Source organism: Salvelinus alpinus, chromosome 22, assembly GCF_045679555.1.
Source record: "Salvelinus alpinus chromosome 22, SLU_Salpinus.1, whole genome shotgun sequence".
In the NCBI taxonomy this organism is placed as follows: domain Eukaryota; kingdom Metazoa; phylum Chordata; class Actinopteri; order Salmoniformes; family Salmonidae; genus Salvelinus; species Salvelinus alpinus.
In genome coordinates, this window is record NC_092107.1 from 23,619,671 (window position 1) to 23,908,028 (window position 288,358).

Here is a 288,358-nt window from a genome sequence, read left to right on the forward strand (position 1 = left end):
CACACACACACACAAACACAAACACACACACACACACACACACACACACACACACACACACACACACACACACACACACACACACACACACACACACACACACACACACACACACACACACAGCGTGCGGAAACATGCATAACAGGAAAATACACAGCATAAAAGTACCAATGGTGGCCCCTCAGAGGAGAAATGGAGGAGAATCGTTCTCAGTCAAAGCATTAAAACATTTATCATTTTGGAGGGATGATATGTTAGCTAGCTGTAATATAAATAAGGCCATGTTCATGAAAAATAAATTATTCCTCCCTCTTCTTAAAAGGCACCGACCGCCACTGACCAGTTCTATACACAGCAGGTCTCTCTCCCATACACAGCTCAGATAAACAGATTAAACCCTTAAAAAAGATAGTGGTGTACACAGATCTGTAAACTGCCATGGAGTTAACAGTGAATTCACATAAAGACAGACTCAATTTCTCACTCTTTATTTGGCGGCAGGTATCCTCGAGGTTAAAGTGTCGGGCCAGCAAACGCAAGGTCGCTGGGTTAAATCCAGGAGCCGACAAGGTGAAAAAAATCTGTCGATGTGCCCTTGAGCAAGGCACTTAACCTCAACTACTCTGTGGGTGCTTGACCATGGTGACCTTGGCTGTGACCCCTCTCCCTCTGAGTGTTTCAGGGGGAGTTGAGATAGGCTGGTTTGACACTGTCTAGGGGGGACGGGATCAAGGCTCATCCTCATGTAAACTGGTCAGCCGGGAAGTCCCATGATGCACTGCTCCGCCTCATCCTTTTTGTCTGTCTTCATGTTCCCCTGGCTACAGGGCTGTGGGCCGTGGTTACCACGCGGCCCATGACTATCAAAGTAGGAGAGCAGAACAAACTAAATTAATTAATTAAAACCATGGTGTTTGACACCTAGCTGTCAGTCGACGCACTATCAACCAATACACAATCATACACACTATCAACCAATACACAATCATACACACTATCAACCAATACACAATCATACACATATATAGAGCCTTCAGACAGAATTCAAACCCCTTATTCCAGATGTTGTTGTGTTACAGCCTGCATTCAAAATGTATTAAATATTTAAATATAATAATACCCCATGATAATAAAGTGAAAACATGTTTTTTTTGTGCAAATTTCTTGAAAATTAAGTAGAGAAATATCTAATTTAAATAAGTATTGACACCCCTGAATCAATACATGATAGATTCACCTTTGACAACGATTACACGTCTTTCTGGGTATGTCTCTAAGTGCTTTGCACACCTGGATTGCACAATATTTACCCATTATTATTTTCAAAATTCTTCAAGCTCTGTCAAATTGGTTATTGATCATTGCTAGACAACAATTTTCAGTCTTGCCATAGACTCAAGCAGATTTAAGTCAAAACTGTAGCTCGGCCACTCAGTCTTCGAGGTAAACAACTCCAGTGTAGATTTGGCCTTGTTCTATAGATTATTGTCCTGCTGAAAGGTGAATTAATCTCCCAGTGTCTGGTGGAAAGCAGACTGAACCAGGCTTTTCTCGAGGATTTTGCCTGTGCTTAGCTCCATTCCATTTATTTTTTATCCTGAAAAACTCCCCAGTCCTTAACTATTACAAGCATACCCATAACATGATGCAGCCACCACTATGCTTAAGCATTTTGAAGAGATGTGCTCAGTAATATGTGATATTGGATTAGCCCCAAGCATAACACCTTATATTCAGGAGAAAGGTGAATTGCTTTGCCATATTCTTTGCAGTAATGCTTTAGTGCTTTGCTGCAAACACGATGTATGTTTTGGAATATTTTTTGTCTGTACAGGTTTCCTTCTTTTCACTCTGTCAATTACGTTAGTATTGTGGAGTAACTACAATGTTGTTGAGCCATCCTCAGTTTTCCCCTATTACAGCCATTAAACTCTGTAACTGTTTTAAAGTCACGATTGGCCTCATGGCGAAATCCCTGAGCGGTTTCCTTCCCCTCCGGCAACTGAGATAGAACGGATGACTATATATTTGTAGTGACTGGGTGTATTGATACACCATACAAAGTGTAATTAATAACTTCACCATGCTCAAAGGGATTTTCAATGTGTGCTTTTTTAAATTGTACCCATCTGCCAATATGTGCCCTTCTGTACGAGGCATTGCAAAACCTCCCTGGTCTTTGTGGTTGAATCTGTTTGAAATGTACTGCTCAACTGAGGAACCTTACTGATAATTGTATGTTTAGGGTACTGAGATGAGCTAGTCATTCAAAAATACCTTTAGACACTATTATTGCACACAGAGTCCATGCAACTTCTGTGATTTTTTACTTCTGATCGTATTTAGGCTTGCCATGACAAAGTGGCTGAATACTTATCGACTCAAAACATTTCAGCTTTTCATTTTTAATCAATTTGTAAAAACATTTTTCTTCCAGTTTGACATTAAGGGGTATTGTGTGTAGTAGGCCAAATATTGGCTGCTGGCCAAATTAGCTTACGTTCTTGATTCTAGTTAGCATGATAAATAAAACTTTCAAATTAGCTACTCACTTTAGCGTTAAATTCAACAACAAAAAATTAACAGCTTCTCATTTCTTTGTTTCTCTGGTTGTTAACTTGACCACACACACCATTTACACACTCGTGTTGTGCTCAAATAAAACAATGACAATTTGTAAATCTACAGCAGAAAATATATTATTGTTGCTAGGCTACCAGTTAATGCTTTTATGCATAGGGAATACAAAACTTATAGCTAGTGTCTAAAAGAATGATATGGATGTAATATTTGTCAAATTATTGAGCATGTCCTCAAAACTATTGTCACGATCGTCGTAACTTTGAGGAAGAGTGGACCAAGGCGCAGCGTGATAACAATACATCCTTCTTTATTATTAAGAAGACGAACACGAATACTTATATAAACGAACAAAACAACAAACAGACGACCGTGAAGCTATTAAACAAATAGTGCTGACACTAAACACTACACATAGACAATTACCCACCATAGACTAATGCATATAGCTGTCTTAAATATGCCTCCCAATCAGAGACAATGAAAGACAGCTGTCTCTGATTGAGAACCATTCAGGCAACCATAGACATACCTAGACACCTACACTAAACACAACCCCATAACCTCTACAAAACCCCCTATACAATACAACCACCCAAGACGAGACAAATACACACAAACATCCCCCTGTCACACGCTGACCTAACCAAAATATTACAGAAAACAAAGAATACTAAGGCCAGGGCGTGACAACTATACTGAACAAAAATACACTGCTCAAAAAAATAAAGGGAACACTTAAACAACACAAGTAACTCCAAGTCAATCACACTTCTGTGAAATCAAACTGTCCACTTAGTAAGCAACACTGATTGACGATACATTTCACATGCTGTTGTGCAAATGGAATAGACAAAAGGTGGAAATTATAGGCAATTAGCAAGACACCCCCAATAAAGGAGTAGTTCTGCAGGTGGTGACCACAGACGTCTTCTCAGTTCCTATGCTTTCTGGCTGATGTTTTGGTCACTTTTGAATGCTGGCGGTGCTTTCACTCTAGTGGTAGCATGAGACGAAGTCTACAACCCACACAAGTGGCTCAGGTAGTGCAGCTCATCCAGGATGGCACATCAATGCGAGTTGTGGCAAGAAGGTTTGCTGTGTCTGTCAGCGTAGTGTCCAGAGCATGGAGGCACTACCAGGAGACAGGCCAGTACATCAGGAGACGTGGAGGAGGCCATAGGAGGGCAACAACCCAGCAGCAGGACCGCTACCTCCGCCTTTGTGCAAGGAGGAGCGGGAGGAGCACTGCCAGAGCCCTGCAAAATGACCTCCAGCAGGCCACAAATGTGCATGTGTCTGCTCAAACGGTCAGAAACAGACTCCATGAGGGTGGTATGAGGGCCCGACGTCCACAGGTGGGGGTTGTGCTTACAGCCCAACACCGTGCAGGACGTTTGGCTTTTGCCAGAGAACACCAAGATTGGCAAATTCGCCACTGGCGCCCTGTGCTCTTCACAGATGAAAGCAGGTTCACACTGAGCACATGAGCACATGTGACAGACGTGACAGAGTCTGGAGACGCCGTGGAGAACGTTCTGCTGCCTGCAACATCCTCCAGCATGACCGGTTTGGCGGTGGGTCAGTCATGGTGTGGGGTGGCATTTCTTTGGGGGGCCGCACAGCCCTCCATGTGCTCGCCAAAGGTAGCCTGACTGCCATTAGGTACCGAGATGAGATCCTCAGACCCCTTGTGAGACCATATGCTGGTGCGGTTGTCCCTGGGTTCCTCCTAATGCAAGACAATGCTAGACCTCATGTGGCTGGAGTGTGTCAGCAGTTCCTGCAAGAGGAAGGCATTGATGCTATGGACTGGCCCGCCCGTTCCCCAGACCTGAATCCAATTGAGCACATCTGGGACATCATGTCTCGCTCCATCCACCAACGCCACGTTGCACCACAGACTGTCCAGGAGTTGGCAGATGCTTTAGTCCAGGTCTGGGAGGAGATCCCTCAGGAGACCATCCGCCACCTCATCAGGAGCATGCCCAGGCGTTGTAGGGAGGTCATACAGGCACGTGGAGGCCACACACACTACTGAGCCTCATTTTGACTTGTTTTAAGGACATTACATCAAAGTTGGATCAGCCTGTAGTGTGGTTTTCCACTTTAATTTTGAGTGTGACTCCAAATCCAGACCTCCATGGGTTGATACATTTGATTTCCATTGATCATTTTTGTGTGATTTTGTTGTCAGCACATTCAACTATGTAAAGAAAAAAGTATTTATTAAGAACATTTCATTCATTCAGATCTAGGATGTGTTATTTTAGTGTTCCCTTTATTTTTTTGAGCAGTGTATAAACTCAACATGCAACAATCCAACCTGACAGAGCTTGAGAGGATCTGCAGAGAATGGGAGAAACTCCCCAAATACAGGTATTCCAAGCTTGTAGCGTCATACCTAAGAAGACTATAGGCTGTAATCTCTGGCAAAGGTGCTTCAACAAAGTACTGAGTAAAGGGTCTGAATACTTACGTAAATGTAATATTTCCTTTTTTTTTTTATGAATTTGCAAACATTTCTCAAAACCTGTTTTTGATTTATTATTATTGGGTATTGTTTGTAGATTTATTAGGGTAAAAAACTATTTATACAATTTTAGAATAAGGCTGTAATGTAACAAAATGTGGAAAAAGTCAAGGGAGCTGAATACTATCCGAATGCACTGTATAAGTGAATTTGGGGGACCATGTACAAAAAGTGCTGTAATTTCTGAATGGTTCACCCAATATGGATAAAAATACCCTCAAATTTAAGCTAACACTTTACAGGATCGGTGTCCCTCCACCGGGACGGTTGAGCTAACGTGCGCTAATATGATTAGCATGATGTTCTAAGTAACAAGAACATTTCCCAGAACTTAGACATGTCTTATTTGGGCAGAAATCTTAAATTATTGTTAATCTAACTGCACTGTCCAATTTACAGTAGCTATTACAGTGAAAAACTGCCATGCTATTGCTTGTTTGAGGAGAGTGCACAACTGTCACGATCGTTGTAAAGATGAGACCAAGGCGCAGCGTGTGTAGAGTTCTACATCATTTGAATCAACTGAAAGAAACGTGAAGCTATACGAATAGTGCAGACAGGCAACTAAACATAGAACAAGATCCCACAACACAAATGAGGAAATTGCTACCTAAATATGATCCCCAATCAGAGACAATGATAAACAGCTCTCTGTCTCTGATTGGGAACCATATCAGGCCAACATAGACATACAAAACCCCCTAGACATACTAAACCCTCTAGACATACAAAAACCCTAGACATTCAAAAACTAGCGTACCCACCCTAGTCACACCCTGACCTAACCAAAATATATAGAAAAACAGAGATATCTAAGGTCAGGGCGTGACAACAACAACAAAAAACTTTTATCACGGCAACTGGTTTGATACATTCACCTCTGAAGTTAAATAATGTACTTACGTTCAGTAATCTTGCTCTGATTTGTCATCCTGAGGGTCCCAGAGATCAAATGTAGCAGAGTTTTGTTTGATAAAGTCTAAAGTTTGAACCCTGCTGTTTCTGCATATCCTTGCTTCAGGTCCTGAGCTACAGGCAGTTAGATTTGGGTATGTCATTTTAGGCGAAAATTTTGAAAAAGGGTCCGATCCTTAGTAGTCATTAGTCATTGTATGATTTAAAATCCAAAGTCCTGGAGTACAGAGCCAAAACAACAAAAATGTGACACTGTCTTAATTCTTTTGGAGCTCACTGTAAGTCGGCCAGATAGGAACAGTTGGCCAGATAGCACAGGCTTTGCCGGCCAGACTAAATAGCATAAGTATTGCCAGTCAACCAAATAGCATAAGTTCGGCCAGCCAGACAGAAAGGATACGTTTGGCAGGTCAGCCACACAGATAGGATATGTTGGCCAGATAGGACAAGTCGGCAAGATAGGACAAGTCGGTCAGATAGCATAAGTTCAGCAGGCCGGCCACATAGGATAAGTTTGGCCCCCTGGATAGATAATACAAGTCGGCGAGATAGGACAAGTCGGTCGGATTGAATACGTTTGCAGGGCCGGCCAGATAGGATAAGGTGACTGATATGACAAGTCGGTCAGAAAGCATAAATACCACAGGCCGGTCAGACCGGGTGGCCAGCTATGTACATTCGGCTGGTCGGACAGATAGGCCAAGTCGAACAAATAGGGTAAATCAGCCAGATAGCCTAAGTTGTCCAGATAGGACAAGGTGGTCAAAAAGGACAAGTTCGGCCTACCGGACAGATAGGACAAGTTTGGCCAGATGGCCAGATAGGATACATTTGGCCAGCTGGTCAGATATGAGAAGATCGGCCGCCCAGATGAGTGTATGGATAGAGGAAGGAGGGAAAAGGCCATGAGGTCACCCTGAGGGCAGTGCATTTGTCTGTCTGACACATCTGTGTGTGTGTGTCTGTGTGTGTCTGTATGGGTGCGTGCGTGCGTGCGTGCGTGCGTGCGTGCGTGTGTGTGCGTGTGTGTGTGTGTGTGTGTGTGTGTGTGTGTGTGTGTGTGTGTGTGTGTGCGTGCGTGTGTGCGTGTGTGCGTGTGTGTGTGTGTCTGCGTTTGTGTATGTCTGTATGGGTGAGTGCGTGTGTGTCTGTGTGTGTCTGTATGGGTGAGTGCGTTTGTGTGTGCCTGTGTGTGTGTGTATGTCTGTGTGTGTCTGTATGGGTGAGTGCGTTTGTGTGTGCCTGTGTGTGTGTGTATGTCTGTGTGTGTCTGTATGGGTGAGTGCCTTTGTGTGTGCCTGTGTGTGTGTGTGTATGTCTGTGTGTGTGCGTGTGTGTGTGTGTGTGTGTGTGTGTGTGTGTGTGTGTGTGTGTGTGTGTGTGTGTGTGTGTGTGTGTGTGTGTGTGTGTGTGTGTGTGTGTGTGTGTGTGTGTGTGTGTGTGTGTGTGTGTGTGTGTGTGTGTGTGTGTGTGTGTGTGTGTCTGCGTTTGTGTATGTCTGTATGGGTGAGTGCGTGTGTGTCTGTGTGTGTCTGTATGGGTGAGTGCGTTTGTGTGTGCCTGTGTGTGTGTGTATGTCTGTATGGGTGAGTGCTGTGTGTGTGTGTGTATGTCTGTGTGTGTCTGTATGGGTGAGTGCGTTTGTGTGTAAGGGGTAATCTTTGTCTCTATGTTCAGGTTAGCAGGGTCAGCCTGGACAGACAGCGCCACAGATTTTGTCACCAAGGCAACCAGTCTTGTAGGCATTTCACCGAGGCCAACAACCGGCAGCAACACTCATCACTGTCACTGGACGCTGTCCTGCGTACATGCGCAAACAGACACACACACACACACACACACACACAAATATCACAACCAACAGCAGCTAACATTCAAACTTTGACAGACTCACAATCCCATTGTAACAAATCATTTTCGTTCTGTCATACCTTACAATACTCTAATAATACTTGTTCATGATCCTCAATGCAGTCTTTGATGATTACCTACAGTATTTCCCTGTGTCTGTAATATCACCAACTCTAATAGTTTACCGGCAGGTAGCTTAGTATTAAGAACGTTGGACCAGTAACCACAAGGTTGCTGGTTCGAATGCCTGAGCTGACTAGGTGAATAATCTGTCGATATGCCCTTGAGCAAGGAACTTAACCCTAATTGCTCTGGATAAGTGTGTCTGCTAAAAGTAAAATTACCAAGCACCTGTCTTTGAACACCCACAAAAGCATGGCCCTGTGTGTCTAGACGGACGGACAAGCTGACTATTGCTTCACACACACATTACCGTCTCTGCCCATCCCGTCTCTATTCAAAGTGTCACTGGGTAAATGGGATGTTTTTCATTAGCCGTTAGATGAGAATCCAGAGATTAGGGGAGAAAATGGCCTCATCATGGTGTGGGTGTATGTGTGTGTATGCGTGCGTGCGAAGCGGCCCGGAACGAAGACGCTCCCGCTCACAAAAGGGAACAAATTGTCCTGACTCTTATAAAGCAGGCCTTATTCCACCATTACTACAGAAGAAGAGGAAGGAGCCATCCCAAAATCCCAAAAAGATTGCTGTAAAGAGAGAGCAGGAGATGGAAAGGTAGAGAAAAATAAGACTGGCGATAAGGAGGGGAAAATGAAAAGAAAAGATGAGCTGATGATGAGGCAATCGGTTGGGATGAGAGAGAGAGACAAATGAAACGAGAGAGACAAAGAGAGATATGGGGGAGAGAGAGAGAGAGAGAGAGAGAGAGAGAGAGAGAGAGAGAGAGAGAGAGAGAGAGAGAGAGAGAGAGAGAGAGAGAGAGAGAGAGAGAGAGAGAGAGAGAGAGAGCAGGAGGGAGAGAGAGAGCGGGAGGGAGAGAGAGAGACAGAGAGAGAGAGAGAGCGGGATTGAGAAAGAGAGTGGGAGCGGGAGAGAGAGAGAGACAGAGCGGGAGGGAGAGAGACAGAGAGAGAGTGGGAGAGAGAGTGACAGAGAGAGAGCGGGAGGGAGAAGCGGCCCAGTGAGGCAGAACGGTGAGGGGTTAGAGAGGATCAGAGGAATCGGGGTAAATGTGGTGTGTATGAACATACTTGATGTTAGCAGTGGCCTTACTGTACAGTTTATAGAGTGTACAGTACACAGTATGTTTGGGGTTATTCAAACATTGAAATCAATGTTTACTGTACCATCTGTGAACGCATTTCACTGGTTCTGGAGTGTGGAGAATTTCAGTGTGTGTGTGTGTGTGTCCGTGCGTGATGCTTTATCTCACGCTGGGGTCAGGTGGATGAGACAGGGACTGACGAGCACACAAAAGGGCCCTCTCAGCACTTCTCTTTCCCTTTCCCCCTTCCCTCCATCCCTCCCTCTCTCACGCCCTTCCTCCCTCCCTCCATCTCTCTCTCTCTGCAGTGTTAGCACAACAGTTCCAGAGGTTACCATTCAATTAAGCGTCAGTGCTCATCTAGCTCGGGCTAGACAAAGACTCCACTCCTCCTTCTCTCGTCCCTCTATCCCTCCTTCCCTCTCTCTCTTTCCTCCACCAAACTTGTAATTACAATGTTCAACACTCTGCTCCTTCGTGACCCACTGTAAAATATGACCATCAATTTGGACCTTATCCTTTCATCAGGCTTGCTTGGCCGATGCTGGGTGATTCTGGCTAGGCCCCCGTCAGGATGAAGAATATTGCTGGCCGCTATCTCCCGTAATGAATTACTTTCACTTTTCACCTCGCCCAGATATCAGCTTGAACTTATCGCCACAAATCATCTTCTTTTTTTCTTTTTTTTACCTCCACCCTCCCTTTTAACCATGTAGGCTTACACTAAATTAAAATATGAAGTCACTCCATTTAGAACTTGCTGCTGCAAGCATTTGTGTGATGGGCGATGTAGAGGAATAAAGATGACCTGAAATAAAAAAGAAACGTGATTAAAAAGAAAAATATAGATATTTTAAAAACACAGAAAATCCCCCTCTAATTTGAGCGCTGTAGATTGTAGAGGCTGTTAATATGGCCGGACCGTCTCCAGCCAAAGAGACCATAACTCACACAGGGTGTGCGTGTCTTTGTGTGTGTGTGTGTGTGTGTGTGAGTGTGTGTGTGTGCGTATGCATGTGCGTGTGTGTGTGAGAGAGAGAAATAGAGAGAGAGAGAGAGAGATAGAGAAATAGAGAGAGATAAAGAGAAAGAAAGAGTGAGAAATAGAGAGTGAGAGAGAAAGAGAGAGAGAGAGAGAAAGAGAGAGAGAGAGAAAGAGAGAGAGAGAAATAGAGAGAGAGAGAAAGAGCGAGAGAGAGAAATAGAGAGAGAGAAATAGAGAGAGAGAGAGAGAGAGAGAGAGTGAGAAATAGAGAGAGAGAGAGAGAGAGAGAGAGAGAGAGAGAGAGAGAGAGAGAGAGAGAGAGAGAGAGAGAGAGAGAGAAAGACAAATAGAGAGAGAGACAAATAGAGAGAGAGAGAAATAGAGAGAGAGAAATAGAGAGAGAGAAAGAGAGAGAGTGAGAAATAGAGAGAGAGAGAGAATGAGAGAGAGAGAGAAAGAGAGAGAGAGAGAAAGAGAGAGAGAGAAAGAGAGAGTGAGAAATAGAGAGAGAGAGAGAGAGAAGAGAGAGAGAGAGAGAAAGAGAGAGAGAGAGGGAAAGAGAGAGAGAGTGAGAAAGAGAGAGAGAAAGAGAAAGAGAAAAGAGAGAGAGAGAGAGAATGAGAGAGAGAAAGAGAGAGAGAGAGAAAGAGAGAGAGAGTGAGAAAGAGAGAGAGAGAAAGAGAGAGAGAGTGAGAAAGAGAGAGAGAGAGTGTTGATTCGTTTTTTCAACCTTATACAATGACATTTGAAAGCCATGCAAGGCGAGCTGACTAATAAGGGCAGACAATTCTACAGTGCTACAAAAGACCTCAAGGCTTGTCTACCTGCCACAGACCACAGTGTCCAGGGCAATGTGTCTCACAGATAACTTCAGTGTCCAGATCAATGTGTCTCACCGTTACTTTCAGTGTCCAGGGCAATGTGTCTAACCAATACCTTCAAGTCGGTCAGAAAGCATAACCTGTTGAGGATAGAGGGCGCTATTTTCACTTTGGGGAAAAATCGTGCCCAATTTAAACGGCCTCGTACTCTATTCTTGCTCGTACAATATGCATATTATTATTACTATTGGATAGAAAACACTCTCAAGTTTCTAAAACCGTTTGAATAATATCTGTGAGTAAAACAGAACTCATTTTGCAGCAAACTTCCTGTCAGAAAGTGAAAAATCTGAAATCGAGGCTCTGTTCCAGGGCCTCCCTATCAATTTGCTTGAAATATATGACTATACATGCACTTCATACGCCTTCCACTAGATGTCAATAGGCAGTGAGAGGTGAAATGGGGATCCTAGGTATATCTATGGTCAAAAGAGAGGTCTTGGAATGACAGGACCCCAATTTCCTTTGTTCAGGAAGACGCGGGATGGACATCAGCTTTGGCTTCTGAAAAGCTTTCCTTATAGACGGCTAATATCTCCGGCTTTGATTTTATTTGATAAATGTGACAATATCATCGTAAAGTATGTTTTTTCAATATAGTTTAATCAGATTATTGAATTTTTTTCGGGAGTTTTGGCGTGTTCCGTTCTCTGCGTTTGTTCACGATGGACAGCTTCACGCCACTTGGCAAGTTTTGCTTGCTAATTTGAGAGGGAAAAAGGACATTCTAAAACCAAACAACGATTGTTCTGGACAAAGGACCCCTTGTGCAAGATTCTGATGGAAGCTCAACAAAAGTAGGACCCATTTATGATGTTATTTCATATTTCTGTCGAAAATGTTTACTATTAGTTTCCGCCCAGATTTTGGGCGCTCTCTCGCTATAACGTAAGCTGCATGTCGTACTAAAGTTATTTTTAGAATTCTAACACGGCGATTGCATTAAGAACTAGTGTATCTATCATTTGCTGTACAACAAGTATTTTTTTGTAACGTTTATGATTAGTTATTTGGTCAGAATAGGTGAGTGTCAGAAATATATCCGGAGATTCTGGAAAATAGTTGCTACATTTTCACAATGTATAACCACGGATATCAGCTCTAAATATGCACATTTTCGAACAAACCATATATGTATTGTGTAATATGATGTTATAGGACTGTCATCTGATGAAGTTTATGAAGGTTAGTGAAATAATTAATATCTTTTGCTGGTTTTGTCGCTATCGCTACTGTTGCCTTGAATCAATGCTGTTGTGTGGTTGGCTATTGTAGTAAGCTAATATAATGCTATATTGTGTTTTCGCTGTAAAACACTTAAAAAATCTGAAATATTGGCTGGATTCACAAGATGTTTGTCTTTCATAGGCTGTACACCATGTATTTTTCATAAATGTTTTATGATGAGTATTTAGGTATTTCACGTTGGTCTCTATATTTACTCTGGCTGCTTCGGTGCTATTTCTGATGGTAGCTGTGATGGTAGCTGCAATGTAAAACTATGATTTATACCTCAAATATGCACATTTTTCAAACAAAACATAGATTTATTGTATAACATGTTATAAGACTGTCATCTGATGAAGTTGTTTCTTGGTTAGTTTGGTTGGTTCTTGGTTAGTTAGGTTGGTTTTGTGCAAGCTACCTGTGCTGTGAAAGAAATGTCTGTGCTTTTTTGTATTTGGTGGTGAGCTAACATAAATATACGTGGTGTTTTCGCTGTAAAACATTTTAAAAATCGGACATGTTGACTGGATTCACAAGATGTTTATCTTTCATTTGCTGTATTGGACTTGTTAATGTGTGAAAGTTAAATATTTCTCAAAAATATTTTTTGAATTTCGCGCTCTGCCTTTTCAGTGGAAAAGGAGTTCCGCTAGCGGAACCCTGGGGCTAGACGTTCCGCAGGCCGGTCAGATGGGACAGGTTCGGCCGGGTGGCCATATATGTAAGTTTGGACTATCGGACAGCTAGGACAAGTTCGGCCGGCCGGACTGATAGGATAAATTCGGCCAACCGAAAAGATGGGTAAAGTCGGCCAGATAGTACCAGATATGTTCGGCTGGCCGGCCAGATAGAATCAGTTTGGCCGGCAGACCAGATATGATGAGTGCGGCCGGCCAGACAGAAAGGTAAAAGTTCAGCCGGCTGGCCAGATAGGCTAAGTCAGCCAGATAGGAAAAGTTAGTCAGATAGCATAAGTTCAGCCAGCCAGATAGGATAAGTTTGGCAAAACAGGACAAGTCGGCCGAACAGATAGGATAAGTTTGGCCGGCTGGACAGATTTTTTTAATGAACCGTTTTATCTCAAAGAGATAAATTCATGTGAGACCACTGAATCCCTGAATGCATGTTAATTTCTGCTCTATTTTAACATATAGTTCTCTACTCTTAGATGAATCAAAATGGATTTAAAAATTTGTTTGGAAAATGGCTTCATGTCTTAGTAGAGGACCTCTGTGATAAATGGCTTCATGTCTTAGTGGAGGACCTCTGTGATAAATGGCTTCATGTCTTAGTGGAGGACCTCTGTGATAAATGGCTTCATGTCTTAATGGAGGACCTCCGTGATAAACGGCTTCATGTCTTAGTGGAGGACCTCCATGATAAACGGCTTCATGTCTTAGTGGAGGACCTCCGTGATAAACGGCTTCATGTCTTAGTGGAGGACCTCCGTGATAAATGGCGTCATGTCTTAGTGGAGGACCTCCGTGATAAATGCTTTCATGTCTTAGTGGAGGACCTCTGTGATAAATGGCTTCATGTCTTAGTGGAGGACCTCCGTGATAAATGGCTTCATGTCTTAGTGGAGGACCTCCGTGATAAATGGCTTCATGTCTTAGTGGAGGACCTCCGTGATAAATGGCTTCATGTTTTAGTGCAGGACCTCCGTGATAAATGGCTTCATGTCTTAGTGGAGGACCTCCATGATAAACGGCTTCATGTCTTAGTGGAGGACCTCCGTGATAAATGGCTTCATGTTTTAGTGCAGGACCTCCGTGATAAATGGCTTCATGTCTTAGTGGAGGACCTCCGTGATAAATGGCTTCATGTTTTAGTGCAGGACCTCCGTGATAAATGGCTTCATGTCTTAGTGGAGGACCTCCGTGATAAATGGCTTCATGTTCTAGTGCAGGACCTCCGTGATAGAATGTGCTGGATGTGTGTCGCAACGTGTGTCTGTGCACAAATATCCGGGGGTAGTACAGTCAATGTATTCCTAGGCTGATGGTTCGGCACTGGGTAGGACTGGTACCATACACACACACACAAAGAGATTTACAATATACTTTTGTACGCATATACAGGTATATTATCTGTTGTTAGCCTCACCCTCCCTGCTCCCCACTGCCTCACCCACTGATAACAGTAGTGACTGCATCTGATGATACCAATTCACAAAGGCACATTCTCATCTCTGCTGTCATGGCCACCGCAACCCCCAACCCTCCACACACACACACACACACACACACACACACACACACACACACACACACACACACACACACACACACACACACACACACACACACACACACACACACACACACACACACACACACACACACTGGACTGATTACGAAGCTGGATGAGGCTATGTGATGGTACACAGCAGGGTAGGGGTCTCAACAGGATGAGACAGGACTGGACAACACACACACACACACACACACACACACACACACACACACACACACACACACACACACACACACACACACACACACACACACACACACACACACACACACACACACACACACACACACACACACACACACACACACACACACACACACACACACACACACCCTGTGACTGTGCAGATGCAGCTGCCTCGGACATGCAGGCTCCATATGTCACAGGCAGTAGGGGAGCGATGCTCTTCCCAGCACAGCTAATCAATCACAGAGACCCCATCCTCCAAGGTTCAGCACAGCACCACAGGGTAGAGGGCAGAACACAGAGCAGTGCTCCAAAAACACCAGCTTTTTAAGCTGAGCCTGAGAGAATTCTCACCACAACTTCATTCTGGTCAAATGAGAGAGAGGGATGAAGTTGGTACCTGGTTTTCAGGAAACAAGGGAGGAAGAGGGTGAAAGAGCAGTCCATTGTCCATTATTCTTTGCCCCCAAAACTGTCCCATCTTCTTTGATACCTCAAAGTTACAGATTGTGCTTTTAAACACACCATGCTCAAGAAAACCTCCAGAGTTGCCTCTTTCTGTTTTCAATTGTTCACTCTTCCCCCTCTATTCTCCTGTCTACAGTATGCTTTACCCCTCACTCTTCCCCTCTATTCTCCTGTCTACAGTATGCTTTACCCCTCACTCTTCCCCTCTATTCTCCTGTCTACAGTATGCTTTACCCCTCACTCTTCCCCTCTATTCTCCTGTCTACAGTATGCTTTACCCCTCACTCTTCCCCTCTATTCTCCTGTCTACAGTATGCATTACCCCTCACTCTTCCCCTCTATTCTCCTGTCTACAGTATGCGTTACCCCTCACTCTTCCCCTCTATTCTCCTGTCTACAGTATGCTTTACCCCTCACTCTTCCCCTCTATTCTCCTGTCTACAGTATGCTTTACCCCTCACTCTTCCCCTCGTCCCTCTCATCCCTCTCTCCACAGGTGAGAAGAGAAGAAGAGTCAGTTGTCTCTGTGTTGTCCCCCTTAGTGAGACTGTCATCTGGCCCTGTGTGTAATGGCCCTCGTAATCTGCCCATTATGGGTCAGGGACGAGGAACGTGTCACCAGGGCGGTCCGAGTCCCCAGTCCCAGGGACCCCCAGAGGCCTCCACATAAAAGCCTGCACAGGGACTCCCGCCCTGAGGGACGTCAATACTGTCGATTGGGTATTAAAGAGCAGTCCATCAGGTCGCCGTCACTACAGGGTCCGGGGGTGGGCCAGGGTGGATTGGGGGGGGGGGGGTCCCTCTCCTCTAAGGGAGGCCTCTGTAACCTTCAGTGTGTATTAACACCTCAGGGGGTCTCCAGTGACATGCCATCCCTCCTGAGTATCGACAGGTCTGGTGACAAAGAGCCTCCGCTGGGTCCTCATTCTCCTCCGCACTACGGTGTGGTGTGATCAGCCTGAGGAGAGGAGAGGAGAAGAGAGGAGAGGAGAGGAGAGGAGAGGAGAGGAGAGGAGAGGAGAGGAGAGGAGAGGAGAGGAGAGGAGAGGAGAGGAGAGGAGAGGAGAGGAGAGGAGAAACCTACCTCTTTCTCTTTCAAACTACTCTTTCTGTCTACACACACAGTGAATGTTGGAGGATATGGTATTATGATTTTGAATGGGCATTTACTTCACTAAGCTCTGCTCGCCCCGGGCCTTTGCCTGTTCTCACACACCACACCCCACACCAGACCGATGCCCACTGCATGCCCGCTGTGTCCCTACCCACTGCTGCCTCTCTGCCCTGCAGCCCCCTGCAGCCCCCTGCACAGCTACCACCATCTGCTCCCTGCCACTACCCTGGCACTGCCCTCCGCTCTCCTCTCTCATGCAGGGCACTGACCACTGCGCTGACACCCTCTCACCACGCTACCTCTCACCAGGCAGGAAGCACAGACACAAACACACCCACACACCCTGCACGCTGGGAGCTGTGGTGCATCCGGCCTAAACATGAACCTTCTAATGTCACTGTGGAGATGACACAAAGGAAACAAAGAATGTAGTGTGTGTGTTTGTTTGTGTGTGTGTGTGCGTAGGTGGGCGTACATGAATGTGCAGAAGTGTGAACATCACATGAAAGATGGTGCCGGGGCCACTGAACTCATTTTCGCTTCTCCCACTACACCCCTGACCTCTGACCCTTAGGTCTCATTTACCCCCGCCCCCCTTCCCATCATGCCGTTCAGAAGGGAAAGGGGGTGAAAGCTCTTTGGCTAAAGGCAGGGCGAGGTGTCGGTGTCACCTTCTCACCCTCTTCTGTTTTCACCTCCTCACCCATCATTTCAGGGTTTTATGGCCTCTGTGGGTTATGGCGCCAGGCTACAAATCTTGGGCACGCAACTAAAGCTGTCAGGTAGGCAGCACGGTCACCTTGGACTGGAGATGCACATCACCGCACACACGCAGGGGTCCAGGACACACAAACACACAGACACAGACACAGCCACAGACACAGACACAGACACAGACACAGACACAGACACAGACACAGACACAGACACAGACACAGACACATACACAGACACAGACACAGACACAGACACAGACACAGACACAGACACAGACACAGACACAGACACAGACACAGACACAGACACAGACACAGACACAGACACAGACATAGACATAGACACAGACACAGCCACAGACACAGACACAGACACAGACACAGACACAGACACAGACACAGACACAGACACAGACACAGACACAGACACAGACACAGACACAGACACAGACACAGCCACAGCCACAGACACAGACACAGACACAGACACAGACACAGACACAGACACAGACACAGACACAGACATAGACATAGACACAGACACAGACACAGACACCCCTCTCCTTTTCGCTCCCCAGCACCACACTCCCAGAGGCTAGTTAATATTCCAAAAACAGGGGGGTGTAAGGATTATAGCAATCTTCTGTTTTTCTTATTTTCCACCCTCCCTTTCTCTTCTCTTCCACTGCACCTCCCTCTCCATTCACCCCTGTGTCGTGACTTTACTTGCATTAATGTGATGACTGTTATTTATCTAATCAACTAACTATATTTAATTGTTACCCGATTAAATTAATCACGTAACAATTAACTCATTAGGATTTGGGGCACCACGAGAGCAGTTCTTTAAAGAGATTGTCTGACTAGGCCTGACTGATTAAATTGTCTTTAACTATTACATCCTTAAACAGTCAACTTATTAATCATAACCTTGTATCATATCATCCTTCTGAACAGGCATATCCTTCTTGCATCTGCAAAAACCCCAGCCTTACTTATGATTCAGTACTACACAAATTGGTTTAATTATTTATTTACTAGCTAACTAAATGGTAACACAGGATAGACATACATGCTTAATACATTAGAAACAGGTCCATAGTGGACTGACACAATATGGCGGCTTGTTACAAAAGACATGGAGAGGTCGAGAGAGGTACAGAGACATAATACTTTAGTACATTTAGAAACTACTCTCACAGTAATCATATACTTTGCTCATGAACCACTGCCTGTTTGGAGTAAGAAATCATGAATGTATTTACGTGTAAATGTCTTGGTTCTTTGTGTATTTCTGTCGGAAACCGGCCTTCTTGGAAATGTTGTGGCAGAGTACCCTCCTCTCAGTCTGGTCTGGCCCCCTGCTCTGAGGCAGCTGTGAGTGGGTGCTCTCCTCTTGAAATTATTGGTAGCTGCAGCCCAATATGGTGACTGGAGTATGAGCGAGTGGGTGTGTCGAAAGGAGTGGGTATATGGAAAGCGAATCAGCTAATTGGGAAGACTTGTTGCCACTCAAGAACGTTTTGCGCGGCAGATTGGGATGCACGACGAGTCAATAAGCCAGATACCAGATACGGTGTTGTATCGACGTACTGCTGACCTGAAACACTTCCTACTGGGCAGCTGCACGGTCGTGTCGCCAGCACTAACTTATGGGGCCATTTCCCCCTCAGATGATTTTATTTCAACTATGATAACAGCCTACACAATAAACTAATATTGATAAACATATAGGTTTCAACTTAATACATGCATCCAGTTGAAGTCGGAAGTTTACATACACCTTAGCTAAATACATTTAAACTCCGTTTTTCACAATTCCTGACATTTAATCCTCGTAAAAAAAACCTGTCTTAGGTCAGTTAGGATCACCACTTTATTTGAAGAAAGTGAAATGTCAGAATAATAGTAGAGAGAATGATTTATTTCAGCTTTAATTTCTTTCATCACATTCCCAGTTGGTCAGAAGTTTACATACACTCAATTAGTATTTGGTAGCGTCGCCTTTAAATTGTTTAACTTGGGTCAAACATTTAGCATTCCACAAGCTTCCCACAATAAGTTGGGTGAATTTTGGCCCATTCCTCCTGACAGAGCTGGTGAAACTGAGTCAGGTTTGTAGGCCTCCTTGCTCATACACACTTTTTCAGTTATGACCACAGCTTTTCCATAGGAATGAGGTCAGGGCTATGTGATGGCCACTCCAATACCTTGACTTTGTGGTCCTTAAGCCATTTTGCCACAACTTTTGAAGTATGCTTGGGGTCATTGTCCATTTGGAAGACCCATTTGCGACCAAGCTTTAACTTCCTGACTGATGTCTTGAGATGTTGCTTCAATATATCCACATAATTTTCTATCCACATGATGCCATCGATTTTGTGAAGTCCCTCCTGCAGCAAAGAACCCCCACAACATGATGCTGCCTCCCCCGTGCTTCACGGTTGGGATGGGGTTCTTCGGGTTGCAAGCCTCCCCCTTTTTCCTCCCAACATAACAATGGTCATTATGGCCAAACGGTTCTATTTTTATTTCATCAAACCAAAGGACATTTCTCTAAAAAGTACAATCTTTGTCCCTATGTGCAGTTGTAAACCGTAGTCTGGTTTTGGAGCAGTGGCATCTTCCTTGCTGTGCGGCCTTTCAGGTTATGTCGATGTAGGACTCGTTTTACTGTGGATATAGATACTTTTGTACCTGTTTCCTCCAGCATCTTCACAGAGTCCTTTGCTGTTGTTCTGGGATTGATTTGCACTTTTCGCACCACAGTACATTAATCTCTAGGAGACAGAATGCGTCTCCTTCCTCAGCGGTATGACGGCTGCGTGGTCCCATGGTTGATTCTTGTGTACTATTGTTTGTACAGATGAACGAGGTACCTTCAGGCGTTTGGAAATTGCTCCCTACGATGAACCAGACTTGTGGAGGTCTACAATTTTTGCCTGATTTCTTTTGATTTTCCCATGATGTCAAGCAAAGATGCACTGAGTTTGAAGGTAGGCCTTGAAATACATCCACAGGTACATGTCCAATTGACTCAAATGATGTCAATTAGTCTATCAGAAGCTTCTAAAGCCATGACGCCATTTTCTGGAATTTTCCAAGCTGTTTAAAGGCACAGTAAACTTAGTGTATGTCAACTTCTGACCCACTGGAATTGTGATACAGTGAATTATAAGTGAATTATAAGTGAAATAATCTGTCTGTAAACAATTGCTTGAAAAATGACTAAAAATGACTAAAATGACAAATGTCCTAACTGACTTGTCAAAACTATAGTTTATTTACGATACATTTTTGGAGTGGTTGAAAAATTAGTTTTAATGACTCCAACCTAAGTTTATGTAAACTTCCGACTTCAACTGTAAACCCAATGGGGAAGGCATTGAAGGCAACAACATCGGGAGACAGTGCCCTTCGCTCCCGCTTGCCAAGCACTACCGTCCAGCAACGGTGTGGGAAGTAGTTACCTATTGCCAATATCAGGATGACAGTCGCAGTAAGCACACGCATACAACGCTGGAAGCAACAGTAACCCGTCTTCAGTACTTTCATCGAAAATAAACTATTGTCGGTTTAATAACTGAAAATGTACAATTATTTTTGTAGAACTGTCAGTGAAATACGACTCAGACTCATCTTCTGGCATCAAAACAGAAGTCCAAACCCTCTCCTTACGGTAGATCAATGTACAATAGTTGCATGGTAAATAACACAGCTCAATCAAAACCGCCTGACCTATAGCAGAGCGCTTTCCACACACCCACTCCTTTCCACACACCCACTCCTTTCCACACACCCACTCCTTTCCACACACCCACTACTTTCCTTTCGACACACTCGTTTTTATGCATCAACTTTCTTTCTCTCTTCCTATTGTGCCCGTTGGTGTGTTTGTGTGTGTGGCGGTGGAGCAGGGCGGGTTGGCATCAGTGGGCTCCGTCTGTGCCAGCGGGTCATAGAGGTAGAGCTGGCACATTCCCTGGCACCACGCCGCATGCCCTGTCCGATCACATCAGCAGTGCGGGAACTCAAACACCCAGCACCAGCCCAGTGCCAACCATCCCCTCCCCGCACCACGCCACGCAGCGCCAAGGAGCACAGTGGCGAAAGTCACACCAACCCGACCAAGGGCAGCCGAGTAAGAAGGAAGGGAGGGGAGGGGGAGTGGAGGGAGAGAGGAGGAGGAGTGTCAGTGCTGCAATGCGTTTATTTATATTGTGAATACAATACATGTAAACATGTGAATATGTATAACGTCTGACTAGGCCTGACTGTGACAGAGACACACTATGAACCGGAATCAGTGCTACAGAAACCTCACTGTCCAACAGCACACATCCACACTGGCCTCTATAAAAGCACATTTAAATGTACATGTTAGTGAGCAGTTGTGGTTCACGCAGCGATTTGATACGTCATCTAATTTCAAATCGAGCCACGCTAATTCGCAGAGAGGGAAACGAAAGGATGGGGAGGGGTGGAGACTAGAAGGAGAGATGGAATGGAGGAGGAGAAGGAGGGGGTGGGGGAGGAGGAGGGGGTGTAGGAGGAGGAGGGGGTGGAGGAGGAGAAGGAGGGGGTGAAGGAGGAGGAGGGGGTGGAGGAGGGAGGGGGATTAGGGGGTGGAGGAGGAGAGGAGGTGGTGGAGGAGGCGGAGGAGGGGGTGGAGGAGGAGATGGGGGGGTGGAGGAGGGGGTGGAGGAGAACAGTGTGGAGGTGGAAGGGGAGGAGGGAGGAAGGGGTGAGGAGGAGAGGAAGAGAGGGAAAAAATCTCTGTCTCAGCAAAAGTTTTCATTAAAATTTGAGACAAATGATCTCTGTGTCCTTCTCCCATGCTGCCTGGGGCATCATGCTATTTCTATGCAAATAACAACCTCACGCCTTCACTCCTATTAATTCTACTAGAGCTACTACAACGTGACCCTAGAGGGAGCGAGAGGGAGAAAAGGAGAGAGAGAGAGAGCAACGGAGAGAGAGAAGGGGAGAAAATGACAGAGAGGGAGAGTGAGGGAGAGAGAGTACCACGCATGTACCAGTGAGTAAGTAGAGACAGAGAAAGAGGGGGAGAGAGAGAGTGTGTGGGGTGGATTCACTGAGGTGTGAAAATGTATAACACCAAGAGTGTGAGAGAGAGACAAGAACAACACAAAGACATGGCCAGAATTTGTCTCTGGCTGCCTCTCATTTAATATATGACACCCCTCCGCTGACGCTTCGCTGGTTCACTGTGCACTGCAGTTTAACTGCACACTTACAACCATATCAAACCCTCTTCATCAATATCACAGTCACACACCTTCAGAATTACACACTGTACAAAAATGAGGAACTGCACACTGTAGATGATCCACTTCTGTCAAGTTTTTCTTCAGTTGAGATGTGCTCACAGTCAAAAGAGGCTAGTTGGATGTGAACAGGCAAACAATGCACATGAAATGAGAAGGAATCACTTTGTTCTGAAGGAAATGTGTTTTGAATGTGTTGTCTCAGAAATGTGTCTCTCTCTCCATTCAACATTCTCAGTATTCTCTAGTAGGCTACACATATTAAAACATGACTGAATGACAGTGTCTTTCAGCCAGAGGACAGGGCTTTGTGTTTGTTTCACCACTTTGTTTCACCACTGTTTCACCACTTTGTTTCACCTCATTGTTTCACCACTGTTTCGCCACATTGTTAACCAAGGCTTGGCTATACATGTGCTCCCATATTAAAAAAATACAGTGTGCTCTGGTACACAGGGTGAATTTATAGGTCACACACACACACACACACACACACACACACACACACACACACACACACACACACACACACACACACACACACACACACACACACACACACACACACACACACACACACACACACACACACACACACACACACACACACACACACACACACACACACCTGGAGAGACTGTATCTGTACTGTCACACTACTGCAACAATAACATACTTTCAATCAGTATCTTATGCAAATAAATAATAATGAGAATGATTGCAAATGCATATGAAATTCTGAACAGATATTCCACTCGAAATAATGGTATTTGCAGTGGGATTTTGTGCAATGCAGTACCATGCTTTCTTCAGTATCATATGTAAATATCTGCAAATGCATATGCATTTCCGAGCACACATTTCACCCAAATTCAAGTATTCCACTATTTACATAATTTGTGGTCTCATCAAGCACGGTCATATATTGAATATTACCAAATGGCACAATATGCTGTATTATAATAATAAAAGCACGAGGGAATTTTGCCTGTTTGATAAGACATATCTCAACCTTTTCCAAGCAAACACTATGAATGGACATGGAAATGTTTAGAGGTACTCTACAGATCCAGTAGTAATGGTATTTTCCTGTATCCTACTGACAAACAGATACAGTGCTGCATGCTGACTATTTTATCCATGACCTACACACAGTACATAGAGAACCTCCTCTCATATATATCTCTCTCTCTATTTCTCCATCCCTCTTTCTCTATTTCTCCATCTCTCTTTCCCTCTCTATTTCTCATCCCTCTTTTGCTCTCTATTTCTCCATCCCTCTTTTGCTCTCTATTTCTCATCCCTCTTTCCCTCTCTATTTCTCCATCCCTCTTTTGCTCTCTATTTCTCCATCCCTCTTTTGCTCTCTATTTCTCCATCCCTCTTTTGCTCTCTATTTCTCCATCCCTCTTTTGCTCTCTATTTCTCATCCCTCTTTCCCTCTCTATTTCTCCATCCCTCTTTTGCTCTCTATTTCTCCATCCCTCTTTTGCTCTCTATTTCTCCATCCCTCTTTTGCTCTCTATTTCTCCATCCCTCTTTCTCTCTCTATTTCCCCATCCCTCTTTCCCTGTCTTATTACTCTCTCTATCTCTATCGTCTCTTTTTTCCCACTCTTTCCCTCTTTGTCTCTTTCTGTCTCTCTCTCTCTCTGTCTCTCTCTCACTCTCTCTTTCTCTCTCTCTTCACACACAGCCAGTGCTCTGAATAACAGACACATATCCACTCAGTTGGCAGAACAGATTGATTTGTTCCTGTGTCTGTATTGGGCTAGCGAAGAGGACGAGAGGAGAGGGATCATGGGGTAGGAGGAGTGACTGCGCAGCCGCATGTCCACCTGCACAGACGGGCCCAGAGTCCAGACAGAGGCACCCTGTAGGGGGGCAGCTAGCTACCCAACGGGAACTGAACTGTAACACAACTGCAGTCAAAACAACATGCTGGTTAGTGACTAATTGCGCCTTCCTCCATATGGTGCGGGCTGACCCTGATATGTCCAAAAAGTAAGTGCGTGTGTGTCTGTGTGAGAGAGAGAGAACACTCAGCCCAGTGATGGCAAAACAAATCATAGCCCATCATCAGCGATGATAAATCTAGCCACTATTACCTGTGAGTCGGGAAAACGGAGACAACCTGCGAATGACTTCTCACACAAACCCAATCCCACACCCCTCCATTCCACCCCCCCCTCCCCTCTCCTTAAGAGTCAGCTGGTGTGAGGCGAAGGCACTCAATCCATCTGCTACACATTGTCATTTGCATTTCATGCCTCCCGGCTTTTTTTTCTGAAGTGGCAATATTTTGATGCAGTCAGAGGGACACATTATCATTATTTCAATTTCCATGGCGAGGGAAAGAGAGAGATGAGAGAGGAAGGGAGGGAGAGAAGGAGAGAGGGAGGGAAGGAGGGAGGGAAAGTAGGAAGAATAGAGGGAGAGAGAGAGAGAGAGAGAGAGAGAGAGAGAGAGAGAGAGAGAGAGAGAGAGAGAGAGAGAGAGAGAGAGAGAGAGAGAGAGAGAGAGAGAGAGAGAGAGAGAGAGAGAGAGAGAGAGAGAGAGAGAGAAAAGACAGGGACTCTCAGTTTGTGACTACAGATGTGTTGGCTGGCAATGCTGTCCACCTATCCCTGCCATTGTGCCTGTGGCGTGTGTACAGTCGTATGGATGTCCTGTATGTGTAGTAGAAAGAGGTAGAAGGAGAAAAGAAAGTAGAGAGAGAGGAGGGGACACACAGAGAGAGATGGACAAAAAGCAGATGAGAGAAAGGCAGAACGAGATGAGAGAGAGTGATGAAGAGGGAGTGAGATGAGAGAAAAAGTGCAGTGAATTTTGAGATCGTCTTTAAGCCTCTCCTACAGCAATATGCTTTGTGCTTCGTGATGTACCTACCCCCTCTCTCTCTCTCTCTCTCTCTCTCTCTCTATTCCTGAACAATGACACTGCCAGACTAGCTCTGCAGAGGGACGCTTGCAGCACAACATCCTAAATCTCTCTCACCACTGGACTTTACATCTCAGGAAAAACAGAGTTTTTAGAGCAGCTCTTTTTCAACCTGGGAAGGAATCATGAGCCTATTTAATTCTAGGTGCCCATTGGCTATTTTGAAAAAGATTTGAATGTTGGCTCTTTATGCGTTTTCTATGATTGCTGTTTGTTACTATTACATGTAAATCAACAGTGTAAAAGGAATGATTGAAGGCAATTAGAAAATAAGGCTGACTGGAGAGAGAGACAGAGAATAGCAGAGAAAGAGGCAGAGAAACAATCTCCAGCTAACATGAGAGAGGATAGGACACATAGTCGGATTCTGCCAAAGCCACACTGGAAGCTACTCTCTGTGGCAGTGTTCCACATAACCCCCCTCCCCTCCCTCCATAAATCCACTGTGGAGAAATGAGAACGCCCAACTCTCCACCCTGCAACCACCCCTCTCTTCTCCCCCTACCCTGTCTACTCTGTCTCCATGGACCAGGTGGGCATGGTGACTGGGACTGCCTGCCTTGGCCTAATTTAAAAACTAGCCAGCAGGGAACCGGCAGTGGGGAGTAGAGGCGAGGAGCCCTATACAGGCTGTAACTCTCTATTTCTCAGTCCCAGGCAGCTTCCCACTGAGCTGGGTGCCCTTACTCATGTCTCAGTCTATAATACTGCAGCAGGAGGGAGTCGCCAGAGAGCTCTTATCATGGAAGGGGTCTGTGGGATGATGGGGAACCCGCGGGGCGTCCTTTCAGCCAGGCCAATATAATGTACTGTACTGTAGTGCACTGCATGTCATGATACTGGAGCTGAAGCTGTAATACAGTAGAACAGGGGTGGCCAACCCTCCTCCAGGAGAGTGACCGGATATGCAGGCTTTTGTTCCAGCCCTGCTCTAACACACCTGATTCAGCTCACCAAGGTTGTAATGAGAAGTAGATGCCGTATTAATAGTGAGGGGCTGGAGCAAAAGCCTGCATATCCAGTCTCTCTCCTGGAGGAGGAGGAGAGCACGCCTGTAGTAAATCCATAGTGGGACAGAAATAGAGGAGAGTCTAGATTGAACAGTGCTTCCCCTATCCAGCACGTACAGCGTCATCCTATGGGAATGTCCTGCTGATGACAATGACAGTCATTGCCCAGGGGTAGAGTGAAATTGGATCTGTAGGCTAACAAGCTGAGCTAGCGTTAACACATTTACAATGCATTATATAGCATTCAGCATTCACACACACATAAAAACTCAATACCCTGGTCTGTGTGGAATGTTTCAGCAAACCATTTCCACAGCTATAATGTTTTGGATTCGTTATCTCCCAGTGGACTGGCCCAAGAAAGGCTGTTATTTACTGGGAATGCTGGGATCCATTAAAGAGCATAGTATTAACCCTCCGCCTTCAACTCTCGCTTTCTGGGTTAATGTTAATGACGGTCATAAAACGGCAGCGCTCAATCTTACATTACTTCCCTGTGGGTCAAAGCCATCCATATGGAATACATTAGAATAAATACCACTCTGTGTGGCTGGATAGAGGTGGCCAGACAGGGGTTGGAGCAATCACCATCAGAGAGAGAATACATAGACACACACACACACACTTTCTCACATCAACATACAGCTCAAGTCCCTTCCAAAATCTCCATGTTACACCCCAACACTATAATACTCCGGTGCTCCCGGCCTGGCTGGCAATTTCCAAGGAAATGAGAAGCCGTTGCATCAGTGGGTAGATTTAAACAAAGTGCCTGAGATTGTCCTAGCACGCCAGAGAGGTAGTTACTGATGTGTTTTTATGTGCAGATCAAAACGCAACCCCCAAATCCCCCCATTTGAATTAAGGGGCCGTGATATGGAAAGACTGAGGGGACTAGCTTGGAGTTCGGAGGTAGCCACGACGGTATCCACGAACACACAAACATGTGCACGCACGCCCGTGCACACACACACACACACACACACACACACACACACACACACACACACACACACACACACACACACACACACACACACACACACACACACACACACACACACACACACACACACACACACACACACACACACACACACACACACACACACACACACACACATACACTGCTTAGCAAGAGATCAACCAGTGAAACAGCATTGCAATGTTTTTCTGAAGTAAAAGAGGGACACCTGTTGGTGAAAATGAGGAACTGCACACTGTAGATGATCCACTTCTGTCATGTTTTTCTTCAGTTGAGATGTGCTCACAGTCAAAAGAGGCTAGTTGGATGTGAACAGGCAAACAATGCACATGAAATGAGAAGGAATCACTTTGTTCTGAAGGAAATGTGTTTTGAATGTGTTGTCTCAGAAATGTGTCTCTCTCTCCATTCAACATTCTCAGTATTCTCTAGTAGGCTACACATATTAAAACATGACTGAATGACAGTGTCTTTCAGCCAGAGGACAGGGCTTTGTGTTTGTTTCACCACTTTGTTTCACCACTGTTTCACCACTTTGTTTCACCACTTTGTTTCACCACTGTTTCACCACATTGTTAACCAAGGCTTGGCTATACATGTGCTCCCATATTTTAAAAATACAGTGTGCTCTGGTACACAGGGTGAATTTATAGGTCACACACACACACACACACACACACACACACACACACACACACACACACACACACACACACACACACACACACACACACACACACACACACACACACACACACACACACACACACACACACACACACACACACACACACACACTTGGAGAGACTATATATGTACTCTCAAACTACTGCAACAATGCAGACAAACCTTCCCCTCCCTCTCCTCCTACCAGCTCGAGGTTTCAGGGGCAAAAAATGCAGCTTTCCAAAATAATCATCTGTCTTTGAATGAAAAATATGCTTTGTTGTCCACAAACCCAACCACTGAAAATGGTGCCCATTATTCGGAGGCAAGAATGAGCTTGCCTCACATCTATACTGGTATAGGTGTTAATTAAGGCTGAATACAATGTGTTTTCAACTGGATCCCTGTTTAATGCTGTCTAGAAACTGTAAATAGAGAAGGAATGAAATCCTCCCATATGTCTCTATTCACTACTGAGGCCACTAGTCAGTATGTGTGAAGTAATTATAAAACATGTTTTAAAAGGCAGTAGGTGTAATGTTAAGTCTTCATGTCTGTGTTTGAGTTTATGGTTGTAATGTCAATTGTCTATGGCTTGGAACAACTTCCTCTTCATGGCTACTAATGATTATGTAAATAAGACACCTTTTAAAAGACTAATTTAGAGTTTATAAAAGCAACTACAAAGCTGGAGTAATTTACAACCATATATGTGTATGCATTATTGCAGCACAGTAACTATAACTGTGTTTAATAGAGAACAAACAAACCCTATAAAACTATGTCCAATTAAATGTTCATGTTAAGGTAACAAAACTGTATATTAGCAATGTAATGAAACCATTTTGCTTTCTTGTATTTGAAATTACATTGTTATGTTTTAAATTCCAGTGGGTTTATAATAACAAGGAGCAGATTGAAAGTAAGTTTGATTTATGTTGATAAAAGTTACTTTTATACCTTTTGTAATTTGTTTGTGCCAATTACAAATACATGCAAGTCAGTTAAGCCTGCAAATAGTTGTCCTCTTACAATGGAAATAGGCCAGCCAGCGAGTGACAGAAACACAAGCCAGCGTCTCCAGCCTAGAGTTCAGAGGTCATAGGTTTAACCTGGTGCCAGGAGGATTTCTTCTTCCAGTCAAGCATTCAGTCCAACTCTTGTTGTGAGAAAACTGCTTTAGCTGTCTCTGAATGTGAAGAAAAAGGGAAGGTGATCAACTGCTTTAGCTGTCTCTGAATGTGAAGAAAAAGGGAAGGTGATCAACTGCTTTAGCTGTCTCTGAATGTGAAGAAAAAGGGAAGGTGATCAACTGCTTTAGCTGTGTCTGAATGTGAAGAAAAAGGGAAGGTGATCAACTGCTTTAGCTGTGTCTGAATGTGAAGAAAAAGGGAAGGTGATCAACTGCTTTAGCTGTGTCTGAATGTGAAGAAAAAGGGAAGGTGATCAACTGCTTTAGCTGTGTCTGAATGTGAAGAAAAAGGGAAGGTGATCAACTGCTTTAGCTGTGTCTGAATGTGAAGAAAAAGGGAAGGTGATCAACTGCTTTAGCTGTGTCTGAATGTGAAGAAAAAGGGAAGGTGATCAACTGCTTTAGCTGTGTCTGAATGTGAAGAAAAAGGGAAGGTGATCAACTGCTTTAGCTGTGTCTGAATGTGAAGAAAAAGGGAAGGTGATCAACTGCTTTAGCTGTGTCTGAATGTGAAGAAAAAGGGAAGGTGATCAACTGCTTTAGCTGTCTCTGAATGTGAAGAAAAAGGGAAGGTGATCAACTGCTTTAGCTGTCTCTGAATGTGAAGAAAAAGGGAAGGTGATCAACTGCTTTAGCTGTCTCTGAATGTGAAGAAAAAGGGAAGGTGATCAACTGCTTTAGCTGTGTCTGAATGTGAAGAAAAAGGGAAGGTGATCAACTGCTTTAGCTGTCTCTGAATGTGAAGAAAAAGGGAAGGTGATCAACTGCTTTAGCTGTGTCTGAATGTGAAGAAAAAGGGAAGGTGATCAACTGCTTTAGCTGTCTCTGAATGTGAAGAAAAAGGAAAGGTGATCAACTGCTTTAGCTGTCTCTGAATGTGAAGAAAAAGGGAAGGTGATCAACTGCTTTAGCTGTGTCTGAATGTGAAGAAAAAGGAAAGGTGATCAACTGCTTTAGCTGTCTCTGAATGTGAAGAAAAAGGAAAGGTGATCAACTGCTTTAGCTGTGTCTGAATGTGAAGAAAAAGGGAAGGTGATCAACTGCTTTAGCTGTCTCTGAATGTGAAGAAAAAGGGAAGGTGATCAACTGCTTTAGCTGTCTCTGAATGTGAAGAAAAAGGGAAGGTGATCAACTGCTTTAGCTGTCTCTGAATGTGAAGAAAAAGGAAAGGTGATCAACTGCTTTAGCTGTGTCTGAATGTGAAGAAAAAGGGAAGGTGATCAACTGCTTTAGCTGTCTCTGAATGTGAAGAAAAAGGGAAGATGATCAACTGCTTTAGCTGTCTCTGAATGTGAAGAAAAAGGAAAGGTGATCAACTGCTTTAGCTGTGTCTGAATGTGAAGAAAAAGGGAAGGTGATCAACTGCTTTAGCTGTCTCTGAATGTGAAGAAAAAGGGAAGGTGATCAACTGCTTTAGCTGTCTCTGAATGTGAAGAAAAAGGGAAGGTGATCAACTGCTTTAGCTGTGTCTGAATGTGAAGAAAAGGGAAAGGTGATCAACTGCTTTAGCTGTGTCTGAATGTGAAGAAAAAGGGAAGGTGATCAACTGCTTTAGCTGTCTCTGAATGTGAAGAAAAAGGAAAGGTGATCAACTGCTTTAGCTGTCTCTGAATGTGAAGAAAAAGGGAAGGTGATCAACTGCTTGAAAGATAAGGAGTTTATTGAGATGGAAAATGGCTAATAGTTTGTTACCTGGGCTAAGTAAATGATATCAAAGGCAATCACATCCTCTTAATGGGAGCCATTTTTTTCTGTGGGGGGGGGGGGGGGGGGGGTGAAAGTAATTATAAAGTTCATTACAGTAATGAGGCAGGCAGCTTTCGAGGAGCCATGGCTCGGCCTGGCCTGGCCAGAATAGAACACAGATAGGGCCACCATTGATCAAGACATCAGGACACTCACAGCACGCCATGGGGACATACAGGGGACAGACTGGGGACAGCATGTGATGATGTCATCTAGAGGGTATGTTGAAGTCTCTCTACACTCCTAAGAGCTCAACCCACTGCAAAAAGAAATATGTATATGCCTTGTATGCATCAATTAACTATTCACAAACGTGAGACACTTCAATGCAATTTTTACATTTTACATGTTGACATCTGATCATCTTTTTGCTGAAGATTGTTTTAAAGAACAATTTGAAATGGCAGGTTGGATTTTCCATGCCAGGGACACTGTATAAAACCAAGTCATTGCTCTCCAGTGTACTCATCCTCACTGTTTTTCCTGCACAGACCTAAATGATGGTTGTGCATTGAGTTTCCTGAGTACTCTGGACACGTAGAGAGACTGGTCTATACAAACACGCCACACCACTGTTATTTCAGCCAGATGCCTCTCGTGTGTGATGGAGAGAACAGAGAATCGATCCAACGCCGTTTCAGATGCAAATCAGCACTCTGAAAGAGACAGCAGATAGACAGGAGAGAGAAGAAAGAGAGGTTATGGGAGAAGGAGGGGTGAGGATAGAGAGGGAGAGAGAAGAGGGTAGAGAGGGAGAAAGAGAGGTTATGGGAGAAGGAGGGGTGAGGATAGAGAGGGAGAGAGAAGAGGGTAGAGAGGGAGAAAGAGAGGTTATGGGAGAAGGAGGGGTGAGGATAGAGAGGGAGAGAGAAGAGGGTAGAGAGGGAGAAAGAGAGGTTATGGGAGAAGGAGGGGTGAGGATAGAGAGGGAGAGAGAAGAGGGTAGAGAGGGAGAAAGAGAGGTTATGGGAGAAGGAGGGGTGAGGATAGAGAGGGAGAGAGAAGAGGGTAGAGAGGGAGAGAGAAGAGGGTAGAGAGGGAGAAAGAGAGTGGGGAAATTTAGCAATGAAATCTGAGATTTTTGTGTTGGTTCTTCTAAAAACTACTTGCAAACATGCTCATTTCAAGTTAACTTTGCTTGTCAAAACGTGCAGATGAGTAAGTGTAGGGGTGGGTGTATGGGCAGGGTGGAGGGGCAGGGTGGAGGGGGTCTATCTAAATCCTGTGTGCCGAGCAAGAGGCTCCCACTGAGCTCTAATCTGATAAACATTGTGAAAACAATCCCGATGATGCCCTGGAATTATCCCAACGTGGACCCCTGCTAGCAAGGAGATTGGAGAACAATCGGGGAGAGACCTAGCCTAATGACACTGCTAACTACCCGGCGAGCCTGGGAAACTGGGTGCCTGGTACTTGGGGGCCCTTAATGGTGAACGCACTGTGAGTCAATTAGAAACTGTAAATACTGTACAGTGTGCACCTTAGAGACTATCTGCACTGACTCTCCACATAGCCAACCCTTACACACAAGCACACACACACGATCACCCATAAACAAACACACTCACTCACACACACAGTCAACGCTGCTGTTCTATTACATACAATGTTTTTAACTGCGCCACCAAGACTACCCACTTTCTATTTGTAGATCCAGTCACACTTGAGATAGCACATTCGTTATCTATACTGTATATCCCATTGTGTATACTGTATATCAAAATATTAGTACGCATACTTCCTCTTCTATTACTTGTTATGTTTTATTGTATTCTTTATTCATTGATATTGATTATTATACTGTAATGTTGAGGGAGTTAACACACAAGCATTTCATGGCATCTTTTATACCTGCTGGAAACTGTGTGCATGACAAATAACATTTGATTTGCAGACCAAGGGGCTTGGAAGAAGTCTCTGTTAGAGGGGGAGGCCTCAGAAACATTGCAAACACTCACTACTGGATAGAACGTTTCATTCCACAACCAAGTTGCAAGCTGTGGGTATCTCTGCAGAAAATAGAGAACTGTGATCAGGAGTAATCTGCCTCTGGGACTGGCCTCATAGTGTTTAAAGTAAATGACAGTAAATAGAAGCTGGCAATCAGCCTCTGTCCACCTAGAGGAGAAATCACCTATTTGTTGAATAAAACATGTGTACAAAGGCGGCTCCAAAGGGAACAGAGATGAGGGAGTATGTCTGCTGTCTGTTAAAGGTCATTGGGAGGCTTAGTCCCTAGACAATGTTCCGTTAGGGACAGAGACCTGCTGATTGGGCTAGTTCAATGATTGTGCATCATATCAGTAGCGCTGCAGTTGAGCTCCCATAGACATACAAACCTACACCAGGCCACCCAGGCACTATTGGCAGCATCACTTGTAGTGTTCTGATTTGGTAGAGCCATAGCCAACGGCTACACTGCAATTTTCATTACTGGAGGGCCGGCTGTAGTTTTACGGCATAGCACCCAGCAATTTGTATTTACAATTCAGCCAATTCAGCCAACTGTGCCTGTGTGTGTGTGATTGTGTGTGTGCAGTAAGTGTGTGTGTGTCCGTGCGTGACTGTTTGTGTATGTGTGTCTCTATACAAGCGTGTGTTTTTTGTGTGTATTTGTGTGTGCTTATGCGTATGTACATGCATACATTTCTGATTATGTTTGTGCATATAAATGAATGTGTGTTGGTGGTACCATGCCATGCATCAGTGCCTCACACAAACACCCTTCCCCGCTCTCTCTCCCACCTCCTCCCCCCGTTTGGCAGACAAAGCATGAAGGAGGGAGTGAGTGACTCACAATCCACTTTCCTCTCCTCCTGTCCTCTCCTCTCCTCGGCTCCATACACAGCCAGGGTCTCTTTAAACAGAAAACAAAGCAACTATGAGAGAACGAAGGATCATTTAATAGGATTTCATTCCGCAGTGATGGGGGAGGGAGACAGGGAGCCAAGTCAATGGAAGACTGGGCCATGGCACATTCTCCTGCGGGAGACAAGAACACCTGACAAATACAGGAGGTGGAGGAGGAGACACATGACGAGGGTGATTACCTCCTAGGGCCAGGAAACTTATAGGACTGGATGCAATCAAGGCCCTGTCTTGTCTAATCAAATGATGCTGCAGGTACTAATCCCGCCATTTAAGGAGATGAAGCCTTGTTGTCGTCTAGCCACATTTAGGGATGTGAGAGGAGTAGGAAGGGGGTGAAGGGTTCATACACATATACCTGGTGCATAGACTTATGAATGCAGCGAGACAGTGGAAACAGTGACTTTCTCTGAGAAATACTGACCAATCAGTGTGAGTGGAAATACCATCAAAGACTGCCTTGAGATGCCTATATATGACATAAATAAGTGTTTTTGGTGTGTGTGTGTACGTTTGCGTGTGTGTGTGTGTGTGTGTGTGTGTGTGTGTGTGTGTGTGTGTGTGTGTGTGTGTGTGTGTGTGTGTGTGTGTGTGTGTGTGTGTGTGTGTGTGTGTGTGTGTGTGTGTGTGTGTGTGTGTGTGTGATGTATATTTGAAAGTGTGTTTATGTGTGATATCTCATGCACCCTGTATACCATGAAGATAGAAAGTAATAGATATAAACAGAGAGAGAGAGAGAGAGAGAGAGAGAGAGAGAGAGAGAGAGAGAGAGAGAGAGAGAGAGAGAGAGAGAGAGAGAGAGAGAGAGAGAGAGAGAGAGAGAGAGAAAGAGAGAGAGAGAGATACTGAGGGGGTTTGAGAGAGAGAGACAGGGGTATTGTTGTTCTGGGATTGATTTGCACTTTTCGCACCACAGTACGTTCACCACAGAACACGTCTCCTTCCTGAGCTGTATGACGGCTGCGTGGTCCCATGGTGTATATACTTGCGTACTATTGTTTGTACAGACGAACGTGGTACCTTTAGGCGTTTTGAAATTGGAGGTCTTGGCTGATTTCTTTTGATTTTCCCATGATGTCAAGCAAAGAGGCACTGAGTTTGAAGGTAGGCCTTGAAATACATCCACAGGTACACCTTCAATTGACTCAAATGATGTCAATTAGCCTATCAGAAGCTTCTAAAGCTTCTAAAGGCACAGTCAACTTAGTGTATGTAAACTTCTGACTCACTGAAATTGTGATAGTGAATTATAAGTGATGTAATCTGTCTGTAAACAATTGTTTGAAATATTACTTGTGTCATGCACACAGTAGATGTCCTAAACGACTTGCCCAAACTATAGTTTGTTTACAAGATTTGTGGAGTGGTTGAAAAACGAGTGACTCCTCCCTAAGTGTACGTAAACTTCTGACTTCAACTGTACATAATATGAAATTTTAGAACTTCTGTGAGTGTAATGTTTACTGTTCAATTTTATTGTTTATTTCACTTTTGTATATTATCTACCTCACTTGCTTTGGCAATGTTAACATATGTTTCCCATGCCAATAAAGCCCCTTAAATTGAATTGAATTGAGAGAGAGAGACAGAGGCAGAGAGGGAGAGAGAGAGAGAGAGAGAGAGAGAGAGAGAGAGAGAGAGAGAGAGAGAGAGAGAGAGAGAGAGAGAGAGAGAGAGAGAGAGAGAGAGAGAGAGAGAGAGAGAGAGAGAGAGAGAGAGAGAGAGAGAGAGAGAGAGAGAGAGGGTATTGAGAGAGAGACAGACTGAGAGAGAGAGAGAGAGAGAGAGAGAGAGAGAGAGAGAGAGAGAGAGAGAGAGAGAGAGAGAGAGAGAGACAGAGACAGAGACAGAGACAGAGACAGAGAGAGAGAGAGAGAGAGAGAGAGAGAGAGAGAGAGAGAGAGAGAGAGAGAGAGAGAGAGAGAGAGAGAGAGAGAGAGACAGACAGACAGACAGACAGACAGACAGACAGACAGACAGACAGACAGACAGACAGACAGACAGACAGACAGACAGACAGACAGACAGACAGACAGACAGACAGACAGACAGACAGACAGACTGAGGGGGATTGAGAGATAGATACCAGCCAGCGACCGCTACTAGTTCAGAGTCAAACAGGGCCAATCAGCCTCGGAGTGTGAGATAATGAGGGTTGCTGGGGTCCCGGCTGTCCTCCTCTCCTCCTTTCCTCCTGTTATCAGCCCGACCATAGTGCTGCTGAATCAGGCAGGCGGTGTGTGTGAAGCAGGTTATTAGGGGCCAGATTAGCTCATCCCTTACCTGCCTTACCTCCATCTGATCCCACCTCTGTTACCAACCGTCCGGCAGTCACTCATAGCGATATGATCCTAATTTTCACAAAGGAACACAAAAGGGCCGGGCCGGGCTGTCTCGTGAGGCCTTGGTGTTTCAGCTCTCTCTCTCCTTCACGCCAGTGCTCCCCTCACATCACGCCCTGCCAAGCGCAGCCACCAAGCAACTTCCCATTTTTCCATTATCATATTTTACTTCCATTTTTTCCACTTGTCTGAGTGGCCCACTTTCTCCGGCGGGCAGCGCACTTAAAGAGGCGTTTACAACCTCTCTGGCTGCCACAGTGCCGGACTCAGACATCAAATAGAGCCTGAGATGTCTCAGAAGTGTACGCATGGGAGAGTGGACCACCAGACAAAACACATTGCGGCTCAGATAGGTCTAAGTCTGCTTTAACCTGCCTAGAAATATACAACAGCGCTGTGCCACAAAATCCTAATCAAAGTGTTCTACAGGCAGCAGAGTTAGCTGCACATGTATCATAAACCTCCAACACGGCCCAGCTACACTGGGAGGGAATCAGCCTAGGCAGCCCCAGAGATCACAGCATTTGAATAAGGCGAGTAGAAGGCACCTTTTTCACAGCAGAAGAGATTAAAATTGTGAAACGTGTAAATGTCTTTTAAGAAGCTGGTGCCTGGCGATAAAGTGGGATGTGCTGCTACTAAGGGAGAAGAGGAGGCGGGCAAGGCGAGAGGAGAGGAGGGAAACATGGACTTTGGCAAATGTGGTCTCTTCAGGATGTTCTGGGCTGGGTTACCTTCACTTTGACTTCTCCTCTTTTCTGCTGCAGCCTGTAAGCCTTCAATTAAATGACGGCTACCTTTTTCAAGTCACTAATCCTCTTAACTCAGCTCCTGTACCCTTTGCCATACGCAAAGAGCCTCGCATTGCAAAGAGAAGTAGAACACTTTGGAGAGTAGAGTCACTCCTCTCTGCCCCCTCTGTCCCTCAACGTTAACTTCTGGAGTTAACCAAGTGGGGGCCCAGTCACAGGCCCTGAATGAAGCATGGGTGTAAATATTATCTTAATACAGACATGGGTAATGGTGTGTTGGTGGTAAAAGAGACTTGGAGAATCTTGGAGTGATGGGACAAAGTGTCGACATTCCAAAAGCATTTCCTTCCTTCCTAAGACACGCTTCTATTAGCCGTCAGTGATCCATTCAACCCCTCATCCCCCAGCCAAGGCAGGAATGCCAGTGCTTTATGACACGAAGGTCAAAGGTCAACGATGCAGGGTCAGCTACACCGCTCCTCCCATACCTTATGTCTTAGCTTTGCCTCTATACTTGAAACCAAAAGCATTTTCAAAGAGCATTTGAAAAAAAATGTAGTTGAATTTTTTTTGCAATTATTTCTTATTCAGGAAACATAATGAATTTGAGAGGTCGGAAATTGAACCAAACTTCCTCAGCTCTACCAAAATGGAAATGAAACATTTAGCAATGGTAATTTTCCTTTTTCAAATTGGTTAAATTGCAGAGGGTTGGAAATTGTGGGGAAAGCAATTTTAGCTGGAGAACAAAGTGCAAAAGCTTAAAAAAGTCTTCATCATTTAGGTTTAGATTTGACTCTCATCTTTTCCCATTTACTACATGCAGAGACTTAGGCAGAAGGCAGGCAGGTAGGGGAGGCAGGGGTTTGGGGGTCGTAATGGGAAAACAAGAGTTTGAGACAGAAATACCGGTCACCGGTCACAGAGGACAGGAGAAGATTCACAGAGCTCTCAAACCTTCAGGATGACCCCCACAGTTGTGCCAAAATACTACCATAGTCATTCAACATTTGCCACACAATACTACCATAGTCATAAATTACATTTTATGTACTGTACTAAGGGAAAGATGCAAGCTGACAACCTATGGTAATTCTAATGAATACCACGTGTAACCAGACTAAACATTTAGGTTACAACATAAAACAGTGATTTGTGTTTACATACATTTTGGTTTTGTTTGTGTCGCTACCCGTCACCTGAATACATGTTTTCCTACTCTGACTCACAGAGCACCAATGGATAGCTGCCTTTCAGTGGCCTTATTGATTGGTGTTGTGTACAATGCCTCTTTAAGAGAGGGGGTGTTCCCTCTATAATCAGACAACGTTAACTATTGATTGGCTAGTGGCAGGCAAACAGGGGAGGACACAGTCACAGTCATGGACAATTAATGTTCTCTCCCTCTCTCTCTCTCTCTCTCTCTCTCTCTCTCTCTCTCTCTCTCTCTCTCTCTCTCTCTCTCTCTCTCTCCTAGGCATTTAAAATCTATTCAAACTGGTTTATTGACATGGTAAATATGTAGCTACACTTCCAGGGTGTGGAGGAGCATGCATTATTAGCAAAAACACAATACTCAGGATTGTGGTTGCACACCAAACAAAACTGCTCTAAACAGTAGTGTCTCCCACTGTCACTAACTAGCTGGTAAAATGAGATGGACACTGACCACAGGAGGTTGGTGGCACCTTAATTGGGGAGGACGGGCTTGTGGTAATGGCTGGAGCGGAATCGGTGGAATGGTATCAAATAAATGGTTTCCATGTGTTTGATGCCATTCCATTCGCTCGATTCCAACCATTATTATGAGCTGTCCTCCCCTTAGCAGCCTCCACTGACACTGACATGTTGTGTTTGACGTACAACACACACACAAACACACGCACGCGTGCGCACCATGTCCAACCACACGCACACAAACGAAGCAAAAATACGATAATCCAAGGAAATCAAGTCTCCTCGTTCAACACCGAACAATGAAAATAGGCTGGTAATGACAATAAGGGCTCTGTAATGGCCAATCTCTAGCAAAGAGAAAAGCCATTATCTGTCAATACCCTCTGAGCCCGCCTCAGAATAGCAAGCCTGGCTGCAACACAATGATTTACTGGACAATTTTACACTGCTCCTGTATCCGTTTCAATCAAATCTCCAATATTAATACCAAGCAATAATTTCTTCTGCTTTATTAAAAATGCAACCCTCCTTTTTCGATAAATCAGCCACTAAAGCTAGAATAATTCACAGTGGAAATCAAGCATATTTTCTTTCGGGTTCTTGTTCTGAGAGAGAGAGAGAGAGAGAGAGAGAGAGAGAGAGAGAGAGAGAGAGAGAGAGAGAGAGAGAGAGAGAGAGAGAGAGAGAGAGAGAGAGAGAGAGAGAGAGAGAGAGAGAGAGAGAGAGACAGACAGACAGACAGTTAGGAATGTGTCTCCCTCGACTAGTGTCACTTTGTCTAGCTTCAATTATTCAAACCATTCTGACAATTACATTTGAGATGTTCTGGTCCTAGAGACAAGCCTGATAACCCTGTGAAGTCATCCATTTCTATGTTTGGTACCAAAACTAGTAACATCTATTGTTACGTACGGTAGTGTACTGTCATGACAGGGTAACAGTACCTCCTAACCTCCTTCCTCTCTGCTCTCATTAGAGTACACACAGAAACCACATATGCCTCAGCGCGACGCTACATCAATTAGCAGCAATTAACACTGGCTTGCAGAGCACCTGTGCAGTGTGTATAGAGTTAGTATCTGGGCCATGGAAGAAAGAATGTGTGGTGTGTAACACAGAGATGCCCCAGGTGGATCCTGTCAGGCCCCAGTTAGCCCATGTCTCAGCCTGTCTCTCTGAGGCAGGACCAGCCACCAGACAGGTGAGCACAGAACTCTGGTGTGGATGTGGTCGTATCAATGAATGTCCCATACATTCATTGATATATTGTTTTAGCGGGCCTATGCAAAATGATGAAGATTGATTGACTGAGTGATGCCTTTTGAATTGATCATGGCCATTCTATTTCCTTCTAGATCTACAGCTGTCACTTTGATTTCTAGATACTCCATCCAGCCAAGCAGCAGTGAGTCCACATTTATTTTTTTCACGACTAGCGCAGAACTCAAGAAAGGCCAGAATCTGGGTTTAGTGGAGAGAGACAGGAGGGGAAGAGGTGGGGTGGGGGGCAGGCAGGACTAGATGAAAGAAACAGCTGTATACAAATGACAGCCATGCAGCACACCCCTCCACCCCCCTCCTGTGGTGAACTGCCCTGTGCGGTCATCGAACAGCTTCAAAGAGGTATGCAAGCGAACACCACAGAATCCTCAAAGAGTCAGCCTCTGTCACACAGCCGCAATCGCCCCCCCCCACACACACACACACACACACACACACACACACACACACACACACACACACACACACACACACACCTGCCTGCACACACTGAGAGAGAGAGAGAGAGAGAGAGAGAGAGAGAGAGAGAGAGAGAGAGAGAGAGAGAGAGAGAGAGAGAGAGAGAGAGAGAGAGAGAGAGAGAGAGAGAGAGAGAGAGAGAGAGAGAGAGAGAGAGAGAGAGAGAGAGAGAGAGAGAGAGAGAGTGGTGCTGTGTGCTGTGGGGTGCTGTGTTCATGATGAATTGCATGTATAGCTAATATTTGTGTGTGTATTGTGAGTGACTCTCAAGCTAGCTTCCTGTATCTGCTCTGTATTACCGGCCTTGCTGGGAGATTTATGGTGCATTGCGTTTGGTTGGACTTTTACAAAGGAAAAGGCATATACATCAAACCAGCATAGTCTGTCAATATAAAAGGTTTGTATCCTATCAACTAGTTTCCTCAAACCATAGATGCAGTGACCTTTTAGGCCCATCTCCTGTGCACACTGTACATGTGAGAAGTGTTCATACAGCAAGACGGCAGTGTGCAAATGCTAAATGGTGCCAACAAAGGACTTGGCGCCAGCATACTGCGTAGTACAGTGTACAAGTGAATACACACCAACGAACCATAGCTAGGAAGGGTATGAGTGTATGAACAGAAGACTGTGTGCGTGTGCATGGATGAGTGTGTGAAGGTCTCAGTTGGAGATCATGGGTGCTCAGTGTGTAAGACTTGGGGGGTGGCAGGGGGTGCCTGTATGGAGGGTAGAGGGGGGCCGGTGGAGTGCAGGGGGTGGCAGGGGGTGCCTGTATGGAGGGTAGAGGGGGGGCCGGTGGAGTGCAGGGGGTGGCAGGGGGTGCCTGTATGGAGGGTAGAGGGGGGCCGGTGGAGTGCAGGGGGTGGCAGGGGGTGCCTGTATGGAGGGTAGAGGGGGGGCCGGTGGGGGGTGGCAGGGGGTGCCTGTATGGAGGGTAGAGGGGGGCCGGTGGAGTGCAGGGGGTGGCAGGGGGTGCCTGTATGGAGGGTAGAGGGGGGCCGGTGGAGTGCAGGGGGTGGCAGGGGGTGCCTGTATGGAGGGTAGAGGGGGGCCGGTGGAGTGCAGGGGGTGGCAGGGGGTGCCTGTATGGAGGGTAGAGGGGGGGCCGGTGGGGGGTGGCAGGGGGTGCCTGTATGGAGGGTAGAGGGGGGCCGGTGGAGTGCAGGGGGTGGCAGGGGGTGCCTGTATGGAGGGTAGAGGGGGGCCGGTGGAGTGCAGGGGGTGGCAGGGGGTGCCTGTATGGAGGGTAGAGGGGGGGCCGGTGGAGTGCAGGGGGTGGCAGGGGGTGCCTGTATGGAGGGTAGAGGGGGGGCCGGTGGGGGGTGGCAGGGGGTGCCTGTATGGAGGGTAGAGGGGGGGCCGGTGGAGTGCAGGGGGTGGCAGGGGGTGCCTGTATGGAGGGTAGAGGGGGGCCGGTGGAGTGCAGGGGGTGGCAGGGGGTGCCTGTATGGAGGGTAGAGGGGGGCCGGTGGAGTGCAGGGGGTGGCAGGGGGTGCCTGTATGGAGGGTAGAGGGGGGGCCGGTGGGGGGTGGCAGGGGGTGCCTGTATGGAGGGTAGAGGGGGGCCGGTGGAGTGCAGGGGGTGGCAGGAGGTGCCTGTGTGGAGGGTAGAGGGGGGCCGGTGGAGTGCAGGGGGTGGCAGGAGGTGCCTGTATGGAGGGTAGAGGGGGTCCGGTGGAGTGCAGGGGGTGGCAGGGGGTGCCTGTATGGAGGGTAGAGGGGGGGCCGGTGGGGGGTGGCAGGGGGTGCCTGTATGGAGGGTAGAGGGGGGGCCAGTGGGGTGCAGGGGGTGGCAGGGGGTGCCTGAATGGAGGGTAGAGGGGGGCCAGTGTGGTGCGGGGGGTGGCAGGGGGTGCCTGTATGGAGGGTAGAGGGGGGGCCAGGGGGGTGGCAGGGGGTGCCTGTATGGAGGGTAGAGGGGGGGCCGGTGGAGTGCAGGGGGTGGCAGGGGGTGCCTGTATGGAGGGTAGAGGGGGGCCAGTGTGGAGCGGGGGGTGGCAGGGGGTGCCTGTATGGAGGGTAGAGGGGGGGCCGGTGGGGGGTGGCAGGGGGTGCCTGTATGGAGGGTAGAGGGGGGGCCGGTGGAGTGCAGGGGGTGGCAGGGGGTGCCTGTATGGAGGGTAGAGGGGGGGCCGGTGGAGTGCAGGGGGTGGCAGGGGGTGCCTGTATGGAGGGTAGAGGGGGGGCCGGTGGAGTGCAGGGGGTGGCAGGGGGTGCCTGTATGGAGGGTAGAGGGGGGGCCGGTGGGGGGTGGCAGGGGGTGCCTGTATGGAGGGTAGAGGGGGGGCCGGTGGAGTGCAGGGGGTGGCAGGGGGTGCCTGTATGGAGGGTAGAGGGGGGGCCGGTGGGGGGTGGCAGGGGGTGCCTGTATGGAGGGTAGAGGGGGGGCCGGTGGGGTGCAGGGGGTGGCAGGGGGTGCCTGTATGGAGGGTAGAGGGGGGCCAGTGTGGTGCGGGGGGTGGCAGGGGGTGCCTGTATGGAGGGTAGAGGGGGGGCCGGTGGGGTGCAGGGGGTGGCAGGGGGTGCCTGTATGGAGGGTAGAGGGGGGGCCGGTGGGGGGTGGCAGGGGGTGAATGTATGGAGGGTAAAGGGGGGAGGGTGGGGTGTGGGGGATTGCCTGTATGGAGGGAAGAGGGGGGGCCGGTGGGGTGCAGGGGGTGGTGTTACCAGGCGAAGTGATCGCACCTCCACGCCAGCCCCCCATAGTAATTACACACTCCAGTGGCTGGACTGGGAGGGAAATTGAAGGCCTGGGCAAGGGAGGCCCCAGCTGCCTCTCTCTCCCTCCCCATCAGCAAAGTGGTGATTGAACCTGGCTAACACACACATGGCACACACATGATACACACACAAGACACACACACGGCACACTCTGATACACACACTGAATCCTCAGAGGAAATGCTGCTTTGTGTCGCGGTAATGAGATTCTCACACACCCGGACTTATTTACCAGCCCAGACGGGTGAGGAGGATGGAGGAAGGGAGAGAGAGAAAGTGGGAGAGAGAGGGAGGGAGAGAGGAAGAGATGGAGGACAACGGGAAGGAGAATGGGTAGGCATAGTCAGCCAGCTTTACTTCACAGGCCCCACCACCTAGAGAGACGGTTCAGCTGGCCTGGGCTGAGGCAGTGAGGCCTGTTTTGGCTATGGGTGGGACCTGTTAATTAATTTAATTTGTTAATAGGACAAGGAAGAAGGTAATATTGATCAAAACTTTAAAACTTTACGTAGCCAAACACGTCTGGGCCCTGTGTCCCCCGTGTCCTCCTTGGCCCTGTGTCCCCCTTGTCCTCCTTGGCCCAGCAGGAGGACACAGTCGCCAGCGAGCCATGGGACTTGCACACAATTAAACACGTCAGCGTGGGGTAACCTACCACACCTGCCGGGGGTGAAGACAGCAGCGCCTTGGACAGACCAGGCACACAAACACACAAACACACACACACACACACACACACACACACACACACACACACACACACACACACACACACACACACACACACACACACACACACACACACACACACACACACACAAGCGGTGGGGACAGGATGATTAAGAAGTTACCTCAATAAGGGGACCGAAGTCCAGCTGTGACCTCGATTCCCACTGCCTTCTCTGCCCAACTACTCCATACACAGTACTGACATGAAGAAAATACATTGAGATAACACTAACACATGGTGAAAATATATGACATAATAATAACTTATTAGTGACTTGCTATCCTTGGAATTCATCAAAACTTGCACCTGTTCTGTACCAGGTAGTTACCAATTGTATTTCTTTGATATATTGTTATATTTACAGTATATAATATTTAAATAAGTAGCAGAATGTACCCATTGTTACCACATAATTTCCTACCAGGAAATAGAGTAAACGGTACCGTTAAATAAAGTGCTACTGACAAAGTTATACAAATGTTCATGAAAACAGGTGTCACTAACTAAAGCAGTAGTTTGTCAGTAAGTGTTTGCTTTCCTTAGCAACCAATCGAACAAACTATTCCTATTCCTGTTTGCTATTCCTGTTTGCTTTAGACAGAATTACCTTGATTATGTACCAAAAAAGTCAATTAAATTAAATTAACTGTGAAAGGCTATTTATTTTAACACGAGGATGCGTATTTTTTTTCTTTAATAGGTATTATAGGAAAAAGCTGAATAGCACAAATATTGGCAGGAGAACAAAGGAAGAAGCAGTGACGTTACTTTGAGCAGCTGAGTCACACTGCCATCGTGTGGTCAAATACAGGTACTGCATAACTGCAAACCAAAGACGGTACCGTTACCAAATCAAATCAAATCAAATCAAATGTTATTAGTCACATACACATGGTTAGCAGATGTTAATGCGAGTGTAGCGAAATGCTTGTGCTTCTAGTTCCGACAATGCAGTAATAACCAACAAGTAATCTAACCTAACAATTCCACAACTACTACCTTATACACACACACAAGTGTAAAGGGATAAAGAATATGTACATAAAGATATATGAATGAGTGGTGGTACAGAACGGCATGGCAAGATGCAGTAGATGGTATAGAGTACGGTATATACATATGAGATGAGTACTGTAGGGTATGTAAACATAAAGTGGCATAGTTTAAAGTGGCTAGTGGTACATGTGTTACATAAAGATGGCAAGATGCAGTAGATGATATAGAGTACAGTATATACATATGAGATGGGTAATGTAGGGTATGTAAACATTATATTAAGTGGCATTGTTTAAAGTGGCTAGTGGTACATTTTTACATAATTTCCATCAATTCCCATTTTTAAAGTGGCTGGAGTTGAGTCAGTATGTTGGCAGCGGCCGCTAAATGTTAGTGGTGGCTGTTTAACAGTCTGATGGCCTTGAGATAGAAGCTGTTTTTCAGTCTCTCGGTCCCTGCTTTGATGCACCTGTACTGACCTCGCCTTCTGGATGATAGCGGGGTGAACAGGCAGTGGCTTGGGTGGTTGTTGTCCTTGATGATCTTTATGGCCTTCCTGTGACATCGGGTGGTGTAGGTGTCCTGGAGGGCAGGTAGTTTGCCCCCGGTGGTGCGTTCTGCAGACCTCACTACCCTCTGGAGAGCCTTACGGTTGTGGGCGGAGCAGTTGCCGTACCAGGCGGTGATACAGCCCGACAGGATGCTCTCGATTGTGCATCTGTAGAAGTTTGTGAGTGCTTTTGGTGACAAGCCACATTTCTTCAGCCTCCTGAGGTTGAAGAGGCGCTGCTGCGCCTTCTTCACAACGCTGTCTGTGTGGGTGGACCAATTCAGTTTGTCCGTGATGTGTACACCGAGGAACTTAAAACTTTCCACCTTCTCCACTACTGACCCGTCGATGTGGATAGGGGGGTGCTCCCTCTGCTGTTTCCTGAAGTCCACAATCATCTCCTTTGTTTTGTTGACGTTGAGTGTGAGGTTATTTTCCTGACACCACACTCCGAGGGCCCTCACCTCCTCCCTGTAGGCCGTCTCGTCGTTGTTGGTAATCAAGCCTACCACTGTAGTGTCATCCGCAAACTTGATGATTGAGTTGGAGGCGTGCATGGCCACGCAGTCGTGGGTGAACAGGGAGTACAGGAGAGGGCTCAGAACGCACCCTTGTGGGGCCCCAGTGTTGAGGATCAGCGGGGTGGAGATGTTGTTACCTACCCTCACCACCTGGGGGCGGCCCGTCAGGAAGTCCAGGACCCAGTTGCACAGGGCGGGGTCGAGACCCAGGGTCTCGAGCTTGATGACGAGTTTGGAGGGTACTATGGTGTTAAATGCTGAGCTGTAATCGATGAACAGCATTCTCACATGGGTATTCCTCTTGTCCAGATGGGTTAGGGCAGTGTGCAGTGTGGTTGCGATTGCGTCGTCTGTGGACCTATTAGGTCGGTAAGCAAATTGGAGTGGGTCTAGGGTGTCCGGTAGGGTGGAGGTGATATGGTCCTTGACTAGTCTCTCAAAGCACTTCATGATGACGGAAGTGAGTGCTACGGGGCGGTAGTCGTTTAGCTCAGTTACCTTAGCTTTCTTGGGAACAGGAACAATGGTGGCCCTCTTGAAGCATGTGGGAACAGCAGACTGGGATAAGGATTGATTGAATATGTCCGTAAACACACCAGCCAGCTGGTCTGCGCATGCTCTGAGGACGCAGATACCAAACAAGTATTTCTGAAATCATTCATAGGGGACACCATTGAGTGCAAATGTTTGAGCTAGCCCTGCTATAACACACCTCACTAGCTAATCAACCAGTCACCAAACCATTTGTTAGTGGAATCAAGTAGGTTAGTGCTGAGCTACAACAAAAATGTGCATGTCCTGAGGGACATAACTTCAGTCTGAGGTACCACTTCATTACCTTGGAAAACATACATCTGCTTTCTCCATAGAGATACATTGTTTTTGCCTTCAATAAAGTCCTTCCAAACTCTTGTGTGATGTTGAGTATAACCCATTCTGTTACAAAATACACCTCTTTATTTATTTGAATATGCATGCCTACGTGCACAAATACTGGAGTGCAACAAATTGATTTCTCCTCCACGTCACTACATACTCCTGTTGAGTTGAATAGGGCTATCCACTCTGTTGCCAAGTACATAGTAGGAGCAACTTCAATCTGAAGAACCCCTCTATTTTAACTACAGTCAGACTGACAGCCACACACACACAGACTCAACACACACACGCACACTCACACGCACACACACACGCACACGCACACACACACACACACACACACAGAGAGATAGAGGGAAAGAGTGATATGCAAGTAGGAAATGAACAATGTGACTGCCTTTGATAGACTGTGGGATTCTTTCCGTCTCATTGAGTTTGAATAATTTCCCGGATCAAATGGAGAGTAATTACACAACACCATCTCATGTAGAATGGTTGCTGTTTCCAGAGGGAGTGGCTAAGTATGTTTCACTGAATTGCAAACGGCCCACTGGGAACAGTCTTCAATTCAACATCTATTCCACGTTGTTCAACGTAATTTCATTGAAATGATGAGGAAACAACCTTGATTCAACCAGGGTGTACCCAGTGGGAGATGTCGTATTGGCAATGTAGTCACTTTCTTCACAGCTATAGCTAAAAGCGTTGGCTCTGTCGTATGGTCTCTGTGGTCTGTGATCTGTAGTCTGTGGAGAGGGAGCTGACCATTGTGCTGAATAAGGACTAAACTTTATGATGTAACTGAGTGTTCGGGTTAAGAGTAGAGCTCAAGATCTACACTTGTTTCTCCACTGTTGCTATTTTGGAAAGGAGTCACCTAGTCATAAGAAAGCATGCAGTCATATAGGCAACCACCTGTTACACTAGGAAGAACCAACACTACTCTGAAATCACGGAATTGAATCTCCACATTACTCAACAAGGTTTCTGTCAATTATTTTTCCTACAATGAAAACACATCCGTATAACTATATGTGTGAAAAAGAATGGTATCAACCACGTGTTTGATGTGTTTGATGCCATTTCATTGACATCATTCCAGCCATTACTATGAGCCATCCTCCCCTCAGCAGCCTTCATTGTATCCACATTATAGGCCTATATGACATAATGTGAGCAGCAGCAGACATTGGCTATCTACCACCTCTGAAACAGTGGTTGTCGGGTGGCACTATGGAAATTAGGTTTACTTCACTTCAAGCATGTTAATGTGGCTAATCCCCAGATTACGTGCCTATTTTCAAGATGCTATTACATCACTGAGTGTTAGGATCACCATAATTCTCACTGGCATTTCCACCTAATCCTGCAGCATTTTATTACCAAACCAGGTGGGATGCAGCCCTGGCGGCTGATCGGGACTGATGCGAGCCTTAAGGCTCTTTGTCCTTAACACAAAATAATGGATCAAAAGTGTAATAGGACACATCTTGCTTTCTGAGACACTGAGAAAGAAGAGCAGTCGAAGATGGTGACCTATAAAGCAAAGTCATGCCACCATGGGGAGAAGTGTCATGGCTGTATCCCGTGGGTTGGGTGCATCTGATTGTGATGACGTACTGTATCGTCCATGTTCCAGCTCCAACCCACTGCTGGTTTCTAGGCAACAGTTGAGGAGGACAGATGGAAGGATGGGTCACCTACATAAAGATGCATAAACCATGGTGCAGGATGGATAATCCACTGTAAGCCATGGAGATGCTATGAAATTAGATGTATAATATGTAATTCTATGCTGTAGGTCAGGAATCAGGGGATGGTTTGTGTGTGTGTGTGTGTGTGTGTGTGTGTGTGTGTGTGTGTGTGTGTGTGTGTGTGTGTGTGTGTGTGTGTGTGTGTGTGTGTGTGTGTGTGTGTGTGTGTGTGTGTGTGTGTGTGTGTGTGTGTGTGTGTGTGTGTGTGTGTGTGTGTGTGTGTGCGTGCGTGTTTGTGTCACGATAGCAACATTATAAGTAAACAAAAAAGCAAATAGTGTCAATAGAGGCAATCTGAGATTCAGCACCACAGACAATGATGATACCTTTGCATGTGATCTTCATTATAGTGTACTGTGCATTCGAAAAGTATTCAGAACCCTTGACTTTTTCCACATTTTGTTAAATCACAGCTTATTCTAAAATGGATTACATTTTATTTTAAAACTCATCAATCTAAACACAATACCCCATAATGACAATGTGAAAAAGGTTTTCAGAAATGTTTGCTAATTTACAAAAAATAAAAACACAAATAACTTATTTACATAAGCATTCAGACCCTTTGCTATGAGACGCGAAATTGAGAACAGGTCCATCCTGTTTCCATTGACTATCCTTGAGATGTTTCTACAATTTGATTGGTGGCCAGCTGTGGTAAATTCAATTGATTGGACATGATTTGGAAAAGCACACACCTGTCTATATAAGGTCCCACAATTGACAGTGCATGTCAGAGCAAAAACCAAGCCATGAGGTTGAAGGAATTGTCCGTAGAGCGCCGAGACAGGATTGTGTCAAGGCACAGATCTGGGGAAGGATACCAAAAATTGTCTACAGTATTGAAGGTCCCCAAGAACAGTGGCCTCCATCATTTTTTAATGTAAGAAGTTTGGAACCACCAAGACTGTTCCTAGAGCTGGCTGCCGGGCCAAACTTTGCAATTGGGGGAAAAGGGCCTTGGTCAGGGAGGTGACCAAGAACCTGATAGTCACTCTGACAGAGCTCCAGAGTTCCTCTGTGGAGATGGGAGAACCTTCCAGAAGGACAACCGTCTCTGCAGCACTCCACCAATCAGGCCTTTCTGGTAGAGTGGCAAGACAGAAGCCACTCCTCAGTAAAAGGCACATGATAGCCCACATGGAGTTTGCCCCCAAAAATCTAAAGGACTCTCAGACCATGGGAAACAAGATTCTCTGGTCTGATGAAACCAAGATTGAACTCTTTGGCCTGAATGCCAAGCGTTACGTCTGTAGGAAACCTGGCACCATCCCTACGGTGAAGCATGGTGGTGGCAGCATCATGCTGTGGGAATGTTTTTCAGTGGCGGGGACTGTGAGACTTGTCAGGATTGAGGGAAAGATGAACGGATCAATGTACAGAGAGATCTTTGATGAAAACCTTCTCCAGAGCGCTCAGGACCTCAGATTGGGGGAAAGGTTCACCTTCCAACAGGACAACGACCCTAAGCACACAGCCAAGACAACGCAGGAGTGGCTTCAGGACAAATCTCTGAATGTCCTTGAGTGGCCCAGCCAGAGCCCGTACTTGAACCCAATCGAACATCTCTGGCGATACCTGAAAATACCTGTGCGTCGACGGTCCCCATCCAACCTGACAGAGCTTGAGAGAATCTGCAGAGAAGAATGGTTGAAACTCCCCAAATACAGGTGTGCCAAGCTTGTAGCGTCATACCCAAGAAGATGCAAGGCTGTAATCACTACCAAAGGTGCTTCAGCAAAGTACTGCGTAAAGGGTCTGAATACTTTTTTTTTAAACATTTGCAAACATTTCTAAAAAACTGTTTTTGCTTTGTCATTATGGGGTATTGTGTGTAGATTGAGGAGGGGGGAAAACGATTTAATACATTTTGGAATAAGGCTGTAACGTAACAAAATGTGAAAAAAGTCAAGGGGTCTGAATTCTTTACGTAATTCAAGGCCTGCAAGTCCTGCCTGGTTTGTCTGACCTCTTACTGTGAGACTCACACACCTCACCTCATCAGATAGCCCCAGCCCTAAAGAGACTTGCCATTTGATGGTACAGAATACATACAGAACTCAAATGAAAAGTTGATACGTTTAGTTTTATTTTTCCTTGATATGAGAGACAAAGATCAGTCATTTGTGGCATTTCATTACATACTGCAATCTCCTCTTTAACAAATTAGTTGCAAAAGTTCCGGATATTTACCAAAGTTACTGGAATATTTCAGAAATACATTATAATTAATTAACAGGTAATTTTGGAAATGGAAACTTTGAGAATTTACACTTGATTATTTTAAATGATACATATTTTTCTGATTCTTTATGACTGTGCCCATATTTTCCATGCATTTCTAGTGGATAGACCATATGGTTCAGGAGAAAACAGCCTTATTCATTAAACAAACATCTTATCAACAATGATGGCATTTGAAAGGAAATCTGAAAGAATTTAACTATTGAGATAGACAACTGACACCACTTCGGCCCCCACAAAATACAACAAAGATATATAAAAGATAAAGAAAGTTAAGAATATAAAGGATATTCCATGTTGAAATCTTCATAATAAGCAGCGACGATATTCACTAAATTGTTAAGTTAAATTTAGGTTCATATTTTACCGTTTTGGGATTCTATTTTTCATATAAAGGTGGCAGGTAGCCTAGCAGTTAAGAGCGTTGGGCCAGTAATCTGAAATCCCAGAGCCGACTAGGTGAAAAATCTTGTCGATGTGTCCTTGAGGAAGGCACTTCTGGATAAGAGCGTCTGCTAAAATTACAAAAATATTAAAAACATAGTTTATATCTTCACCATTTTTCTTCATCTTACATTTTATTGAAGAATCCCCAAATTCTTGATTATTGGTACTTTTCCGGGAATGTTCCCTCTCTTTGCACAACCCCAATAAGGAATGACAATCAGCTGACCTGAAAAAGTTCAATTTCATCAATAGTAGAGATGATCAGAGGGGCAGAGTTACCACTACGTTTACCAGGGCAGATGTATGGATAGAGTTTCTCAGTGAAGGTGTAGTCAATGAAAGAGTGGATAGGAGACTTGGCCTCCACATCATAGAAGGAGACCTGACCCTCTTCATAATCCACAAACACTCCCACCTTCTGAGGCTTCTCTCTCAGGGAGAGGGAGCAAAATGGGGAAGCACCAGCGGTGTACTCATCTCCATTCCTCAGTGACAGAATCCAGTATCCATTCTTAGGGCTCAGTGTAATCCTTCCCTTCCTGTTGATGGACTCTCTGGCCACTCCTATAGACCAGTCAGTCTTCCCCTTAACCTCCAACTCATAGTAGAATCTCCCTGAAGAGAAACCCTCCTTTCCCAGGACACAAAGAGTAGTATCAAACCTTGCTAGTTTGTCAGGAAGATGTTGTTTTATATCTCCAAGTCTTACTTGTTTACCGTCCTCAGACAGGACAAGTTTGCAGTTTGCCGTATCAGGGTCCAGAGTCACATCCACTGCATACTGCTGCATCCTCTGGTGCTCAGAATCACACAATGACTTATGTAAAGTCTTCACTGTATCCAACAGCTGGGGCATGATTCTCAGAGTCTCTGCAAGCTGACACAGAGCTCTCCTCAAGTTTCCTACACACAGCTTAGTGTGAATACTGATCTGAGACAAGTCCATGGTGGGAGGAAAACTGCAGAGGGATGCAGAGCTCTGGAGAAGGTGGAGGTGGTCTTCAGTGTTTGAGAGCTTCTCCAGCTCAGTGCGTCTCCTCTGTAACCCTGCCATTTCCTGCTCCAGCCCCCAAATGAGCCTTTCAGCCCACCTCTCTTCTGCTTTCTTCTCCTCCTCAACCACCTCCACGTAGTCAGTCTGGCTTTTTTGAAAGCTTTGCACCAGATCAGTGAAGAGTTGAATGGTTTTTGCTTTCTCTCTTTGTGTGTATTTGTTTCTGAGATCTACTGAGTGTTTCATCTCCTGAATCTTCTGCAGTCGCTCCTGGATCAGATGCTGCACTTGTGCCTCTGTCTTCCCCAGCTGAGCCTTCCTCTCTTCACACTCTTCCTCTATAGGGACAGTGTGGTGATCTTTGTGGTCTGTCTCAGTGCAGAACTGGCAGACACACATCTGGTCAGTCCTACAGAACAGCTCCAGGAATTTGTTGTGCTTCTTACACGTCCTGTCTTCTTCCAGGTTGTCCACAGGGTCAATCAGTGTGTGTCTCTTTAGGGCTGGGGCTATCTGATGAGGCTGCAGGTGAGTCTCACAGAAAGAGGTCAGACACACCAGGCAGGACTTGCAGGCCTTGAGCTTTGTCCCAGTGCAGACGTCACAGGCCGTTTCTCCAGGTTTGGTAGGACGTTGTTGTGTTTGTGTTTGGCTGACGGGAGATTTCTCTTGAACTGCATGCATGAATTGATCAGCCATGTCAGCAATGAAAGTATTGACAAAGAGTTCTGGTCTCCTATAAAACCTTCGTTTACACAGTGGACACAGGCAGTGGTCAGTGGTATCCCAGTATCCACTGACACAGGCCATGCAGAAGTTGTGTCCACATGGAGTTGTGACTGGCTTAGTAAACACATCCAGACAGATAGAGCACAAGAACTGATCTTCAGACTGGGAACAGCTGGAGGTAGCCATATCTAGACAGACAGACCAAACATAACTGGCAACTAGCAAGACATTAGGAATAAACAAAAAAAAGTGACACGAAAAGTGTCATGGATGGTTTTGTATGTGCTAATACCAACAAATCTGTATACATACACTATCGGGCAAAAGTTTTAGAACACCTACTCATTCAAGGGTTTTTCTTTATTTTTACTATTTTCTACATTGTAGAATAATAGTGAAGACATCATAACTATGAAATAACACATATGGTAACCGAAATCATGTAGTAACCAAAAAATATATTTTATATTTATTTATATATTTTATTGTGTTAAATGAGGCCTCACATCCTTGTTACACTAGTGACCATATCCCCCGCGCATCCCGCAAAGGCGGAGGTGTTGCTAACATTTATGATAGCACATTTTTATTTACAAAAAAAACCCTGATGTTTTTGTCTTTTGAGCTTCTAGTCATGAAATCTATGCAGCCTACTCAATCACTTTTTATAGCTACTGTTTACAGGCCTCCTGGGCCATATACAGCGTTCCTCACTGAGTTCCCTGAATTCCTATCGGACCTTGTAGTCATGGCAGATAATATTCAAATTTTTGGTGACTTTAATATTCACATGGAAAAGTCCACAGACCCACTCCAAAACGCTTTCGGAGCCATCATCGACTCAGTGGGTTTTTCCAACATGTCTCCGGACCTACTCACTGCCACAGTCATACTCTGGACCTAGTTTTGTCCCGTGGAATAAATGTTGTGGATCTTAATGTTTTTCCTCATAATCCTGGACTATCGGACCACCATTTTATTACGTTTGCAATCACAACAAATAATCTGCTCAGACACCAACCAAGGATCATCAAAAGCCGTACTATAAATTCTTGAACTCTGTGAAGCATTTATTTGGGCTGTAATTCCTGAGGCTGGTAACTCTAATGAACTTATCCTCAGCAGCAGAGGTAACTCTGGGTCATCCTTTCCTGTGGCGGTCCTCATGAGAGACAGTTTCATCATAGCGCTTGATGGTTTTTGCGACTGCTCTTTAAACTTTTGACTGACCGTATTGACTGACCTTCATGTCTTAAAGTAATGATGGACTGTCTTTTCTCTTTGCTTATTTGAGCTGTTCTTGCCATAATATGGACTTGGTATTTTACCAAATAGGGCTATCTTCTGTATACCCCCCTACCTTGTAACAACAAAAATGATTGGCTCAAACGCAACTTTTTCAGGATTGGTGGGTCCCCTGCGGGACAGTTGAGCTAATGTAGGCTAATGTGATTAGCATGAGGTTGTAAGTGACAAGAACATTTCCCAGGACATAGACATTTCTGATGTTGGCAGAAAGCTTAAATTCTTGCTAATCTAACTGCATTGTCTAATTTACAGTAGCTATTACAGTGAACGAATACCATGCTATTGTTTGAAGAGAGTGCACAGTTTTGAACATAAAAAGTTATTAACTATAATTTTACCATGTAGAAAATAGTAAAAATAATGAAAAACCCTTGAATGAGTAGGTGTTCTAAAACTTTTGACGGTAGTGTATGTGCATGCATTAAGCTTAAAGAGATATTTTACAAAAAACTTTTAAATAAACATTTTAGTGTGCATTTAATTGGCCTTGTCATCACAGTTTTTGCTCTATTCTGAAAGTGCTTTATCTTCAAAATGTAACTGCTGACATGCAAAACCTTTTTGGATCGTGTTAACAATTGTCTAATGAACAAAACACTAATAGATAGTTTTTGAGTAAACTATATATTTAAGATATATTTTCTTCTCTGCCTTTCTTGGCCACTATAGGGAGAGAAAGCAAGAAAATATAATCCCTCCATCAATTACTCACTTGTGTGTGTTGTTAACTCGATCCTGTCCCTAGATCTTTTTTTGAAGAACAAAAAGAGACGTAGCTTAGTTGTGTGTCGAGAGATCTCTGAAGAGCTGGGCTTGTTTCTGTATCAGATCCTTTGGTCTGATGTAGTTTCATTTCACCGAGGTGAAATCAGGTTACAGGAAATCACTCAGGTTACACAGCCACTCCCCATCCTCTATGAATACTGTATGTGTGTGTGCGTGTGCGTGTGCGTGTGCGTGCGTGTGTGTGCGTGTGTGTGTGTGTGTGCCTGCCCTTCCTACTGTTGTTCTTAAAGGAGCAGGGTTAATCTTTACACAGAGCTGGGCCCTCAAACAGCTTTAATCTTTACAATACTAGAATGATAGGAGTATTTCAAAACTGTTATTAAACGTATGTATATCCTTTGTTAGGTTTTAATTTTCCAGAGTAAATAACTCACGGACACTAGAGAAGCTTAACCAAGTTTAATTCTTCCGAAAGGGTCGTTACAGCTGTAATTCAGACCAATAGATGGCTTCCCCCGTGGTGGTATTCATACCCCACGTTGGGTGGAGTATCCTCCTATTCTCTAAACATTGCATCATTCTTGCTAAGCAGGGAACTAAGTGATATGAGCCTTCAACGGTTTCTCCCCTTATCAGTATTGTCACATGCGATTGTTTTCTCTGCACTCAGCCCCTCCCAAGCTTTATTTTGACACCCCGCACGTCTCCTTTGTAACTAATGTTCCTATACTCTGAGTATAACAATGTTCAAAGTTTACCCCAGAATCCAACACCTTCAAAAATAATGGAAAGCAATTATAATGATATCACATAACCTCATATTAAGCAGCTCAAAAGCTTAACTCACATGCCAGTCAGTGGACATATTTATGAGTCAGACCAGAACATTTTCTACAGGACCTGACAAGGGTTAACTCCTGGCCCCAGTCATAGTACCAGGAGGAGCAGAGGAGGACAGGCCAGTAACATATACTCTGCTGCCTCTCTCCATGTGGACATGTGCGAGCACAACAGCATCTAGAAAATCATTGAACATTCTGAGGATGGAAGAGGAGAAAGGAATGGTGTGGTCATCTATGGTATATAGTCGGTGCTACGTTATCAGCTGTATTGGAAATGTACAATCCAATGTTAATATCAAACATTTCATGGAAGTTTAATTTGGTCAAAGTGATTTACAAAGTATGCTAGTAGTGGCACCCCACCCTTATGTGCAGTAAATCATTGGAATAATCATTAGATTCAATGTAATTCCCTCCTACTAAGAAATGTGTATCTGTTCAGCCTTTTCGTCTCTGAATATTTTGCTAATAATCTCAATTCCAGAGCATTAAAAAAACGTCCATATTTCAAGTGGCCAGTGGCATGTACTGTACCAGGACGACGGTGCTTCTCGAGCCCAAAATTAAGAAAATCTGTCCCAAATTTAAGGAGATCCCAATGCAGTTTTATGATGACATAGGCAACAGAAACACTTAAAATCTGTGGATTGTAGCTGTGCAATCATTATAGCTCATTTCACTATGAACGGATGCACACAGGTGATCGATGTAGATGACGACAATGTAGGCTGAACAGCATAAGATTTTCAGAAGCAACAATGACTCAATTTACCTCTTATGCAAACATAAAATCCCTGAAAGTTAAGATCATAGGTGACGCGTCCATAAGGCTAGGGGAAGCCTTCCCTAAAGTAAATTGAATTATATTGACAAAATGATACACCTATTAGACTACTCCTGTCTATCCAAAAATAAATAAAAGCATTCAAAATAGGCTACTAAAGCATGATTTGGCCACAAAGGATCATTAGCTTGGATTGTTTTAAATCACATTGCCTACAGTCAGAAGGAAAGGCAGCATGCACAACTTGGGCAGCAGGTGCAGAAAATACCAAATACATTATTTTTGAGTTGCAACTGTCAGTTAGAAGTAGAGGCCCAGCCAGGCATCTCACAATATTTCAAAATACAATTGCGGGAAAACAAATGGTTGCTGGAAAGAGAAGACAATGAAAAGACTCGAATCTGTCATTTAGTTATACATTTTCTCAACTTCATTGAAGGAACAACAGTGTAGCCAACCTTATTGGCACCAGCAGAGAACATCAGCAATATCCCAGGTGATGACATCAGTGATCTTCAGGTCGTAGCTCTAGAAAGAGGCCCGAGTTCCGGATTTGCAATTCCGAATTGGATGACCTTTCAAAACGTATTTTCCCAGTTGGAGCTTGTTTTTTTGCAAGTTCCCAGTGTTCTTGAACTCACTGAAGTCAGATTTCGCAGTTCCGAGTTCACCAGTTGTTTCATTGACAGCATGGCAATGTTGAATGTTTATCATTTTAACCCTCCTGCTGTGTTCCGGTCGAATTGGACCGATTTTCTCTCTGAAAAATTTAGTTAATTTAATCTGATTGTCATAAGGTTCCATAACTTTGTACACACAGGGCATCTGAACACACAAATACATTCTGATGATTTTCATTACATTTTGGGTGTTTTATTTAACTTTTGTACACCTGTGGTATTCCCGGTCAAAAATGACCAGTCATTAGAAATGAATGGGTGAGACTACAATTAGTGTATAAAATTGAATTCAGGCACTGTTATGAATTGTATGTATAATGACTAAATGATGTATACATTGAAAAGTAATGATAGGACTGTAGCTAACAGAATTCTACCCTGTCTGATGAAGAATGTTTATACATAGGCAAAGAGGAAGTGTTAACAGACAACTTGTGACCACTGTGACACTAACAACAGGAAAGATGTCTCGTCCACATCCAGGGAGGGGAGAAGCCGTTGGGCTTGCAGTAGATTGTTGTAGCATATGATAAGCAATGTAGGCATAGGAGAAGACTTGTAAAACAGCATTGTCATTGTCTGAGAGGAGGAGGGACATTTATGATGAAATGAGAGGTATATAAACCAATGTACATGAAATGATGGGCAGAGCTCTGTCTGTTTCATTTCAACCAGAATCTTACAAACTCTGGACTACAGACAGACTATTTAATTGAAGTTCAGTTTATGAACCTTGGGAACATAATTCCCTTAACAATTTGGTCCTTCGAGCCGAATCTCAATACCTGCCTCTGTCGTCCCAAGGAACTACTGAAAATCGTGCATGGGCGGATCCAGGATCCGTAAGACAAAGACCTGATCTCTGAGTTGAGGGTTTATTTCAGGCCAGTGGTGAACTGGTACACGACAGAGGTGGTGACGAGATCCAACCTACATTGCTTTTCCCAGTCTTCAAGACGAAGGTCAGTAATCTGTGTTCACGAATTTGGGGGGAATGATTTAAGATATCTTTGATTTGATGTTCTACATGCTTAGAATTGATCAATAATAGGAGCTTCGGCATTCCAAACAGATTCACCAGGAGGTTTGCTTTGTGTTCTAACCAAAATCGATAGGAGGCAGGGTCCGCGATGACCTGAGGTAAGGTGCACTACCACAAATAAAACTAACTTAATAGATCTGGCCACCTTTGTGACGGCCTGCAAGGTTTGTTAAGTAGGGATACTAAATAGGTGTTGTTAGATAGGACGGTCGTTTTGTACAAATAGGATAACTTATGGTTAATTGACATGCGGTAAATTAGCCATAGACTCAATTCAAAAGACATACCTAAATAAAGTCCTAAGTCCTAAATAGTCTAATTGTAAATGGGAAGTAGTCTGAGACTATGAAAAGTAGCGATAGATATATTAAAACAGGTGAGGATATAAACTAGGCTTGGTGAGAAAGGAAGGTAATTCTATGCAAACAAGATAACTTAACCTATTCAATACTGAAATAAAGTCCAAAAAGGAGGAGAGGGAAGCCTAATATAGCGGTGTGAGATACGAGGTATTAACATCAATATGTCCCAACTGTATTACGGATGAGATCTAATGTCCAATCGAAAGACACCTCTATAGATAAAGCTTCCAGAAAGGAGAAATGCACACAGGTTAGCACATACACATAGAGTGTGAGATAATACCATAGAACATAACTATAGTAATTGGATAACAGTAGGAAGCACACACATAGATCATAGAGACCTAATATAGACACGCACACCATAGAGTGTGAGAAGAGATCAGAGTTTTAAAAAGCACACACATAGAATAAGAAGATAATAATTTGCGTGTGAGATAGATATATCGATCATAATATAGACACACGCACATAGGGAGTAGTGACATACACATTAATTGTGAGACACCTAGAGATAAGGTTTTACTAACAATGGGCAGTAAATCCTCAAAGGAGGTCCCGGAATTAACCGGGGATGAGAGGTAGATCTAATTCCCAAAATGGAGAAAGAAGTACGAATTTGAGAGAAGTCTAGATGTAGAAAAAATACAATTAATGATAAAGTAGATAAATAAGGCATGCGAAGATAGTATAGGGAAGCAGCGGGTAGAGGGGCTAGACTCTGCTAGGCTGTGGTTGTCTGAAGCCAGAAAAAGAGAGAGAGGGACAGAGATATGGAGATGAGACAGAAAAAGGTCAGACAGGTAGTAGGAAAGGATTGGGCGGCTGTAAAAGAAGACTGGACCCCAGGACAGGGGGCAGCGGTTGTTTTACAGTGGGCTGTAGATAGAGAGCAGAGAGAGAGAGAGCAGACAGACAGGAGTCAAATATTTTATTGCTACTCTGGGGGAAATTGCAGGAAAGATCAGGAAAGATTTTAAAAAGAAAGTGGATAGAACCCGAGGACAGAAAGTGCTACAACGGTGATAAAACAGGACACATGGCAGAGGATTCTAAGGTCCCACCAAGGAACAGTAGACAGAGACAGAAAAGGGAACGTAGGCGAAGGAGAAAGAGAGGAGTAGTAGCAGCAGGAAGGCAAGTGTAAAGAGAGAGACAGAGACAATGAGAGCGTATTTAATTAAATACGTGAATTCTTTTGATAAAGGAATGTTCTGGGAACCTGGGATACAACATGCAGAAAATGTTTGACTTAAAAAAAAAAAAAGTTTAATATAGTAAGAAACATTTCTTTGAAGGGGTGGTATGACTTGTTCCACATGCCGTATCCATACTGTTGTTAGAACATAAAATGGCTTACATGTCACCATCTAGACATCTGTCTTGTATGATAATTATTTTGAACATGCCTAATTTGACAATGGAGCGTTGTACTACTCTGAACCCCTCCACATTAGTTCCTATTGCAACAGATGGCAGCCCACATGATTGTGTAACAGAATCCAAGAAAGTTGACTTACTACGACCCGATTTAACTGACCTTGCTTTATCTGATGGGGAACTGACTATGTTTGTAGATGGATCATCCAGAAAGAACCCTGATGGCACTAAGGCGACTGGATATGCTGTAGTTACAGACACAGAGGTCTTGGAAACAGAGCCGTTACCAAGAAACTATTCAGCACAACATGCAGAGATAGTAGCACTCACCCGGGCGTGTCAGTTAGGGACAAGAAAACGTATTACCATTTATACAGACCGGAGCTGCCCTTCGGTCCGGAGCTGCCCCTCAGTCCGGAGCTGTCCCTCAGTCCAAAGGCGCTCCTCAGTCCAGTGGGGCCATTTATTAGGGTCCCCAGTCCAAGGTCGGCGGCGAGGGTCGCCGCTCTAAAGACGCCACTGAAGCGGACTAAGACTATGGTGGAGTGGGGTCCACGGCCAGCGCCAGAGCCGCCAACGCGGACAGATGCCCACCCAGACCCTCCCCTATAGGGTCAGGTTTTGCGGCCGGAGTCCGCACCTTGGGGAGGGGGGTACTGTCACGTTCTGCCCTTAGTTCTTTTGTTATTTCTTTGTTTTAGTATGGTCAGGGCATGAGTTGGGTGGGTTATCTATGTTCATTTTTCTATGTTGTTTTTTTTGTTTGGCCTGGTATGATTCTCAATAAGAGGCAGGTGTCGTTAGTTGTCTCTGATTGAGAATCATACTTAGGTAGCCTTTTTCCACCTGTGTTGCGTGGGTGTTTATTTTCCGTGTCAGTGTTTGTTCCATTACGGGACTGTGTTCGGTTTTCATTTTATTTGCTTGTTCCTTTTGTTTTTCTGTGTCCAGTGAGATTTCATTAAAATATATTATGGACACATACCACGCTGCGCATTGGTCCGACATTTCTTACTCCTCGTCAGGGGAGGACGAAGAAAACCGTTACACATTGCTGTTACATTAATAAACAACTAAGATAACGTGCTGTACTATAGAGATAACAGCCCAGACTCGCATTGTGTACAGTGGAGACAAAGAAAATAGTAATTGACAAATTAAAGATCGGTCCATGTACTTTTGCACTTATTCGGTTTCTGTCTTTTCTGGCACTCTGCAGTGCCAGTGTCGTCCCCTATGGTCACAATGGACCCCTGCATCTCTTCCACTGTGAACTTCAACCTGAATGAACAGACATGATTGGTATTGAAACTCTTAGGTGGCACATACACATTATTTGCTGGTCCAAATTCACTCCCTACCCCTCCTCCTTGGCCCTGACTTAAACCTTAGATTTTTCTGAAGGGTCTGGATAGGTATACAGTGAGGGAAAAAAGTATTTGATCCCCTGCTGATTTTGTACGTTTGCCCACTGACAAAGAAATTATCAGTCTATAATTTTAATGGTAGGTTTATTTGAACAGTGAGAGACAGAATAACAACAAAAATATCCAGAAAAATGCATGTCAAAAATGTTATAAATTGATTTGCATTTTAATGAGGGAAATAAGTATTTGACCCCTTCTCAATCAAAAAGATTTCTGGCTCCCAGGTGTCTTTCATACAGGTAACGAACGGAGATTAGGAGCACACTTAAAGGGAGTGCTCCTAATCTCAGTTTCTTACCTGTATAAAAGATACCTGTCCACAGAAGCAATCAATCAATCAGATTCCAAACTCTCCACCATGGCCAAGACCAAAGAGCTCTCCAAGGATGTCAGGGACAAGATTGTAGACCTACACAAGGCTGGAATGGGCTACAAGACCATCGCCAAGCAGCTTGGTGAGAAGGTGACAACAGTTTCTGTGATTATTCGCAAATGGAAGAAACACAAAAGAACTGTCAATCTCCCTCAGCCTGGGGCTCCATGCAAGATCTCACCTCGTGGAGTTGCAATGATCATGAGAACGGTGAGGAATCAGCCCAGAACTACACAGGAGGATCTTGTCAATGATCTCAAGGCAGCTGGGACCATAGTCATCAAGAAAACAATTGGTAACACACTATGCCGTGAAGGACTGAAATCCTGCAGCGCCCGCAAGGTCCCCCTGCTCAAGAAAGCACATATACATGCCCGTCTGAAGTTTGCCAATGAACATCTGAATGATTCAGAGGACAACTGGGTGAACGTGTTGTGGTCAGATGAGACCAAAATGGAGTTCTTTGGCATCAACCCAACTTGCCGTGTTTGGAGGAGGAGGAATGCTGCCTATGACCCCAAGAAACCATCCCCACCGTCAAACATGGAGGTGGAAACATTATGCTTTGGGGGTGTTTTTCTGCTAAAGGGACAGGACAACTTCACCGCATCAAAGGGACGATGGACGGGGCCATGTACCATCAAATCTTGGGTGAGAACCTCCTTCCCTCAGCCAGGGTATTGAAAATGGGTCGTGGATGGGTATTCCAGCATGACAATGACCCAAAACACACGGCCAAGGCAACAAAGGAGTGGCTCAAGAAGAAGCACATTAAGGTCCTGGAGTGGCCTAGCCAGTCTCCAGACCTTAATCCCATAGAAAATCTGTGGAGGGAGCTGAAGGTTCGAGTTGCCAAACGTCAGCCTCGAAACCTTAATGACTTGAAGAAGATCTGCAAAGAGGAGTGGGACAAAATCCCTCCTGAGATGTGTGCAAACCTGGTGGCCAACTACAAGAAACGTCTGACCTCTGTGATTGCCAACAAGGGTTTTGCCACCAAGTACTAAGTCATGTTTTGCAGAGGGGTCAAATACTTATTTCCCTCATTAAAATGCAAATCAATTCATAACATTTTTGACATGCGTTTTTCTGGATTTTTTTGTTGATATTCTGTCTCTCACTGTTCAAATAAACCTACCATTAAAATTATAGACTGATCATTTCTTTGTCAGTGGGCAAACGTACAAAATCAGCAGGGGATCAAATACTTTTTTCCCTCACTGTAATCAGGAAGGTGGTGGAGCTTACACCATATTGCTTACACCTTACACATATACAACCATCTAAGGGTTAGGGCCAAGGGAAAGAGTTAGGGAGTGAAGTGGGAACGGCTGATTCACTATGGTTATCGCGAATCACACAGGGAGCCTTTTTTATACGTGTGTGAACAAGCATGTTTAGGCTGGAAAAGGATTTGCATGGGATTCAATGAGAGAAAACAGACAGGCTAATGGCATGTCAATGGCATCATAAGTATATAGAAAGCCAAATTAGAAAGCTATTTTTCTCACGGCGCAATGCTTGTAAAACGAGCTGGTACATTCTCTGAAAATAGACAGTTTATGCATTGTTACCGAGTCTGGAATTGTGAAGTGCAGGTTAGCATTTTTCGCCATGAATCTTGTTCTGGAGGCAGCTCTGCGAAGTGGTCACTAGTTGGCCTAGTTACAGCCACAAAGTCATAAAATCAGATTTGAAACCTAACCACACTGCTAACCCTAATGCCTGACCCTAACCCTAAATTAATACCAAAAAGCTAATTGTTGTTGTCATGAATTTTTACAATATAGCCAGCTGGCCTATCTAAGGGGAAATCGCTCAGTTCTGCCTCCAGGACAAGCGCGATGACAATAAATGTCAACACGCTTGTGAAGTTAATTTAAAAAGTGTCTCTTTAGTGTAAATAAGTGTAATTGCAAGCCAACATTATGTATAGACTAGTGCTTATGAAGCAATGTATGAATGCCACGTTATTCTACATTTATAAACTTGACTGTGTCCTCCAATGTGACCACAGTCACCTTCTCCACCTCCTCCATCATCACGGCCCCCCCTCAACGGCCTCCTCCAATGTGACCACAGTCACCTTCTCCACCTCCTCCATCATCACGGCCCCCCCTCAACGGCCTCCTCCATGGTGACCCTTATGGTGGAAAATTGCAAGACTATGTAATAATAATTTTATTGCATCAAATGGTTGTTTTATGCAACAGAATAGAGTATTTTATTAACTATTGTGTGTGTGTTCTACTGAGGATGGGCCTCGGGGAGATAACACTGATAGGAGATTTACGATGTCTTTTGGGTGATAAAACCTAAAGAGTTAATGTTTCTGTTCTATACGGTGCCAGGGAGAGATGGTTCTAGTTTGTAGTCTGAGGGCCAGACACAGGTCTCTACACAATGAAAACTGTTGACACAGCAGATACTGTCTGCTATGTATTATAGGTATCTTTCATACAGATCTTAACCTTGTGACCCGTTCTATATATCTGTTGTTCGTCATGTAGGTTGAAAGGGTGTATCTTGGCTATAAAGACCATAAGACTTTTGTCTCGGGGCTCTCAACCAATCATCTGAACGTGAATCGTAGACCAGCCATGACAAGCCATGACAAGCCATCATTATCGTAGAGCACTCAATCGATTCACTTTATATGGTTGCGTTGTATTGACCTGCTCCCTTATTAATAAGTGATTAAAAATGTAGTTAATGTATAACTCTGACTTCTAACTCTGCTCCGCCACTTCTAACTCTGCTCCGCCATCACCATGGGCCCTCCTCAGCTGCCTCCTCTATGGTGACCACAGTCACCTTCTCTACCTCCTCCATCACCACGGGCCCTTCCTCAGCTGCCTCCTCTATGGTGACCACAGTCACCTTCTCTACCTCCTCCATCACCATGGGCCCCTCCTCAGCTGCCTCCTCTATGGTGACCACAGTCACCTTCTCTACCTCCTCCATCACCACGGGCCCTTCCTCAGCTGCCTCCTCTATGGTGTCAACGGTCACCTGCTCTACCTCCTCCATCACCACGGGCCCTACCTCAGCTGCCTCCTCTATGGTGTCAACGGTCACCTTCTCTACCTCCTCCATCACCACGGGCCCTTCCTCAGCTGCCTCCTCTATGGTGACCACAGTCACCTTCTCTACCTCCTCCATCACCACAGGCCCTTCCTCAGCTGCCTCCTCTATGGTGACAACAGTCACCTTCTCTACCTCCTCCATCACCACGGGCCCCTCCTCAGCTGCCTCCTCTATGGTGACCACAGTCACCTTCTCTACCTCCTCCATCACCACGGGCCCTTCCTCAGCTGCCTCCTCTATGGTGACCACAGTCACCTTCTCTACCTCCTCCATCACCACAGGCCCTTCCTCAGCTGCCTCCTCTATGGTGACAACAGTCACCTTCTCTACCTCCTCCATCACCACAGGCCCTTCCTCAGCTGTCTCCTCTATGGTGACAACAGTCACCTTCTCTACCTCCTCCATCACCACGGGCCCCTCCTCAGCTGCCTCCTCTATGGTGACCACAGTCACCTTCTCTACCTCCTCCATCACCACGGGCCCTTCCTCAGCTGCCTCCTCTATGGTGTCAACGGTCACCTTCTCTACCTCCTCCATCACCACGGGCCCTTCCTCAGCTGCCTCCTCTATGGTGACCACAGTCACCTTCTCTACCTCCTCCATCACCACGGGCCCTTCCTCAGCTGCCTCCTCTATGGTGACCACAGTCACCTTCTCTACCTCCTCCATCACCACGAGCCCTTCCTCAACTGCCTCCTCTATGGTGACCACAGTCACCTTCCCTACCTCCTCCATCACCACAGGCCCCTCCTCAGCTGCCTCCTCTATGGTGACCACAGTCACCTTCTCTACCTCCTCCATCACCACGGGCCCTTCCTCAGCTGCCTCCTCTATGGTGACCACAGTCACCTTCTCTACCTCTTCCATCACCACAGGCCCTTCCTCAGCTGCCTCCTCTATGGTGTCAACGGTCACCTTCTCTACCTCCTCCATCACCACGGGCCCTTCCTCAGCTGCCTCCTCTATGGTGACCACAGTCACCTTCTCTACCTCTTCCATCACCACAGGCCCTTCCTCAGCTGCCTCCTCTATGGTGTCAACGGTCACCTTCTCTACCTCCTCCATCACCACGGGCCCTTCCTCAGCTGCCTCCTCTATGGTGACCACAGTCACCTTCTCTACCTCCTCCATCACCATGGGCCCCTCCTCAGCTGCCTCCTCTATGGTGTCAACGGTCACCTTCTCTACCTCCTCCATCACCACGGGCCCCTCCTCAGCTGCCTCCTCTATGGTGACCACAGTCACCTTCTCTACCTCCTCCATCACCACGGGCCCTTCCTCAGCTGCCTCCTCTATGGTGACCACAGTCACCTTCTCTACCTCCTCCATCACCATGGGCCCCTCCTCAGCTGCCTCCTCTATGGTGACCACAGTCACCTTCTCTACCTCCTCCATCACCACAGGCCCTTCCTCAGCTGCCTCCTCTATGGTGTCAACGGTCACCTTCTCTACCTCCTCCATCACCACAGGCCCTTCCTCAGCTGCCTCCTCTATGGTGACCACAGTCACCTTCTCTACCTCCTCCATCACCACAGGCCCTTCCTCAGCTGCCTCCTCTATGGTGACCACAGTCACCTTCTCTACCTCCTCCATCACCATGGGCCCCTCCTCAGCTGCCTCCTCTATGGTGTCAACGGTCACCTTCTCTACCTCCTCCATCACCATGGGCCCCTCCTCAGCTGCCTCCTCTATGGTGACCACAGTCACCTTCTCTACCTCCTCCATCACCACGGGCCCTTCCTCAGCTGCCTCCTCTATGGTGACCACAGTCACCTTCTCTACCTCCTCCATCACCATGGGCCCCTCCTCAGCTGCCTCCTCTATGGTGTCAACGGTCACCTTCTCTACCTCCTCCATCACCATGGGCCCCTCCTCAGCTGCCTCCTCTATGGTGACCACAGTCACCTTCTCTACCTCCTCCATCACCACGGGCCCCTCCTCAGCTGCCTCCTCTATGGTGACCACAGTCACCTTCTCTACCTCCTCCATCACCACGGGCCCTTCCCCAGCTGCGTCCTCTATGGTGACCACAGTCACCTTCTCTACCTCCTCCATCACCACAGGCCCTTCCTCAGCTGCCTCCTCTATGGTGTCAACGGTCACCTTCTCTACCTCCTCCATCACCATGGGCCCCTCCTCAGCTGCCTCCTCTATGGTGACCACAGTCACCTTCTCTACCTCCTCCATCACCACGGGCCCCTCCTCAGCTGCCTCCTCTATGGTGACCACAGTCACCTTCCCTACCTCCTCCATCACCACAGGCCCCTCCTCAGCTGCCTCCTCTATGGTGACCACAGTCACCTTCTCTACCTCCTCCATCACCACAGGCCCCTCCTCAGCTGCCTCCTCTATGGTGACCACAGTCACCTTCTCTACCTCCTCCATCACCACGGGCCCCTCCTCAGCTGCCTCCTCTATGGTGTCAACGGTCACCTTCTCTACCTCCTCCATCACCATGGGCCCCTCCTCAGCTGCCTCCTCTATGGTGACCACAGTCACCTTCTCTACCTCCTCCATCACCACGGGCCCCTCCTCAGCTGCCTCCTCTATGGTGACCACAGTCACCTTCTCTACCTCCTCCATCACCACAGGCCCTTCCTCAGCTGCCTCCTCTATGGTGTCAACGGTCACCTTCTCTACCTCCTCCATCACCATGGGCCCCTCCTCAGCTGCCTCCTCTATGGTGACCACAGTCACCTTCTCTACCTCCTCCATCACCACGGGCCCCTCCTCAGCTGCCTCCTCTATGGTGACCACAGTCACCTTCCCTACCTCCTCCATCACCACAGGCCCCTCCTCAGCTGCCTCCTCTATGGTGACCACAGTCACCTTCTCTACCTCCTCCATCACCACGGGCCCCTCCTCAGCTGCCTCCTCTATGGTGACCACAGTCACCTTCTCTACCTCCTCCATCACCACGGGCCCCTCCTCAGCTGCCTCCTCTATGGTGTCAACGGTCACCTTCTCTACCTCCTCCATCACCACGGGCCCCTCCTCAGCTGCCTCCTCTATGGTGACCACAGTCACCTTCTCTACCTCCTCCATCACCACGGGCCCCTCCTTAGCTGCCTCCTCTATGGTGACCACAGTCACCTTCTCTACCTCCTCCATCACCACAGGCCCCTCCTCAGCTGCCTCCTCTATGGTGACCACAGTCACCTTCTCTACCTCCTCCATCACCACGGGCCCCTCCTCAGCTGCCTCCTCTATGGTGACCACAAGTCACCTTCTCTACCTCCTCCATCACCACGGGCCCCTCCTCAGCTGCCTCCTCTATGGTGTCAACGGTCACCTTCTCTACCTCCTCCATCACCATGGGCCCTTCCTCAGCTGCCTCCTCTATGGTGACCACAGTCACCTTCTCTACCTCCTCCATCACCACGGGCCCCTCCTCAGCTGCCTCCTCTATGGTGACCACAGTCACCTTCTCTACCTCCTCCATCACCACGGGCCCTTCCCCAGCTGCCTCCTCTATGGTGTCAACGGTCACCTTCTCTACCTCCTCCATCACCACAGGCCCCTCCCCAGCTGCCTCCTCTATGGTGTCCACAGTCACCTTCTCTACCTCCTCCATCACCACGGGCCCCTCCTCAGCTGCCTCCTCTGGTGACCACAGTCACCTTCTCTACCTCCTCCATCACCACGGGCCCTTCCCCAGCTGCCTCCTCTATGGTGACCACAGTCACCTTCTCTACCTCCTCCATCACCACGGGCCCTTCCTCAGCTGCCTCCTCTATGGTGACCACGGTCACCTTCTCTACCTCCTCCATCACCACGGGCCCCTCCTCAGCTGCCTCCTCTATGGTGACCACAGTCACCTCCCTCTACCTCCAAATTGACAATCTACTGGCAAATCCTAGTCGGGAACTCGGGCCTCTTTCTAGAGCGCCGACCTGAAGATCACTTACGTCATGATTCAACCTTATTTTTTTCAGAGTTCGCAGTTGTCTTGAAAGCACCATAAATGCAGAGAATGACAGAATTTGATGACAAACTTTGATGACAAAATTATCCCACGAAGGACCGCCGCGCCACCTTCCTGTTCAAGTGAGCACAGCACAACAAGAAGAGTCCAAAAATGTATTGTACGCTGCTGAAAAAAATATGTAATATGCCGGGGAGATATATATACTGTAGCTAAGAAAGTAATACAAAGTGTATGTTGTATAGTAAGCTGTTATTAGCCCTTGTACCTCACCCTAATTAGTTGGTCCCTTTCCCCCTCTTAACTTAGTCTACTGTTCTGACTTGGTGGTGAACATTTAGCCTATAGCCTGTTTTAGAGAAATGCCATCATCAAATATTGTAAGAGCTTTCGTTGTCTGCTTATATGCCCCCTTTATTTATCCTACGGCTCCGACTTGGTGTACAGGTAGAATACTGTAAGAATGGCCCATGTTCTAAATTCTGTCACTGTCAATTTCAAAAGTGCTGAACAAATAGTTATATTGACTACATCCGTCATAGCTCGCTCCCTAATGTCTTAATCGAAATTATGGATTGCCTCTTATCCGCTCATCGTCCCCCATAGTATGTACATCGCAATTGTCAGTAGAAATCACATTCATTTAAGCAAGTCAGCCATATCAGCGATGTTTTTTTTAAGACAGTAAATGAGGCTGATTGAACTGTTTCTCTGCCAGACAAGGCTCCGCTGATAGCCAGGTGTAGCAGTGGTAAAGTGTTGGGACTGCTGTTGGGACTCTGCTGTTGGGACAGCTTTATGTAGGCCCTAACAGTTTGTGGGCCCTGTTTGACACCGTTTTAGTGCAACTAATGTATTGTTCAGTGTTGTGTTGTGTAGTGTAGTGGCTTTTCTGGCATGCCTCAAAAGAAATTGGGGGAAGTTTGCCCAACTAAGATGTACATGCTAAAATCACCACTGGGCCTATTGTAAAAGCATACAAGCAATTCTATCCGAGCATATATTGTTAAATTTCAGATTTTTCTTCAATTTTCTGTCTACCTCCTCTAAAGCACTCACATCTTTAGTCTCCAGGAATCAACACCTGGACAGAGGTTCTGTAATTGAGCTTCAGTAGACAAAAGCTGTTAAAGCTGTTAAGGTTAAAAATGGAACGGAGTCAAACGTTTTTTCCATATGTTTGATGTGTTTGATACAGTTCCATTTATTCCATTCCAGCCATTATAATGAGCCAGTCCTCCTATAGCTCCTCCCACCAGCCTCCTCTGGTTTTAACATATGGATATCCCTAACCTCATAAACGGATGAGCAATCATTTCTCCATTAAAATTCACATCTATCTCAATTTGCAAGCCAATGCATTTACGCTTTCTAGCTAAGTACATAATGTAAAGTATCAACCTTTGAGCAGATTTGAATTAATGAGCATTGAAAGAGATCAAAAGGACACGTGTCAATTGTATTATAATAGTAGAATTACAGTGCTTGTTAGACTTGTTTGCAGTAAAGAGGTCGATTTGCCAACTTCAGACAGGAATTATCATGCTTTGCTTGTTCCTTTTATAGTTCCCAGACCTCAGTGAAAGTCCACCTGGGAATGCCAGAGGACAGTATCAGAAGTGTCCACAAGTAACTTTCTGACAATGAGATTTGGCCTCCTGCCCACCTGAGCTGACTGTTGGTCTTATCAAGGAGGTGGTCGAACAGCTTAACTCGTCCCTCTCTGTGACCATCAGCAGAATCATTTCAGGACGGTCCTCCCCTATTGCTTCTGGTACACTCAAATAATTAGGGGCTCAACAAGGGTTCTTCTAATATCCTTAAAGTTCTTCAAAGAACCTTAGGGTTCTTGGCACTGAAAATGGCCCCCAAGAGGTTTTTCCAATAACCTCATAGGTGGGGTTCATCGAGGAACCTCCTTAGTTTGTGGGGGTTCTTGCTGCCTAACAGCCCGACTGAAACACTTCGGTTTGAATTTGAAAGGACAGCAGGTGTAGGCACTTAACTGACAAATGTAAAGATCTCCTCAATTTAAGGTAAGGTTTGTCCCTTGTTTGATCGAAATGTATATTATTTTATGATTATACCATTTATATTTTCATATTTTTGCAAGTCTTTCTAAAACAGAAAATGGACACAATTCAATGGATATCAATCAACAAAAATGTAAGAATATGTAGGCTATAAGAATATGTTGAGGGCCAGCTTTAATGGGTGCAGATGACTGAACTGCTCACTTTTGTGTCTGTTTCTGCAGGTATACAGACAAGGAGGCATACAAATGTATTTCAATTGGTATTGGTATGTTATAAAGATCACATATACCATCCTCCTTCCTTACTTGGTCAATGAATATACCATAGGCATCTACATTATGGACAAGGTATATGTATGAAAACCATTATCGAAACAGTTTTTTACATTCACATTCACTACAAAAACCAAGGTATGAATACCGTCATGTGAATGTTTTGTTAATAATCTATAAAATGACTATTTTTTGGGATTCACAGACTTCACCCTCCCTACACCTCTGATGAATATAACAGGAAACCTGTTCGATTACCATGTACTGCAAAATCATTCTGGCTATGGATACAGAGAACATCAACACGTTAACATTACCACACCAGAGGGTATACCCATTGGACTTGGGGCTCTGCTGGGAGTTTACCCCATATTTAGATTTTTTTATTCTGCTTTGCCACTAAAATCATAATAAACACTGAGAACTAAAATATTGTGTAATTGTTGTTATTGTTATGCATATTATTATTATTAATAATAGTAATAATCATAACAACAGGGGTGGGGGGGTAGTTCAAAAATGTACCTCAAAAGGTTTTTCGAGGATCCATTAAAAGGGGTTCTTTGAAGAACTTATATGGGTTCCCCCACAGTTTTAATATGAAGAACCCCTAAAGGATAATCCACAAACCTTTATTTTTTAGAGTGTACTCAGACTTCAGAGTTCAGTCATCAGAGTGCGCACCTGAAAACTGTATACTGGAAACACTCGGTTTGTTATTTTAACTAAATATAACCAATCTTTGTTAAACATAAATACCAAACTTGTTTTCTAGCTTTTTCAATGAAGTTCATGAAATTAAAATCTTGCTAGTAACAGATGACATTCATATTCTGACTATCTCTGAAACTTAGACAATACATTTGATGATACAGTGGTAGCAATACAAGGTTATAACATTGACAGAAAGACAGACATGCCAGTGGTGGAGATGTTGCTGTTTATATTCAGAACCACATTTCTGTAAAGATTAGAGAGGATCTCATGTTAAATACTGTTGAAGTAACATGGCTACAGGTTAATCTGCCTCACCTAAGGCCCATTCTTGTGGGAAGCTGCTATAGACCACCAAGTGCTAACAGTTCGAATCTGGATAATGTGTGAAATGCTTGATAATGTTTGTGATATCAACAGAGAGGTATATTTTCTGTGTGATTTATATAATGACTGGCTTTTATCAAGCTGCCAACTCAAGAAGAAGGTTTAAACTGTAACCAGTGCCTACAATCTGGTTCAGGTTATCAGTCAACCTAACACGGTAGTTACACACAGCACAGGAATGAAATCATCAACATGTATTGATCACATCTTTACTAATGCTGCAGAAATGTGCTTGAAAGCAGTATCCAGATCCATCAGATGTAGTGATATAATATAGTAGCCATATCTAGGAAAACCAAAGTTCCAAAGGCTGGGCCTAATATAGTGTATAAGAGGTCATGCAATAAGTTTTGTAGTGATTCCTATGTTGTTGATGTAAAGAATATTTGTTGGTCCGTGTTGTGTAATGAGGAGCAAACAGACATTGCACGTGACATATTTCGGAAATGGCTTATCCCAGTTACTAATAAGCATCCACCCATTAAGAAAATGACTGTAAAAACTGTTAAATCCCAGAGGATTGATGAGGATTTGAAAAATGGTATGGTTGAGAGGGATGAGGTAAAAGGAATGACAAATAAGTCTGGCTGCACAACTGATTGGCAAACATACTGCAAATTGACAAATCATGTGAGTAAACTGAATAAAAAGAATAAGAAACGACATAAAACTAAGATAAATGACAAAGAATGGTAGTAAAAATCTTTGAAGCACTTTCGATTACGTTAATGAAAAAAAAGGCAAACTCAGCTCCATCATTCACTGAATCAGATGACTCATTCATCACAAAACCGACTGATATTGCCAACTACTTCAAATTATTTTTATATTGGCAAGATTAGCAAATTTCGGCATGACATGCCAGCAACAAATGCTGACACTACACATCCAAGTATATCTGACCAAATTATAAAAGACAAGAATTGTACTTTTGAATTCCGTAAAGAGGTGAATTTTTTTGTTGCTGTCTATCAACAATGACAAGTCACCGGGGTCTGCCAACTTTGATGGAAATTACTGAGGATAATAGTGGACAATATTGCCTCTCCTATTTGCCATATTTTAAATATTAACCTACTAGAAAGTGTGTGCCCTCAGGCCTGGCGGGCAGCAAAAGTCATTCCGCTACCTAAAGTCATTCCGCTACCCCCTTTACTGGCTCAAATAGCTGACCAATCAGCCTGTTAACAACCCTTAGTAATGTTTTAGAAAAGAGTAGAGTAGTTACTGCCTTGGCCACTTGCAACGGAAGAGGTGATGACTGTTATTGCAGACATGGTGGATGAATTGGAAAAATAATATCCGGAATCGGATATAAGGTGCTTCGAGAAGTGACTGTGAAAGTTAAAATGTTGGCATCTGGCAATGACATTGCAGTGGAGCATCTGGATGCTGAAGACTCTTCTGTTCCAAAGGAGCTGAACATAATATGTACATCTTGCCACTCTGTCTAGTGTGAAGTTCAAGACCAAAGTCTCAAAGACAGTGAGCGAAATTGTCGTGAAAAGGTTCAGGAGTGGTATCTCTTATACGGTTCAACCTTCCCATTAATTTAGTGCCACTCCCAGCTTGATGAACGCATCTGACCCATCTGACAGGTACATGGATTCCGCAGCCACTGTGCTTCTACAGACCAATGTGGATTCTGAGGCATCAAAAATAATTGATAACTTTGTTGAAGATGTCAAGGACATTGTGAACTAAGCTAAATTAGATCAGCCAACAAGCGCCAAGAGAGATCCCCAAACGTGACACTGCATTGTGCTTCTGGAGCACACCGACTCCAGTGAACTGCCTGTCTCAATCCTAGCTTGCATTCACCAAGTAGGAGTGAATCACCTATAGCAGACTGTAGCTCATCTTCTGTATCTGGTGTGCGGTTTTTCAACTTGCTGTGTCGAAGAGAAAACACCAGAGCAATCTGAGACAAGTAAGAGTGAGGCAATACTACAAGAGGTCAACTCAACTGGACTTGATGCTCTCCATAAATGCCAAAGTGAGAACTCTCAACCATTACTGTCTCTCTGTGATTCCAACCTGGTGCCCTGCACCAAAGAGGTCTTGTCCCAGATAGTGACCATGTTTAGGTCAGAGGTGGTAGATTTGAAATGGACATCATCTATTTCAGAAAATTCCTCTTCCAACTCCCTTGAAGTCTGTGGCTTTATAGATGGTATCATGTCTTACCTCGAAGACATGACTGATTCCGGTTCTTCATCGTTGGAGGGATTAACCTCTCTAGGGTATGTGGGACGGTAGCGTCTCACCTCGTCAACAGCCAGTGAAACTGCATTGCGCCAAATTCAAAACAACAGAAATCTCATAATTAAAATTCCTCAAACATACAAGTATTTTACACCATTTTAAAGATACACTTGTTGTAAATCCAGCCACAGTGTCCGATTTCAAAAAGGCTTTACGACGAAAGCACACCAAACGATTATGTTAGGTCAGAGCCAAGTCACAGAAAAACACAGCCATTTTTCCAGCCAAAGAGAGGAGTCACAAAAAGCAGAAATAGAGATAAAATTAATCACTAACCTTTGATGATCTTCATCAGATGACACTCATAGGACTTCATGTATGTATTTATGTTTTGTTCGATAAAGTTCATATTTATATCCAAAAATCTCAGTTTACATTGGCGCGTTATGTTCAGTAGTTCCAAAACATCCAGTGATTTTGCAGAGAGCCACATCAATTTACAGAAATACTCATAATAAACATTGCTAAAAGATACAACTGTTATGCATGTAATTTAAGATCCACTTCTCCTTAATGCAACCGCTGTGTCAGATTTCAAAAAAACTTTACGGAAAAAGCACACCATGCAATAATCTGAGTACAGCGCTCAGAGACCAACACAACCCAAAGAGATATCCGCCATGTTGTGTAGTCAACAGATGTCAGAATAGCATTATAAATATTCACTTACCTTTGATGATCTTCATCAGAATGCACTCCTAGGAATCCCAGTTCCACAATAAATGTTTGTTTTGTTCGATGAAGTCCATCATTTATGTCCAAATAACTCCTTTTTGTTAGCGCGTTTAGCCCAGTAATCAAAATTCATGACGCGCGATCACTAGGTGCAGACGAAAAGTCAAAAAGTTCTGTTACAGTCCTTAGAAACATGTCAAACGATGTATAGAACCAATCTTTAGGATTTTTTTAAACATAAATCTTCAATAATGTTCCAACCAGAGAATTCCTTTGTCTTCAGAAATGCAATGGAAGCTAACTCTCTCACATGAACGCGCATGGTCAGCTCGTGGCACTCTGGGAGAGACCTTACTCAATCCCCTCTCATTCGCCCCCACTTCACAGTAGAAGCCTCAAACAAGGTTCTAAAGACTGTTGACATCTAGTGGAAGCCTTAGGAAGTGCAACATGACCCCATTTCCACTGTATCTTGGATAAGCAAAGAGTTTAAAAACTACAACCTCAGATTTCCTACTTCCTGGTTGGATTTTTTCTCAGGTTTTTGCCTGCCATATGAGTTCTATTATACTCGCAGACATCATTCAAACAGTTTTAGAGACTTCAGAGTGTTTTCTATCCAAATCTACTAATAATATGCATATCCTAGGATCTGGGCCTGAGTAGCAGGTAGTTTACTCAGGGCATGCTTTTCATCCGGACATGAAAATACTGCCCCCTACCCAAGAGATGTTAAGAGATATTACAGCCTCAGTGATTAAGAAGCTCTCCAGTGAAGAGTTCAAGATGAACACTACCAACAAAGTGCAAAAAATACTGATAAAATCAGTCAGTAGCTTTCCCAGGAAAGTTCGTTCCAGCCAGACAGATTCTCAGGTGTCACCAACATCAACAATTTCCTTGAGGCATACCGATTCAACTGCTTTTGTTATCATTGGATCAGTTAACAAAGACATAAAGAGCCTTTTCCCACCAACGACTTATAATAAATCTCTATGGCAGGCAGACTTTATGCTTCAACATAGCAATGAGGAAAGCTTAGAGTACACTGAGGCAGCACCCGAAGGTGCACCCGTCTGCTGTGGAAGTGTCTAAGAAGAAGATTTGGACAATTGCAAAGATTATTTACCACAATGTGAAGACATAGATGAGGTAATGTCTGCAATAGTGGATATCATCATAAAGGAGGTACAGTATATACACAGAAAGAAGGGAGGTTTGCATCCCACCCTGATCAAATCAAGCGCATCATTTCTGAGAGCCACTTGACCCCTCTGCTTCTGACAGTGCTTCTGACACTGCTCAAAAAAATAAAGGGAACACTAAAATAACACATCCTAGATCTGAATGAATGAAATACTCTTATTAAATACTTTTTTCTTTACATAGTTGAATGTGCTGACAACAAAATCACACAAAAATTATCAATGGAAATCAAATTTATCAACCCATGGAGGTCTGGATTTGGAGTCACACTCAAAATTAAAGTGGAAAACCACACTACAGGCTGATCCAACTTTGATGTAATGTCCTTAAAACAAGTCAAAATGAGGCTCAGTAGTGTGTGTGGCCTCCACGTTCCTGTATGACCTCCCTACAACGCCTGGGCATGCTCCTGATGAGGTGGCGGATGGTCTCCTGAGGGATCTCCTCCCAGACCTGGACTAAAGCATCCACCAACTCCTGTGGTGCAACGTGGCGTTGGTGGATGGAGCGAGACATGATGTCCCAGATGTGCTCAATTGGATTCAGGTCTGGGGAACGGGCGGGCCAGTCCATAGCATCAATGCCTTCCTCTTGCAGGAACTGCTGACACACTCCAGCCACATGAGGTCTAGCATTGTCTTGCATTAGGAGGAACCCAGGGCCAACCGCACCAGCATATGGTCTCACAAGGGGTCTGAGGATCTCATCTCGGTACCTAATGGCAGTCAGGCTACCTCTGGCGAGCACATGGAGGGCTGTGCGGCCCCCAAAGAAATGCCACCCCACACCATGACTGACCCACCGCCAAACCGGTCATGATGGAGGATGTTGCAGGCAGCAGAATGTTCTCCACGGCGTCTCCAGACTCTGTCACGTCTGTCACATGTGCTCAGTGTGAACCTGCTTTCATCTGTGAAGAGCCCAGGGCGCCAGTGGCGAATTTGCCAATCTTGGTGTTCTCTGGCAAATGCCAAACGTCCTGCACGGTGTTGGGCTGTAAGCACAACCCCCACCTGTGGACGTCGGGCCCTCATACCACCCTCATGGAGTCTGTTTCTGACCGTTTGAGCAGACACATGCACATTTGTGGCCTGCTGCTTGCACAAAGGCGGAGGTAGCGGTCCTGCTGCTGGGTTGTTGCCCTCCTACGGCCTCCTCTACGTCTCCTGATGTACTGGCCTGTCTCCTGGTAGCGCCTCCATGCTCTGGACACTACGCTGACAGACACAGCAAACCTTCTTGCCACGGCTCGCATTGATGTGCCATCCTGGATGAGCTGCATTACCTGAGCCACTTGTGTGGGTTGTAGACTCCGTCTCATGCTACCACTAGAGTGAAAGCACCGCCAGCATTCAAAAGTGACCAAAACATCAGCCAGGAAGCATAGGAACTGAGAGGTGGTCTGTGGTCACCAGCTGCAGAACCACTCCTTTATTGGGGGTGTCTTGCTAATTGCCTATAATTTCCACCTGTTGTCTATTCCATTTGCACAACAGCATGTGAAATTTATTGTCAATCAGTGTTGCTTCCTAAGTGGACAGTTTGATTTCACAGAAGTGTGATTGACTTGGAGTTACATTGTGTTGTTTTTTGAGCAGTGTATATTAATGAAAACAGAGTGACCCAAGTCTCTTGGGAAAAAGAAAGAGAAAGAAAGAAAGAAAAGAAAGAAAGAAAATAAAGAAAAAGAGCTGCAGTTCCGAGGTGGAGACACTGCCTATTTTATATATATGATAAAGAATTATAGTGAATTAACCCTTTTGTACCACACTATCTGCCACATTGAAGAACTCCAGGTTAAGTGAATTATCACTTCTACTTTTAATCAGCAATCGTAGGATTCATTCATGCTCTTTAGATAACAGGTTAGGGTTACACACTAATTTTCTGTCATGGTCTATGGACCCCCTAAAGTAGCCTTGGCCACCCCATGAAAAATCTCTAGTTCCGTCACTGCAAATAGGTTTATCTTCTGTTTACCACCCCTACCTTGTCACAACACAACTGATTGGCTCAAATGCATTAAGAACTAAATAAATTCTACAAATTCACTTTTAACAAGTCACACCTGTTAATTGAAATGCATTCCAGGTGATTACCTCTTGAAGCTGGTTGAGAAAATTCCAAGAGTGTGCAAAGCTGTCATCATGGCAAAGGGTGGCTACTTTGAAGAATCTCAAATATAAAATATGTTTTGATTTGTTTAACACTTTTTTGGTTACTACATGATTCCATATGTATTATTTCATAGTTTTGATGTCTTCACCATTATTCTACAATGTAAAATATTGTAAAAAAAAAAAAGAAAAACCTTTGAATGAGTATTTGCATCCACATTTTACTGGTACTGTATATACTGAAGAAAAATATGAACACAACCATGCCAGATGTCTCAAGTTTTGAAGGAACGTGTAATTGGCATGCTAACTGCAGGAATGTCCACCAGAGCTGTTGCCAGAGAATTTAATGTTAATTTCTCTACCATAACCCACCTCCAACGTTGTTTTAGAGAATTTGGCAGTACGTCCAACCGGCCTCACAACCGCAGACCACGTGTAACCACGCCAGCCCAGGACCTCCACATCCGGCTTCTTTACCTGCGGGATCGTCTCAGACCAGCCACCTGGACAGCTGATGAAACTGAGGAGTATTTCTGTATGTAATAAAGCCCCTTTGTGGGGAAAAAGTAATTCTATGCCCTCCCAGGCCCATCCATGGCTGCGCCCCTGCCCAGCCATGTGAAATCCATAGTTTAGGGCCTAATGAATTTATTTCTATTGACTGATTTCCTTATATGTAACTCAGTAAAATCACTGAAATTGTTGCATGTTGCATTTATATTTTTGTTCAATATAAAAGTATTTACATTTTCCAAACCTCAAGATGATGGTTCTCACCTATAAATAGAATGCATGTTGAGTTGTAACTGAGAATATTAGTTATATATTAACTTACATCCAAAATAATTTCTGAAGGCCATGTCAACTCTATTTTCTGTAGGAAAAAATCAAATCAAATCTTATTTGTCCCATGTGCCAAATACAACAGATGTGGACCTTACCGTGAAATGCTTACTTACGTGCCCTTAACCAACAATGCAGCATTTTTAAAAAGTAAGAAAATGTGTTAAATAAGAAAAGGAAAAATAGTAACACAATAAAATAACAATAACGAGGCCATATATAAGGGGTACCTGTACCGAGCCAATGTGCAGGGGTACTGGATAGTCAAGGTACACCCCTTAAAATTAGTTGATTTGGCTATTGTCTGCATCATTTCCAATCCCCCATATATTTTGGGGGTAAATATATACTGTATATGTGTGTGTACATATGTGTGTGTATATATATGTGTATGTGTATGTGTGTGCGTATACATGTGTGTGTATATACAGTTGAAGTCGGAAGTTTACATACACTTAGGTTGGAGTCATTAAAACTCGTTTTTCAACAACTCCACAAATGTCTTGTTAACAAACTATAGTTTTGGAAAGTCAATTAGGACATCTACTTTGTGCATGACACAAGTAATTTTTTCAAGAATTGTTTACAGACAGATTATTTCACTTATAATTCACTGTATCACAATTCCAGTTGGTCAGAAGTTTACATACACTAAGTTGACTGTGCCTTTAAACTTCTTGGAAAATTCCAGAAAATTATGACATGGCTTTAGAAGCTTCTGATAGGCTAATTGACATAATTTGAGTCAATTGGAGGTGTACCTGTGGATGTATTTCAAGGCCTACCTTCAAACTCAGTGCCTCTTTGCTTGACATCATGGGAAAATCAAAAGAAATCAGCCAAGACTTCAGAAAAATAATTGTAGACCTCCACAAGTCTGGTTCACAAGTCTGGGAGTAATTTCCAAATGCCTGAAGGTACCACGTTCATCTGTACAAACAATAGTACGCAACTGTAAACACCATGGGACCACGCAGCCGTCATACCGCTCAGGAAGGAGACGCGTTCTGTCTCCTAGAGATGAACCTACTGTGGTGCGAAAAGTGCAAATCAATCCCAGAACAACAGCAAAGGACCTTGTGAAGATGCTGGAGGAAACAGGTACAAAAGTATCTACAGTATATACATAAACTCAGCAAAAAAAGAAACGTCCTCACTGTCAAGTGCGTTTATTTTCAGAAAACTTAACATATGCAAATATTTGTATGAACATAACAAGATTCAACAACTGAGACATAAACTGAACAAGTTCCACAGACATGTGACTAACAGAAATTGAATAATGTGTCCCTGAACAAAGGGGGGGGTCAAAATCAAAAGTAACAGTCAGTATCTGGTGTGGCCACCAGCTGCATTAAGTACTGCAGTGCATCTCCTCCATGGACTGCACCAGATTTACCAGTTATTGCTGTGAGATGTTACCCCACTCTTCCACCAAGGCACCTGCAAGTTCCCAGACATTTCTGGGGGGAATGGCCCTAGCCCTCACCCTCCGATCCAACAGGTCCCAGACGTGCTCAATGGGATTGAGTTCCGGGCTCTTCGCTGGCCATGGCAGAACACTGACATTCCTGTCTTGCAGGAAATCACACACAGAACAAGCAGTATGGCTGGTGGCATTGTCATGCTGGAGGGTCATGTCAGGATGAGCCTGCAGGAAGGGTACCACATGAGGGAGGAGGATGTCTTCCCTGTAATGCACAGCGTTGAGATTGCCTGCAATGATAACAAGCTCAGTCCGATGATGCTGTGACATACTGCCCCAGACCATGACGGAACTTCCACCTCCAAATCGATCCCGCTCCAGAGAACAGGCCTTGGTGTAACGCTCATTCCTTCAACAATAAACGCGAATCCGAATCCGACCATCACCCCTGGTGAGACAAAAACGTGACTCGTCAGTGAAGAGCACTTTTTGCCAGTCCTGTCTGGTCCAGCGACGGTGGGTTTGTGCCCATAGGCGACGTTGTTGCCGGTGATGTCTGGTGAGGACCTGCCTTATAACAGCCCTCAGTCCAGCCTCTCTCAGCCTATTGCGGACAGTCCGAGCACTGATGGAGGGATTGTGCATTCCTGGTGTAACTCGGGCAGTTGTTGTTGCCATCCTGTACCTGTCCCGCAGGTGTGATGTTCGGATGTATCGATCCTGTGCAGGTGTTGATACACATAGTCTGCCACTGCGAGGATGATCAGCTGTCCGTCCTGTCTCCCTGTAGCGCTGTCTTAGGCGTCTCACATTACGGATATGGCAATTTATTGCCCTGGCCACATCTGCAGTCCTCATGCCTCCTTAGATGAGCAGGGACCCTGGGCATCTTTCTTTTGGTGTTTTTCAGAGTCAGTAGAAAGGCCTCTTTAGTGTCCTAAGTTTTCATAACTGTGACCTTAATTGCCCACAAGTGCATGTTCATTAATTGTTTATGGTTCATTGAACAAGCATGAAAAACAGTGTTTAAACCCTTTACAATGAAGATCTGTGAAGTTATTTGGATTTTTATGATTTATCTTTGAAAGAAAGGGTCCTGAAAAAGGGACGTTTCTTTTTTTGCTGAGTTTATTTTTCAACTGTGCTGTGATGCTTCACAAAAGTACTGAACCATTCTATTCTCAGAACTTCTACAGATTGTAAATTAAAGATAAACATTTTTGCTAAAATAATTATTATATTATTGATTGATTGACTACTATTTTTCAAATTACCCAGTATTGCTATCTACAGCATTAGTTCTAGGTAAATGTTGCAATTCTACAGCCATTCCTGGACCTGTGACCAAAAACGAACTACATATGGACAGTACCATAATAAATGATCTAATGACTCTGCCCCCTCGCAGCAAAATCTGCAGAGCTGGGATTTTTGTATAATAATTTAAACAGATTTTTGTTGTTGTTGATTCGTGTCAATTCATAAATCATGTGCCATGGAATCGGTACATCGAAAATCTCTTCCCAACTATTTTGCAATTTATATGGCACAACTCTCCATTTTTGGTCCTTAAATGAAATTGGTATATGTTTTTATTTAACACAATTTTCTTTAACAATTTATGGTCTTTAATGCAGGGCTGACAGACAAGTTTTTTACTTTTCCCCTCTCTACTTGTGTTAGGGTTCGTTCCTACTTCGTCCTTGTCAATCATTAATTCATTGGTGAAATTAGCATTATGACAATATCTTTAATTAAATCATTCAATAACCTTTAATAATGCAATTGCAGGCAGAAGATGACAATCAGGAACATAGCACGCATGTTTCCGAGTAAGTTCTGCATCAAACAAAAGGACTCAAGTTGTTTTATTAAACCGAAGTCCTGCCTTAGTGATGTCACTGACTACGTCATTACCTTTTTATTCCTGAGACCAAAACCCCGCATCCATGGCTATACAAACCGAGTTTCAGTTTTTATCTAAAAGCTAGGCAATAAATGTCCCCTCCCCAAAGTAGATTTATTGTGGAATGTCTGACTAGTCTCCTATCTCCCACACTCCCCTGCAGAGTTCTGTCTCAGTAACACATTTCTAAGAGTGGTCTTCTTTATAAGAGAGAGAAAGAGCAAACAACTGTGGAACAATTCTAAAACTATTAACGAATATATTATATTGTTAATCTGTAGTCTAGGACCCTATAAATGTAAGGAGGGAGGGGTCTTATAACCTCTCACCTTTTATTAATAAAAGATAAGCATAATCAATTATTCTAATACATAAAACATTTTTACAGCCCCAATCATGGGGGGCTGTAAAATAATTTGTATCATCTGTATTGGCGCTTTGCCTGTTTGATGGTTCGTCGGAGGGCATATCAGGATTTCTTATAAGCTTCCGGGTTAGAGTCCCGCACCTTGAAAGCGGCAGCTCTACCCTTTAGCTCAGTGCGAATGTTGCCTTTAATCCATGGTTTCTGGTTGGAACATGTTCCAGTCTGTGTTAGCAAAACAGTCCTGTAGTTTAGCATCAACTTCATCGGACCACTTTTTTATAAACCGAGTCACTGGTGCGTCCTGCTTTAATTTTAGCTTGTAAGCATGATTCAGGAGGATAGAATTGTGGTTAGATTTACCAAATGGAGGGCGAGGGAGAGCTATGTATGCGTCTCTGTGTGCGGAGTACAGGCAATCTAGAATTTTTACCTCTAGTTGCGCATTAATCATGTTGATTTATGCAAAGGATTTTTACCTCTCTCCAGTCTCGCCATTACCAAAATTACATTATGGAAAACAATTATTATATTAGCAAACAATTGTTGTGACTCATCCTATATTGTCCCAAACATCTTTTACTCCCTCGCAACAGTTGTGGGATACACACACACCCACACACTCATACACGCTCAACTCCTTTCCCCCACAACAACCATAGACTCCGATTCTCAACAGTTGCACTATCCCAGAGCCCAACTCAAGAAAGGTCTTGATTTACGAATGCATATACAGTTACAGCTGTATCAGAAGGCCTGCAAAACTGCGCAAAAAAATGGGCAGAAATGGGGAGATTTGATTAACCATAGTCACGTCCTAGATGATGGAGGTCAGATATACCTCCTTCCCCTGAAACACCCACAACATGGTCCCCCGTAGTGACCATATTCCCAACCATGCAGTCAGACCTTTGATTTTGTGCCACCAGGGCCATAATAATATGCCCCTCTCTAAATGTCTGAGTGTGACCCCCTCCCCATGGGTAACTGCAGCTAGTGCCACTGCCTGGGTGGGGGCACCCCACCGGAATCCCCACCGGCTAGGTACAAGGTTGTCAAGGTTCTCATTAACAGCTTTGAGAATTTCCTTGTATATTATGCTCTCCCATCAGGGGGCTTTGGCTCTGTAGGACCAACCCTGCCAGGCAGGCTCAGAATCTTGAGGGGGCAGTGCTGCTCTATGTCTCTGACCACATTTTGGCTACATACAGGCCACTTACAGCAGGCCCATAAAACAGATAGGGACCTCTCCTTAGTATCTGGGTCGTTCAGGTGGGTGTCTAGGGTATAGGGTTGTGGATCGTTCCATCAATATAGGACCATAACTAAATAAATTAGATGTAGAATTTATTTGAAAAATGTTCTTCCCCATGATGGGACAATAAAAACAATTAGATGTAGAATTTATTTTAAAACACTGTTCCACCATGATAGGACAATAAATAAATAAGATAATTCATTATAAAATGTATATCCCTCATCTGCACAACATTGAAAGCTCTCTCACAACCCCTGCTAACAGAAATACGTTGGTTCTGGGATATGCAACCATTTCCTTTCTCACTCAACGCCACTTTCTGAAACACTAAAAAACACACACCACACCATCCACACATACTGTGCCTTCTGTTTGCTGTGTTTTTATCTCCACCATGTTGAATTAGTACTTTTGTGTTCCAATTAGTTATATTTGAAGACAGATAGAAAAGCTATATTTTTGTTGTATTATTACAATCCATAACTGGGCTAGAATCGTGTGTTTCATTATTTTCCTCCTCTATGAGAACTTTGTAATTTTTTAAATAGCCATGGAGTAGTCTTTGTGTCTCTGAACAACTGGTTATCAATATACATTTTATCGACCACGAGAGCTACGCGTTTCCCTTTCAATCTATTTTCCTTGAAAATTGGATACAGAACTTTACGTCGTTCTGCAATTCCCTTCGGGAACTGGTCATTCATGCCTATTTCCGTCCAGCAAGTCTTTTAAACATTATTTTATCTTTAAAGAAAGCAAATGTGGCAATGATTGGGCGTTCATGCCTCTGTCCGAAGCGGTGTACATGTTCGAGTTGGATTTTGTCGATAGCTTCGTGTGTGATCTGAAGCGCTGTAAGGAGGAACTCACTAGCTACACATTCAGGAACTTCTCCTTATTTCTCTTAGATTCTTGTAAGTACCAGATTCTCTCTCATGGATCTAGTCTGTATGTCAAGTAAGGCATTAACTTATTTTTCAATCTTATTGACTATCCCTTTTAGCTTGTTTGTGTCTTTCTCCACTGTCGCAGCTTTTTCGTCACTCATCTTGAGGCTTGCCTTCAACTCTTTTATATCCTTACTGACTAGTTCAAGTATACCCAGTTTGTCATTTATTGATTTTAACAGATCGGTTTCGAACTTTACCAATCCCGGTGGTGAAAATATTAAATCGTCTGTAGAAGAGTCACGTTTTCATTTTGAAATAGGTTCCCCTGTCTTACTCTCCGTCATGTTTGTATTTGTCGATAAATTTCTCTAGTCTTATGATTTGTTTTGTGTTGTTATCCAGATTGAAGGTTATTACTACCACGTGTAGGCCACACAAGCTCACAGTGGAAGCCATTCTTTGGAGTGATGGATCACGCTTCACCATCTGGCAGTCTGACAGACTAGTCTGGGCTTGGCGGATACAAGGAGAACGCTACCTGCCCGAATGCGTAGTGCCAACTGTAAAGTTTGGTGGAGGAGGCTGGGGCTGTTTTTCATGGTTCAGGCTAGGCCCGTTAGTTCCAGTGAATGGGAAACCTTAACGCTACAGCATACAATGACATTCTAGACGATTCTGTGCTTCCAACTTTCTGGTAACAGTTTGGGGAAGGCTCTTTCCAGTTTCAGCATGACAAGGCCCCATGCACAAATCGAAGTCCATACAGAAATGGTTTGTCAAGATCGGTGTGAAAGAACTTGACTGGCCTGCACAGAGCCCTGACCTCAACCCCATCGAACCCCTTTTGAATGAATTGGAACAAGGACTGCAAGCCAGGCCTAATCGCCCAACATCAGTGCCCGGCCTCACTAATGCTATTGTGGCTGAATGGAAGCAAGTCACTGCAGCAATGTTCCAACATCTAGTGGAAATCCTTCCCAGAAGACAGGAGGCTGTTATAGCAACAATATTAATGCCAATGAATTTAGAATGAGATGTTCAACGATACTTTTGATCATGTAGTGTAATTGAGGGAATATGTACATGTAGGTAGGGGTAAAGTGACTGTGCATAGATAATAAACAGAATAGCAGCAGCATGTGTGAAGGAATGTGAGTGTTTGTGTGTGTTGTCAATATGCATGTGTGTGTGGTTAGAGTCCGGTGAGGGTACATCGAGCCTGTGCAAGAGAGTCAGTACAGAAAATTATTCTTAATCATAATAAAATAAGGGGGACAATGCAAATAGTCTGGGTAGCAATTTGATTAACTGTTCAACAGTCTTATGGCTTAAGGGTAGAAGCTGTTAAGGATCGTTTTGGTCCCAGAGTTGCTGAGGACTACCATGCGGTAGCAGAGAGAACAGTCTAAGACTTGGGTGGCTGGAGTCTTCCTCTGACATGGCCTGGTATAGAGGTCCCGGATGGCAGGAAGCTTGGCCTCAGTGATGTACTGGGCCGTACACACTACCCTCTGTAGCACCTTTGCTGTCAGATGTTGAGCAGTTGCTCTTGATGGTGCAGCTGTAGAACTTTTTGAGGACCTGTAGATGCTCAAAAAGCACCCAACATAGTGACATATGCTGCCACGTCTGGACTCCCAGAGGACCTTCCCTCCACCTTTCAACAGGAGAAACCTTCCAAACGTCCTCTTTTTGTCAGGAAAGGCCATAACCAAAGGCTTATCCAAACCATTCAAATGCTCCTCATAGAGCAAGTAACCCAACTATTGTTTTGACCAATTGATTAAATATAATTGCATATAAGGCTTTTCTGTTTTCATTTTCCTGTTAAGTCCATGTTCATGCCTGCACGGAAATCTAATTAGCATAATACACTCAAAAAAATGTAATGCAAATTAATCTCCATGAAGAACAGAAAGTCACACTAATAAACTATAGGTCTACTTAGTTCATGCACAAATTAATTAATAAAGGATCCAGGACACTAAGTGACAAGGGAGTAAACAGTTTTTATTTTGAAACGTGTTCAAGGGATATGTCATACCTGAATAAATCCAAAAGGGGGCAACATATACAAAGCAAAGGCATGAAGGACCAGTCTGGAGCTACAAACATGCTCGAATGATAATGCAAATCTCTGGTAGCCTATCACTGCCTCTAGAACACTAGAAGGGGCTGACCATGGCATGGGGTACATATACATCCTTGGGGTACCTTGGCTTTGAAATATCATCTCAAGACATAGTGAGATAAGGATATCAAATTACTGTACACGTGATGACAGTCGATAGGCTAAATTTGTTAATGATACAGTACGTTTGTCATTTAGCAGAGGCTCTTATCTAGAGTGAGTTGCAGGAGCAATTAGTGTTAAGTGCCTTGCTCAAGGGCACATATGCATATTTTTTACCTAGTCAGTCAACGAATCAGTAAATCGGACATTTGAGTTTCATAGTTCCAACAAGCACATGAATGCGGCATTTATCTTATGGGTGTCAGCCAAACAATTGTATGTTTAAAAAAAAAAATCAAACATACCTTGCTTCTGGTAGATCCATACCAGTTAAATGTATGGATGAGATGAGTAGCCTAAATGATAATCTCTCGTGGATCGAGCATCTGACCAATTACACAAGACTTTGGTTCTTTTTTTCCTTTGTATTATTGAAATTACAATACAATTACAAATCAACATAGGACATAACTACAAACATATATTCTTATGAAATAAAATAAAAATAAAAATGATGAAATCACTACACATGAATTTGCCAGTGACAACAGTTTCATTAAAGTGAAAGTACCTCCAATCAAATACAAAGAAAAAGGTTAGGGGTTACAATTGTATAAACCTAAGGTAGAGTTGTAAGAATACATATTGTTTTTTGTCATTGACTAATTCTAGATATTTTATTAAATATTGGATTTCATGTTTAAAAAAATATTGCATTTGGGGACTGATATTTAATTTTGTGTAAGTAAAATGTACCATAGAGAATGAAGAAATTAACAATTAATTCAGTAGAAGTAGGGGAAACTTTTATACACAGTTTATAAGTGTGACTGTAAAGTTATTTTGGAGCGAGCTAAGTAATTACATATTGTAATGACCTGACTAGATCATAAAGGAACAATTGTCCAGACAGAGGATTGAGTTTACGAATTGACGGTTTATTAACCCAACTTTACACAGGCTACTGTTTGGCTGTGGCCCACGCCAAATAAATGAAAGATAACCACAAGCCAACCGTGACGACCTCTTGTGAAGGCCAGACATAAGAGAGAGAACAAAGGCTAAACCTGGTCTTAACTTCCAATGCTCCATCCCCCTGCCCAACCCCCCTCCACGCCACTCCGCCAACCGCCAGGATGCCCGGCATCAGAACATTCCAGGCATTCCCGTGATTGGCAGATAGCAGGTTGATTGGCATGTCGGACCCCGCGAACACTGGGTACTGGTAAGTACAACACAACCACCTACCAGCCTAACACAATAACACACAGCTGTCTGTGCGGGTCGCTACACAGCCCCCCCACCACAAAGTCCCTCGTCCCCGAGGGAACAAACAAAGTCTCTGAAGCGACCCGGAGGTCTCCCTTGCCTGCGTGGCTGTGATGGTCGCAGAGTGCCCCTCTGGGAACCAGGGGATGAAGGCAGGGAAATGGGGGACAAGGAAGCGGGAACGGGTAATACAGTCCGTGGCTCTGGGGAACCACGCGGTGACACAGAGGGGGAGTGGGCTGTCTGGAGCCTTGTCTGCGGCACCTGGGGGTGGGTGCCTGGAGAATGTCATTGCCAGAGAGGGGAATTGTGGGGGTCCCTGGGGTTTGGGGAGAAGAGGCCCCTCTGTATGCGGCTAACCTGTCCCGGTGCAGTGTCACCTTTCTCCCCCTGGGAGGAAGCTGCACCCGGTAAACAACCTCCCCTACCCTCTCCAGGACACTGCAGGGTCCCACCCAGTGACTGTCCAACTTGGGGCATCTGCCTTTTTTCCTTAGGGGGCTGTAGACCCAGACCAGCTCCCCAGCCACAAAGTGCCTTCCCCGGGTGTGCACGTCATAGTTCCTCTTCTGCCTCACACCTGCATTCACCAGCTGCTCTCTGGCGAAGGTGTGGGCTGTACCCAGGCGGTCCTGGCGTCTCCGGGCATACTCCGTCCCCGGGGGAACATGAGGGCTATCCAGGGGCCGACCAAACGCCATCTCCGCAGGGGTGCGGATCTCTCTCCCCATGAGGGCAGGCGTGCAGGAGGTGGAGTCTTGGACAGCGGAGCGGCATGCCATGAGGACCATAGGCAGGTGCTTGTCCCAGTCACGCTGGTGTTTGGAAGAGACGATGGCCAGCTGCTGTCCAAGCGTTTTGTTGAAGCGCTCCACAAGGCCATCACTTTGAGGATGGAGAGGAGTAGTGCGGGTCTTGTGCATACCCAGCCTCTCACACATGGTGGCGAACACACGGGACTCAAAGTTTCTGCCTTGGTCGCTGTGGATGGACTCCGCGGCTCCAAACCTGCTGAACATCCCCGCTGTCAGGGCGTCGACGATGGTCTCTGCCTCCTGGTCAGGCAGAGCATAGGCCTCGGGCCATTTTGTGAAATAGTCCATGGCCGTGAGCACCCAGCGGTTTCCACTGTCTGTGGTGAGGAACGGCCCAACTACATCCTCTCCCACCCTCTCCATGGGAGCCCCCACTGGGAACTGTTGGAGCTGAGCATGAGAGCGGCCTGGGGGGGCCTTTCTCGCTGTGCAGTTGTCACAGCGGCGGCAAAAGTCCTCCACATCCCTCTTGTGCTGCCCCCAGTAAAAGCCCTGACGGAGGCGGCGCAGTGTTTTTGTGACCCCAAAGTGTCCAGTCCCTACCCCCCCATGAGTACTCTGGAGCACAGCCTCCCGCAATGCTTTTGGGACCACCACCTGCCACCTCTCCTCTCCCGTAGCTGACTCCTTCCATGCCCGCTGTAACACGCCATCAGCCAGCGGCAGTCGCTCAAACTTTGACCACAACCCTTTGGTCACGAGTGAGAGCGCTGTCACCTCTTCCCATGGTGGCCTCACCTGCGCCTCTACCCACTGTAGCACTGGCTGTAGGTCTGTGTCCCGTCCCTGCCCCCATTCAGCCACGTCGACAGTCTGCAACTCACAGCAGACAGGCCCGCTCGCCCGACACACTGTGGCACAGACCTCCTCCTCTGCACACAGCTCTCTCTCCCGTCCCTCTCTCCGTTCACAGTGGCGGCAGCCGTCTGCAGTACAGGGCCGACGGGACATGGCGTCGGCGTTGGAGTGGCGTGCCCCTGCCCTGTGCACCACTATGAAGTCATACGGCTGAAGCTCCTCCAACCAGCGTGCCACCTGCCCCTCTGGAAAGACATGAGCCACTGGAGAGCAGAGTGGTCAGTCCTTACAGTAAAGGGCAGGCCACCCAGGTAGTACTTGAAGTGTTTGACGGAAGCCACAACAGCCAAGAGCTCACAGCAGCGGCGCTCATGTTTGTCAAATGTTTTACTGAAGTATGCCACCACTCTCTCCCCCTCTGGCCCCACCTGGGCCAGCACCCCACCCATGCCCACATTGCTCGCGTCTGTGTCCAGGATAAAGGGCAAGGTGAGGTCAGGGGGGGCGAGCACGGGGGCCTCGATCAGTGCACGTTTGAGGGTGTTGAACGCCTCCTCACACTCCACTGTCCAAGTGAAAGCCTTGTCCTTCGGCAGCAGGCGGTTCAGGGGAGCAGCGATGCTTGAGAAGCCCCGTACAAACCTCCTGTAGTACGAGGCCAGGCCCAGGAAGCTCTTCAGCTGACGCTGGTCGGTGGGGGTGGGCCAGTCTCTGACAGCCCCTACCTTGTCCTCCATGGTGCTGATCCCTTCCTTCCCCACTTGGTGGCCCAAGAAGGACACCTCTCTCCTCATGAAGTGGCACTTCTCGGGGTGGAGCTTCAGACCTGCGGCAGCCACCCTCTCCAGCACACGCCGTAGCGCCCCCAGGGCTGACTGGAAGGAGCTGCCATGGGCCAGGATGTCGTCGAGGTATACCAGACACTGCTGTCGGGGGATGCCATCCAGCACCCTGTCCATCAAACGCTCAAAAGTAGCTGGAGCGTTGCACAGGCCAAAGCACAGGACCTTGAACTGCCAGCGTCCTCTGTTAGTGGAGAACGCAGTTTTGGCTCTGGCCTCTGGGGAGAGGGGCACCTGCCAGTAGCCACAGCGGAGGTCTAGTGAGGAGAACGAGGAGGACCCCCTAACCAGGTCTAGCGACTCATCGATACGTGGTATGGGGTATGAGTCCTTCCTGGTTACCTCATTCAGCCGCCTGTAGTCCGCACAGAACCTCAGCTTGCCCCCCTTCTTCGGAACCATGACGACTGGCGCCGCCCAGGGGCTGTCTGAGGGCTCAATGAAGTCTGCCCGCTGCATCTCCAACACAGCCTTGTCTGCCGCCTCCTGGCGTGCCAGCGGGATACGGCGGGGACGCATCTTGATGGGTCGAGCATCACCGGTGTCGATCTCATGCTGCACCAGATGAGTCTGACCCACCTCTTCCTCACTCAGCGCAAAGCTGTCTCTGAATTCAAACAGCAACTGCCACAACCGTTCCTGCTGCTCGGGGTCAAGACCAACACAGTTCCTCCCAATATCTCCCTCACTGCAGACAGTGTCCTCTCCTCTCCCATCTGGGGTAGCTGGGCTGGGGGGCGCGGCCCGGGCTCACAAAGTGTCGTGGAGGTAGCTGGGGGAATGTAACACACCGCCGTAGGTGACAGGGGGGCTGGGGAAAAGTCACACACAGATGTGGGGGAGGGGGGGCAGCCATGAGTCTCTGCTGCTTTAACTGTTGGAGTAAAGGGTTTGTTTGGTTGAGTGAATGTGACATTAGGGGGGCCATGGTGACTTCCGGCCCTCCCTGGAAGCTCAGTGTGCCCCTATTTAGGTCTAACTGGCAGCCTGTGCTCCTAAGAAAGTCCAACCCCAGGATACAAGGGTCCTGCACAGCCGCCACCCACACAGGATGACGCACAGTCCTGCCCCCTACTGTCAGAGTCATTATTCCCTTCCCTGTTATGGGTGCCAGCTCACCTGTGACTGTGCGGAGCTGCACAGTTGTAGGCTCACACTGAGTCCAACCTGGCACAATATCTGGCCTCACCAGGGTTACTGTGGACCCAGTGTCCACCAGTGCGGAGCAGGGCACCCCCTCCACAGTGACAGGGACATGATAAAAGTCCCCAACACAGGTCCGGCCCACCACAACAGGCTCCATCCGCTTGCCCTCGTCTGCTTCTGGGGGAAGTGGAGCCTTGCTTCCCCGTCTGTGCCGGTGGGCTCCTCCTGAAGAAGAAGGTGGTTGGGATAGAAAACCAGGGGTCCGCACTACCCGGTGTATGCGGACCCCGAGCCGTTTCCCTGAGCTCTGGGGGACATGGGGCAATTCCGGCACAGATGGCCTGGCAGGCTACAACCCCAGCAGACCCTGGGACCAGGGTGTGTGTTTCGTGCCGCCTGTACGAATGAGTTCTGTCATTTCAGCCACCCATGCAGGCTTTTCCGGCTCCGGGCTGCTCTGCCCCCCAGCTCGCACAGAGGGTCTGTCTCCCTGCACCCCCACCAAAGCCCCAGCCCACACCAGCTCCCTCTCCAAAGCCATCTCCAAGGCTATCTGCAATGACTCAGGATGAGCCAGCTGGGTCTGTATGCGCAGCTCCGTAGGAGAGAGCGCCTGTATGAACTGGTCCCGTGCTAGCTCAATCTGCACGGAGGGGGGCATGTGAGCATATGTCCGCCGAGAGAGGCTCTCAATGTCATTAGCTAGCACCCGTAGAGGCTCTCCAGGCTGCCTGCGTCTATTACTCAGTTCGGAGCGCAGTAGCCCGGGCTGTACACACTGTCCATAGCGCCTCCACAGTGCTCCCACTAAAGCACCGTAATAACGTCTGTCCTCGGGGCTAATCAATATCAAACAGGCCAGAGCATCATCCGTGAGGCATAAAGCCAACTGCAGTGCCCTATCTTAATTCGACCACCCCCTAAAATGAGCTAACAGTTCAAACTGAGCATGAAAAGCTTCCCAATCTGACTTACCGGAATACTTCGGGGTCTTAACAGATACGGACGCAGCCGGGAACTGGGCGCCGCCATGTTTGTTTATATCCTGAGCCCCAGATTCCTCGTCCCGCCGCGTCGACGTCACCCCTTCGGTCCGCCCACCAGATTCCGCGCGAAGCACAGTCGACGAAGCACTCATGCCCGCTTCAGCGGCCATCACTCCAACGTCCTCCCTCAAGCGGCCTCTGGGCTCCGACGCCCTGGCGATCTCCTCAGCCAGATCCTCCGACGTCCATGCACACGCACCTCCGTGGCCATAATCGTCCCCTACCTCCACCTTCACTTTCGGATTCCCTCGAAGCATTTTCAACCCCGTCCTCACATACGGTAGCTAGCCACAGAAGTCAGCTAGCTGGCTAACTTTTATCAACTTTTTTTTTGTTTACTTCTTTCACCAATGTAATGACCTGACTAGATCATAAAGGAACAATTGTCCAGACAGAGGGTTGAGTTTACGAATTGACGGTTTATTAACCCAACTTTACACAGGCTACTGTTTGGCCGTAGCCCACGCCAAATAAATGAAATAAATGAAGCCAACCGTGACCGTCTCTTGTGAAGGCCAGACATAAGAGAGAGAACAAAGGCTAAACCTGGTCTTAACTTCCAATGCTCCATCCCCCTGACACTCCGCCAACAGCCAGGATGCCCGGCATCAGAACATTCCAGGCATTCCCGTGATTGGCAGATAGCAGGTTGATTGGAATGTCGGAACCCGCGAACACTGGGTACTGGTAAGTACAACACAACCACCTACCAGCCTAACACAATAACACACAGCTGTCTGTGCGGGTCGCTACGATATTTAATTTCATTAATACGATCCATGTATTTACAATGAAGGATGTAATATGTTGTTATTCAAATTAAATCAATGCTACAAAGCGAGATTTTAGTTCTGGATTTACTGAGATGACCTATGACACCATGGAACTATCATTCGTGGCGGAGGGTATATTGCGCATTGACGTAGTCCGCGGAGTGATATGGTGTAAAATATGTGTCACAGTACTCTTTTTGCAATTTGCTCTGTATTGACATTGGTAGCGTGTCAGCAGACAACGCTGTACCTGGTCAATGTGATGGGAAGGGACAAGACGAAACCCAAACTATTTTTCAGGTGAAGCGTAGTAAGGGACATACGTTCAATGGTTTTACTTGTAGTACTGTAAAGGTTAACTTGAATCGGTTGCCATTTTCTTGCTTACACAATTATTTTCGCCCTGTGACTGAGATGTGATGACCAATGATGAAAATCAAGGAATTTGAATAGATGCAATTTGGATTACATTGAAGAGAATCGCACGAACATCAATGTTTTCGAAGAGGAGAGACGTCACCTGGTTTGAACATCTCGCCACAAGAGGACTATTATGACGGCTAACGTTAGCTGGCTGTGACTTACAAATTCTATTCAAACTCATTGGTGTTGCATTTCATAGTTTTTCAGGCAAATATATAACGTCAGGCTTGTATTTTGTATTTTATTGCGATAATCTGAAAATTACAATTGATGTCCGTCAATTCAATTGATATTCTGTTTAGTTAGCATGAAGCTATCGTCAAAGGTAGCTAGCTAGCTAACTATATAAAATGTTGTTAGCGTGGTTGCTTGCCAGCTACAATGCATGGACAACATGACGCTTGTCGGCATAGCATGTCACTCTGGTTATATAGTTGAAGTGTTTGTGGGTGTTTGAAGCTTGCAATCTATTTATCCAGAACACTTGACATCATGTAGAATGTCTGGCAAAGCAGTTTTTGAGCTAATTTGTTTGCCATCTAAATGCATATATAACTAGCTAACTAGCCAGTTTGCAACGCTAGCAATCTGGGTCAGAAAATGACAGCTGGCAGTAGGGACTGACATTGTGTACCTTGGGATTGTGGCCAGCCATGGGTAAAGCTGACTGCAGTGTCTGATTGTGGAAATAGTTCAAGGTAAAGCCTTATATAATCTGTTGTAATTGGCTACTGACGGGGAAGAATTTGACACTAGCTCCAGTTTTGCTTCCCATTTTAAACGTGATCAGTTGCATCATCACCTGGCTGTTTCTCAAGCAATATCAAAGGTGGACTGGAATGCATGCTTGTCATTGTAAAACTGACTTGTATTGTGTTAACGCCACAATCACTAGTTTGCTTGACAGCTAAATCAAGGTTCCACTATCAAAAGAGAGCATCCTTCAAAGTGCATTACTGAAGAAAGAACCTTTTGACACCTGACCTAAATTGGACAGTTACGTTGACAATGGAGACTGTTGGAGACTTTGAATACAGCAGAAAGGACCTGGTGGGACATGGTGCTTTTGCTGTGGTGTTCAAAGGAAGGCACAGAAAGGTAAATATCTGGACCATTAAAGGTCTGCATCTCCATCTTTCCCATTGCATTGCTTGCCTCCTCCCTACTCCTTCCCTACCTTCCCTCTCCTCTATTTTTCTCTGAGGTTATGTGAGAGTGGTGACGTTTATATAAATCTGGGTCAATGGCATTGCACTGCAGTAAATTAACTGTCATTTGGCATCATTTTGTTTAGTTTTCCTTCAACTAACTAGATGTTTAAATATTTGTTACGATAGTGATGCAAGTATTGCAATGAAATACAATTATATCAATTTACAGGCTTCACCTTATTCAAATATAACAATGTTATTTACATGTTTGATCATGCATGTTATTGTTTCATAAGCCTCGATCATGCGATGTTGTGCAATCTTGCGTTATGGTCTGGCACTGGGGTGCATTGAGATGCCAGCCGTTCATTCATGAAATGGATGACTCAAACAGCAGTGAATAGCTCGCTGACGTAGGCAGCCAGCCTAGACAAGGTGGAGAGAAAAGAGCATGTCTTCTTTCTCCATCTTCAGTGATGATATGAGCCATTATAATAGTCTACACATCAATGCAATCCTGATTTTTTTGATACATTCGTTCTATTAGCTTGATTGGTCACACACCAGTGATAACAAAGCATCTTGACTGACCAACTGACTGACAGGACTGTGGTGACTGTCCATGATGGGGATGTGGACCAAACTGTTCTGTTGATCCAGGCCTGTCGATCAAGGCACAGCTGAAGGACGATCAGAGAGGAGCGAATGTTACTTAAGTCTGAGCCTGCTCCACATCTATCTCACTGTGTGATGCTTCCAGGGATTATGTCACCATGCTACCCTATTGCCACAGTTGCTCGCGAGTCTGTGTATCCATTCCCCCACACATTGTCAGCAAAGCATTTGTGTCTTCCCTCTTAACAATGGAGAGACTTTTTAAAAATTAACATTTTAGTTAATTTCGTGCAGTTCTACACATTTTGCCATAGGGTGGAGAGAGACTGACCTAACAAAATCAATGGGGGCCCCCCAGCAGGCAATTCTACGCTAATAACAAGTTTGTATAGCTGTCTGCAAAACTAACTTAGCAATCTAAAATAGTTTAGCTGATATGGACTAAATGTCTGACTGTCAGTGTCTTACATAACAAGAGGAAAACTGCTAATGCACAACCAAATTTCAAAATTGCACCTTGTGTATTCTACCTCACAACAGTAAGTTGAGACTCAGAATTATTTCCTAAATTGAAACTGGAAATTGATCAGAGGGCCTTCATGCGGCCCACGGGCTGCCAGTTGCCCATCCCTGATTTAGACAGTGGGACCTCGTCTGCATTTGCCTGTTGTCTTTTCTATTCTGGATTTTGTCTTACACAGTCTAGTTCTGTCTTACACTCTGGATAAGAGCTAAATTACTAAAATGTAAATTTCTCTCGCTACATTGGTGACCAGGGTGGGGATCTAGGGCTGGGCGGTATACCTGTATTTTACGATATACTGATTGATGTATGGAGCTGTTTGGGTTTTTACTTCTATATGGTATTTTAATATTTTGTTAAACAGGATAGGCTGTGTGTAACGTCCATTCTTATAGTTTACTTCGCTAATTGAGTCTTCTCTTTCTGCTCTCTCTCCATGCCGCTTTCCACACAGACCTAACCCCGCCCCCTGTCACTCAAGGAGTGCATTTGTTGTTCCTCGACCATGAGGCACTTGCATTCAGTCTGCATGGTCAATGCAGCACATGCAACAATGTTGACGACAATGATGCTGTTTTCACTTTGCTTCTTAGTATAACTCCACTAGCGTGCTATAATTACACTATTAGTTTGTTTCTTACGATACAAACTAGCTGTTTGCAGATGTATTTTCTTAGCAAGTTGGGCCTCAATCTTGTTAGCCGCTAATCGCTAGTTAGCTAGCTAGCTGATAATACAGTTCCAGTGATGGTATAGACTTAAATCATGCTTGTGCAAAAGTATCTTCTAAAGCAAAGAGGAATGTGCAAAGGATGAATATGTTAGCTACATGAAGTAGCTAAGAGAAAACATTCAATGTAGTCCAAGATTATAGGGTCCCCTAGGAAACACTTGTCAACACTTTGCTTCCTACCCTGTCACAATAACTCCTCCCTGGCATTTTCATTAGTTGTCAGTACCCACTATTATATTCTAACTATAGAATTAGAAGAATCATTCTATTTCTATGATTCCAACAGTTCAAATAAAACAATTGTCACATCCGCCGAATACAACATGTGTAGACCTTACAGTGAAATGCTTACTTACAAGCCCTTAACTTCTCTGGGATATGAGGGACGGTAGCGTCCCACTTGGCCAAAAGCCAGAAAAAATGTAGCGCGCCAAATTCAAATATATTACTATAAAAGTCTATCTTTCATGAAATCACACATGAAAGACACCAAATTAAAGCTACACGTGTTGTGAATCCAGCCAACATGTCTGATTTCAAAAAGGATTTACGGCGAAAGCACACCAAACGATTATGTTAGCTCAGTACATAGCCATTTTCCCAGCAAAAGATAGTAGTCACAAAAAGCAGAAATAGAGATAAAATGAATCACTAACCTTTGATCTTCATCAGATAACACTCATAGGACATCATGTTATACAATACATTTATGTTTTGTTCGATAATGTGCATATTTATATCCATAAATCTCGGTTTACATTGGCGCCATGTTCAGAAATGCCTCCAAAATATCCGGAGAAATTGCAGAGAGCCACGTCAAATAACAGAAATACTCATCATAAACTTTGATGAAAGATACATGTTTTACATATAATTAAAGATACACTTGTTCTTAATATAACCGCTGTGTCAGATTTCAAAAAAACTTTACGGAAAAAGCACACCATGCAATAATCTGAGACGGCGCTCAGATATAACAACATTTCTCCGCCATGTTGGAGTCAACAGAAATAGGAAATTACATCATAAATATTCCCTTACCTTTGATCATCTTCATCAGAATGCACTCCCAGGAATCCTAGTTCCACAATAAATCGTTGTTTTCTTCGATAATGTCCATTACTTACAGTATGTCTAAGTAGCTACTTTTGCTAGCATGTTTAGTGCACATGTCCAAACGCTCGCGCAATTGCAGGCGAACTCGGACAAAACTTCAACAAGTTATATAACAGGTCGAATAAACTGGTCAAACTAAGTAGAGAATCAATCTTCAGGATGTTGTTATCATATACATCCAATAACGTTCCAACCGGAGCATTCCTTCATGTCTGTAGAAGTTATGGAACGCAAGGCAATATCATGAGGAAAGCGCATGACCAGGAACTGGCAATCTGCCAGACCACTGACTCATTCCCCTCCCATCCGGCCCCACAACACAGCATAAACTTCATTCCACGTTCTACAGACTGTTGACATCTAGTGGAAGGCGTAGGAAGTGCAAACAGATCCATATCTTACAGGGAATTGAATCGGTGATGAGTTGAACATTGACCAGTGTCAGAATTCTCACTTCCTGTTTGGATTTTTTCTCAGGTTTTTGCCTGCCATATGAGTTCTGTTATACTCACAGACATCATTCAAACAGTTTTAGAAACTTCAGAGTGTTTTATATCCAATAGTAATAATAATATGCATATATTAGCATCTGGGACAGAGTAGGAGGCAGTTCACTATGGGCACGTAATTCATCCAAAAGTGAAAATGCTGCCCCCTATCATAAAGAAGTTAACCAACAATGCAGTTTTAGGAATAAAAGTGTTAAAGTATTTACTATAAACCATAAAAAATAGTCGCACCCCCAATAAAGGTGATTTACCCAATAAATTACTGGGAGTTTATATATGGACTGTGTGACTCTTTTACATTTTCTTTTAAATAAAAAAATAGTTTATTCGCCATTAGTCAGCACCTCAACACAAAATAATGTTTCTGGGTGTACGCCAGCTCATGTTTTTTAAGAAAGTATTTACTAAAATCAACTGAAGTAAAAAAATATATATAGTAATTCAACTGAAACATTAAAATAACAGTAGCGAGGCTATACGCAGGGGGTACTGGTACAGATTCAATGTGCAGGGGCACAAGGTTATTGAGGTAGCCTATGGGGCCTGGGCACACAAATGCTCCTAAAGAGAAGCATGTGTTGATGACAGTCTATCAGAGGACCAGGATTTTGGCATTTCTGGACTGCAACATTGTAAAATTGTGCCCTCCATGGCACTTGCTATACAGTGCATTCGGAAAGTATTCAGACCCCTTGATTCCACATTTTGTTACGTTACAGCCTTATTCTAAAGTTGACAAAACATTTTTTATCAATTATCAATATTTTATCACAATACCCCATAATGACAAAGTAAAAACAGTTTTTTGCTTATTTACAAAAAATAAAAACAGAAATACCTTATGAGTAATACCTTATTTATTCAGAGTTCAGGGTCATCCTGTTTCCATTGTTCATCCTTGATGTTTTTACAACTTGGAGTCCATGTGTGGTCAATTCAATTGATTGGACATAATTTGGAAAAGCACACATCTGTCTATATATGGTTCAACAGTTGACAGTGCATGTCAGAGGAAAAAACCAAGGTGGAAGGAATTGTCTGTAGAGCTCCATGACAGGATTGTGTCGAGGCACCGATCTGGGGAAGGGTACCTAAAAATTCTGCAGCATTGAAGGTCCCCAAGAAGACAGTGAAATCAGAGCTGGCCGCCCGGCCAAACTGAGCAATCGGGGAAAGAAGGGCTTTGGTCAGGGAGGTGACCAATAACCCGATGATCACTCTGACAGAACTACAGAGTTCCTCTGTGGAGATGGGAACATTCCAGAAGAACAACCATATCTGCTGCACTCCAGCAATCAGGTCTTAATGGTAGTGTGGCCAGAAGGAAGCCACTCCTTTGGTAAAAGGCACATGACAACCCACTTGTACTTTTCCAAAAGAAACCCAAAGGACTCTCAGACCATGGTAAACAGTATAGTCTGGTCTGATGAAACCAATATTTTTAACTATTTAGCCTAAATGCCAAGCATCACATCTGGAGGAAACCTGGCACCATCCCTACGGCGAAGCACGATGGTGGCATCATCATGCTATGGGGATGTTTTTCAGCTGCAGGGACTGGGAGACTAGTTAGGATCGAGAGAAAGATGAACAGAGCAAAGTAGAGTTCCTTGATGAAAACCTGCTCCAGAGCGCTCAGGACCTCAGACTGGGACAAAGGTTCACCTTCAAACAGAACATCGACCCTAAGCACACAGCCAAGAGAATGCTGGAGTGGCTTCGGGACAATTTTCTAAATGTCCTTGAGTGGTCCAGCCAGAGCCCGTACTTGAACCCGATCGAACATTTCTGAAGAGACCTGAAAATAGCTGTGCAGTGAAGCTCCCCATCCATCCTGACAGAACTTGAGAGGATCTGCAGAGAAAAGTGGGAGAAATTCCCCAAATACAGGTGTGCCAAGCTTGTAGCGTCATAACTAAGAACACTCAAGGCTGTAATCACTGCCAAAGGTGCTTCAACAAAGTACTGAGTAAAGGGTCTGAATACATGCAAATCTGATATTTCCGGGGGTTTTTCATTTATCATTTTTCATTTATCATTTTCATTTGCCTGGAAAGAATAAACGTTTTGTTTTCGAGATGATTGTTTCCGGATTCGACCATATTAATGACCTACGGCTCGTATATCTGTGTGTTATTATGTTATAACTAAGTCTATGATTTGATAGAACAGTCTGACTGAGTGGTGGTAGGCAGCAGCAGGCTCGTAAGCATTCATTCAAACAGCACTTTCGTGCGTTTTGCCAGCAGCTCTTTGTTGTGCGTCAATACAAATGAAATACAAATGGTATAGAGAGAAATAGTCCTATAATTCCTATAATAACTACAACCTAAAACTTCTTACCTGGGAATATTGAAGACTCATGTTAAAAGGAACCACCAGCTTTCATATGTTCTGAGCAAGGAACTTAAACGTTAGCTTTCTTACATGGCACATATTGCACTTTTACTTTCTTCTCCAACACTTTGTTTTTGCATTTTTTAAACCAAATTGAACATGTTTCATTATTTATTTGAGGCTAAATTGATTTTATTGATGTATTATATTAAGTTAATATATTTGTCATTATTACAAATAAATAAAAAGAATCGGCCGATTAATCGGCATCGGCTTTTTTGGTCCTCCAATAATCGGTATCGGCGTTGAAAAATCATAATCGTTCGACCTCTACTCTCAACCAGCTTCATGGGGTAGTCACCTGGAATGCTTTTCCAACAGTTGACAGAGTTCCCACATATGCTGAGCAATTGTTGGGTGCTTTTTCTTCACTCTGTGGTCCAACTCATCCCTTACCATCTCAATTGTGTTGAGGTCGGGTGATTGTGGAGGCCAGGTCATCTGATGCAGCACTCCATCACTCTTCTTCTTGGTCAAATAACCCTTGCACAGCCTGGAGGTGTGTTTTAGGTTATTGTCCTTTTGAAAAACAAATGATAGTTTCACTGAGCGCAATCCAGATGGGAATGCTGTGGTAGCCATGCTGGTTAAGTGTGCCATTAAATTCTAAATAAATCATTGACAGTGTCACCTGCAAAGCACCCCCACACCATTACACCTCCTCCTCCATACTTCACGGTTGGAACCACACATGCGGAGATCATCTGTTCACCTGCTCAGGATCTCACAAAGACATGGCGGTTGGAACCAAACATCTCAAATTTGGACTCATCAGACAAAATGACAGATTTCCACCGGTGTAATGTCCATTGCTCATGGTTCTTGGCCAAGCAAGTCTCTTCTTCTTACTGGTGTTCTTTTAATAGTGGTTCCTTTGCAGCAATTCAACCACAAAGGCCTGATTTCACGCGGTCTCCTCTGAACAGTTGATGTTGAAATGTGTCTGTTACTTGAACTCTGTGACGCATTTATTTGGGCTGCAATCTTAGGTGCAGTTAACTGCAACTTATCCTCTGCAGCAGAGGCAAGTCTGAGTCTTCCTTTCCTGTGGCGTTCCTCTTGAGAGCCAGTTTCATCATATCGCCTGATGGTTTTTGCGACTGCACTTGAAGAAACTTTCAAGGTTCTTAATGTTCCGTATTGACTGACCTTAATGTCTTTTGAAGTAATGATGGACTGTCTTTCTCCTTTCCTTATAAGATGGCGCCAAAAAACATGGCTGATGTTTTACATTCTCCCAACACATTGTGCCATTTAGTTTTTTTGCATTTACTTTAACTTATTTTTTAAACTTATTGTGTATGTATTGTTGCTGCTACCGTCTCTTAAGACCGAAAGAACTTCTGGACATCAGAACAGCGATTACTGACCGCGGACTGGAAGAAAATGTTTCCTTTTAACGTGTCCGACGAGAAGGATATCCTGCTTTCACTGGAACATGCCCAGATCCTCGCCTTTTGCGTGAAGAAATGACGCAGGAAAAGGGGCCGCGGCCCAGGCATCCTTTTGAAGATCCGTAGGAGAGCGAGAGTAAACTCCAACTGCCATCCGTTCTTCTTGCTAACGTGCAATCTTTGGATAATAAAATTGATGACCTACGATTAAGATTATCCTACCAACAGGACATTAAAAACAAACTTATTATTTTTCACCGAGACATGGCTGAACGACGATACGGACAATATAGAGCTAGTGCGATTTTCCATGCACCTGCAGAATACCTCTGCTAAGACGAGGGGTGGGGGTGTGTGTCTTTGTCAATAACAGCTGGTGTGCAATGTCTAATTTTAAAGAAGTCTTGAGGTATTGCTCGCCTAAGGTAGAGTACCTTATGATAAGCTGTAGACCACACTATCTACTAAGAGTTCTCATCTATATTATTCGTAGCTGTTTGTTTACCACCACAGAACGAAGCTGGCACTAAGGCCGCTCTCAACCAACTTTATAAGGCCATAAGCAAAGAAGAAAATGCACACCCAGAAGGGGCTCTCTTATTGGCCGGGGACTTTAATCCAGGCAAACTTAATTTGGTAAAACAGATTTTTTTTACCAGCATATCATGTGCAACCAGAGAGAAAAAAATCCTAGACCACCTTTACTCCACACACAGGGATGCATACAAAGCTTACCCCCGCCCTCCATTTGGCAAATCTGACCATAATTCTATCCTCCTGATTCCTGCTTACAAGCAAAAACTAAAGCAGGACGTACCAGTGACTCGCTCAATATGGAAGTGGTCAGATGAAACTACACTACACAACTGTTTTGCTAGCACAGACTGGAATATGTTCCGGGATTCATACAATGGCATTGAGGAGTACACCACCTCAGTCATTCGCTTCATCAATACGTGCATCGATGACGTCGTCCCCACAGTGACTGTACGTACATATCCCAACCAGAAGTCTTAGATTACAGGCAACGTCCGCATCGAGCTGAAGGCTAGAGCTGCCACTCAAGGAGCGGGAGACTAACAGGGAGCTGATAAGAAATCCCGTTATGCCCTCAGACGAACCATCAAACAAACAAAGCGTCAAGACAGGATTAAGATTGAATCCTATTACACCGTCTCTGACGCTCGTCGGATGTGGCAGGGCTTAAACTATTACGGACTACAAAGGGAAACCCAGACGCGTGCTGCCCAGTGATGTGAGCCTACCAGACGAGATAAATGCCTTTTATGCTCGCTTCGAGGCAAGCAACACTGAAGCATGCACGAGAGCACCAGCTGTTCTGGACGACTGTGTGATAACACTCTCGGTAGCCAATGTGAACAAAACCTTTAAACAGGTCAACATTCACAAAGCCTCTGGGCCAGACAGATTACCAGGACGTGTACTCAAAGCATGCGCGAACCAACTGGCAAGTGTCTTCACTGACGTTTTCAACCTCTCCCTGACCGAGTCTGTAATACCTACATGTTTCAAGCAGACCACCATAATCCCCGTTCCCAAGGAAGCGAAGGTAACTTGCCTAAATGATTACCGCCCTGTGCCACTCACGTCGGTAGCCATGAAGTGCTTTGAAAGGCTGGTCATGGCTCACATCAACAGCATCCTCCCGGAGACCCTAGACCCACTCCAATTTGCATACCGCCCCAACAGATCCACAGATGATGCAATCGCAATCTTACTCCAGACTGGCCTATGTGAGAATGCTGTTCATTGACTACAGCTCAGCCTTCAACACCATAGTGCCCACGAAGCTCATTACTAACCTAAAGACTCTGGGACTAAACACCTCCCTCTGCAACTGGATCCTGGACTTCCTGACAGGCTGCCCCCAGGTGGTAAGGGTAGGTAACAACACATCTACCACGCTGATCCTCAACACGGGGGCCCCTCAGGAATGTGTACTTAGTCCCCTCCTGTATTCCCTGTTCACCCACGACTGCGTGGCCAAACACCACTCCAACACCATCATTAAGTTTGCTGACGACACAACAGTGGTAGGCCTGATCACCGATAACAATGAGACGGCCTATAGGGAGGAGGTCAGAGGACTGGCAGTGTGGTGCCAGGACAACAACCTCTCCCTCAATGTGAGCAAGACTAAGGAGCTAATCGTGGACTACATGAAATGGTGTGCCGAACAGGCCCCCGTTACCGGAGCGCCAAGTCTAGGACCAAAAGGCTACTCAACAGCTTCTACCCCCAAGCCATAAGACTCCTGAACAGTTAATAAAATCAACACCGGACAATTTACATTTACCCCCTCCCCCACTCCCTTTTGTACACTGCTGCTAGTCGCTGTTTATTATCTATGCATAGTCACTTCACCTCTCACCTACATGTACAAATTACCTCAACTAACCTGTACCCCTACACACTGACTCGGTACAGGTGTCCCCTGTATATAACCTCATTATTGTTATTGTGTTACTTTTTTATTATTACTTTTTATTTTAGTCTACTTGGTAAATATTTTCTTAACCAACAGTGCAGTTCAAGAAGAGTTAAGGGCTTGTAAATAAGCATTTCTCAGTAAGATCTACACTTGTTGTATTCGGCGTATATGACAAATAAAGTTTGCTGTTCTTGCCATAAAATGGACTTGGTCTTTTACCAAATAAGGTTATCTTCTGTATACCACACCTACCTTGTCACAACACAATTGATTGGCTCAAACGCATTAAATTTACTTTTAACAAGGCACACCTGTTAATTGAAATGCATTACAGGTGACTACCTCATGAAGCTGGTTGATAGAATGCCAAGAGCTACTTTGAAGAATCTCAAATCTAAAATATATTTTGATTTGTTTAACACTATTTTTGTTTACTACATGATTCCATATGTGTTATTTCATAGTTTTGATGTCTTCACTATTATTCTACAATGTAGAAAATAGTAAAAATAAAGAAAAAACCTTGAATGAATAGGTGTCAACTTTTTACTACTGTATGTTTAGGTTATGCCATAGTTATGCCATGTTGTTTTTTAAACCTCCATTCTGGCATACATGACACACATACACACACCTATCTCTCTGCATGCTTTTATTTGAGTTTCTATGCAAAGCATATGATTTAATGTTTCTTAATCCTGGTGCTAATTCTTTGAAATGTGACACATAATCATGCCAAAACATGACAGAGCTGGCTAATGAAATCGAAATGGACATTTACAGTAGCTGGCTAGGCTGGTCTGTGACATTGGCTGTCTTGCAATAATTTGACGAAAGGGTGAATGGAGTTACCTCTTCATATGATCAAGACATTTCCTCTTGCATGCTGCATATTTCAAGGGCACTCAAAAATCGATTTATTTTATTTCAGTCGGGGAGCTAGCTAGCTATATCTGTTCCTCTTCATCAGACAGCAGCTCTCGTTTTCACAAGAGGCTGTGTTATCGTAGATAGGCGAAGGCCAACTGAGCTCTGAGTGTGGGGCTCTCCTTTAATTTTTTTAAGTGTTCCACTCCGTTAGCCAGCACCTCGCCTAAATAGGTGTGCGTTTCTTTCGCCTCTAGAAGGCCATTTGCTACCTTCATCACGAGGGGTATGTAGAGGAGTTCTGATTGGTTCCAAGTTTAGTAGTTCATCAAATTTGCCTGAACTGTTGAGTGTTGAAATTTCCTTTTTATGAGTGGGCAAGAATTGAAGGTGCCAACAAATGTTATTGTCACCATAAGAATGTTTTGCTCTCATTTACAAACAAATTCTTATTTACAATGACGGCCTACCCCGGCCAAACCCTAACCCGGACAATGCTGGGCCAATTGTGCACCGCCCTGTGTGACTCGCAATCACCGGCCGTGATGCAGTGCCTTAGACCGTTGCGCCACTCGGGAGACCAAACAAGATAGCCCTATTTGGTAAAATACCAAATCAATATTATGGCAAGAACAGCTCAAATAAGCAAAGAGAAACGACAGTCCATTAAGACATTAAGGTCGGTCAATCCGGAAATTGGAAGTTTCTTCAAGTGCAGTTGCAAAAACCATCAAGCGCTATGATAACTGGAGAACTGTGTTCTAGTATTCATTTGACTGTTTCTTCATTCAGTCTGAGGTCTATCTGATTGAAACCCAAAAAACCTGTGTTGGTTTATTGTCCAAGATGTCCTCTCTTCCCCCGCATCTCTCTCACAAACGATGATATACAGTGCACGCAAAGCAATTAAAGGCCAGTTGGCCTGAGCTTTACACACACACACACACACACACACACACACACACAAGCTTCCCTTGGCATTAGTGTAAGTGATGGAGGAACTGAACATGTTTAAAGGGATTTTAACTAGTTGTTCCTTTATTTCACTCCTTCCTCCGACTGCAGAAGACTGATTGGGAGGTGGCCGTCAAGAGCATTACCAAGAAGAACCTCTCCAAGTCCCAGATCCTGCTTGGCAAGGAAATCAAAATCCTCAAGGTGAGTAGTATGCTTAACCTAATTCCTAATCACTTATCTTGGAAACGTATTTAAAGAATGAGTTGACATCTATCTTCCATTAGTCATCATGTTTGACTGAAAGGCCATGACTTATAAATCTAAATAGAAGCCAGTTGTCACGTCAAAGGTACAGTAGCCAATGCATCGCTAATGTACTTGTTTTCTTCATTACTTTTTCCAGGAACTTCAACATGAGAACATTGTGGCGCTTTATGATGTCCAGGTAAGTCCTTATCTTGTTTTCCATTGAAGTAAGGTAGAGCTCAGTTGATTGCAGGTAGACCGAGTGTGTCTACTGTGTTAGCCTAGCGTCACTACTAAAGCAGAGTTAGCCTAGCGTCACTACTAAAGCAGAGTTAGCCTAGCGTCACTACTAAAGCAGAGTTAGCCTAGCGTCACTACTAAAGCAGAGTTAGCCTAGCGTCACTACTAAAGCAGAGTTAGCCTAGCGTCACTACTAAAGCAGAGTTAGCCTAGCGTCACTACTAAAGCAGAGTTAGCCTAGCGTCACTACTAAAGCAGAGTTAGCCTAGCGTCACTACTAAAGCAGAGTTAGCCTAGCGTCACTACTAAAGCAGAGTTAGCCTAGCGTCACTACTAAAGCAGAGTTAGCCTAGCGTCACTACTAAAACTAGGAGGCTGCATGCTGACTGAGCCTCCAGTTCACTCAGGGGCTTTTTATACCGACCGCTCTTCGTTTCATCTAGCCATTCTCAACAACACTGCTCAATTAGACCTAAATGGCTAGAAGCAAATTGTTTGAGTCATTATAACTAGCAAAATGGGACGGGGCAGGGCAATGCAGCAGCATACAGGCAGAACACTCTCAATCACTAGCTGACCAGTGAGCCAGACAAACACATTAGAATGGGTTGCCAAGCTCCTGAGTAGACCTTTTCTGTGTTTGTCCGGTCCAGGTGGAGCTGACTGCATATGTCCAGAGCAGAAGTCTGTGTGTAAAGTCAGTGGTCATGATGTCTAAACCATTAACTCTGACAGATCACTGACTGGTGGGCCAAGGCTGTGACCACTGACTGACTGGTGGAGCCTGGGAGCTTCTCAGTCACATGACTGGCCATGGTTATACCAACAGCATGCATTGTACGGCCCATCTCCCTGGTCGCCAATCGGAACTCACCACCGACTGTCCTCAGTGATGTGTTCAGGGGCAGGGTTGTCCAAGGTGGGGGACAAAATGGCCCCCACCAAAGGTCAGGTGTTAGTCGAGCTCATCATGACCTTACTTCATGGTGACTAGTAGACCTGTAGCTTTGGGTCAGCATGGAAATCACTGAGAGCCTTCTATTAAAGAACAGGGAACAGCTTTTGAAACACCAGCTCAGCCCTCCTCAGTTCATGAGCTCTCTCTGTGTGTGGGCTTCATTGTTCACTCCATGGTTAGCAGGTACCGCTATGAGTCTCTCTGCGTTCTCTAGCTATAAAAAGCCTGTCCGGTAGGGCTCCACCCAATTGGGAGAGATTGAGAGAGTGGTATTAGAGAGAGAGCTATTGAAGTGATGATCAAGCAGCGCTGCCCACACGGTGAGGCACTTCCTGTGTTTATGTAAGCCTCCCACCGGGACCCTGCTGCTCTACCCATCCGGCCCTCCTCCCTTCATCCCTCCGGCCGCGCCCCTGATGTAATCACCACTTATAGAGTCAGACATTTCCGTTATGCTAATGTAGTGTGTGATGTAAAATGTGTTTGAAAAGTCCCTTGTCAATGCCGAACAGACTGGATGAGTGGAAGTAGGTTAAATCCACTAATACAGGCACTATGTGCCGATTTATCTTTTCATACCCCTTATGATTAAGATTTGGATTGGGGGTCAGGGAATCTGATCCTAGATATGTGGTTAGGGGGAGGGGCAACTTCTACCTGGAAGTGAATAGGATTGCCACAGAACACTCCCCATAACTGAAGACACTGGTTTGGGCTTTGTGTGTAGCGTGTCTTAGAGTCAGTCTCTCGCTCCCCCCTCTCCTCCCATTGGCAGAGCTGTACTCTCCCTGGGCCATCTCTCGCCTCTGCAGCTGTCGCCTTTGGCACACAGGCAGTGGGGCTTAGAGATGCCGTCTGAAAGGAAAGAGAGAAGAGACTGCGGCTTCGGCGTTTAGAGGGAGACGAAGATAGTGTTGCAGTGTTAGAGATGGGTGTTAGGCCTCCAAGCGTCCTCTCTTTCTAGGCTTTCATTTCACTCTCTCTTTCTATTGCACTCTCATTTCTCATTGTTTCTTCCCACGGTCTTTGTTTATTTAGTTGTCTCTCTCGCGCTCTCTCTGTCTCTCTCGCCCTCTCTCTGTCTCTCTCTCGCGCTCTCTCTGTCTCTCTCTCGCGCTCTCTCTGTCTCTCTCTCGCGCTCTCTCTGTCTCTCTCTCGCGCTCTCTCTCTCTCTGTCTCTCTCTCGCGCTCTCTCGCGCTCTCTCTGTCTCTCTCTCGCGCTCTCTCTGTCTCTCTCTCGCGCTCTCTCTGTCTCTCTCTCGCGCTCTCTCTGTCTCTCTCTCGCGCTCTCTCTGTCTCTCTCTCGCCCTCTCTCTGTCTCTCTCTCGCGCTCTCTCTGTCTCTCTCTCGCGCTCTCTCTGTCTCTCTCTCGCGCTCTCTCTGTCTCTCTCTCGCGCTCTCTCTGTCTCTCTCTCGCGCTCTCTCTCGCGCTCTCTCTGTCGCTCGCTCGCTCGCTCTCTCTGGCTCGCTCGCTCGCTCTCTCTGGCTCGCTCGCTCGCTCTCTCTGGCTCGCTCGCTCCCTCTCTCTGGCTCGCTCGCTCCCTCTCTCTGTCTCTCTCTCGCGCTCTCTCTGTCTCTCTCTCGCGCTCTCTCTGTCTCTCTCTCTCGCTCGCTCTCTCTCTCTCTCTCTGGCTCGCTCGCGCTCTCTCTCTCTGGCTCGCTCGCGCTCTCTCTCTCTGGCTCGCTCGCGCTCTCTCTCTCTGGCTCGCTCGCGCTCTCTCTCTCTGGCTCGCTCGCGCTCTCCCTCTCTCTGGCTCGCTCGCGCTCTCCCTCTCTCTGGCTCGCTCGCGCTCTCCCTCTCTCTGGCTCGCTCGCGCTCTCTCTCTCTGGCTCGCTCGCGCTCTCTCTCTCTGGCTCGCTCGCGCTCTCCCTCTCTGGCTCGCTCGCGCTCTCCCTCTCTCGCTCACTCTCTCTGTCTCATCAAATCAAAGTTTATTTGTCACGTGCGCTGAATACAACAGGTATTCAGGCATTACGGTGAAATGCTTACTAACCAATAGTGCAAAAAAGGTATTAGGTGAACAATAGGTAGGTAAAGAAATAAATCAACAGTAAAAAGACAGGCTATATACAGTAGCAATGCTACATACAGATACCGGTTAGTCAGGCTGATTGAGGTTGTATGTACATGTAGATATGGTTAAAGTGACTATGCATATATGATGAACAGAGAGTAGCAGTAGTGTAAAAGAGGGGTTGGGGGGTGGGACACAATGCAGATAGCCCGGTTAGCCAATGTGCGGGAGCACTGGTTGGTCAGCACAATTGAGGTAGTATGTACATGAATGTATAGTTAAAGTGACTATGCATATATGTTAACCAGAGAATAGCAGCAGCGTAAAAAGAGGGGTTGGGGGGGGGGGGGGGGGACAATGCAAATAGTCCGGGTAGCCATTTGATTACCTGTTCAGGAGTCTTATGGCTTGGGGGTAAAAACTGTTGAGAAGCCTTTTTGTCCTAGACTTGGCACTCCGGTACCGCTTGCCATGCGGTAGTAGAGAGAACAGTCTATGACTGGGGTGGCTGGGGTCTTTGACAATTTTTAGGGCCTTCCTCTGACACCGCCTGGTGTAGAGGTCCTGAATGGCAGGCAGCTTAGCCCCAGTGATGTACTGGGCCGTACGCACTACCCTCTGTAGTGCATTGCGGTCAGAGGCCGAGCAATTGCCGTACCAGGCAGTGATGCAACCAGTCAGGATGCTCTCGATGTTGCAGCTGTAGAACCTTTTGAGGATCTCAGGACCCATGCCAAATCTTTTTCGTTTTCTTAGGGGGAATAGGCTTTGTCGTGCCCTCTTCACGACTGTCTTGGTGTGTTTGGACCATTCTAGTTTGTTGCTGATGTGGACACCCAGGAACTTGAAGCTCTCAACCAGCTCCACTACAGCCCCGTTGATGAGAATGGGGGCGTGCTCGGTCCTCCTTTTCCTGTAGTCCACAATCATCTCCTTAGTCTTGGTTACGTTGAGGGATAGGTTGTTGTTCTGGCACCACCCGGCCAGGTCTCTGACTTCCTCCCTATAGGCTGTCTCGTCATTGTTGGTGATCAGGCCTACCACTGTTGTGTCGTCTGCAAACTTAATGATGGTGTTGGAGTCATGCCTGGCCATGGAGTCGTGGGTGAACAGCGAGTACAGGAGGGGACTGAGTACGCACCCCTGGGGAGCGCCAGTATTGAGGATCAGCGTGGCAGATGTGTTGCTACCTACCCTCACCACCTGGGGGCGGCCCATCAGGAAGTCCAGGATCCAGCTGCAGAGGGAGGTGTTTAGTCCCAGGATCCTTAGCTTAGTGATGAGCTTTGAGGGTACTATGGTGTTGAACGCTGAGCTGTAGTCAATGAACAGTATTCTCACTTAAGTGTTCCTTTTGTCCAGGTGGGAAAGGGCAGTGTGGAGTGAATAGAGATTGCATCATCTGTGGATCTGTTTGGGCGGTATGCAAATTGGAGTGGGTCTGGTGTTTCTGGGATAATGGTGTTGATTTGAGCCATTACCAACCTTTCAAAGCACTTAATGACTACGGACATGAGTGCTACGGGTCTGTAGTCATTTAGGCAGGTTGCCTTTGTGTTCTTGGGCACAGGGACTATGGTGGTCTGCTTGAAACATGTTGAAAATGTCATTGAAGACACCTGCCAGTTGGTCAGCACATGCCCGGAGCACACGTCCTGGTAATCCGTCTGGCCCCGCAGCCTTGTGTATGTTGACCTGTTTAAAGGTCTTACTCACGTCGGCTACGGAGAGCATGATCACACATTTGTCCGGAACAGCTGATGCTCTCATGCATGCCTCAGTGTTGCTTGCCTCAAAGCGAGCCTAGAAGTGATTTAGCTCATCTAGTAGGCTCGTGTCACTGGGCAGCTCGCGGCTGTGCTTCCGACGAGCGTCGGAGCTGGTTTAGTATGATTCAATCTTAGCCCTGTATTGACGCTTTGCCTGTTTGATGGTTCGTCGCAGGGCATAGCAGGATTTCTTGTAAGCTTCCGGGTTAGAGTCCCGCACCTTGAAAGCGGCAGCGCTACCCTTTAGCTCAGTGCGAATGTTGCCTGTAATCCATGGCTTTTGGTTGGGGTATGTACGTACAGTCACTGGGGACGACGCCCTCGATGCACTTATTGATAAAGCCAGTGACTGATGTGGTGTACTCCTCAATGCCATCGGAAGAATCCTGGAACATGGTCCAGTCTGTGATAGCAAAACAGTCCTGTAGTTTAGCATCTGCTTCATTTGACCCCTTTTTTTATAGACCGAGTCACTGGTGCTTCCTGCTTTAATTGTTGCTTGTAAGCAGGAATCAGGAGGATAGAGTTGTGGTCGGATTTACCAAATGGAGGGCGAGGGAGAGCTTTGTACGTGTCTCTGTGTGTGTTGAGTACAGGTGATCTAGAATTTTTTTCCCTCTGGTTGCACATTTAACATGTTGATGGAAATTTGGTAGAACTGATTTAAGTTTCCCTGCCTTAAAGTCTCCGGCCACTAGGAGCGCAGCCTCTGGGTGACTGGTTTCCTGTCTGCTTATTTCCTTATACAGCTGGCCGAGTGCTGTCTAAGTGCCAGCATCTGTCTGTGGTGGTAAATAAACAGCCACGAAAAGTATAGCTGAAAAGTCTCTAGGCAAGTAGTGTGGCCTGCAATTTATCACAATATACTCTACTTCAGGCGAGCAAAATCTAGATACTTGCTTAGATTTCGTGCACCAGCTGTTGTTTACAAATATGCACAGACCATCCCCCCCCAATCGTCTACCGGAGTGTGCTGTTCTATCTTGCCGGTGCAGCGTGTATCCCCTAGCTGAATATCCATGTCGTCATTCAGCCACAATTCCGTGAAACATAGGATATTACACTTTTTGATGTCTCATTTGGTAGGATATTCGTGATCGTACCTTGTCTAGTTTATAGTCCAATGATTGCACGTTGGCGTGTAGTATTGACGGTAACGGCAGCTTTCCCATTCTTCTTTTCTGGGTCCTGACCAGGCATCCGGCTCTTTGTCCTCTGTACTTGCGTTGCTTCCTCTTGCAAATAACGTGGATGTCGGCCCTGTCGGGTGTTTGGAGAATGTCTTGTGCGTCTTGTTTGTTGAAGAAAAAAACTTGTCTAATCCGAGGTGAGTGATCGCTGTCCTGATATCCAGAAGCTCTTTTTTGCCGTAAGATATGGTTGTCGCTCGCTCTGTCTGTCGCTCGCTCTGTCTGTCGCTCGCTCTGTCTGTCGCTCGCTCTGTCGCTCGCTCGCTCTGTCTGTCGCTCGCTCGCTCGCTCTGTCTGTCGCTCGCTCGCTCTGTCTGTCGCTCGCTCGCTCTCTGTCGCTCTGTCTGTCGCTCGCTCTGTCTGTCGCTCGCTCTGTCTGTCTGTCGCTCGCTCTGTCTGTCGCTCGCTCGCTCTGTCTGTCGCTCGCTCGCTCGCTCGCTCTGTCTGTCGCTCGCTCTGTCTGTCGCTCGCTCTGTCGCTCGCTCGCTCTGTCTGTCTGTCTGCGCTCTGTCTGCCGCTCGCTCTGTCTGCCGCTGGCTCTGTCTGCCGCTCGCTCTGTCTGTCCGCTCGCTCTGTCTGCCGCTCGCTCTGTCTGCCGCTCGCTCTGTCTGCCGCTCGCTCGCTCGCTCCCTCTGTCTGTCTGTCGCTCGCTCGCTTGCTCGCTCCCTCTGTCTGTCGCTCGCTCGCTCTGTCGCTCGCTCGCTCGCTCTGTCGCTCGCTCTGTCTGTCGCTCGCTCTGTCTGTCGCTCGCTCTGTCTGTCGCTCGCTCGCTCTCTGTCGCTCACTCTGCTCTGTATGTCGCTCGCGCTCTCTGTCGGTCTCTCGCGCTCTCTGTCGGTCTCTCGCGCTCGCTCTCTGTCTGTCTGTCTGTCTGTGTGTCTGTCTGTCTGTCTGTCTGTCTGTCTGTCTGTCTCTGTCTGTCTGTCTGTCTCTGTCTGTCTGTCTCTGTCTGTCTGTCTCTGTCTGTCTGTCTCTGTCTGTCTGTCTCTGTCTGTCTGTCTGTCTCTGTCTGTCTGTCTGTCTCTGTCTGTCTGTCTCTGTCTGTCTGTCTCTGTCTGTCTGTCTCTGTCTGTCTGTCTGTCTCTGTCTGTCTGTCTCTGTCTCTGTCTGTCTGTCTGTCTCTGTCTGTCTGTCTCTGTCTGTCTGTCTGTCTCTGTCTGTCTGTCTGTCTCTGTCTGTCTGTCTCTGTCTGTCTGTCTCTGTCTGTCTGTCTCTGTCTGTCTGTCTGTCTCTGTCTGTCTCTGTCTGTCTGTCTCTGTCTGTCTGTCTGTCGCTCGCTCGCTCTGTCTGTCTCTCGCTCGGTGTGTCCGCACTTAGAGTGTAGCTAATTATTGACCTATTGTATCTAAACCGCTATGAAATATATTTTCAATATCTACAAGTAATGTATTTTTAGCTGTTTTGAAGATGATGTACAAAACCAAAAGTAAAAGACACAAAAATGAAACTTAAGAATGGGAAGCATCAAAATGGCACAGAAAACTGATCTACCGCTTCTTAGACTTGCTTATAATTAGAATGACAGATCTATAACTCACATTTCTTTGTGAATTTGGTCGGGTCACCCAAAAAGTAACATATTGTAGCTTTAACGTTAGTAAGGCCTAGCGCAGGGGTAGGCAGCCAGATTCAGCTGCGGGCTGAACATAATTATAGTGATTTGTACACTGCAAATTGACCACAAACAACTAAGCCCAAAAGAGATTGTATTTTAAAATAACAATAATTTCATACCTTGATAATGTTGACACGATCATATTTATATATTTATTTATATATTTATTTAATATAATTATTTTTAATTCCCCCCCCCCTCTGGGAATACTTGTGAACAGATTTCCAAAATTATATATTTTTTTGCAGAATTCCTGTTGATTTTAGACTTTGTCTAAAAAAAACAAGACCCCTGGCCTAGCATCTGAATTCAGATATAGGCTTAGATATTAGCTTATCCTTGGTCATACTCTTCAATCTCAGTTGAGGTGGAGGGCGTCTGGTGGTTATCGATGCCACACCGCTGAAAGACCAATTAAGAAAGTGTGGTCTGTTTACAGTCGACGGTCATTAGCTGAGGGTAGGAGCACTGTCGCTGGGTGTTTGTAGGAGTGTGAGGTGGTGCCTCGTTAGAGAACGCTGCTGGGGCACATTGACCTTTGAAAGGCCCGCTGCACTGTGAGGGCTCCTTTAGATCTCAATGCGGGCAAAACATAAAGCCTAGCCTATAGACACAATATCAGTCATTCATGTGTAGTATACAGTACACACTCTGAGGGCTATACATAGAGACTTCCACTCACATGCTGACCCCACCATCCGCGTCGTGTGCGCAAGCGTTGCAAAATAAATTAAAACATACACTACCGTTCAAAAGTTTGGGGTAATTTTTTAAATGGAATATCTGCATAGGCGTACAGAGGCCCATTATCAGCAACCATCACTCCTGTGTTCCAATGGCACGTTGTGTTAGCTAATTCAAGTTTATCATTTTAAAAGGCTAATTAATCATAAGAAAACCCTTTTGCAATTATGTTAGCACAGCTGAAAACTGTTATGCTGATAAAAGAAGCAATACAACTGCCATTTAGACTGGTTGAGTATCTGGAGCATCAGCATTTGTGGGTTCGATTACAGGCTCAAAATGTCCAGAAACAAAGAACTTTATTCTGAAACTGGTCAGTCTATTCTTATTCTGAGAAATAAATGCTATTCCATGTGAGAAATTGCCAAGAAACTGAAGATCTCGTACAACGCTGTATACTACTCCCTTCACAGAACAGCGCAAACTGGCTCTAACCAGAATAGAAAGAGGAGTGGGAGGCCCCGGTGCACAACTGAGCAAGAGAACAAGTATATTAGAGTGCCTAGTTATAGAAACAGACGTCTCACAAGTCCTCAATTGGCAGCTTCATTAAATAGTACCCGCAAAACCCCAGTCTCAACGTCAACAGTGAAGAGGCGACTCCGGAATGCTGGCCTTTTAGACAGAGTTGCAAAGAATAAGGTCCTCTGTCCACTCTGTGTTTTTCCCATCTTAATCTTTACTTTTTATTGGCTAGTCTGAGGAATGGCTTTTTCTTTGCAACTCTGCCTAGAAGGCCATTATCCCGGAGTCGCCTCTTCACTGTTGACACCTCCCACTCCTCTTTCTATTCTGGTTAGAGCCAGTTTGCGCTGTCTGTGAAGGGAGTAATACACAGCGTTGTACGAGATGTGCTTTTACAAGGACATTTCTAAGTGACCCCAAACTTTTGAACGGTAGTGTACATGTTATTCAATTATTGCACCCACACTGCTCGTGCGAGCCAACGAGCGTCTGCGTTGCCAAGTGCTAAAATTTAAGTCAGTTCTATTTGTGACACAGAATGCGATGCAAGTCCTGCTTCTCCCATCTCCTCATTGGCTTTTTAGAAGCATATACCCACGTGCTGTCTCCTCATTGGTTATACCCACGTGGGTGATTGAAGGTTGAACTGAGGTCGGTTGTGGTAGTTCACCTTATTATGAAAGTTAGATGCCAATCACCATATAAAGTCCTAAGAAGAAAAAGCCTGGAAGGAGGAGAGATGACTAGAAATGATTTGGTTGACCGCTTTATGTGTGGATTAATTGTCGAAGTAGAGGACCTTGTGCATTTCAGGTAAAATAACAAATCAATGTTTATATGCCAGGACAAATTAGCTAGCAACAGCAAGCTAGCTAGCTAAATTGCCATAAATGTTTAATGCTTTTGGACCTGTCACCCAAATTAATATAATTGGTTCGGAGTTTGTTTTGATATTTCAACCTGCGTGTCGTGATCGCGTTTGGTGTGGGGGACAAACTCGATTTGCACACAATGGCGCACGCGGGTGGAAGGTTTGGGTACGGTGTCATGCACACACAGAATGCACACTCAAACTAATTAATCTGTCATGGCTCAACACACACACACACACACACACACACACACACACACACACACACACACACACACACACAGCAATCACTAGTACATACACATTGGCACACACACTCACAACTATTATATCAATCATGCACACACACGCGCTCTCATACGATCACACTGTGGCTATTCCTGGTCTGTGAATGTGGTCTCTAACCAAGCACTTAGTAGTTTCACACATATTCTTTGTGAACACGTGTGTGTGTGTTTGTGTGTGTGTGTGTGAGAGATTTCTGACTGTTTCTACCTCCTTCTCCATGTATTTCATGTCGCTGTGGAAACCAAACCAAAGACTCAATATACAGTGTATTCAGACCCCTTGACTTTTTCCACATTTTGTTGTATTACAGCCTTATTCTAAAATGGATTCAATTCATTTTTCCCTCATCAATCTACACGCAATACCCCTTAATGACAAAGCAAAAACTTGTAAAAAAAAAAAAAAAAAATGTTTAATAATTTATTAAGATAAAAAACAGACCCTTTGCTATGAGACTCGAAATTGAGCTCAGGTGCATCCTTTTTCCATTGATCATCCTTTATGTTTCTTCAACTTGATTGGAGTCCACCTGTAGTAAATGTAATTGTTTGGACATGATTTGGAAAGGCACACTCCTGTCTATATAAGGTCCCACAGTTGACAGTGCATGTCAGAGCAAAAACCAAACCTTGAGGTCGAAGGAATTGTCTGTAGAGCTCCGTGACAGGATTATGTCAGGCCATGATCAGAGAGGTGACCAAGAACCCAATGGTCACTCTAACATTGCTCCTCTGTGAAGATGGTAGAATCTTCCAGAAGGACAACCATCTCTACATCACTCCACCAATTAGGCCTTTATGGTGGAGTGGCCAGACTGAAGTCACTCCTCAGTAAAAGGCACATGACAGCCTGCTTGGAGTTTGTCAAAAGGGACCTAAAGAACTCTCAGACCATGAGAAACAAGATTCTCTGGTCTAACGAAACCAAGATTGAACTCTTTGGCCTGAATGCCAAGCGTTACGTCTGGCGGAAAACTGGCACCATCCCTACTGTGAAGCATGGTGGTGTCAGAATCATGCTGTATGCATGTTTTTCAGCGGCAGGGACTGGGAGACTAGTCAGGATCAAGGGAAAGATGAACGGAGAAAAGTACAGAGAGATCCTTGATGAAAACTTGCTCCAGAGAGCTCAGGAACTCCGACTGGGGTGAAGGTTCACCATCCAACAGTACAACGACCCTAAGCACACAACCAAGACAACACAGGAGTGGCTTCAGGACAAGTCTATGAATGTCCTTGAGTGGCCCAGAGTCCGGACTTGAACCCGATCGAACATCCCTGGAGAGACATGAAAATACCTGTGCAGAGACTCTCCCCAGAGGATCTGCAGAGAAGAATGGGAGAAACCCTACAAATACAGGTGTGCCAAGCTTGTAGCGTCATACCCAAGCAGACTTGAGGCTGTAATCGCTGCCTAAGATTCTTCAACAAAGTACTGAGTAAAGGGTCTGAATACTTATGTAACTGTGATATTTCATTTGTTTGTTTTTGTTTGCAAATGTTTCTTATAACCTGTTTTTGCTTTGTCATTATGGGCTATTGTGTGTAGATTGATGGGGGGGGAACAATTTAATACATTTTAGAATACGGCTGTAACGTAACGATGTGGAAAAAGTCATGGGGTTTGAATACTTTCTGAATGTACTGTTACTGTAATTATTTTGAATGTTTTCATAAAGGAGTCTTGTTTATAAAGCCAGTTGGGAGTAGGGCTGGATGACGGGAAGGTTACAGGGCTTATTCAGATCCTGAGCTGTGCTGCTCATTAGGCGTATATCATAATAACAGGCCTGCGCTACATTAGCTAGGCGCTAGGCTACGTCTGTCCCTGCACTTCTTTATGGAGCTGTTTAGCGTTAAGCGGAAGAGGGATGCAGCAGTGTGATGCAGACAATAGTGATCACATGGTGGAGTGTTTCTCTCTTTCCTTCTCTTTCGCTCGCTCGCTCGCTCTCTCATATATATATATATATATATATATATATATATATATATATATATATATATATATATATATATATATATATATATATATATATATATATATATATATATATATACACACAGTGGGGCAAAAAAGTAATTAGTCAGCCACCATTTGTGCAAGTTCTCCCACTTAAGAAGATGAGAGAGGCCTGTAATTTTCATCATAGGTACACTTCAACTATGACAGACAAAATGAGAAAAAGAAATACAGAAAATCACATTGTAGGATTTTTTATGAATTTATTTGCAAATTATGGTGGAAAATAAGTATTTGGTCACCTACAAACAAGCAAGATTTCTGGCTCTCACAGACCTGTAACTTCTTCTTTAAGTGGCTCCTCTGTCCTCCACTCGTTACCTGTATTAATGGCACCTGTTTGAACTTGTTATCAGTATAAAAGACACCTGTCCACAACCTCAAACAGTCACACTCCAAACTCCACTATGGCCAAGACCAAAGAGCTGTCAAAGGACACCAGAAACAAAATTGTAGACCTGCACCAGGCTGGGAAGACTGAATCTGCAATAGGTAAGCAGCTTGGTTTGAAGAAATCAACTGTGGGAGCAATTATTAGGAAATGGAAGACATACAAGACCACTGATAATCTCCCTCGATCTGGGGCTCCACGCAAGATCTCACCCCGTGGGGTCAAAATGATCACAAGAACGGTGAGCAAAAATCCCAGAACCACACGGGGGGACCTAATGAATGACCTGCAGAGAGCTGGGACCAAAGTAACAAAGCCTACCATCAGTAACACACTACGCGGCCAGGGACTCAAATCCTGCAGTGCCAGACGTGTCCCCCTGCTTAAGCCAGTACATGTCCAGGCCCGTCTGAAGTTTGCTAGAGAGCATTTGGATGATCCAGAAGAAGATTGGGAGAATGTCATATGGTCAGATGAAAGCAAAATAGAACTTTTTGGTAAAAACTCAACTCGTCGTGTTTGGAGGACAAAGAATGCTGAGTTGCATCCAAAGAACACCATACCTACTGTGAAGCATGGGGGTGGAAACATCATGCTTTGGGGCTGTTTTTCTGCAAAGGGACCAGGACGACTGATCCGTGTAAAGGAAAGAATGAATGGGGCCATGTATCGTGAGATTTTGAGTGAAAACCTCCTTCCATCAGCAAGGGCATTGAAGATGAAACGTGGCTGGGTCTTTCAGCATGACAATGATCCCAAACACACCGCCCGGGCAACGAAGGAGTGGCTTCGTAAGAAGCATTTCAAGGTCCTGGAGTGGCCTAGCCAGTCTCCAGATCTCAACCCCATAGAAAATCTTTGGAGGGAGTTGAAAGTCCGTGTTGCCCAGCAACAGCCCCAAAACATCACTGCTCTAGAGGAGATCTGCATGGAGGAATGGGCCAAAATACCAGCAACAGTGTGTGAAAACCTTGTGAAGACTTACAGAAAACGTTTGACCTCTGTCATTGCCAACAAAGGGTATATAACAAAGTATTGAGATAAACTTTTGTTATTGACCAAATACTTATTTTCCACCATAATTTGCAAATAAATTCATCAAAAATCCTACAATGTGATTTTCTGTAATTTTTTTTTTCTCATTTTGTCTGTCATAGTTGAAGTGTACCTATGATGAAAATTACAGGCCTCTCTCATCTTTTTAAGTGGGAGAACTTGCACAATTGGTGGCTGACTAAATACTTTTTTGCCCCACTGTATATACAGTGGGGAGAACAAGTATTTGATACACTGCCGATTTTGCAGGTTTTCCTACTTACAAAGCATGTAGAGGTCTGTAATTGTTATCATAGGTACACTTCAACTATGAGAGACGGAATCTAAAACAAAAATCCAGAAAATCACATTGTATGATTTTTAAGTAATTAATTTGCATTTTATTGCATGACATAAGTATTTGATACATCAGAAAAGCAGAACTTAATATTTGGTACAGAAACCTTTGTTTGCAATTACAGAGATCATACGTTTCCTGTAGTTCTTGACTAGGTTTGCACACACTGCAGCAGGGATTTTGGCCCACTCTTCCCTACAGATCTTCTCCAGATCCTTCAGGTTTCGGGGCTGTCGCTGGGCAATACGGACTTTCAGCTCCCTCCAAAGATTTTCTATTGGGTTCAGGTCTGGAGACTGGCTAGGCCACTCCAGGACCTTGAGATGCTTCTTACGGAGCCACTCCTTAGTTGCCATGGCTGTGTGCTTCGTGTCGTTGTCATGCTGGAAGACCCAGCCACGACCCATCTTCAATGCTCTTACTGAGGGAAGGAGGTTGTTGGCCAAGATCTCGCGATACATGGCCCCATCCATCCTCCCCTCAATACGGTGCAGTCGTCCTGTCCCCTTTGCAGAAAAGCATCCCCAAAGAATGATGTTTCCACCTCCATGCTTCACGGTTGGGATGGTGTTCTTGGGGTTGTACTCATACTTCTTCTTCCTCCAAACACGGCGAGTGGAGTTAGACCAAAAAGCTCTATTTTTGTCTCATCAGACCACATGACCTTCTCCCATTCCTCCTCTGGATCATCCAGATGGTCATTGGCAAACTTCAGACGGGCCTGGACATGCACTGGCTTAAGCAGGGGGACCTTGCGTGCGCTGCAGGATTTTAATCCATGACGGCGTAGTGTGTTACTAATGGTTTTCTTTGAGACTGTGGTCCCAGCTCTCTTCAGGTCATTGACCAGGTCCTGCCGTGTAGTTCTGGGCTGATCCCTCACCTTCCTCATGATCATTGATGCCCCACGAGGTGAAATCTTGCATGGAGCCCCAGACCGAGGGTGATTGACCGTCATCTTGAACTTCTTCCATTTTCTAATAATTGCGCCAACAGTTGTTTCCTTCTCACCAAGCTGCTTGCCTATTGTCCTGTAGCCCATCCCAGCCTTGTGCAGGTCTACAATTTTATCCCTGATGTCCTTACACAGCTCTCTGGTCTTGGCCATTGTGGAGAGGTTGGAATCTGTTTGATTGAGTGTGTGGACAGGTGTCTTTTATACAGGTAACGAGTTCAAACAGGTGCAGTTAATACAGGTAATGAGTGGAGAACAGGAGGGCTTCTTAAAGAAAAACTAACAGGTCTGTGAGAGCCGGAATTCTTACTGGTTGGTAGGTGATCAAATACTTATGTCATGCAATAAAATGCAAATTAATTATTTAAAAATCATACAATGTGATTTTCTGGATTTTTGTTTTAGATTCCGTCTCTCACAGTTGAAGTGTACCTATGATAAAAATGACAGACCTCTACATGCTTTGTAAGTAGGAAAACCTGCAAAATCGGCAGTGTATCAAATACTTGTTCTCCCCACTGTATGAGCGGAAAAGGGATGCAGCAGTGTGATGCAGACAATAGTGATCACATGGTGGAGTGTTTCTCTCTTTCCTTCTCTTTCGCTCGCTCTCTCGCTCTCTCTCTCTCTCTCATATATATATATATATATATATATATGCAGGCTGACACAGCCCGCGCTATACAGCATAGCTCGGTACATCCCCGCTATTTCATTAAAGGTTTACTGCAGAGAGAGTGAGTGTGTAAGGGGTAGATCAGAATCCCTTAAAGCATTTTAATGGATTCGAGATACATAGGTGCCAATTCAAGATGGACAAATACTTTGACACTAGCCTGGTACACAGCCCACACTGATTCAACAGACAATGAAACTGACTTGATAAAAGATGGGCTCTTGGCAGTAGAACTTGTTCTTGGTGCACATGGGAGATTTCAGAAATCCTGTCGGTGTTCTGAGAAAACGAACTGCCTGCCCATCTATGCATTCAATCATCAGGCTTTTCTTTACACCCCATTAAACGGGTTAGAACACAACCAAGAGTAATCTCCATACAGTAGCAAGTCAAATCAAATTTATTTGTCACATACACATGGTTAGCAGATGTTAATGCGAGTGTAGCGAAATGCTTGTGCTTCTAGTTCCGACAATGCAGTAATAACCAACAAGTAATCTAAGCTAACAATTCCACAACTACTACCTTATACACACAAGGGGATAAAGAATATGTACATAAAGATATATGAATGAGTGATGGTACAGAACGGCATAGGCAAGATGCAGTAGATGGTATAGAGTACAGTCTATACATATGAGATGAGTAATGTAGGGTATGTAAACATTATATTAAGTGGCATTGTTTAAAGTGGCTAGTGATACATTTTTACATCATTTCCATCAATTCCCATTATTAAAGTGGCTGGAGTTGAGTCAGTATGTTGGCAGCGGCCACTAAATGTTAGTGGGGGCTGTTTAACAGTCTGATGGCCTTGAGATGGAAGCTGTTTTTCAGTCTCTCGGTCCCTGCTTTGATGCACCTGTACTGACCTCGCCTTCTGGATGATAGCGGGGTGAACAGGCAGTGGCTCGGGTGGTTATTGTCCTTGATGATCTTTATGGCCTTCCTGTGACATCGGGTGGTGTAGGTGTCCTGGAGGGCAGGTAGTTTGCCCCCGGTGATGCGTTGTGCAGACCTCACTACCCTCTGGAGAGCCTTACGGTTGTGGGCGGAGCAGTTGCCGTACCAGGCGGTGATATAGCCCGACAGGATGCTCTCGATTGTGCATCTGTAGAAGTTTGTGAGTGCTTTTGGTGACAAGCCACATTTCTTCAGCCTCCTGAGGTTGAAGAGGCGCTGCTGCGCCTTCTTCACAACGCTGTCTGTGTGGGTGGACCAATTCAGTTTGTCCGTGATGTGTACACCGAGGAACTTAAAACTTTCCACCTTCTCCACTACTGTCCCGTCGATGTGGATAGGGGGGTGCTCCCTCTGCTGTTTCCTGAAGTCCACAATCATCTCCTTTGTTTTGTTGACGTTGAGTGTGAGGTTATTTTCCTGACACCACACTCCGAGGGCCCTCACCTCCTCCCTGTAGGCCGTCTCGTCGTTGTTGGTAATCAAGCCTACCACTGTAGTGTCGTCCGCAAACTTGATGATTGAGTTGGAGGCGTGCATGGCCACGCAGTCGTGGGTGAACAGGGATTACAGGAGAGGGCTCAGAACGCACCCTTGTGGGGCCCCAGTGTTGAGGATCAGCGGGGTGGAGATGTTGTTACCTACCCTCACCACTTGGGGGTGGCCCGTCAGGAAGTCCAGGACCCAGTTGCACAGGGCGGGGTCGAGACCCAGGGTCTCGAGCTTGATGACGAGTTTGGAGGTTACTATGGTGTTAAATGCTGAGCTGTAGTCGATGAACAGCATTCTCACATAGGTATTCCTCTTGTCCAGATGGGTTAGTGCAGTGTGGTTGCGATTGCGTCGTCTTTGGACCTATTGGGTCGGTAAGCAAATTGGAGTGGGTCTAGGGTGTCAGGTAGAGTGGAGGTGATATGGTCCTTGACTAGTCTCTCAAAGCACTTCATGAAGACGGAAGTGAGTGCTACGGGGCGGTAGTCGTTTAGCTCAGTTACCTTAGCTTTCTTGGGAACAGGAACAATGGTGGCCCTCTTGAAGCATGTGGGAACAACAGACTGGGATAAGGCTTGATTGATTGAATATGTCCTTAAACACACCAGCCAGCTGGTCTGCGCATGCTCTGAGGACGTGGCTGGTAATGCCGTCTGGGCCTGCAGCCTTGCGAGGGTTAACACGTTTAAATGTTTTACTCACCTCGGCTGCAGTGAAGGAGAGCCCGCAGGTTTTGGTAGCGGGCCGTGTCAGTGGCACTGTATTGTCCTCAAAGCGAGCAAAAAAGTTATTTAGTCTGTCTGGGAGCAAGACATCCTGGTCCGAGACGGGGCTGGTTTTCTTTTTGTAATCCGTGATTGACTGTAGACCCTGCCACATACCTCTTGTGTCTGAGCTGTTGAATTGCGACTCTACTTTGTCTCTATACTGGCACTTAGCTTGTTTGATTGCCTTGCGGAGGGAATAGCTACACTGTTTGTATTCGGTCACCTTGCCCTGGTTAAAAGCAGTGGTTCGCGCTTTCAGTTTCACGCGAATGCTGCCATCAATCCACGGTTTCTGGTTTAGCACACAGCAGGTTGGTGGCACCTTTAATTGGGGAGAAGGTGCTTGTGGTAATGACTGGAGCAGAGTACGTGGAATGCTATCAAATACAGTGCATTCGGAAAGTAATCAGACTCCTTTACCTTTTCCACATTTTGTTACGTTAGTCTTATTCTAAAATTGATTAAATAAAAAATGAGTACGAGACTTGAAATTGAGCTCAGGTGCATTCTGTTTCCATTGATAATTCTTGATGTTTCTACAACTTGATTGGAGTCCACGTGTGGTAAATTCAATTGACTGGACATGATTTGGAAAGGCACACACCTGTCTGTATAAGGTCCCACAGTTGACAGTGCATGTCACAGCAAAAACCAAGCCATGAGGTATAAAGAATTGTCCGTAGAGCTCTGAGACAAGATTGTGTATGGGCACAGATCTGGGGAAGGGTACCAAAATATTTCTGCAGCATTGAAGGTCCCCAAGAACACATTGGTCTCCATCATTCTTAAATGGAAGAATTTTGGAATCACCAAGACCCTTCTTAGAGCTGGTCACCCGGCTATCGGAGGAGAAGGGCCTTGGTCAGGGAGGTGACCAAGAACCCGATGGTCACTCTGACAGAGCTCCAGAGTTCCTCTGTAGAGATGGTAGAACTTTCCAGAAGGACAACTATCTCTGCAGCACTCCGGCAATTAGGCCTTTATGGTAGCGTGGCCAGACGGAAGCCACTCCTCAGTGAAAGGCACATGACAGCCTGCTTGGAGTTTGCGAAAAGGCATCTAATGGACTCTCAGTCCATGAGAAACAAAATTCTCTGGTCTGATGAAACCAAGATTGAACTCTTTTGAAGGAAAGATGAGGATCGAAGGAAAGATGAACAAAGGAAAGATGAACAGAGCAAAGTACAGAGGTCATTGAAAACCTGAGCACTCAGGACCTCAAACTTGGGCGACGGTTCACCTTCCAACAGGACAATGACCCTAAGCACACTGCCAAAACAACGCAGAAGTGGCTTCGGAACAAGTCGCTGAATGTCCTTGAGTGTCCCAGCCAGAGCCTGAACTTGAACCCAATCTAACCTCTCTGGAGAGAACTGAAAATAGCTGTGCAGCAACGCTCCCCATCCAACCTGACAGAGCTTGAGAGGATCTGCAGAGAAGAATAGGATAAACTCCCAAAACAGGTGTGCCAAGCTTTTATCGTCATACCAAGGGGGAGTTAGAGCACTCATTATACATTTGGGTCCCAAGGTTTTTATATGACCATTCATATCGAGTGGTTCCAATGACGAATTTGACGCGAGCCACCCATCCAGCAAAGATGGCTGACAAAACATTACGGTAAGTAGTTATAACTTCATGACGAGTCAAGCAAAAATGTACAATTGAGAGGAATATGTTAGTTAATGTAGAGACAAACGTTTGCATATTTTTTTGTCATGAAGTTAATTTCTGCTGAAAATGGCTATTTAGCAAGTTAGCCGACTAGCTAGCTAGTGTTATGACATGAGTATGCATTTGTAATTCTTGTTTAATATTTTAGGGACTCCTGAGAAAACCAGACTGTCTTCTTGTGAAACAGTGGATGTAAATATTCTAGCTAGCTAAAGCATTTACTGCAAATTGTGTTAGCTTGCCTTATATTTGCCATGCAATACAGCTGAGGTAACATAGCTAGCTAACTATTTATTTGCTTATTGTGTATTGGAGGATAAAAATAACTGTATGCCTTTGGATGTGTAACAAGCTACAGTATGTAGCCGATCGGTGTATGGACTCTAAAACTTTTGGTATGATTATCAGTTCAGAACCTATCTATGAACCTCAGCTATCATAGTTGTATCGTCAAGTCTGAATGGCATTAATGAAGCCTATGGACTGAGTAGAATATAATAACTTTATTGTGCCAAGAATGCAAGTCCTATATACATGTACAGTAGTTATTACCACGCATGAGATCCACACATTGTAGCCTGTACATTGAATATATTCACTGTAACATGTACTCATGTTACATCTGAATGTAACCACCGTATGCCACAATAACACTAAAGTTCTTCACAAAAATGATTTGAATGCATTTAAATGGTTTGAAACTTGTCTGCCTGTTGAACACACATCCTCAGCCTTCTATAGGAATTTAACGACTGCATAGGACTATGTTTTGGATGACTGGCTGCGAATGCTTATTGAATTGTTTTATTTCTGCCTTTTCTATTCCAGACATTCTGAAATTCACTTAAGCATCCCATGTATGTAACTTTAGTCTTTCACTTTTCAATAATCTGGTGTGCGGTTCAGGTATGAATCTCTGTGAGACATTCTTTTTCAGTCATATCCAATACCAGGTGTATCAAACTCCATTCTTTGAATGAAGCTGTGTCTGCCTGTATGTATTACAATTATGCACTTCAACAGTCTTTACCGCTCCTGGGATATCAATGATTACACATTGTAACTATGCAAAAGACTAGAAACATGATTTAAGTAAAGGCTGATTTGTAATTCATATATACAGAAATACACATATGCAAATCTAACTACCTTCATCTGCATTAATCTGAGGACACAGGATAGGTGTAGTATCTTAATGAGATACTTAATTTCAACCAGTGGAGAATGTGAAACGCTTTATTGAAAGTTCATTATCCAGGTGTTATAATAAATGTATTATGTATTTATAATTGTAATATTATAAATACAAAGAGGTGGGGAGAGAGGTAAAACAGAGGAGCAGGTAAAGCAGCATATGATTAATGAATTAGTGCCACCCTAATATTCTCTCAGTTCATCACAATTACAGTGTCTCTAGCGGTGTCTTCTAACCAGCCTTGGACTCCCAGTCGGCCCAAAGATTATCTTAACTTCTTATGGCTGCAATACCATTTTAAAGGTAATCTTGTTGTTAATCCCACCAAAGTGTCTAATTTCAATGCTTTTCAGCGAAAGCACCACAAACGATTATGTTAGGTCACCACCAAGCCACAGAATAAGCACAGCCATTTTTTCAGCCAAAGATAGCAGTGACAAAAAGCACAAATAGAGATAAAATTAATCACTAACCTTTGATGATCTTCATCAGATGACACTCATAGGACTTCATGTTACACAATACATGTATGTTTTGTTTGATAAAGTTCATATTTATACAAAACAATCTAAGTTTACATTGGCGTGTTACGTTCACTAGTTCCAAGAACATCCAGTGATAGTGCAGAGCCACATCTATTCAACGGAAATACTCATAAATGTAGATGATAATACAAGTTATACACATGGAATTATAGATATACCTTAATGCAACCGCTGTGTCAGATTTCTAAAAAACTTTGCGGAAAAAGCAAACCATGCAATAATCTGAGACGGCGCTCAGAACTAGTCAAATTAGCCGCCATGTTGGAGTCAACAGAAACCAGAAATTACATGATAAATATTCCCTTACATTTGATGATCTTCATCAGAATGCACTCCCAGGAATCCCAGGTCCACAATAAATGCTTGATTTGTTCGATAATGTCTGTTATTTATGTCCAATTAGCTACTTTGGTTAGCGCGTTTGGTAAACAATTCCAAAGTCACAAAGCGCGTTCACTAAAACCTGACAATGTCCAAAAGTTCCGTAACAGTCAGTAGATACATGTCATACGATGTACTGAATCAATCTTTAGAATGTTGTGAAAATAAATCTTGAATAACGTCCCAACCGGAGAATTACATTGACTTCAGATGAGCGGTGGAACGGAGGTCCTCCTCATGTGAATGCGCATGGTCACCTCATGGCAGTGGTGACTAATTCTCCTCTCATCCGGCCCACCTTCACAGTAGAGTCATCAGACGAAGTTCTACAGACTGTTGACATCTAGTGGAAGCCGTAGGAAGTGAATACTCATTCATATCTCGCTGGGATTTCAATGGGATCTTTGTTGAAAATCCACCAGCCTCAGAATTTCCACTTCCTGTTTTTATCTCAGGTTTTTGCCTGCCATATGAGTTCTGTTATACTCACAGACATAATTCAAACACTTCAGAGTGTTTTCTATCCAATACTAATAATAATATGCATATATTAGCAACTATGACTGAGGAGCAGGCTGTTTACTTTGGGCACCTCTGTGCACCTTTCATCCAAGCTACTCAATACTGCCCCTGCAGCCACAAGAAGTTAATAGTGGGTGAGGCGGCGATGACGGGATTGTCTTCCTCTCTCACATCAAAACATACCTGCAGACGAGAGACAGATGGATAGAGAGAGAGCATGATTTAGCTTAGTTTTTTTTATTCTAACACGGTCAGTCATCATAATCATCAGGAGGTGAAATGCAAAACCCACCTTGGATTATTAACTCTGGGACTACTACATCTATTTATATTTCAATCTAAAGCATCTCTTTAATAATACTTCCTGTATAATATCCCTTACAAAAAATCATAACATTGGATAGATGCATGTGTAGCACGTGACAATAGCAAGGATAGCGTCACAAATATCAAGGATAGCGTCACAAATGAATACATAAATAACATTTGAAGCTTGATAATGACTTGATCATTTGAATCAGCTGTGTAGTGCTAAGGCACAAAAACATGTTGAGTCCCCAGGACCAGGACTGAGAACCGCTGCTCTTCATTGGGACCTCTTAATCTACAGACAGGCTTTCACAGTTCTCTGTATCTGAGAACAGAAAAGCTCACAAGAAATAGACTATACACAATACCTGCTCTATTCAGAATAGCCTCCCCTCTCACTTTGACAGCTGGGCCTGCTATCCTTTCACCCTCCTCCAAAAAATACAAATGTTTGCCATTATCAAGAGTGGCACTGGGGCTAAAACAATATCCTATATAGTGTGGGAGGACTGCACCTAAATAGGCTGGAGACTTATAACTAATCGAAGAGCATGCATGTATATGTCCTGACCAAAAGATGAGTCGTTGGTAGGGTTCACTTGACGTTGCAGCACAGCAAGATTCTCAGTAGACAGGGGGCATGGGATGTCAGGAACAATGACCCCATTGTTAGTGTTTCCAGATTATCCTCCTGATAAAGTAGGTCCTCCATGTGCTGAATCTGGAATGCTCAAAAGAAACAAATCTGTATTAGTGATGATATAAATTTGGCAGCAACGGGCTTGATAGTCCAGTGAAAATGTCTGAGTGTTTGTGGTGTAAATCTGAAAATTAGCAGCTGACATCTTAAGCGTTTTTTTAATTAATGCGAGACAGGTTCCATGTACAACAAGACAGGCAGAGATGAAGAGAGAAAAAGAACACAGAACCGTTTACTTACCTCTGGTTATGGACACTTTTGCCAAAAATAAGGCTTCTACGGCCTGTTCCTCGGACAGTGAAGATACATCTGGCAATATCCACATTTCCGACCCCTTGATCAGCTCGCACTCTGAAAGTAAAGAAAATAGCTTATTTTTTGTAGATATTAAAATAATAACAGAGATATGAACATTCAATCTAAAGCAACAGATGTCATTTTCAGGATACGTCAATACAGCACAGTCAGCTTAACACCAGAATGGTATTGTGGTTGTTCATTAGGTGATGGGAAATATGCAATATGCATACAAATAATATACTTACAGTTAAAGTCGAGAAGTTTACATACACTTAGGTTGGAGTCATTAAAACTCGTTTTTCAACCACTCCACAAATTTCTTGTTAACAAAGAATAGTTTTGGCAAGTCGGTTAGGACATTACTTTGTGCCTGACAAAAGTCATTTTTCCAACAATTGTTTACACACAGATTACTTAACTTATAATTCACTGTATCACAATTCCAGTGGGTCAGAAGTTAACATGCACTAAATTGACTGTGCCTTTAAACAGCTTGGACAATTCCAGAAAATGATGTCATGGCTTTAGAAGATCTGATAGGCTTATTGACATCGTTTGAGTCAATTGGAGGTGTACCTGTGGATGTATTTCAAGGCCTACCTTCAAACTCAGTGCCTCTTTGCTTGACATCATAGAAAAATCAAAAGAAATCAGCCAAGACCTCAGATAAGAAATTGTAGACCTCCACAAGTCTGGTTCATCCTTGGAAGCAATTTCCAAACGCCTGAAGGTACCACGTTCATCTGTACAAACAATAGTACGCAAGTATAAACACCATGGGACCACGCAGCCGTCATACCGCTCAGGAAGGAGACGCGTTCTGTCTCCTAGAGATGAACGTACTGTGGTGCGAAAAATGCTAATCAATCCCAGAACAACAGCAAAGAACCTTGTGAAGATGCTGGAGGAAACGGGTACAAAAGTATCTATATCCACAGTAAAACGAGTCCTATACCGACATAACCTGAAAGGCCGCTCATCAAGGAAGAAGCCACTGCTCCAAAATGGCCATAAAAAAGCCAGACTACAGTTTGCAACTGCCCATGGGGACAAAAATCGTAATTTTAGGAGAAATGTTCTCTGGTCTGATGAAACAAAAATAGAACTGTTTGGCCATAATGACCATTGTTATGTTTGGAGGATAAAGGGGGAGTCTTGCAAGCCAAAGAACACCATCCCAACCGTGAAGCACGGGGGTGGCAGCATCATGTTGTGGGGTTGCTTTGCTGCAGGAGAGACTGGTGCACTTCACAAAATAGATTGCATCATGAGGAGGGAAAATTATGTGGATATATTGAAGCAGCATCTCAAGACATCAGTCAGGAAGTTGAAGCTTGGTCGCAAATGGGTCTTCCAAATGGACAGTGGAAGCATACTTCCAAAGTTGTGGCAAAATGGCTTAAGGGCAACAAAGTCAAGGTATTGGAGTGGCCATCACAAACCTTGACCTCAACCCTATAGAAAATTTGTGAGCAGACCTGAAAAAGCGTTTGCGAGCAAGGAGGCCTACAAACCTGACTCAATTACACCAGCTCTGTCAGGAGGAATGGGCCAAAGTTCACCCAACTTGTTGAAGGCTACCCAAAACGTTTGACCCAAGTTAAACAATTTAAAGGCAATGCTACCAAGTACTAATTGAGTGTATGTAAACTTCTGACCCATTGGGAATGTGATGAAAGAAATAAAAGCTGAAATAAATCATTCTCTCTACTATTATTCTGACATTTCACATTCTTAAAATAAAGTGGTGATCCTAACTGACCTAAAATGGAATTTTGACTATGATTAAATGTCAGGAATTGAGTTTAAATGTATTTGGCTAAGGTGTATGTAATCTTCCAACTTCAACTGTACCTTCCTTGAAAATCCATCTATACCGCCAAAGATGACAAATGTTGTCTCTTGGAAAAAAAGCATTGGAATTAAAAGTGAAATGTTTAACCTATTATTCCCGCTTCATTATTTATGTATCACCAGTTGATGAACAACTCCAGTTTCATACATCATTGAAATGTGTCTACAAATAAGTAATAATAAAAAGTAAAAATTACTTCTTAGATTTGATGGAGACATTATACATCTTCGTACCTTTGTCAATTTATGATTTGTATCAGTGTGGATGAGAGAGTATTTTTGCCGACCAATGCAACAAAGATGGATCATTCTGGCAATGATACCTGCACCATCTACACGCTGCAAAGACTCCCTAACTCTTCGCCATTGTACATGATGGCCCATTGCTTGGAGATTTCCTTTGACCATTATTAAGCCTGCATGGGGCATCCTTGCCTTAATGGCCCTAACTTTCTGGTCTAACACTTCATCTGACATATCAGAATAGCATTCCCTGACAGACATATTGTGATCTTTCATCCTTCTGTAAAAAGCTAACCGGTACACTGTCATGAAATATGATTATATATCGACTATGAAACAAATAGGACATGGCCTGCTTATGAGTTGCCATGAAAGAAAGTTAGATGAATTCAACTGAAAATGGTGAGAACAGGCGCTCGTAGCTAAATGTGTTTGGTTAGCTTGAGAAGAATAATTGTATGATTTATCATTCTACGGTATGTATGTAATATAGTAGAACGTTATGAACCGACACTGAATCGTAGGAGCTAACTACTAGCTATGTGGAAGTTGGACGGAAGAACGCCCAGTGCTGCTTACCTGAGATTCCATCATCACACACTCCTTCGTAGGTGTCCGCTATGACTTCCTTTGTGTCGGAAAGAAAGGCTGAACAGTATTGGTTGTAGCCAAACTGACACTCCAAAAATTGCCAAAATGGAGTGTGATTGATAGCGAAATTAAATAAAGTTTTGCTCTCGACAAAAATACATCCATTTGTTGCAAGTTGGGGATGGGGGCTAATAGCTGAACAATAGACTATTTAACCTTTACTAGAGAATAGTTTAATAGCCGAGCTAGGTGTGAAAAAACCCCGTCCTATCACAGACCAGATTTGCCTTATCGACCAAGGGGGAGTTAGAGCACTGATTTATGCTTTTGGGTCCCAATGCACTACTGTGTGTCTAACTGACAATGAATGGGCAATATAGACCAAATAATAAACTGATAATTGTGCACGACTTCAAATGAAACAAGCAGGGAGGAGGTTTCGAACCCAACCTTCTTGCCCAAAGTCCAGCGAGCTATCGACTGTGCACCAAAAGCATGCTCAAGTCGCAGAGTCGATAGAGCGCGTCCTCACGGTAGCTTGCTACTCAATGTAATAAAGTAATTACTTTTTCAAATAAGTTACCTTACACGTTATGTTGGCTGACAATTTGTTAGCTACGCTGTATTTAGGAACAACATAGCATATTACAGCAGTATGTACCGGTATGTTCGTTATCTACCTAACGTTAGTAGTTATACGTCAAACTTGACAGTATATTAACTATAGGCTATCTAACTACCCAACGTTTATTGACATGATTATTCCCGTCATTCTTAGCTTAGGTAAATGGTATAGTCATTGTTCGTTCTCAATGGACATTCGGGTGCTTTCGTAAATTCGCTCTGGCTATCTACTCCGATTTCAGAGCACTCTCATCTGAATGTACCAGAGCGCAGAATAATGAATTTACGAGCGCTCAACACCTGTTGAATATGGCCGGTGTCAGTAAACATCGGCAAAAAAGCGTAATTAAATTGTTTCCAGCAACACAGTTACAGTCACCAACACTCTGGTTAACACAAAAACTGCCTAACCAGCTCTGCTAGGGTGAGTAAAATGGTCAGAGTGGTCTCATTTGTGTCTGGAAGTAGCTAGCATGCTAGCCAATGTTAGCTTGGGTGCTTGACTGCCGTTGTAAGGCCAGAACGCTCAAATCAACCCTATTACTCGGCCTGAACGTCCGGTGTGGGCACCGAGAGCGAAACGGTCTGAATTTACCCAGAGGGTTTTTCGGTTATCATGGAATAGAAACACCATAATATTAATCAAATGAATTAAGCAATAGAAGACTATCAAGAACTTCTCAAAGATGGCCTCTGGTGGTCAAACTAGCACTAACTTGCATTAACAGAAAAAATGGCTGACAATTAGATAATGTGCCACAGAATGCGCTGCAGTATGACACAACTTAAAGGAGCACCCACTAACAAAATGTGGGAAAAGTAAAGCGGTCTGAATACTTTCCGAATGCACTGTACATCAAACACATGATTTCCATGTGTTTAATGCCATTCCATTTGCTCCGTTCCAGCCATTAATATGAGCCATTCTCCCCTCAGCAGCCTCCAATGAGTTAGAAACTCACACCCAGCACACTCAAATCTCCCACGCACACACATACTGCTTTCACATTGGATTTAAGGTATTTTGCTTGTTAAAAAATAATAATAATAATGTGGGTAATATTTATTTGACTCCCCTTACAACTAGGCCCATTTTTACCACATTTTTGCCTGCATACACCTTTTATACCTCTCGTGTACATGCCGGGGACGAGTGTTGGTGGTGTGGGGGTGTATTTTAATAAATCCATTGAGAATATACATCATCAAAAATACACTGCTCAAAAAAATAAAGGGAACACTTAAACAACACAATGTAACTCCAAGTCAATCACACTTCTGTGAAATCAAACTGTCCACTTAGGAAGCAACACTGATTGACAATAAATTTCACATGCTGTTGTGCAAATGGAATAGACAACAGGTGGAAATTATAGGCAATTAGCAAGACACCCCCAATAAAGGAGTGGTTCTGCAGGTGGTGACCACAGAACACTTCTCAGTTCCTATGCTTCCTGGCTGATGTTTTGGTCACTTTTGAATGCTGGCGGTGCTTTCACTCTAGTGGTAGCATGAGACGGAGTCTACAACCCACACAAGTGGCTCAGGTAGTGCAGCTCATCCAGGATGTCACATCAATGCGAGCTGTGGCAAGAAGGTTTGCTGTGTCTGTCAGCGTAGTGTCCAGAGCATGGAGGCGCTACCAGGAGACAGGCCAGTACATCAGGAGACGTGGAGGAGGCCGTAGGAGGGCAACAACCCAGCAGCAGGACCGCTACCTCCGCCTTTGTGCAAGGAGGAGCAGGAGGAGCACTGCCAGAGCCCTGCAAAATGACCTCCAGCAGGCCACAAATGTGCATGTGTCTGCTCAAACGGTCAGAAACAGACTCTATGAGGGTGGTATGAGGGCCCGACGTCCACAGGTGGGGGTTGTGCTTACAGCCCAACACCGTGCAGGACGTTTGGCATTTGCCAGAGAACACCAAGATTGGCAAATTCGCCACTGGCGCCCTGTGCTCTTCACAGATGAAAGCAGGTTCACACTGAGCACATGTGACAGACGTGACAGAGTCTGGAGACGCCGTGGAGAACGTTCTGCTGCCTGCAACATCCTCCAGCATGACCGGTTTGGCGGTGGGTCAGTCATGGTGTGGGGTGGCATTTCTTTGGGGGGCCGCACAGCCCTCCATGTGCTCGCCAGAGGTAGCCTGACTGCCATTAGGTACCGAGATGAGATCCTCAGACCCCTTGTGAGAACATATGCTGGTGCGGTTGGCCCTGGGTTCCTCCTAATGCAAGACAATGCTAGACCTCATGTGGCTGGAGTATGTCAGCAGTTCCTGCAAGAGGAAGGCATTGATGCTAAGGACTGGCCCGCCCGTTCCCCAGACCTGAATCCAATTGAGCACATCTGGGACATCATGTCTCGCTCCATCCACCAACGCCACGTTGCACCACAGACTGTCCAGGAGTTGGCGGATGCTTTAGTCCAGGTCTGGGAGGAGATCCCTCAGGAGACCATCCGCCACCTCATCAGGAGCATGCCCAGGCGTTGTAGGGAGGTCATACAGGCACGTGGAGGCCACACACACTACTGAGCCTCATTTTGACTTGTTTTAAGGACGTTACATCAAAGTTGGATCAGCCTGTAGTGTGGTTTTCCACTTTAATTTTGAGTGTGACTCCAAATCCAGACCTCCATGGGTTGATATTTGATTTCCATTGATAATTTTTGTGTGATTTTGTTGTCAGCACATTCAACTATGTAAAGAAAAAAGTATTTAATAAGAATATTTCATTCATTCAGATCTAGGATGTGTTATTTTACTGTTCCCTTTATTTTTTTGAGCAGTGTATATACGTAACATGCAACAATTTCAAAGGTCTCAAAGGTCTTGAAATAAATGTATCTATGAATTTCACATGACTGGGAATACAGATATGCATCTGTTGGTCACAGATACCTTATAAAAAATATTTTAAAAAGTAGGGGAGTGGATCAGAAAACCAGTCAGTATCTGGTGTGACCACCATTTGTCTCATGCGGTGCGACACATCTCCTTTGCATAGAGTTGATTAGGCTGTTGATTGTGGCCTGTGGAATGTTGTCCCACTCCTCTTCAATGGCTTTACAAATTTGGTGGTTATTGGCGGGAACTGAAACACGCTGTTGTACACATCGTCCCAGAGTATCCCAAACATGCAGGTCATGAAGAACTGGGACATTTTCAGCTTCCAGGAATTGTGTACAGATCCTTGCAACATAGTCTGTGCATTATCATGCTGAAACATGAGGTGATGGCAGGGAATGAATGGACGACAATGGGCCTCAGGATCTCGTCACGGTATCTCTGTGCATTCAAATTGCCATCGATAAAATGCAATTGTGTTCGTTGTCCGTATGTTATGCCTGCCCATATCAAAACCCCACCGCTGCCATGGGGCACTCTGTTTACAACGTTTACATCAGCAAACTGCTCGCCCACATGGAACCATACATGTGGCCTGCGGTTGTGAGGCCAGTTGGACATATTGCCAAATTCTCTAAAACAACATTGGAGGCGGCATATAGCAGACAAATGAACATTCAATTCTTTGGCAACCGCTCTGGGGACATTCCTGCAGTCAGCATGCTAATGTACGCTCCCTCAAAACTTGAGACATCTGTGGCATTGTGTTGTGTGACAAAACTGCACATTTTTGTGGCCTTTTATTGTCCCCAGCACAAGGTGCACCCGTGTAATGATCATGCTGTTTAATCAGCTTCTTTAGAATTAAGCATTTTGTGCATATGGAACATTTCTGGGATCTTTTATTTCAGCTAATGAAACATGGAACCAACACTTTACATATTGTGTTTATATTTTTATTCAAAGCAAATCCTTCCACTTTGTTAAGGAGCATGTGTAGGTTCTTCGTCATGATACCGATAGAAAATAATAGCAAACCTATTTTCAAAAGCATGTGAGTCTGGTGTATATATTTCAAAACCTATGCAGGCTTTTGGGCAAAAGTGAGCAAAATAATAGGCTTACTGTTGATTTAGGCTACGTTATTGCATGCTAAATGTATCTGATCAGTGATAGATTAGCAAACGAATAGATTAGTTTTACCACCTCCACTTACAGTATTTGCCCAGACAGAAACCAATTAACCAAATAGCCTATACAGACAGAGATTCGGTTAAACAAAATCACATTGATTGATTATCAGACAAGCCAGTGGAGTTGCAGGATTTTGGTTGGGAGTTGGCCTAGGCTACTAAGCGACTGCAAGTGAAGAGCAAAATAGTTAAACTACATAACATGGCAAAATGTTGTAATAAATGAGCCAACTAGACAAGATGATCATGAGCATCACTCACCTCAATTTAGCTAACATTTCCCCAGCCTAATTGTAGTCTAACCAATATTCAATCTGACAGATTGATTCATCAAGATGAGCCCCCACGCTTGCAAGAGTTTAAGAGCGTAATGTGTTTGCCAATGCCGCCTCAGCATTACGGCTATGTTTCATACTAAGCCATAGGCAGAACTTTATTGAAATAATTGTTATTTATTTATGTTATTTAACCCTTTTATTTTACCAGGTAAGTTGACTGAGAATACATTCTCATTTACAGCGACTAGGTCGTTTGGCGTAAATAAAAGTTTAGGTTTTGATACCGACAATACCTTTTCATATATAAAGAAAAGGTGGAAAAAAGCTGACGGGATGGTAAAGTATAATACTGTAGGTCTTAGAACAGCTGACGGGATGGTAAAGTATAATACTGTAGGTCTTAGAACAGCTGACGGGATGGTAAAGTATAATACTGTAGGTCTTAGAACAGCTGACGGGATGGTAAAGTATAATACTGTAGGTCTTAGAACAGCTGACGGGATGGTAAAGTATAATACTGTAGGTCTTAGAACAGCTGACGGGATGGTAAAGTATAATACTGTAGGTCTTAGAACAGCTGACGGGATGGTAAAGTATAATACTGTAGGTCTTAGAACAGCTGACGGGATGGTAAAGTATAATACTGTAGGTCTTAGAACAGCTGGGGGTAGTTTGTGTGCGCTTTGTTTGCCCCGAGAGAGGGAAAATGATTTAGCTTTGTGTTATTTGACAAACACACACACACTCAAGTATATTTGGTTATAGGATTTTAACTTTCCATATGTACCAAGCAAGGAGAAAGATTTATGCTAGAGGCATCTAATTTCATTATGCTTTTCTGACAAGTTTTCTAACATTCTTTATTGTACAGGTCTGTCTTGTCTTGGTCTAAGGAGAGGGATACCTCTTCTTAGTTGGCCTAATTTCTGGACACTCGTGACCTAAACGATGAGCTCATAGAGGGACAGTGCCAGGCTGTCTCCGGTGTGATGCCTTTGCAGGACATTAGGTTCTCCCATAGGTTCATTAGGTTCTCCCTTCAACTGCAAGTAGATCACCACTGTGTGTGTGTGTATTGCGCACACGTGTGATGAAAACACCAATGGGTCCCGTGCCACCACTAACAACACTGTATGTCCCCTGCTGCTCGAAGGGTTCACCCTGCCTTTGAAACACATTAACAGAACAACGCTCTCTCAGCACCCTGTAATCATCATAACATACATCATATTATAAACTGGATGGTTTGAGCCCTGAATGCTCATTGACTGAAAGACATGGTATATCAGACCGTATACCACGGGTATGACAAAACATAACTTTTTACTGCTCTAATTACGTTGGTAACCAGTTTATAATAGCAATAAGGCACCTCGGGGGTTTGTGATATATGGCCAATATACCACGGCTAAGGGCTGTGTCCAGGCACTCTTCGTTGCGTCGTGCATAAGAACAGCCCTGAGCAAGAACAGCCTTGAGCTGTGGTATATTGGCCATATACCACACCCCCTTTTACCTTATTGCTTAATTAATCACCACAGTGTGTCTCGTAGTGTGTGACACAGCTATGTATCTAGCGTGCAGTAATATTAGACTAGGCTAGATTCTTGGTTCTCAGAATGCTAAGGATTACTCTGAATTTGCGTAACAGATGCGTGCCGAGTGGATTTCCAGTCCACATATAGAACCTTATTCTCTAATGTCCTCAACAATTTTAAACTGAGCCCAGCCGGCCCCCTCTCTTCTCCCGCTGTTACCTTCCCCCCTTCGTTCTTATGTAGCCCAGGACTCAGTCTACCGTGTGACGCAACAAACAGGACAGACACACTAAGAATACGTTGTTGTTTTGGCCCGGCTCTAGAGTTGTGTTGGCATTCTGAACATTTCTGTGAGGTGGAGGGCTGAAGCGGTGGAAAATGGTTGGGGGATGTTTTGAGTTTCCCTCAAGACAACATTTCTTCGAGCTGATGTACTACTGTTCCTTCTAGTGTTTTCTGGAAGAGCATCGCTCAAAGCTTGTTTGTGGCATAACTCTGACTGGATCGCCTCGTGACTCAGTGTTTTTAGAAGGATTGTGAAATGCTTTTATAAGTGGAATATGTCTGCTTGCGTGAGGGGCTGCTGATGTTGGATAGCAGGAAGCAGAATTGTTTATGCTTCTGTTTTTAGTTGTGGTGTATTCCTTTGAGGAAGGAGGGTTATGTAGAATAACCCTGTTGGCAGTTGGTCTTGTGTGTCTGTCCAAGGTCCATCAATTCTTTAACAGATAGTGTTTTATGTCACAGTACATTCTGACTCATTTGGTGTCTCCTCTTGTGGTAAATGTGTTGATAATAATAGCTGTAACCAACCACTGCCTTAGAAAATACTGAATGCCACTTAGTCTAGATTTGGACCATGGAAGAGGTTTTGGACTCTCTTGTAGGATTGATTTTATGGTGGCATAGACAGTTCATTGTACATTGTCAACCTACTGAGGGCTGGAGGTTAAAGGGGGTGAGGCTGTCCTGTATTTGTACCTCTTACGTATTATCAATTACCCTCCAGGACAGTGTCCAGCCTGGCCAACACCCTTCTTTCCTCTCCTCCTATTCTTCCTCTCCCAGTCCTCATCAACCAGTATAGAGCAGGGGCTGAAAACAGCTTGTTATGTAATCTTGCCCAGGCCAAGACCAGACACCACAAACACACACACACACACCGACCAGAATCCCATTATCCTAGTATCCACAGCAACGAGCCAATGGGATTGGCCAGGGAGGAGGGGGGCCCAGCCAATAAGCCTGGTGCAGTCTGACAGGTCAGCAGATAGGAAGGAGCTGAAGTGGAATTAATGGGTGGCTGTTGTGGTTGCTCTCTATCTGGAAACCTTGGCTGAGAGACCATTAGAACCAGAGAGTAATGCAGTCCAGTAACTGACTAGTATGGCAGTTGGTAGTCAAGGAATTGTTTTTGAGACGCATTGATTTGTTAGTACAGTACACAGAAAATAATTCCATCAAATGTATTTGAACTCATACGCTCCTTAGAAAGGAAAGAAGCCTTTCATGTGGCAGGCTGTTTCTCTTAAATTTGGAAATGGTTTTTGGAAATGTTTTTTTGCCCATGTCACAAGATACACTTCTGGATCTAATCATAGATAGCCTACTTAGAATGGCACTGAAGGGATTGGAAAATGTGTGACGACAATTGTGTTGTTGATGAGAACTTGATGCACATGCCAAGATGCTTGATCTGCCATATGCTGCAGTACCCTCAACCTGACACCACACACATGCGCAAAAACACACCCAAACACTCCCCCAAATACATGTGAGCTTGCTTAACCTGGAGGCCTGCTTGGGTTACTTTGGCTCCTGTCCAGCATCTTCTTTGCTCCTGCATCACCATGTTGACAAGGTGGCTCGTATATCTGTCACCTTGCCCAGTTCCCTTGAACCAAATATCCCGAACACACACACACACCCCAGCACACCCCAACAACCTCCACTTGGACCTGTTGTGTAATAAACTCCATTCCTCTCCCCTCAAAAATGTAGACTGTAGCACAACACAGCTTGGAGGCGAGGGGTTCACTAAGGACGGCATGGTTTCTTGAGGGGCGCCAATTTGATCTTAACCCCATGTAGGTCGCCCAGTATGAGATGGAGGATGAGGGTGTCAATGTGTCTAGATTGGAGCAAGGTATTGTACTGTACGGATCCAATCCAGATCAGTGGATCAGTTATGCTATGGGCTTCAGTTCATGCTGGGTGGCAAAGGAATCCTATTGTCTGTACTCTACACATATGATCCATCTATACAGTATATGTAGGCTATATCTGTCTGCACCATACATACATGTCAGTCTGTGTGACGAAGCTGTTCCTCTATGTAGTGGATGTGACAGGTTGTTGTGAGAGAGATGATCACTCTAACCCATGTTGTTTCTCTCCTGTCTTCCAGGAAACTCCCAACTCTGTGTTCCTGGTCATGGAGGTAGGTGGAGTGTCACACTATCAGCATGCAACCTCTTCTACCGAGCTGCCTGTAGGCTGCCAGGGTCTCTGCCTTTGTGTTGATACCTCTCCCCTCTCTCTCTCTGTCTGTCTTACTCTGCTTAATTACCCACCCCTCCCCCATGCTCTCTCTCCACATGCCCATGGTAATTTCCTCAGTCCTATGAGAGGCTGCAAACCCAGTGTGCGCCTGTCCTCACTCTGCCTCTCCCATCCCCCTTCTTCTTTCTCTCTCTCCTCTCTCCCTCTCATTGCTCAAGACCAAAAAAATCCACAAACCGCCTGAAGGAAAGAAACTAACTATATGACACCTTAAGTAGCCCTTTAAAAATATACCTGTACACCCACACCCCGCTTTCTAGGAATACTGTTGTTCATTTGCAAAACATTGTTCATTTGCTTTATATTTAGCCCTGCAATACTTATTCTGCCCCTTCTCATATTCTTGCTGTTGTTAAGCTAACTGGCTGTGCAAGGTGTCATGGGACCCTGGTACCTTTTACCTTGGCCTGCCTGGGGTGTTCTAGCTTGTTGTAGATACCGCTGTGTTCTGAGAGCCACACTGACACTAAGGAGGTGGGGTCTCTGGCACAGGAGAAGAAACATACATGAATCTGGCTTTGGTCTTCTAGTTAGCAGGCTGCTTAATCAATGTATTCCCCTACCAGAGAGATGAGCATAGATAGCATCGACAGTAGGCTAGCATGGATGCTAATCTGGCTGGTGTTTGCCAGACTGCTTGTTTTGCCTAGTAAGAAAGGCTTGTCTTACTCAGGTTAGAGGAGGGATCAGATTAATTATTACTTATTAAAACTTCTTCAGGCTGCAAGCCCGACGCCGGTACACTTATGACAACATCCAGCTCAAGTGCAGGGCGCGAAATTCAAAATATATTTTTTAGAAATATTTAACTTTCACACATTAACAAGTCCAATACAGCATTTGAAAGATAAACATCTTGTGAATCCAGTCAACATGTCCGATTTTTAAAATGTTTTACAGCGAAAACACCACGTATATTTATGTTAGCTCACCACCAAATAGAAAAAAGGACAGACATTTTTCACAGCACAGGTAGCATGCACAAAGCCAACCTAACTAACCAAGATCCAACCGAACTAACCTAGAAACAACTTCATCAGATGACAGTCCTATAACATGTTACACAATAAATCTATGTTTTGTTCGAAAAATGTGCATATTTGAGGTATAAATCAGTTTTACATTGATGCTACCATCACAGCTACCGTCAGAAATAGCACCGAAGCAACCAGAGTAATTACAGACACCAACGTCAAATACCTAAATACTCATCGTAAAACATTTCTGAAAAATACATGGTGTATAGTAAATGAAAGACAAAGATCTTGTGAATACAGCCAATATTTCCGATTTTTTTAAGTGTTTTACAGCGAAAACACAATATAGCGTTATATTAGCTTACTACAATAGCTAACACACAACAACATTGATTCAATGCAACCGGTAGCGATAGCACAGTTCGACAGATATATGAAATAACATCCCAAAATGGGTCCTACTTTTGCTGATCTTCCATCAGAATGTTGTACAAGGGGTCCTTTGTCCAGAACCGTCTTTGTTTGGGTTTAGAACGACCTCTTTGCCTCTTGAATTAGCAAGCACACTAGCCCAGTGGCGCGAAGCTCTCCTTCCTGAACAAAAGCAGACAACGCAACACGCCTAACGTCCCGAATAAATTTCAATAATCTAATAAAACTATATTGAAAAAACATACTTTACGATGATATTGTAACATGTATCAAATAAAATCAAAGCCGGAGATAGTATTCGCCTATAACGACGGCTTTCCAGAAGGTGATTCCAGGTCCAACTTCGCGCTTTCGAAAAAACAGGAAATGGCGGACAACTTATTCCAAGAGGATTTATTCCACTTCAGACCAAGATAATCCATTCATTTCTTCTCTCACTTCCTCTTGACATCTAGGGGAAGGTGTATGACGTGTATGTATACCAATACGTATCATGCCCATTTATAGGCAAGCCTTTGAACAGAGACCTCGATTTCAGAAATCTCACTTCCTGTCAGGAAGTGGGCTGCAGAAGGAGTTCTGTTTCACTCAGAGAAAAAATTCAAACGGTTTTAGAAACTAGAGAGTGTTTTCTATCCAATAGTAATAATAATATGCATATTGTATGAGCAAGAATTGAGTACGAGGCCGTTTGAAATGGGCACATTTTTCCAAGTTACTCAATACTGACCCTGCAGCCATAAGAAGTTTTAAGCAGTCAGTGCTCAGGGCTCATACTCCAGCATTTTGGCACCGGTAGGAACACATCGAAAAGGAAACTGTTTTAGGGGAAACACTGCCGTTTTAGCTGCAACATGCTGACTCTGTATGAAACAAAGCAATCTCTTTTTTTGAGCGAACATTATTAATATGCAGTATGTGCCTCATAAATTATTCTCCTCACACGGAAAACAAATCATGGCGGCCCATAACCTTACAGCAATCAACGTGGGCACCCCCATAAGAGTTAAATAAATGAATATTACCTTAGCATTATGTGGTTATGGTGGAACCCTAAGAATGTCTTATTTAAACTCTGCTCAATGCCTCTGCTGCTTGCAGTAAACTGATTGGAATGCACACAGAGCATGTCTCTCACTCCATCCATGTGTCAATATAAGGATCTGAGCTGTAATTGATTTCCATGTACAAAGGCTAAACAACATGGTGTGGTAATAAACTGAACTGGAGTCAGATCCTATCGGTCACTGATAAGGCAGAGGCTCTTTAAGGCCAGATCAAACCAATGCTTTGATCAGAGGAAGCTCTGGTAACCAACAGGATTTAATTGGTGGTTCAACTGACAGAACTGGAAATGGTGGACAGACATGGGGTAGATGGTATCTTAAATGTTCCTACCACCTAGCTGCCCTCTTTCTCCTCCACTTTCTTTCCCCTTCTCCCTTATACCTTTTCTCTAACTCGCTCACTAACTCTCTCTGTCTTTCTTGGACTACTCTCCTTTCCATTCTCTGTGTTGACTAAGGATTAACAGAGACTGTCAGTACTGATAACAGCACAGCCATTCATCAGATTAATTGATGAGACCCATCGTTATCTGGGCTTTGTGGTCACATACAACACACGCACACACACACACACACACACACACACACACACAAAAAACACACACACACACACACACACACACACACACACACAAAAAACACACACACACACAGCTTGATACTGTTAATCCATGTTGTTCTTACACAGCCTGCTAATAGAATGGTTTTGTTTGTCTTGTTCCTCCCCACAGTACTGCAACGGTGGCGATCTGGCTGACTATCTGCAAGGTAAGCATCGCACTAATCTCAATACACACTGGGTATTATTCATCAAAACAAAGTAACTAGCGGTGGAGAGGAGGGGGGGTGTGTGTGTGTGTTCCCAATGCAAGGGAGTGCTGTGTGTAGGAGCCACCACAGTGTTATGACACAATGGGTTCTTTCTTTAGCACCGAGGTCAGCAAAGCTCTGACGCAAGTCTAGAAATGTGCCATCTCAAAGGTCACTCATCTCTCATAATGCTTCCCAAGAAAGCACCAAGCACTGAATGTCTTAATAGGATTCTGCTTGTGGAGATCTACGTGGTATGTCATTGACTTTAATGATGTAGCAGTTCATAGCTGTGAATTGCATAACACACACACCTGCCTCCCTGTTGATATCAACAGCAACAAAAATGTGTCACATACACGTGTTTAGCAGATGTTATTGTGGGTGTAGCGAAATGTTTATGTTTCTACCTCCAACAGTGCAGTAATATCTAACAAGTAATATCTAACAATACACACAATCTAAAGTAAAGGAATGGAATTAAGAATATATAAATGTTTGGACGAGCAATGTCAGAGCTGTTAAGTTCATGTTTTAAGTATCCCTATACTTCTGTTATTACGGGGCTATCACTGAGTCAAGAGTGCGCCTGCGCATGAAAGTAGTTCGTTGATGGACCTGGCCTTGAGTGTAATGGCTACTTGTAGTGTGTTCATATAGTATAGTCAACTTTGTTGAACTGGAACCTTGTCGTTGTGTCATTTCGAGTTAACAAGAGCGGCATAGACTAAGATACAGTAGAATGGGATAGAATACAGTATATACATAAGATGAGTAATGCAAAATATATAAACATTGTTAAAGTGATTTGTGTTATAATTATTAGTGGCCAGTGATTTCAAGTCTATGTGTATAGGGCAGCAGCCTCTAATGTGCTACTGTTGGCTATTTAACAGTATGATGACCTTGAGATAGAAGCTGTTTTTCAGTCTCTCGGTCCCACCTTTGATGCACCTGTACTGACCTCGCCTTCTGGATGATAGCGGGGTGAACAGGCAGTGGCTCGGTTGGTTGTTGTCCTTGATGATCTTTTTGGCCTTCCTGTGACATTGGGTACTGTAGGTGTCCTGAAGGGTAGGTAGTTTGCCCCCGGTGCTGCGTTGGGCAGACCGCACCACCCTCTGGAGAGCCCTGCAGTTGCGGGCGGTGCAGTTGCCGTACCTGGCGATGATACAGCCTGACAGGAAGCTCTCTATTGTGCGTCTGTAGAAGTTTTGTGAGGGTTTTAGGTGCCAAGCCAAATTTCTTCAATCTCCTGAGGTTGAAGAGGCGCTGTTTCACCTTCTTCACCACACTGTCTGTGTGCGTGGACCATTTCAGTTTGTCCGTGATGTGTACGCCAAGGAACTTGAAGCTTTCCACCTTCTCCACTGCGGTCCCATTGATGTGGATAGGGGGGTGCTCCCTCTGCTGTTTCCTGAAGTCCACGATCATCTCCTTAGTTTTGTTGAGGTAGAGTGAAATGTTATTTTCTTGGCACCACACTTCCAGGGCCCCCACCTCCTCCCTGTAGGCTGTCTCATCATTGTTGGTAATCAAGCTTACTACTGTTGTGTCGTCTGCAAACTTGATGATTGAGTTGGAGGCGTGCGTGGCCACGCAGTCGTGGGTGAACAGGGAGTACAGGATGGGGCTGAGCATGCATCGTTGTGGGGCCCGTGTTGAGGATCAGCGAAGTAAAGATGTTGTTTCCTATCTTCACTACCTGGGGGCGGCCCGTCAGGAAGTCCAGGACCCAGTTGCACAGAGCGGGGTTCAAACCCAGGGCCTCGAACTTAATGATGAGCTTGGAGGGTACTATGGTGTTGAATGCTGAGCTATAGTCAATGAACAGCATTCTTGCATAGGTATTCCTCTTGTCCAGATGGGATACGGCAGTGCGATGGCGATTGCATCGTCTGTGGATCTATTGGTGCGGTAAGCAAATTGAAGTGGGTCTAGGGTGTCAGGTGAGGTAGAGGTGATATTATCCTTGACTTGTCTCTCAGAAGTGAGTGCTACGGGGCGAGAGTCATTTAGTTCTGTTACTTTTGCTTTCTTGGGTACAGCAACAGTGGTGGACATGTTGAAGCAGGTGAGGACAGCAGACTGGGATAGGGAGAGATTGAATATGTCCGTAAACACTCCAGCCAGCTGGTCTGTGCATGCTCTGAAGACGCGGCTAGGGATGCTGTCTGTGCCGGCAACCTTGCGAGGGTTAACACATTTAAATGTCTTACTCACATTGGTCACAGAGAAGGAGAGCCCACAGTCCTTGGTGGCAGGCGACGTCGGTGGCACTGTGTTGTCCTCAAAGTGGGCGAAGAAGTTGTTTAGCTTGTCCGGAAGCAAGACGTCGGTGTCCGCGACGTGGCTGGTTTTCTCTTTGTAGTCCGTGATTGTCTGTAGACCCTGCCATATTCGTCTCATGTCTGAGCCGTTGAATTGCGACTCCACTTTGTCTCTGTACTGACGTTTTGCCTGTTTGCTTGCCTTACGAAGGGAATAACTACACTGTTTGTATTCAGCCATATTCCCAGTCACCTTGCCATGGTTAAATGCGATGGTTCGCGCTTTCAGTTTTGCGCGAATGCTGCCATCTATCCACGGTTCCTGGTTAGGGTTGGTTTTAATAGTCACAGTGTGTACAACATCTCCTATACACTTCCTGATGAACTCAGTCATGGATCATGTTTGCATATGTACAGTACCTACTCATTCCAGGGTTTTCTTTATTTTTACTATTTTCTATATTGTAGAGATCACAACTTTGAAATACCACATGGAATCATGTAGTAAACAAATCAAAATATATTTTATATTTGAGTGACTTCAAAGTAGACGCCCTTTGCCTTGATGACAGCTTTGCTTACTCTGGGCATTCTCTCAACCAGCTTCATGAGGAAGTCACCTGCAATCCATTTCATTTAACTTGTTAAAAGTTCATTTGTGGAATTTCTTTCCTTAATGCGTTTGATCCAATCAGTTGTGTTGTTACAAGGTAGAGGTGGTATATAGAAGATAGCTCTATTTGGTAAAAGAGTCCATATTATGGCAAAACAGCTCAAATAAGCAAACAGAAGGAACAGTCTGTCATTATTTTAAGACGTAAAGGTCAGTCAATACGGAAAATTTCAAGAACTTTTAAGGTTTCTTCAAGTGCAGTCGCAAAAACCATCAAGTGTTATGATGAAACTGGCTCTCATGAGGACCACCACAAGAAAGGAAGACCCAGCGTTACCTCAGTTGCAGTGGATAAGTTCATTAGAGTTAACTTCACCTCAGATTGCAGCCCATATAAATGCTTCAAGAGTTCAAGTAACAGACACATCTCAACATCCACTGTTCAGAGGAGACTGCGTTAAGCAGGCCTTCATGGTTGAATTGCTGCAAAGAAACCACTATACTAAAGGACACCAATAAGAAGACGAGACTTGCTTGGGCCAAGAAACATGAGCAATGGATATTAGACCGGTGGAAATCTGTCCAAATTGTATATTTTTCGTTCCAACCGCCGTGTCTTTGTGGAACACAGAGTAGGTGAACGGATGATTTCCGTATGTGTGGTTCCCACCATGAAGCATGGAGGAGGAGGTGTGATGGTGCTTTGCTGGAGAGACTGTCTGTGATGTATTTAGAATTCAAGGCATACTTAACCAGCATGGCTACGTCAGCATTCTGTAGCGATACGCCACCCATCTGGTTTGCTCTTAGTGGGACTATCATTTGTTTATCAACAGGACAATTACCCAAAACACACCTATTTGACCAAGAAGGAGAGTGATGGAGTGCTGCATCAGATGACCTGGCCTCCACAATCACCCAACCCCAACCCAATTGAAATGGTTTGGGATGAGATAGACAGGGTGAAGGAAAAGCAGCCAACAAGTGCTCAGCATATGTGTGAACTCCTTCAAGATTGTTGAAAAGCATTCCAGGTCAAGCTTCTTGAGAGAATGCCAAGAGTGTGCAAAGCAGTCATCAAGGCAAAGGGTGGCTACTTTGAAGAATCTCAAATATAAAATATATTTTGATTTGTTTAACACTTTTTGGTTACTACATGATTCCATATGTGTGATTTCATAGTTTTGATGTCTTCACTATTATTAAACAATGTAGAAAATTGTAGAAAATAAAATAAAGAAAAACTTGTTATCAGGGGAACTGTTTTTATTTTATTTTTTATGTTGTACTGTCGCACGCTTTCACATCACTTCAGGGCATGGTACAGTGTCTGTACCTCTCTCTTCTAGCACGCACTGTCACACACCCCCTTTCTGTCTTGTGCACTCTTTCTCTCTCTCTCTCTCTCTCTCTCTCTCTCTCTCTGTCGTTTTCGCCCTCTCTCTTTTCGCTGTTTCTCTTTCTCCCTCCCTTATAAACCCTTGTATAATAGCATCACACAACCATGTTATCTTATTTCTATAATTGCACAACTTTGCTGTGTTAGAAGAAGTTGCCACTGTTGTACTTTAGAGAGAATGTTGTTAAATCCCTGATTTAATGTGTGTATGCACGGTTAGATTTAATAATGGAAAAATTGATGTAATAAATGTATCACTAGCCACTTTTATATGTTTACATACCCTACATTACTCATCTCATATGTATATACTGTACTCTATACCATCCACTGCATCTTGCCTATGCCCTTCTATACCATCACTCATTCATATATTTCTTTATGTGCATATTCTTATTCATTCCTTTACACTTGTGTGTATAAAGTAGTTGTTGTGGAATTGTTAGGTTAGATTACTTGTTAGATATTACTGCATGGTCGGAACTAGAAGCACAAGCATTTCGCTACACTCGCAATAACATCTGCCAACCATGTGTATGTGACAAATAAAATTTGATTTGATTTGATAAGATCCATTGTGACCATAATGGTTTCGTTTACCCAGGAATCCTCTTAGCTAGCAGCTCACTGGATTAGCTAATGTTGTTGTTTCACTCTAACCAGTACAGGCAGGGACCAGACACACTCCACTGCCTGACCTCGTATGCTAGCTAACATTCACTGTTAATACTTGTATTACTTAGGCTGCTAATGTTCAAACAATTACTACCCTAATCAGTTGTGCTTGCATAAAAGATGTAGACTACTTGCAGAATAAGCATTTTGTGCAGGTTGCTTTCCCTTGGATTCAGGGTGCAGTTGAAGGGGTGCAACTTTCACCCCCCCCCACACACACACACATTCTGCATTTTTGTTCCCCCCAGTTTTATCATTGGAATGTGATACAAAACTAGGCAACGGTGTGCTTTAGGACCATGTGGTCCATTTAGGACCCTCCTAGCGGTCGGGTAGGCTGTTTGGAGCGTCTATCTGACTGGATAAAAAAATATATATATACACTGCTCAAAAAAATAAAGGGAACACTTAAACAACACAATGTAACTCCAAGTCAATCACACTTCTGTGAAATCAAACTGTCCATTTAGGAAGCAACACTGATTGACAATAAATTTCACATGCTGTTGTGCAAATGGAATAGACAAAAGGTGGAAATTATAGGCAATTAGCAAGACACCCCCAATAAAGGAGTGATTCTGCAGGTGGTGACCACAGACCACTTCTCAGTTCCTATGCTTCCTGGCTGATGTTTTGGTCACTTTTGAATGCTGGCGGTGCTTTCACTCTAGTGGTAGCATGAGACGGAGTCTACAACCCACACAAGTGGCTCAGGTAGTGCAGCTCATCCAGGATGGCACATCAACGCGAGCTGTGGCAAGAAGGTTTCCTGTGTCTGTCAGCGTAGTGTCCAGAGCATGGAGGCGCTACCGGGAGACAGGCCAGTACATCAGGAGACGTGGAGGAGGCCGTAGGAGGGCAACAACCCAGCAGCAGGACCGCTACCTCCGCCTTTGTGCAAGGAGGAGCACTGCCAGAGCCCTGCAAAATGACCTCCAGCAGGCCACAAATGTGCATGTGTCTGCTCAAACGGTCAGAAACAGACTCCATGAGGGTGGTATGAGGGCCCGACGTCCACAGGTGGGGGTTGTGCTTACAGCCCAACATCGTGCAGGACGTTTGGCATTTGCCAGAGAACACCAAGATTGGCAATTCATCACAGATGAATAAGTCCCATGTGGTTTAGTTGGTTGAACGTGGCGCTTGCAAAGTCAGAGTTGTGGGCTTCGTTTCCCACAGGGGAAAAGTATGAAAATGTATGCACTCACTACTGTAAGTCGCTCTAGATAAGAGCGTCTGCTAAATTACTAAAATGGAAATATAAAAATGTAAATGCATGTTAATGATCAGTGTGGGTGAAACGTTAGTGTGTAAAATGGTTGTAAAAAGTTGTATCTGTGGCCTCTAGGCTAGTGCATAGTGGATGGGTAATGTCATTTATAGAGATTTCAGTGTAGTATGGGTAATGTAGTTTTGTATAGATAAAATATGCTAATAGCCAGTGTGGGTGTAGTATTCTTTTACCACTGCATCCCTCGTCTTCATACATTATGTGCCAATACATTTGTACTGTATAATGAAGGATTGTGGGTAAGTAGTTTCCCCTCCTCTCCCTCTCCCTAGCCAAGGGGACACTAAGAGAAGACACTCTGAGGGTGTTCCTACAGCAGATAGCAGCAGCAATGAGGATCCTCAACAGTAAAGGCATCATCCACCGAGACCTGAAACCACAGAACATCCTGCTGTCATACACCAGCCGCAAGAGATCCAGTATCAACGGCATCCGCATCAAAATAGGTGACTGAACAACCCAGCCCCTCAAACACAACACACACTCAGCTACAACTAAGCTAAACCTTCAAAAAGACAACTATCCCTTTAATTCTGTATATAGTGTTATTTCTGTATATACACAACTTCATAATGTTTATACGATATAAATACTGTTTATACTGTAAATATAGAGATGGCCTATCTATGAACTGTTAGCCATCGTATGATTTGTCTTATTGTGTCACACAAGTGTCATATATCATGTATCAAGATGCACCACAATGACAGCTAGCTAAGGTCATGGTTAGTTGTTTTGAACCTCACAGCTATATTTAGTTTGCACAATGCTATTCCCAGAAGGTGTGGTGACTCATGTTGTGTGTTGAGTGCCCAATTGTCTAGTGTCTGAGAGGCTTGGGAATAGGAGTCGTGACACTGCGATCAATAGTTGTTATTAATAAGACAGACAGACACAGGCAGACAGACTGACTGACTGATGGACTTCTCTCTTTCAGCTGACTTTGGCTTCGCACGATATCTCCAGAGCAACATGATGGCTGCCACGCTGTGTGGCTCCCCCATGTACATGGTGAGTGGATGCGGGTTAGTGTTTGTTGTGTGTGTAAGGGTGTTGTGTCTAAGTCTCTTGTTCTCCTGTGACAACAGCTTTGCTTACTCAGAAACCTGCAACTGGAACGGTCCTTTCAGAGCATGACCTCTAACCTCTGTCCTCTAACCAGGCCCCGGAAGTGATCATGTCTCAGAACTATGACGCCAAGGCAGACATGTGGAGCATTGGGACGGTCGTCTACCAGTGTCTCGTAGGGAAGCCACCTTTCCAGGTAGGATGGAGAGAGGGAGTTGATATGGGGCATCTTTTTTTCATCACACAAAGCAGAATGAAACTGCGAAGAAAATAGCACATGCCTCTGCAAGAAAAATGTCACCCATGGTGTGCATTTATAGTAGTAAACAAACCCCCTGTCACTCTGTGCTCTCGATCTCTCCTTTCTTTCTTTTCTTTTTCTTTCTTTCTTTCTTTCTTTTTTTCTTTCTTTCTTTCTTTCTTTCTTTCTTTTTCTCTCTCTCTCTCGCTCTAGGCCAACAGTCCCCAGGACCTGAGGATGTTCTATGAGAAGAACAAGTCGCTGCTGCCCATGTAGGTGATAGGATATAAGAATGATTAACTATCTGATCGAGGCCATTTAGGCTGAAAAGTCGTGTTTTAACCGGAAGGTGTTGTCTGTGCCTCTATTACCCAGCATCCCGAGGGAGACGTCTCCTCCCCTTGGCAACCTGTTGCTAGGCCTGCTGCAGAGGAACCAGAAGGATAGGATGGACTTCGGTCAGTTCTGACGCCACTTCCCTTCTAGAATGGAAATGATTTAAAACATAATGTTTCTTATCAATCAATTGGATATTACTTCTCTAACATTCACACTTCTGTCTTGTTGTTTCAGATGCATTTTTCAGCCATCCTTTCTTAGATCCACTGTCTGCCATCAAAAAATGTGAGTAGATAGATGAAAACTTCCTTCATCAATAACAGGGAAATACATGTTGTGGTATCATAGCTGTATTGTGAGATGGTGTTGATGTTGAGAACACTTAGGTCTTGTGTGAAAACATGTATTTGTATGTTTTTTCTCCAGCATGTCCTGTTCCAGTACCCAACTGCCCTAGCGCTGTGACCGACATCACCTGTGGCAGCTCGCCCTCTGTTCGCTACAACTCCCCTGCCGTAAGTTCATCCTGACTGCCTATACACCTCATAGTTTCATTCCACAACAAGTGGGTTTATCTGTACCTCAAGGCATGGCACCACACCTCAACACTGAGCACTGAAGAATCCAGACTTTGTACAGTAGCTCTGTGGGAAAACGGACAAACTGAGTTTCCCAGGGATGTACTTTTTCTCTCTGTCCACTGTGATTGCATTATTCTGACAGTCTAGATAGCCCAGTCTGGCTCTAATTGAATTGTACAGCCCAAGCCCTCTCTCACACTGAGATTAATCATCTTGCTTTCTTTCTCTTGCCCTACGCTCCTCACATTCTCACACACACACACACACACACACACACACACACACACACACACACACACACGGTCGTACGCACACACACACCACCTACCCCCACAAACATACACACACCTTTTGCTCACTACAACACACACATACCCCTTCCCTTCTTCAGTCTCTCCCAGACATGCAGACGTTACCTGAGGACTGTCTGTCATCGCCCCCCCTGGGCCCTCCAAACTACCTGCAGCTGTCTAAGGAGTCTGGAGGAAGCACCAGCAGCAAGAACTCTTCCAGCGACACGGACGACTTTGTCCTGGTGCCACACCTCTCCACAGAGTCTTGTGAGTCTGCAGGAACACACACACACACACACACTGAAGACTTGCTACTCCTTATTACACTAATTAGGCCTACTGGCAGCACTTCTCTTACACCAAGCACCTGCTATAAAACACACACACTAAGCACCTGCTATAAAACACACACACTAAGCACCTGCTATAAAACACACGCACTAAGCACCTGCTATAAAACACACACACTAAGCACCTGCTATAAAACACACACACTGAGCACCTGCTATAAAACACACACACTGAGCACCTGCTATAAAACACACACACTGAGCACCTGCTATAAAACACACACACTAAGCACCTGCTATAAAACACACACACTAAGCACCTGCTATAAAACACACACACTGAGCACCTGCTATAAAACACACACACTGAGCACCTGCTATAAAACACACACACTAAGCACCTGCTATAAAACACACACACTAAGCACCTGCTATAAAACACACACACTAAGCACCTGCTATAAAACACACACACTAAGCACCTGCTATAAAACACACACACTAAGCACCTGCTATAAAACACACACACTAAGCACCTGCTCACACTTGACACAGACAGTTGACCAAATAGACACATTTTGAGTGGCGGTATGGGTAGTCAGTTAATTCACTAATGTGGCATGGTTTCTATTCTTGTCTGTTTCGCTCACTTCCCTCTCTCTCCTCTTCCTCAGATGACCAGCCAATGGGAGCAGTGGGGCGTCGGACATCCGCAGAGTGGTGTGGAGGGTGAGTGTAACGTCATCAACTTCAGCTCTAAACATATTGTTGTTGTCTGATTTGGGCCGGCCACCATCTGAAAGGAACATAAACCTTGTCCCTGCACTTCCTCTACATACTAGAGAATACCAGAACACAAAAGAACTCCCAGGAGCACAATATCTAGATGACCTGACCTGGTTCCTCTGTTGACTCCCCTGGGCTTGACCGTGTTGCTCCATGGAAATCGATCATTTTTTCACTGTTGACTTGTTGCATCATAGAAATGTAACCTAAACTCAGAGAGGATTAACAAACAGTCTGTTTGTGTCCCTAAACTGGGATATTTCAGGATATTTCCACTGTCCGACTATTTATGTATTAGATCAATTTGAATTATAGCACATTGGACAGATCTAATAATGGTTGACACAAAACATATGTGTGGTGAAATGATCAACGTTAAAAACAATTAACCAGTCTGATGTGCATGCTGCTATTTCAGCCCCAGATATTGTGTGTGTGTGTGTGTGTGTGTGTGTGTGTGTGTGTGTGTGTGTGTGTGTGTGTGTGTGTGTGTGTGTGTGTGTGTGTGTGTGTGTGTGTGTGTGTGTGTGTGTGCTGTGAATGAGCTCTGCATGAGTAAGTCATTCTGTCTACTCCATATAGACATGTCTATGTAGAATGCTACATAAAACACTCTACATCTCAGTGTGTCTGTCAGTGTGCACAGCTGTGTTTTATACTCCTTAGTCATAAATGACATGCTATTTGTCTCTGAAAGCAATATATCAGTCTTCCATTTCTATGAAGCTATGTCAATGCCTAAATAAGGCATTTTGTTCATGTCAAAATTGTGTAGACGTCTCAGATAAACGGCTACTGTGTATAGGTCAGTTATATCCTGAACCACCCAGACGAGGCAGGCCTGTTGTATGAGAATAGATCTCTTACACACACACAGGAAATCGCTTTGGGCAAATGTGACTGTTGTTGTCGCGGCATCTTAAATGACTGTCACTCACACACACACACATATATTTATATATCACACACACACACACACTGAAAGCAGAGGCACAAACACCACTTCCTTGTCTCATGTGACCCCCACACTCTCTCTGTGTCTGTAAATAGCCTGCAGCAAGACAATGCTCTCCACTGTCATCTATAACTTTCTTTTTATTTTCACTCCCCATGTTCCTCTCCCTGTTTCTCTCTTTGTAAACGGCCTCCAGTAATACTGTTTTCTAGCACTCAGTTTCTCTCTTTGTAAACGGCCTCCAGTAATACTGTTTTCTAGCACTCAGTTTCTCTCTTTGTAAACGGCCTCCAGTAATACTGTTTTCTAGCACTCAGTTTCTCTCTTTGTAAACGGCCTCCAGTAATACTGTTTTCTAGCACTCAGTTTCTCTCTTTGTAAACGGCCTCCAGTAATACTGTTTTCTAGCACTCAGTTTCTCTCTTTGTAAACGGCCTCCAGTAATACTGTTTTCTAGCACTCAGTTTCTCTCTTTGTAAACGGCCTCCAGTAATACTGTTTTCTAGCACTCAGTTTCTCTCTTTGTAAACGGCCTCCAGTAATACTGTTTTCTAGCACTCAGTTTCTCTCTTTGTAAACGGCCTCCAGTAATACTGTTTTCTAGCACTCAGTTTCTCTCTTTGTAAACGGCCTCCAGTAATACTGTTTTCTAGCACTCAGTTTCTCTCTTTGTAAACGGCCTCCAGTAATACTGTTTTCTAGCACTCAGTTTCTCTCTTTGTAAACGGCCTCCAGTAATACTGTTTTCTACCACTGTTTCCATTCCCTCTAACAGTTTTGTAGTCACCCTCATCTATTCCTTAGTTTGTTTCCCCTCATGCTCTCCTCAAACAAATAGCTGTTTTCCTCCTTTCTCACCATCTCTCCATTTTCATCTTTGGGGTGATGGTTTTTCTCTCCCCCTCTTTACCCTGTCTCTTAAAGTGATGCTCCAAAGGTTACAAATTGCAATTCGTAAAATATGTCAATACTTTTTAAGTACTTAAGATCCCGGGCTGCATCTTTAACTCTCTCTCCCTTGCCCCCATTATTCCCCTCTTTGTTCTCTTTCCCTTGGTTCCCTGGTTGTGCTGCAAGGTGGTTAATACTCAGCCTGCCCCTCTGTGACCACTCTCTATTGTGGATGAGGTAAGGTGAGGAGCTAGTCTGAGTGCCAGAGAGTCATTCTCTATTCCTGGAGGATCCCACCCCTCAGTCAGCTCACCTCCCACTGTCAATTGTTTTTCCCCTGTGCTCTGTCTGTCCTTAATCGATTCCTGAGCCAGGGAATGAGAGGGGGAGGGAGGGAGATGGGAGTGCAGAGAAACAGAGCCATTACTAAGGATGAATATGGAGAAAAGAAAGAAGGGAGGGAGGTAAGTAGAAAGAGAGAACAGCTGCCCAAGATGAATTAGAGAGCAACGAGCAGACACAAAGCAAATAGAAAAAGGGGAGAGTATTTAGAGTGAGAGGGTGCACACAGAGGAGGAGAGGGAAAAGACAGTGCTGTGTTTCCATTCCCCTCTGGGTAGATGCAGTAAAGACAAACGGGTCAACAGTAAAGCAACACTGACTTACAAACTGCCTTTTGTTAGGGAGAGCACCCTGTGTAGCTCCAATGTCCCAATTAGCTTCTGTTAGAACACAACAGATTTGAACCTGCTCTGGGGATAAATGAATGTGTTAAACTGAATGACTGCATGGGGTAATACAGTGTATTGAGGTTAGAGAATAAACCACAGGAATAGTTGGTTTGTTTTCCCTTTCTAAATGCCACTGATTAACCTTTTATGGCCCTTTTTAGTTTTGGTTGAAATCCAATTTTATTTGTCACATGCACTGAATACAACCTTACAGTGAAATGCGTACTTACAAGCCCTTAACCAACAATGCAGTTCTAAGAAAAGAAAAAATATATAAAAAGTAACACAATAGAATTATAATAACGAGCTTATGTACACGGGGTACCGGTACACTGTCAATGTGCGGCGGTACAGGATAGAGTGACTATGCACATGTAAAGTGACTATGCATAGATAATAACAGAGTAGAAGCAGTGTAAAAAAATAAAAGGGCAGGGGGTCAATTTAAATAGTCTGGGTAGCCATTTGATTAATTGTTCAGGAGTCTTATGGCTTGGGGGTAGAAGCTGTTAAGAAGCCTTTTGGACATAGACTTGGCGCTCTGGTACCATTTGCCGTGCGGTAGCAGAGAGAACAGTCTATGACTTGGGTGACTGGCGTCTTTGACAATTATTTGGGCCTTCCTCTGACACCGCCTGGTATAGAGGTCCTGGATGGCAGGAAGCTTGGCCCCAGTGATGTACTGGGCCATACGCACTACCCTCTGTAGTGCCTTGCGCTCGGATGCAGAACAATTGCCATACCAGGCAGTGATGCAACTGGTCAGGATGCTCTCAATGGTGCAGCTGTGGAACTTTTTGAGGATCTGGGGACAATGTCAAATCTTTTCAGTCTCCTGAATAGGCGTTGTCGTGCCCTCTTCACGACTGTCTTGGTGTGTTTGGACCATGAAAGTTTGTTGGTGAGGGAGAGGTTGTTGTCCTGGCACCACTGCCTGGTCTCTGACCTCCTCCCTATATGCTGACTCATTGTTGGAACTTGAAGGGCGATTGTGTCTAATCGAAAGCTATGTCAATGTATGTCTTGTTGTAAAATGTGTTTATTTGCTTCTCGGAGTGGAAAGCAAACAAAGGAACCCCTCTGTGTCTTTGTCTGTATGTTGCTGCTGTACAGAATAGACGGGTGGTCGCGTGCCTCACGTGTATCCCTCAGTCTATTCCCATGTCTCTGGTCTACACCCTCCCCCGTTAATCATCTTATTACATAATGCTGCTAGGCTGAATCTGTCCTGTTCTATAACATTTATATTCCTCCCCCTTCCTCTCTTTCCCCTTTTCATTCTAAACCCAAGTGAACCCCCTATGGTTGACCCGTGTATGACTGTTGTTCAGGGAACATTTTGTACCAATCGAATAACAAAGGAATGCAAATTTGCCTGGCTTTTTCCCCTCCTGTCCCTCTGTGTCTGATAGAAAGGAGGAGGGCTCAGCACGTGCTATTGGCTGAGCCCACAAACCACAGTTTCTTCAGGCCCGCCCATAACTCCTCCTCTTGGCACAGACGGCTCCCGACTGATTGGGCAGATACGCGTGGGTTTACACAACAGCCCTGCCCCCTCTGGGTTGGGCCAGCCCCCTTACAGCAGGACTGAAGTTTAGTTCCTCATCCAGCCTCAGTTGAAAATGCCATATGTGTAGAAGTAAACAAAGAACTCAGAGACATAGCCTAGTTAGAAACTTTGAGTCAGCCTAGAGTTTCATTTAGTCCAACTGTTGCGCTCTCCACGTTCTATTTATACAAATGTCGTCTCGGTAGGACTGAAGTATTTTTTAACATAGAGTTCTGTGGGTGTTGACATTCCTGAACAGATGGTGCAGTTTTGGCAGAACTAGCAGACAGACTGGCTAACGGGCCTGCTCTTCCCACTTCACCCTTCCAGGCAGCCACAGACCACCGGACAGACCCCCATGGTGTCCCCCCGGGCAGAGACCACCCCCATCCCTGTGCCCACCCAGGTGCGGAACTACCAGCGCATCAAGCAGAACCTCTCCAACAGCCCCACCACTACGCTTTACAGCTCCCCCAGGTAAGAGACACTGTCTGGAGAAAAGGGCATCGGTACAATTTGCCGTCCGGTAGCAGAGAGAACAGTCAATGGCTTGGGTGGCTTTAGGGCCTTCCTCTGACACTGGTATAGAGGTCCTGGATGGCAAGGAGCTGGGCCTCAGTGATGTACTGGTCCATATAGCGTTTTGAGGTGCCCATGTCCTGGGTGGTTCTCGAAGTACAACTGTCATGGTTAAGAATTTTTTTGTCTTGTGGGTGCATACAGTCCTCACACCTGGCTGATCAGAGACTAGTCTTTCATGTTGTTGGATTTCTAATGACTAACCTTTGGGTGGGAACAGGAAAATTCACCTACAACTGTCAGTTATTGCATCAGGTAAAGTTTCACTAAGTTTCATCAGTTTAGTCAGTGGATATTGCTTGTTATATTGTGGTGTGATGGGGGGAGTGTTTCAAGACATAGAAAGGGAGGGAATAGGAGGAGGTTTTGAATCTCCTTTAGAGGCAAATTAGTTTTATTGTTGTGCTTCTTGACTGTTGTGAGATAAGAACATTGCCACAGGGATTAGTATAGTGTTCCTGTGGTGCTTTTCCAAGCAGCCAGGGTTTTATGTTAATGTAGGCTCTACTATTATTGTGTTTCCATCAGGACTGTGACACTAAAGACTTGTGGCAAGCAGAATCAACAACATCATCAAGACTGTTGCTTTGCGAGAAGGTGTTAACGTTCAAAGTTAGCCATTGTTATGTAAATTCAAGCTGAAAAGTACCCAGGGCCTTGCCTTGGCTACAAGTTAGAGCAAGTCCACCGGAGCCCAATGAGACATGGGTGCTGGCCCGCATAGAAGGAAACAGAAAAGTGAGACTTTAGGGGAAAACACTGGGGTAAATCCACAATGGGAATGCGGTACTGGAGTAGCCTAGCTCCACAGTGAACCCTCCGCCCCCTACCTACCCTCACCACAGGGCCCCAAAGCCTGGGCAGTGGGTACGGAGTAGCCAGCCTCCCCCGACTGCTGCCCCTTTTCCCTTGGCCCTGGGTCTTACTCTAAGGAGGATTAAGCTCTCTGTCATAGACCGACTACCCTGTCGTTGACCGTTTCTGGCTAGTTAACGAGTTAGCGTTTAGCGCCGGTTCTTTAAGTTCAAGAAGAGATGAATGCAGAGAGCTAGCACAGCAGGCTAGCAGACAGACACTGCAGACATCTCAGGGGAAGACTGGCTTCCATATGTGCCCGCCTGCTGCCTACTTTTTCTCTGTCAGACATATTTATTTTGAAACTCCAGAAAGCTCAAGAGAGGAAGTGAGGCAGAAAGAGAGAGAGTGGAAGAGTACTCGCTGTCAGCACAACAGTTGCTTAACCAATGTTCCGACATGCTTGTTTTTTCGCGAGGGTAGGCTAACAGCCGTGTTTGAAGTGCTTGCAGCGTGACAGGGTGGTCTTGGCAGCAAACTGACGGTCGCTGAATAACTCCGGAAGTTGAAATTAGAGCCAAGTGAAAAAAGGCAACTGTTAGACACTGAGCTGAGGGAATAGAATCTAGCTAAGCTCATTGCCAAAAGTTCATGTTTTCAGATGTTTTAGAAAGGTTATTCAAGTGTTATTTGATGATAACATGAAGGATAGTGGTTGGAAACTAGAGCATCGCTGTAACTTAAAAGGGGGTTCATGAACTGTAGGTGGTGTTGGTTCTGGTGGACTAATAATGAATGTGTATAACATTTTTGTTATGTATGTATTGTATATTTGTGATATCTAAACCTCCATTGTTTGTGCTTGTGGTCTATGCAGGTCTGGTACAGTGAGGCGGTCCAACACCAGTCCCATGGGTTTCCCTAAGGTTGGCTCTGGGTCCGCCAGCTCTGCAGACTGCAGCCCTCAGATGACAGGCAGACGTCTCTCTATAGGCAGCTCCCGCCCATACTCGCCTTCACCTCTGGGTAAGGACATGCCCCAACATGTCCCCATCTCATATCATTCAACAGGCCTGGCATCATAATCCTCTTACATTGAAACCTTCTGTTGACATCGAATGCAACACTGCATTAATATGTCTGTGTGTGTTTCTCTTCAAGTGGGCACAATCCCAGAGCAGCTGGGTCACTGTTGCTGTGGACACACTAAGGGCCACGAGTCCCGCAGCCGCAGCTCCTCAGGAGGTGAGTTCAGTAGACAGACAGACCGATAGAACAAGGTTGGGTTTCCCAAAAACATCGTAGCACTAAGATCTTCATTCATAAATGGACAAAATATGATCTTAGTGCTCTTGGGAAACCCACCATAGGATGATTTTTAAAGAGCGACAGACAAGGGCAGCTACAGAAGTGTTTACATGTTCTTCCCTCTCTCCCCTCCCCCGAGGTGGATGTTTATGATTGACAAAAGCCATGAGTCAGGTTTTATTTTAAATAACAGGTATTCCATTAACACTCTGGATACAATACAGACTTGATGATCTGCTAAAGAAGAAACCAATACAGACTTGATGATCTGCTAAAGAAGAAACCAATACAGACTTGATGATCTGCTAAAGAAGAAACCAGAAGTTTCCGGGGTCTTTTTGAACTTCTCAGCAGCAATTCTGTGAATGAACAAGAGGCTCATAAAAACATTAACCTAGTGGCCCTTCAATGCTGCTATTTTTGACTTGGTTACAGTGGAAAAATACACATTTCAAAACTGTAGAGCCATCTAGTGGTGAATTGTACATCTTCTCTAGATCAGTATGGGCCAACTCCACTGACACTATACTAACACTAATGTAACTGATGAAACTTAAACTTTTACATTAAGTGATAAATTACTTGTATGAATGACTGTGTTTCCTTTAGGTTCTCCAGTGCCGTCGTCCCAGTTACTGGGGGCTCGCCTTCAGAGTGCCCCCACCCTGACCGAGGTCTACCAGACCAGACAGAAACTCCACAAGCAGCTGTCAGACCCCATCCAGCCCTCCACCTCCAACTACCCCCCCAGCCACTCCCCTCATCTGGGTCGCCCTGGCAATCTGGGCACCTCCCCCACCAAACACCTGGGCTCCTCTCCCCGCTCCTCTGATTGGCTGACAAAGTCACCGCTGCCCACCATCATTGGCTCCCCCACCAAGGTCGGTTAAGTTGATAACCATTTTGGCATATTATAATGATAAGCCCAATTCTGTTTTGCTACAGTCCTACTTACCACAACCTTGGAGTGAGTATTCCCAGTAACTGTTGACCTCGATGTCCCTGTTCAGCCCATCTCGGCCCCATTCAAGATCCCTAAGACGCAGGCGTCCTGTAACCTGATGGCCCTGGCAGACAGTCCCACACCCACTAAGACCCTGGCGGACTCACGGGACATCTGTGCCCACCACTGCACCCCCTATCCCAGTGGGCGCCAGTCTGCCCCTGAGGCCAGTAGGACCACCTTTGGCAGGTAATGTGAGCACTATGGTCTTTCTCTTTCTGTGTGGGTAATATACACTACATGACCAAATGTATGTGGACAGCTGCTCGTTGAACATCTCATTCCAAAATCATGGGCGTTAATATGGAGTTGCTCCCCCCTTTGCTGCTATAACAGCCTACCCTCTTCTGAGAAGGCTTTACAGTAGATGTTGGAATTAGAGGTTGACCGATTTATGATTTTTCAATGCCGATACCGATTATTGGAGAACCAAAATAAGCCGATACCGATAAATCGGCCAATTTTTATATATATATATATATATATATATATATATATATATATATATATTTGTAATAATGACAATTACAACAATACTGAATGAACAATGAAAATAAAATAATACATACATAAAATCTATTTAGTCTCAAATAAATAATGAAACATGCTCAATTTGGTTTAAATAATGCAAAAACAAAGTGTTGGAGAAGAAAGTAAAAGTGCAATATGTGCCATGTAAAAAAGCTAACGTTTAAGTTTCTTGCTCAGAACATGAGAACATATGAAAGCTGGTGGTTCAATATTCCCAGTTCTTCAATATTCCCAGTTAAGAAGTTTTAGGTTGTAGTTATTATAGGAATTATGACGTGGCGACTATTTCTCTCTATACCATTTGTATTTCATATACCTTTGACTATTGGATGTTCTAATAGGCACTTTAGTACTGCCAGCCTAATCTCAGGAGTTGATAGGTTTGAAGTCATAAACAGCGTGTGAATCAAGCATTGCTATGAGCTGCTGGCAAACGCAGTAAAGTTTGAATGAATGCTTACGAGCCTGCCTCCGCCTACAACCGCTCAGTCAGACTGCTCTATCAAATATCAAATCACAGACTTAATTATAATATAATAAACACAGAAATAGGAGCCTTTGGTCATTAATATGGTCAAATCAGGAAACTATCATTTCAAAAACAAAACGTTTATTCTTTCAGTGAAATACGGAACCGTTCCGTATTTTATCGACCGGGTGGCAACCCTAAGTCTAAATATTTCTGTTACATTGCACAACCGTCAATGTTATGTCATAATTATGTAAAATTCTGGCTAATTAGTTCGCAACGAGCCAGGCGGCCCAAACTGTTGCATATACCCTGACTCTGCGTGCAATGAACGCAAGCGAAGTGGCACAATTTTCCTAGTTAATATTGCCTGCTAACATGAATTTCTTTTAACTAAATATGCAGGCTTAAAAAATATACTTCTGTGTATTGATTTTAAGAAAGACATTGATCTTTATGGTTAGGTACATTCAAGCAACGATTGTGCTTTTTTTCGCGAATGCGCTTTTGTTAAATCATCCCCCGTTTGGCGAAGTAGGCTGTGATTCGATGATAAATTAACCGGCACCGCATTGATTATATGCAACGCAGGACAAGCTAGTTAACCTTTCTAGGACACACGTTCCGCTAGCGGAACCCCTGACAACATTCCGCTGAAAAGGCAGCGCGGGAAATTCAAAAATATTTTTTAGAAATATGTACCTTTCACACATTAACCTTTCTAGGACACACGTTCCGCTAGCGGAACCCCCCCCCCCCAACATTCCGCTTAAAGGGCGCGCGAAATTCAAAAATATTTTAGAAATATGTAACTTTCACACATTAACAAGTCCAATACAGCAAATGAAAGATAAACATCTTGTTAATCTACCCATCGTGTCCGATAAAATAAAAAATAAAAATATATATGTTTTACAGCGAAAACACAACATATATTTATGTTAGATCACCACCAAATCCAAAAAGCCATTTTTCCCAGCCAAAGATAGTCACACAAAAGCAGAAATAGAGATGAAATTAATCACTAACCTTCGATTATCTTCATCAGATGACACTCATAGGACATCATGTTACACAATACATTTATGTTTTGTTCGATAATGTGCATATTTATATCCACAAATCTCGGTTTACATTGGCGCCATGTTCAGAAATGCCTCCAAAATATCCGGAGTAATTACAGAGAGCCACGTCAAATAACAGAAATAATCATCATAAACTTTGATGAAAGATACATGTTTTACATATAATTAAAGATACACTGGTTCTTAATGCAACCGCTGTGTCAGATTTCCAAAAAACTTTACGGAAAAAGCACACCATACAATAATCTGAGACGGCGCTCAGATAGAAATAACATTTCTCCGCCATGTTGGAGTCAACAGAAATAGGAAATTACATCATAAATATTCCCTTACATTCATCAGAATGCACTCCCAGGAATCCTAGTTCCACAATAAATTGTTGTTTTGTTTGATAATGTCTATTATTTATGTCCAAGTAGCTACTTTCGTTAGCACGTTTAGTACACATATTCAAACGCTCGCGCAGATCCAGGCGAACGTCGGACAAAAACTTCAAAAAGTTATATTACAAGTCGAATAAACTGGTCAAACTTAGTAGAGAATCAATCTTCAGGATGTTGTTATCATATATATCCAATAACGTTCCAACCGGAGTATTTCTTTGTGTCTATAGAAGTAATGGAACGCAAGTCGATATCATGTGGAATGGACCAGGACCTGGCACTCTGCCAGACCACTGACTCAAACAGCTCCCATCCGGCTCAACATCACAGTAGAAGCTTCATTCAACGTTCTACAGACTGTTGACATCTAGTGGAAGGCGTAGGAAGTGCAAACAGATCCATATCCCACTGGGATTTCAATAGGCGATGAGTTGAAAATCGACCAGCCTCAGAATTCTCACTTCCTGTTTGGATTTTTTCTCAGGTTTTTGCCTGACATATGAGTTCTGTTTTACTCACAGACATCATTCAAACAGTTTTAGAAACTTCAGAGTGTTTTATATCCAATAGTAATAATAATATGCATATATTAGCATCTGGGACAGAGTAGGAGGCAGTTCACTCTGGGCACGATATTCATCCAAAGTGAAAATGCTGCCCCCTATCCCTAAAAAGTTAACCTAGTAAAATCATCAACCATGTGTAGTTAACTAGTGATTATGTGAAGATTGATTGTTTTTTTTTAAGATCAGTTTAACGCTAGCTAGCAACTTACCTTGGCTCCTTGCTGCACTCGCGTAACAGGTGGTCAGCCTGCCAGGCAATTTCCTCATGGAATGCAATTTAATCGGCCATAATCGGCGTCCAAAAATGCCGATTACCGATTTATGAAAACTTGAAATCGGTTAATCGACCGATTAATCGGTCGACCTCTAGTTGGAATATTGCTGTGGGGACTTGCTTCCATTCAGCCACAAGCATTAGTGAGGTCGGGCACTGATATTGGGCGATTAGGCCTGGCTCGCAGTCGGCATTCCAATTCATCCCAAAGGTGTTCGATGGGGTTGAGGTCAGGGCTCTGTGCAGGCCAGTCAAGTTCTTCCACACCGATCTTGACAAACCATTTCTGTATGGACCTCGCTTTGTGCACGAGGCCATTGTCATGCTGAAACAGGAAAGGGCCTTCCCCAAACTGTTGCCACAAAGTTGGAAGCACAGAATTGTCTAGAATGTCATTGTATGCTGTAGTGTTAAGATTTCCCTTCACTGGAACTAAGGGGCCTAGCCCAAACCATGAAAAACAGCCCCAGACTATTATTAGTCCATCTGACTGCCAGATGGTGAAGCGTGATTCATCACTCCAGAGAACGCGTTTCCACTGCTCCAGAGGCCAATGACAGCGAGCTTTACACCACTACAGCCAACTCTTGGCATTGTGCATGGTGATCTTAGGCTTGTGTGCAGCTACTTGGCCATGGAAACCCATTTCATGAAGCTCCCGACAAACAGTTATAATGCTGACGTTGCTTCCAGAGGCAGTTTTGAACTCTGTAGTGAGTGTTGCAACCGAGGATAGACAATTTTTACGAGCTTCAGCACTCGGCGGTCCCATTCTGTGAGCTTGTGTGGCCTACCACTTCGCAGCTGAGCCTTGTTGCTCCCAGACATTTCCACTTCACAATTACAGAACTTACAGTTGACCGGGGGAGCTCTAGCAGGGCAGGAATTTGACAAACTGACTTGTTGGAAAGGTGGCATCCTATGACGGTGCCACATCGAAAGTCACTGAGCTCTTCAGTAAGGCCATTCTACGGCCAATGTTTGGCTATGGAGATTGCATGGCTGTGTGCTCGATTTTATAAACCTTTCAGCAACGGCGGTGTGGCTGAAATAGCCGAATACACTAATTTGAAGCGGTGTCCACACACTTTTGTATATATAGTGTATCTCTTGCTCATCTCAATGTGTTCTGCATGTATTTCTCTCCCCAGGTCTGTCAGTACTGGCCGTCTGTCTGAACAGCCAATCAGAATCACTCTAGGGGGACAGCCCTACCAGGGAAGCACGGACAGCCTCAACACAGAGCGGCCCATGGATACAGGTAAATAAACACACACTGACACACACACTGTCCTAGTTTGTCCTCACCGGTATAATTAATGGAACAGATGTTTGTACCGTTAATTAGAAAACAGCTGGAGTTTAGTAAGAAATAACCTAGCTAGTAGACTGACCTGTACAACAATGGTTTAGTAGATGACACTTGTCATTGTCCCAAGAACAACACAAATACAAAGACTCACCAGTCTTTTTGCTTCATGGCTTCTCGCCCTGCATGAACTGCTTGGATTGGCTGCTCTGACAGGCACTTCCTGTGAGAGCTTGATTGGCTTAGTGTGAATGACCGCCCCCTCCCTCCCTAGCCCCGGCAGGACCGTTTGGGCTGGCTCAGCTTCAGGGCGGGGCGGCGAGTCCCCGGACCGTTCTCTTCACCGTGGGCTCGCCCCCCAACAGCAGCACCCCCCCTACCTGCAGCCACCTGGGCACCCGGCCGCGAACCACCTCAGGTGAGACCGCTCATTGCGTCAGCGGCTAACCTGCTAGGCTAACCATTTGCTAAACCCCTCTTCCCAAGGCTACACCCTCCGAGGTAACCTGCTAACGCTAATTTCTATGACCACTCAATGTTGCCTACCTGGAGTGAAGCGCTCACTCAGGGGTAGTGGTTCCAATGCCAGTCCTGAGGTACATAACTGCAATTTAGTGGGCAATCTCTCTCCCTCTCCTTGTGCTGTCCATCTTAGTGGGTACATTCAATAATAGTCTGTCTCCGTGGACTGAACATTGTTCTGGGAAAGAAATAAAAAATGGTATCTTAAAATCTGAAATTCTCTAGAATTCAAATTCAACCAATGAAAAGATCAATCAAATTATGCCAAAGTGATAGGTCTACATAATGACTCACATGAACAATAAAGTTATATCCCTCTCGCCTTCTCTCGCTCTCAGTGGGCTCCAACAGTTCGGCAGGCTCCCTGTGCTCCACCAGTGGGCGAGTGTATGTGGGCTCTCCTCCAGGCATGGCAATTGGGACCCCTCCCCAAGGGGGGGCAGACGCAGGTCCCAGCAGCCTACGCTATGTCCCCTACGGTACCTCTCCCCCCAGCCTGGATGGATTCATCACCTTCGAGGCCCCAGAGCTGCCTGAGGAGACACTCATGGAGGTGAAAGAGGGGAGCTCCTGTGTGTGTGTGTGTGTGTGTGTGTGTGTGTGTGTGTGTGTGTGTGTGTGTGTGTGTGTGTGTGTGTGTGTGTGTGTGTGTGTGTGTGTGTGTGTCATTTCTATTTGCACACGTCTTTGTAACATCTGACCTGTATCATGTGTTTGTGACTACAGCGAGAGCACACAGACACTCTGATGCACCTACGGATGATGCTGTCCTTCACTGACTGTGTCCTGGATATCGCAGCGGTGCGAGCAGGAGGGGCAGACTTGGGTATATCAGCTGCCTCCCTCTACCCCCCTCAGGAGAGTGTGGTAGTGGACCAGATCAGCCAGCTCAGCAAGGAGTGGGGGTAAGGGAGAGATCAAATATGCGGGGAGGGGAGGGTCAGTTTAACTGAATGTATTTTGGTTTTAGTTCGGACCCAAACCTGTTGCATTTCGTCATAGTGATGCACAAAAAACATTGTTGTTTCATCACAATTTTTTTAAATGTGAAAGAAAATGTTTGTTTTTTTAGAAAGAAAAGCCATGGAAAGAAGTAAGATGTATAGGTTAGTAATGTGTGCTGTACTGCCCTCTACAGGCAGGTGGAGCAGCTGGTGCTGTACATGAAGGCTGCCCAGCTCCTGGCCTCCTCCCTCCACCTGGCCAAGGCCCAGATTAAATCAGCCAAGCTCAACCCCTCCAGCGCAGTCAAGCAGGGTAAGACAGAAGTCCCCAGACCGGTAACAGTGCCATTACACTATAGTATTTATGGAAGTTTTTTTTTTTTTTTTTAAACAGCATACTAACTTAAAATATCAATAGTATCCAGATGCATGTATAATACTTAGATATTATTATTTTAGTTTATTTTGAGCATAACTAGCTTTCTCTCCCCTCCCTCAGTGGTGAAGAGTCTGAACGAGCGTTACAAGAGCTGCATCTCCCTGTGTCGGCGGCTCACAGACAAGCTGAACCACTTCTTCTCCGACAAGCAGCGCTTTGTAGACGAGATCAACAGCGTGACCGCAGAGAAACTCATCTATAACCACGCTGTGGAAACGGTGCAGTCTGCAGCTCTGGATGAGATGTTTCAGCAGACGGAGGACATAGCCTACCGTTACAACAAGGCTGCCATGCTGCTAGATGGCCTCTCTAAGATCCTCCAGGACCCTGCAGACATTGAAAATGTGGCCAAGTGTAAGTATCCACCCATCGTCCTCAACTATAGATTGGATACCAGTCTGTTTCTGCCACACCATTGATATGTCATGTATGGCCAAAGGCACAAATCCATCTGACAACCAGGCTAGACTCCCCCAACAGGCTCTGTCAGAGACCAGACTAGCTTATCACATTGTAGTGTATCAGAGACTCTGGTGTAGTGGACATGGATATTAATATGGACAGTCAAGTGTGTTAACTAGAGTCTCTTGAGAACAATCCCTTTGACCTCTTATCATAATGGTAACCGGCACTCACAGGTTTGCTTCAACCACTTAGTCTATCTCTGAGCTGCATTCAGATGAGGCTTCAATCAGATTATGTTTAGAGTGCACTATGGTGCTTTGACAGTGTGTGGCATGGCAGCCAAGGCATTGTGACATGGAACAGCCGCTCCAGTGACTGTGATCTGACTGTGTTTGTGTCTCCTCAACAGACAAGGCCAGTGTGGACCGGAGAATCTCTGCCCTCTGCTACTGCACCGTCACACTGTACGAGTAGCAGACCACACACACACACCAGGGGCAGCTGTGACCTCCCTGCCCTCCTTCTCTGCCCAGAGGGACCACTCTCTAACCTAACCATAGAACCTTGAGAACAAGCACAGAACCCCAATGTTCAATCACGTAGCAGTCCAAGCACCTTTCAGATTCTTTATCTTTTTCTGAGTTTAAGCAAACAGCAACACGACAGATAGTATTAAACCTTCTTTGGCATCGCAGACTGACCGCTGAAGTGCACGAGAGATGATGCACACATTCACTACCAAAGATGATCCAATGATCCTGCAATTGAGACATTCACAGGACATGAACAAGACGCAGGCATCTTCTCGCATGCTGTCTGTCAACTGACTCCTTGAAGAGAGTGGGATGAGGACACACCACCAGATCAAACAAACTACCCAGCTTTTTGTTTCTGACTTGCAGGATTTTTTAATTATTTTGTACCAGAAGAAAGAGATTGACATGAGGACAATGACAACCCAGAGACTTATACACCGATGAAAAAGACAACTTTTTAATGCAAATCACAGTTATTATAATAATGTAAAGGTTTTTACTCTGTGTTATTAATGCTGTTGTGATTATTTATTGGTTTGGGATAGAAGAAGAAGGATGATGTGATGCCGTCTGACATCGTCTTTAGTATTGAAGTGGAAGGAAGGAGTATATGAGATTAGTCAACTTAAAGGCAGGCAGTCTGGCCAACACTGTAACAAATACACACACACTCAAACGCCCAAACACACACTTTACAATACAAGAATACACACACACACCGTTGTTACACACATGGAAGGAATCCTGAAGAGCAAAGGAATCTGTAGATTTGTAATTAGATCTTTTTGTTCATTTGTTAGCTGAAGCACTTTATTGTGAAAGGTGGGGGGGAACACTTTAGGTAAGAGAAGTGTGAAGGCTGCGAGCTGTAGCTCAAGTGGGTTAAAGGGATGGGGGGGTCTCACACTCTCCTCAGCCTGCAACACCACTCGCCCTGCCACAGCTCTCCCTCATTACTGGGCAACCTGCTCGCATGCTCTCTGAATAAGTGTTGCCGTGGAAATAGGGTGAGGGGTCGTATGACACATCCAGTCTCTACACATCTCCACACCACTGGTGGGCTTTTAGAATACTATGGTAAGAAGAAGCCTGTGGGTGACAGAGAATCAGACTAAAATTGATGTTTTCTTTGCCTCTGGAACTTTTAGCGGTGACCAGCATTGGCATTTGGGGAGGAGGGGTTCCGGATCAGTTAACCAAGGGGGCACCCCCCTCTCCAGGGTGAATCAAGACAAACAGTCAAATTACTTGAGTAGTTACCTTAAGTTTCATTTTCGCTAAATAATACAGAAACAAGCTTTTTTATGTTCATACATGAATAACTGTAGCTAATTTCCTTGTAAATTGATGTTTGCAAGAGTGTAAAAAATGTGTATGTTGTGCATGTGATTTTGTTATTTTGTTTACCTAAGTGTGTGTGAGAGCACAGAGAGAGTGAGGGGGTCAGTCAGCGAGACAACGCCATTGGATGCCCTGCCTCTCAAAGAGCACAACCATTTTTATGTACATAGAGATTTGATATGCCCTTTTACCCATGCCTGCCACGGGTTCAGTCAACCTACCTCCATTGGAGGTCCCTGGCACAGAGGAAGGTGCCAACCACACGGCAGCTGCTCAGAACATCTTCACACAACTTCCTCTTTATACTAGGACTGTTCATATACTATACTGGATATGAGAATTCTGTGTGGAGAGATCAAATCTACGGTGTATTGGAAGTAAAGAAAGGCAGTGCCTAGCAACCATTCAAGTCTGCTCTCTCCCCAAGCATCTGCTGTGCTCGCAATACAATAGTGTTAGTGAGTCTGCACACGTCAGGTATGCAAAAGGCCAGTGATCATAGAAAGTCCATTACAGAAGAATAGCTGCCTCATAAACCTGTTTGAAAAGTGGGCAGACTCCTTTGATTTTCTATGTACAAGTGTGAATAGTGTGTAATGCATAAACTTGCAACTGGTGGCCACTAGTTTTTTTTATGATGTACTGTTCTTTTTTAATAGACATATCCAAGTTTCTGTGATTTATTTTGGTTTTGTTCTTCTTGTGCCCTCTCCCCTGCTGGTGAGCACTCTGCACCACAAAAAGCCTTTTCTGCACACTGAGTTGAGGGAGAAATACATTTAAAACAATAGTCTGTCTGAATTGACCTAATACATGCATCTATTTATAGCGCTGTGGTTTTAGGTCACACTCCCTCTCTAGCAGTAGTTTATGAAGAATGGAGTACTAACGATGGACTGTTTTAGAGACAAACCATTGGTACTAAGCACATGTTATATCCCGTAGAGTGAATGTATTTACCCTCCCTGTCATTTGCACCTGAAGCTGAATGCATACCAACTCTTGTGATGGTCAAACCCCCCCCCCCCTGAACCGACCATGAAAATGCAACTGAATTTCCACACACCTATTTTTCACTGAGAAATGTTAATGTTTTACTTGATATGTGTTAAAGGGCATCTTTCTTTATGGAACTCTACAAATGCAGCCTTTGTTAATTAAAAAGAAAAGTTGGAACTACATGCATGGTCTGTCTTACTTCATGGAAAATACTAATATAACATTTGTGGGTCCTCGAGGGACCCCATTTGAGCCAATGAGCAGTCATTTTGACTCAAACATTCTAACATTCAATAGATTGAGCCAAAATACTTATTTTTTTGCACAAAATCAATATACAGCTTCAAAGTATGTTTCAAACCATCATGTCAATTTCATCGACCATCAGTCCATAGTTCTGGTGGTGGTTACATTTCTCCAGCCCCATTCCTCAGCTGGAGTAACTTTTTATCATCTGTAACAAGCATCCCCATCCATACAGATTCTGATAACATAATTAGCTACACAAGGGGCTCATTCTCTGAATATCACCTAATAAATTAACAGGATTCCAAAATCACACAGTTCTCTATGGAACTATTCTAACTTGTCCAGTCATTTACTGCCAAATAGAAGGTGACAGATGGGGAAGGGATATTTTAGGACTGTTACTGCCTGTTTTCTGAGGACACAGTCAGCAAATTATTCATCCTTGAAACAAATTCTGCATACAAATTGATCTAGTACACAAACTGTTTGTGGCAACCTTCTAATCTCGACTTCAGCTGTTGACAAGAGGACCACTTCTGTGAAAAGAAAAGAGAGGGAAGCCCACAGTTGAAAAGACATTGTATTGTTTTCTCTCTCCACTTCAGTGTTTTTCATACCTGCCTCTTCATCTGTGTGCGTGTGTGTGTTGGGGCCCACTCTCTGTCATACTGTGAAAACAATTAATGTAGCCCAGAACCCACAGATGAACAGTGTCACGCCCAATATTGTGCAGCAATATTGGCCTTCTCTTCCTCTTAAAGCTTTGTTAACACCCAGTGCCCCTGTTGCTGTTTATGTCTACATCAACCATTTGTTAGTTGCTATGAATGGCCTTCATCACCACATTGAGGCTGCAGTAGATATAAAGAACTAAAAGCATGGAATCCATTAGTCTGCATTTATTGGGGACATTTGCCATTAACCAAACTAAATATGTTGCCTTTTATTATTTAGATTTCCTAAATGCCATCTTGAGAGTTAGACTACGTAACATTGTTAAATTCTGTTAGGCATTCCCTTAGGCATTCTAGTGTTTCTAGATAGATAATAGATACAGTAGGCTATTTGGGGTTTCACATTTCATCAACAGCCACACCCTAAGGTGTGCAAGCGCAAAAATATTCAAAATGTCCTTTAGCCAAAAGGGCTATGTTTCCTAAAGTAGAACCCCATCATGTTGAGTAAAAACAGATGTCATATAGAATACCACAGTATGAGTCATAATACCCATAAAAACTAGTGTCAAACAGGGAAATGGTTCCAATTGTTTTTCCGCCATTCATTTTTCCCATAGGGGATTTTAGAAGCACTTCAAATAAGGGTTGTTTCATGTAGGCTTACCCTGGCGTGAAGTTTTGATAACCGTGTAAATCTCTCTAGAAGAAGGTGACTTATCAAAATATATGCCTGTATTTCCCCCACCAAAAATGAAACGCTAATTATCTGATAATGAGGCTATCACAAAGAACTACAAATGCCATGATGATCTGGATGAGACTGCTGAATCAAGGTAAAGATAACTCTCTCTGGATTAACTATCTAATGTTAGCTAAATGTAGTATTTAAGAAATGTCTACATTTCTATAAATGGACAATTCTGTGAAGTCTTGTGCAAGTTTAAAATTGACATAATACCTGTTAGCAAAGGTGCCAGCTAGAGATGATGTGCAGGAGCTTGCAGGGATTTGTAGAGTTTGCATTATGTCTACTTTCATACGAATTAGCATTTTCGAATCTGAGAGTAAATGAAGCCAAATATATTGATATAAGTCACCTTGTCTGAGAGAGATTTACATGGTTATCAAAGCCTACATGAAACACAGCCTTTATTTTAATGCCCAATGTGAAAAATGAATGGTGGGTGAACAATTGGAACCATTTCCGTGTTTGACCGCTAGGTTCTATGGGTATTATGACACTTCCACTGTGGGGCTCTATTGCATAACATTCGGTATATCTGTAACAATGGAATAATTGCATGTCGGTCCTTGCACCAGTCTCGCCACTAGAGCGCGCACCGTTCGTGTCTAACATCAAAAGTGATTAGAAAAAGACAGGGGTGCTAGCGGAAACCTATCCGGACTTCAGTGCTCTGCGAAGAAGTTCGGGGGAGTCTCGTCTCGACCTCCAATCAGAATAGCTAGTCGCAGCACTGACAGTTAATATAAAACCGCAAGACATCTCTCTAGCTTGCCTGAATCACACAATGATATGGGACTAATAAAAATGGGAGCGGAGGTTGAGTCTCTTGCAGGATTCCTTGGCGCTGTGAAGTAAACTGGATTGTCCAGGCGAGCCAACTATCTAAATTCCTATTTGATGGTCAAGGTATGTCTGAAAATGTGTGAGCAATTTAGAATAACCCTTATTATCAACGGTATTTTAGAGTTTTCTTTGGATTTCAAGGTTTTCAAGGTTTTCAAGCCTCGGAACGACGGAGGTCAGATCATATTTCTGATTTCTCAGAAAATCGTTGCTCCTCATAGGCTATTAGGCTCAAATTGTACATATTATTTCATTACAACTATAATCATATAGCTACTTTATATTTTAAACCCCTGAAAAGCATTACTTATTCACAGGCCAAATGCGTAAACTTGGTTGGGTGATGTGCTTCAGAGAAAGTGACAAATCGAGTGATGATTGACAGAGAAAGGTGGCAGGACTTGGTAGTAGTCTGGTAGATATGAGATTTGATTCATTTCTCAGGTACCACACGGATGAGTTTGACAGTCTCAGAAAAGTCGGTAGGCTGCAAGGTAAGGCTAGGTTTGCCACGGCTACAGGAAATGTGATTTCCAGCGGAAAACGAAGTTAATTTGCTAGCCTTATAGTCGTATTACTCCTCCATTTCATATTGCGCTTAAGTACTAAATCATTTTTTCTTGAAAGTGTCATGTAGGCAGCCTATGTGGATATGCATGCATAGGGCTTTGAGTCAGACTTTATCTAAAGAATGCAAGGAAGACATTGCCATGGCTTTACGATTATTATGGCAAACAAGAGAAACTTCACTCTAAAATCTAATGTTGAGATAATGTCATGCCATGTCTATAGAATATGGGTAAAGCTAAATCACAACCACCATCCACGGGGGACGCACCCATGCACCATGTTGTGTATGGTGCATGGGTGCACCATACACAACATGGTGCACCCTCAATTCCAAATGAATGTGAAAGATAGGTACCATCTGAACTATGAAATGAAGTGTCTGAAATGATGAAATTAGTGCCCATCGTTTCCATTAATTTGGGATTGAGTCAGGTAGCTAGATATTCAAAACAGATGGTGTAAAACTCATTTTAAGACCACTTTTGAAGTCTTAACATGCTATGTAAACTCTAACCATACACTGACAGCACAGACAGATGGACAGTGCTATCAGTGCAATAGTTCAACCATATTAATCATGGAAAATGAGGACTAAATTGTTGTTGCCCTGATGAGCCTAGCCTATACTGTTTTCTGCACTACTTCAAGTTCACATTAAACGTGGCTCTTCTTAATGTCATGCATTAATTTGGCTTAAATGGATTAGCGTGCACGCACCATCTATCTCCTAATTACATTGTTTGTAGGCTTTGAATTTGGGATTAAGCTGGTAAAATACACTCTTAGAAAGAATAGGTGCTATCTAGAACCTAAAAGGGTTCTTCGGCTGTCCCCATAAGAACCCTTTCAATGGTTCAATTTAAACCCCTTTTTTATTTCCAGGTAGAACTCTTTCCACAGAGGGTTCTACCTAAAATCAAAAATGGTTTTACCTAAAATCAAAAAGGGTTTTACCTAAAATCCAAAAGGGTTTTACCTAAAATCCAAAAGGGTTTTACCTAAAATCCAAAAGGGTTTTTACCTAAAGTCAAAAAGGGTTCTCCTATGGGGACAGCCGAATAACCCTTTTGGAACCTTTTTTTCTATGAGTGTACTCTCCACCACATGGAGGATGCTTCTGAACTCTGATAGACCTGCTGTATGAGCAGCAGAGATCAGGTATGCGTTACATTGCAAAGGCCTACGTAGGCCTATACTAATGAGGCTCAACCCATCCTTAGATGCCGGGACATCAAATTAGACTGAACAATAGCTGAAAATGCATTAAAACATCCTTCCCAGTTCCCACATAGCTTAGCTTTTTATTACTCACATGTTGAGAGTTAAAGAATAAGCAAAGTCAGATGAAATGTACCGTGCATTCGGAAAGTATTCAGACCCCTTCACTTTTTCCACATTTTGTTACGTTACAGCCTTGTTCTAAAATGGATTAAAAAAAAATTTCTCCCTCATCCATCTACACACAATAGCCATAATGACAAAGCGAAACAGGTATTTAGACATTTTTGCTAATGGATAAAAAATAAAAAGTAGAATGTACAGTACATAAGTATTCAGACCCTTTGCTATGAGACTCATAATTGAGCTCGGGTGCATCCTGTTTCCATTGAGATGTTTCTACAACTTGATTGGAGTCCACCTGTGGTAAATTCAATCGACTGGACATGGTTTGGAAACCACCTGTCACACACCTGTCTATATAAGGTCCCAAAGTTGACAGTGCATGTCAGAACACAAACCAAGCCATGAGGACGAAAGAATTGTCTGTAGAGCTCTGAGGATTGTTTTGAGGCACAGATCTGGGAAAGGGTACCAAAAAATGTCTGCTGCATTAAAGGTCTCCAAGAACAGTGGCTTCCATCATTCTTAAATGGAAGAAGTTTGGAACCACCAAGACTCTTCCTAGAGCTGGCCACCCGGCCAAACTGAGTATCCGGGTCAGAAGGGCCTTGGTCAGGGAGGTGACCAAGAACCCGATGGTCACTCTGACAGAGCTCCAGAGTTCCTCTGTGGGGATGGGAGAACCTTCCAGAAGGACAACCATCTCTGAAGCACTCCATCAATCAGGCCTTTATGGTAGAGTGGCCAGACGGAAGTCACTCCTCAGTGAAAGGCACACGACAGCCTGCTTGGAGTTTGTCAAAAGGCACCTAAAGGACTCTCAGACCATGAGAAACAAGATTCTCTGGTCTGATGAAACCAAGATTGAACGCTTTGGCATGAATTCCAAGCGTCACGTCTGGAGGAAACCAGGCACCGCTCATCACCAGGCCAATACCATCCCCTACGGTGAAGCATGGTGGTGGCAGCATCATGCTCTTGGGATGTTTTTGAGCGGCAGGGACTGGGAGACTGGTCAGGATCGAGGGAAAGATGAATGGAGGAAAGTTATAAGAGATATTTGATGAAAACCTGCTCCAGAGTGCTAAGGACCTCAATCTGGGGTGAAGGTTCACCTTCCAATTGGACAACGACCCTGTTTAACACGCTGACCACACCGGAGACGTCGCGTGCGCGAGCTGTGCAAAATAATGTACACATACAGTTGAAGTCGGAAATTGACATACACTTAGGTTGGAGTCATTAACTTGTTTTTCAACCACTCCACAAATTTCTTGTAAACAAACTATAGTTTTGGTAAGTCGGTTAGGACATCTACTTTGCTTGACACAAGTAATTTTTACAACAATTGTTTTCAGACAGATTATTTCACTTATAAGTCACTATATCACAATTCCAGTGGGTCAGAAGTTTACATACACTAAGTTGACTGTTCCTTTAACCATCTTGGAAAATTCCAGGAAATTATGTCATGGCTTTAGAAGCTTCTGATAGGCTAATTGACATAATTTGAGTCAATTGGAGGTGTACCTGTGGATGTATTTCAAGGCCTACCTTCAAACTCAGTGCCTCTGTGCTTGACATCATAGGAAAATCAAAAGAAATCAGCCAAGACCTCAGAAAAACAATTTTAGACCTCCACAAGTCTGGTTCATCCTTGGGAGCAATTTCCAAACGGCTGAAGGTACCACGTTCATCTGTACAAACAATAGTACGCAAGTATAAACACCATGGGACCTCGCAGCCGTCATACCGCTCAGGAAGGAGACGCGTTCTGTCTACTGTGGTGTGAAAATTGCAAATCAATCCCAGAACAACAGCAAAGGACCTTGTGAAGATGCTGGAGGAAACCGGTACAATAGTATCTATATCCACAGTAAAACGAGTCCTATATCGACATAACCTGAAAGGCTGCTCAGCAAGGAAGAAGCCACTGCTCCAAAACCGCCATAAATCAAATCAAATGTATTTATATAGCCCTTCGTACATCAGCTGATATCTCAAAGTGCTGTACAGAAACCCAGCCTAAAACCCCAAACAGCAAGCAATGCAGGTGTAGAAGCACGGTGGCTAGGAAAAACTCCCTAGAAAGGCCAAAACCTAGGAAGAAACCTAGAGAGGAACCAGGCTATGAGGGGTGGCCAGTCCTCTTCTGGCTGTGCCGGGTGGAGATTATAACAGAACATGGCCAAGCTGTTCAAATGTTCATAAATGACCAGCATGGTCAAATAATAATAATCACAGTAGTTGTCCAGGGTGCAGCAAGTCACCACCTCAGGAGTAAATGTCAGTTGGCTTTTCATAGCCGATCATTAAGAGTATCTCTACCGCCATACTACAGTTTGCAACTGCACATAGGGACAAATTTCGTACTTTTTGGAGAAATATCCTCTGGTCTGATGAAACAAAAATAGAACTGTTTGGCCATAATGACCATCGCTATGTTTGGAGGAAAAAGGGGAGGCTTGCAAGCAGAAGAACACCATCCCAACCGTGAAGCACGGGGGTGGCAGCATCATGTTGTGGGGGTGCTTTGCTGCAGGAGGGACTGGTACACTTCACAAAATAGATGGCATCATTAGGAGGGAAAATGATGTGGATATATTGAAGCAACATCTCAAGACATCCGTCAGGAAGTTAAAGCTTTGTCGCAAATGGGTCTTCCAAATGGACAATGACCCCAAGCATACTTCCAAAGTTGTGGCAAATGGCTAAAGGACAACAAAGTCAAGGTATTGAAGTGGCCATCACAAAGCCCTGACCTCAATCCTATAGACAATTTGTGGGCAGAACTGAAAAAGCGTGTGCGAGCAAGGAGGCGTACAAACCTGACTCAGTTCCACCAGCTCTGTCAGGAGGAATGGGACGAAATTCACCCAATTTATTGTTGGATGCTTGTGGAAGGCTACCCAAAACGTTTGACCCAAGTTAAAAAATTTAAAGGCAATTCTACCAAATACTAATTGAGTGTATGTAAACTTCTGAACCACTGGGAATGTGATTAAATAAATAAAAGCTGAAATAAATAATTCTCTACTAATGTTCTGACATTTCACATTCTTAAAATAAAGTGGTGATCCTAACTTTACCTAGTCAGGGAATTTTTACTAGGATTAAATCACAGGAATTGTGAAAAACTGAGTTAAAATTTATTTGGCTAAGGTGTATGTATACTTCCAACTTCAACTGTACATGTTATTCAATCATTGCCCCCAAACTGCTCGTGCGCACCAACGAGCGTCTGCTTTGCAAAGTGCTAAAATTTAAGTCAGTTCTATTCGTGACACAGAATGCGATGCAAGTCCTGCTTCTCCCATCTCCTCATTGGCTTTTTAGAAGCATATACCCACGTGCCGTCTCCTCATTGGTTATACCCACGTGGGTGATTGAAAGATGAACTGAGGTCGGTTGTGGTAATTCACCTTATTATGAAAGTTAGTTGCCAATCGCCATATAAAGTCCAAAGAAGAAAAATCCTGGAAGGAGGAGAGATGACTAGAAACGATTCGGTTGACCGCTTTATGTGTGGATTAATTGTCGAAGTAGAGGACCTTGTGCATTTCAGGTAAAATAGCAACTCAATGTTTATATCCCAGGACAAATTAGCTAGTAGCTAAATAAGACAAATTGGCTAGCAACTGCTAGCTAGCTAAATTGCCATAAATGTTTAATGCTTTTGGACCTGCCACCCAAATTAATATAATTGGTTCAATGTTTGTTTTGATATTTCAACCTGCGTGTCATGATCGCGTTTGGTGTGGGGGGACAAAATAAATTTGCACACAATGGTGCACACGGATGCACGCACGAGTCCAGTTTGGGCATGGGTAAGCACACAGCCAAGACAACGTAGGAGTGGCTTCTGGACAAGTCTCTGAATGTCCTTGAGTGCCCCAGCCAGAGCCCAGACGTGAACCCGATCAAACATCTCTGGAGAGACCTGAAAATAGCTGTGCAGCGACGCTCCCCATCGAAACTGACTGTAAGGACCAACGCCGGAGACGAGAAGCAGGTACAGGGTATTGACATTTAATTAGGAACAGACAAAGAGCAAGACAGAAACAGCGTCAGCACACGGATACACAATGACAAACAACAATCAATGCAACAGTGGGGAACTGACAAATATAGGGGAAGTAATAAACAGGTAATTGAGTCCAGCTGAGTCCATTATCGCTGATGCGCGTGACGGAGGAAAGGCAAGTGTGCGTAATGATGGTGGCAGGAGTGCGCAATGCTGGGGAGCCTGGCGCGGGGAAGAGCGGGAGCTGGTGTGACACTGACAGAGCTTGAGAGGATCTGGAGAGAAGAATTGGAGAAACTCCCCAAATACAGGTGTGTCAAGCTTGTAGTGTCATACACAAGACGATTCCAGGCTGTAATCGCTGCCAAAGGTGCTTCAACAAAGTACTGAGTAAAGGGTCTGAATACTTATGTAAATGTGATATAAAAATAAAAAAACTATTTTTGCTTCGTCATTACGGGGTATTGTGTGGAGATTGATGAGGAGAGAAAAAAATAGATGTAATCAACTATAGAATAAGGCTGTAACGTAACGACATGTGGAAGAAGGTAATGGGTCTGCATTCTTTCCAAATGCACTGTATATGGTGTATTACGAGGATATAAGAGTGTTGAAAGATAAGATCCTAAAAGTGAGATGTGTTTGGCCTATAATTTCCCGTAAGGAGAGTTGAGGCGCGGACAGCCATAGTTGTCAAGTAATTATAGTGGTAAATGTTGGGCTGATTTGAAGTCTGGGCTAACGGTCATTTGCTGTAATTTATTTGTGAAAGGATGAGAAACACCTGGTGTGGAAATGTTCACGGCCCCCAGTAAAAGAGCAGCAGATGAATTCATGGATAACATACATGGACAATGAAGAGAAAGGGAAAGACACTAGCTAGCACCAATGTAGTAGACTAGACTTCTAAACTAAATGAGCACTTCGTTTTAGCCACAGATTCCCACTGCATGGCTTTAGACTGCCCCCTCATCTGTTTTTTAATTAAACCATTCACTCAGGGTGTAGTCGGTGTCTATGGAGGATGATGATTTCCTGTTAAAATAATTGTTTTTATTAAAAGGAAAACATGGGTAGTAAAAGTTCATCCAGTATTATGAAAACACAACCTCATGAAAGATATATACCTTATCTTGGATTTGTGTGAAGTCAGTGATGCACTGATATGCCATTTGTTGCCGATACCGATATCCAATATTTTCCTTGCCAAAAAAAACAATACCGATATTAAAAAATTGTGGCCTTTTTAAGCATTCTAGCACAGTTAAATAGTTAACACACACACATGGACACAGCGGTCTAAGGCACTGCATCTCAGTGCGAGAGTGGTCACTACAGTCCCTGGTTCGAATCCAGGCTGTATCACATCCAGCCGTGATTGGGTGTCCCATAGGGTCGCGCACAATTGGCCCAGCGTTGTCCGGGCTGTCATTGTAAATATGTATTTGTTCTTAGCTGTCTTGCCTAGTTAAATAAAGGTTACACACATACACTGACCAAAAAGTTATTTTGTTTCCAGTTACATATGTCCCCATTACCAGTCAAATGTAATCAAAACCTATTTCTTTCACTTACTTGCTGTGCTGTTTCGTTGTTCATTTGATCAGTCGTTTCATTCTCAACCAGGATTTCTATGGAACGCCATTTGGGTCTTTGCATGTCAAAAAAAACGATTTGACGTGCCAAATAAGCTTGTTGACCTGAATATGACTGCACTTCACATAATAATTTAACACGCTCATACATTTTTTACGTAGTTATTACACATTGATTACACTATCACTCGTATTTCATATGTCACAACGATTCATCGATACGTATGCTATTATGCTGGTAAAGTTGTCTCGCGCACCTAGAGTGGAGGTCATAACAAAAAGCTATGTTCTTCCCCAATAACATAGCATAACGACATCATCTGTTTCATTAGCATAGTTAGCTAGCTAACTATTTAGCTAGGTGTCATCTAAAATAACCCTAATTTATACATTTATATTAGATTAACGGTGGTTGGACCCATCTATGTGAAGCTAGCCACAACAAGGATTAGCCACAACTGTGGACTTTACGGTTAGCCTTCAAAATAAAAGTTTTGCATAATTTGCATCACAATTTGCATCACTGTCAATGCCATACTTTTATTTTGAAGGAAAACCGCAAATTCCACTATTGTACCTAATCCTTCGTGTGGCTAGCTTCACAAAACATACCCCGGTCCGGTCGAGCCTCACTAGCCAGATGAAGCTAGCTGGGTGCTTATAACGTTAGCTTTGGGCAACAGGGTTAAGTAGCTGGCTAGTGTCGTGGAAGTAAACAGTCAATCATATTTCTCAAATACCGGAGCCTGTGAGTTCAATTAGACTTTTATTACAATATAACAAAAGCCGAGCTGGTTCGTGAAGCAACTCCCTTTCCTGTCTTGACACATACTTCTTATAAATTTTTCCTCCTTACGTCTTCCCCTCTGGCATTTAGCCACCGTTATCTTTTTGCCTTGCACTAACTTTTATTTGGTTTCACATTAGGGCTGGAAATTGTAGAGCAGGGTTTCTTAAACTTTTTCAACCCAAATTAGAAATTCTGTGTTTTCCTGGGACCCAAGATTAGGAACATGTGCAACTATACGTAAACAGTGGTACATTTCATTGCCCTTATGCCTAAAACAAATGCAATATAGACAAAAACAAATAACAATGAAATGAAATAGCCATATAAATAGCTAGTCATGTTTATTTCCCACATTTAAAAACTCTTACATATCTGTCTTGGTTGGAACTGTTGCTGTTAAAATTCAATACATTTTCATTCTGAACTGGAACAAACTGATTGATCACATCACACAGAACAGGGTCAGAACAGCATAACAGAACAGGGTCATTGTCCATTTTGAAGACCCATTTGCGACCAAGCTTTAACTTCCTGACTGATGTCTTGAGATGTTGCTTCAATATATACACGTAATTTTCCTATCTCATGATGCCATCTATTTTGTGAAGTGCACCAGTCCCTCCTGCAGCAAAGCACCCCTACAACATGATTCTGCCACCCTCGTGCTTCACGGTTGGGATGGTGTTCTTCGGCTTGCAAGCCTCCCACTTTTTCCTCCAAACATAAAGATGGTCATTATGGCCAAACAGTTTTATTTTTGTTTCATCAAACCAGAGGACATTTCTCCAAAAAGTACGATCTTTGTCCCAATGTGCAGTTGCAAACCGTAGTCTGTTTTTTTTTATGGCGGGTTTGAAGCAGTGGCTTCTTCCTTGCTGAGCAGCCTTTCAGGTTATGTCGATATAGGACTCGTTTTACTGTGGATATAGATACTTTTGTACCCGTTTCCTCCAGCATCTTCACAAGGTCCTTTGCTGTTGTTCTGGGATTGATTTGCACTTTTCGCACCAAAGTAGGTTCATCTCCAGGAGACAGAACGCGTCTCCTTCCTGAGCGGTATGACGGCTGCGAGGTCCCATGATGTTTATACTTGCGTACTATTGTTTGTACAGATGAACGTGGTACCTTCAGGCATTTGAAAATTGCTCCCAAGGACAAACCAGGCTTGTGGAGGTCTACAATTTCTTTTCTGAGGTTTTGGCTGATTTCTTTTGATTTTCCTATGATGTCAAGCAAAGAGGCACTAAGTTTGAAGGTAGGCCTTGAAATACATCCACAGGTACACCTCCAGTTGACTCAAATTATGTCAATTATCAGAAGCTTCTAAAGCCATGACATCATTTTCTGGAATTTTCCAAGCTGTTTAAAGGCACAGTCAACTTAGTGTATGTAAACTTCTGACCCACTGGAATTGTGATATAGTGACTTATAAGTGAAATAATCTGTCTGAAAACAATTGTTCTAAAAATGACTTGTGTCATGCACAAAGTAGATGTCTGAACCGACTTGCCATAACTATAGTTTGTTAACAAGAAATTTGTGGAGTGGTTGAAAAAGTTTTAAAACTTCCGACTTCAACTGTATACTACTATGAGATAGTACTCCCTTATTTCTGCTTTTCATCGCCATTTATATAATGACAACAATGCCTTGCTAGCTGACTTACTTTTCCACTGTCGAAGCACTGTTTCCTGAAGCATTCTGTCCTGTTCTGAAAGAATTCCCTGGGTATTCCATCATGCTGTGGATGTTTGGTCAGGACGTGTCATTATAAGAATTTGTTCGTTTTAATTGACTCATTACTAAGCACTTCCCCGCACAAAACACATTGAGGGAGCTCCTCGTTAATTCTCAAAGTTTGTATGAAAGAGAATCTTATCGGTGTATTGGCTTTTCATGACGATTGAGCTCAGTCAGAACTTGTTGCGAGCATGAGACCATTTGGCGAGTGGGAATGACAAATCAATGGCTTACAGCGCATCATCTGCTGTTGAACGACAGCGCTGCAGCGTGTGTCACGGAGTGATCTTCAAGAAAACTCCAGAAAAAAGATGGTAAACCGCAAAGCACACGGGCATCTCCCCCTCCCACTCGCGCAGCTGCCAAACTGAGCAGAGACCGCTCTAAGCAGAGAGCGCACTGAAAAGAGACTGCAGTTGCACTTGGCCAAATCAATTAATTAAATAATTATTCATTTATTCTGACACGTCGTGACCCACCATTAACAGGTCCGGGTCGCGACCCATACTTATAGAAAGGCTGCTGTAGAGCATCAGCAATAGTTATAAAAGTCAGACATGTTCTCGACTAAGAAAGGTGCATGCATGTGTAACCACAGCAACAGTACATATCAGGCTATAACACTTACAGGAATAACCAGTCGTGTCCACAGCCCAGACAGGTGCGTGTCTAATGGTGTCTAATGACCCAGAGCACATATAGAGTGCACTAGTTGTGCTGGCTCCTTCTGAAATAAATTATTGCCACATATGTTCTGGGGAAAAAACAATACTAGCTATTTATTTTCATGAACTGAAGTTCAATTTCAATAGGTGAATAAGAAGTGGCAACCTAGCTAATACTTACTCACAAATATTCCTAAATCATTGCTAAGAATAATGAAAATGACTGCAGTTTCTACTGGTCATTGTTTTCAGGCTCGTTGTATTAGTGCTAGCTAGGTACCAAGCTAAAGCTAGTTACCCCAGATGTTGCAGTCGAACAAATTATGCTTTATTACCAACTCGGTATTGTTAACACATCGTTTTGTGGCCGGTGTTTGTTTGTTTGCAGACTTTTTTTACAGCTTTGACAGTGCTACTGTATCTTTTTTGACACACAAAGACCCAAACGGCGTTCCATAGTATGTATGTCGTGAAGCTAATAGCAGTGACGCTATTACTGTGTAACTCCGGTAGTGCAACGTCTGAAAAATAACGTACTTGTTAATGTGTACCTGTTCTCGACCAGTCGGCGAAGCCAACATCACCCACGACAGAGAACGGTTGTTTGTCAAGGGCAAGTAATTCAATTATTTTGGCTTTAATGGATTTCGAAATTTTAGTTGTCTCGCTGAAATTTTCTAACTCTTTCAAATGACTGCTCGACTTGTTGACTGCTCGATCCACACAGCAGACATTGTGTGGGCTAAGTTAGGAATGCTGTGTTACACGTGTAGTGCAAAATTTTACATGGCGTCATTGCACAGTAGCTTTGACATCGGTTTTTGTTTTTTAACATCTGCGTTAAACTAGACATCGGGCCGATACCGATGTTGGCATTTTTAGCTAATATCGTCCGATTCCGATATGTTCACCGATATATTGTGCATCCCTAGAAGTCAGTGAAGGAAAAAACTTAAGCATAATACATCTCTTGATCTTGTTTAATAGGGAAATATTTACTGACCATCATTTGATAGGGCATATCTCTTTTACTTATTTTGTCTATCTTGTATGGTAGGGGGGACTTAGACTTTGAGTCAACAAAGAAAACACATGTTGTCCCGATCGTTGTTAGAATAAATGGACCAAGGCACAGCGTGCGTAGAGTTCCACATGTTTAATAAATGAAACTCACCAAAACAAATACAGAACAAAACGAGCGTGAAGCTATGCAGTGCTCGCTCACAAGCAACAATACATAAACAAGATCCCACAAAAACCCAGTGGGAAAAAACTGCCTAAATATGATCCCCAATCAGAGACAACAATAGACAGCTGCCTCTGATTGGGAACCATACCAGGCCAACATAGAAATACAAAAACTAGAGTACCCACCCTAGTCACACCCGGCCTAACCAAATTAGAGAATAAAAGGCTCTCTAAGGTCAGGGCGTGACACATGTTCTCTCACAAACACACACACAGTTGCTCAACTGGATACAGGGAAACTGTGACTTATTTATGTGCAAATCTGATAGATCTTTGCAGAATTATATTTTTTAACTAACATTTTGCGACATTACTCAAATTCGGTATACATTTGCCTGATTAAACATCAGAACCAGTATTACTGGGCTTTTTTTTAACCTTCAGATTAATAGAATAAACAGTCTCAACCACCACACAAAATGAACAACTCCAGTTGAGTATATCAGAGTTTCTGGGAAGCTTAACACATAATCAGCCTTCATGTTGAATCTCAAGTATTCCAGATGTCCTTTTTGATTATCCAACATCCCCTGTTACATAAGACCATTCTGTAGCCTTTGCAGGCCATTCTGTAGCCTTTGGAACTTTTCAAACCTTTTACTTCAGTGGACTAAATCAGGGCCACGCAGAGTGTTTCTTGGTAGTCTTAAACAAATCTACTTTGAAACTAAAGTATACACCTCACACACATGGTCAAGTTGTTAAAAAAAGAAGAGACCTGTACCATGCCAGATAAAGTATGTATTTCATTTTGAGTTTGCATCCCAATATTACACTTTATATACATCACTGAAGACTGAAATATAACAAAACCCCTTGACATAGAAACACCGGATATTCTGCTGTTTAAACAAATTATGTTTATTAATTACGAAATTATGAAAGATATTAATAACATTCCACCCATGAGGCCATTAGAGGTCAATTTGGTCATTTGACTACAGGAAAGCTTGATGTGATAACCTTCCACAGACTATACCTAGCTTTGGCCCACTGCACAAATTAATGATCAATCCTTCAATGGCTTTTCTGCTGGGTCATGCTTGGGTATACACCTCCTGAACGCTTATCCAGTTGTTATACAACTACAACTGTTAAAGCAGCAATCAGCAATTGAAACAACACTAAAGCCCTCCCCACCACTGTTTTGGTAAAACACGGTTGGGATGGGGCTAGAGAAATGTTACTACTCTCGAAAGACAGAGCTTTAGATGCAAGGACAGACCATCCATGATATCAAAATGATAGTTTTAACCATGTTTTTAGGCAATACAGTGATTGTTTTTCATTTACTTTGTTTACAAACATTGGTGGAAAACAAGCTTATATTTTGTGTTCTGATGGGGTATGACAGTTTAACTAAACTCATGAGGCATTTATAAGTTATATTCTTTAAATACTGAATGGGTACATATCATTAATTTATAAGTACAAATTAAATGAATGTAGCAACTGCTGATTGCCCCTTTAACCTTTGTCCAATTTCCATGTGTTGCGTGTGGGTACTCTGTGCTCTGCTCATTATGGCAGTGTTGCTGCCAAGTGCACAAAGAGGTTTAGAAGCAGATCATTTTTCCTGCACAAAGGACGCGGGTTAGGTGGGTTCAGGAACTAAAGTCCTGTGAAGTGAACAAGAAACTATCAACAACAACAGAAAATAGTGGTATGAAGTGCATTTTCATTTTAAGTTATTGCTTGGTTATTAAACTTATTTAAATGTTTTCAAGGTTTCTGAAGGAATCATTTAACTGTTTTGCCAATGGCATTCCATTGTTATTTGTGTTACGGTAGTCATCAATGCGTGCCTTTTGCCACACAATACTTAATATGTGAATGTGAACTTTCTAATGGTGTCTCGGACATCTTTATACATAACTGTCGGCTTGGAGGAGACCGATGAGGACTTTCCTAAAGACACATTAGACAGATTAGACACAGATATTATAAGGACCTTCAGTGACGATGTCTCCGCTTGCATCATCACAACCATGAATAGTTTGTGTTGTAAACTAAGAAAACATTTGTGATACATTTTGATAAAGAACACGAGGTCAAATCCATTGGGGGCCCAAAGGAAAGGGAAATTCGGGCTGTTGGTGTGTGTTGCAAGGAAAGTTTGAATTGTATCCAGAAACAAGAGTAACAAAGATGGCTACGGTGGCAATTTGAAAGGAAAAACTCTTTATTTGAATTCTATAACTACATTTACTGTCTGTTCCGAGTGTAATCTTCAATGTTATGTTGTTCAGATAAGTGGCTTGAGGGAAGGAATACAGTTTAAATACATGAACTACTAACATGCGTCTGCTAAATAAAAATTATAAAAATCAAAAAAGTAAATTATGGCCGTTAACACATTTGTCATATTTATTTAGTTTTTAATGTTTATGTGGAGATTATGTTTATGCATTATGTGTTTAACGCTAGCTGTGTCACGTTCCTGACCTGTTTTCTGTTGTTTTGTATGTGTGTGATGGTCAGGGCGTGAGTTTTGGGTGGGCAGTCTATGTTTGCTGTTTCTATGTTGGTTTTGGGTTGCCTGGTATGGCTCTTAATTAGAGGCAGGTGTTTTGAGTTTTCCTCTAATTGAGAGTCATATTAAGGTAGGTTGTTCTCACTGTTTGTTTGTGGGTGATTGTCTCCTGTGTCAGTGTCTGTATGTTACGCCACACGGGACTGTTCCGGTTTTTGTTAGTTCGTTCGTTTTATGTAGTCTGTTTTCCTGGTTCATGCGTTCTTCACGTTGTATGTAAGTTCGTGTCCAGGTCTGTCTACATTCGTTTATTTGTTTTGTAATTATTCAAGTGTTTGTCGTGTTTTTCCGTTTTGTCTATTAAATCAATATGTATTCACAACCCGCTGCATTTTGGTCAAATCCCTGCTACTCCTCTTCGGATGAGGAGAAGGAGGAAGCCCGTTACAAGCTGTATGTATTTATATCTCCGTAATGGAGTGCATATCAATGTGACTCACAGCTTATTTACTGCCTGTAGTGTCTATGGAGCACCGATCGCCGCTTAACTTATCAGGATGTTGCTCTGTTCACCGGATGATGCAGAGTGTTGTTAATGGCCCATATACTGTGTGTTTATTTTGGGTCACTGAAAATTATATCCAATTAGCTGTACCTTTTTTATATTTGAAAAAAGGGAAGCAATAAGATTATTAGTATTCCATGTATCTCTCCGTTTACCTTTTCTTAGATATACTACATGACCAAACGAATGTGGACACCTGCTCATCGAACATCTCATTCCAAAATCATGGGCATTAATATGGAGTTGGTTCCCCGTTTTCTGCTATTACAACCTACACTCTTCTGGGAAGGCTTTCCACTAGATGTTGGAACATTTCTGCAGGGACTTGTTTCCATTCAGCCACAAGAGCATTAGTGAGGTTGAGTCACTGATGTTGGGCATTTAGGTCTGGCTCACAGTCTGCATTCCAATTCATCCCAAAGGTGTTCGATTGGGTTGAGGTCAGGGCTCTGTGCAGGCCAGTCAAGTTCTTCCACACCGATCTCGACAAACCATTTCTGTATGGACCTTGCTTTGTGCATGGGGGTATTGTCATGCTGAAACAGGAAAGGGTGTTCCCCAAACTGTTGCCACAAAGTTGGAAGCACAGAATTGTCTACAATGTCATTGTATGCTGTGGCGTTAAGATTTCCCTTCACTGGAACTAAGGGGCCTAGCCTGAACCATGTAAAACAGACCCAGACCAATATTCCTCTTCCACCAAACCTTACAGTTGGCACTAAGCATTGGGGCAAGTAGTGTTTTCCTGGCAGCCGCCAAACCCAGATTCGTCCATTGTACTGCCAGATGGTGAAGCGGGATTCATTACTCCAGAAAACACATTTCCACAGCTCCATAGTCCAAAGGCGGAGCGCTTTACACCACTCCAGCCGACGCTTGGCATCGCGCATGGTGATCTTGTGTGTGGCTGCTCGGCCATGGAAACCCTTTTCATGAAGCTCCCGACGAACAGTTGTTGTGCTGACGTTGCTTCCCTAGGCAGTTTGGAACTCGGTATTGATTGTTGCAACTGAGGACAGACGATTTTTACAAGCTTCAGCACTCAGCGGTCCCATTCTGTCGCCTACCACGTCGTGGCTGAGCCGTTGTTGCCCCTAGACGTTTCCACTTCACAAAAACAGAACTTACAGTTGACCGGGGGAAGCTCTAGCAGGGCAGAAATTTGACAAACAGACTTGCTGGAAGGGTGGCATCCTATGACGGTGTCACGTTGAAAGTCACTGAGCTCTTCAGTAAGGCCATTCTACTGCCAAAGTTTGTCTATGGAGATTGCATGGCTGTGTGCTCGATTTTATACACCTGTCAGCAACGGGTGTAGCTGAAATAGCCAAATCTACTAATTTGAAGAGGTGTCCACATACGTCAAATGTATTCAGATACACTTAAAGTAACATCTTTGTTTTGTTTTTGTGTCCCCTCAGAGCATGATGGCGTTTCTCCTGTGTGTTAGTCTGTGGATGCTCCTGGCTGTCCATGGCCAGGCTGGAGCCGTGAAGAACTGCCACCCGGGTTGCCACTGTGAGGTGGAGAGCTTCGGCCTGTTCGACAGCTTCAGCCTGACCAGGGTGGACTGCAGGGGAGTGGGCCCTAGCACCAACCCCATCTCCATCCCCCTGGACACGGCCCACCTGGACCTGTCCTCCAACTCCATGTCCCTGCTGACCGACAATATGCTCTCTGGGCCTGGCTATACCACCTTGGTCAGCCTGGACCTCAGCAACAACCTTATCTCCATGGTCAGTCCCAGGGCCTTGTCCAGGCTGCGCTACCTGGAGTCTCTGGACCTCAGCCACAACTCGTTGGAGGGCCTGGACGAGGGCTGCTTCTCTGGCCTCCCCCTGGCCGAGGTGGACCTCAGCCACAACCACTTCCGAGAGTTTGATCTGGACATGTTCATCACTAAAGATCACGGAGAGCCAATCAGCGTGGATCTGTCCCACAACCGGCTGACAGTGGTCTCCTGGAGTTCTTCTAGGAGCCCCTTACTACATGTCCAGAGCCTGACTCTAGCAGCCAACCAGCTGAGGGACGTGCCCAAGCTAAAAGGCATCCTGCTGAGGGACCTAAGCCTGGATGGGAACAGTATCTCCCGCATTGAGGAGGGTGCTTTTGAGGACCTCAAGGACCTTGTTTACCTGTCCCTGAGTGGGCTTCCTGAGCTCTTTAACATCCAGCCCAACTGTTTCAGAGGCCTACAGAACCTTCAGCTCTTGGACCTGTCCAACAATGCCAAGCTAAAAACACTGAGCCCAGCTGTGTTCAGTGGACTTGTGTCTCTACAGGAGCTCAATCTGTCCAACTCTGGAGTAACGTCATTGCCAAATAACATGCTAAGTCACTTGCCAATCATCAAGAGTATTACCCTGGGCCAGAATATCCATTGTTGGAGGGCTCAAAAGCAGGGCCAGTTTCACAGGCAGCTCGGACAGGAACAGAAACATGAGGTGCTAACCTGTGACGTTGAAGGGGTTATCTCGTGATTGTGTTCGGATCGTTGCCTTCAGTATGGACATCTAGCTAACACATTAGTGCTCAAACTGTGCCTTATATCACTATATGCAAAGAACACTTTTTGTTATTACCGCCGATCAGGATAATTACTATTTGTTTAAATTCTAAAATGTGTATTTTGCTTTTATTCCAAAGGCCTGAGGTATTTATATTAATCCACTGTACTATCACGTCATGCTTGCTATGCATAAAGCATGTCTTTCAACTACAGTAACAAGCTAGCAATAGCATTGATGGATATTATATTAAAACCATTTTGTTTTTTAGGATCTGGAAATAGAAACAGACCTCAGCCACTTGGAAAAATACTGTTATATTCCATAACAATCATCAGATCATTGAAGTATACACATTACTATGCAAGGACCACTCTTATTTCAGAACGAAAGGTCTTATGTAGAGTATATAGTTAAGTATGTCTATCATAGGAAGCTGGTGGGAGGAGCTATAGGAGGACGGGCTCATTGTAATGGCTGGAATGGAATAAATGAAACGGTATCAATCAATTTAATTTTCAATTAAATGTATTTTTAAAGCCCTTTTTACATCAGCAGATGTCACAAAGTGCTATACAGAAACCCAGCCTAAACCCCCAAACAGGAAGCAATGCCGATGTAGAAGCACAGTGGCTAGGAAAAACTCCCTAGAAAGACAGGAACCTAGGAAGAAACCTAGAGAGGAACCAGGCTCTGAGGTGTGGCCAGTCCTCTTCTGGCTGTGCCGGGTGGAGATTGGAAACCACATTTGACTGTTCCATTTATTACATTCCAGCTGTTACAATGCGCACATCCTCCTATAGCTCCTTCCACCAGCCTCCTCTGATGTCTAGTTTTATTAAGTGGACGCATTCTCCTGCTATCTTGCTCAGTCATGTTTACATGGTCTAAGACCTAGAAGCCAACATTGCCTGTTCTGTTTTGTGGTCTGAAATGTGAAATGTGGTCTGAACAAATCAATGCATAAACACATTTCTGAATGTCACCCAGGGGTTTACGCTGCTCCGTTATTGAATCAGTTTCTCATGACCGTGACCATTCATTTCAAAACATAAAACGGTCTCCTTGTACTTGTATTAGACACAGACATGTTTTGTCCTGTATTTTCATATCTCTTCTGACAGAGAAGTGTGTTTTAACTGAAACACTATACCACATGTCATTTGATACATTGTATTATTCACCCTACTTTGAAATATTGTAAATGTCGCAGATATTCTACAGCATCGACTTTGGATCTACATTGGCCAAAATACTTCAGATATTCTGTGCAACAACAACTGCATGTTTGAACACCTGCCTTGGTTGCTATCCCTGTGGTATAATATGGACCGAAAGAGACAATCAGCCTCATAACTGCACATGAGCTGGTTTGGATGTTAAACATCTGCGTAAAGATTGTATATTCCTTATTGATAGTGTACAAAACATTAAGAACATCTTCCTAATATTGAGTTGCACCCCTGACCCCCCCCCCCCCCCCCCCACCTTCTTGCCCTCAGAACAGCCTCAGTTTGTCGGGGCATGAACTCTACAAGGTGTCAAATGTTCCACAGGGATTCTGGCCCCTTGATGACTCCAGTGCTTCCTACAGTTGTATAAAGTTGGCTGGATGTCCTTTGGGTGGTTGAACATTCTTGATACACACAGGAAACTGTTGAGGGTGAAAAACTCAGCAGCGTTGCAGTTCTTGACACAAGCGGGTGCCCCTGGCACGTACTACCAAACACCGGTCACAGGCACTTAAATATTTTGTCTTGCCCATTCACCCTCTAAATGGCACATGTACACAATTCATGTCTCAAGGCTTAAAAATCCTTCTTTAACCTGTGTCCTCCCCTTCATCTACACTGATTGAAGTAGATTTAACAAGTGACATCAATAAGGGATCATAGCTTTCACCTGGATTCACCTGGTCAGTCTGTCGTGGAAAGAGCAGGTGTTCTTAATGTTTTGTACACTCAGTTATAACTTACTTTATAAATGTAAAATAAATGGATTATTCTCGCACTGACAGCTGTCCAAATAGTTTTGTAATGTCTGTGCAATGAAGCCGTGAGTTAGTACCCGCAAAACACCAGTCTCAACGTCAACAGTGAAGAGGCGACTCCGGGATGCTGGCCTTCTAGGCAGAGTTGCAAAGAAAAAGCCGTATCTCAGACTGACCAATAAAAAAATAAGATTAAGATGGGGGCAAAAGAACAGAGACACTGGACAGAGGAACTCTGCCTAGAAGGCCAGCATCCCGGAGTCGCCTCTTCATTGTTGACGTTGAGACTGGTGTTTGCGGGTACTATTTGATGAAGCTGCCAGTTGATGACTTGTGAGGCATCTGTTTCTCAAACTAGACACTCTAATGTACTTGTCCTCTTGCTCAGTTGTGCACCGGGGCCTCCCACTCTTTCTATTCTGGTTAGAGCCAGTTTGCGCTGTTCTGTGAAAGCAGTAGTACACAGCGTTGTACGAGATCTTCAGTTTCTTGGCAATTTCTCGCATGGAATAGCCTGCATTTGTCAGAACAAGAATAGACTGACGAGTTTCAGAAGAAAGTTCTTTGTTTTTGGCCATTTTGAGCCTGTAATCGAACCCACAAATGCTGATGCTCCAGATACTCAACTAGTCTAAAGAAGGCCAGTTTTATTGCTTCATTAATCAGAACAACAATTTTCAGCTGTGCTAACATAATTGCAAAAAGGTTTTCTAATGAGCAATTAGCCTTTTAAATAATAAACTTGGACTAGCTAACACAACATGACATTGTTGCTGGAGTGACAGTTGCTGATAATGGGCCGCTGTACACCTATGTAGATATTCCATTAAAATCAGCCATTTCCAGCTACAATAGTCATTTACAACATTAACAATGTCTACACTGTATTTCTGATCAATTTCATGTTATTTTAATATACAAAAAAGTTGCTTTTCTTTCAAAAACAAGGACATTGCTTAGCGACCCCAAACCTTAGAACGGTAGTGTACATTGTCTGGGTTTCAACACACACCACACTTAAAGCCCACTGTCGTCACTCCAACAGGGTTTCACAATTTCACAGAATTCCCTGTATTTCATAGAGCTGGATTCATGTGATTTCATTTTGTTTGCTGTACTGACTCATAGGATGTGTCCTGTAACAATAGCACTTATGTCTTCCACAGTGCCTAGTGCATCACTTTATTTACTTTCACATGCTGCCTAACTTCCTTCCTTTATTTACTTTGAACTCTGCCTGTAAACGCACACAAACACACACTAGTGGTCTCGAGAGGTCCTTAAACCCATGCAACTGTGGACTGATATCTGAAGCTGATGAGAGGGAAAGAGAAGGGGAGAAGGAGGAGAGCGGCCTGACTTTGTGTAATGGCGGCTGGCTGTAACTCCACAGATCTCTGCTCTGAGAGTGTTCCATTGTGTGCTCCTCCTCAGAGACACAGATAGCATCCAGGTGTCCACTCAGCCCCTTGCAGTGGTTGCCAAAGCACAGTTCTTTGAAATTCTAAGAGACCCGTGTACCCAAAAAATTCTGACTCCACAAAAGGTTTCCTCCAGATTACATCTATATTACAACATCCTGCTCAGGAAAAGTATGGCTTGCTAGGATCAACTAGACAGTATATTTCCTTAGTGATTTTGCTTCAGTTTATACTCTTTTAGATATATTTTAGCCAACATAGGAGCAAAAGAGGTTGTGTGTGCGAGAGAGTGATAAAGAGAGAGAAGCGCAAAAGTGATTTTCTGAGAGTTTGGCCCTCTGCGGATGGCCCCATTAGTAAACCAGTTCCAGATGTTTGGGCCATTGTCCATCTTCTGGAGAGCAGGAATTTGGAGGCGGGGAGGCAGGAGGGCTGTCAATCACAACTACCTCCTTCAGGTCAGCCTGACAGGATCAACCTGAACGGTGGTAAATTACAAAACAAAACATTTGCAATCCAAATACAACTAATCAGCATAATAACATAAATGAGAATCATAAGAGAGTCGCAAGGATTTTAACTTTTCTTTACTATTTATTTACCTGTTTGTAATCCAGTGACTCAATCTGCTGTGCACTATGGTTGTTACTTTATCTGTGGTTTTAGACTGATATCCACACGTCTCTCCAGGGAAATATAAAAGTTTCAGGTATATGAGGGGTCATGACACTCTCAGAGATACTGTATCAAGGTAGCCCATGAGAACACATAGCAGTGAGCCAAAGGCTCAACTCTCCTGAGGTGTTTTAATGCAGCAGTGGTTTGCTTACTGAACCCACTGGAGACATGATTAACATCCCCAGGCCACTTCATAATGGATTATAAGATAGTGTTCATTACACACACACAGACACAGACACACACACACAGTAACGGCTTTCTTCCAAGGGTGAATGAGAGGACCAAAATGCAGCGCGGCTAGTGTTCAACATGTTTAATAACGAACAAGTGAACACTACAAACAACAAACAAAATAACAAACCGTGAAAACCGATACAGACCTATCTGGTGCAGAACACAAACACAGAGACAGGAAACAAACACCCACAAAATCCCAACACAAAACAAGCCTCCTATATATGATTCTCAATCAGGGACAACGATTACCATCTGCCTCTGATTGAGAACCATATTAGGCTGGACATAGAAACAGACAAACTAGACACACAACATAGAATTCCCACCCAGCTCACGTCCTGACCAACTAAACACATACAAAACAACAGAAAACAGGTCAGGAACGTGACACACACACAAAAGATTTTCATTACACTTTTTATGACAAAGTGTCTTCATCTTACAGAAAGAATAACACAACACGTGGAATTCACAGAAAATTGTCATACTGTAACCTGGATGTCTAAGAGTGGTTGCTAATGTACAGTAGCTATCTGTATACATACAATATATCGTATCGCCATTTGTATTGCATTGAACTAGCGTCATGTTTTGTCAAAAATATTTTAAAGACCTCAGCAGCACCCTTATCAATAGCCCTGTTATCTACAGAATCCCTTTGCCTTTGGATCTGGCTTGATGAGGATTTTTATTGGCCGGTTCCCTGAGAGGAGGAAGTTATACCTCTAATAATGCCAGCATAGAGGGGCTCTCTAAAAACATGCCACTTCGATACAGCTACAACTGGAAGTGAGTTTTCGCTAACCATAACTCTTTTCCTAACCTTAACCTAATTCTCCTAACCTGCTATGAAAAGTAACTTCCAGTGGTAGCTGTATCCAAGTGGTGTGTTTTTAGGGTATGTCAGCAAGAGAGACAGAGAAGCATTCCCAAAGATTGTGGATAAATGAAGATGTCCCACTCAGGCCATTTACCATTTTAAAAAATTTGGTCACAGATCCAGTCTGCTTAAGGGGTTGCTCCAATGCATTAGCAGCTGGGTCTGGTCTGCTTCGTTCATTGACTGTATATGAATCAGATAAAAAAGGAGCAAATGAGATCTCGCGTCATCTTCCGTCTCTAATGTCATGTGAGTAGGAAATGTGATATTGTTAAACCCAGGGATAGAACAGATCCAAGGAGCTGGCCTATTAATAATCACACATGAAGTGCCTTCTTTGTTTCGCTTTAGCCCATGTGTTGATGGATGACCCACTTTTTTTAACCTCCTCTTAGCCCTACTGTAATGACACTGTATGGTGGTGGGACTTTGTTCATATTCTGTGTCAACAGAGATAATACAAATAGGTTTACCTCATCAAAAACACAGCATGACATTCTGAAGTAACCCCCGTCTTACTCTTACTCTGTCTTACAGGAGAGCATTTCTTTGGTTTATCTGTGCTTTAGTTTTTTGGTGTATCTGTACTTTACTATTTATATTTTTGACAACTTTTACTTCACTACATTCCTAAAGACAATAATGTATTTGTTTCTCCATACATTTTCCCTGAGGCCCAAAAGTACTCATTATATTTTGAATGCTTAGCATGACAGGAAAATGGTCCATTCACACATTTATCAAGAGAACATCCATGGTCATCCCTACTGCCTCTGATCTGTGTCGTGGAAATTCTAATCAGAAAGGAAGAGACTGTAGATTCTTCAAAACTTTTTTTATTATAAGAATTGCAATTCTGGAGCGGTTGACAATCACTCAAAAGGTGCAGTCAAGAGCCCAATGAACGAAAGTTGGGTCTGAGCTTTTATAACCTTTGTCTACATGGCAGTTTAGCAGGTGTTATATCATGGTGGGAACATAGGGCAAAAACAAGTGATAGCGGCAGTTTTGTTACTCCTTTCTGCTGATATAATTGTCGCTGATGCTCAAGCCAGCCTCTGTTCTCTTCATATCTCCACACAGCTGTGCCCTTGAAAGATACGAAAGAACAGGATGGGCCAAAAACTGGTCACTCTCAGACGGCCCTTTTTCTTTGGCCGTGTGACTAAGTTGAATGAACATAGGCAGAGTGGAAAAATGCCAGCTTCTTTTTACAAGACCTTCAAACAGGCAGTTTAAATGTACAGGTTTAAGGCTCATGTGCATGTACATAAAAGAGTTTGTTATTTTCCACCATATTCCTCCCCTTTGAGACTAATCTCAACCTGATACAAAATTACGAGTAAACATGTAAGTAATAATTCATAATGTAAGACAAATATGTCGTAATCTAAGCAAAACTTCAACCAAGCAAAATAAAAAGCATTGTAGGAGAGGGCTTTCTTACACCAGTACATTATCTTTGGGGGGACCAGGATGAATATGTATGAACTTTCCAATTTGTAAGTCGCTGTGGATAAGAGCGTCTGCTAAATGACTTAAATGTAAATGGCTTCCATAGAGCCACTGAGCTATCAACCTTCTCATAGTGCAAAAAATTCTTAAGGGAATAATTTAAACAGTTGCAAATCATTTAAACAGTTACAAATTATTTAAACAGTTACAAGGAGTACACTCTTCGTCTGTCAGAAGAGGACAATCATCACGTTGACACTGTCCACACTGGTAAGGCTCAGCATGGTGAAAATAACCCACATGAACCTCCTTAGAGCACCACTTACAAAAGCCTCACTGTAGGCATGTCCTACAGACCTGGTGCAACATCAGCTCGACGTTGTCATCCCGATGCTCTTGATTAGCATTGTCTTCATCAGACATGTAATCAGGCATGGGAAACAAGTCTGGGGGGTAAGGCTCTGATGCCTCATCTTCAATGGTAAGTAATGGAATAGTGAGGACAGTGTCAACTGCTTTGCTACATAGTTTCTTAACACGAGCAATGATAAGTAGTACAGCAAAAATGATTACTAGGCCATAGATGAGCCAATGGAAAAATGTTGCTCCTCAAGACCCAAACAGGGAAGTCAGCTATGCAAAAGGTCATCTGCCTTGTCCAGCTACTCCTTCCATTAATGCGCCCCCTTAGCTTGTCTAATTGTTCTATGGCAGTGGAGATATTTTCAGTAGAGTCTGGAATGAAAGTATAACATGAAGTTATAGAGCACATACAGATAATCCAAGGCTGCCCTATTTTTCAAAGTCATTAACCTATTCTGTTTCATTTCCGCGGAGGCAGCTCTAAACCCAAGCATGGTTGCATTGATATACCCTTCAAGAACATAACCCAGCCTACCTATTTCATGAGCATTCTCAGTGGCCCTATACCAGGGCACAAGTCCTCTCCAGAATCTTCCCAAGGGGTTGATCGCCTATGGCCTAGGGGAACTGATTTGGGTTTGCTCAAACTTCTTCTCCTTTGAGACCGGTTTGGTTGCTGCGTTGGAATAATCATAAGGGAGGTGTTTAGTCTCACTAGGGTGCAGTATCCTGACCAACCAGGAGGAAGACTAGGCCACATATTTGTTCCGCAGTGCCAAAATGTGTTCATTAAGGCCGTTGAACCTAATGGACCCGGCACTAATGGGGAACAGCTTGACTTAACCTGCCCAATTCTCATGGTAATATTATAGGCAATAACATCCACAGGGTTAGACCAATTGCAATAATTTTGACAGCAAGACTGACCAACCACCAAAGGTATGGTGTATCAGTAATATTATGACACACGCACTGTGCATGAAGCCAGGATGGTTGTTCAACAGTTAGCAGCGCTGGGTGAGAGCCCTTTCGGGTGGTTACACCTGAAAACAGATTGTAACATATAGTTGTACAGCTTAAACTTTCTCCCTCACTGCTTGTATCATTAGCTTCTACGCCTGTATCCTGGAGGGCTTGGGTAGCATTCACACAACGCTCAACACTACTTGCACCATCACAATGCTTAGCCAAAGCTCTTAATGCTATCATTCTGCATGAAAGTTTCTCATCTGGCAAGGCTACAGGAATACTGGTATATGGTTTTGTGGATGGATGTGGAATTTCAGCACAAACAAAACATGACACATTCCTGTGAACACTATTGTCAAACATAAACTTGGTGAATTGATACCAGATGTTTTCAGTGAGGCTACTTCTCCCAGTGTGCCCTGCTGCCCCATTACTGTTATGCCAGGGGCTGGATCGTCTACCTTGTTGGCATGTACCCACGTAGGCCTCTCTGCAACCTTCACCGGTGTCTGGGTCTTCATTTTCTTGTATTGGTTAATTGTTATATAAAAAAATATATGTTCTGTTGTTGTTCTGAAAAATATATTTTTACTTGTTTATGTAACACAGGGTTTTGTTCCCATATAGGGGTTCCCCTTACACAGACCATTATATATGTCTTATACCAATATCCACCTACACTCCAGTCACAGCCTCCAACTGTGGCTTCCAACTGCTCTTAAACGCTAGTAAAACTAAATGCATGCTTTTCAACCGATCGCTGCCCGCACCCGCTCGCCCGCCTAGCATCACTACTCTGGACGGTTCTGACTTAGAATATGTGAACAACTACAAATACCTAGGTGTTTGGTTAGACTGTAAACTCTCCTTCCAGACTCATATTTTTTTTTTTTAAATGTCACCTTTATTTAACCAGGTAGGCAAGTTGAGAACAAGTTCTCATTTACAATTGTGACCTGGCCAAGATAAAGCAAAGCAGTTCGACACATACAACAAAACAGAGTTACACATCGAGTAAAACAAACATACAGTCAATAACACAGTAGAAAAATAAGTTTATATACAATGAGGTGAGATAAGGGAGGTAAAGGCAAAAAAAGGCCATGGTGGCGAAGTAAATACAATGTAGCAAGTAAAACACTGGAATGGTAGATTTGCAGTGGAAGAATGTGCAAAGTAGAAATATAAATAATGGGGTGCAAAGGCGCAAAATAAATAAATAAATACAGTGGGGGAAGGGGTAGTTGTTTGGGCTAAATTATAGATGGGCTATGTACAGTTGCAGTAATCTGTGAGCTGCTCTGACAGCTGGTGCTTAAAGCTAGTGAGGGAGATACGTTTTTCCAATTTCAGAGATTTTTGTAGTTCATTCCAGTCATTGGCAGCAGAGAACTGGAAGGAAAGGCGGCCAAAGGAGGAATTGGCTTTGGGGTGACCAGACAGATATACCTGCTGGAGCGCGTGCTACAGGTGGGTGCTGCTATGGTGACCAGCGAGCTGAGATAAGGGGGGACTTTACCTAGCAGGGTCTTGTAGATGACCTGGAGCCAGTGGGTTTGGCGACGAGTATGAAGCGAGGGCCAGCCAACGAGAGCGTACAGGTCGCAGTGGTGGGTAGAATATGGGGCTTTGATGACAAAACGGATGGCACTGTGATAGACTGCATCCAATTTATTGAGTAGGGTATTGGAGGCTATTTTGTAAATGACATCGCCGAAGTCGAGGATCGGTAGGATGGTCAGTTTTACGAGGGTATGTTTGAGAGCATGAGTGAAGGATGCTTTGTTGCAAAATAGGAAGCCAATTCTAGATTTAACTTTGGATTGGAGATGTTTGATGTGAGTCTTGAAGGAGAGTTTACAGTCTAACCAGACACCTAGGTATTTGTAGTTGTCCACATATTCTAAGTCAGAACCGTCCAGAGTAGTGATGCTGTGCAGCTGGAGCTGGAGACACGGCGATTCAGACAGCTATTGGGCCGGGGCTAGCAGGCTAGCAGAAGGGCTTTAGAGGGACGTCGCGACGGAAGAAGTCAGTTGTAGCCCCTTCGTGCGGTTACGTCGGCAGATCAGTAATGATGGATCAGCAGGTCTCCGTGTAGTAAAATGGTCCAGGCCAATTGGCAAAATAGGTATAGTACCCCCCAAAAATTGTGTGATTGACATCTTCAGCTAACAGTCCGGTGTGCTTTAGACAGCTACTGGGCTGCGGCTAGCAGGCTAGCAGATGGGCATTCAGGGGACGTCGCGATGGGGGAGCCAGTTGAAAAAAGAACTCGGGCGGATTACGTCGGTAGTCCAGTCATGAAGGATCGGAAGGGCTCCGTATCGGCAATAAAAGGGGTCCAGGCCAATTGGCAAAATAGGTATTGTAGCCCAAGGAGTGGCTTTGTGTCATGCACAAAGTAGATGTCCTAACCGACTTGCCAAAACTATAGTTTGTTCACAAAAAATTTGTGGAGTGGTTGAAAAACGAATTTTAATGACTGCAACCTAAGTGCATGTTAACTTCCGACTTCAACTGTTGATTTTTCTATTGTGTTACTGACTGTACTTTTGTTTATCCCACATGTAACTCTGTGTTGTTGTTTTTTGTTGCACTGCTTTTCTTTATCTTGGCCAGGTCGCAGTTGTAAATGAGAGCTTGTACTCAACTGGCCTACCTGGTTAAATAAAGGAGAAATGTTTTTTTTTAAATAGCCCACTACAGTGGCTTGCAAAAGTATTCACCCCCCTTGGCATTTTTCCTCTTTTGTTGCCTTACAACCTGGAAATGAAATTGATTTTTGGGGTTTTGGGGTTTGTATCATTTGATTTACACAACATGCTTTGAAGATGCAAAACATTTTTTCTTGTGAAAAAAAACTGAAATTACACAAAATAACTGCATAACTATTCACCCCCCCAAAGTCAATACTTTGTAGAGACACCTTTTGCAGCAATTACACCTGCAAGTCTCTTGGGGTATAACTCTATAAGCTTGCCACATCTTGCCATGGAGATGTCTGCCCATTCTGGTGTACAGCAATCTTTAAGTCATACCACAGATTCTCAATTGGATTGAGGTCTGGGCTTTGACTAGGCCATTCTAAGACATTTAAATATTTCCCCTTAAACCACTTGAGTGTTGCTTTAGCAGTATGCTTAGGGTCATTGTCCTGCTGGAAGGTGAACCTCCGTCCCAGACTCAAATCTCTGGAAGATTGAAACAGGTTTCCCTCAAGAATTTCCCTGTATTTAGCGCCATCAATCATTCCTTCAATTCTGACCAGTTTCCCAGTCCTTGCCGATGAAAAACATCCCTGCAGCATGATGCTGCCACCACCATGCTTCACTGTGTGGATGGTGTTCTCGGGGTGATGAGAGGTGTTGGGTTTGAGCCAGACGTAGTGTTTTCCTTGATGGCCAAAAAGCTCAATTTTAGTCTCATCTGACCAGAGTACCTTCTTCCCTATGTTTGGGGAGTCTCCCACATGCTTTTGGCGAACACCAAACGTGTTTGCTTCTTTTTTTCTTTAAGCAATGGCTTTTTTTCTGGCCACTCTTCCATAAAGCCCAGCTCTGTGGAGCGTACGGCTTAAAGTGGTCCTATGGACAAATACTCCAATCTCCGCTGGGGAGCTTTGCAGCTCCTTCAGGGTTATCTTTGGTCTCTTTGTTGCCTCTCTGATTAATGCCCTCCTTGCCTGGTCCGTGAGTTTTGGTGGGCTGCCCTCTCTTGGCAGATTTGTTGTGGTGCCATATTCTTTCCATTTTTTAATAATGGATTTAATGTTGCTCCGTGGGATGTTCAAAGTTTCGGATATTTTTTTATAACCCCACCCTGAACTGTACTTTTCCACAACTTTGTTTCTGACCTGTTTGGAGAGCTCCTTGGTCTTCATAGTGCCGCTTGCTTGGTGGTGCCACTTGGGGTGAATACATATGCACGCACCACTTTTCAGTTTTTAATTTTTTTAATTTCATCTCACAAATTTGGACTATATTGTGTATGTCCATTACATGAAATCCAAATAAAAATCTATTTAAATTACAGGTTGTAATGCAACAAAATAGGAAAACCGCCAAGGGGGGTGGATACTTTTGCAAGGGACTGTACTCTTCTTCTCCATTGTGCATGACACATTGACCACCAAAATTCTGTCACTAGGAAAATATCTATATTTGAATGTGCACTTTGGTTGTACCTAAGGAAAGTCAGTCTCACCATTAATTTTATTGTTCGGAATGGCGTATCTGTCCACTGACGCTCAGTGGCGGGTCCGAGGCGGGTCCCTTCTGCTCCACTCAGGCGGAGTGTGGGCTCCCCGAGCCACATCAAATGCAGCCCCTGCGTGCATTTAAACTTGGTGTCCCCGGGAATAATCAACAAACGGATTTAGCCATCCCATCCTCGTCTTCAAGATTTGTTGTGGAATTTCTAATCAGAAAGGAAGAGACTGTAGATTCTTCAAAATACCTTATTTTATTATAAGAATTGCAATTCTGGAGCGGTTGACAATCACTCAAAAGGTGCAGTCAGTAAATAAATGTGATAATTATGTGTAAAATGAGATAGGCTGGTGACTGAGTGGAGTGTTTTGTTTCATAGAAGAAAGTAGATAGGATTTAAGTAAGACGTTAAAATTGGTTTGAACAAAATTTTATAAATGGAATGATTGTAAAGGAACTGAGTAAGAATGGAAGAACGTCGTAGTAAGATAGACAAGAAAAGACGCCGACTTTTCGGTTGTAGAAATATACTAAAATAATGTCTGTAAGGAAAGGGGAAGGATAACTGAACTCCTAGAACACGAAGCCTGAAGACTACTGGACAAAAATAATGACATTGATGGTAAGTGGAATTTGGGTGAAGGAGATTCTAAAAGTATCAAGTACTGACATACATTGCGCCTTAAAGAAATCTAAAACTACTCTGAGGGTGGAACGCACGGAACGAGAAAATAATGAAGACAGTATGGATTTGCCTAAGATATCATTATTTGGGCTATTCTGTTGCATGTCCTCCTTTTCCTTGTGGACTACAGAAAAAGGAGGACCGAGCACGCTCCCATTCTCATCGATGGGGCTGTAGTGGAGCAGGTTGAGAGCTTCAAGTTCCTTGGTGTCCACATCAACAACAAACTAGAATGGTCCAAACACACCAAGACAGTCGTGAAGAGGGCATGACAAAGCCTATTCTCCCTCAGGAAACTAAAAAGATTTGGCATGGGTCCTGAGATCCTCAAAAGGTTCTATAGCTGCAACATCGAGAGCATCCTGACTGGTTGCATCACTGCCTGGTACAGCAATTGCTCGGCCTCTGACCGCAAGGCACTACAGAGGGTAGTGCGTACGGCCCAGTACATCACTGGGGCTAAGCTGCCTGACATCCAGGACCTCTACACCAGGCAGTGTCAGAGTAAGGCCCTAAAAATTGGGAACGAGAGATTGAAAAACAGCTTATATCTCAAGGCCATCAGACTGGTAAACAGCCATCACTAACATTGAGTGGCTGCTGCCAACAAACTGACTCAAATCTCTAACCACTTAATAATAAAAAATTGGATGTAATAAATGTATCACTAGTCACTTTAAACAATGCCACTTTATATAATGTTTACATACCCTACATTACTCATCTCATATGTACAGTGGGGAGAACAAGTATTTGATACACTGCCGATTTTGCAGGTTTTCCTACTTACAAAGCATGTAGAGGTCTGTAATTTTGATCATAGGTACACTTCAACTGTGAGAGACGGAATCTAAAACAAAAATCCAGAAAATCACATTGTATGATTTTTAAGTAATTCATTTGCATTTTATTGCATGACATAAGTATTTGATACATCAGAAAAGCAGAACTTAATATTTGGTACAGAAACCTTTGTTTGCAATTACAGAGATCATACGTTTCCTGTAGTTCTTGACCAGGTTTGCACACACTGCAGCAGGGATTTTGGCCCACTCCTCCATACAGACCTTCTCCAGATCCTTCAGGTTTCGGGGCTGTCGCTGGGCAATACGGACTTTCAGCTCCCTCCAAAGATTTTCTATTGGGTTCAGATCTGGAGACTGGCTAGGCCACTCCAGGACCTTGAGATGCTTCTTACGGAGCCACTCCTTAGTTGCCCTGGCTGTGTGTTTCGGGTCGTTGTCATGCTGGAAGACCCAGCTACGACCCATCTTCAATGCTCTTACTGAGGGAAGGAGGTTGTTGGCCAAGATCTCGCGATACATGGCCCCATCCATCCTCCCCTCAATACGGTGCAGTCGTCCTGTCCCCTTTGCAGAAAAGCATCCCCAAAGAATGATGTTTCCACCTCCATGCTTCACGGTTGGGATGGTGTTCTTGGGGTTGTACTCATCCTTCTTCTTCTTCCAAACACGGCGAGTGGAGTTTAGACCAAAAAGCTCTATTTTTGTCTCATCAGACCACATGACCTTCTCCCATTCCTCCTCTGGATCATCCAGATGGTCATTGGCAAACTTCAGACGGGCCTGGACATGCGCTGGCTTGAGCAGGGGGACCTTGTGTACACTGCAGGATTTTAATCCATGACGGCGTAGTGTGTTACTAATGGTTTTCTTTGAGACTGTGGTCCCAGCTCTCTTCAGGTCATTGACCAGGTCCTGCCGGGTAGTTCTGGGCTGATCCCTCACCTTCCTCATGATCATTGATGCCCCGCGAGGTGAGATCTTGCATGGAGCCCCAGACCGAGGGTGATTGACCGTCATCTTCAACTTCTTCCATTTTCTAATAATTGCGCCAACAGTTGTTGCCTTCTCCCCAAGCTGCTTGCCTATTGTCCTGTAGCCCATCCCAGCCTTGTGCAGGTCTACAATTTTATCCCTGATGTCCTTACACAGCTCTCTGGTCTTGGCCATTGTGGAGAGGTTGGAGTCTGTTTGATTGAGTGTGTGGACAGGTGTCTTTTATACAGGTAACGAGTTCAAACAGGTGCAGTTAATACAGGTAATGAGTGGAGAACAGGAGGGCTTCTTAAAGAAAAACTAACAGGTCTGTGAGAGACGGAATTCTTACTGGTTGGTAGGTGATCAAATACTTATGTCATGCAATAAAATGCAAATTAATTAGTTAAAAATCATACAATGTGATTTTCAGGATTTTTGTTTTAGATTCCGTCTCTCACAGTTGAAGTGTACCTATGATAAAAATTACAGACCTTTACATGCTTTGTAAGTAGGAAAACCTGCAAAATCGGCAGTGTATCAAATACTTGTTCTCCCCACTGTATATACTGTACTCTATACCATCTACTGCATCTTGCCTATGCCGCATGGCCAACGCTCATCCATATATTTATATGTACATATTCTTATTAATTTCTTTACACTTGTGTGTATAAAGTAGTTGTTGTGAAATTGTTAGATTACTTGTTAGATATTACTGCACGGTCGGAACTAGAAGCACAAGCATTTCGCTACAATCGCATTGACATCTGCTAGCCATGTGTATGTGACCAATACAATTTGATTTGATTTGATAAATAGTAAGAATTGAGGTGACTGATCTTTGGAATTGAATTTAAGTGAACCAAATTTAATTTAAAATAGGCAATAGTTAACTGATTGATTTGAGAGTTGACTGCTGTTAAGAAATGTACATACCATTAAAGAACTAAGCAAATAAGGAAAGGGTACCCCATGAATTAATGTGTGGAAACACAATAACAGAATGATTGTGAATTAATGATTGTATAATGATGAACTGTTGAAGACATGTTGTCACTTTAGGAATGGCAAGCTTTCCAGAGCCTGGCTACCTGATTGTGCTGAAATCACTCAACCACTCTGTGATCTCATTCATGACCACAAGATGACAATGAATGACAAGATACGGTGAACACCAGAGGGTTTGAAGGCACGTGAGAATCTTAAACAATTATTAACTCTGCACCTGTATGCGGATGAGAATTTGCCTTCCAAATTCTTAGCTGAAGGCTGAAGAGCAATTCACAGGGATTTCAACCACATATCCCCATGCAAGGCACTTCCTTTGTATAGTTTAAACTCAATTTGCCATTGTAGTAAAAGTGCTACAATAACTATTGTTCAATAGCCTATGAATATCCCTCTGATTTGAGGAACTGAGCCAATGAGACTCACCACTTTGTTAACCGTCTGTTCAGGATATTCTCTGATTGATGTGTCTGCGGCGAACATGCAAAGAACGTCGAAGAATGTGTCTGTGAGTTTTAGGCCAGCAATTCTCCCTTCACTGAAGGTTTTCTTTATCAACAGCAGTCACATCAGTAGACTGAACCAAGCTGTAGCCTTCAAACGGGGATGCACAAAAAGTATTGTCTGTAGACTGTTTGGGTATGGTGACGAACGTGTTCTGCAGGATGTTATCATTTGCATGACAATGTCAGTAGTATTATGACTTTGAACATAGGCAATGTTCCTCATGACTCTCTGAGTTTGTTACACAAGTGACTCATTGCTGCCTGTGATCAAATAATAATGTATTTGTGCATGACAAAGCAGAACTGATAATGCTAATGTTATAAGGTAATCCGCTTTGCCTCTGTGACTGAGACGTCTGTAACACCCTCTTCAGTTCAAGTCAAAAGTCAAAGCCCTATTTTTGGGAAAGAAATTTAATGTACTCACAATGTCTCTTTTCTGGCACTTCTCTATGGGACTTATACAGGCACAGCGTTTCAAATTGTGGTTAGAATTTCCCTCCAACTTTTCCTCTGACTCAGAGACCATGACCTGTCCAGCTGGCTGGGCTGGGCCTGATGGGAAAGAGAGCTATTGGCTCTGTCAGCATCATATTAGAATGAACTATGTGTAAAATAATACTTTTTTAGAATGGCATTTTATGCAGTTCACCATCAGGTATGTGTATTGGAGAATACATCAGATTATAATCTCATTCAATTTACATTTACATTTACATTTTAGTAATCCAGCAGATGCTCTTATCCAGAGCAATTTAAAGTAATGCATGCATAAATGTTTGTACTTCTAATCCAGCCATCTTTATTCAAATCTATACTGAACAAAAATATAAACGTAGGATGCAATAATTTCAAAAATGTTCCTGTTCATATAAAGAAAACAGCCAATTGAAATAAATTCATTAGGCCCTAATCTATGGATTTCACATGACTGGGCAGTGGCGCAGCCATGGGTGGGCCTGGGAGGGCATAGGCCCATCCACTTAGGAGCCAGTCCCACCAACTGGGAAGCCAGGCCCAGCCAATCAAGATTTGTTTTTCAGCTTAAAAGGGCTTTATTACAGAGAGAAATACTCCTCAGTTTCATCAGCTTTCTGGGTGACTGGTCTCAGACGATCCCACAGGAGAAAAAGACGGATGTGGAGGTGGTCTGCGGTTGTGAAGCCAGTTGGACGTACTGCCAAATTCCCTAAAACGGCTTAAGGTACAGAAATGAACATTCAATTCTATCGCAACTGCTCTGGGGGACATTCCTGCAGTCACCATGCCAATTGCACGCTCCCTCAAAATTTGACACATCTGTGGCATTGTGTTGTGTGAAAAAACTGCACGTTTTAAAGTGGCCTTTTATTGTCCCCAGCACAAGGTGCACCTGTGTAATGATTATGCTGATTAATCAGTTTTTTGATATGCCACACCTGTCAGGTGGATGGATTATCTTGGCAGAGGAGAAATGCTCACTAAAAGGGATGGAAACAAATTCGTGCACAACATTTGAGAGAAATAAGCTTTTTGTGCATATGGAAAAATTTGGGGATCTTTTATTTCAGCTCATGAAACATGGGACCAACACTTTACATTTCAAATTTATAGTTTTTGTTCAGTATATTTTATTTCCTGATAGGGAACGTGATGTGTGGTGACAGATTGGTACATACAAAACGTTTAACTACATAAAAGACAGAAACATGAACAAAACATGTACTGTATGTTAAGAGGGGGTAATGTAATAGTTCAGACAAACTGATTACACAAGAGAGTTATGTTATTATGTGTTTGTTAAGTTGGTTTGTCATATAGGAATTCCTCACACTTAGCCAAACCCTCTTTCCAAACCCTATCTAATCCAGCAGGCCTGATGCGTATTCACTCTCAAAATAATCAGATCCACTAACTGTGCTGTTTGGAAGGCCTGAACTTTAAAGGGCTTGTGACACTCTCAGGAAAAGGGACATATCCTGAGATTGTATTGCCTCTCTCTCTCTTTTCCTCACATCTGGTTTCCATCAGAGGTGCCAAGACTGGAGCTACTTCCAGCAAGACACAATAGAGCACCTTCATGCAGTCAACCCTGGTCGTTGCTCTGCCTGAAGTGTTTTCTTAACACAACTCATTCTCTCATTAGCATTTTAAAGTAATTTTCTTTAGGTGTTTCATTGTATTATTGCGCTACATGTTACATTTCCAATTCCACAGTACATTGGGTTCACTGACAGACAGTAAATGGCCGATACCAGTCAGAATCAGGAAGGCAACAATATGAAACATGACCTGACTAGTTTTGTATCATGTTGAGGCCTTGTGGATGTTTTCCTATATCTTCTGAGCTATGGTTATGAGACCTGTAATGACTCCGCAGAGGGACGTTCCACCGGCCAACAACAGCGTCTGTCTCAGAGAAATCAATGACGCAGCTAACGAGGAAATGAGAAGACAAGGGGCCTTCTCTGTAATTGCATCCACGTGGTCGAGCCCAAAGATTAAGCTTTTTAAGCTCATGAGCTTCATTACTATTTTTGTTTCAAGTCTTGGAGCCTGTCTGGGCCTCAGAAGCCTCATGCTGATTCACTGATGCATCACAGATACCCATTATGTAAAGAATCCCTTCTGATCAGTTCAGCTGAAGAACATGTACTAACAATATACCTACTCGATTGAATCACTCTTTGCTCACTCTAACATATATATTTGTGTCAATAGACTTGATATTATACTTTTTACTATAGGTGTAGGCTATGGATGGCTTGACAGAAGTAACTACAACAGTTGAGCAACATAGGCTGCTAAAGTATGGCACTGATAGGGTTGTCTATATCCCCATAGTTGAGGTAAGAGACATAGAATGTGGGTCTCAACACAGAGCTTTTCTTGTAAGAATCACAGCATTTAATGAGTGACGCATGTTACTCAGAGTATCCCATTATTGTCTGGGGGACGGAGCTCTAAGTAAACCACCATTCAGACTGAGCTCACAGTAAACCACCATTCAGACCAGAGGAGGCTGGTGGGAGGAGTTATAGGAGGGACAGGCTCATTGTAATGGCTGGAATGAGCCCGTCCTCCTATAACTCCTCCCACGAGCCTCCTCTGATTCAGACTGAGCTCACAGTAAACCACCATTTAGACTGAGCTCACATAAACCGCGTTGACGTACCGCCCTCTTGTGGTGTAAACATAGAACTGCTGTCTGGCCAATGACAATACAAGGATCTATCCATGTAAAAACAAGCAGGAAGGGCACAGAAAGTCATAACATACACCAGAATGGCAGAGCTATGCTAATTAAGCTGCCAAGTCATCCCTGTTACAGTATTGATGACAAAGAGGGACTATTTTGTAGCACTTTGGCGGCTGTGGCTGGTGCTGTGTAGGTGGTTTGTGTGTACTTGTGATTCGTAAGCAGTCTTTTATGTGGTCTGCTCTATATATCTTGTTGACTTCCTGAACACAATGACCTTAGATGATCCAAGATCAACATACTCTGTGGTAGCATGACCATGCCTGCCAAAATAAGCACCCAGTGTAGAATGTGGTCCCAAAACCGCCATCTCTTCCCATCCCTGTCTCCATTTCCCTCCATCTCTTACCAAATTTACCATCGCTTCCCACCTCTCTCACCATTTTTTTCCAAACTGGGAAATATCAACAGCTGTATTTTGTCTTGTTACAGAAAAATCTTATTTTGAGCATGATGTAGGCCTACGCATAAATCTTACAATGTTTGTAAATCACAAAAACTCAGACAATACCATTTGTACTCATTATTTTATTAATGAAAATGTGTCATTAAATTAAGTAGTAAAAACATTGTCTATAAAATTCATTAGCTCGTACTCGAGATTTTGTTTCTTTGACTGCCACCTGTTGGTGGATCTGCAACACAACAATCCAATTTAATTTGCTGGAATCAATATTACTGTAACCTCCCCAAGTATCATTTATATCTAGAGAGAGATGCAATTACAGTATTATACAGTATAACAGAGTGATTTCTATTTCAATATTACAACAAGTGATGTGAATATTGTGCTACCATAAATCAAGACCCTGTATAATGGTTTCTGCATTAGTTCGATGCATAAGCCAACCATTTTACATAACATTTTCCAGCATCCTTTGGGATGAGTTAGAAATAACAATGACAAGCAGGTGTCCAGCACAAATTACCTATGGGCTACGTTTCCCATAAAATAACAGTAGTTCTCCACCAGTGGATCAGCAGTTGAGAAAAGAGTTTGTCCTAACAATCTGAATGACCTTCCTTGCACTGTAGCTGTATTCAAATTGTGTATGTTCATGGAAGAAATGCAAATATCCTGCAAGGAGAGAGAAGGGTGAATTTGTTAGAGCTATTTATTATATATTCAAAGCAAATGCAATGGAAACTACATAATACAACTAATATTAAAATGTATGATTTTGATATACCATATTGATATACGGCAGCATCCACCTCATCTGCCATTCCAGGGAAATCCATCTCAATGGATCTTGGGAAGCCGCTGTCCATTGTGTTAGTCTTCTCATCATAACTGTCAATTAAACACAACCAAGACTATAACCTATAATGAACAGTTATGTTTGCAGATAACATCTCTCAACCAGATCAGGCTAGACCAGACCAGACAAGACCAGACCAGTCCAGACCAAGCTAGACCAGTCCAGTCCAGAACAGACTAGACCAAGCAAGACCAGTCCAGACCAGACTAGACCCATCCTAGACCAGTCCAGAGTAGACCATACCGTCCTACCTCCAGTAATGCTCCTCAGAGAACAGAAGGGTCTTGCCGGTGTCTGGGATGTACACAGCAGCATCCACCGTCCGCACGGTCCTGGGGAGTCCCAGTTTATGGATGTATTTGGGGTAGCCCTCCACCAGGTTATAGCCATTCAGGGCCCACATTCTAATACCTGGAAAAATATGAACAACAATATTAACCTATGCCTCTATACCGACATCAACTTTATTAGATATCTACTGTATACATGACATAAATGAGCAAAGCAGAATTGTAGTTGTATATTCAGGATGACAGAGGACTATGTTAGAACAGTGTTGCCAGCATTAAATTTACCACTGAATATGAAGACCATGTCTTTCTCAGGGTACTCATAGGCAGCATCCACTTTGTTGGGGAGGGAGGGCCAGGTGGATTTGATCAGGGTTTGCTCAGGCTCTGCAAACTGGGGATGGAGACGCCAGTAAAACCTGCCATCAAATAGAATACATCAACACACATTCATTTTGTCCATTATAAGCTAATAGTTTTTGCAGGATGTTTTTTCATGAATGGACACACTCCCTACCTGTCTTTGAAGATGATTGTTTCTCCTCTGAGCTCAGTAACAGCATCAAAACTCAACATGGGGTCACATTTGTTTGGGGCATCTGGCTTGGGCTTCACTTTCCTGGTGGGGTTCGGGCCTATAGGATTGAACGACATAATGAACATTTTACAATATGACACAAGTGTATGGAATTATATTAATTATTTCATTTTCTGTCTCTACTTCTGTTTGGGTTAATAACTGGAACACTGACCATAAAGAGCTTGAATGCCGGTGATATCATCTTCAGACAGTGGGTAACCCTGGCTGTAGGAGTAGACTGGGTACATCAGAGCCCCAGGATCAGTAGAATGGGACAAGCCAAGGGCATGGCCAAACTCATGGGTGGCCACCAGGAAAAGGTTGTAGGCTACAGGGGAGCAATATGTTATTAAATAATCAGTGATTACATGTCATACATTTACTTGATCCCCACATAAATGTACAAAATATTTACAGTCTGAGTCTTTTGACCAATGTTCATCTTCATCAAAGTGTGTGTCTCCTCCAATGTCTCTGCCAGGGGGATAGGCATGGGCTAAGAGACCGTCAGGGCCGTCAAAGGGGTTGAAGTCTCCATGTTCTAAAGACAAGGAAAGGGCAGGGAGAAAATTATGTTTGAGGATGGTTTCAGTAAGTGTTCCCAGCATGCCAGCATTCAGTTAATTTCTTCTATGACGAGGTCTTGCACAACTCTAAACAAGGATCACTGAATGTTTAACAAAAATACAGTAAGATGATCAAACTAATCAAGATATTCTCCATATATTCTGTATGAATAGTCTTACTGACAAAAATGTATCAACTGTAGGCCAGAATAAAGAAATGGGTCTACCTTTTGTCCCAAATGAAATCATGATGTCAGCCTTCCCCTCATGCAGTTTCTTGAAGGTCAGAGGAGTGACGTCAGCCCAGATGTTGAAGGCGTTACGGATAGCTCTGTCCACATCAGCCTTCTTCAGATCAGGAGTATAATTCACTATTCTGATTGACCATTCAATGAGAGGAACCATATCTTAATTCAAAAGAGACTTGACAAGTTTTATTTAAAGAAATTAAAGCTGATCATATCCATTGAATCCAAGGTCATGTGGTGTATGTGGATTACATTAACATTATTACACCAATACCATAAATAATTAACAAATTAGGGTTATGAGACACTATATAACTCAGAGTGTTTGAGAAGCCTCACCTGAAGGTCACATTGGTGTTCTGCCATTTGAGGTTTCGGGGGAAGTGATTGTATTCCCCCACGTCAGGGACACCACACCTGGCCATGCTCATCAGCTCCAGGGTGTTAGCGTCCAGGCTCCCCGTCACCTGGAGGTTGAAGAAGGACTGCATCTCCCTGATCTTAGCCTGCATGGCGTCTGAAGACCTGTGGGTCTTTGTTCCCTGAAGTCCAGCTTGAAGGTTGTAGAACCTGCGGAGGTATTTCTGAAGAGTAAAGCAATAGCATAAGTTAACACCTTCATGATATGTAGCTGTTTAAGCATAGTCATATGGAATGGATGTAATAAAAACAAGTGGCAATGTATGGAGCAAATTCACAAATGAAACAGGTTAAAAGTGTTCAATTTGAGAGGTTATAGTATTTCAACATCTTCTGGCATTGTCTGCAATTAACAATTTTGTTTAAATAAAACAATGATAATTTATACTATAAATGATTGCATTCATCCTTACTTAGAGTATAAGGATAACTGTTAAATCAATAATAAAAACATCAATATTCAGTGAACCAAACAGATATTGATAAACAAAAGGACATCAGACCCACAGCTTTAATTTTCTTACCTCGGCTAATAGCCTCTTATCAGTCTCCTCCAGCGATGACAGAGGCATAGCAAATGACTGAGCAACCACCACAAGGAGCAGTAAACCTGTGATTTCCATCTTGTGTTGTCTTGGTGGCGTCCAGCTCAGTGACTGACTGGGGTCCAGGAGCCAAGACTGTATTTATACTGTGTGTTTGAGTGTTTTTTCTAAGTGTGTGTGATTCATGTAAAAGTACCTAGCCACTTCCTCCTCAAAGACTGTCTGAAACTGCTGGTAGGTCAGAAAATTGAGTGCTTGTGGTTTAGTAAACTGCTTTGAATACACCTGAATATGCAGTGATGTCACATTTTTTTTGCCAAATGTTCATGACAATTTCTTTTTGTCATGATAACATACGGCAAGTTACCAGTCTCGTAACTTTTGTGATACTATTTTATGTTCTTCAAAAGAGAAATACTTCTAAATGTCTGTATAACTAAAAAAAGTATCTTTGGCTTTACAGAAGAAAGTGAATTAAATATTTGATCTTAATTGGTAAAGTACATACATCTTGATGAGTACACATTCAACTTTCAGACACCCATGACTGTGATACACTTCCATGTTATTTTGAGCAAGACAGAGGATGACAGTTGGTGGCGATAGAGAAATCAGTTAAAGGGATAATCTACTCGAAATACAACCCAACCTAATTTTCCACTTGCTGCTAACTTGGCAGGACAGAATGTACGTACCTAGAACAGGATACGTATTTCACATTTGGTCACTGATATTACTTTATATATTAGATTATATTGGATAAGGCTAGCCTGTGTTTTGTAGAAGCAGAGTTTAAGTACTGGGGCAGGGCAGGTTAAGGCATGCCGCATGCCCTGTCACTTGTATGTCTGCTGTAACGATGGAATTCCTCAATCCAGACTCTGAGCCAAGAGGGGTATTTTATGGCAATTCACAAATAACATGACAATTAAGCAGCCTTACAACCGGCATGTAAAGAACAACCTTAACTGCAATTAACCCTACGTTTGTGACAGAGTTCATTGGGGTTAAAAGCTTGCCAAACATACACAGTGCACCTCTTGGAGATGCTGTTAAAGTCTAATATTGGTATTTATGAACATTGGCTGATGCTATTATACCTATATCACTGTTTTATCACAGATACATATGGCTATGTTGAGAGAGCATTAGCCAAACTGTTTTAGACTGTGGCAACAGAACCACTGAGCTGAGTCATATTGAGGGGAAGTTGGCTGGGGGATTTTTGCAACTAACTAAGATGGTCACCACATTCACAAACACAACTAACTAGAACATAAATAATACATCCAATTAAAACATTATCGTATCCAATAATACGTTTATATCACTGATGGTAGAATGATACAAAAGATATTTGCCTTTAAAAATGCTTATTTATTGGTTAGAGGGGAACATTGGGGTCTTTAAATAACAATGTAATTTACAACTTGATACAAGCTATTGATAAGAGCTAGGTAAATGAGTAATCCATTTGAATAAGGGAATTGTAAATATAAATGACACTTATTGTCACGCCCTGACCATAGATTGCTTTGTATGTTTCTATTTTTTGTTTGGTCAGGGTGTGATGTGGGTGTGCATTCTATGTCTGGTGTTCTATGTTGTCTATTTCTTCGTGTTTGGCCGTGTGTGGTTCTCAATCAGAGGCAGCTGTCTATCGTTGTCTCTGATTGAGAACCATATTTAGGTAGCCTGTTTTCCCACTTTGAGTTGTGGGTGATTATTTTCTGTTTAGTGTTTTTTGTCACCTTACAGGACTGTTCGTTTGTCGTTTTGTTCAGTGTTCAGTTGTTTTATTAAAATAATGAACCCTTACCACGCTGCACCTTGGTCCTCCTCTCCTTCTCCCGACGAAGTTTGTTACACTTATTTTATATATAGGGTACCAGTCAAAAGACAAACCAAGTCATTCAAGGGTTTTCTTTATTCTTACTATTTTCTAAATTGTAGAAAAATAGTGAAGACATCAAAACAATAAAATAACACATATGGAATAATATAGTAACCAAAAAAGTGTTAAACATATAAAAATATATTTGAGATTTGAGATTCTTGAAAGTAGCCACCCTTTGCCTTGATGACACCTTTGCATTCTCTCAACCAGCTTCACCTGGAATGTTTTTCCGACAGTCTTGGAGTTTCCACATATGCTGAGCACTCGTTGGCTGCTTTTCCTTCACTCTGCGGTCCAACTCATCCCAAACCATCTCAATTGGGTTGAGGTCGGGTGATTGTATTCCAGGTTATCTGATGCAGCACTGCATCACTCTCCTTCTTGGTCAGATAGCCCTTACACAGTCTGGAGTTGTGCTTTGGGTCATTGTCCTGTTGAAAAACAAATGATAGTCCCCCAAACGCAAACCAGATGGGATGGCATATTGCTGCAGAATGCTGTGGTAACCATGCTGGTTAAGTGTGCCTTGATTTCTAAATAAATCACCAGCAGTGTCACCAGCAAAGCACCATCACACCTCCTCCTCCTCCATGCTTCACGGTGGGAACCACACATGCAGAGATAATCTGTTCACCTACTCTGCATCTCACAAAGACAAGGTGGTTGGAACCAAAAATCTCCAATTTGGACTATTCAGACCAAAGGACAGATTTCCACCAGTCTAATGTCTATTGCTCGTGTTTCTTGGCCCAAGCAAGCCTCTTCTTATTATTGGTCTCCTTTAGTAGTGGTTTCTTTGCTGCATTTCAACCATGAAGGCCTGATTCACGCAGTCTCCTCTGAACAGTTGACATTGAGATGTGTCTGTTAATTGAACTCTGTGAAGCATTTTTTGGGCTGCAATTTCTGAGGCTGGTAACTCAAATGAACTTGTCCTCTGCAGCAGAGGTAACTCTGGGTTTTAATTTCCTGTGGCGGTCCTCATGAGAGCCAATTTCATCATAGTGCTTGATCATTTTTGCGACTGCACTTGAATAAACGTCAAAGTTCTTGAAGTATTCCGTATTGACTGACCTTCATGCCTTCAAGTAATTATGGACTGTCGTTTTTCTTTGCTTATTTGAGTTGTTCTTGCAATAATAATAATAATAATAATAATAATAATAATAATGGACTTGGTCTTTTACCAAATAGGGCTATCTTCTGTATACCATCCCTACCATGTCACAACACAACTGATTGGCTCAAACACATTAAGAAGGAAAGAAATTCTACAAATGAACTTTTAACAAGGTACACCTGTTAATTGAAATGCATTCCAGGTGACTACCTCATGAAGCTGGTTGAGAGAATGCCAAGAGCTTCCATGAAGAATCTCAAATCCAAAATATATTTTGATTTGTTAAACACTTTTTTGGTTACTACATGATTCCATATGTGTTATTTCATAGTTTTAATGTCTTCATTATTATTCTACAATGTAGAAAATAGTAAAGATAAAGAAAAACCCTTGAATGAGTAGATGTGTCCAAACTTTTGACTGATACTATATATATTTACCTTGTAATCACTGGAGACAAATGTGAAACCAGTCATATGACAGCAAACTGAAACATACCAACATATGAACATTCCCCCAGTAAAGTTTATAAAATGCTGTGCCATTATGCAGAATTAAAATTGTATGGCCTTTTGACATGCAGGGATGGGCACACTTGAATGCATTAATTATAGGCTACCCAACTTTCTCTGTTTCCTATTTCTATCATGTTAAATTTGAGTAACCATCAGAATAGAGCATCAGTAGGCCTAATAACAATACATATTCAACTGCCAATTTACTGTTAGTTCTCTTTTGTTGGTTTAGCCAATATTATCATTATATTTAATTACATTGTTTCGTTACCTTCATTTGCTCCCTCTGTAAACGTGTCACTACCTTGTGGTTGTTGCTCAGGATCATAAGTAACAGCTAATAAAAAAATGTTGGCTAATTGAAAAAGACATATAAGCTAATTACATCGTTATGGAGCAGAGAGCAGACCAAACCGTAAAAGCTCGAACCAGATGCATTACGCAATATTTGGTTGTGTCATCACACAGTTTCAAGATTAGTGCAGGCAATAGATGAGGGCATAGCCTACTGTTGTAATTGAATGTACAATAATCTTCCAAAAACATTACCATGGGTTAAAGAACTGAATGTGGCAATTTTCAGAATTAATCGAACCACCATTTTATTTCTTTCATGTGTAAAGGCTCTTCAAACCAGTTTTTTATAATTCATAGTGTTTTGGAATCTATCAATTGGTGCTGAAACAGAGACAAATATGCTTATATTTATATGGCTTTCTTTAATTCATCCCTTATAATCTGAACCTGTTCTTTCTCTATATTCTTTTGCACCTGTTAACAAAATTCGAACTAAAAGGTACACCATATTTAAAGGGATGGCTTAAGATAAATGTACTGAAAATCCCATTGAATAAAAACTCCACGAGAAAGTATTTTTTTCCAGCAAGTGGGAGGGTATTCAGCAGTTGAATTACATTTGTATTTGTATTTGCATTTATTATGGATCCCCATTAGATCCCTTTAATTTTGCTGGACTACAGGAAGAGTATCTGCTGCTTTGGCAGCAAAATGAAGGCAGTTTATACAATTTTAAAACATTACAATACATTCACAGATTTCACAACACACTGTGTGCCCTCAGGCCCCTACTCCACCACTACCACATATCTACATTACTAAATCCATGTGTATGTATAGTGCTTCTGTTATCATGTGTGTGTGTGTGTGTGTGTGTGTGTGTGTGTGTGTGTGTGCGTGCGTGCGTGCGTGCGTGCGTGCGTGCGTGCGTGCGTGCGTGCGTGCGTGCGTGTGTATGTCTGTGCCAATGTTTGTGTTGCTTCACAGTCCTCTCTGTTCCATAAGGTGTTTTTTTGTCTGTTTTTTAAATCTAATTTTACTGCTTGTGTCAGTTACTTGATGTGAAATAGAGTTCTATGTAGTACTGTGTGCCTTCCATAGTCTGTTCTGGACTTGGGGACTGTGAAGAGACCTCGTGGCATGTCTTGTGGGGTATGAATGGGTGTCCGAGCTGTGTGCCAGTAGTTTAGACAGACAGCTCGGTGCATTCAACATGTCAATACCTATAATAAATAAAAGTAGTGATGAAGTCAATCTCTCCTCCACTTTCAACCAGGAGAGATTGACATGCATATTATTAATATAAGCTCTCTATTATTAATATAAGTCCAATTACAGTAAAACAAGGCCAACTATATGTGAATATCCCAGAGTAGCTGGTCTCAAGCTCGACTAGCTAATTGATTTGATTTTGATTAGGCTTTGACTGAAACGGTCTAAAGTAAATTTGTGGTGTAAGATTAAGTTACCTGTGCTGTAAAATATAGCCTGTTTCACACACAGCACCGTAGACACACAGCACCCCAGACACACAGCACCGTAGACACACAGTACCGCAGACACACAGCACCACAGACACACAGCACCCCAGACACACAGCACCGCAGACACACAGTACCGCAGACACACAGCACCCCAGACACACAGCACCACAGAGACAGCACCACAGAAACACAGCACCAGAGAGACAGCTCCACAGAGACAGCACCAGGGTTGTAGTGCTGCCTCAGTAAAACAAACTCGCTTCAATTTGAGAATACACAGAGATGGTCAAAATATTTCAGGAAAATTTATTCTGATAAATTCTAAATGAATTCTATTTAATTACCACAAAAATTCCATTGAAAACGATAGAATGACAAACCAAATAAATACAGCGCATTCGGAAAGTATTCAGACTCCTTGACTTTTCCACATTTTGTTACTTATGTAAATAAATACCTTATTTACAAAGGTATTCAGACTTTTGCTATGAGACTTGAAATCGAGCTAAGGTGAATCTTGTTTCCATTGATCATCCCTGAGATGTTTCTACAACTTGATTGGAGTTCACCTGTGGTAAAATCAATTGATTAGACATGATTTGGAAAGGCACACGCCTGTCTATATAAGGTGCTACAGTTGACAGTGCATGTCAGAGCAGAAACCAAGCCATGAGGTTGAAGGAATTGTCAGTAGAGCTCCGAGACAGAACGTTTCTGCAGCATTGAAGGTCCCCAAGAACACAGTGGCCTCCATCATTCTTAAATGGAAGAAGTTTGTAACCACCAAGACTTTTCCTAGAGCTGGTCGCCCGGCAAAACTGAGCAATCGGGGGAGAAGGGCCTTGGTCAGGGAGGTGACCAAGAATTCGATGGTCACTCTGACAGAGCTCAAGAGTTCCTCTTTGGCGATGGGAGAACATTCCAGAAGGACAACCATCCCTGCAGCACTCCATCAATCAGGCCTTTATGGTAGAGTGGCCAGACGGAAGCCACTTCTCAGTAAAAGGCACATGACAGCCCGCTTGGAGTTTGAAGAACCTGAAGAACTCTCAGACCATGAGAAACAAGATTCTCTGGTCTGATGAAACATAGATTGAGCTCTTTGGCCTGAATGCCAAGCGCAACGTCTGGAGGAAACCAGGCACCATCCCTATGGTGAAGCACAGTGGTGGCAGCAACATGCTGTGGGAATGTTTTTCAATTGTAGGGACTGGGAGATTAGTCAGGATCAAGGGAAAGATGAACAGAGCAAAGTACAGCGAGATCCTTGATGAAAACCTGCTCCAGAGCGCTCAGGACCTCAGACTGGGGCGAAGGTTCACCTTCCAACAGGAGAATGACCCTAAGCACACAGCCAAGACAACGCAGGAGTGGCTTTGGGACAAGTCTCTGAATGTCCTTCAGTGGCCTAGCCAGAGCCCGGACTTGAGCTCGATCAAACATCTCTGGAGAGAACTGAAAATAGCTGTTCAGCGACGCTCCCCGTCCAATCTGACAGAGCTTGAGGGGATCTGCAGGCAAGAATGGGAGAAACTCCCCAAATACAGGTGTGCAAAGCTTGTAGCGTCATACCCAAGAAGACTCCAGGCTGTAATCACTGCCAAGGGTGCTTCATCAAAGTATTGAGTAAAGGGTCTGAATACTTATGTAAATGTGATATATCCGTTTTTTTATTTATACATTTGCAAAAAAATCTAAAAACCTGTTTTTGCTTTGTCATTATGGGTTATTATGTGTAGATTGATAAGGGGAAAAAACTGTTTAATCCATTTTAGAATAAGGCTGTAACGTAACAAAATGTGGATACAGTCAAGGGGTCTGAATACTTTCTGAAATGCACTGTATGTGTAGCAGCCTAGAGGTAACCAATTCGCTGAGTCCACAGCTGAACTGCAGCAACAAGTGGCAAAAGTAGGGTGAGTATTGGGAACGCGCTGGGTTACGAGCTCTTTCCTGGTCCAACATGCTCTGTGCTCACTCGCTCACTTTGAGCGGGCCAAATCCGACTTAAGAGATGGATCTAAATTTATAGAATGGATACCTGGAGGAAAATAGGGGAGGGTGATGTTTTTTCAATTTCAGTCAAGGGGAGGGTTTAGTATTTGTTTTATCTAATCCATAGGAGGATTATGTACAGTGGCTTACAGAAGTATTCACCCCATTGGCATTTTTCCTATTTTGTTTTGCCTTACAACCTGGAATTAAAATAGATTTTTGGGGTGTTTGTTTTACTGTAATCCAAGGGCCAGCCGTGCTGCCCTGTTCTGAGCCAATTGCAATTTTCCTAAGTCCTTTTTGTGGCACCTGACCACACGACTGAACAGTAGTCAAGGTGCGACAAAACCAGGGCCTGTAGGACCTGCCTTGTTGATAGTGTTGTTAAGAAGGCAGCGCATTGCTTTATTATAGACAGAGTTCTCCCCATCTTAGCTACTACTGCATCAATATGTTTTGACCATGACAGTTTACAATCTAGTGTTACTCCAAGCAGTTTAGTCATCTCAACTTACTCAATTGCCACATTATTTATTACAAGATTTAGTTGAGGTTTAGGGTTTAGTGACTGTTTTGTTCCAAATACAATGCTTTTAGTTTTAGAAATATTTATGTCTAACTTAATTCTTGCCACCCACTCTGAAACTAACTGCAGCTCTTTGTTGAGTGTTACAGTCATTTCAGTTGCTGTAGTAGCTGACGTGTATAGTGTTGAGTCATCCGCATACATAGAAACTCTGGCTTTACTCAAAGTCAGTGGCATGTCGTTAGTAAAAATTGAAAAAAGCAAGAAGCCAAAACAGCTACCCTGCAGAATTCCTGATTTATTCAGCATGCGCACGGTAACCACGCCTGCAAAGACGTTACGCACCTTCATGAGGTAAGTCTGAATAACAACTACTGAATCAAAAAAACACAGGACGAGATGTTAAAACTGTCCATTGTGCCAATAGATGGTATGCACTCACATGAGATTTGCCGTGATGTTGACAGAGTGGCATGGGAGGTTTATTTCTTAGACTGGGTTAAGATGTCAATTTTGGGACACATCCTCAGTAGTGTGCCTTCGAATCAGTGGGTGTTTCGGCCTTTAATCACTAAACACCCTCATCAAAGGTGGCCAGCTAAAGGGTGATCAAGCCTTAGCTTGTGTCCCATGCCCAATTAAGATTTCCCACGGGACTATGCAAGGCAGGGGCGTCCTCTTCCCTGAGCCAGCCCTACAGCTGACCGCATACCTCATATGCCCTCCTCAAGTTGGAGGGATCTGAATTGGGTTCTCAGGTGGGGGTGGGGGGTCATGAAGTTATAGCCCAGCAAGGGTCCTTCCGTTTGATCCAGATCCACTGGCTGCCTCTTTCAGCTTCTTGAGAAACTGCTCTGACGGTCTGCCGCAGAGCCTGTCCATGGATTCCAAGTTCTTTCAGCAACCTGATGGTGGAAGAAGCCACGAATCCTCTGCATCCCACTTCAACTGGTCAGACTTTTGCATTCCAGCCACGCTGAGTTGCGTCTGCTGCCAACTCTGTGTAACGCAGTTTCTTACGCTCGTAGGCCTCTTCAACAGAGTTTTCCCACGGGACTGTGAGCTCTATGATGTACACAGCCTTTCGTGAAGGGGACCAGAGTACCATGTCTGGCCTAAGGTTGGTAGAAGCAATCTCAGGTGGAAAAATGAGTTGCTGGCCAATATCGACAAGCATCTTCCAGTCCCGGGCCATGCCTAGGTGTCCAGTTTCTGGCTTTGTAGGAGGATGCTTGGGCCTTTTCTGTCCCTCCCGGATGAATGTTGTTGTTTTGACGGGATTGCTTGTTTTTGGAGGTAATGAATTGGTTGCCCTCCTCTTGGTCTCAAGTGCTGCAGCCAGGCTCTTGAGGACCTGATTGTGCCTCCAGGTGTAGCGGCCTTGTGAGAGGCTGGTCTTGCAACCTGTCATTATATGCCTGAGAGTCGCTGGAGCTGGGCAGAGGGGGCAGGTCGGGTCCTCGCCATACCATTGATGTAGGTTTTTTGGTGATGGAAGCACATCATTAACAGCTCTTATGATGAAGCTGATGTTGCTTGCCTCCATTTGCCAAAGCTCACTCCAGTTGATCTTTCTCCTCTCCAAGCCTTCCCACCGCGTCCATTGCCCTTGTTTAGCAAGAGAGACAGCCTTTGCACTTCTTGCAGTCTCCTCCTGTCTGCGCACCTCCTCGACCACCAGCTTCCTGCGTTCAGATGTTGTTGCCTTATGGAACGTTGGTTTGCTTGCTGCCAGGCCAAAGCCTCCTCTTCCATGCTGGATATTCCCCACAATGTCTTGGTGTCTCAGGGCTGATGTTGAACAAAATGCTGCTGCATATGCATGACACAGTCCCCCTCCAAAACGGAACATTTGGTTAGTAGAGACCTTACTGACTATCTTCCATCCCACTTCAGCTGAGGCAGGTAGAAAAGTTCTCTCTATAAGTCAATATGTATCCCATGTTCAGTCTATTACAGTTTATTGCATTGGGGGAGGGGCAGAGTGAAAAGTCAGCAGAAGGGCGTGCAACACAGTCGCCCTCGATAACTAGTTAGCAGATACCCAAATATTTCCCACCCAGTTCATATGAGACAAGAATAAACGTTTTCGCTCTACAACGCAAAAAACATCCCATGTTTAGTGTATTGCATTGCAGTGAATGGAGTGGGTGGAGTAAGTAGTCACCAGCACTCTGCATATTAACCCGTTGCCCAGTACAACAGACCAACTTCATATTTGCAGTCTCAATTCCAATAACATATATTTGTATTCATTAAAAGTGTATTTCTTTAAATATAGCCTACACAATAGATTTCAACATACCAGTATTTGTGCAAACTTTCAGAAGAAATGCTGGTATAAATTCTAAGTACAATATTGAAATACGTCAAATTATCCATACATTTTTTCAAATGTTGTTGCAATGCTGTGAAAAGTTGTACTGCGTTAGTGTACAAAATAAAAATCCATATTCCCCAAGTTCAGCATGTCCTTGTATAAAAAAAAGTAACATTGAAAGGACTGCGGTTGGGTTTGGGGAACAGTTCTTGTGGGAGAGGGTGGGAGTTGGACAGAAAGTCAGCTGGAGCAGGCGGGTGGGTATGAAAAGCTGCAGGTGAGGGCGGGAACGGGATGAGATTGCATGGCTATGTGCTCGATTTTATACACATGTCAGCAACAGGTGTTGCTGAAATAGCCAAATCCACTCATTTGAAGGGGTGTCCACATACTTGTGTATATATAGAGTATGCATCATGAGTAAATCAAGTGCTATCTCCATGTGAAATTGTTATGGGAAACTACAAAAGACACTCAAATTATGGAATTATGATTTGTGGTATTTGTAGAAATGTTGGATTGCATTCTAGACTAGTAAAGCAATAAGACATGAGATTTTGTGATATAGGCCTACATGCCATTTAGCATGTGCTTTTATCCAAAGAAACTCACAGCCATGCATACGTAAATGTTTTATCTGGGTGGCCTCAGCAGGAAGCAAACCCAGGATGCTTGGTGTTACAAATGGCCAGTGGCGACTCTTCATTCAGGGCAGGTGGGGCAGAGGTCCTTCTGTTTTGAGCCCCACCTGTTTTTTGTTGCCTGTTTTGTGTGTTATTTTTTGGCATTAATACTTGTCACATATCAGTTTGCAAACAATGTAAAAAAAATATGTTTTGATTTAATAAAGTCACATACTGTACAAACAGTCTATTTTTTGCTTTCTTAAAACCTGTTTGGGACAGGGGGCAGCATTTTCACTTTGGACGAATTGCGTGCCCAAACTGAATTTCCTCCTACTCTGTCCCAGAAGGTAATACATGCATATTATTATTACTATTGTATAGTAAACACTCTGAAGTTTCTTAAAACCTCTTGACACTACAGGGGGTGCTGTTTCAACTTGGACATTTATCGTTCCCAAATTAAACTGCCTTGTACTCAATTCTTGCTTGTACAATATGCATATTATTATTACTATTGGATAGAAAACAATCTCTAGTTTCTAAAACCGTTTGAATTATGTCTGTGGGTGAACCAGAACTCTTTCTGCAGCGAAATCCATGACAGGAACTGCGAAGGTCTGAAAACGAGGCTCTGTTCTCAGATCAGTTTAAAGCTCTGTATGTATCCTATGGGTCGACATGAACTGCACCCGCCTTCCCCTGGATGTCAGTAACCAATGAGAAGTGGAATGGAGTGTCTATGTAGTTCTCAGAGCTTATAAAAGGCCAAGGAACGAAGTGAGCTCTCTTTTCGTCGTTCGTCATTGCGCAAAGCAAGACCTCAAGATGGCATTTTGAAACGCTCAGTTATCGGCCTTAGCTATATCCGTCTGTAATTTAATTCGATATAGGTGTTAGAAACATCATAACGAAGTTATTTTAAACCGAGTTATATCAGTTTATGCGAGTATATTGCAATTTTCGGAATTTCCTTAGTATTGCGTTTTGGGGATTTGGGCATGTTGTGGCCACATAGCTATTGTTAGCTGCTAATTCCGAAGTTGAAGACGACGTTTTACAACCAAGCAACGATTATTTTGGACAAAGGACAACTTGAACAAGATTCTGATGGAAGCTCGTCCAAACGTAAGAGCTATTTATGATGTTATTCCGTATTTATGTGGAAAAATTTAAACGCATTTGTCCGCCATTATTGCGGCACTAGTCTGGCTGTAACGCACACTGTATGTCTAGTAACGTTAATTTTAAAAATCTAACTCAGCGGTTGCATTAATAACTAATGCATCTTTCATTAGCTGTCCAACCTGTATTTTGTAGTCAATCTAATCGATAAATAATCGTAAACTTAGGTGCCTTTCCAAGATGGCGCCGCCCAGAATGCATGACCTGTTGCCACTGATCACATTGTATAACCACGATTTGTGCTGCTAAATATGCACATTTTCGAACAAAACCTATATGCATTGTGTAATATGATGTTACAGGACTGTCATCTGATGAAGTATATCAAGGTTAGTCAAATTATATATCTTTTGCTGTATTGTTTAGATCGCTAACCTGTGCTGCTGGTAAATTGCTTGTGTTTCTGGCTATTGTGCTAAGCTAATATAATGCTATATTGTGTTTTCGCTGTAAAACACTTAAAAAATCTGACATATTGGCTGGATTCACAAGATGTTGGGCTTTCATTTGCTGTACGCTGTGTATTTTTCAGTAATTAGGTATTTGACGTTGGTCTCTGTAATTATTCTGGCAGCTTCGGCACTATTTCAGATTGCAGCTGCAATGTAGAACTGTGATTTATACCTGAAATATGCACATTTTTCTAAAAAAACATATGCTATACAATAAATATGTTATCAGACTGTCATCTTATGAAGTTGTTTCTTGGTTAGTGGCTATTTATATCTTTATTTGGTCGAATTAGTGATGGCTACTGATGGAGTAAAAAACTGGTGGAGTAAAAAAAGTGGTGTCTTTTGCTAACGTGGTTAGCTAATAGATTTACATATTGTGTCTTCCCTGTAAAACATTTTAAAAATCAGAAATGATGGCTGGATTCACAAGATGTGTATCTTTCATCTGGTGTCTTGGACTTGTGATTTAATGATATTTAGATGCTAGTATTTACTTGTGACGCTATGCTAGGCTATGCTAGTCAGCTTTTTTACTGTGGGGGGTGCTCCCGGATCCGGGTTTGGGAGGAATTAGAGGTTAAACTGTTTGAATTATGTCTGTAAGTATAACAGAACTCATATGGCAGACAAAAACCTGAGAAGAAATCCAAACAGGAAGTGAGAACTCGATTTTCAAAACAGTGCCTTATGATATCCCTTTTAGTTATGGATGAGAAAACACTTCCAACGGCTTCCACTAAATGTCACCGTCTTTAGATTCTGGTTATATGATTCTACTATAAAGGAGGGGCTCATAGGAGCTATTTTACTGAGTGGTCTGCAGAAAGCCTCGGTCTCATTATGCGCGCTCACGAGAGAGAGTGCTCTCGTTCCAATGCTCTTTCTTCAGACAATGAAATTCTCCGGTTGGATCCTTATTGATGATTAATGTTAAAAACATCCTAAATATGGATTGCATACATCCTTTGACTTGTTTCTACGACCTGTAACGGACCTTTTTGAGTTTTTGTCTGGAGGGATTGCTTGTGCGTCATGAAATTGGATTATTGGGCTGAACATGCTAACAACAAGTGGCTAAATGATGGGCTTTATGGAACAAATCAGTCATTTATTGTCGAACTGGGAATACTGGGAGTGCCTTCTGATGAAGTTATTCGAAGTTAAGTGAATATTTATAGTGTTTTTGTAGCTTCTGTTGACGCCAAAATGGCGGCTATTTCTTTGGCTGGATTGTGCTCTGAGCGCCGTTCTCAGATTATTCTTTTTACGTAAAGTTTTTATTAAAATCTGACACAGCGGTTGCATAGAGGATAAGTTTATCTTTAATTCTGTGAATAACACTTGCAACTTTTATCAATGTTTATTATGAGTATTTCTGCAAAATCACCGGATGTTTTGGAATCAAAACATTACTGCACGTAACGCGCCAATGTAAACTGAGATTTGTTTTAATATATATATGCACATTATCGAACAAAACACACAATACATGTATAACATGATGTCCTATGACTGTCATCTGATGAAGATAATCAAAGGTTAGTGATTCATTTTAACTATATTTCTGCTTTTTCTACCTCCTATTGTTGGCTGAAAAAATGGCTGTGTGTGTTTGTGACTTGGCTCTGACCTAACATAATCATATGTTGTGCTTTCACTGTAAATCATTTTTGAAATCGGACACCATGGGTTGATTAACAAGATGTTTATCTTTCATTTGCTGTATTAGACTTGTTAATGTGTGAAAGTTAAATATTTCAAAAGAAATATTTTTGAACTTCGCACGCTGCCTTTTCAGTGGAATGTTGTGGGTGTTCCGCTAGCGGAACCCCTGAGCTAGAAAGGAAAAACATTCACACGCAACACCATGGGCCAGAAAAGGTTGAATACATTGGCCATACTGTCAATCCAGCATGACTTCTGCCTTGTTCAAAACTGGAAAAAAAACTATTCAAAATCTGAGACTTCATTGAGTTCCAGAAAACTGGGAACTCTGGAAAAAACTATCTCCGACTCGGAAAATAAGTTTTGAACGGTCATCCAACTTGGAATTCCAAGGGAGACCAGGCAGAGGAATAAAACGACAGGCTTTGGAAAACTGGTCCACAACGACCAGGATGGTGGTGTGCCCCTCCGAGGGGGGAAGGTCTGTGACAAAGTCCAAGGAGAGATGGGACCAGGGTCGTTGTGGAACCGGCAGCGGGTGGAGTTTCCCATAGGGGAGGTGTATAGTTATCTGGCCCTGTGCACAGGTGGAGCCGGAAGAGACTTAAACCCTGGCGTCCACGGCCAAGATGGGCCACCAGTACTTGGTGGAGAGACTGTTGGTAGTACGGGCTATTCCCAGGTGCCCCGACACAGGTGCTGTGTGTGCCAAGGCGAGGAGATGGTCCCACACAGAGGGCACGTAAATATGCCCCTCGGGACAGTGTGCAGGTGAGTGCTCCTGTCGCAGGGCTCGATGGATGTCCGCGTCCATACGACAGGAGCCACAATGCGAGAGAGGGGAATAATGGGTATCATTTTCTCCCTCCGATCCTCTGTGTCATGCATCCGGGACAACACATCGGCCTTAACGTTCTTTAATCCCAGCCGATAGGAGAGGGTAAAGTCAAACCTGGAGAAGAATAGGGCCCACCTGGCCTGACGTGGGTTCAGCCTCATCACTGCTCAATTGTACTTTAAGTACCTGTTGTCCATCCAGACAAGGAATGGGTGTTTAGCACCCTCCAGCCAGTGCCGCCATGCTTCAGTGCCTTCTTGTCGGCCAACATCCCACGATCCCCCACGTTGTAATTCCGTTCTGCGGGAGACAGCTTCCGTGAGTAGAAGGCACATGGATGGAGTTTAGGTGGCAATCCAGTGCGTTGGGAGAGAACAGCCCCTACTCCAATCTCGGAGGCGTCCACCTCCACGATGAAGGGCAGAGACGGGTCAGGATGAGCCAGAACAGGTGCGTTAGTAAAACATTAATTGAGCACACGGTAGGCTTCTTTGCCTTCCCCAGTCCAGCGCAGCTGTCGAGGACCTCTCTTCTGGAGGGAGGTGAGAGGGGCCACCACTGTGCGTAAACCCGTAATGGCGCACCTGAAATAGCTGGCAAAACCAAAGAAGCGCTGCACAGCCTTGATGTTGGATAGACCGTACTGCACTGACCCTCTGCTCTTCCATCTCCCCTCCCACGGTGGACATCCGATAGCTCAGGAAGAAGACCGCTTGCTGAAAGATAAGGCACTTCTCAGCCTTGGCGTACAGGTGACGCCCCATCAGCCTCTCCAAAACGGACCTGACATGAGAGACATGTTGCTCACATGTAGTGGAGTACACCAAGATGTCATCTATGTACACCACTACACAGCGACCCAACATGTCTCTAAACACCTCGTTAATGAAGGTTTGAAACACAGAGGGTGCATTTGTCAGGCATTACCCTGTATTCGTAGTGCCCGGTGCTGGTGCTGAAGATGGTCTTCTTTTCATCCCTCTCTAATGCGCATCAGGTTGTAGGCACTGCGTGAATTCAATTTAGTAAAGTACTTAGCACAGTGCATCTGTTTGATCACAGTGGGTATGAGAGGCAGGGATAACTGAATTTAACAGTAGCCTTATTCAGTGTCCAGTAATCGATACAGGGGTTCCAGGGGTGGTCCGACTCCCAGCAGTAGGAGCAGAGACCCTGTTGATGTCGGAGATGACGTTCCTCAGTGGGAAGGGGTGTTGTGCCCTCCTCCATGGGCTCAGTCTCGCTGGAGGTTCCTGGGAGAGACCCGAACCACTGGGATGGGCAACGACGGGCACGCAGGAGATTTTCCAGGTGGATGGCCATGGCGATGAGCTGGTCCAGCGTGAGGTCCTCATCGCGACAGGCCAGCTTGGTCTGGACATTCGCCTGTAGCCCGCTGTGGAAAACCGTCAACAGGGCCTGGTCATTCCAGCCAGTGAACGCAGCCACCGTCTGGAAATCCATAGCATACTCCGACTCTGTCCTGGACCCCTGGCGTAGACGGAGGAGACGCTCACCTTCCTCTCGGCTCTCTGTAGGGTGGTCGAAGATGGCGCAGACAAGTTGCGTAAAGCGCTCATAGGACTGCACTTCTGGTCCGTCCCACTCCCAGACGGCATGCGCCCACTCCAGAGCCCAGCCTGTCAGCACCGAGATCACCAAGGCCACATTGTCCCTCTTGGAGGCAGTCCCAGCATGACAGGCCAGGTTAGGATCATACTGCAGGAGAACCCACTACAATGAGCGGGGGTGCCGCCAAACTGCTCCTGGGAGGAGCAGGTGTACGTTGTTGATCGGACCAGGTAATGTAAATGGTGGTGGGGTGGCTGGAATGACTGCGGGGAGCTGGGAAGGTGGTGGTGTACCCTGCAGTTGGCCTACGACCAGAGCACCTCGTCCATGGCAGTCCCGAGGCGCTCCAGGCAGGGGAGAGATCAGGATGTACTGCTGCTTCCGGTTTTCTTGGGTAAGTCATTCTGTCACTGGTGTAGAGAGGAGTAGGCAGGAGGCAGTCACAGGTTTAGAACTACTGAAGTTATTTAAGCACCATAGATCAAAGCTGGATGAAACCCAAACACTGTTGTGCTCAAAATATGTCTTCATGAACAAAAAGGCACAGGGCGAACGCAAAGTGCAAAATATAAAGTACTCAGGAAATAGTAGGAGAGATTTCTCTCAAGAAAACAAGTAACATTTACAATAAACGACAAAGTCAAATGGCAGAGGGAGTATATATATATATATACAGTATATATATATACAGTGATTGAGTGGGCATTGGAACCAGGTGTGTGTAATGATGACGAGACAAGTCCGGGGTTGATGAGTGTAGGACGTTTGCCAGCAGTAGGTTCGGCAGCAGCTATAAATGCCGGCGACGCAGAACGCCTGAGTTGGACAGGAGGGGGAGTCAAAGTGAAGGCTGGTGTGACACCCATGTTCTTCACCCTAATATTTTTTGTCTATTTTCCCCTCTTAATTTTGCCTACTGTTTTGACTTGCTGGTACACATGTAGCCTATAGCCTGTTTTAGTTAAATGTCATCATTGAATGTTATAAGAGCTTTCTTTGTCTGCTTATTTGCCCCCTTTATTTATCGTATGGTTCTGACTTGGTGGATAGGGAGAATACTGTAAGAACCGCCCATGTTCTGAATTATGTCGCTGTACATTTCAAAAGTGCTGAACAAATTGTTATATTGACTTGGTCCGTCTAAACTCGATCATTTACAAATTGCCTCTTATCCGCTCAGCGCTCCCTTTTGGCATAGTTGGTACATCTCAATTGTCAGTAGTCTACAAAATGTGTTTTAGCAAGTCAGCCATATCAGCTATGTTTAAAAAAAGGCAGTAAATAAGGCTAAATGAACTGTTTCGCTGATAGCCAGGCGTAGTAGTGGTAAGGATTCACTTCATGGTGTTCAAAAGAAAGCTCTGCTGTTGAGACAGCTTTATGTAGGCCCTAACAGTTTGTGGGCACCGTTTGTCACTGTTATAGTGCAATTCATGTATTGATTAGTGTTGTGTTGTGTATTGGCTTTGCTGGCATGCATAAAATAAATACAAATTGTTGAGTTTGCCCCACCACGATTTACATGCTAAAATTGCCATTGCAAACAGCATGCTCTACCAACTGAGCCACACAGCACCACAGTACCGCAGGATCAGAATGGTTATCTAAATGTTGGAGGAGAGACAGGACAATAAAAGGTCCAGTGTAATAATAATCTATACTGGGTCATACTGGGTTCTGGGCCAGGACACATTTAAGGGCAATTCAGCCACTTTTCAACCTCATATTAATTTTCTCCAGCACTATACCAGAGTCTACACATGTAAGCAGCAAGGACACTTCTTTCATAAAACTATATATATATACACTGAACAAAAATATAAACGCAACATGCAACAATTTCAAAGATTTTACTGAGTTACAGTTCATAGAAGGAAATCAGTCAATTTAAATTAATTAATTAGGCCCTAATCTATGCATTTCACATGACTGGGCAAGGGGCGCAGCCATGGGTTGGACTGGGAGGGCCCACCTACTTGTGAGCCAGGCCCACCCACTGGGGAGCCAGGCCCAGCCAATCAGAATGAGTTTTTCACCACATAAGGGCTTTATTACAAACAAGAAATACCCCGCAGCAGCTTATGGTAGAGAAATTAACATTTAATTCTCTGGCAACAGCTTTGTTTGACATTCCTGCAATCAGCATGCCAATTGTACGCACCCTCAAAACTTTAGACATCTATGGCATTGTGTTGTGTGACAAAACTGAACATTTTAGAGTGGCCTTTTATTGTCCCCAGCACTAGGTGCACCTGTGTAATGATCATGCTGTTTAATCAGTTTCTTTATTTGCCACACTTGTCAGGTGGATGGATTATCTTGGCAAAGGAGAAATGATCACTAACAGGGATGTAAACACATTTGGGAAAAACCTTTGAGAAAATAACCTTTGTGCATCTGGAAAATTTCTGGGATCTTTTATTTCAGCTCATGAAACATGGGACCAACACATTACATGTTGCGTTTATATTTTTGCTCAGTATAAATAATCGAGAGGATGCTTTGTAATTGATTAATGAAGTCTGCAGACATAGACAAGCTAAGATGTTATGTTTATGATATAGTGTGTGTTTTTAGCTCATGTATTAATTATTAGAACAAATATGGGAGAGGATAATCTGAATGCATTCTCAATCACGTCCCCTTGACTGAAAGGAAAACTGGAAAAGTAGTTGTATTTGTCCGCAACAATCTGTTGATTATGTCACAGTTTCCCAGCTTCCCCCTCTACATCATTTAGCAGACACTCTTATCCAGAGTGACAATGGCTGCGTTTATAGAGGCAGCCCAATTCTGATATTTTTTCCACTAATTGATCTTTTGACCAATCAGCTCAGCAGTGAATAGATGTGAAAAGATCTGTTACTTGTCAAAAGACCAATTATTGGGAAAAATATCAGTATTGGACTGCCTGTGTAAACAAAGCCAGTCAATGCATTCCAATAAGGTAGGTAAAACCACCACAAATTAGTCATTAGAAGTAAACATTCCTGGGTGGCTCAGTGGTCAAATGCACAATAGTCCTGAGGTTTGAAACTAGACTGTGTCACAACCGGCTGTGACCGGGATCCCCATAGGACAGCGCAAACCCAGGGAAGGGTTTGGCCGGTGTGACTTTCCTCGGCTCATCGTGCTCTAGTGACTACTTGTGACAGGGCCAGGTGCCTGAAAGCTGAGTCTGGTCGTCAGTCTAACGGTGTTTCTACCGAAACATTGGTGTGGTTGACATCCGGGTCAAGCGAGAAGTGTGATAAAAAGTAGGCGGGTAGGCAGGTCATGTTTCAGAGGATGCATGACTTGACCTTCGCCTCTCCTGAGTTGATTGAGGAGTTGCAGAGATGAGCCAAGGGACCTAATTTGGGGAGAAACATGGGGGGAGGGGGAATATGCTAAAAAAAATATACATACATTTATATACACTGCTCAAAAAAATAAAGGGAACACTTAAACAACACAATGTAACTCCAAGTCAATCACACTTCCATGAAATAAAACTATCCACTTAGGAAGCAACACTGATTGACAATAAATTTCACATGCTGTTGTGCAAATGGAATAGACAAAAGGTGGAAATTATAGGCAATTAGCAAGACACCCCCAAAAAAGGAGTGATTCTGCAGGTGGTGACCACAGACCACTTCTCAGTTCCTATGCTTCCTGGCTGATGTTTTGGTCACTTTTGAATGCTGACGGTGCTCTCACTCTAGTGGTAGCATGAGACGGAGTCTACAACCCACACAAGTGGCTCAGGTAGTGCAGTTCATCCAGGATGGCACATCAATGCGAGCTGTGGCAAGAAGGTTTGCTGTGTCTGTCAGCGTAGTGTCCAGAGCATGGAGGCGCTACCAGGAGACAGGCCAGTACATCAGGAGACGTGGAGGAGGCCGTAGGAGGGCAACAACCCAGCAGCAGGACCGCTACAACCGCCTTTGTGCAAGGAGGTGCACTGCCAGAGCCCTGCAAAATGACCTCCAGCAGTTTGATTTCACAGTTTGATTTCCAGTTTGATTTCACAGAAGTGTGATTGACTTGGAGTTACATTGTGTTGTTTAAGTGTTCCCTTTATTTTTTTGAGCAGTGTATATTATGTGACCTCTGAAGGTTACTGGTTGCACCAGATCTTATTTAGGGGCTTCATAGCATATGCACCCACCACTTTTCCATTACATTTTTTTATTTTTATTCTTTGAAACAAGTTATTTTTTCATTTAACTTCACCAGTTTGGACTATTTTGTGTATGTCCATTTCATGAAATCCAAATAAAAATCAATTTCAATTACAGGTTGCAATGCAACAAAATCTGAAAAATGCCAAGGGGGATGAATACTTTTGTAAGGCACTGTATCATATATTGGGCCAGTTTCCCGGCCCCAGATTAAGCCTAGTCCTGTACTAAAATTTACTTTTAATGAAGGTAGATTCTTAGTCCAGGACTAGGCTTATTCACTGTATGGAATTCAGACCATAGAGTATAGGCTTGATTATCACATTTACTGTAAACTACACAAGTGGAGGCTGCTGAGGGGAGCACAGCTCATAATAATGTCTGCAAAGGAGCACATGTAATGGCATCAGGTGTTTGATGCCATTACATGTGCTCCTTTCCGGACAAGTATTTGATACCATTCCACACCAGCCATTACCATGAGCCTGTGCTCCCCAATTAAGTTGACACAGACATCCTGCATCACTGTTACGCTCGTTGGTGGAATGAGTGGACCAAGGTGCAGCGTGGTAGGCGTACATTTGTATTTATTAAATGAACACCGAAAAAACAACAAATACGAACCGTAACGTCTAGTAGGGCTAAATGGCACAGTACCAAAAACAAGATCCCACAAACAGGTGGGAAAAGGCTGCCTAAATATGATCCCCAATCAGAGACAACGATAGACAGCTGCCTCTGATTGGGAACCATACCAGGCCAACAAAGAAATAGAAAACATAGATTGCCCACCCTAGTCACACCCTGACCTAACCATATAGAGAATTAAAAGGATCTTTAAGGTCAGGGCGTGACAATCACTGATACACCTGCTGCTTAGATTATTAAACATTGTGAAGAGGTTCCCTGGTGATCTACTAACTACTGTAGGTGTAATGGCGTTCCTCCTCCTCTTCATCCGAAGAGGAGGAGCAGGGATTAAACCAAAATGCAGCGTCTTGATATGACATGATTTATTTTAAGTAAAGACGAAAACACGAACTACACTTGAAACTAAACAAAACAACAAACGGAGTAGACGAACCTGAACATAAGAACTTACATAACACGATGAACTCACGAACAGGAAAATGACTACACAAAACGACGAACGAAACAGTCCCGTATGGTGCAAACAAACACAGACACAGGAGACAACCACCCACGACAAACAATGTGACAACACCTACCTTAATATGATTCTCAATCAGAGGAGATGAAAACCACCTGCCTCTAATTGAGAACCATATCAGGTACCCAAAACCAACATAGAAACAGAAAACATAGACTGCCCACCCAAACTCACGTCCTGACCAACTAACACATACAAAAACTAACAGAAAACAGGTCAGGAAAGTGACAGTAGGCCTATATCATGCTAAAGTAGCCAATTAACATGAACACAAACAACACACAAAAACGCATATAATAATATACAACTTTTTGGTGGCATTTACCTGTATTTGAAGCAGGTGATGATCGTATATTTAGAAAATAACAGAGTCATCAGTAATCCTTTCATTTCAAAATGTTCTTTAACACAATCTTATAATTTGAATGGAGCAGCTGAGCACACAACATAACAGTATTCTGATTTACCAGTAGGCCTTCCCATTGGAGGCAGGCACAGGGCACAGAGAGATAGAGAGGCACCAGCAAAGGGCAGCTTTGCAGAATAATGGCAACACTGCCTGAGCCATGTTCCTGTTCCTGTGCCTAAACAGAATTTGTGAGGTGACAGGTGAGTCACATGTTTTTTGTGTCACAGAACATCATATGAAATATCATTCATGATCAGGTTTTATTTGGATTAGACATAAAACACAGTGGAACAAGACCAGGTTGCACACGATATTTATCATGTGGTTTTGGGATGTCAGATTAAAATCCCCAATAGTAAACATTGTATATCTGCTATGGATGTGGTTATGAAGCTACTGAGAATGGTTTGTTAGTTAATAGTATTTTGATAAAGTGGTGACATTTTGTTCCAGTGGTGTAGTTTAATGTGTTGACATTTTTATTTTGGTGGCAAGTGGTTAAAAGCAAGCTCCTGTGAGTCTGGTTTGTGCAATGTAAGCTGTGTGCTTAGGGTGTTTGCATACACACTCTGGCTCATCTGCTTTAGGCCCTGGATTGTGAAAGCCCTTAGTGGCAGAAAACATTCTGATTGTGAAGACATCAGAGGCACGACTGTGGGCTTTGTTCTTAGTTATTACACATAAGCACCACACGTGGACTACAGTTTAAGGTCAATGAAACGCCTATGAAACTGAATGTAGAAACACAGTAATTTTATATCCGCCACCTCTGACAGACCATGAGAGAACTTTTACCCCTAGGGATAGATTTCCTACCTAAGAGGACTCAACTTCGCTAAGAATCAGGATTCAATACAGGCCCCGGAGGGGATGGCTGCCGCTTTGTGGGCTCCTAACCAACTGGGCTATTTTGCTTGATTTTTCGCATTGTTTAGAACAAATTTTGCACATAATGTTGCTGCTAACGTCTCTTATGACTGAAAAGAGCTATTGGACATCAGAACAGAGATGAATCACCTAAAACTGGACAACGATTTTTTCTTTAAATGAGTCTGACGCAAAGGATATATATATATATATAAATAAAAAGTGGGACGAAACCCAAAGTGCAAAATAATAAAGTACTCAGGAAAATTGTAGGAGAGATTCCTCTCAGGAAAACAAGCAACATTTACAATGACCGACAAAGACAAATGACAGAGGGAGTATATATATATATATATATATATACAGTATATATATACAGTGATAGAGTGGGGATTGGAACCAGGTGTGTGTAATGAAGACGAGACAAGTCCGGGGTTGATGATTGAAGGGCGTTTGCCAGCAGCAGGTGCAGCAGCAGCTAGAAGGCCGGCGACGCTGAACGCCTGAGATGGACACGAGGGGGATTCAAAGCAAAGGCTGGTGTGACTACAAGGCCCAAATAGCAGTCAACAGCGTCAATAAAAGATGGAGGAAAAGTGGGAGGAGTGCGGGTTGCCTTGTAAGAATTTGCAGACAAGTAGATAAACCACCACTACCCTCCGTATTATTGGCCAACATACAATCATTGGAAAGCAAACTGGACGATCTACGATTAAGACTATCCTAGCAATGGGGCAATAAAGACTGTAATATCATACAAATCTCTGAGACGGGGCTGAACGACGACACAGATAATAAAGAGCTGGCTGGCTTCTCTGTGCATCTGCAGGACAGAGCAGCTACGTTTGCTAAGAAGAGGGGCGGGGGTGTGTGTCTATTTGTCAATAACTGCTGGTGCGCAATGTCTAATATTAAAGAAGTCTCAAAGTATTACTTGACTGAGGTAGAAAACGTAATGATAAGCTATAGACAACACTATCTACAAAGAGAGTTCTCATATATATCATTCGTAGCCGTCTATTTACCACCACAAACCGATGCTGGCACTAAGGCACTCAACGAGCTGTATAAGGCCATAGGCAAACAAGAAAATGCTAATCCAGAAGCGGGGCTCCTAGTGGCCGTGGATTTTAATAATGCATATTGTCACATGTGCAACCAGAGGATAAAAAACTCCAGACCACCTTTACACCACACACAGAGACACATACAAAGTTCTCCCTTGCACTCCACTTGGCAAATCTGACCATAATTCTATCCTCCTGATTCCTGCTTACAAGCAAAAACTAAAGCAGGAAGTACCAGTGACTCGCTCAATACGGAAGTGGTCAGATGACACGAATGCTACGCTACAGGACTGTTTTGCAATGATACAGACTGGAATATGTTCCGGGATTCATCCAATGGCATTGAGGAGTATACCACCTCAGTCACCGGCTTCATCAATAAGTGCATCGATGACGTTGTCCCCACAGTGACTGTACATACATTTCCCAAACAGAAGCCATGGATTACAGGCAATATCCGCACAGAGCTAAAGGCTAGAGCTGTCGCTTTCAAGGAGCCAGAAACCTATCCGGACGCTTACAAGAAGCCCCGCTATGCCCTCAGACGAAATATCAAACAGGCAAACCGTCAATACAGGACTAAGATTGAATCCTACTACACCGGCTCGCTCTGATGCTCGTCGGATGTGGCAGGGCTTGAAAAATATTACGGACTACAAAGGGAAACCCAACTTCGAGCTGCCCAGTGACGCGAGCCTACCAACCTTTGATGCTCGCTTCGAGGCAAGCAACACTGAAGCATGCATGAGAGCACCAGTTGATCCGGACGACTGTGAGATCATGCTCTCCGTAGCCGATGTGAGCAAGCCCTTTAAACAGGTCAACATTCACGAACCCGCGGGGCCAGATGGATTGCCAGGACGTGTACTCAAAGCATCCGCGGACTAACTGGCAAGTGTCTTCACTGTCATTTTAAACTTCACGTCGGTAGCCATGAAGTGCTTTGAAAAGCTGGCCATGGCTCACATCAACACCATCATGCCGGAAATGCTAGACCCACTCCAATTCACATACCCCCCCCAACATATCCACGGATGACGCAATCTCAATCGCACTCCACAATGCCCTTTCCCACCTGGACAAAAGGAACACCTATGTGAGAATGTTGTTCATTGATTATAGCTTAGCTTTCAACACCATAGTGCCCACAAAGCTCATCACTAAGCTAAGGACCCTGGGACTAAACACCTTCCTCTGCAACTGAATCCTGGACTTTCTGACAAGCCACCCCCAGGTGGTAAGGGTAGGCAACAACACATCTGCCACGTTGACCCTCAACACTGGGGCCACTCAGGGGGGCGTGATTAGTCCCCTCCTGTACTTCCTGTTCACCCACGACTGCGTGGCCAAGCACGACTCCAACACCGTCATTAAGTTTGCAGACAACACAACAGTGGTAGGCCTGATCACCGACAACGATGAGACAGCCTATAGGGAGGAGGTCAGAGACCTGGCACCATCACACCTCGTCCTCCAAGCTTCATGGTGGGAACCACATATGCGGATATCATCCGTTCACCTATTCTGCGTCTCACAAAGACACGGCGGTTTGATCCAAAAATCTAAAATATAGACTCATCAGACAGATTTCCACCGGTCTAATGTCCATTATTCCTGTTTCTTGGCACAAGCAAGTATCTTCTTCTTATTGGTGTCCTTTAGTAGTGGTTTCTTTGCAGCAATTCGACCATGAAGGTTTAATTCACACATTCTCCTCTGAACAGTTGATGTTGAGATGTGTTTGATACTTGAACTCTGTGAAGAATTTATTTGGGCTGCAATTTCTGAGTCTGCTAACTCTAATGAACTTATCCTCTGCAGCAGAGGTAACTCTGGGTCTTCCTTTCCTGTGGCGGTCCTCATGAGAGATAGTTTCATCATAGTGCTTGGTGGTTTTTGCGACTGCAATTGAAGAAACTTTCAAAGTTCTTGAAATGTTCCGGATTGACTGACCTTCATGTCTTAAAGTAATGATGGACTGTCATTTCTCTTTGCTTATTTGAGTTGTTCTTGCCATAATATGGACTTGGTCTTTTACCAAATAGGGCTATCTTCTGTATACCACACCTACCTTGTCACAACACAACTGATTGGCTCAAACGCGTTAAGATTGGTATGAATTCCACAAGGCACACCTATTAATTGAAAGGAATTCCAGGTGACTAGCTCATGAAGCTGGTTGAGAGAATGCCAAGGGTGTGCAAAGCTGTCATCAAGGCAAAGGGTGGCTACTTTCAAGAATCTCAAATAGAAAATACATTTTGATTTGTTTAACACGTTTTTGTTTACTAAATTATTCCATATATGTTATTTCATAGTTTTGATGTCTTCACTATTATTCTACAATATAGGAAATAGTCAAAATAAAGAAAAACTCTTGAATGAGACGGTGTGTCCAAACCTTTGACTGGTACTGTATATACTTGGCGGTGTCAGAGGAAGGCCCAAAAAATTGTCAATGACTCCAGTCACCCAAGTCATAGACAGTTCTCTCTGCTACCACACGGCAAATGGTACTGGGGCGCCAAGTCTTGGAACAAAAGGTTCCTTAACAGCTTCTACCAACAAGCCATAATTCTGCTGAACAATTAATCAAATGACCACCCGGACAATTTACACTGCTGCTACTCGCTGTGTATTATCTATGCATAGTCACTTTACAAATTACATTGACTAACCTGTAACCCCTCACATTACCATAACAAAAAATATATATATACACTATATATACAAAGGTATGTGGACAACCCTTCAAATTAGTGGATTCGGCTATTTCAGCAACACCCATTGCTGACAGTTATATAAAATCGAGCACACAGCCATGCAATCTCTGTAGACAGATATTGGCAGTAGAATGGCCTTAATGAAGAGATCAGTGACTTTCAACATTCAACGTGGCACCGTCATAGGATGCCACCTTCCAACAAGTCATTTCGTAAACTTGCTGCCCTGCTAGAGCTGCCACGGTCAACTGTAAGTGCTGTTATTGTGAAGTGGAAACATCTAGGAGCAACAACGGCTCAACTGCGAAGTGGTAGGCAACACAAGCTCACAGAATGGGACCACCGAGAGCTGAAGCGTGGAGCGCGTAAAAATTGTCTGTCCTCGTTTGCAACACACTTCTGAGGTCCAAAGTGCCTCTGGAAGTAATGTCAGCACAAAAACTATTCATCGGAAGCTTCATGAAATGGGTTTTCATGGCCAAGCAGCCGCACACAAGCCTAAGATCACCATTCTCAATGCCAAACGATGGCTGGAGTGGTGTACACCACCATTGGACTCTGGAACAGTGGAAATGCGTTCTCTGGAATGATGAATCACACTTCACCATCTGGCAGTCCGGCGGACGAATCTTGGTTTGGCGGATGCCAGGACAACGCTATCTGCCCGAATGCATAGTTCAACTGTAAAGTTTGGTTGAAGAGGAATAATGGTCTGGGGCTGTTTTTCATGGTTCCAGTGTAGGGAAGTCTTAATGCTACAGCATACAATGGCATTGTAGATGATTCTGTGCTTCCAACTTTGGGGAAGGCCCTTTGCTGTTTCAGCATGACAATGCCCCGTGCACAAATCGAGGTCCATAAAGAAATGGCTTGTCGAGATCGGTGTGGAATGGCTTAACTGGCCTGAACATAGCCCTGACCTCAACCCCATTGAACACTTTTGGATGAATTATTACTCCAACTGTGAGCCAGGTATAGTCGCCCAACCTCACTAATGCTCTTGTGGCTGAAAGTAAGCAAGTCTTCGCAGCAATGTTCCAACATCTAGTGGAAAGCCTTCCCAGGAGAGTGGAAGCTGTTATTTCATTTAACCTTTATTTAACTAGGCAAGTCAGTTAAAGAACAAATTCGTATTGGCAATGACGGCCTACACCGGCCAAACACGGACCACGCAGGGCCAATTGTGCGCCGCACTATGGGACTCCCACTCACAGCCTGGTTTCGAACCAGTCTTGTTTCGAACCAGGGTGTTTGTAGTGACAACTCTAGCACTGAGATGTAGTGCCTTACACCGCTGCGCCACTCAGGAGCCATGTTGTACAGTAGGTGCAATGGGGGACCAACTCTATATTAATGCCCATGATTTTTGGAATGAGATGTTCGATGAGTAGGTGTCCACATACTTTTGGTCATGTAGTTATTTTAAAGTGTATGTTTTTTAAATATACAACCCAATCAATAAAGAAATCATGCACTTATGCATTCTGCAGTCCTGCCATGGCAGCCTGGTCACATAGACCAGACGTAACATAGTAAATGGCAATTCGTTTGGTATGTTTACATAAGACAGATGATTAAAAGTAGGGTGGGTGGGCGTATAATGTGAGTGTCTGTCAACCCAAAGGTTGCGAGTTCGAATGTTGTTGCGGACAATGTTCGCTAATTAGCAACTTTTCAACAACTTACTACTTTTGAACTACTTTGCAATCAATTAGCATGTTAGATAACCTATCCCCTGACCCTAACCTTAACCCTTTTAGCTAACCCAAAGGCTGCGAGTTCGAATCTCATCACAGACAACTTTAGGATTTTAGCTAATTAGCAACATTTCAACTACTTAATACATTTGAGCTACTTTGCAGTTACTTAGCATGTTAGCTAACCCTTCCCCTAACCCTATATATTATATTTATCGATATACATGCACTTCATACGCCTTCCACTAGATGTCAACAGGCAGTGGAAGGTGGAATGGGGTGTCTAGCTTGATCTGAGGTCGAACAAGAGCTTTTGCAGTGGCAGGTCAGGAATTTCCTTTGTCTACCAAGGCGCGCGAAGCACCTCGATATTGTCTTCTGATAAGCGTTCGGTTTACACGGCGAATATCTCCGGCTCTGATTTTATTTGATACATGTGATAATAACATCGTAAAGTAGTTTTTTTCAACCGAGTTTTATCAGATTATTCAACGTTTATTGGGACTTTTGGAGTTTTCCGTTCTTTGCGTCGAGAGAAAATGGGAACGTTATCAACATTGGCTAGCATTGTGGCGCGAATTCGACAGAAGAAAAGGACATTCTAAAACCAAACAACGATTTATTCTGGACCAAGGACTCCTTGTACAAGATTCTGATGGAAGCTCAGCAAATGTAAGAACAATTTATGATGTTATTTCGTATTTCTGTGGAAAATGTTGATTCCTATTCTCTGCCGTTTTGGCGAGCGCTGTCTCGCAATAACGCAAGCTGTTTGTTATGGTAAAGTTATTTTTAAAGATCTAACACGGCGGTTGCATTAAGAACCAGTGTATCTTTCATTTGCCATACAACAAGTATTTTTATGTAAAGTTTATGATGAGTTCTTTGGTCAGATTAGGTGAGTGTCCAAAATATCTCTGGAGATTCTGGTGAATCGATGCTACGAATTCACAATGTATAATCAGGATTTGTAGCTCTAAATATGCACATTTTCGAACAAAACATAAGTGTATTGTATAACCTGATGTTATAAGACTGTCATCTGATGAATTTGTTCAAGGTTAGTGATTCATTTTATCTCTATTTGTCGGTTTTGTGCAAGCTATTTTTGCGGGGAGTAAATTGCGTTGTTTGTTTGGCTACTGTAGTGAGCTAATAGAAATATATATTGTGTTTTCGTTGTAAACCACTTAAAAAATCGGAAATATTGGCTGGATTCACAAGATGTTTATCTTTCATTTGCTGTACACCATGTATTTTTCATAAATGTTTTATGATGAGTATTTAGGTTTTTCACGTTGCTCTCTGTAATTATTCTGGCTGCTTCGGTGCTATTTGTGATGGTAGCTGCAATGTAAAACTATGATTTATACCTCAAATATGCACATTTTTCGAACAAAACATAAATGTATTGTATAACATGTTATAAGACTGTCATCTGATGAAGTTGTTTCTTGGTTAGTGACTAATTATATCTCTATTTGGTCGGTTTTGTGATAGCTACCTATGCGGTAGAAACATGGTGAAAATATGCGGTTGAGTCTTTGGCTATTGTGGTTAGCTAATAGAAATACAGATTGTGTTTTCGCTGTAAAACATTTAAAAATCGGAAATGATGGCTGGATTCACAAGATGTTTATCTTTCATTTGCTGTATTGGACTTGTGATTTCATGAAAATTATATTATATGATATCCCTGTCCCGTTAGGCTAGGCTATGCTAGTCAGCTTTTTTGATGAGGATGCTCCCGGATCAGGGATGGGTATCACTGAAAGGTTAATGAAAAACACTCCCATTTATATCAATTTCAAAGGCCCAAGGCAATGAAATATTGCATTTGCCTTAATTTTTTATGCTTTTTTTCTCTCCCTTTACTCCAACTAAAAATAACCAGTTTATTAACCAGCTTTCCCATTAACCAGGACTATGCAACCTAGCCCCACTTCAACCCTGTATGGTTACTATTAGAAATACATCTTCTGTTTTGTTGGACCTGTGTTCTGGTCTTGGTTCTAACTGGTCCATGTTCTACAGCTCCTACAGCTATTCCTGAAGAAGAGGTTACTGCATTCCTCACAAGACAGACCAACAATGATCTGAAACTGACCACTGTAAGTGTACTGAATTAGTTCAATTACAAAAGTATAGACAATTGACGGTGACTGCATGTTACATTGTTTACAGTACATAAAAATGCTCATTTTAAATAACATGTTACGTTTTTCTGAACTAATGACTGCGGATGCGAAAAAACGCAGAGTAATCAAAAAAGGGTGCTTGCTATCAAGCTGTGTACTGTAACTACACTGTGTGAGATATTGAGCTAATCTCTTTTTATCATTTTTATTGTCGTGGGCAGCGGTTGGAGGTAAACACAATTACCTCAGAATGTATGTTCCCTCACAATCAAATACAGTATATGTTCCAAGTTTATGTCAAGGCAAGGCTCCTAAAAATATTTTAAACATTTGGGCTGTAAATCTGATATGCACTTTTGGAACATGCTGCAGGATAATTGTGATTATTTCAATGTTGCGTCTGAACACACCCTATAATTATTTGTGAATTTGAGCAAACAATGCATTATTTGTGAACCACAGATGTAAATTATGCTTGAACATGAATGGTTCTGCTATGCCAAGTCTCACACTCTTATGTCTCTGTGAGCACCAGTTGTGATGGAATCACAGACACTAGAAAGAAGTTAGAATGGGCAAAATGTCATGAACCCTTTGCCTCCAATTTCCTATCAAGTGAATCATTTATACAGAGTATCCACCTGTCTAGTGTTTCCAACAAGAAGTTGTAACAAAATGATTGAGTCATTGCTCAGTCAGCATAATATTGATTTATGTTGTTACATTATATGATAGTGAGACACTACAGAAGCTTTCATCTGTTCTCAGGAGTACCTCCGGCATTATTACAACCTGAAGAAAGAGCAACCTTTGGGTCGGAGCAAGAGGTACCTGCCCTCGTTCACCTCCAAGGTGAAGGACATGCAGAGCTTCTTTGGCCTCGACACCACAGGTAGTCTGGACTCTGAGACCCTGGAGGTGATGAGGACCCCTCGCTGTGGAGTCTCTACAGTCACAACAACCGAGTTAACAGCTGGAACATGCTTTTGGCCCTGGAGAGGGAATTGGAGGGGATGCCCACTTTGACGATGATGAAACTTGGATTGCAGGGTCAAAAGGTATCCATTTAAATTTTACAGAATCATTAGATTTTTTAAATATATTTATTGATCAGTATTTTTTTGTTGTCTTTAAACAATAGAAAATTACCAAATAAACTGTTCATGCATGTTCCTGTTTATATGATTCCAGGGTTCAAGTTATATCTAGTGGCAGCCTATGAGTTTGGTCTTTTCTTTAGGCTTAAGGCACTCCCAAAACCCAGTCACTGATGTATCTTTACATACAAATCCAGTCGCAGTACACACAACCTGCTCTCCAAAGAAGACAGATCAATAATCAACTCACTTTATGGTAAGGAGAAGACCATTCAACAAAATCTCATTCTGAATGTAAGATAAGATCATACAGTAATGACCCATGTAGTGCTCTATAGTGCATAGTGTATACTGTACATACACTCTTAGAAAAAAGGGTACCAAAAGGGTTCTTCGGCTGTCTCCATAGGAGAACCCTTTTGGTTCCAGGTAGAACCTTCTGTGGAAAGGGTTCTACATGGAACTCAAAATGGTTCTACCTGGAACCAAAAGGGTTCTACCTGGAACAAAAAAGGGTTATTCAAAGGGTTCTCTTAAGGGGATAGCCGAAGAACCCTTTTACATTCTAGATAGCACCTTTTTTTCAAAGAGTGTAGGGAATTGCCATTTCGGACACAGACTAAATGTTTATTTTGGTGTGACTTGGGTCCAAAAAACAGTCAGCCATATTACTATTCCAGACATGGCTGGAGTCCGCTTTATAACCCCTGGTTCCCTCTGATGATGCAGAATAAATGTTCCCCTGACCTGTCCATTGATGCTGTCTCCACGCTTGGAGATGCCACCTTCTTTTTCACCCTGTCACTTTTTCCAAATTTTGTTACGTTACAGCCTTATTCTAAAATGGATTAACGCAACAAAATGTAGAACATGTGAAGTGGTCAGAATACCTTCTGAATGCACTGTTGTATTGTTGAATGAAAAGCAGACAAATAAGTCATTCAAATGTCACTTTTTTTTAATCTTCTGAAGGCATCTATGGATCAAGCACAATCAGCAAAATTATATAAAATAAGGTCCTATCAACAACTTCATGCCAAAGATTGAATCCAAAGTTGATGCTGCCTTCTGGGTCCATCAGAGATCCACTGCTTACCTGATTCATGGTACAGACAGACTCCTTCCATACTACCCCATCATGGTTAACAGTGTGCAACAAATGTACTAAGACTCATTTTCAGGAAATAAATGAAAGCCTAATGCATCAGCTGAGATTGCTGTCACGCCTGCTCCCGCTCTCCCTCTCTGACGCTCGAGGGCAACAGGCTGCCCTTCATTATGCACACCTGTCACCATCATTAGGCGCAGCAGCGCTCATTGAACTCACCTGGACTCCTTCCCTTTGTTGATTGCCCCGTCTATAACTGTCAGCTCCCCCATTTGTTCCCCGTGTCTGCATTGATGTCGTTATGTGTTCATGTCCAGACGCTGTCCTGGACTATGTCCGTTGACAATTAAATGTTCACTCCCTGTACCTGCTTCTCATCTCTACCATCCTTACAATTGCACTAATTAGATGCTAGTAACAATCCCCCCTACCTTGTTTGGCAGTCTATTAAGAGGACCATTTCTGCTCACACATCCTGCTGCTAGTATGTGTTTGCTTCTTTTGCTCTCACCACCACTCCAGACTCCACCTGTTATGTTCTGTTTTCCGGCTGGAGGATTGGTATAGCTTACCACGCTCACTGCTTGTAACTCTATTTATATATTGACGGTTTGCTCGGGCGGTGAGCTACCCTGAAGGAGCATAGCCTATATCACCAAGACTTGCATTATTCATTCTTGAATAGATCGTTAAACATATTTCTACGTGGTGTTTCCTTTCTGAAGTACTACTAACTATGAGCCATCCTCTTTTCCATAATCCATGTACTGGATGGTGAAGGGTTCCATTGTGAAAGGCAAACTTAAACCCATCAGCAACTTAGGCTTCCCACCATGGGTTCAGGAAGTAGACGCAGCGGTACACATCGTCAAAACAGGACGCACCCTGATCTTCATTTACTACAGGTGAACTTGAAAAAATGTGTCAAACAAATCTAAATGTATTAGATTGCACACCTTTGTACACTCTTGGCATTCTCATTAAATTCAAATTTTGTTGGTTACATACACATGGTGAGCAGATGTTAATGCGAGTGTAGCGAAATGCTTGTGCTTCTAGTTCCGATAGTACAGTAATACCTAACAAGTAATCTAACAAAATCACAATGACTACCTTATACATACAAATGTAAAAGGATGAATATGAATATGTACAATTAAATATATGGATGAGCGATGGCCGTGCGGCATAGGCAAGATGCAGTAGATGGTATAGAATACAGTATATACATATGAGATGAGTAATGTAGGATATGTAGACATTATTAACTTCTTGTCACTATAGGGGGTGCTGTTTCAACTTGGACATTTATCGTTCCCAAATTAAACTGCCTCGTACTCAATTCTTGCTCGTACAATATGCATATTATTATTACTATTGGATAGAAAACAATCTCTAGTTTCTAAAACCGTTTGAATTATGTCTGTGGGTGAAACAGAACTCATTCTGCAGCGAAATTCATGACAGGAACTGCGAAGGTCTGAAAACGAGGCTCTGTTCTCAGATCAGTTTAAAGCTCTGTATGTATCCTATGGGTCGACATGAACTGCACCCGCCTTCCCCTGGATGTCAGTAACCAATGAGAATTGGAATGGAGTTTCTACGCAGATCTCAGACCTTATAAAGCCCCAAGGAACGGAGGGAGCTCTCTTTTCGACGTTCGTCAGGACGCAAAGCAAGACCTCAGGATGACATTTTGAAACGCTCAGTTATCGGCCTTAGATATATCCGTCTGTAATTTAATTCGATATAGGTGTTCGAAACATCATAACGAAGTTATTTTAAACCGAGTTATATCAGTTTATGCGAGTATATTGCAATTTTCGGAATTTCCTTAGTATTGCGTTTTGAACATTTGGGCATGTCTGCGCCACATAGCTATTGTTAGGTGCTAGTTCCAAAGTTGAAGAGGACGTTTTACAACCGAGCAACGATTATTTTGGACAAAGGACAACTTGCCCAAGATTCTGATGGAAGCTCGTCCAAAAGTAAGAGCTATTTATGATGTTATTCCGTATTTATGTGGAAAAATGTAAAAGGATTTGTCCGCCATTAATTGCGGCACTAGTCTGGCTGTAACGCACACTGTATGTCTAGTAACGTTAATTTAAAAAATCTAACACAGCGGTTGCATTAATAACTAATGCATCTTTCATTTGCTGTCCAACCTGTATTTTTTTGTCAAGTTTACGATTATTTATCGATTAGATTAGGTGCCTCTCCAAGATGGCGCTGGCCAGAATGCATGAAATGTTGCTACTGGTCACATTGTATAACCACGATTTGTGTTGCTAAATATGCACATTTTCGAACAAAACCTATATGCATTGTGTAATATGATGTTACAGGACTGTCATCTGATGAAGTTTATCAAGGTTAGTCAAATTATATATCTTTTGCTGGATTGTTACGATCGCTAACATTTGCTGCTGGTAAATGCGGTTGTGTTTCTGGCTATTGTGGTAAGCTAATATAATGCTATATTGTGTTTTCGCTGTAAAACACTTAAAAAATCTGACATATTGGCTGGATTCACAAAATGTTGGGCTTTCATTTGCTGTATGCTGTGTATTTTTCAGAAATGTTTTATGATGAGTATTTAGGTATTTGACGTTGGTCTCTGTAATTATTCTGCCTGCATCGACGCTATTTCAGATTGCAGCTGCAATGTAGAACTGTGATTTATACCTGAAATATGCACATTTTTCTAACAAAACATATGCTATACAATAAATATGTTATCAGACTGTCATCTGATGAAGTTTTTTCTTGGTTAGTGGCTATTTATATCTTTATTTGGTCGAATTAGTGATGGCTACCTATGCAGGAAAAAAATGGTGGAAAAAAAAGTGGTGTCTTTTGCTATGGTGGTGAGCTAATAGAAATACATATTGTAACTTCCCTGTAAAACATTAAAAAAAATCGGAAATGATGGCTGGATTCACAAGATGTGTATCTTTCATCTGGTGTCTTGGACTTGTGATTTAATGATATTTAGATGCTAGTATTTACTTGTGACGCTATGCTAGGCTATGCTAGTCAGCTTTTTTCTGATGGGGGTGCTCCCGGATCCGGGTTTGGGAGGAATTAGAGGTTAAAGTGGCGTTATTTAAAGTGACTAGTGATACCTTTATTAACTTCTTGCAACTATAGGGGGTGCTGTTCCGCATTAGCATATTTTGGTCTCCAAATTAAACGGCCTATTGCTCAATTCTTGATCGTACAATATGCATATCCTTACTAATATTGGATAGAAAACACTGTCTAGTTTCTAAAACCGTTTTAATTATGTCTGTGGGTGACCCAGAACTCCCTCTACAGCAAAAATCCTGACATGACTTGCGAAGGTCTGAGAATTATCCTCTGATCTGGGTTCAGTTTTAAAGCCTGTGTATATCCTATGGCTGGAATTGAACTGCACCCGCCTTCCCCTGGATGTCAGTAACCAATGAGAAGTGGAATGGTCTGTCTGCGTAGCTGTCCGAGGTTATAAAGCCGGATGGAACGAGAGTACCTTTCTTTGTCTCGTTCGTCATGGCGCCTGGCAAGAAGTCAGGATGAAATTTTGGAACGCTCAGTTATCGACCAGAGATGTATCCGTCTGTAATTTAATTAAATATAGGTGTTAGAAACATCATAACGATGTTATTTGAAACCGATTTATATCAGTTATGCGAGTATAGTGCTATTTTTCTGAATTTCCTTTGTATCTAGTTTGAGGATTTGGACATGTGTGTGCGACATAGCTAATGGTAGCAGCTAGTTCCAAAGGTGAAGAGGACGTTTTACAACAAAGCAACTATTCTTTTGAAGAAAAGACACATTGCCCAAGATACTGATGGAAGCTCGTCCAAAAGTAGGAACTATTTATGATGTTATTATGTATTTATGTGGAAAAATGTCATAGTGTTTGCGCGCCACTTTTGCAGGCACTGGTCTGGCTGCAACGCACACTATATGTCTAGTAACGTTAATTTTAAAAATCTAACATAGCGATTGCATTAAGAACTAATTTATCTTTCGATTGTTGTCCAACTTATATTTTTTAGTCAAGTTTATGAATAGTATTTTTATAAGAATAGGCGCTAATCCAAAATGGCGCCGGCCAGAATACATGCAATGTTTGTAGTGATTACATAGTATAACCACGATTTGTGCTGCTAAATATGCACATTTTCGAACAAAAGCTATATGCATTGTGTAATATGATGTTACAGGTCTGTCATCTGATGAAGTATATTAAGGTTAGTCAAATTATATATCTTTTGTTGGGTTGTTACGATCGCTAACATTTACAGCTGGTAAATGCGGTTGTGATTCTGGCTATTGTGGTACGCTCATATAATGCTATATTGTGTTTTCGCTGTAAAACACTTAGAAAATCTGAAATATTCTCTGGATTCACAAGATCTGTGTCTTTCGATTGCTGTAGGCTGTCTATTTGTCTGAAGTGTTTTAGGATGATTCTTTTGGTAATTGACGTCGGTCTCAGTAATTATTCCGGCTGCTTCCAACGCTATTTCAGATTGCAGCTGCAATGTAGAACTGTGATTTCTACCTGAAATATGCACTTTTTTCTAACAAAAACTATCCTATACCATGAATATGTTATCAGACTGTCATCTGAAGAGGTTTTTTCTTGGTTAGTGGCTATCAATATCTTAGTTTAGCCGAATTGGTGATAGCACCTGAAGTAGTAAGAAACTGATGGAGTTAGAAAAGTGGTGTATTTTGCTAACGTGTTTAGCTAATAGATTTACATATTTTGTCTTCCCTGTAAAACATTTTAAAAATCTGAAATGGTGGCTTTATTCACAAGATCTGTATCTTTCATCTGGTGTCTTGGACTTGTGATTTAATGATATTTAGATGCTACTATCTACTTGTGAAGCTATGCTAGCTATGCTAATCAGTGTGTGGGGGGGTGGGGGGTGATCCCGGACCCGGGGTAGAGGCTCGTTAGAGGTTAAATCCATTTATTACATGTATTAAAGTGGCCAGAGATTTGAGTCTGTATGTTGGCAGCAGCCACTCAATGTTAGTGGTGGCTGTTTAACTTCTTGCGACTACAGGGGGTGCTGTTTTCTCATTAGCATAATTGCATTACAGATTAAACGGCTTCCTACTAAATTCTTGCTCGTACAATATGCATATTATTACTATTATTGGATAGAAAACAGTCTCCAGTTTCTATAGGCGTTGGAATTTTGTCTCTGAGTGGAACAGAACAAATTCTAGAGCAATTTCCCTGACATGGAGTCAGATTTCACACATTTTGGCCCCTGATCTGGAGTCAGTTTAAAGGCCACTGTTATTGCTATGAGGATACGGACACTGCTTACGTCTTCCCCTGGATGTCAGTACGTGATGACGCTTTGAATGGTATCGATTGCGCAATCAGGGGCTGCATAAAAGAGCAAATACCGGAAGTAGCATCCCTTTGCTGCCTGCCTCTTGCGCACGGAGGACGTCGGACTCGCCTCCTTCCAAGCGTTTGTTTAGCCAGTAATATTTCTCCGGTCATGTTTTTACTCGTTAGAGGTGTTAAAAACATCATAAGGTAGTTAATTTAAACCGTTTTATAGCAATTTATATCCGTTTAGTGCGATTTTGACCCATTTATTTCTGACGCACTTTGAACAGCTGGGCACGTTTCCAGTTCATGCCGAACGCAGTGGGCATTTCCACATGGCAAGAGGACAGCTTTCGACCAAAAGACGATTAGACCCAAGAAAGGATTCTTTGCCCAAGATTCTGATGGAAGAACAGCTCACAGTAAGAACAATTTATGATGATAAATCGTGTTTCTGTCGATAAATGTTAAACGTTTATGTCGCCATCTTGTTTGCTATAGCTTCGCTTGGCGCAACCTGTATTGAAAAGTAAGGATAATTAAAAAAATGTAAATCAGCGATTGCATTAAGAACTAATTTGTCTTTCGATTCCTGTCAACCCTGTATTTTTTAGTCAAGTATATGATTAGCTTTCAATTAAACTAGATCACTCTGATAGATGACGTCAGACATATTGAGGCTTGATTTCCTAGTATTTTTATTGTGTAACAACGGTTTTGTATGGCTAAATATGCACCTTTTCGAACAAACTGTATATGTATGTTGTAAAATGATGTTACAGGAGTGTCATCGGAAGAATTCTGAGAAGGTTAGTGAAAAAATTAATATATTTTGGCGGTGATTACGTTATAGCGCTCTTTGGCTGGAATCGATGCTCTGGTAACGTTTGCACATGTGGTATGCTAACTTATCGATTTATTGTGTTTTCGCTGAAAAACGCTTAGAAAATCTGAAATATGGTCTGAAATCACAAGAACTGGGTCTTTCCATTGCTATGCTTTGTCTATTTTTATGAAATGTTTTATGATGAGTAAATTGGTCATACACGTTGCTCTATCTAGTAATTCTAGTCGATTTGTGATGGTCGGTGCAATTGTAAACTGTGATTTCTACCTGAAATATGCACTTTTTTCTAACAAAAACTATCCTATACCATGAATATGTTATCAGACTGTCATCTGAAGAGGTTTTTTCTTGGTTAGTGGCTATCAATATCTTAGTTGAGCCGAATTGGTGATAGCACCTGAAGGAGTAAGAAACTGATGGAGTTAGAATAGTGGTGTATTTTGCTAACGTGTTTAGCTAATAGATTTACATATTTTGTCTTCCCTGTAAAACATTTAAAAAATCTGAAATGGTGGCTTTATTCACAAGATCTGTATCTTTCATCTGGTGTCTTGGACTTGTGATTTAATGATATTTAGATGCTACTATCTACTTGTGAAGCTATGCTAGCTATGCTAATCAGTGTGTGGGGGGGGTGGGGGGTGATCCCGGACCCGGGGTAGAGGCTCGTGAAAGGTTAACAGTCTGATGGCCTTGAGATAGAAGCTGTTTTTCAGTCTCTCGGTCCCCACTTTGATGCATCTGTACTGACCTCGCCTACTGGATGATAGCGGGGTGAACAGGCAGCGGCTCGGGTGCTTTCTGACCTTCCTATGACATCGGATGCTGTAGGTGTCCTGGAGGGGAGGTAGTTTGCCCTCGTGATGCGTTGTGCAGACCGCACCACCCTCTGGAGAGCTTTGCGGTTGTGGGTGGAGCAATTGCCGTACCAGGCGGTGATACAGCCCGACAGGATGCTCTCGATCTGTAAAAGTTTGTGAGTGTTTAAGGTGATAAGCCAAATTTCTTCAGCCTCCTGAGGTTGAAGAGGCGCTGTTGCACCTTCTTCACCACGCTGTCTGTGTGGGTGGACCATTTCAGTTTGTCTGTGATGTGTATGACGAGGAACTTAAAACTTTCCACCTTCTCCACTACTGTTCCATCGATGTGGATGGGGGATGTTCACTCTGCTATTTCCTGAAGTCCACGATCATCTCCTTTGTTTTGTTGACGTTGAGTAAGAGGCTATTTTCCTGACACCACACTCTGAGGGACCTCGCCTTCTCCCTGTAGGACGTCTCGTTGTTGTTGGTAATTAAGCCTGCCACTATAGTGTCGTCTGCAAACTTGATGATTGAGTTGGAGAAATGCATGGCCACGCAGTCATGGGTGAACATGGAGTACAGGAGGGGGCTGAGAACGCACCTTTGTGGGGCCCCGGTGTTGAGGATCAGCGGGGTGGAGATGTTGTTTCCTATCCTCACCAACTGGGGGCGGCCCGTCAGAAAGTCCAGGACCCAGTTACACAGGGCGGGGTCGAGACCCAGAGTCTCGAGCTTAATGACGAGTTTGGAGGGTACTATGGCGTTAAATGCTGAGCTTTAGTTAATGAACAGCATTCTTACATAGGTATTCCCGTTGTCCATATGAGATAGGGCAGTGTGATGACGATTGCGTCGTCTGTAGACCTATTGGGGCGGTAAGCAAATTGGAGTAGGTCAAGTGTATCAGGCAGCTTCACCTGGAATGCTTTTCCAACATTCTTGGAGTTCCCACACATGCTGAGCACTTGTTTGCTGCTTTTCCTTCACTCTGCTGTCCAACTCATCCCAAATCATCTCATTTGGGTTGAAGTCAGGTGATTGTGGAGTCCAGGTTATCTGATGCAGCACTCCAACTCTCCTTCTTGGCCAAATAACCCTTACACAGCCTGAAATTGTGTTTTGGGTCATTGTCTAATTGAAATACAAATGATAGTCCCACTAAGCACAAACCAGACGAGATGGCGTGTCACTGCCGAATGCTGTGGTAGCTATGCTGATTAAGTGTGCCTTAAATCACTGATAACGTCACTAGCAAAACACCTCCACACTGTCATGACGTTGGCCTGTGGGTAAGGTTTATGATCCCCCCCATAAATACCTTTCTCCCTTCCCTCTCTCTTGACTCTACAGAGGGACTCTTGAATAGCCTTTGTTAAACATAGAGAGTCTGGGAACATCAAACAAGTGGAGGGAAAGGAACCATATTTCGGTAATAGAACCAGTTGAAAATATGAATTGGTACTTTAATGAATATAATGTCAGTTCGGTTGTCATCTGAAACATTATGACTGATGACAGGACGACATAAACTGTATCTAGGAAAGTCTACACATTATAGTTATCAGATTCACATGGAATTGTTGTGCAATTCAAATGTTGAAATCTAAAATTATTTGTGTAAAGATTAAATGTAATTTTAGCTTCCAAATGAGAGATTTGGGTTTTCATAAGTTTAGGGCTCAGCTTAATCAGTGGCCCGCCCCTGTGAAGAGACATGGTGTCACGATCGTCGTAGTGAGGAGAAGAAGTGGACCAAGGCGCAGCGTGTGAGAAATACATCTTCCTTTTAATTTTGATGACGAAGACGTAACACGAAAATAAACTCTTACAAAAAACTAACAAAACAAACAAACGACCGTGAAGCTATGAACGTAGTGCACACACAGGCAACAAACGTATAACATAGACAATTACCCACAAATACATGATGCCTATGGCCACCTTAAATATGGCTCCCAATCAGAGACAAATGAAAAACATCTGTCTCTGATTGAGAACCACTCAGGCAACCATAGACATACCTAGACACATTCACTCAACCATAGACTTCCCTAGAAACATTCACTCAACACAAACCCATACACTCTAACAAATCCCCCTAGACACTACAACCACCCAAGACAAAACAAAAACACAAACATACCCCATGTCACACCCTGACCAAACTAAAATAATAAAGAAAACAAAGAATACTAAGGCCAGGGCGTGACAGTACCCCCCCCAAAAGGTGCGGACTCCGGACGCAAAACCTGACACATAAAGGGAGGGTCCGGGGTGGGCCTTAATATGGCGGCGGCTCGGGTGCGGGACGTGGCCCCCACTCCAGCATTGTCAATATCCGCTTCGGTGTCTCTGGTAGATCCTGGCTGGCGGGCGACTCTGGCTGCTCATGGCTGGCGGGCGACTCTGGCTGCTCATGGCTGGCGGGCGACTCTGGCTGCTCATGGCTGGCGGGCGACTCTGGCTGCTCATGGCTGGCGGGCGACTCTGGCTGCTCATGGCTGGCGGGCGACTCTGGCTGCTCATGGCTGGCGGGCGACTCTGGCTGCTCATGGCTGGCGGGCGACTCTGGCTGCTCATGGCTGGCGGGCGACTCTGGCTGCTCATGGCTGGCGGGCGACTCTGGCTGCTCATGGCTGGCGGGCGACTCTGGCTGCTCATGGCTGGCGGGCGACTCTGGCTGCTCATGGCTGGCGGGCGACTCTGGCTGCTCATGGCTGGCGGGCGACTCTGGCTGCTCATGGCTGGCGGGCGGCTCTGGCTGCTCATGGCTGGCGGGCGGCTCTGGCAGATCCTGTCTGGTTGGCGGCTCTGGCAGATCCTGTCTGGTTGGCGGCTCTGGCAGATCCTGTCTGGTTGGCGGCTCTGGCAGATCCTGACTGACGAATGGCTCTAGCGGCTCCTGACTGACGAACGGCTCTGACGGCTCGGGACAGACGGGCGGCTCTAATGGCTCTGTGCAGACGGATGGCTCAGATGGCGCTGGGTAGACGGATGGCTCAGATGGCGCTGGGTAGACGGATGGCTCAGATGGCGCTGGGTAGACGGATGGCTCAGATGGCGCTGGGTAGACGGATGGCTCAGATGGCGCTTGGTAGACGGATGTCTCAGATGGCGCTTGGCAGACGGATGGCTCTGGCTGATCCTGTCTGGCGGAAGGCTCTGGCTGATCCTGTCTGGCGGAAGGCTCTAGCGGCTCCTGTCTGGCGGAAGGCTCTAGCGGCTCATGGCAGACGGGCGGCTTTGAAGGCTCAGTCCAGACGGGCAGTTCAGGCGCCGCTGGGCAGACGGCAGACTCTGGCCGGCTGAGACGCACTATAGGCCTGGTGCGTGGCGCCGGAACTGGAGGTACCGGGCTAAGGACACGCACCTTTAGGCTAGTGCGGGGAGCAGCAACAGGACGCACAGGACTCTGGGGACACACAGGAGGCTTGGTGCGTGGTGTAGGCACTGGTGGTAATGGGCTGGAGACACGCACCATAGGGCTAGTGCGTGGAGGAGGAACAGGGCTCTGGAAACGCACTGGAAGCCTGGTGCGTGGTGTAGGCACTGGTGGTACTGGGCTGGGGCGGGGAGGTGGCGCCGGAAATACCGGACCGTGCAGGTGTACTGGCTCCCTTGAGCACCGAGCCTGCCCAACCTTACCTGGTTGTATGCTCCCCGTCGCCCGACCAGTGCGAGGAAGTGGAATAACCCGCACCGGGCTATGTAGGCGAACCGGGGACACCATGCGTAAGGCTGGTGCCATGTAAACCGGCCCGAGGAGACGCACTGGTGGCCAGATATGTAGAGCCGGCTTCATGGCACTTGGCTCAATGCTCAATCTAGCCCTACCAGTGTGGGGAGGTGGAATAACCCGCACCGGGCTATGCACACGTACAGGAGACACCGTGCGCTCTACTGCGTAACACGGTGTCTGCCCGTACTCCCGCTCTCCACGGTTAGCCTGGGAAGTGGGCGCAGGTCTCCTACCTGCCCTCGGCCCACTACCTCCTATCCCCCCCCCAATACATTTTTGGGTAGTACTCACGGGCTTCCAGCCTTGCCTCCGTGCTGCCTCCTCATATCGCCTCCTCTCGGCTTTCGCTGCCTCCAGCTCTTCACGAGGGAGGCGATATTCTCCCGGTTGTGCCCAAGGTCCTTTTCCATCCAATATCTCCTCCCATGTCCATGAATCCTGTGTAGGTGGGTCCTGTTGCTGTTTCACACGCTGCTTGGTCCTTTGGTGGGTAATTCTGTCACGATCGTCGTAGTGAGGAGAAGAAGTGGACCAAGGCGCAGCGTGTGAGAAATACATCTTCCTTTTAATTTTGATGACGAAGACGTAACACGAAAAGAAACACTCTTACAAAAAACTAACAAAACAAACGACCGTGAAGCTATGAACGTAGTGCACACACAGGCAACAAACGTATAACATAGACAATTACCCACAAATACATGATGCCTATGGCCACCTTAAATATGGCTCCCAATCAGAGACAAATGAAAAACATCTGTCTCTGATTGAGAACCACTCAGGCAACCATAGACATACCTAGACACATTCACTCAACCATAGACTTCCCTAGAAACATTCACTCAACACAAACCCATACACTCTAACAAATCCCCCTAGACACTACAACCACCCAAGACAAGACAAGACAAAAACACAAACATACCCCATGTCACACCCTGACCTAACTAAAATAATAAAGAAAACAAAGAATACTAAGGCCAGGGCGTGACACATGGGTTATAAACTATGAAACACACCTTTCTCCCTCCACTATATAAGCCCTTGACGAAAATGTAACCTCCTGTTCCGGGTACATTAGGATGACGGTCCGATGTCAGAAGGATTCAGATAATAACTACAGAACGGAGCCAAACTCAGCGTGAGCTTTGGTTGCGAATGGTATGAACTTTGAACTCTTATTCGCCACAGAAGTGATACCTCCTAGCCGTTGAGTTAGCAGCGGCCACTGTAAACGTGGGCTAGGAACGTACGGAAAGTTTATCCCGTCTACCACACAACGACGACACCAGAACATATCCCGTTCACCACCAGAGACACTCTTCAAAGGACTAAGGACTATGTTGGGCAACACGGCCTTCCATCTACCACCAACCTATTGAAACGCAGCTCAGAGTAAATATTTATTGCATTTTCCTTTTCCAAATGGGTGGTAATTTAGAATGCATAAGATTCTGTATTTACGATAGAGTAGCTGCCTACGGCTCGATAGAGACATCGCTTCTCCCTTTGTTCTTCAGTCTTCCCGCTCTTTCACTCAAACCCAATCTCCTTATCTTTGTGTAACCAGCTGTCTTATCTGTTCCGTCTGCTAGGGATGTTTTCCTTTATGACATAATTTGTAATCAAGATATATTTCATTCTGTGTATATGTAATTCTGTTTGATTAGTTAGGTATTTAGTACTTAAATAATTAAACCCAATTTTGTATTGCTGATTCATCTTGTTAGCCAGGGTTTGTGAAGATAACCAAAAATGTACAACTTTCAGATGAGACTGAAATAAGGTGACGATTAATATTGACTGCTATTGATGTAAAATATTACTAGGTCTTTCAGAGTTTATTCGGAAGATAACTGCTCTATAAATATTATTTCATGGTGCCCCGACTTTCTAGTTAATTACATTTACATGATTAACTCAATCAGGTAATATTATTTACATAGAAAGGATTTTATAGAATAGCATGTCATATCACTTAATCCAACATAGCCAAAGACACGACAACACCATCACACCTCCTCCTCCATGCTTCACAGTGGGAACCACAGATGTGGAGATCATCCGTTCACCTACTCTGCATCTCACAAAGACACAGCGGCTGGAACCAAAAATCACAAATTTCGACTCATCAGACCAAAGGACAGATTTCCACAGATCTAATGTCCATTGGTCGTGTTTCTTGGCCTAAGCAAGTCTCTTCTTATTATTGGTGTCTTTAGTAGTGGTTTCTTTGCAGAAATTCGTTCATGGTGGCCTGATTCACGCATTCTCCTCTGAACAGTTGATGTTGAGATGTGTCTGTTACTTGAACTCTGTGAAGCATTTATTTGGGCTACAATATGAGGTGCAGTTATTTCTAATGAATTTGTCCTCTGCAGCAGAGGTAACTCTGCGTCTTCCAATCCTATGGCGGTCTCTTGAGAGACAGTTTCATCATAGTGCTTGATGGTTTTTGCGACTGCAATTGAAGAAACTTTCAAAGTTCTTGACATTTTCCTCACTGACTGACCTTCATGTCTTAAAGTAATGATGGACATTTTCTCTTTGCTTATTTGAGTTGTTCTTGCCATAATATGGACTTTAACAAATAGGGACATTTTCTGTACACCACACCTAGCTTGTCACAACACAACTGATTGGCTTTAAGAAGGAAAAAAAATCCTCAAATTAACTTTAAACAAGGCACACATATTAATTGAAATGCATTCCAGGTGACTACCTCCTGAAGCTGGTTGAGAGAATGCCAAGAGTGTGCAAAGCTGTCATCAAGGCAAAGAGTGTCTACTTTAAAGAATCTCAAATATAAATATATTTTGATTTGTTTAACACATTTTTGCTTACTACATGATTCCATATGTGTTATTTCATAGTTTCGATGTCTTCACTATTATTGTACAATGTAGAATATAGTCAAAATATATAAAAACCCTGGAATGAGTAGGTGTATGTATTGTATTTATATAGTACTGTATTTATATATCTTTATTTTCAGTTATAATGGAAAACGAAGAGTTATGGATGCTGGATACCCACGGTACATCAGTGATGACTGATGGCACAATACTTGTCACGTTCGTTAGAATAAATATCGGACCAAGGCACAGCGGATGTTGAGTTCCACATAATTTAATGATTAACCTGTTGAGGACAAGGGGGTGCTGTTTTCACTTTTGGAGAAAATCGTATGATTTTTAAACGGCCTCGTACTCAATTCTTGCTCGTACAATATGCATATTATTATTACTATTGGATAGAAAACAGTCTCTAGTTTCTAAAAACGTTTGAATTATTTCTCTAAGTGAAACAGAACTCCTTTTACAGACCATTTCCTAACCGGAAGTGAGATTTCCAAAAGCGAACTCTCTCTTCAGGAGCTTGTCTATAAAAGGGCATGTCACTTATGACTGTAGAAACACGTCATATGCCTTTGCCTGGATGTAATGCGGAAGTGAGAGAAAAAATCAGTTGATTATCTCGACCAGGGACTGAACACAACGTCTTGGACTGAGACGTGCGCACTTTTATTTATTTTCTGGGCGCGAAGTCTGACCTGTACTCGGCTCATTGAAGAACCTTTTTAAAGGTGAATATGATCTCTGGCTTCGATTTTCTTTGATACATGTCACAATATCATCTTAAAGTATGTTTTTTCAATATAGTTTAATTATATTATTGAAATTTATTCTGGACTTTAGACGAGATGCGACGCAAGAATTGGTTCAAGAACGAGAGGCTAGCAATGCTAGCTAATGGTGCTTGCTAATTCTGAGGGAAATCGTTCGTTATGGATCCAAATAAAGTCGGTTCTGAACAAAGGACCCCTTGGAGAACATTCTGATGGAAGATCCACAAAGATAAGGACCCAATTTGGGATGCTTTTTCATATATATCTGTCGAACTGTGCTATGCTACCGTTTGACTAGAAGCAATGCTGCTGTGTGCTAGCTATTGTAGTAAGCTAATATAACGATATATTGTGTTTTCGCTGTAAAACACTTCAAAAATCGGAAATATTGGCTCTGTTCACAAGATCTTATTCTTTCATTAGCTATCCACCATATATTGTTCTGAAATGTTTTATGATGTGTAATTAGTAGTTGACGTTGGTGTCTGTATTTTCTCTGGCTACTGCCGTGCGATTTCTGACTGTAGCTGTGATGGTGGCTATGATGGTAGCAGTAATGTAAAACTGATTTATAGCTAAAATATGCACATTTTTCGAACAAAACATAGATTTATTGTGTAACATGTTATAGGACTGTCATCTGAGGGAGTTTTTTCTAGGTTATTTAGGTTGGTTCTAGGTTGGTTCTAGGTTAGTTAGGTTAGCTACTTGCATGCTACCGTTGCTGTGAAAAACTGTCGGTCTGTCTTTTGTATTTGGTGGTGAACTAACATAAATATATGTGGTGTTTTCGCTGTAAAACACTTCAACAATCGGAAATATTGTCTGTATTCACAAGATATTTGTCTTTCATTAGCTATCCACCATATATTTGTCTGAAATGTTTAATGATGTGTAATTAGGTAGTTGGTGTCTGTATTTACTCTGGCTACTCCCGTGCGATTTCTGACTGTAGCTATGATGGTAGCAGTAATGTAAAACTGATTTATAGCTAAAATATGCAATTTTTTTGAACAAAACATAGATTTATTGTGTAACATGTTATAGGACTGTCATCTGAGGTAGTTTTTTCTAGGTTATTTAGGTTGGTTCTAGGTTAGTTAGGTTGGCTTGTGCATGCTACATGCAGCCTACTTGTGCTGTGAAAAATGTCTGTCTGTCTTTTTTTATTTGGTGGTGACCTAACATAAATATATGTGGTGTTTTCTCTGTAAAACATTAAAAAAATCGGACATGTTGGCTGGATTGACAAGATGTTTATCGTTCAAATGCTGTATTGGACTTGTTAATGTGTGAAAGTTAAATATTTCAATTTTGTTTTTTGAATTTGCCGCTCTGCCTTTTCAATGGAATGTGGGAGGAGTGCCGCTAGCGGCACCCGTGGCCTCAACAGGTTTTAAAGTGAAACTTAGCAAAGACAAAAACAAACAAACAAACTAACAAAGAACCGTGACTACAGAGATGCTACGTGCACTAACAGTGAATATGACAGTGAATATAACTGTTTGCATAATTCTAACATGTTGAGTTCAGTCCAATGTATTGGGTTGCCTGTAAGGAAAACATTTTGGAAATATTTGAAGGTTCATGAATCAATACCGTGAGAAAGGAATGTGTTACATAATACCAACATGCTCCCAGCACATCAGGCAGAAATTAGTGGGTGAGTTTCTATGGCTAATTTCATAAACATTTCCTAAATCACATATTTCAGTTCAGACATCTACAAGTACGGTTGAGATTGTAATGAAGATATCAAACCAGACCGAGAGTATCTATGTTATTGGAGCTGTGTGCCAATTGACACATTACGACTAAGGGAGGACAACACTGCCTATTTGACACGTGCAATTCAACAGGTCAGCCAAATAACTCCAGTAAAGTTAGTCCAAATAACTCTAGTCTAATCCAATTGTTGTTTAAAAATCATGGCCAAAATAAGGCCATATGTCTTTTGGAAATATTAGAAAGACGATTGACGTGCAAAAGTCTAGCCTGCGTGCAGGAAACAATATACTTGGTAACCAAAGGAACAAGCCCAGTGTTGACAGGTAGGGCTATAGGACATCCCTTTATCCTGTTTCACACTCTTAAGACCTGGATTGAGGTAAACAAGATATAGTTCAGGTTTTTCCATAGAGTAATTATTCTTACCACACACCTCATGGTAATAGCTGCAGGTAGAACTGCTGCAACTGCAGGATTGAGGGCTTGGAAACCATGTGATTCACCACAGACCTTAAGCAGGCTCTTATCTATAAAGCCATGGGCTGTAAAGAGCTTGTTCATTTAAAGATGGAGTGGCTCTGGCCCTGGATCCAAGTGCTGTGCTTTCTAGTGCTCACAGACCTGTTGTGGACTTTACCCATCTCTAAGGAACAATGGCCAAGCCTTGAGGACATGGAACTGGCTGAGGTTTGTGTCTTCATCCACTCTTTAGAAAATCTTCTGAAAAATCCTATCTCTAGAAAAAAAAAACTGTATTGGAATACATTGATTGTGTTTTGACTATTTGCCCAGGTATTGCAATTCTAGTTATTGTCTGTTTTTCAATGGTAAATGTTGAGTACATTTATTAGGTGCACTTTAGAACAACTTAAAGTTAAGACTACTTTAGGTCAAGCAAAATCTGTCGTCTTCTGGACAACTTAAAGTTGTGCCTACTTTAGGACAAATAAGACTTATTTGTCCTTATAAGAGAAGTGACCTGCTATCAGTCTAAGTTTGGTTAGTAACCAGCTGTATGATAGGGTTACCTGAGGAGGTTCTACCACATGAGCCCCAGCAGTGGCCCCCGGCCCCGTAATAGGAGGGCCACAGCCACCTCAGCCCTGGGGGAAAAGATCAGGGAGATGCAGGGTTTCTTTAGTCTGAAGCAGACTGGCAGACTGGATCTACAGACACTCTCTGTGATGAGGAAGCATAGGTGTGGAGTGCCTGACGTGGAAAACTACAGCTTTTACCCTGACCAGATCAAGTGGAAGAATCACACCATCACATACAGGTGCATATTATTATCTGTTATCTGTTATCTGTCTAGTATCGGTTGTCGGTCACAATGTCTTCTTTTTGCTGACAAATGTCTTCCATCTGTGTTATCCATCTTGTTGTACCATTTTTTTATCCCTTGCCACACAGGATGCCTTTTGCCTCTAGCCAGGCCGTCATTGTAAATAACAATTTGTTCTAGAAAAAAGAAGTGTGTAGGTGCCACGCGCACCAGTTTGAGTGTTTCAAGAACTGCAACGCTTCTGGATTATGCTCAACAGTTTCCCATGTGTATCAAGAATAGTCCACCACCCAAAGGACATCCAGCCAACTTGACACAACTGTGGGAAAATTTGGAGTCAACATGGGCCAGTATCCCTGTGAAACGCTTTCGGCACCTTGTAGAGTCCACACCCCAATGATTTGAGGCTGTTCTGAGGGAAAAATGGGGTACAACTCAATATTAGGAAGGTATTCCTGTTTTGTACACTGTGTATAAAAGGAATGACATAATCCCCAAAATTAACCATGTTTTCATCATAACATCACAGTTTTGTTTCATCACTGAATTGTATAGTGGTTCAAGCGTTGGGCCAGTAACCAAAAGGTTGCTGGATCGAATCCCTGAGCTGGCAAGGTAAAAATCTGTCGTTCTGCCCCTGAGCAAGGCAGTTAACCCACTGTTCCCCAGGCGCCGAAGACGTCGATGTCGATTATGGCTGCCCCCCGCATCTCTATGATTTAGAGGGGTTAAATGTGGAAGACACATTTCAGTTGAATGCATTCAGTTGTTCAACTGACTAGGTACCCCCCTTTCCCTTTTAAAACCAGACATCTGCCAATAGATTACCAGCTCACTGGATTTAACTAGCCCTGTTTTTTAATGCTTTCTTTCAGGCTGCTTCATGTTTTTCTGTGTTGTCTGTGTGCCAATGACCTGCAGGATTGATCAGTACACCCCTGACCTTACACAGGAGGAGGTGGATACCTCATTCCGTTTGGCCCTGAAGATCTGGAGTGACGCGGCCCCACTGAAGTTCATCAAGGTCAACCACGACAAGGCAGACATCATCCTCTCTTTCGCCAAAAAAAGTATTCTGACCCTGAATCATTCTCCGTTCAGTTCTGCGTATTTTCTAATAGAGGTGGTAGAGAATGTATGTGGCTGCATGTGAGGTTTTAACTGTGCTATAATTATATACTTACTGGAGCCAGTTTCCAGGTACATGACTGATAATCCATCTCTCTCCATCCATCCATCACAGCTCACGGAGACTTCTTTCCCTTTGACGGCCCCAAGGGTGTTCTGGCCCACGCCTTTGCGCCAGGGGAGGACATGGGGGGAGATGTGCACTTTGACGAGGACGAAATCTGGACGATGGGGCATTCCAAGCTAGGTAGGGCCACTGTTACAAGCATAACATGATCTGAATTTATTTTATAAAACACAAAGAATTAGGATTCAAAATATGGTTGTAGACAAACATTTTCTTATGGGATGCTGTTTTAGGTTACAACCTGTTCACTGTTGCGGCCCATGAGTTAGGCCACTCCCTGGGCCTCTCCCATTCCAAAGACCCCTCATCTCTCATGTACCCCAACTACAATTATTACAATGGAGCACAGTACACACTGCCACGAGATGACGCACTGGGAATCCAGACGCTGTATGGTAAGTAGAAATCCGCAATAACATAATTATCACACGGTACATTTTTGGGTGGATTTCCATCTAAACATTGGAGACTTTGCTTTTATTTCCAAGGCAAGCCAGTCAGAAAACAGGATCCACCAAACCTTCCTAAGAAGTGTGATCCCAACTTCTCTGTTGATGCAGTGGCAGTGTTCGGGAAGGAAATTGTGTTCTTTAAAAACAGGTAAAGGAGTTTTGAATTATGCAATATAATTTTTACAGTATAGGTTCTTATTTGCCCCAACACAGTGGTTTGTTTCCCTCCAGGTACATGTGGTTGAGGACAACATGGACGACATACTGGAACCGTCTGAGCGAGGGCCCCAGCAGCACATACCTCCCCAGCATCTACTCTGCTGTGGACGCGGCCTATGACATCCCTGCCAAAGGCGTGGCATATGTCTTCGCTGGTAATGTGCAGTCTGATCGTCTCAAAGGCCTCACTTAGGCTTCGCAGCATGACAGGGCTAGATTTTAAACAGAACGTTGTTTCAAAGAACCACTGGACCTAAATTATAGCCCTGCGTCAAAATTGTCGCACTGTATGCAAGAAACTCACAAAGCTCATTGGCATCTGGCAGTTCTTGTTGTATGTTTTCATAGGGTTCCAAAAGCAGTGAAAGTGCTCTGTGTTTCAGGTCCTAAGTACTGGGTGGTTCGACAGCTTAAGATGAAAAGCCACTTTGGCTCCATATATGACTATGGATTCCCAGCCAGAGTAAGGAACATTGACGCTGCTGTTCATATCAGTGAATATGGAAAAACCTTCTTCTTCATAGGACACGATTACTACAGGTAAACAGCCTCAAACAAAAAGTTTTTTTGGTAAATGACAAACATAAAGTGAACGGTTATTACAGTATAATACAATATACTGTTGCAGAAAATATACTGTTCCCAAGTCCACTGTTTAGGTAAGAGCAGTATGTTTTCACTGTAGCAATGTTTTGATGAATAGGCATTCCAGCTCCTGAGAGGCAAAGCCTGCCATCTAGTGTTTAACAATGAGACATTTGTTAGAAAGGAACTGCACATAAGCTATCCGTCATTTATTTATAAGTTCAATGTTTATTTGTTATCTATTGTACAGATACGATGAACACAGACGTAGGATGGATCCAGGATTTCCAAGAAACATCCAGACAGACTGGCCAGGTATTGGGAGGAGGGTTGATGCTGCATTTGAGTTTCAAGGTAGCCTATAAAACACTTCACCATGTCACCTTGCCTTAAATTGCATACATTTTAATATCATGACACGTTTGTGTTATCTTGATTACTATGCCCACTTTAACAAAACATGATCATATCTTCTCATCAACAGGTACTATATATCTCTTCAGTGGAACAAAGGCATACAACTATGACTACAGACAGAACCGGGTGCTGAATCGAATCCTAGCCAATGCATGGCTGGGCTGCTAACATATCTGTCAAAGACACTAGATGTGACCCTACCTACAGACACTCTTATACAGAGCAACTTACATAAGCAATTCGATTTAAGTACATTGCTCAAGGGCACATCGACAGATCTGTTTCACCAATTTGGGTCGGGGCTATGAACCAGCGACCTTTTGGTATCTGGCCTAACGCTCTAACCGCTAGGCTACCTGTCTCTGTTACAAAGCTTGTTACCGACCTAGCCCAACTTTGAAAGAACATCTGACAAGAGTGTACCTGCTCAATCAATTGAACATATCCTGAAGTATACCTTAGGGATATGAGTATGCCAGATTTTATACGTAGCAATCGGTTTATTGTCCCTGCACAAACACGTCTTTTGTAGCTTTGATGCAAATATCAAGAATTGCTGTTCAAAGTAGTTTATTTATTAGATTTTTTAAATCGGATTAATTGAATCTTGTATTGAGTAAGATTAATGTGCAGTATATAAGTACCTCAGGGCTACCTCACCTAGCATGAACCAAGATGACTCACCAGCTGAATGTTGATAACAGTGTTGCAAGAAGTGAAATTGCATCATCAAGCAACCATCTTCAAGGCCATTTCACTTAAATCCTTGTGGTATCTTACTGTATGGGTACAGAACATAAATTACACATGGATTAATTGTATTATAATGTAGTAACATGTTATGCTTTGAAATGTATTGTAATAAAAAAATATTTTGAAGTTTGATTGTTAAAACTTCTTAGGGCTGCAATCCCGTTAACGGGATCGATATGACAACAGCCAGTGAAAGTGCAGGGCTCCAAATTCAAACAGAAATCTCATAATTAAAATTCATTAAGCATACAAGTATTTCACATCATTTTAAAGATACACTTCTTGTTAATCCCACCACAGTGTCCGATTTCAAAAAAGCTTTACAGCGAAAGCACCACAAACGATTATGTTAGGTCACCACCAAATCACAGAAAAACACAGCCATTTTTCCAGCCAAAGACAGGAGTCACAAAAAGCAGAAATAGAGATAAAATGAATCACTAACCTTTGATGATCTTCATCAGATGACACTCATAGGACTTCATGTTACACAATACATATATGTTTTGTTCGATAAAGTTCATATTTATATCCAAAAACCTCCATTTACATTGGCGCCATGTTCAGAAATGCCTTCAGAATATCCGGAGAAATTGCAGAGAGCCACATCAAATAACAGAAATACTCATCATAAACTTTGAAGAAAGATACATGTTTTACATAGAATTAAAGATAAACTTGTTCTTAATGCAACCGCTGTGTCAGATTTCAAAAAAGCTTTACGGCAAAAGCACAATATTCAATAATCTGAGAACAGCGTTCTGCCACAAAAGCAAGCCATACAGTTACCCGCTAAATTGTGGAGTCAGCAAAAGTCATAAATAGCATTATCAATCTTCACTTACCAATCCCAGGACTCCCACTTCCATAAGAAATGTTTGTTTTGTTCAGTATTGTCCATAATTTATGTCCAAATAGCTACTTTTGTTAGCGCGTTTGGTAAACAAGTCCAAAGTCACGAAGCGCGTTCACTAAAAGCAGACGAAATGTCAAAAAGTTCCGTAACAGTCAGTAGAAAGATGTCAAACGATGTATTGAATCAATCTTTAGGATGTTTTTAACATAAATCTTCAATAATGTTCCAACCGGAGAATTCCTTTGTCTTCAGAAATGCGATAGAACAGAGCTCGCTCTCACATGAAAAAAAGCTTTACGGCAAAAGCACATAAAAAAAGCGCATGGTCAGAGCATGGTCAGCTCATGGCAGACCTTACTCATTCCACTCTCATTCTGCCCCACTTCACAGGTGAAGCATCCGACAATGTTCTAAAGACTGTTGACATCTAGTGGAAGCCGTAGCAAGTGCAAACTGACCCATATCCCCCTGTGTATTCGATAGGCGATGAGTTGAAAACCTACAAAACTCAGATTTCCCACTTCCTGGTTGGATTTGTTTCTCAGGTTTTTGCCTGCCATATGAGTTCTGTTATACTCACAGACATCATTCAAACAGTTTTAGAAACTTCAGAGTGTTTTCTATCCAATACTAATAATAATATGCATATATTAGCAACTGGGACTGATGAGCAGGCAGTCTACTCTGGGCACCTCTGGGCACCTTTTCATCCAAGCTACTCAATACTGCCCCTGCAAGCAAAACAAGTTTTAATAAATGTGCTTACATTGATTGATCAAAGATATTCAAACTAACCACCGTTTTATCCTTACAATGTTAACTTATGTGTACCTACAGTATGCCTAAACCTCACTCTAACAATCACCCAAAACTCTACACACCACCTCCAACAATGTTATCAGGAGAACGATCCCTCTTCCTTGAGGATAGGAGTTTGTCCAAAAGTTTACAGGAATATTCAAGAGCACAAAGCTTACCTTGGCATCTCACTCATGTTCTGAATGGAACCATGTACACCCCAAGACTGTTAGGGATCATTCAAAAGAGAATGTGGACAGGGCAGAGTGATAGAGAAAGAGAGGGAGTCTCCCCTCTGCATTGCCACAGGTTTGTAAATTGTCTTTATACGGGTTCCGCAGTCCTGTTTCTGGCCTGTTTGGGTCTGTCAGGCTGCCCCCGCCAGCGCTCCAGAGCTCCAAACATCACCAGAGGACGACAAGACAGTCACTGAGGTAATTTATCTGAAGAATTGCATCACATGGCTCAGTATGTTGCTACCCGTATCGTATCTCAGAATACGGCGGGAAAATACTTGTTAGCCTACTTGTTATGCTTGTACTGTTTCGCATGAGATTCCTAATAGGGATGAGAAAACAGCGTGTTTAAAATGTTGTCTCTAATCCTCCTCCAACACCAGGACTATCTGTCTCAATACTACACAGATGTGAGGTTGACAAACTCAACTTCCCAAAGTATTATCAAGCTTGACTTCAACAAGAGCCTGGAGGCCATGCAGGCACTCTTTGGCCTGGAGGTCACTGGGGTTCTGGACAAAAACACTCTGGAGGTGATGAAGGAGTCCAGGTGTGGAGTGTCTGACATCAGCAGATATGGACACTCCACAGGAAACCAAAATGGGAGAAGAACACTGTTACCTACAGGTATAGTGAAAGCTCTGAATGTAGACGAGCACTTTGACTGCTTTTGAAATGCATTAAGTTTGACACCTATAATCAAGGAAAAGAATATGGTATTCATGGTTCATTGTTGATCATCTGCTAACAATGTCAAAACCGTTGTTGCCCAGCCTGGGTCATTGTGCAATGCCTACACTGCAGGAGTAAAATGGGTACCTTTTACTTGTCAGGTAATGTCAATGAGTGAGTGCTGAATGACTTGTGTTTGACAAAATCACTCAGTACACACCAGACCCGAGGCAATGATGTACGTAGATGCAACTATAGCCCAGGACTTCTAGATCTACGGTGATGTAATCCCTCTGGACTTCAAACAGGTCTACACTGACACTGCCTACATCATGATCCTCTTCAAAGGTGGATGTGAGTATGGACTATGACAATGGTATTGACTCAATACCATCACTATACACTACTGATGAACATCTTAAATCTTGCTTGTCTAAACACAGATCATACAGACTTCTATCCTTTTGATGGGCCAAATGCTGTCTTAGCCCATTCCAACTCCCCTGGACAGAACCAAGGTGGGGACACACACTTTGATGACGATGAAACCTGGACACTGAGCCAGAGGGGTGACCATCTGAACACACAACACTATTTAAGATATAGTGTAGCCCGATTCACCGATTCAACACACTCACATGTAATGTTGTCCTCAGGAGTGAATCTGCTGTTGGTGTTGGTCCCCATGAGTTTGGTCATCCTCTGGGGCTGAACCACTCCAGGGACCGGAGAGCTCTGATGTTCCCCACCTATCAATATGTCAACACCAATGGATACACACTGCCTGATGATGACAGACATGGGGTCCAAGCCCTAAATGGTCATCAAACACATTGACAGCATTTCTATAGAATAATTCTGTTCACTGTATGTGTTTTTTATTACCATCTTTATGGAATCCAATTGATATGTTTATGCGATGTGTGTTATCTTAAAGGTATCCGTACACCTGATCCCAAGCTACACCCAAGCCAGAACCCAAACCAGAACACGAGGAGCCAACAGAGAACCCCAAGTTGGATCCCAAACCGGATCCCATGCGAGACCCCAGACCCAACGCCGAAGACAAGCAGTGCAACCGGGACCTGGTGTTTGACGCAGCCTCCTCCATCAGTGAGGACCTGTGGGTGAGTTGGAGCCTTTTGATCATTATCTTGTAAGAACTGATTCTCTGTCATTATAGGTACTATTGGCAGAAGAGCACGGCTGTCCAATGAATTAGACTGACAAGTGAGCTCGAGATGGGCTCAGATGAACTATGTCGATGCTGCCTATGAACTCTCAGCTAAAGATGTTGTGTATCTGTTTTAAGGTACAGCAATGACAGGAACGTCAAAAGCACAAAACATAACAGCTAATGATTTGTGCACTCCCACTCCCACTCTCAAACTCTCTCTCGTACAAACAGTATTTACTTTGCCTCATATTTCCACAGGTGACAAATACTGGGGAATAAGGACTTATGCAAAGACAATCCTCCCTGGCTATCCAAAGTCAATCTCCAACTTGGGCTTCCACTCATCAGTGACTAAGGGAAAACCTTATTTGTGGGCAACACAAATGTTTGGAACATGGTTTAATTAGACGCCAATAATTGATATGTCATGCATTTTTCTGTATGATAATATGCATCTTTAGATTTATTAAAAAAAGTATAATTTGATTGATATTATGTTTCAGCTTTGATGAGGAAAGATGCCAAATGCACTATTGATATCCCCAATCCATAACTCAGGATTTTCCAGGCATTGACTCCAAAGTGGACGCTGTCTTTCAGAACTTTGATGATAATTTACTGTAAAACTATATTTATTATTATTACATACATGAGTTAATAAAGCATTCAGCACAACTTTTTTTTACTGATGAATCCAATGTTTTATCCTTTAGGTTACCCTCTGGAGAGCCTTGCGGTTGAGGGCGGTGCAGTTGAAGTACCAGGCGGTGATACAGCCCGAAAGGATGTCTCAATTGTGCATCTATAAAAGTTTGTCATTGTTTTACGTGACAAGCCAAACTTTTCAGCCTCCTGAGGTTGAAGAGGCGCTGTTGCCTTCTTCACCACACTGTCTGTGTGGGTGGACCATTTCAGTTTGTCTGTGATGTGTGTATGCCGAGGAACTTAACTTCCCAAGTTCTCCACTACTTTACTGTCGATTTGGATAGGGGGGTGCTCCCTCTGCTGTTTCCTGAAGTCCACGATCATCTCCTTTGTTTTGTTGACGTTGAGTGAGAGGTTGTTTTCCTGACTATTGAGTTGGAGGCGTGCATGGCCACGCAGTCATGGGTGAACAGGGAGTACAGAAGGGGGCTGAGCACGCACCCTTGTGGTGCCCCAGTGTTGAGGATCAGCTACGTGGAGATGTTGTTTCCTACCTTCACCACCTGGGAGCGGCCCGTCAGAAAGTCCAGGACCGAATTGCACAAGGCGGGGTTGAGACCCAGGGCCTCAAGCTTAATGATGAGCTTGGAGCAGGTATTCCCAACCTGGGGTACGCTTACCACCAGCGGTAGCTCAATGCCGTCTGGGGTAAGCCAAATAAACTTGTGATTCACATTTTAAAAAACTAAAAAAATTATTTATACTGTAAATAAATATTCATTTTTATTACATACATGAGTTTATAAAGCATTCAGCACAACGTTTTTTACTGATAAAGCCATTTTATTCTCCTATAGGAAACCTTTACTTCTCAGATGGTCCAAGGCAGAGTGAGTACTATTGGGTGATACATGTTCTCCTGAACTACGGCTGGCTGGATTGCTGCTAAGATACTACTACTATTTAATTAGGCAAGTCAGTTAAGAACAAATACTTATTTACAATGACAGCCTAGGAATTGTGGGTTAACTTCCTTGTTCAGTGGCAGAATTACAGATCTTTAGCTTGTCAGCTCAAGGATTCAATCTAGCAACCTTTCGGTTACTGGCGCAACGCTCTAACCAATAGGCTACCAGCTGCACATTGATAATACGATTTAGTTCTATATGTTCCCACAAAAAAATTACAAACTGCAGTATTTCGCTAATTTTCTATCTCTGTAAATAATTTCGGAACTGTTGTAGTCCTACCACTGTGTTTCTTGCTTGTCTATCACTACAAACGAAGATAAAGCGGTTATAGAGTGTGTGTATGTGTCACGGATCCCTCCGGACCTTTCATCACGCACACCTGTCCCCTATTCGCACTGATTAGTATTTGTATATACAGTGGGGAGAACAAGTATTTGATACACTGCCGATTTTGCAGGTTTTCCTACTTACAAAGCATGTAGAGGTCTGTCATTTTTATCATAGGTACACTTCAACTGTGAGAGACGGAATCTAAAACAAAAATCCAGAAAATCACATTGTATGATTTTTAAGTAAATAATTTGCATTTTATTGCATGACATAAGTATTTGATCACCTACCAACCAGTAAGAATTCCGGCTCTCACAGACCTGTTAGTTTTTCTTTAAGAAGCCCTCCTGTTCTCCACTCATTACCTGTATTAACTGCACCTGTTTGAACTCGTTACCTGTATAAAAGACACCTGTCCACACACTCAATCAAACAGACTCCAACCTCTCCACAATGGCCAAGACCAGAGAGCTGTGTAAGGACATCAGGGATAAATTGTAGACCTGTACAAGGCTGGGATGGGCTACAGGACAATAGCCAAGCAGCTTGGTGAGAAGGCAACAACTGTTGGCACAATAATTAGAAAATGGAAGAAGTTCAAGATGACGGTCAATCACCCTCGGTCTGGGGCTCCATGCAAGATCTCACCTCGTGGGGCATCAATGATCATGAGGAATGTGAGGGATCAGCCCAGAACTACACGGCAGGACCTGGTCAATGACCTGAAGAGAGCTGGGACCACAGTCTCAAAGAAAACCATTAGTAACACACTACGCCGTCATGGATTAAAATCCTGCAGCGCACGCAAGGTCCCCCTGCTCAAGCCAGCGCATGTCCAGGCCCGTCTGAAGTTTGCCAATGACCATCTGGATGATCCAGAGGAGGAATGGGAGAAGGTCATGTGGTCTGATGAGACAAAAATAGAGCTTTTTGCTCTAAACTCCACTCGCCGTGTTTGGAGGAATAGAAGGATGAGTACAACCCCAAGAACACCATCCCAACCGTGAAGCATGGAGGTGGAAACATCATTCTTTGGGGATGCTTTTCTGCAAAGGGGACAGGACGACTGCACCGTATTGAGGGGAGGATGGATGGGGCCATGTATCGCGAGATCTTGACCAACAACCTCCTTCCCTCAGTAAGAGCATTGAAGATGGGTCGTGGCTGGGTCTTCCAGCATGACAACGACCCGAAACACACAGCCAGGGCAACTAAGGAGTGGCTCCGTAAGAAGCATCTCAAGGTCCTGGAGTGGCCTAGCCAGTCTCCAGACCTGGACCCAATAGAAAATCTTTGGAGGGAGCCGAAAGTCCGTATTGCCCAGCGACAGCCCCGAAACCTGAAGGATCTGGAGAAGGTCTGTATGGAGGAGTGGGCCAAAATCCCTGCTGCAGTGTGTGCAAACCTGGTCAAGAACTACAGGAAACGTATGATCTCTGTAATTGCAAACTAAGGTTTCTGTACCAAATATTCAGTTCTGCTTTTCTGATGTATCAAATACTTATGTCATGCAATAAAATGCAAATTAATTACTTAAAAATCATACAATGTGATTTTCTGGATTTTTGTTTTAGATTCCTTCTCTCACAGTTGAAGTGTACCTATGATAAAAAATTACAGACCTCTACATGCTTTGTAAGTAGGAAAACCTGCAAAATTGTCAGTGTATGAAATACTTGTTCTCCCCACTGTATGTGCCCTTTGTTCACCATGGTGCTGTCCATTATTGTTACAATGTCCATTGGTGCGTGTGAGTACCTGTGCTGTGTGTTTTGGGCCTTCATGCCCTTGTGGATTGCGCAGATCATTACGGGTCTCGTCCCATGCGTTAATCATTGTGTGCATGGGTATTTATACGAGGTACTCCTCACTCTTCTTTTTGGGATTCAACCCTGTGTTTTTGTTACGTGTTTGTTTGGTCTTCGTCCCCGTGCCCTTACATGGCGCGTCGTAATATGTGGTTTAATTAAAAAAAATATTGCGCCTGTCTCCCGAATCATTCATGCCAGCGTGACAGTATGTCTCCTTATAAAAAATATTAATATATATTAAAAAAATATTAATATATTGATGTGTATGAGCTCATCTCTAAAATAGACCTTGGTCTCAGCATGACTCAATAATGGTTAATTACTGTAAATAAGTGATTACTGTCTTTGATTTGTAAGTAATTGCTGTCCTTGGTTTATAACAAATTATGTTCAAATAACTGTTGGATATAATAGATAACTGCCGGGTTATAATTTTTTTTAAATACAAAATACATATAAATAAATATAAATACAAAAAAGTCTTCACATTTTCAAACAGTCCAATTATATTTTCCAACGGGTCAATGCATTTGGGTGATCTTTTTTTCTCGCCTGAGTAGCCTCGTTTCAGTGCCAAAAATAAAATTTAACCATCTAGTGTTCAGCGAAGTAACAACAAAATGTCAAATACAGGTAGCCTAGTCAAATAATTAACATCCAATCACACTAACCTGTTACGTCCGTCGTCAATTGAATGAGACCAAAGCGCAGCGTGGAAAGTGTTCATGATATTTAATACTGAAACACAGACAAAACAACAAAATACAAACGAACGTAAAGCTCTGTAGCGCTAAACAGCAACTATACAAAGGCAAGATCCCACAAACTAGGGTGGAAAACAGGCTGCCTAAGTATGATTCCCAATCAGAGACAACGATAGACAGCTGCCTCTGATTGGGAACTATACACAGCCAACAAAGAAATAGAAAACTAGAATGCCCAACCAAATCACACCCTGACCTAACCAAATAGAGAAATAAAAAGGCTCTCCAAGGTCAGGGCGTGACATAACCGTTACTCTCTCGCGGGAATTCCACTAACGGTCCGTATGTAGCCAAACGTAGCTGCATGCTCATTCCGTTTGCTCGAAAATGTATAAATGGTTAACAAAAGTAAGGCCCGCCTCCATAGAGACACATACTGTACCAGCTATACTGGTAGTACTGCTACTACCAGCAGTACTACACCTGCACCTGTCGACGACACAAGTTGTTCTGCTTCCACAAGCGCATCCAATGCTAGCATCAGTCATTCTACATTTGTTGTTAGCCCAGCTAGCATGGACACTGACAGTTGTGAATCTGATGCAGCCGAAGAGTTACTGCCCCGAACAACAGACATGGACGTTGGACCATCGAAGAGGCACAAATATGATGAGAACTATATTGATTTGGGGTTCACATATATTGGGAGTAGTGCCTTTCCTCAGCCACAGTGTGTTATATGTGCAAAAGTCACAACTCAATGAAACCTTCACTCTTGCGCAGACATTTAGAAACAAAACTAAGCCAAAAATAAGCCACAGGAGTTTTTGAGCGAGAATTAAGATGACTTTTGAGAAGTAAGACATGTATAAAAACAACAAATACCATTAATAAGAAGGGACTAGAAGAGTCTTATATGGTGAGCTACCGAGTGGCAACGACAGGCAAGCCCCATACTATTGTAGAGGACTTAATTATTCCTGCTGCCGCGGATATGGCTGCGACAATGCTGCGGTAAAGGCCCAAAAAACAAAAAAAACACTGTTTCATGACTCATCAGGGACATGGCAGGAAATGTTTTGAAACAATTACTGCTTCGCATACAAGCCAGTGAATTCTATGCCTTACAGATGGATGAGTCAACAGATGTGGCGGGCCTTGCACAGCTTCTGGTATATGTCCGTTACGTTTATGGGGGGTCAATTAAGGAAGACATCCTCTTCTACACACCACTGGAAACCATCAGTATAGATACCAACACATCTTGACCACCAAGTCCATCACCTCTGGTCCATTCTTCACAGGAGCTCCCAGTGATGTCATGAATCCTCTGTTTTTCCATATTTTTCCAAAATCATGGGTAACACCAAAAGCAGACCTTAAGTCTGTGTAGATAGTAGCTGTTTTTCCTTCAGCTTGTTTACATGCTTCTGTCAAAGTCACCAGTTCCGCCGCCCGTGCTGATGTTCCTGCAGGTAACGTGCCTGTCACTATCACATTGTCCACTGTAGTAACTGCCCAGCCTGCCTTCCTCACATCACCCTTCACAATGCTTGAACCGTCTGTATATAAGATAAACTCAGGGTTTTCCAACGAATGACTATAAACCCACCAGAGAGCTGATCGAAAACAACTCATAACAGTCGTGTTCAAGTAATGTGGTGTCTGTAGGATACATCAGAGTAGCTGGATTACATGGTGTCTTTTCAACTATACCAATGTCCCATAGATCTTTACTCACTACTTTAGTAGCATCCATAGCTTCCTTACTAATGGGATATTGTTTTGTGCAAGGTGGGGAAACACCTGTCAAGCACATTGGTTCCATATCCAAAGTTCCTAAATTGTTTTTATTTGCAGTCCAAATTGCATGGTTCTGAACTATAGCCCCCTGCAGTTGCCTAATTTGCCACGTCACCTTCCCTTCAGAAATGTTCAATTTAGAGTCAAGTTGCATAATAACATCAAGGCCTAAAATAGGTTGTTCAAATTAGCCTATCTGATTGCATCAATCTTCATTGGACCAATAGAAATTGATAATGGTTTGGTCTGTTTCATATCTGTCTCCCCCTCCCACTCCTGTTGCTCTCATCTTCTTGCCCATGTCCTGAGGACATATACAGTGGGGAGAACAAGTATTTGATACACTGCCGATTTTGCAGGTTTTCCTACTTACAAAGCATGTAGAGGTCTGTAATTTTTATCATAGGTACACTTCAACTATGAGAGACGGAATCTAAAACAAAAATCCAGAAAATCACATTGTATGATTTTTAAGTAATTAATTTGCATTTTATTGCATGACATAAGTATTTGATACATCAGAAAAGCAGAACTTAATATTTGGTACAGAAACCTTTGTTTGCAATTACAGAGATCATACGTTTCCTGTAGTTCTTGACTAGGTTTGCACACACTGCAGCAGGGATTTTGGCCCACTCCTCCCTACAGATCTTCTCCAGATCCTTCAGGTTTCGGGGCTGTCGCTGGGCAATACGGACTTTCAGCTCCCTCCAAAGATTTTCTATTGGGTTCAGGTCTGGAGACTGGCTAGGCCACTCCAGGACCTTGAGATGCTTCTTACGGAGCCACTCCTTAGTTGCCATGGCTGTGTGCTTCGTGTCGTTGTCATGCTGGAAGACCCAGCCACGACCCATCTTCAATGCTCTTACTGAGGGAAGGAGGTTGTTGGCCAAGATCTTGCGATACATGGCCCCATCCATCCTCCCCTCAATACGGTGCAGTCGTCCTGTCCCCTTTGCAGAAAAGCATCCCCAAAGAATGATGTTTCCACCTCCATGCTTCACGGTTGGGATGGTGTTCTTGGGGTTGTACTCATACTTCTTCTTCCTCCAAACACGGCGAGTGGAGTTAGACCAAAAAGCTCTATTTTTGTCTCATCAGACCACATGACCTTCTCCCATTCCTCCTCTGGATCATCCAGATGGTCATTGGCAAACTTCAGACAGGCCTGGACATGCACTGGCTTAAGCAGGGGGACCTTGCGTCCGCTGCAGGATTTTAATCCATGACGGCGTAGTGTGTTACTAATGGTTTTCTTTGAGACTGTGGTCCCAGCTCTCTTCAGGTCATTGACCAGGTCCTGCCGTGTAGTTCTGGGCTGATCCCTCACCTTCCTCATGATCATTGATGCCCCACGAGGTGAAATCTTGCATGGAGCCCCAGACCGAGGGTGATTGACCGTCATCTTGAACTTCTTCCATTTTCTAATAATTGCGCCAACAGTTGTTTCCTTCTCACCAAGCTGCTTGCCTATTGTCCTGTAGCCCATCCCAGCCTTGTGCAGGTCTACAATTTTATCCCTGATGTCCTTACACAGCTCTCTGGTCTTGGCCATTGTGGAGAGGTTGGAATCTGTTTGATTGTGTGTGGACAGGTGTCTTTTATACAGGTAACGAGTTCAAACAGGTGCAGTTAATACAGGTAATGAGTGGAGAACAGGAGGGCTTCTTAAAGAAAAACTAACAGGTCTGTGAGAGCCGGAATTCTTACTGGTTGGTAGGTGATCAAATACTTATGTCATGCAATAAAATGCAAATTAATTATTTAAAAATCATACAATGTGATTTTCTGGATTTTTGTTTTAGATTCCGTCTCTCACAGTTGAAGTGTACCTATGATAAAAATTACAGACCTCTACATGCTTTGTAAGTAGGAAAACCTGCAAAATCGGCAGTGTATCAAATACTTGTTCTCCCCACTGTATATGTTTGCATAAGACATTGCAAATACAGTGACTTCAGCACCCATACCTACTAAAGAATCTATTGCATATATTCCATCCAATTTCATATGTACACCAGCTGAGATGGGACGTAAGAGGGAGTCTATTAGTTTACCTCCACAGCATCCAGCAAACTCTGCTGCTAAGCCGGAGAGAGCTTCTTACATTTCTCCATTAACGTTGTGTTATTGGGGCTGTGGTCTTGATTCCATTTTCTCTTAGACGGACCCTGCTTCTCCTGGCGATTCCTCATAAGAACACTTTTTCTTTTCCGACATTCTCGTTGCCAGTGACCAGAAATCCCGCAATAATGACATTCACCAGGTTTCTCTTCTGCTGAATAAATAATGTTGTTGGTTTCACTAGGAACCTGCACAACTCTGATAACAGCCGGTTTATTATGTTGATTGATGTCTCTGTCCAGTCGTGACAGTCTGTCGATGATATCCACGTAGTTTTGTCTCTCCCAGTCACTAGTTGTGGAAACCAAAGTTTTTTGCAAATTATCAATTATAGATTGCATCAGCTGATGAGTGATTGTCCCATTTTTGGAGGAATTTAGTGTATCTTCATCTGCCATGTCAGGTAACCCACTGTGTCTAACTACCTCTGCTCTAAACCTTTCTTCAAATTCAACAAACGGTTCTTTCGGTTTTTGAACACATTTAGTAATCTCTCCCCAATTTGTGGTTGCACTGGTCAGACCCTTAAAGAAAACATATATGGCTCTCCTTTCATCAGCCACATCTTGCTCTTCACCACCCACAGCTCTATAAACCTTTTCTTCAAGTACACCATGTTCACGGTGTAACACATCATAAGGATCTACTGGGACACTGAAAAGTCCATGGAGAATAAGAGCACCTCCTCCCAGATGCCGACTGCACTGAGGCTCGGAAACACTGTCAACACCAATAAATCCACTATAATTGAGAATTTCAATAAGCATTTTTCTACGGCTGGCCATGCTTTCCACCTGATTACCCCTACCCCGGTCAACTGCCCGGCACCCCTCACAGCAACTCGCCCAAACAACCCCATTTCTCCTTCACCCAAATCCAGATAGCTGATGTTCTGAAAGAGCTGCAAAATCTGGACCCAACAGGCCCTACAAATCAGCCGGGCTAGACCGGACCCTCTCTTTCTAAAATGATCTGCCAAAATTGTTGCAACCCCTATTACTAGCCGGTTCAACCTCTCTTTCGTATCGTCTGAGATTCCCAAAGATTGGAAAGCTGCCGCGATAATCCCCCTCTTCAAAGGGCGAGACACTCTAGACCCAAACTGCTACAGACCTATACCTATCCTACCCTGCCTTTCTAAGGTCTTCGAAATCCAAGTTGACAAACAGATTACCGACCATTTCGAATCCCACCGTACCTTTTCCGCTATGCAATCTGGTTTCAGAGCTGGTCGTGGGTGCACCTCAGCCACGCTCAAGGTCCTAAACAATATCATAACCGCCATCGATAAGAGACATTACTGTGCAGCCGTATTTATCGACCTGGCCAAGGCTTTCGACTCTGTCAATCACCACATTCTTATCGGCAGACTAAACAGCCTTGGTTTCACAAATGACTGCCTCGCCTGGTTCACCAACTACTTCTCTGATAGAGTTCAGTGTGTCAAATCGGAGGGCCTGTTGTCTGGACCTCTGGCAGTCTCTATGGGGGTGCCACAGGGTTCAATTCTCGGGCCGACTATCTTTCTGTATACATCAATGATGTCGCTCTTGCTGCTGGTGATTCTCTGATCCACCTCTACGCAGACGACACCATTCTGTATACTTCTGGCCCTTCTTTGGACACTGTGTTAACTAACCTCCAGACGAGCTTCAATGCTATACAACTCTCCTTCCGTTGCCTCCAACTGTTCTTAAATGCAAGTAAAACTAAATGCATGCTCTTCAACCGATTGCTGCCCGCACCTACCCGCCCGTCCAGCATCACTACTCTGGACGGTTCTGACTTAGAATATGTGGACAACTACAAATACCTAGGTGTCTGGTTAGACTGTAAACTCTCCTTCCAGTCTCATATTAAGCATCTCCAATTCAAAATTAAATCTAGAATCGGCTTCCTATTTCAGAACAAAGCATCCTTCACTCATACTGCCAAACATACCCTCGTAAAACTAACTATCCTACCGATCCTCGACTTTAGCGATGTCATTTACAAAATAGCCTCCAACACTCTAATCAACAAAGTGGATGCAGTCTATCACAGTGTCATCCCTTTTGTCACCAAAGCCCCATTTACTACCCACCATTGCAGCCTGTACGCTCTCGCTGGCTGGCCCTCGCTTCATACTTGGCGCCAAACCCACTGGCTCCAGGTCATCTACACGCCTCTGCTAGGTAAAGCCCCTCCTTATCTCAGCTCGCATGCGCTCCAGCAGGTATATCTCACTGGTCACCCCCAAAGCCAATTCCTGCTTTGGCTGCCTTTCCTTCCAGTTCTCTGCTGCCAATGACTGGATCAAACTGCAAAAATCACTGAAGCTGGAGACTCATATCTCCCTCACTAGCTTTAAGCACCAACTGTCAGAGCAGCTCACAGTTCACTGCACCTGTACATAGCCCATCTGTATTATAGCCCATCCAACTACCTCATCCCCATACTGTATTAAGTATTTTTTATTGCTCCTTTGCACCACAGTATCTCTACTTGCACATTCATCGTCTGCACATCAATCACTCCAGTGTTTAATTGGTATATTGTAATTACTTCGCCACCATGGCCTATTTATTGCCTTACCTCCCCTTATCTTACCTCATTTGCACACACTGTATATACATTTTTATCTACTGTATTATTGACTGTATGTGTTTGTTTGTTCCATTGGTAACTCTGTGTTTTTGTATGTGTCGAACTGCTTTGCTTTATTCTTGGCCAGGTCACAGTTGTAAATAAGAACTTGTTCTCAACTAGCCTACCTGGTTTAATAAAGGTGAAATAAAACATTTATTAATTAAAAGATTGTAGAGTTTCTTATAATGCTTCAAATGGTCCCACATTTTCATACCCAGTTCTCTGGGATGTCTCAAAGTTTTCGACCATTCATCCAACTGTTTGGAGATGCTGATTTATGTCTGATTACTGTCACCGGAGGCTTCTCTTTACTACCTTTAACAGCCTGTGTTCTGGTTGGCCAAAGACATCGTCCATCATCGCTATCAGTATCTGTTGAGTCAAAGCCAGGCAGTGCTGACCAGATGCTTGAAACCCGATCATCCTTGTGCAACTCAGTGTGAGAGTGGATTTGAAGGAACAAAGGGTCCTCCACATGTTGGAGCCAAGTCTGGTTTTACGACCCTTGCCTGTAATTATTGAATCTCTTCTTTCAAGGATTTGATCTGTCCACCAAGAGCTTTCAAACTATCCTTATCTCTCTGCAATGTCCTGTCATGATTCTCCAGAAAGAATTTCTCATCCCGTTTTCTTACTTCGGCTAATACAGTTAACTCTTGAAGCTAGGGGGCAGTACTTTTATGTTTGGAAAAATAACGTTCCCAAAGTAAACGGCCTATTTCTCAGGCCCAGATGCTAGAATATGCATATAATTTACAGATTAGGTTAGAAAACACTCTAAAGTTTCCAAAACTGTCAAAATATTGTCTGTGACTATAACAGAACTGATTTTGCAGGCGAAAACCTGAGGAAATCCAACCAGGAAGTACCTTTTATTTGGAAAAATCCCTGTTCCATTGCCTGCCTTACCTCCATTTAAAGGGATATCAACCAGACTTCCACAGGGTGTGAACAGTCTTTAGACATAGTTTCAAGCTTTTATTCTGAAAAATGAGCAAGATTTATCAAATCGCGTCAGTGGACTGCCAGATGTCCTTCGATTAGTTCATGCGCGCGAAAGTGATAGCTCGACATTTTCTTTCTCTCTTGTATTGAATAGTTTACCGTCCGGTTGAAATATTATCGATTATTTATGTTAAAAACAACCTGAGGATTGATTATAAAAAACATTGACATGTTTCTACGAACTTTACGGATACTATTTGGAATTTTCATCTGCCCTTCATGACCGGCACGAGCCTGTGGATTACTGAACATAACGCGCCAACCAAATGGAGGTTTTTGGATATAAAAATCATCTTTATCGAACAAAAGGAACATTTATTGTGTAACTGGGAATCTCGTGAGTGCAAACAACCGAAGATCATCAAAGGTAAGTGACAAATTTTATTGCTTTTCTGACTTTCGTGACCAAGATACTTTGCTGCTAGGTGTTTGTAATGTTTTGTATAGGGATCGATAAACTCACACAAACGCTTGGATTGTTTTCGCTGTAAAGCATATTTTCAAAATCTGACAGGACAGGTGGATTAACAAAAAGCTAAGCTGTGTTTTGGTATATTGCACTTGTGATTTCTAGAATTTAAATATTTTTAGTAATATTTTTTTATTTGGCGCTCTGCAATTCAGTGGATGTTGACGAAAATGATCCCGCTAAAGGGATCGGTGCGCCAAGAGGTTTTAAAGACCATTGTCTTTGTCAAGGAATTAGACATTCTCTATATTTTTCCCAAAGCTTTTGGTATATCAGACAGATTTCAAATTCCAACTTTGTCAACAATGACAAAATATTTCTTTATTATCTCTTGCATACACGTCTCTACTTTGAAATGGTTCTTCATACCACTAGACAGTGAATTTAAAATATTTTTCATGCTCACATCCAGTGGACCTGTTCCGTCCTTTTCCAGAGTGGTTTTCTCGCTTAACAATGGCATTATATTAACTTCAAAAGTAGTATAATATACAATACCGTTCAAAAGTTTGGGGTCACTTAGAAATGTCCTTGTTTTTGAAAGAAAAGCAACATTTTGGTCCATTAAAATAACATCAAATTGATCAGAAATACAGTGTAGACATTGTCAATGTTGTAAATGACTATCAAAGATGGAAACGGCAGATTTTTTAATGGAATATCTACATAGGCGTACAGAGGCCCATTATCAGCAACCATCCCTCCTATGTTCCAATGGCACGTTGTGTTAACTAATCCAAGTTTGTCATTTTAAAAAGCAAATTGATCATTAGAAAACCCTTTTACAATTAAGTTAACACAACTGAAAACTGTTAAAGAATCAATAAAACTGGCATTCTTTAGACTAGTTGAGTATCTGCTGACGTCATGGATATGACCGGACCAAGGTGCAGCATGGTGAGCGTACATTTCTTTTATTGATAAATGTCGCCAACAAAACAAAGAACAAGGAAACGACCGTGAAGCCTACTTCGGCTATAATGCCACTAACAAAGACAAATACCCACAAATAACAAAAGGAAAAAAGGCTGCCTAAGTATGATTCCCAATCAGAGACAACGATAGACAGCTGTCCCTGATTGAGAACCATACCCAGCCAAAACATAGAAACAAAGAACATAGAGTTTCCCACCCGAGTCACACCTTGACCAACCAAACATAGAGAATAAAAAGATCTCTACGGTCAGGGCGTGACAGTATCTGGAGCATCAGAATTTGTGGGTTCGATTACAAGCTCAAAATGGCCTGAAACAAAGATCTTTCTTCTGAAACTTGTCGTTCTATTCTTGTTCTGAGAAATGAAGGCTATTCCATGCGAGAAATTGCCAAGAAACTGAAGACCTCGTACAACGCAGTATACTACTCCCTTCACAGAACAGTGAAAATTCACTCTAACCAGAATACAAAGAGGAGTGGGAGGCCCCGGTGCACAACTGAGCAAGAGGACAAGTACATTAGAGTGTCTAGTTAGAAAAACAGACGCCTCAGAAGTCCTCAACTGGCAGCTTCATTAAATAGTACCCGCAAAACACGAGCC

At 43.6% G+C, this 288,358-nt stretch overlaps 6 protein-coding genes, 2 long non-coding RNA genes and 2 pseudogenes across 12 annotated transcripts; 7 read left to right on the forward strand and 3 right to left on the reverse strand.

Moving 5' to 3' along the window:
• Positions 1–15,914: 15,914 nt before the first annotated feature.
• LOC139549635 (uncharacterized) lies at positions 15,915–42,849 on the reverse strand. The gene is made up of 2 exons (XM_071360309.1): positions 40,841–42,849; positions 15,915–16,065 (listed from the first exon to the last, which is right to left on the reverse strand). The coding sequence occupies exons 1-2, from the start codon at positions 42,847–42,849 to the stop codon at positions 15,915–15,917; spliced, it is 2,160 nt and encodes a 719-aa protein (XP_071216410.1).
• A 7,514-nt stretch (positions 42,850–50,363) lies between these two features.
• Positions 50,364–54,894, reverse strand: LOC139549286 (E3 ubiquitin-protein ligase TRIM39-like). The gene is made up of 2 exons (XM_071359574.1): positions 54,731–54,894; positions 50,364–52,898 (listed from the first exon to the last, which is right to left on the reverse strand). Exon 2 carries the CDS (start codon positions 52,894–52,896, stop codon positions 51,205–51,207), a length of 1,692 nt encoding a protein of 563 aa, XP_071215675.1. The 5' UTR covers positions 52,897–52,898; positions 54,731–54,894; the 3' UTR covers positions 50,364–51,204.
• A 2,719-nt stretch (positions 54,895–57,613) lies between these two features.
• On the forward strand, positions 57,614–59,418 carry LOC139549791 (uncharacterized). The gene is made up of 2 exons (XR_011669939.1): positions 57,614–58,012; positions 58,123–59,418. It is a non-coding gene; the product is annotated as an uncharacterized lncRNA (long non-coding RNA).
• An 11,483-nt stretch (positions 59,419–70,901) lies between these two features.
• Positions 70,902–71,388, forward strand: LOC139549753 (uncharacterized). Its single transcript, XR_011669924.1, has 2 exons — positions 70,902–71,029; positions 71,160–71,388. It is a non-coding gene; the product is annotated as an uncharacterized lncRNA (long non-coding RNA).
• A 21,989-nt stretch (positions 71,389–93,377) lies between these two features.
• On the forward strand, positions 93,378–173,410 carry LOC139549287 (serine/threonine-protein kinase ULK2-like). 3 transcript variants are annotated; one of them, XM_071359577.1, is made up of 26 exons: positions 93,378–93,844; positions 107,176–107,268; positions 107,471–107,512; positions 142,328–142,360; positions 145,690–145,726; positions 152,289–152,462; positions 152,954–153,027; positions 153,179–153,280; positions 153,539–153,597; positions 153,701–153,783; positions 153,899–153,949; positions 154,091–154,179; positions 154,637–154,805; positions 155,503–155,557; positions 160,071–160,217; positions 161,992–162,140; positions 162,276–162,359; positions 163,032–163,303; positions 163,433–163,614; positions 167,885–167,994; positions 168,317–168,460; positions 168,903–169,117; positions 169,291–169,469; positions 169,703–169,821; positions 170,008–170,301; positions 170,762–173,410. In XM_071359577.1, exons 4-26 carry the CDS (start codon positions 142,355–142,357, stop codon positions 170,824–170,826), a joined length of 2,859 nt encoding a protein of 952 aa, XP_071215678.1. In that variant the 5' UTR covers positions 93,378–93,844; positions 107,176–107,268; positions 107,471–107,512; positions 142,328–142,354; the 3' UTR covers positions 170,827–173,410. The 3 variants fall into 3 exon arrangements, with proteins under 3 accessions (XP_071215678.1, XP_071215676.1, XP_071215677.1); XM_071359575.1 differs by lacking the exon at positions 93,378–93,844 and adding an exon at positions 94,130–95,451; XM_071359576.1 differs by lacking the exons at positions 93,378–93,844; positions 168,317–168,460 and adding an exon at positions 94,130–95,451.
• Positions 173,411–175,563: 2,153 nt separating this feature from the next.
• LOC139549754 (tsukushi-like) lies at positions 175,564–195,270 on the forward strand. 3 transcript variants are annotated; one of them, XM_071360491.1, is made up of 2 exons: positions 175,564–175,805; positions 192,175–195,270. In XM_071360491.1, the coding sequence occupies exons 1-2, from the start codon at positions 175,797–175,799 to the stop codon at positions 193,231–193,233; spliced, it is 1,068 nt and encodes a 355-aa protein (XP_071216592.1). In that variant the 5' UTR covers positions 175,564–175,796; the 3' UTR covers positions 193,234–195,270. The 3 variants fall into 3 exon arrangements, with proteins under 3 accessions (XP_071216592.1, XP_071216594.1, XP_071216593.1); XM_071360493.1 differs by lacking the exon at positions 175,564–175,805 and adding an exon at positions 183,890–184,020; XM_071360492.1 differs by lacking the exon at positions 175,564–175,805 and adding an exon at positions 189,253–189,378.
• Positions 195,271–213,198: 17,928 nt separating this feature from the next.
• LOC139549288 (collagenase 3-like) lies at positions 213,199–216,746 on the reverse strand. Its single transcript, XM_071359578.1, has 10 exons — positions 216,576–216,746; positions 215,971–216,215; positions 215,611–215,759; positions 215,233–215,358; positions 214,990–215,145; positions 214,755–214,872; positions 214,523–214,656; positions 214,199–214,358; positions 213,876–213,979; positions 213,199–213,763 (listed from the first exon to the last, which is right to left on the reverse strand). Exons 1-10 carry the CDS (start codon positions 216,672–216,674, stop codon positions 213,663–213,665), a joined length of 1,392 nt encoding a protein of 463 aa, XP_071215679.1. The 5' UTR covers positions 216,675–216,746; the 3' UTR covers positions 213,199–213,662.
• A 24,766-nt stretch (positions 216,747–241,512) lies between these two features.
• LOC139549636 (collagenase 3-like) lies at positions 241,513–250,440 on the forward strand (annotated as a pseudogene).
• Positions 250,441–266,196: 15,756 nt separating this feature from the next.
• On the forward strand, positions 266,197–270,281 carry mmp20a (matrix metallopeptidase 20a (enamelysin)). Its single transcript, XM_071359579.1, has 10 exons — positions 266,197–266,316; positions 266,652–266,905; positions 267,833–267,981; positions 268,155–268,286; positions 268,400–268,561; positions 268,655–268,766; positions 268,850–268,992; positions 269,221–269,377; positions 269,673–269,776; positions 269,907–270,281. The coding sequence occupies exons 1-10, from the start codon at positions 266,197–266,199 to the stop codon at positions 270,005–270,007; spliced, it is 1,434 nt and encodes a 477-aa protein (XP_071215680.1). The 3' UTR covers positions 270,008–270,281.
• A 2,554-nt stretch (positions 270,282–272,835) lies between these two features.
• LOC139549637 (collagenase 3-like) lies at positions 272,836–274,955 on the forward strand (annotated as a pseudogene).
• Positions 274,956–288,358: the final 13,403 nt, after the last annotated feature.

What these genes read in the sequence shown, in the direction of transcription:
- LOC139549288 (XM_071359578.1), bottom strand. Translation starts at nt 216,674, where the DNA reads ATGGAAATCACAGGTTTACTGCTCCTTGTGGTGGTTGCTCAGTCATTT. An exon ending in CGGCATTCAAGCTCTTTATG is followed by an intron (nt 214,873 to 214,989) that starts GTCAGTGTTCCA and finishes TCAATCCTATAG; the next exon opens with GCCCGAACCCCACCAGGAAA. An exon ending in TGCTGCCGTATATCAATATG is followed by an intron (nt 213,764 to 213,875) that starts GTATATCAAAAT and finishes CTCTCCTTGCAG; the next exon opens with GATATTTGCATTTCTTCCAT.
- LOC139549287 (XM_071359575.1), top strand. Translation starts at nt 95,362, where the DNA reads ATGGAGACTGTTGGAGACTTTGAATACAGCAGAAAGGACCTGGTGGGA. An exon ending in ATACTCGCCTTCACCTCTGG is followed by an intron (nt 162,141 to 162,275) that starts GTAAGGACATGC and finishes TTTCTCTTCAAG; the next exon opens with TGGGCACAATCCCAGAGCAG. An exon ending in CTGAGGAGACACTCATGGAG is followed by an intron (nt 169,118 to 169,290) that starts GTGAAAGAGGGG and finishes TTGTGACTACAG; the next exon opens with CGAGAGCACACAGACACTCT.
- LOC139549635 (XM_071360309.1), bottom strand. Translation starts at nt 42,849, where the DNA reads ATGGGGGGCTGGCGTGGAGGTGCGATCACTTCGCCTGGTAACACCACC. An exon ending in CACCCCCTGCCACCCCCCAA is followed by an intron (nt 16,066 to 40,840) that starts GTCTTACACACT and finishes TCCTCTCCTCAG; the next exon opens with GCTGATCACACCACACCGTA.
- LOC139549286 (XM_071359574.1), bottom strand. Translation starts at nt 52,896, where the DNA reads ATGGCTACCTCCAGCTGTTCCCAGTCTGAAGATCAGTTCTTGTGCTCT.
- mmp20a (XM_071359579.1), top strand. Translation starts at nt 266,197, where the DNA reads ATGGAGTGGCTCTGGCCCTGGATCCAAGTGCTGTGCTTTCTAGTGCTC. An exon ending in AATCACACCATCACATACAG is followed by an intron (nt 266,906 to 267,832) that starts GTGCATATTATT and finishes AATGACCTGCAG; the next exon opens with GATTGATCAGTACACCCCTG. An exon ending in CGTGGCATATGTCTTCGCTG is followed by an intron (nt 268,993 to 269,220) that starts GTAATGTGCAGT and finishes TCTGTGTTTCAG; the next exon opens with GTCCTAAGTACTGGGTGGTT.